The 288,358-nt window shown below is 38.4% G+C and overlaps 1 protein-coding gene and 1 long non-coding RNA gene across 3 annotated transcripts; one reads left to right on the forward strand and one right to left on the reverse strand.

The window, feature by feature from the left end:
* Positions 1 to 8,799: 8,799 nt before the first annotated feature.
* adcy2b (adenylate cyclase 2b (brain)) lies at positions 8,800 to 178,552 on the reverse strand. Of its 2 annotated transcripts, none has more exons than XM_033993096.3 (25): positions 178,087 to 178,552; positions 170,733 to 170,930; positions 124,118 to 124,279; positions 76,407 to 76,556; positions 58,839 to 58,987; positions 51,942 to 52,053; positions 50,466 to 50,593; positions 48,748 to 48,906; positions 46,875 to 47,007; positions 42,365 to 42,541; positions 40,900 to 40,943; positions 38,481 to 38,561; positions 38,161 to 38,230; positions 29,935 to 30,032; positions 29,606 to 29,690; positions 27,850 to 27,987; positions 20,423 to 20,542; positions 16,715 to 16,899; positions 15,232 to 15,316; positions 13,077 to 13,235; positions 12,432 to 12,578; positions 12,015 to 12,122; positions 10,401 to 10,515; positions 9,846 to 9,970; positions 8,800 to 9,243 (listed from the first exon to the last, which is right to left on the reverse strand). In XM_033993096.3, exons 1-25 carry the CDS (start codon positions 178,411 to 178,413, stop codon positions 9,091 to 9,093), a joined length of 3,408 nt encoding a protein of 1,135 aa, XP_033848987.3. In that variant the 5' UTR covers positions 178,414 to 178,552; the 3' UTR covers positions 8,800 to 9,090. The 2 variants fall into 2 exon arrangements, with proteins under 2 accessions (XP_033848987.3, XP_033848989.3); XM_033993098.3 differs by having other exon boundaries at positions 178,224 to 178,325.
* LOC131716261 (uncharacterized) lies at positions 27,083 to 29,875 on the forward strand. The gene is made up of 3 exons (XR_009315421.1): positions 27,083 to 27,395; positions 28,929 to 28,994; positions 29,588 to 29,875. It is a non-coding gene; the product is annotated as an uncharacterized LOC131716261 (long non-coding RNA).
* Positions 178,553 to 288,358: the final 109,806 nt, after the last annotated feature.

Here is a 288,358-nt window from a genome sequence, read left to right on the forward strand (position 1 = left end):
CACACAGCTGGTGGTAGTATGCAACAAAATACAAAGGAATTGTGAGTGCATTCAGAACTAGGCTCAAATGCCAGTCATTTAATGTAGTTTTCAAATACCCAATTGGTGGTACAGAACTAGAACTGGCCCACTACAAGAAAGACTGGCATTGTCAGTAACCAACCAGTAAGGGGAGGCAAATAAAAGGCTAAAAGAATGTTTGACTATGTTGTAAATAGTTTAGTTTTGTTCCATGCATTGTAAAAAGGACATTTCTAAGTTTGTTAGTCTACTGAAAAGCATACAGACTAATCCTGGGGCTGACAGAACCATGAATTAAAATTGTGCCTTGGGACTAAGTGAGGGTACAAAAAAAAAAAAAAGTTAACGTACTGCACATAAAAAAAAAAAACCCTACACGGTTGTAGTATTTCTGGTAAACAGTTCAGGTCTTGTTGATTGGATGTGTCACATGTTCTTGTCTAGTGTTTAGAAACCGTATAACCCACCTGAAGGAAAAAAAAAACTTCAGTACAGATAATATCTTGTATCTGGCTCCCGCTTTGCCTATCATTGGTTTGTCAGCAGGGTGTTCCAGTGATTACAAGTGCTTGCAACAAACCTAGACCTATTATTTTTATAAAGAAAATTGAGGTTGCAAAGTAAGACCTGCGAGCTGCATTTTGTTTTTGGCCCTTATAAATGACATATTTTCAAACACTGCATGAAGGTGAAAATAAATGCTGTGCCACAATGTGCATTAGGTCTCTATTAACAGTGATTTATTTGTAACACACATGTCCTTTATGTCATTTAAAACCTACTGTGGTGACTTTTAAAATTAAGTTTCACATGCTATTAAAATTGTATGTGTAAAAAATGTGTTAACTAAAAGTCATCACCATACTGTATCAGGGAAACTGTTTGGCAAGGCAGTTTTTTGCCTGGCACTTAACTGTGCTAGGTATGGGTACCGACTGTGGTTTTATTTTTATCACTTTTTTTTAATGATATAATTAATATTATTATTGACAGTCACACAATAGTTACTTTCATTTTAACTACGGTAATTACAATATGGAATTCAAATGAACAATAATGCATCCTGTGCTGATTCTTGTTTCTTAGCAACCAAAGAACACGGCAGCCATAGTTCCGTGTTCAAGTGGATTGTTTGATCTTGATGTTTTATGAAAATGGCAACAACATTAAAAAATTGAACCCTTCCTGTTTCTTCTTTGTCTGCATCTAGCTACATTCCTCCAAAAAGAAGTGATCCAAAGGAGCTTACCTATTTCAATAGCAAAACCAAGATAGTAGAAGTTGAAGTACAGTAAATGAATGTTAAACCCATTACAATGTTCATTGTGTGGGTGTGTTTTTATTGTCTGTATACCAAGATGAATGGTACCATAAAATACAATATCATCTTATGTTTAAATTTGGTTTCTTTCAATGCAGCAAAAAAACAAAACAAAACAAAATAAAAAATAAAACTCCTAGAGCTTTGACTACGTGAAACTAGTTACACGTACTACAGAGAAAAAGTTTGATTCGCTATTACCAGCACATACAAAAAAATATTAATATATCACTTATGTATTAAAATTATGTATAGGTATATCATCATGTGTAATATTATTGGCTGAATTGTGTTACTGAATGTTATATTGATGTCAGTGCTGGCCATGTAAATAGCTCTTTGATCCTTGGTGGGCCACAGATAAGTATTATATAGAGAATAATGCATGGGGTAGTGTGTGATATGAGAATGATATGCCCACCAGAGGGGTGGGATACTCTAAACCCTAAGGGTGTTGCTGGTGTTATTGAGTGCATGTTTCTGACCAATTATTATAACCCCCTAATCCCAAAACGTTAGAACTGAATACGTTTTCAACTTACTTTTATTCGCTGGAAATTCAGAAACGCGGGCAATGCTCCAGGGGGTTGTGTCTGTTACGGTGCTTGTTCTTGTATTCATTGCCGAAAAGCTGGCTTTGCATACATATGTGCTACCAAACATCGACAGTCTCTTAACAGCACAGGATACCAATGTGGGTACTTTTCTTGGGGTACTTTAAGCCACAGTGCTGATTTAATATGTCTAAAATATACATTAAATTAGCAATACCGAAAGTTAACAGCAAACCACGGCCATGAATAAACTATACAGATTAACCAGATGACTACTTAACTTTGCCTTATTACCAGCAAATTCATAGTACAGAATTTAGTGTAAAATATTTTAAAAAGCAAATGTCATCTGGTCCATTTTAAACGTAATGTGAGAAAATGTCCATTCACGAGCTGTTTTGTATTTTGATGTGTTTATACAGTTTTGTTGTCTAAAATGTACATTTAATTTGCAATACCGAAAGTTCACAGTAAACCATGTCGATGAATACATTAATAGCTTAAGTAATAACATAGACAAAGTTCAACAAAACACTCACCCATGCGCATATGTCAAACTAGTGCAAAATTCAGCAAGGGGCAGAACTGGACACCAGCCTGCGAATGAGCTGCAGGGTCCGATGGAACAGCACTCTAGGTAAGGGTTTCACATATTGTCGTTTAAAATTTTTAAATTTATGTAAAGCTTTAGTAAACCAACTTATAGAAGTTGTTTTTCTTTCTTGTAGATAAAACAATGCACGTGACGTTTTTGTAGATAAATACATATACTCTTTACTGTTTACTCTGAAAGCAGGAAACCGTGTCTGCTAACAGTAATGTTCTAACACAGTCAAAATGCTTCGGTAAACATTCAGAGCACTACAGTGATTCTAGAGTGAAATGTGTTTTGGGGGTTGCTACAAGTTTATGGGAGAGATCACAATACTTTTTTGCTCAGGCTAAATGCAACAACGATAAAACCTAGCTGTTTGTTTTGGCTGCTAGAATCAGTTAGAATTGGTTTAAAAGGCTAGTATATAGTAATAAAAATGTTTTCACTGTTATTGGGTAAGTCTGTTGTGATTGGCTGTATGTTAATAAATGATTGCTTTGCTTTCAGTATAATTATATACTGAAATTATAAAAAAAATACATTTGTGTTGATAATTCTCAAATATTTAGTTTAAATGTATATTTCGTATGTAGAGGTTTTTTAAAAGTCACTACACTAGTTCAGACAAAAGAGAACAGGTAATAAAATTTGGCAGGAAAGAGATAAAGAGAGCCCAGGGGCAGATTAAATCAAAATTCTGGGAGCTGCCTTAGCTAAAATGGTACAAATATTGCTATTAAAACAGAAATTCACAATGCCACCTAATTCCTTAGCGTTAAATCAGAAATCCATGTTACTGGGTTAGAGAAGCTGCAAAATCACCATTATGCTGCGCCTTGACATTTTGTTTTAATACCTAGTGAATGGGTGGCATTGTGAATTTTTGTAAGGGGTGTGTCATTTATTGTGATATAAAAACACATTCATTCAAGTGTTGTAGAACCCACATTTGATAAAGTGGGTTCCTTCGAAGATGCTCTTATACAGCATGCTTGAAGATCCACGTTTTAAAAACAATAACACAACATACAAACGAAAAATAAAATGGTCCTTATATCATACAAAAGTACACCAAGTGACTCACAATGTTTCAGAAAATACTTTGATCAAATCCGGCCCCTCTACAAACTGGCATGCTGTGTCGACGTTCTGTGGTCCCGACCAAATCCCTATTGATGTAATCCAGAGTGTCTTTTCTGGATACAGCATGATTTGTAAGTCTTGTCTGGCTAAAATCAATGTCAATTTGACTCTGCAGTCTGGCATCACATCATGCAATTTTTTTTTTTCTAAGTTCAGAATAATAGTAAGTTGCTTAAATACACACGTCCCGTGGGTATGGTACATCTGCAGTAAAATCCTTGTTTACATAATGGAGTTTTTCAAATAGTTTGTCATTTATAAAAATTTTTACGTATAGTATTAGATTTTACAGTACGCCTGTAGACCCAGCACACTGTATTATCCAGCACAGTTTTCTGGTCCTAAGTGATGCCGGGTTAGACAGGTTTTACTATACACTGTTGGATGTTACAAATTCTGTACTACGTTTTACAAATGCTCTGTTGTTGAGTGACTGCAAGTAACATATATATATATATATATATATATATATATATATATATATATATAGATTATTATTATTATTATTATTTGTTTATTTAGCAGACGCCTTTATCCAAGGCGACTTACAGAGACTAGGGTGTGTGAACTATGCATCAGCTGCAGAGTCACTTACAATTACATCTCACCCGAAAGACGGAGCACAATATTATTTTCACATTGAACAATAATGTGTAAAATCAGCAGCATGATTTTATTGTGTGTTACCAGTAGGCTAAAGTAAAAAGAAAGTGTGCTAGTACAGGTATTCATTTGATTTGTCTATAGGCCTACTGTACATTTTTATTAATTTTTTTTTTCTTTTTAAATCAGACAACTCATGTCTCCAGACATGTCCGGTTTAGGAGGGACTACTGATTATGAAAACCTTTTTTTGATAGAAAAATATTTTTGATTTGTGGGTGAAGGTGGGTGGGTGGGTTGGCTGGGGGCCCACAAAAACCTTTTTAGCTAATTAGCACCTTATCACCTCACTGGTAAATACCCACAGTATTTGCACAGTCCTTAGTGTGGTTGCTGTTTTTAGTCTACTTTTAAGTAAACAAACCTTTTTTTGGCTCTATAACAGTGTCCAGTCCCTGTCCTGGAGGGTCAGTCTGCTCCAGATGGAGGGTTAAGAAGTTACTGAGTCGAAGAGGGGAACGAAAAGCTAAACTCGTGCCAACACTAGTTTTTATTCTCTTTTTGAGTTGATACAACCCTAAAGGATACTTGCTATAACTTATACTTATATATTCCTAAAAATCAACAAGGTAGTCATCACTCTTTCAGTAACCACTGCAAGCAATTGGCATCTGTTTTCAGTTTTAGTTTGGTTAAAACCTATTTACGAACTTCCATGACCAATCCTCCTCTGATCTGCTTGTAATGGCAACTGAAAAATCATTGGTGGTAAAAACTTGATTTTGATGTCCTGATTGATATCTTTGCAAAAATGAAGCCTAGACAATATCCACATCTATAGTTACCTGGTTCGGTTTTGTCTCCCTTTTTGTGGATCGGTATTACGTTTGCAATTCTCCAGTCTGTCGGTACAACCCCTGTGTCAAGAGACTGTTGCATGATCTTGGTTAGCGGTTTGTAAATAACTTCTTTCATTTCTTTGAGTACTATTGGGAGGATGTCATCCGGACCAGGGGATTTGTTTATTTTGAGAGCTCCTAGTCCCTTTAACACTTCTGTCTCTGTTATTTAAAATTGGTTAGGAACAGGTCGACATGTGGGGCATGTTGTCCGTGTCCTCCTTTGTAAAAACCTGTGAAAAGTAATCATTTAATATATTTGCTATTTTTTTTTCTTCATCTATGATTTTGCCATTTGTGTCTCTTAGACATTTAACCTCCTCTTTGAATGTTCTCTTGCTGTTATAATATTGGAAAAACATTTTGGAATTGGTTTTAGCCCCCTTAGCAATATTGATTTCTATCTCTCTCTTGGCCTTTCTAACTTCCTTTTTGACTTGTGTTTGCAGTTCCAAGTACTCTTTTTGTGTACTTTGTTTTTGGTCCCTTTTAAAAGCTCTGTAAAGTGCCTTTTTTTGCTGAATATTTTTTTTTAATTGATTTATTAAACCATTTTGTTTTAGATTTAGATTTGTCTACTTTTGGGATGTAATTGTTTTGCACACCTAGTACTACATTTTTATAAAACAGCGATCCTTTTTCTGTGGATGTTTTCTCTATTTTACTCCAATCTACTTCTGTTAGTCTCTGTTTCATACCTTCATAGTTTGCTTTTCTAAAATTGTAAACCTTAGCTTTAGTCATTACTTTTGGGGTTTTAAAACATACTTCAAATGATACCATGTTGTGTTCTGAGTTTGACAATGGCTCTCTGACCTCTGTTTTAGTTATTCTGTCTTCATTATTTGAAAAGACTAAAATCAAGGCATGCCTACCCTCTAGTCGGTGCCTTATGAAGCAGTCATTTGTCATTTCCACCATTTCAATTTTGTCATTAGTATGGCTTCTCCTTTTCTACACGCATTTCGAATGTCATTGTATAACAGATTATTTTGCTCAGCGTCTGAATTTGGCGGTCTATAGCATGTATTATTATGCCCTTTGAATTTGTGTCCATTATTCTGACCCATATTGATTCTGCATTGTTTTCTTTGTCCTGATTTAACACATGGGCTTCAAGACTATTTCTTATGTATAGCGTTACCCCTTCGCCTCTTCTGTCCTGCCTGTCTTTCCTATACAGTGTGTACCCACAAATATTATATTTGTCTCCATCACTTAGACAACCAAGTTTCTGTAACACCTATCACATCATAGTTGCTTGTTAGTGCAGTAGCTTCAAGTTCTAACATTTTGTTTCTGAGACTTCTAGCATTAAGATAAATACATTTAATAGTTGTCTTACCCGAGTTGTTGCCCTTGTTTTGATGTGGTCTCCCTTCTGTTTTTTTGTTTTCTCCCCCCTTCCTTTCTAGTTTAAATGCTTCTGGACCTTCTCAAGGATCCTTTCTCCGAGTAGATTGGTTCCCTTTCTATTTAAGTGCAGTCCGTCCCACCTATATAGATAGTCCTTTATGTAGAATGTGCTCCAATGTTCAAGAAAGGTGAAGCCTTCCTGTGTGCACCACGATTTCAGCCATGCATTTTGATTTTTGAATTTCCAGCTGTCCATACGTTCCTTTGCAAGGCGCCGGCAGTATCCCAGAAAATACCACAGTTTTGGTCTTGCCTTTTAATTTCCTTCCTAGCTCTCTGAATTTGTTTTGCAGGGATCTTGGTCTGTCTCTTCCAATGTTGTTTGTACTGATGTGGACGACTACTACCGGGTCATCTCCTGTTCGTTCTAGGAGCCTGTCCACGTTTTCAGTGATGTGCTTGACACAGGCTCCTGGAAGGCAGCACACTGTTGTAGTAAGGGGGTCCAAACTGCCAACTGAACTTCCTGTGTTTCTCAATATGGAGTCCCCAACAATCATGACCTCCCTTCTTTTTGCTGCCTGGTCAGCACTGTTTATAGGGTCCTGGGTGTTGTTTCTTTCATTCTCTTGATGTTGGTTTTGGTCATCTAAATGTTGAAGTGGCTCAGATTTGTTGGATGTTTGGATTTCTGGTGGTTGTGTTTGACGAAGTTTCTTTTTTTCCCTGCTCCTGCCTATCTGACCCCAGCTGTTTTGACTCTCTTCCATCTCCCTGGTGGCTTTCAGTCTGCTAGGGGTGCAGACTTCCATGAATTGTGGGTGTGTCAGCTCCTCAAGCTCCTGTTGCTGTCTCATTTCCTCCAGCTCCTTTTTTAGCAGGCTTAATCATTGGAGCAAGTCCTGGATTGTGCGGCACTTTACACAAACTTGGTTGAGCTCTGTTGGGTTTTCTCGGATTTCCCACATCATGCAGTTGTCACAGATTACTGGCTTGAAGACCATTTTTTTTTTTTTTTTGGAAGTTTAGTTTAGCTTCTGCAGCTGTCAACCTGCTTTCAAACTTCTTCTAACTGCGTTGTACTTGTCCACGACTGTACTTCTCCCACGATGTCACTTCCACACGCTGTCACTGGGAAGACTGCCTGCCTTTTGTTTGCTTGTGTTTGTGCTGCAGGCTCCGCCCCTCCCCGTGTTTCAGAACGCCGCGGAATTTGAATCATATGCTCCGAGTTTCAGCTTATTAGAAAAATACATGCAGCTGTAAGGCTTTAAGCTGCAATGTTTTCTGATTAAAGCAACTCCAGATTTAATTTAAAGATGTAATTCCTCCTTTCTGCTTCTAACTGCGTTGTACTTGTCCACGACTGTACTTCTCCCACGATGTCGCTTCCACACGCTCCCACGATGTCGCTTCCTCTTGTCGCTTCTTCTTTCAGCGCGGGTAGAATTCAAAATATAACCCCTCTCCCAGATCCGTGGGGAGAAAAACCCAGGTGTCCAAAAGCAGGGACACCAACCAATAACCCGTATCTTGTTCCAGAAACAATCCAATAACAAAAGCAAGTGAACAAAAGAAAACAGAAAAAATCAGTGTCCAAATTAAATCAACAATAAAGTAACAAAAAAAACGTGAATGTGAATCCCTTTGTTTTTTTTGTTTAGATAAGATAGCTATGTTTGTTATCACATATAATAACAGTCACAAAATACAGCCTTCCGTCCTATACTGTCCTGCACAAAAAGAATAAAAATATATAGTTTTTCCAAACCCGTTGGATCCAATGATTGAAACTCTGGCCAGTTCCCTCAGCAGCGTTCCAGCCAGAAGAAAAATAATCCAGCAACCAGTCGATTTCCCAAGATGATTCCTCCAAGGCTACACGCTTCTGCCTGCACACACTCCTTATGCCCTGTCCAGTCTTCTGTTTCCTGCCTCCATGTCTCTCCTTCCTGTCTCAACTCCCTGCCTTATATAGTCCCACCTGGAGCGCCATTGGCGGTGGGACTAACCAGGCGGGGCTTCCTGTTGCTAGGCAGAACAGCACCCTGACCATGAATCAGCACAGCAGAAAAAAAACAGCAGGGGTTTAAGAGGAGCAGATTCCACACAATTTAAAATATACAAAATAAACACCCAGGAACCCAGTAAAATTCGTCACTTGTGACAATAATACTAGTCATTTTATGTTATTTTCTTGCTTATCTTTCTGTAGGTTTTCCATCAACCAAGTTTGAGGGAAGTGCTTTTTCTCTATTTCTAATAATTGTGTGTGTTATGCAAAGAAAGAGTTCATAAAGCCTCAAATACATACAAACTTTTAATGAAGTTTTACAAAACAATGGCATAAAACATTAACACTTTTTTTTATTTTTTATTAAGTTTTTTCCAAAACTGGTCCTGTGAGTAACTCTTGTCTGTGCACAACGCTGAGTTCCCTCAGTATGTGCCACTGCCTTTGAGATTCCACTCCTAAACGCATCCAACATTCGTGCATCTAAGGACAGAGTTGTAATATTTACAGATGTTGTGGGTTTTGATGTTCAACTAGTCTCTGACAGGGATTAATTGGGCTTGTGCACTGTCACATTAGTCTTTTCAAGGCATCACATTTCCTTGTGAAAGAGATCTTGTCATCTCTGTGTGGACAAAATAGGTTTTCAGCTCTCCTTTTCCCTTCACGTTTATTATTCCCCGACATGTGCACATGTATCCCAATGTTTGCAAGATCTTACTGGTTTCCTCTGTAACCTTCAAAAAGAGAAGGAAACAATGTCTCATTATGCTAAACTTTAAATCACAACAAATTAATTAGACATCATCTACAGTAAACATAGTAATGCTCATGAACTATAATATACAATATTCAGGTATTGTTAAACCTTAGTTGTTTTCTTTTGCCTAGTTTACCACAGAAGTAAGTTTGTATTCTAACTATAGTTGAAGGAAAATAGACAACGTAGTTCTAATTTATTTCACTCAATCAAAAAATATATAACCTCTTAAAATGTAATTAAGTTAAAGGATAGCTATACAATGTAAGGCTTGCTTCAATGATTTTTAATTAAGCCCAGAAATGTCATGGGAAACACATGATGACGTTTCCTGTGGACTGAGGTTTCTTATGCACTGACATTTCTTATGATTCTTTACGTGTTTCTGTTGGTGTGGGAATGGGTAGATGTAGTAGTAGTAGACTCAATTAGGGAATTTTTATTTACCTTTTGATTTGGGTATAATTTAATTACCCTTTGATTATCTAGTATTTCACATTGTACAAATGTGGCAAAAAGCCCACTTGGGCTGCATTGATCTGTGACAATCTAAACGCAGCAGCACAGTAAATTAGCTACCTGTATTTTGCCAAGCACACCTGTGCTATCCATCCGGCTTGCTACATTGACTGTGTTTCCCCAGATATCGTACTGTGGCTTCTGAGCTCCAATTACTCCGGCAATCACAGGACCATGATTCATTCCTGTCACAAGAGATTACACAAACACACAGGAATCAGTTTTTAATTCAGTGCACATATCAAGGTTACTGCTTTGAATATAAACAACTATTAAACACTGGGGAATTTAAAAATACTAAATGAAACTTAGTACTGTATTTTTAATGACAAACATTTTGACAAAGTCTCAAGTTTTGGTGTTTTGCTTCACATGCTGTTGTAACACTCCCAAAGTGAGGAGAGATAGATGATAAACAAGAGCAGTGCTACAGTGCCAGTTTAAAAATACATGTTCTTGCTTCAAGTCTTTAAGAAGTAAAAGCAAAATGCATTGCTGGTTAGTCTGCTTGTCTAAGATTCATGATTACTTTGATGGAAGTTACATTTTATAGTTATAGCCCATCCTTTATCAACAGCTGAAACAAGGAATTATTCAACCCTTTTATGTACTTACCAACTCTGAGTTTGAAATCATTGAAGGAATGCTTATTAATGACATCAAGTTTTGCTACTATTGCAAAGGCAAACTCCACCATAGTCCCAATGTGCATGTACTGCCTGTCATGTTCCTGAGGAGAAACAGAGAAGCATTATACTAGCCATTATCTGTATACAAATGTACCTTCAATACACAAACTGGAAACTCTCAAACCCAGAATATGTTTGGAAATGGAATCCAGACGATTTCAATATTTCGCACTAATTACTTTAAGTATTCAGAAAATGAATTCATGCTTCAGTTTTCCAAAAATGAGTCAAAAGATGTAGAATCAATAGAATTTATTTTCTTAATTGTAAAACTTTTTTATGGTCTGTCCAGTCTTCAAAATTATACTATATACCTTGATTTCTGCCACCTGATGGAAATCAGGGAATACATCAATTATGTTGTCACTCTTGACCTGTATACTTCTAGGCTCAAATGTTTATATGCAAAATGTTCACTTTAATGTTGAAAAGCTCAGCTGATGGTGCTTGCAGTCAATACTTCGATGCACAAATGATGTAACCAGATTCCACTGCAATTTACAATTCAAATTGCTGCTATAATTACAGTTATTATCCTAATGTTCAAGACTGAAAGCAGAAGGTTCATGTACTTGTTTATACTTTACACAAAAGGTTTTCTGCAATCTGTGTTGACATGGCCTATGTGATTGGTTTACCAATGAACTTGTTAGCCTTTTAAAATATTTTGTTCATGTTTTATTCCATTTTCACTCTACTCTCAGTATCTGTACAGCTAAAATTACAATTTCAATGTTTATTTTATATGATATCAACATATATGTTTTAGATCACACCCACTTTTTTCCTTAAGGATGTCAGGACTGCCCAGTCCCTGACCACATTCCGGTGCCTCCTTAAGACTCACCTCTTCAAACAGCACCTGTAGAACTCCTCTGTTGTATCCTGGGACACTATCACCCTTCATTTAAACATGCTTTATTTTGCTCTTATCTGCCCCCTATTTTACTGCATTTAATCCTGTACCTCAGAATATTGTAATCTGCCAAGTGTTTAATCTGTAGTATTTTGTACTTAATCATATCCTGATGTAACTATCACTATTTAATCATATCCTGATGTAACTTTCACTATTATCTGCTGTATTATTGAATTGTGGTTTGTCACACTTGAGAATTATTGTATTTCTTGTTCTTATTGTATGACTTATATTGTAACACTTGAATGTATTTGTATTTGCTTGCGATTGTAAGTCGCCCTGGATAAGGGCGTCTGCTAAGAAATAAATAATAATAATAATAATAATTAGAGAGAGAGGGCATGAAATCCTTCCTTGGCTGCACCAACTTACAGTATGTCAGGATAAGTACTGGAACTAGTGTGGTGGTTGCTGTACTGTAAGATCATGTCATTCATTTTACAAATTGCCAGAGACAGCCTTAGAATAGAGGCACTAAAGTGACTTGATAATAATTTAGAATATGTAATTGACTATGCAAACAGTGTACAGCAATGGTTACATTCTCCCAGGTTTGTTGGTGACCATTTAAGACTAGTTGTTTTTGTAGGAAAAATGTAAAAAAAAAAGGCTTTACTATACCTGGATGTATTCTGGTCCTGATGTTGCATTCAGTCCTGTCGCTGCCATGTAAGTGCTGCCAATTGTCTTGATTTTTTCCACTCCACTGAACTTGGGCTTTGACAACAGCTGAGGAAAAGCATTAACCATTTATTTATGTCACGATTCACAATGCTTTAACAAAGCAAAAAAGCAAGAACAGAAATATAGAGTACATCTTGGTTAATAAACTCGTATCTACACAAATTATGTTGGTGCAACATTACAGGGCAATTTTTCATTAATTATCTTCTTATTGTTCTTTACTACAAATTATATTTACATCGCAGAAGATAACAAACTTAAAAAAAAAAGATACAAGGTACTGTAGTAATGTTCCTATCGCTGACAAACTTATTTAACAAACAAAGGAATGTGTTTGTTTACTGGGACTCTTACTTCATCAAAATCTGCAATGATCTCGTTCAGCAGTCTGAGGCATTCCAAGCCTTCTTTATTGACATCTGATTCGGTATAAAACTCTTTAAAGTCAGGGATGGAGGCGAACATGACACAGACAAAGTCATATGACTGGTGATACAAATCCTGTTAAAAAAAAAACAAAGGTACTGGTTCATGACTGGAGAAATAAAAACAATACAGAGGATAAGTGATGGTTCAAAGTTGGCAACAGAAAAATAATTAATAAAGTATATAGAAGCCTTAACCACTGAAGGACGAAGTCTCCTCTTAAACATGTACAATAGATCCATGCTTGCTTGTATATGTGTCAAAATGTCAGGCTTTTTTGTATTGTGTTTGAGACGCTAGCTTGGGTTGTGGGTGCTTGCAAGCTCGTGCCCAGGCTATGCCTGTTACATATGCATTAAGTCAAATGAAAACTTGCAATATTTTATTACACACATTTACTAGCTCTCCACCACCATTTAAGACTTTTCCTCTGTTATTTACTACTGTGTTACTGATTACAGTTTCAGGATGTTTTTTTTTTTATTCTTTGTGTGTACAGTACTTTATATCCCATGTGTGAGGATTGATTGTTGTAAGGGATTGTTCAGTTTAATGTCTCTGGGACATTCTCACCTCGTTTTTCCAGTTGCGTGCCAGGAAGTGCTCGGCCACATGAGCTGGGAGCACATTCTCCAGAAGCACCCTGTTCAGGTTTTCCATGGTCTCAATCTCCTCGCACTCCTTTTTGAACTTGTTCTTCCAGAGGAAGTCTAACCTACAGTAATATTCATTCTGTTACAAGAGGACACAGAGGTAAAGAAACAGTAGGCATCTGATCACTTTGATGCGTCAAGAGTTAAGTTAATAAGAATGACTGCATGCCCACACACCCCCACCCCCAGCTGCTTACAATCCACAGTATATATGAACTAAGATACCATCTTGTTTGTTCTCTATTTCTGTGCTAAGTTTCTGCTTCGTGCTGCAAACCCTTGGCAACACAGCATTAAAAAAAAAACATATTTGCATGAAAAGTGCTCTATAAATGTAAAGATTAAATAACTAGAGTGAGTAGCTATGAAGCCCATGGCAATTTACTTTTCTAAGGATTTACTTACCTTTTAGACAGTCTGCATTCCCCAGAAGGCTTTCAAGAGCAAGAAGCACATAATTGACATTTGGATGGCTTTCAAACAGCGCTCTTGCCTCATGTTTACAATTGTTCAGGGTGGTTTATTCTGCAGTATTCCCAACATTTCTTGTGTTCATGTATTTCTCAGTTCTTTTAGTTTCATGTTGTCACACCTTGTTTTTTAAAACCCTGCCCTTCCATTTCCTCTTTGATGTTTCCCATTCAGACTGTGGAAACAGAAAGAGGAAATGAAAGGGTGGGATTTAGAAAAAAAAGGTATAACATCACCTTTCTGTGTGGAAAACTAGCACGCATGAAGTGGATTTGAATCTGACTTGATGTGCATGTGGATTCCCAATTATTCATGGACTGATCCTTTTGGTTCTGCAGATTACGGTATTTGTGTTATCTAGGTATATGAGGTTAGTTGCAAAGAAATATCTCTTGTAAAGTAGACAGTACTAGTCTTTTCATGATTCTCTTCAAGCTGAATTCGGAAGTTTTGCAGGCTCTTTACTGTACAGTATATGCTCAAGTCTGCAAATGTGAAAATATTTTGTAGATGATCTATTCTCCTGGCTAGTGGCTGGAAAAGTGTATTTCATTCTCTGAATATGTATTTTTAGTGGCATTTAAATATGCATTTTACTAGTATACCATGTATGTCTATATATTGAAAGAACATAACTTGAACTAAACCAATGCACTCTGTATCAATTCAATATAGTCAGTATACACCAGCAGAGGGCACTCTAATCTGAATCTGATCAGATCTGTAGAAACCAAATAGTCTGGAGCATGTTTATGTTTTTGAATAGACATTGTCTCAGTTTTAATATTTCCTAGTTTTATTCCATTCCTGGATTGTTTTAAGGTTTTTCTTTTACATTCCAGGCAGCTATTAACAAAATCGAATTACTTGATAATCTATGAAAAATGATTTTCTGACTACAACTCTTCTGTTTGCTCTATGATGTTGCCCTGCTGTATGCAGTTCGTTTGTCTAAGGAACCTGTCCCTGTAGGAGTCTTTAAGAGGGGATGAGTGATAGGGATATTAGTCATTTGACAGCTACTGCAAATGAGATAAAAGCTGTTTCCTGAAATGATACTGATTGTAAAATATGATACTGTATTTGTGATATCTGAGTTCACAACTTAATGTTCAATGTGACATTTTGTTTTATTTTAGCAGATGCTTTATCCAAGGCGACTTACAGAGACTAGGGTGTGTGAGCTATGCATCAGCTGCAGAGTCACTTACAATTACGTCTCACCCGAAAGACAGAGCACAAGGAGGTTAAGTGACTTGCTCAGGGTCACACAATGAGTCAGTGGCTGAGGTGGGATTTGAACCGGGGACCGCCTAACAAACAATAGACAGCCTCCTAACATACAATAGACAAACTAGTGCCAGTATTGAATTTAGCTGAAAGAATGTTAACATAGCTTATAATGACAGGTCAATACTAGTATGACAGAACTCAGAACCACTCAGAATGATTGTAAACAAGCAAACCCCCTTTTAAAAGGGCATTAAAGCAATATCTGTTTTAATGAACTACTGATGTTACATATGTCACAGCCACTGAAAAACATGTACATACTCTTGATGACTCATCAACTGTATGATTTGTCAATAAAATAGATATCTCACCTGTCTAGCCAGAACAAGGAGTGTGATGAAGAATATGAAAAGAGACACTGAACCCATTGTCTTCAAGTCCTTCAGAACTCCAGGTCTAGAAAAAACAAGCAATTCAGTTTGCCAAACGGAATTCAATAAATATAATGTCATGTTTTTCTGGGGTTACTCCTTGCAGCACATAGGAGTCAGTAATGGCTAACAAGTTCAGTGCTTTGGATCCTGGTCATGAAGCTATATTTCATGTCATGTGTTAAAAAAAATGTCTTCCCATCACTTCTGCTCCATCTCTTCAAAATCTTGAACTCGATAGTCATTACTGCTATAGTTGCTAGCTTTTCTTAAGCTACAACATACAAAAAACCCTTAAGAACAATGAAAATGAGATCGATGCTAATGCTAATAGAAAATAGATTTTTAAGTTATGGTTATCACTCCTTACACAGATTGCTTGTCTGTGTGATATGTTAATATTAAGTTACTCTAGGATGCTCAGCTTGACTCAATATCTATCTGCCAAGAAATAAGACCAACCATCTGCTAATCACTTCTATACACACCTTGCTATCAACATGTTTTTTTTTTTTTATTCCATTAACTGGCAATCTCAATATAAGGTATCCAAGGCTCCTTTCCACTATTAAAGTGAGAAATATAATGGCCTGAATATTACTATTGCAGTGATGGACCATATAAATCATTTAATTCCCTTTCCCTTTAAGGCCTAGGTGTGCAAGTCCACGTCAAATAGTAAAATATTGTTAGTACACCAGAATCCATTTCCAGGTCAACATTAGATGTGGAAAGACAGTATGACCGGATGGGGACAACATGAAAACGTGCACATGAAAGTTTGTTGCATTTGTATGTTATTTATAAATAGGATTGTATATGGCAAATTAAGTATGACAAAAAGCTAGTTATTTAAAAATTAACCACATCTTCATAAGAAATGGCAACTGCATATTTTCAGAAATGTCCAGTAGCACATATCTTCTCATCAATATATGCAAGGTCACGCTTTGATATTGTGTATTAACATGCAAACAAACGCTGTTCGTTTTTTTTGCTTGTCAATGTTTAGTGAGTATACACTGCAGTTTATAAGCCTTTATATTTATTAAAACCCATTTCACATATCATGTGTTGTGTTTGTGGGGAGGAGATGGGAGGACTTTAGCTCAAAAGGTTAAATGATTCACTGTATATTAACTAATTATTAACAGATAAAGAAACACTAAATTAATCATTTTAGTAAGCTAGTTAAACAGTTCCCACCTTATGTGACAGAGACTGCTGCTTACACAGGCTGTTGCCAGTATGAATTTTTGGGCTTCTGAGGCTGTTATAGTCAGATTATGACATAGATGGTTATAAAGTGTGTGTGTGTGTGTGTGTGTGTCTGTGTGTACGTAATACTGTACATGTGCAACAGTGGGTAAACTGAGAAACAATTTAAAACCAGTAGATACCTCTACACATTAATAAAGCCTACCTTTCCAATACCTCTGTTTTATACAGAAACTTGCTGTATTCATCCAACACTGAGGCGTGAGTATGCAGGATAATGATATTGTATCCCACAACTGCCATCAGCATGATCACCATCTTCAACTCGTAGTTTATCCTCAAGAACACAGAACAGGAGATCAAACCCAGGATGCAGCTGTATATAAAATACTGACACAGAAGAAGAAACAAACAAACCGTTAAATATAAAAGCAGAAAATTGTTTTTGAAAGCCATTGATATCTAAACCAGACAGTATCAAAGGCTTACCCTGCCCATGCACGTTCTTGCCATAATATAAAAAAGAACACAACATGATGGAAAATACAGTAGCTTCTTCTGCCAATTTGTAATGAGGGACCCTGAAAACAGTACCTAAGTGTCAAATGCAGTTGTCAAAACAAATGTAAAAATTCCCTTGAAAATGTTTTCCTGTAGGTAACCCTTAAGGACAATAATGAGTGCACATCACAAAACAAATACCATGCCGTTAGGGTAAGAGATTAAATACATTTGCTAAAACCCAATCTATGTTGGTTATTCTACTCTATAATGCAGTTTTGAAAGATGGAACAGAAAAGTCTTCTTAAAGCCAGGTCATTAAAAAGGTTAAGCGGTGACTAGGTGCTTTTCACTCTAATCACGCTGTGCTGTGTATAAAGGGTGAAAGAATCAAAGAACTAGGCCTTAATGTGTTTATTGACAAGTGATGGGATTTTCATTTACCCAGCTGCTTCTGTTAATTAGCCAAGTTTAGAAATCTCTGCATGTATTTCTAACAGAACAATTAAGCCATAGTCGAGCTCTTCGGCAATCTGTTTGGAAATTACTGCATTAAATGTACTTTGCAGTGCCTGAAACTGCACTTTTCCCCCTGCAGTCTCAGTGTTTTGTCTCAGGAATTACAATGGATCCCCACTACAATTCTAAGGGTTCTATACTGAGGGGCAAAAACACAGTCAATAGTCAATAGTGTGCCCCGCCCATGTGTGTGTTATGTGTTTTATGTTGGTGTATAGGTATTGGTGCACGGTATATAAATGGGTCTGTGTAGCACGAGTGATTTAAAATATATAGTTGTATTTACGCACAGGGATTGCACAATCACAATCAATAGTATATGAGCATGGAGATTGCACAAATTAGTTCATGTGCTCGGATTCAAGTGAATAATTCATTAGTAATTGAATCCCGGCACAACAGTATATATAGATGCACGTTTCACTCACTCTGGGTTGTGTGTTCGGTGAGTGGAGAACAGGTGTGGAGAGGAGCGGAGAGATAAAAAAGTAAAAGTAAATTATTATTGCTATTTCATGCTGGAAGGACTAGCACGATACTTGTTTGTATTTGACTCACTGTGTTTGTTTGTCTGTTCGTCCACTGTTTGTTTAGTGTTAGTCTGTTTTGTTTGTCTAGCGTCCAGCGCCCAGAAGGGGGGAGCCAGTGCGTCCAGCACCCAGAAGGGGGGCGCAACCTCTGCCTCCACCACCAGGAGGAGAGGAGCAAGAGCTACCTCTGCCTCCACCACTCCCACCTCCAGCACCAGAGGGAGACTACCCGCTGCTCCCAACTTCGTTGCCGGGAGACTACCTGCTGCTCCCACCATCACCGCCATGGGGAGACTGCTTACCACTCCCACCTCCACCGCCAGAGGGAGAGCAGCAGGAGCTGCCTCTGCCTCCACCACCCGAGGGAGACAGGCTACTGTTCCCGCCTCCACTGCCATGGGAGGACTATCTGCCACTCCCACCTCCACGGCCCACGGATGCCTGCTCTGCATCGCCAGGGGTTGCCTGCTGCTCTGCTTCGCCTGTGGTCTGCCAGCTCTGTTTCGCCTGGGGTCGCTGCCAGCTCTGCTTCACCTGGGGTTGCTGCCAGCCCTGCTTTGCCACAGGAAATACTGTGGCTGGAGCCCCACAAAGGGGAGCTGCTGGCTACGAAGAAGGGGGGAGAGGTCAGGAGACCACCTTCCCCTGCAGCAGCCTTTCCACTGCCAGGACTGCCCCGGCTGGAGGAGCCAGACTGGGAGCCATTAATAGCTCTGCTGACAGCATTTCCGCTGTCAGCTAGGAGGCCACCAGTAGCAGAAGAGTGGAAGGAGTGTACCACCCCACAGTCAGCATTACTGCTGACAGCCTAACAACCTGTGGACACCTTCAAGCCTCTGTTCCTGGCCCAGGACTATTACCGGGATTTTGGGGCTTTTAAGGGGGGAGGTGGCTGTTGAGGCCATGTGTGCTGCGCAGAAAGACGGAGGTATGTGGCAGTGTGCCCCGCCCATGTGTGTGTTATGTGTTATATGTTGCGCGTGGTGTGTTAATGTTGGTGTATAGGTGATTTTAAATATATAGTTGTATTTAGGCATGTGAGCACAGGGATTGCACAAAGTAGTTCACGTGCTGGGATTCAAGTGAATAATGACTTAGTAATTGAATCCCGGCACAACAGTATATATAGATGCACGTTTCACTCACTCTGGGTTGTGTGTTCGGTGAGTGGAGAACGGGTGTGGAAAGGAGAGATAAAAAGTAAATTATAATTGCTATTTCGTACTGGAAGGACCAGCACGATACTTGTTTGTTTTTGACTCACCGTGTTTGTTTGTCTGTTCGTCCGCTGTTTGTTTAGTGCTAGTCCATTTTGTTTGTCTGCTTATTTTGATGTAAAGTGCTGTGTGCTGTTTTTTGTTTAAATCTTTCATTTGTTTATTTAATAAATGCTGATCGCAACCAAGCGCTCAGCTTCACCCGTAAATCCAGTCTGTCTGTGTCCATTGCTTCCTGAACCTGGCGTCACCACCCACACGCCACACAAAGCCATCTGTGACACACATATGTAGAGCACACACTGCTGTTTCCTGTGATTAAGCTTAAATCCTCGCTTGACATTTTATAAACTGTGAATCAATTATTTTGATTTACTTGTTAATTAGAATGATTATGAAGTCATACATGTTGACCAGATGTGTTCAATTACACTGGATCATTAAATGCAATAAGAGTAACAGATTCTGTACAGATATAGATGTATGTTTTGTTTATTGACTGTTCACAATATCTTAGCCAAAGAAATACCATATCACATACTGTATTTGTAATTTTTATTTTTTATTTTGGTGCTTTGGAAAGATGCTAGTTTAACAGTATTGGAGGCAGAAGTACTGGGAATCCACAAACAAACTGCCTGAAAATGGATCCAGTACCAAATGTACTAAATTGTGTTATGGTTTGTGAATCAAACCAACATTTTAACAGTTTTAAATAATGAAGTACAGAAATACTCCCTACTTTCAAATGTATACGTTTTCAACAGCTTTAATTTGCTTTAGATGTCTTTTTGTCCATGATTTCTTGGCAAAAGACCCAAAATATTTAGTATTTGAACCAAAACATCATTTACACCCTTTAAAGCGTTGCTTTTGAGTTTAAATGTAATGAGCTGCAGCAAGTTATTTTATGATGATACAGCACCACAGTATTTTTATGTAATGTGCATTTATGGCTAGACACCAGCGTTGAAAAAGCAGGAAATGTATTTACTACTTCATTCAAAGGGAATCATATTTGCCTGATGACCTTCCTGCATACAGATATTAATTATTGCACTAGATAGTTGCTGTTCAATTTGGCTCACTGAAAAGACAATGGAAGAAAAAAAGAAAGACAGAGAAACAGCTGTCAGGGGTACTTACTGGAAGGTAAAAGTTGTTTTTCTCTATGAGTCGCAGAGCCTGGCCGTTAGAGTTGTATACACTTTCATTAGAGGTGTTTAACACAGGGACAGAAGATATCAAGTTGTCTTCCAAGAAGAACTGAGGACAAAAATGATTTTTATGTGAATGGACTGCAAAACAGGTTTTACTCTTTGGAAAAGTTACTTTAACTGGAGCTAATAGCTATACAAATCAGACAAAGAAGTTAAAAAAAAACAGAAAACTGTCAAGTATTTAGTGACTTAAGTCAAATTAATTATTTGAAACAATGGCTATGTTTACAATGACTCTTTCTAGAATTCTGATGTCCAGATTTTAGAAGTGTGCATTCAAAGCGTGGAACACCTGAAGAGGGTAGGTAGGCCAGTGCCAGTTTGGTACAATTAACATAGTTCCATGGGAGCGAAAGTGTGTCAAATTAAAGGGACAATCTGTCTTCATTTTACAGAAATAGAATGCCTTGTAATCATTCCTGTAATCCCGTTGCAAATCTTGTGTTAGGAAATGCTTATCACAGAACTTCAGAACAATTAATGCAAGGGCCAACGAAACTCAGATTAAACTTAAATAAATAAATAAATACAAAATTGCCAACCAGGGAAAGGGCACACAGTTACATGAGTGGTTCCCCATGACTGTCAAAAGCACATTTGGAAATTTTACAAAAGTTTTCTTAATTAATCTCAGAACAGGATAATGTGTTTTAAACTGATTTTTTAAAAAAAATATAAATATAAGTTACAAGTCGAGATATATGCACCTCCAGACGGTCGATGACAAACCATTTGCATACCAGCAGCAATTGATCTCGGTGTAGCTCATGTAGATTTGTTTCCCAGGAAAAATAGCGTTACTATCATAGCATACACCCTCTATTTTTATTATAAACATAGCTAATGATACTCATACAGTAAGTTGATCATAACCACATGACGTAGCATTAAGTAATTTCTTAATTAAGTACACATTTTTTATAAGAATTCAGAAGATAATATCCTTCAAAGAATGTTTTTTTAATTCAAGACCAAACCTAGTAGTTTTGTAAGAATCATAATCCATTGTGCCGGAAGACCAATGAGTTGTCAGTGTAATAAATGAGAACATCTATTCACAGGTTTCGGCGTATCTTCATAATAAATAGACATATTTTAAATTCACATTGTTCAGATCCCACATCGATATAAAAAATGTATGAAAAATCATTAATAAAAGTAAAACAAAAATCTAACTAAATAGGAGTTATTTCTGGAAATGTTCTATATATTTTTACTAATTAGTACCAGTGATACCCCCCATTAGCAAACCCCTTTGTAGGGTCCCCTTTTCTCACAGTATGTGACGTTTTTTAATCTGTGCATTTCGAGGGCGAAGTCATATTGTAGCACAGCTTGTTTATTATTATTATTATTATTATTATTATTATTTATTTCTTAGCAGACGCCCTTATCCAGGGCGACTTACAATTGTTACAAGATATCACATTATACATTATTTCACATTATACAGATATCACATTATTTTTACATACAATTACCCATTTATACAGTTGGGTTTTTACTGGAGCAATCTAGGTAAAGTACCTTGCTCAAGGGTACAACAGCAGTGTCCTCCACTGGGGATTGAACCCACAACCCTCCGGTCAAGAGTCCAGAGCCCTAACCACTACACCACACTGCTGCCCTTGTTTAGTGTCATTTCCCCCTACAGGTCGTTTGCTTTATTTATTTATTTATTTATGCAAAAGAAAAATAAAAGATTGTGTCTATGGGACTCAAACTTATTTACGAGAGCTTATACATTATATATGCAAGACAGTTGAAAGTAAGCATTATGTGTACATTAATTACTTTACATTAGTTTGGTGTGTGTCAATATTTGTTTATTGCACTCCCTTTGGGCTGGGCACTGTATTCATTGTATTCATTTCACTTGTAACTCATAAGTAAGGGTTGCTAATACGTGAATAAGAAAAATGATTCCAGAAACAAACTTAGCTTTCAGTATAGTGTGGCACTTCGAGTAATTAGTGCTGTGTGGGTGTTTCATAGTATAGTAATAGTATTTATTTATTTATTTGTGGTCATAGTGTTAAGTCATAGTGTCAAGTGTAACACGTAATAGTGGTGAATGCGAGTTATTTGACTTGGGTGACCGTTTCTATAACGTGCCCCCCCAAAACAACTTGGTGCCCCCTGTAGCACACACTCTGCCACCGGGCCTGAACAGCTGAGCACCATAGTGTTATACAGACTGTAGAAATAACAGTAAAGCACACTGTAGGCCATGTGCTATGCCAAACTAAGTGCAGTCAAATTGAACAGAGTATCGCCTAGCTCTCGAATCCCTACTCTCCTCGACGTTGATGCCCTCACTCCCCTATATGCCCTCGTCCAATCCACGTCCCCAGCACATCACCCACCAATCCCAAACATGCACAATCTGCCCCACCTCCCATCCCTCGTTTGTAAACTGTTGATCCCTTTTTTCCTTGCAATGGAGGGCCACCTCCGCTCTGCCAGCTGAGCTTATGATTGGTGGAAATCCTCTCGCTTCTGGTGTCACTGAACACCTGCAATAGCAACTAATTTGGCGCTGGGCCAAAGAACATTCTAGAGCTCTGCGAACACATAATTATGTCCTGTTGTAGTAAAGCAGACCCCGGGTCGTTACAATACATTTACTAGAACAGCTGTGTTCGTTATGGTGTTTTAGACCTTAATTTGACTGTAAACAGTCATATTTTGCTTTTTTGGGGTAGAATTGTACTAAAAAGCCATATCAAATGGACTCATAAGACATGCAATTAATTGATTGTTCAGATGTTCTGATTAATCAATGGAAACATCTACAATGTAAATCAATTATTTTATGAATTGTAGAAGGTACCCGTGACTTGTAAGTATGATATTCACAGAGCTTTGAGATATATGTACACAAGGTAATATCTCTATTAAGGCCAATACTCTTTGTAGATAGGCCATTCAGTTTCAGGCCATTCAGTTTCAACAGCAGTCTTTGTTAACAGTACTCTCCATCAATAGTAGAATACCAAGATGCACACAGTCTGTTGAAAGCCCATAAATATATTAAGAGTAGTCTAGAAATATATCAAAGCCAGTGCTTTGGACATTTTTTCAAGGACTAACACTTTTACTTTAATTATTGTAATGGATTACAAATAGGCACAGACTAATTTTCCTTCACTTCCCTTTCTGTATTTTGAGTACACCATTCTTACCATTTAATATCCTACCCTGCTAGGCAAGGAAAATTCTATTTAACCATTTAGATCCTGATTAAATACATTATGTATATTTAGTCTACTCTTTTTTGGAACATTTTACTGGCTCACAGCACACAAAACACTCAAAATGTATACTAGAAACTTTTATTTATATTATAATAAATTAACTTCTCTTTCCAATAGGTCCAGATTTGAAACTATACATTATGTGAACATAATGGTCTTGTAAACTAAATGCTGAAATGTAAAGAAATCCACTTAGTCTTAAGTGCACTCAACTGGACCTTGAGGGTGGTTTCTCATGCATTCTGTGAGGTAAGGCTTGGGAGGTGTCAGGTCAAAAGATGACTCAAGCCTTTTAAATGAACTTTAAATCATAATTTCTGTGATACAATTATAAGTTTAGTGTTTGTTTAGCATTGGTTCTTGCCATTCTCCTTATCCAGTATAGTATGTTGACCATAATGGTTCAGTCTTTTGCTGGCAGTACATTGAAAGTCATCAAGTAAAAACTACAGTTGAAAATGGGATCCAGTTGCATTGAGACCTGCTGGTAAGGCTTACATTGTGTTCTTTTGTTGCTCTGCGTGTATCATCATTTTTTTTTCTTTATTCTTAACATTAAGTAAGATTAAATGTTACGTTGTCAATACTGACAGGGAGAAAAGCCATTTTATTTTGCTAAGGCTGCATGAAAGTCTATTATCAGTGAGGTCTTCTGAATCTTCATAGGCTACAATAGGGATGTGAGTTATAAAACCTTTGAGATATTCCAGGGCTTAATTCCTTTTTTCTTTAAAAGTACTACAGTTATTTCTCGATGTACCAGTGTTGCTATGGTGTTCCAAGCATGCCATTTCACGACAAAACAAGTACCATTTTTAGATACCTGAAAAAAAAATGTAAACATTATACTTCAACAATTTATAATCACTCTGCTAGTTTCCTTGGTCATTTCTATTTTATATACTTGATTGGTCTACATTGTTGATATGCAGCTGTGTGTGTACTGTTGTCGCTGACATACAGTGCCTATAGAAAGTCTACACCCCCTTGAACTTTTTTCACATTTTGTTGTGTCAGTGCCTCAGAGTTTCATGCATTTAAATTAGGATTTTTTTTCCAGTTATCTACACACCATACTCCACACTGTTAAAGGGAAAAAAAGTTTTTATTGAGAAAAATATTATATATTAAAAATACAAAACTGAAAGATCATAATTGGATTGGAAGTCTCCACCCCCTTGAGTTAATACTTGGTGGAAGCACCTTTGGCAGCAATTACAGCTGTGAGTCTGTTGGAATAGGTCTCTACCAACTTTGCACACCTAGACTTGGCAATGTTTGACCATTCTTCTTTACAAAACTGTTCAAGCTCTGTCAAGTTCCTTGGGGAGCGTTGATGGACAGCAATATTCAAGTCATGCCACAAATTTTCGATTGGATTTAGGTCGGGGCTGTGACTGGGCCACTCAAGGACATTTACCTTTCTGTTCCTTAACCACTCCAGTATAGCTTTGGCTGTGTGCTTTGGGTTGTCATGCTGAAAGGTGAACTTCCGTCCCAGTTTCAGCTTTCTTGCAGAGGGCAGCAGGTTTTCCTCAAGGACTTCTCTGTACTTTGCTCCATTCATTTTCCCTTCTATCCTGACAAGTGCCCCAGTCCCTGCTGATGAGAAACATCCCCATAATATAATTCTGCCACCACCATGCTTCACAGTAGGGATGGTGTTCTTTGGGTGATGCGCTGTGTTGGGTTTGCGCCAAACATAAAGCTCTGCATTTAGGCCAAAAAGTTCAATTTTAGTTTTGTCACACCACAAAACTTTTTGCCACATGGCTACAGAATCTCCTGAGTGTTTGTTTGCATACTTCAAACGGGATTCAAGGTGGGCTTTCTTGAGTAATGGCTTCCTTCTTGCCACCCTACCATACAGGCCAGATTTGTGGAGTGCTTGGGATATTGTTGTCACATGCACACTTTGACCAGTCTTGGCCATAAAAGCCTATAGCTCTTGCAAAGTTGCCATTGGCCTCTTGGTAGCCTCTCTGATCAGTCTCCTTCTTGCTCGGTCATCCAGTTTGGAGGGACGGCCTGATCTAGGCAGGGTCTTGGTGGTACCATACACCTTCCACTTCTTAATAATCATCTTGACCGTGCTCCAAGGGATATTCAAGGCCTTTGATATTTTTTTATACCCATCCTCTGATCTGTGCCTTTCAACAACTGTCCCAGAGTTCTTTTGAAAGAGCCTTGGTGCTCATGGTTGAGTCTTTGCTTTGAAATGCACTACCCAGCAGAGGGAACTTACAGGAACTGCTGAATTTTTCCTGAAATCATGTAAATCACTACAATTTAACGCAGGTGGAGGCCACTTAACTTGGTGTGTGATTTTGAAGGCGATTGGTTACACTTGAGCTAATTTAGGATTGCTATTACAAGGGGGTGGACACTTATCCAACCAAGCTATTTCAGTTTTTATTTTTTATTAATTTTCTACAAATTTCTAGAATATCTTTTTCACTTGGAAGTTGTGGGGTAGGATGTGTAGATAAATGAAAAAAAAAACTATTTTAATGCATTTTAATTCCAGACTATAAGGCAACAAAAGGTGAAAACTTTGAAAGGAGGTGTAGACTTTCTATAGGTATTGTATTTATTTATTTATTTCTTAGCAGACACCCTTATCCAGGGCGACTTACAATTGTTACAATATATCACATTATTTTTACATACAATTACCCATTTATACAGTTGGGTTTTTACTGGAGCAATCTAGGTAAAGTACCTTGCTCAAGGGTACAGCAGCAGTGTCCTCCACCTGGGATTGAACCCACAACCCGCCGGTCAAGAGTCCAAAGCCCTAATCACTACTCCACATTGCCGCTGTATGTGTACTCTTATGAACAAGAACACTGTAGCAACAACAGTACTCTTCTTTTTTGAAAATGATGCAAAAGAAAAAACGTTAAAAAAGATTGCGAGCTACTACACTAAAACATATTAAAGAAATGTAATCTTATTTGGGAGCAACATAATCAGTATTTGCTAATACAATGATATGTTTAGTGTTGTTTTTCCACTTTTCTTAAATATCTTCTTCACCAACTCAAATGTGAGGATAATATTTTTGCTTTCTGTGGTGTCATACTGTAGGATCTAAAGAGTAAAGTTTACAGTTCTCATCTCACACAATTTTAGAAAACTAGTAAAAAAAAAAAAAAACGACACTGAATCAGTTCAGAAGAAGCAAGCCCAAAAAGTTAGATTGTAAGAGAACAGAAAACACAATTTGGCCCAAGAACTTTATAAGTCTGGCCAGGTTCTGTGGGTCTAGGGTTTAAGGGAATGTGACAGGAGTGAAAGGAGTCCCTCTTGTAATTCACCCTCCCGACTACTGGCAGCGCTGTGCAGGGAGGACCGAGACAGAGGAGAAAGCCTGAGTAATGGTTGGGGCAGAAGCCGCAGTGGTGGCGGCCATCTTAACTTGGGGCAGGACCTCATGGTTGAGCCCCATTATTGCAATCAGCTGTGCTGCGCTTGACGATTGGCTGAGGTGGGGCAGTGCACTGATTGTTGGGGTGGGGCTCGGCACTATTTAGGCTGTGGGGTTCTGCCATTTGGGTTGGCTGTGCTGGATTAACACCCGCAAGAGACGTGCTGGTTTGTTTGTTTTCCCTTGCTTTCCCTACCCCTTTGGATACCTGGGTGGGTCTGCAGCACAGCACCTTCTGTCTGTGCCTTTGTGTTTGTGACGCCTCAGGAGGGAGCTGGTGCAGCAGCTGTAGGACACCGGTTGCCACCGCGTGGAGGAACCACGTGAATGTTTTGTTTTAACTTTTGTGTCTCTGTGTAGTGCGGGACTGTTCTATTTACTGATTACTATTGCTAGTATTCAAGGGGGTTTCTTATTTTTGTTTGTGCAATACCGTACCTGTCTTTTGACACCTGCTATTCTCCATACGGAATATTAATAAAACCCTGCCCAGCCCTGCCTTGCTGGTGCGCAGGTTGTACCTCACTTGCTGCCTGTCTCCGTCACTTCCTCCCATAACCCACCACAGGGAACCATTTCAATTATTCCTATTATACAGCCAAAATTAGCTTCAGCATGAGGCTCAGCCAGTGAATTCATCAAATCACAAGCAGTTATTGCACTTACCATATTGAATACAGCCATGATTAATATTAAGGCAGTGGTTGTCATCGTGAGAGTGATTCGGGGCCAGGGTTTGTTGGCAATGATTCCAGAAGACTTTAGAATCCACAGTAATGAAGTAGAGGCTTTTTTGCTGCATTGCTAGATAGAGAGGAAAGGAAGCCACACACTTATTTTTAATTCATGGATACAGTGGCTTTGAGTTTTAATTAAGACAGAAACAAAATGTTGGACTGTACCTTATCATATTTCAAAAGGAAATGTGTTCACTATTTTAATTACAGTAAGCAGAACCCATAGCAAGTGTTTGGGCATTTCACCAAGATAGTATTGCATTAGGAAGCAGTCATTTGTCATTTCTATGTGCTTCCCATTGTGTTTTCCCATTTTATATGGGGGAAATTGAAATTCCCCATTAGTATGGCTTCTCCTTTGCTACATGCATTTCTAATGTCATTGTAAAACAGATTATTTTGTTCTGTATCTGAATTTAGTAGTCTATAACATTCCCCTAGTATTATGCCCTTTGAATTTTTGTCCATTATGCTGACCCATATTGATTCTGCGTTTTGATTTTTCTTCCAGATTTAACACCTGGGCTTAAAGACTATTTTTGATGTCTAGCGCTACCCCTATGTATAGTGCTGACCTAAGCACAGTTCATTAAATCACTTAATTGAATTTCCAGAGGAAATGATAACATGCTGATGTGGCAGTGTTGTATCTGTGGTATAGCTTAATGTGAACCTTGCAAGAGTGCATCGGAATAAGTGAGATAGATGCCAGAGTTTACAATGTCTCTTTAAATACAAAAGAATAAATATTATTTTGCAATACTAATAATACTGGGTGCGTTAAGTAACTGAGCGGCTCAGAGCAAGAATTTTCCACTCAGATCAACAATGAAATCTGCGCTTTCAGCCGAACATAGTGTGCCGTTAAGTGGGTTCTTCACTGAGCTGCTCTAAGTGGCTCAGTTACTTAACACACCCAATATATTTAATAATAGTTTCTCTTGTGTTTTTGTTTTTCACCTCATCCTCTCCATTGTATGTTTATTAAACCCTTGGCACTTCACACAGACGGCCTAACGAAGGAACATTCCACTAGACCACAGCTGAATCACCCTAAATTGAAAGCATAACCAGGTAAAATACTATTTGATGAATTTAGCATCATAAACCTGACTACACTCAAAAGCAATTGAATAATGTTACAAGATTCCATAAATGTGACAAAATATCCTACCTGATGATACCTTGCTACCTCATATTAATTAAATCAGAATAATTCAAATCCTTAACCCGAACCCCACTTATTTGTTTCTATGTTTTTTTTCAAAAATCCATGAAATACAAAGTGTCTTTGGTTTTGGCTGAAAGTAAACAAGGCTAGATTTTTTTTGTTTGTTTCACTGTTTTCCAATCTGCTTGATTGAGAAAAGCATAGGCATGGAGTTGAATTTTCTTGTTTTTTCTTACTACTCTTTTTTAATAGGCATTTTACAGTTGCAACAAATCTGTTGAAGTACTTGTTTAGGGCAGGTAGTGGTGAAAGTACTGTAAAAAATAAATTCTGAAAAAACAAATCTTTATAAATAAATTCCCTGTCACTCTGTCAGAAGTAAAAAATGTGAGGTTGGCAATCCTGACCCTGACTTGAAGTCATGTCTGAATATTTTAAAACTCTGCAGATACTCTAGTGCTATATTAAAAGTCTTTATTTTTCTTTCTCTGCTCAGTTTACTTGGGGCACTCACCAGAAGATGTCCTGCAAAGCAGATCAGCAAGATGAAGGACAGTATAAGGAATGCAGCTCCAAACGAAATCCCGAGGACTGGAGTTCTGGAAAACACGCCCCACAAGCCCTTTAAAACCACTATTTCAAATTGAAACAAATACGCAAAGATGGAAAAGCTCATAAATACATTATTTATTTTATTATTGTGGACCCAGAAAACTGTATTTTGAAAAAAAAAATGATACTTCAACATGGCTCAGGTATGATTTACAATGGGCGTCATACACACACACACATGCACGCACACAAACACATAGGCAATAAGCTACGAAAGGTAGTCATACTTACTTTGGCAACACTAGAATCTGTACAATGAAGATGCAGAAAAATATCAAGCAAGCACAGGTGACATAATACTTAAAGGCTGGCAAGGTAGTTGCTCTGTACTGAGAAAAAAAATGGAAAATCAGTTACATGTCAAATCAGAGAGGAACAAAATGTAACAAGCATATCTTCAGTTACAGTCTATTTCTGCCATTAATAGACCTAGTGGTTGATTTTTCAACATATCCAGAATTGGGATACAATGGATTGTTATATCACAGGATTATATTAGATAATTTTATAAAACTGGAAAATCCTCCTTGGTTGTATCTGTATCCTCTCACCACTTTCGTGAATTGTCTCCATTCTCCATTCAACTTCCTCTGCTCCATGTCCCTTTGCTGAATTTGAATTACACCGTGTAACAATTTTTTTTTTTTTTTTTGGTTCCTGGGTAGTAAGTGTTATTTCCTAATTGCTTATGCCTCAAAAGTATAGAAAATGGCTATTATTCCCCACAAACTTTGCTTTTGTGACCAGGACAGTGATATTTTGAAATTTACCTATTTTCCAGAACATTCCAGATAGATTCAGTGCTGAGTAAACTTGGAGTAACTTCTAGAACTTTCTAGAACTTTCCAGTAATATAAATAGTAGTATAAATACAGGGGCCTTAAGCCCACCAGTTCAGTTTAGTTCCAGCTGCCTAAGTGGATACATATCTGCATTTTTCTGAGATGGCATCAAGGTCATAGGAGACTTCAAAATGGTGGCATTCCTGATGGGTCTCCAAGGCGGTTTTACCAAGTTTCCCTGCTATCTTTGCCTTTGGGACAGCAGGGACACCAAGGCGCACTACCACAGGCGGGACTGGCCACAGCGGACCGAGTTCTCTGTGGGGAGGAACAACGTCAAGTGGGAGCCACTGGTGGACCCCCGGAAGGTGCTGATGCCACCACTGCACATCAAATTGGGCCTTATGAAACAATTTGTCAGAGCTCTAGATAAGGAGTCGGCAGCCTTCAAGTACCTTCAAGACTTCTTCCCTAAGCTGTCAGAGGCAAAGGTCAAAGCCGGTGTCTTCGTCGGACCACAGATAAAGAAGATCCTGGAGTGCAATGAATTCCCCAAGAAGCTCACTAGTAAGGAGAAAGCGGCTTGGAACAGCTTTGTCGCAGTGGTTCGGGGCTTCCTGGGCAATCACAAGGCCGAAAACTATGTGGAGCTGGTTGAGACTCTGGTGAAGAACTACGGCACAATGGGCTGTAGGATGTCCATCAAAGTCCATATCCTTGATGCTCATCTTGATAAATTCAAGGAGAACATGGAAGCGTACTCGGAGGAGCAAGGCGAGCGCTTCCACCAGGATATACTGGACTTTGAACGCCGCTACCAAGGACAGTATAACGAGAACATGATGGGAGACTACATTTGGGGGCTGATTCGTGAAAGTGATTTACAGTATAATTGTAAATCTCGAAAAGCTACTCACTTCTAAATCTTTTGTAGTCATTTTTGTATTACTTTAGTATAAATACATGTTAATTTGGATTCATATGTTGTTTTTTTCTGACTTTATGTGAACGAAAAGACACAAATTCGCCCGTTTTCTCATTGGAAATAGGTAAATTTCAAAATATCACTGTCCTGGTCACAAAAGCAAAGTTTGTGGGGAATTATAGCCATTTTCTATACTTTTGAGGCATAAGCAAATTAGGAAATAACACTTACTACCCAGGAACAAAAATTGTGTTACATAGTGTTAGTCACAGGGATTTGATGTTGTTCTTGTATGCTACAGATACAATCACTTCAATAATGTGTAGAGATTTTTTAAATCAGTATTTGTATGCAGCAAATTAAATCACTTCATTTTTAAATGTCTGGGAGCCCCTCAGTTGGATATTTGTGAAGTATCTTTCAAAGTTTAAATGGTTAGAAGATGTAGAACAATCGACCATATACATAAACAACACTTAAGTGCTCACTTAGTGAGTCAATGGTTGTTTCTGCATTGAAAATTATAGGCTTAGAGTTTAGCCCTATTTTTGAACCACTGCCTCAGATAAATGCCTGTTTTAAGGTATTCATTATTACTCATGTTATTCTCTCTCCCCATGTAGCATTATTACTGCTTTGCAGTCAGGGCATTGTAATATGTTTTTGTGGAGTGAAAATTGGAACCCAGGAGTTACATGTGACTGGTGCAAAGGCAAATTCATAATTTATTTGGCTATAGGCCTTATTTATATATTTATTTAGCACCTTATCTGAGCATTGTGTTTCAGTAACTTCTGTTTTAACTGAGAATAAAATGCCTGTATTTTGTATTTATAAAACTAAAACTAATGTAGTATGTGAATGTTAATTTTGATACAATAATATGAATATATGATGGATGGTGTGGATGGCAAGTGCTTAAAGAACCAAGAGAGGTCATCGCCAAGCCGCTGGCAAAGATTTTTCATAAATCAATCAAGGCCAGGGATGAGGCAGAACCAGGGAAATACAGACCCATCCGCCTCACCTCCATAACATGTACAATCATGGAATCAGTTGTAAGAGGGGGAATTAGGGGAGGACATCGGCCTCATAGGAGACCGCAAATACAGATTTATAAAAGGGCACCCCTGTCTGACAAACCGCCTAGACTTTTCTGAAGATGTAACTGCACGGATGGGCACAAAAGGAGTGTATGACATCATATACTTAGACTTCCAAAAATACTTTGAGAAAGTGCTTAAAGGACAGAGCTGCAGCTGCTGGCTGAAAGAAGTGAATCTTTAGATTAGAACAAAGAAGAATCTGGGGGGAACATGATTGAAGTCTTTAAAATCTTAAAAGGAGTTGACAAAGTTAACCCTAACCAATACTTTAACCACAATACATAAACCAGGACCAGAGGACACAGTTGGAAACGAAGTGTAGACAGATTTAGGATAGAGGGATGGATGCACTTGTTCACACAAAACTGAATATTTCCATGACAAATCACCCAACAATTTTGGATTTAACACCTTACCCCACCTATTTATATCAAACTCGGTGTGTAGGGTTTTTTCAAGCAAAATAAATACATTTATGTTTTAATCAACTTTTTACCATTGTGTATCTTTATTGAAAATTGTACGATGAAAATGCAAGTAAACTTAACAACGTTTTTGACCTTTAGACATTGGGGTGAAACCCCAAAAATATAAATAAAATAAAAATTCAGTGTAAAGGTCAAGGTCTGCTTCTCATATAAAGTTACAGGATGGTAATTTTTTTTCATTTGCCTCCATTATAAAGAAATCTGAACATTCAGGTGACAAGTGATTCAATGACACTTTCAGTCAGTTTTTTTGAAATGTTGGATTTAAAGCCTGAATTGCCAAATCTCAACTTGTGGAAGCTGAAGTCAGACTTGGGCATTAATAATTGCATAGCATGTTCTCAAGGGGTATCCAGCATTTGTCATCCTGCTCTAGTGACGTATAGACTGCCTTTATTTCCCTCCTGTGTGCATGAACTTCATATAAAAAAGTAGAGAATTCTTCCGAGGGGTTTTTCAATCATTCCAATCCAATATGTATCTCCTTAGATGCAAGAAGAAAAAAAACCTTCCTCTCCTACAGTATAATATAATAATAATATCTTTTTTTTCTATATTTTTATATAGTGCCTTTCTTAGTGGCCCACCATCACAAAGCACTTTACAGAGGTAGACTGTGAACTGTGCATTATATGCAGAGTCACTTACAATAAGACATTGATTTAACATCTCATTCTCATCCGTAGGAGCACAAGTGTATGGAACAGTCTTCTTCCTCTGTTTGTGTTCCTCTGAGCCATCCCAGGAGATTCTAAGTTTCTAATGCACTAGTGCAGAGAGATCAAACTTGAAAGAGTTTGGACTGGAAGTACAAAAATCATGGTCAATGCTGAAAACCCAGAACAAAGGTTCAAGTCAGGATTGACTATTAAAGTGATTGTAGCTAAAGCCTGGCTATCCGACCCGAACCCAACAGGACCCGACTATACAGTATGTGTCAGGTTTGGGTCGGGTCGGGCGTATATTCTGTGTCAAGCACTCGGGCTCAGTCGGGCCTGGCCGGCTCAGTGTTTTATAAATAAATGCATTATTACATTTTAACATTTTTTTTCCTCTTGCAAATGCAAATGCCTCCTAAAATTACTTACAGTTTATCATGGATCTCACGTGAGCAAAGCGCAAAGCGTGCAGCGAGAGGAGTCTCTGCGTTCTCGTGTCTACTGGAGAATGTTTAGCAGTGGAAAGTTCTGTCTCTGGAAAGGGTAAATATTCTGTTTGGAAACATTTCGACGTTGTTGTTTTCCGCGATAGGAAAAGTTCAAGTGGATTTGTACAGTGCAAATCTTGCAAACTTTTATTTAAATATGACAAAAAGACAGGAAATTCATCTTTGTAGCGGCACACTGAAAAAGGATGTACTCGCCCTGTAGCAGGGCCAAGTCAGTCGTACATAACTTCATTTGTACAGACTGAAAAAACAGTGTGGAGAAAACTACAGGCTGGAAAACATCGTCCCAGATGTGTTGCAGTTTAGGGTTGATTTCTTTCGACCATTTTACGAAGCTTAGAGAGAACTTGAGGGAGACCAGCATCCTGCATTGAACCTGGTAATTCCGTGGTTTGAGAAACTTAAATGACATTGTTTTCACCAGTTTTGGCGTCCTCTATTGGAAACGTTGTTGTTAAAACTCTGGCATTGAGTTTAAAGTTTGGTGTGATATAATGACAAGTCATCGACATATAATTTGATCTTCAGCATTAACTTTGCTGTTTTTTAGCTAGGTTTATCCAAACATGATGCTATCGGTATCTGAGACTACGAAGTAAAATGTTCATCTAACTGGATGCTTCGCTGATGTTTTCTTTTTAATTTGCATTTTGACTCGAAATATGATTTCTGTATTTCAGTAGCATGTTTGATATTATTTATGGTGATATTGGGGTCGGGTCGGGTCAGGTATGAAAACGATTAACAGGGCTCGGGCTCGGGTCGGGTTCGGATTGGCCGTGGTCGGTCTGGTTTTATTTTTATACCCGAGCTGACCAAAATAATTCCACTTTCATTCATCTCAAATGTGCTTCAAACCAGATGTAAACTAATGAGCCTATTACTTAAGAAGCTTCAGTTTTACTTTTTTTGGAGTAAAAACTTAAGAAATGGCTATAAAAGGATCTGTATATGTAAGAATTACTATATTTTAATAGTATTAAAATATAACATCAAAATTGTATCTACTTATAATATATATGGATAAGTACTATAAATGGATCTTAGCATAATTAAGCCACATTATGCCAAAAAAACCCAAAAACATAATTAGGTGACGTGATGACACATTGCCTATTAATGACTTCACCAACTTCTTTTCTTGGAATTCTCTGTACTTCTTTTAAACTGCTGACTGACATTTTTAATTCAAATATTCCAAGCACTGAAAATGTCAGCCCGTTTTCAGTCTCACACAAGAAGCCAGAGAATCACTGACTGACTGACATGCTTTCGGCCAATAACAATATATATCCCATAATGCAATGCTCATGTGAAATGACTGAGGAAGTGCAAATTTAACAGATTACCTGAGATTAAGGCATGTAACCTGATATTTTCTTTAACCTAATGTACCAGACATCATGTTTTAAAAGTTCTTTCAAAACTGCATATTTGAGACTTATGTAGTTAATGGAAGTGCAAAACAAGTAAGATTTTTTTAATTAATGTGTTAACTACAGTCACTTTACAGGCCCATAATGTCTACACTCAGTTATACCCATTTCCCAGAACCAGCTTCAAGTCTCTTCCCTTACTAGTGCATCCGAAACTGTGATAATCTCCTGAAATATCTTAGATTAACCCAAAGATGAGGAATATATACTGGGCATCAAAAGAAATTTATCACTTATATTTGAGCATCAAAAGTAACTTATCACTTATATTTGGATAAAATTCACTAGATGTGATCGAAAAATAACAAACTCTGTTTTAGAGCCGGTGCAGTGACTTTTTATTGTGCTGATTAACAATTGACATCACAAAGATGCTGCAAAATGATCTGTCGATCTTGGGCAGGTGTTGTGACTCTTGGTCTCCCAGTTCGTGGCCTGTCATTGACAGAGTGTATCTGGTTATACCATCACCAGGTTTGAAATTGCTGTCTGTGAGCACCCAAGACGGCAGCCACAGTACGCTGCCCTAGTCCAGCCTCCAACATGCCGATTGCATGAAGGCGCTGCTCTCTTGACAGACTTATTGGCAAATTGTTTTTTTTTCTGTTATTTTCTTTATTGCTTTTATTCAAGCTTGCAATTCAACAGCTGAAATCACTCCATATCCAGTTTCCAATCAACTGTCTCGCTAATTAGGTGATTAATTGCGTGTCATGGTCAAGGATGAATGATCGAGTGATTAAAAAGAAATTAAAAACATTTTGTCAATGTACATCATTTATATACACTGTTTTTTTTATAATAAATGTGTTATAATAGTGCTAAGTTTCTTTTGATGCTCGGTATTGGAGAGAAAGTTTTGTTTCTTGCATCTAGGCAGATACTTACTGGATCGGTCATAATGATTGAAAACCTCTCTCTGAAGAATTAGGAGACATAGCAAATTCATGCACACAGTGGGGAAATAAGGCCAGTATTAATGGCTAAAGAAGGATGAGACATGCTGGATACCCCTTGAGAACATGCTCCAGTATGCAGTGTTCAATGCCCAGGTCTCACTTTAGCTTCCACAAGAGGATACAAGTTGCAAAATCCAACATATCAAAAAGACTGAGAGGAAGGCGTCACTGACTGACTTTTATTGCAGCTATTTAAAGAATGTGTCACCTGACTTTTTAGACTTCTTCTTCGATATGGGGCGGGTGGTACTGTTTAATTTTACAGCAAATTGAAAATGTTACCTTCCTGTAACTGTATATGAGAAGCAGACACATTGACCTGATTCCATTTTTCTTTTTTCAGATTTGCATTTATCCCAATTAAGGCCCTGTGTAAATCGTGATTTTACAGGTTGCACGGATATTGTGAAATTAGCCCAATACCTAAATTTTTACAATATTCTTAAGAAATAAAAATACATTATTTCATAATTATTATTTGTATTTCATACTAATTAACAAAACTGTACAGCTCTGCTGTGTGCCTGTGTGTACTATTCGCAACGCACATAGTGCTGTGCAGTGATTATGTCATGTGACTATATGCAATCTAGATGGGACATTAAAATACTACACAGTGTAAACAAGAAAATGGATATCTCTAAAAAGGCTGAAAATATGTCTGCAGCAGATCATGTAAAGCAGTATGCAGCTGGAGTTTTACACAGCGATGGAGGTAAGCTCTTCTGTACGTCCTGCAACATTACTGTAGATCACTACCGAGAATCGGCTGTTGACAGACATTTAGATTAAAGTATTCACCAAAAGAGAAAGGCGGAAATCCAGAGCAGTACTAGGACTGCTTTACTTGCAAAGAAAAAAAAAACAGTGACTTCCATGTTCCAAAAGTCCACTGAAAACCGTGAAGCACGAAAATTAAACTTTGACCTGACAGAAGCATTTGTTTGCACAAATATCCCTCTTGAAAAATTGGACAGCCAAAAGTTATGTGAATTCTTCAGACTGAGCGTAGCAAATGGTGGAGTGATTCCTTCATCAGCCCAGCTGAGACATGAATACTTACCTAAAGTTACAGAGTATCACAAGCAGGAGATTATGGAATTGGTAAAACAGTCTGGTTGCTTGTCAGTGGTCACACTGACGAGTCGACTGATGCACAAGATCAGTATGGGTTACACATTGTATTTGTTTTGCAAGACCTAAATGTTGTCCTTGCAGATACACTTTACCTACAGGCTGTTAATTACAACACTGTTTCACAAGCTATTGTAAAGTGCTTGAATAACTTAGATGTCGATTTTAATGTTGAGTGCATTTATCTCTATGTTTGATGTTTAAAAAAATAATAATAACCTGTACACATAATTTATAAAATAGTTCCGTACACATTCCGCGAAATACGATTCTTTACCCGTGACACTGCCATGAATTTTAAAGAAAATTTCTGCGATTTTCACAGGACCTTAATCACAATGTCAAAGGTCAAAACTTTGTTAAGGGGTAACTTTTTTGTTTCACTAAACATTATTGGAATCCTCAATAAGATGAAACACTCTTGTTTTTTGAGTAAACTATGTTTGCACCAATGCTTACCTCCTTCTCTAAGGTTTTATTATGAAAGAACAGAGAAATCCTCTGAATGTCTTCAGACTTCAACCACTGTCTAAAAACAAAATATTCGCAGTTACAAGGATTCCCAACGCTTCACAAACAATATAACAACATACCAACGCAGGTGCAGTCTATATTTAAAATGTTAAGTTATGTAAAAAAAAATATATAAAAATTAGATTAAATGCATATTAGCTGTGAAGGAAGTAATTAAAATAGCAATTTCTCCAAAATACATTGGATACTTCAGAACTCAAGATTGGTGTAATTGCTTACAGAAACCAAATTATGCCACCACATACTTTTGGGAGTTTATTCCATCAATAGTTCGAATCATTCGCTCATTCAGCTCCTCCTCAAACCTCTTTTTCTGTGATTTTGTTCTGTGAAAAACAAGGGGTAATTGACACTGATTCAAAATGATGACCAAAGAATAAGAATTGTGAAAGAAAATCTCATCTATGGAATGTGTACAAAGAACATAAACCACATCAATTGAGTTCCTTTGTTTATTTCATCAAAGAGCAGGTGCCCTATTACCTGGCTACACTGCCTAATGAGCCTCAGTGTGGGCCTACTGCACCTGCACCTGTCCCACTGGAAGCTACTAGTTACAGGTGCTCCTTTCCATAGGGATCTGCAGCTAAATGGGAATGATACAGTTCCATGGTGGACAATATGCCATTTTGCCTTAGTACATTCAAAATACATTGTAGTAAATGTTAGATTACCCAGAGATGAAACCATCAACTGCAGGTCAAGGTGCTGAGATGTATATGACTTACCCCTTTAAGAGACACTTGACATTCTTTGAAAAACAAAAGCAATTGCAATACTTTGTTTCATTTTGAAAAAACAAAGTAATTTTACTTTTCATGGGAAGACTGTAAATATATATATATATATATATATATATATATATATATATATATATATATATATATATATATATATATATATATACTGATGCACAGTGAAAATACAACAATAAGTTTTACATCAGTAGCTCATTGGGCACATACATAATGTTATTTACATTTTAAACAGTGAACAGATAGGTTTGTTGATTGTTTGAGTAGTATTGTTCCTTGGGATAGCAAAATACTGAGCTCAAGTCATGTGATTTCATAAAAACACCAGGTGCTCAGTGTTTGGTACTTGAGTTGAGTTACAATTGCCAAAATGAGTTGATTAAGAATCTGTATAAATAGCTATTCGAAAAGACATGATTTTAATTAACACAGGAACAACGCCTGGTTGCTATCGGTATGACTGAAGGCGTCCTGTCTGTGAGGGAAGCTGCCCGGAGAATGAGATCTTCAACAATCAGCAGACTAGTCCAGAGAAACCAGGAAACCGGCTCTGTGAGGGACATGATGATATGGTGGAGGAATCTCCTTTAACACAAGAATGCCTTTGGTGCAGATTGAGGGCAGCCTTACTGCTCATCTGCAACAGTTTTTCCGTTCCTGCAAGTCAATCCAGAAGTGTCGACTTTCCAGCAGGACAATGCAAGACCACACAGTATTAGGATTACAATTGCACAACTTCAAGAAAACAATGTCGAGGTCTTGCCATGGCCAGCTTTTTCTCCTGACCTGAGAAGGTTGACCAGTCAACCTTCGCCAGCTGGCTGCAGCTGCACAGGAAGAGTGACGGAACATCCCACAGCAGTCTAACCAGAGGCTGATCAGGTCTGCGCGTCTACGCTGCCAGGATTGTGTTAATGCTCAGGGAGGTCATACCCGATACTAACTTTATAATGTTTTCATTTTGACAGTGTGTCACATTTCACAATGAAAACGTATCATGATTCTTTGATCTGTAATTTTGTTCACATTTTCTGTGATTTGGTTTGACATCTATGTTTAAAATATCTGATTAAATCCATTAGACATGAGTGTTGCGTTTCTTTTGTGCATCAGTATATATCTTTTTTTTTAATTTTAGAGTGACCAATTATTATTTTTATTTAATTTTCCTACAATTTGGAATGTCCAATTATGTTTTTTCTCCTCACCACAGCGAGTCCCCACACAACACGGACGTTCTGAGGGAGTGTGAGCCAAAGCCAGAATCGCTTTTATGCCAAGCAATCCAGAGCAGAGGTGGACGGGCTACCGATTCCGGAGAACAGAGATCAGCCCGGCTTTTTATCCACTCTGAATGTACTTTCAGTGGGGTTCACTGTCGTGCGATGTGGAGAAGGAGTCCCTGTCGGTTTCCCATCCCCCACCCCAGGAGCATCAGAGCCAACGTGTCGCCCCCCCTCGGGGTCCCCAGTAAAGTTTGGCTTCTTTGCACAGCCTGGACGCAGACCGGCGCCATCCAAGCTGTATGACTCATCCTGCACTCCCAGCGGCAGCACTTCAACTGGATGAGCCACTTGGGGAACCCTTGTAAATATAAAATATTGAACCAGACAGGCCGCTGGCAAGTAAACACTGGGGACTGAATTCCAAAAATATCCCCACACAGAGAGGAGCGGAGAATAATTTATAGGGCCAGACCTTTTTGTGCCAAGAGATTTTTGAAAAGCTTTTTAAAAGGCAATTATAGCAGAAAGTCTTAAATTCATCCCTGATTATAATATCCGTCATTCAGGTAATATTAAGTTACAAATGGAGTATCTGGTGACTCCAGTCATTAACAGCAGTTTTGTAGGGGCAAGAGAAACACTCAACAGCATTATGTTTAAAAATACATAATGTTTTTACTAACCTTTCTGAACGCCTCTGAAAATGGTACTGTCCCATCGGTACATCCTAAAATAAGGATGAACAATTTTCTTTTCAGTCAGCACAAATACATGTGTGAAAAGAGTTTGTTAAACCAACATAGAGCCACGTTGCATTTAATACATTACAATTTTTAGGCTTGGCATAAATTTGGTCCTACTGGAGTGTGTGTACCCGCAGTGTTAACTGACATACAGTAAGTTATAATTGACTGTTGGGAGGCAGTCTGACTGCAACTCTCAGGTGAAGCTGAAGAAGTGCAGTGGAGGAGGGGACAAGTAATTTTGCTGAACTGAATAGACTTGTTTCAATAAATAACTGATAAGCGGTAGTCTAACTTAACTTTATCTGTGCCTGTCCTATTAATTATTTAATTGAATTACTGTATTTAACGATATACAGGACTGGTCCCTTGATGCATTTTATGTTGTTTAAAGTTATGCCAGTACATTTAAAGAGCGCACACGTAAAATGATCAAAGTCACTTCCGTGTCTAAACTGAGATAATGCTGGATTAGTATCAATCCTGAAACGTTTGTTTGAAAAAGCATGCTTTAAATAATAGGGCCTTGTACCTCAAAATCACATACATGATATTTATTTATTTTATATTTGTAAACTTATTATCAGTGTCCAAGGGAGATCATGGATTAAAGGAACAGACGCTGGGACGAACTATTTGATAAAGGGTTAGATTTCCCTTTTCAAAAAAGTATAATAAAATTCTGGACGCAAATACTAAGCATTATAAAATACTGTACCCTTAATATTCACTGTACAAATACAGTAATATTTAAGTGTATTTTTGAAAGGGTTTAATAAATAATATTTTACATGATATGTCCAGGTGAGGAAAATGTGTTTTAGCTTTGCTGAGGAATTAATACGAGTTTACAATAAATTCCATGAAGAAAAGTCAAATTCTTTGATCCTTTGATGAATTCTTATACGTTTTATGATCGAGCGTTTGAAGTTATGGTAGATTCCTTACTAGTCATATGCAACAGATAATGTGCTGAATCAGCACCTGAAACTTTAGTCCATGGTTTTTCAGTGCCGTTTTGTAAATTTAAATAATAAAAATGCCAGGAGAGACGTTTTTTTTTATTTTTATAAACAGCATGAGCACCTTTTACTTAACGTGAAGATTAATGGCAAAACTGTCCAGTTATTCTTATTTATTTCTTAGCAGACGCCCTTATCCAGCGACTTACAATTTTTATAAGATATAACATATTTTTTTTACATACAATTACCCATTTATACAGTTGGGTTTTTACAGGAGCAATCTAGGTAAAGTACCTTGCTCAAGGGTACAGCAGCAGTGTCCCCCACCTGGGATTGAACCAACGAACCTCCAGTCAAGAGTCCAGAGCCCTAACCACTACTCCACACTGCTATATATGGCAGTGTGGAGTAGCCCCCCCCCCCCCAATGAAAAGCCTTACAGTGGTGTTGATCTTGCCGTTCTCTGTTGTCATGCTGTCTCGGTGGTGTAAGTGGGCGAATGGTTTGGCTGCTCCCCAGGACTCCAGGTACCGAGTCATCCGTACAGAGGCTCTCATCTTGGCTCCATCTATACCGTGTCTTGGCCTATAGTGGTGCTGGGGGCTCCGTCTCTCAACCTGCAAATCACAGCAAAAAGATAATGTTAAAAACATTGCTCTATATATACAGTAACATTCTGACATCTTATGAGTCATGATGGCCCACGCAAAAATCTGAATTTGAAACGCATCAAAACACTGGTGTAATTGTATACAGTACAGTAAAACTAGCTAGGGTGCACTGTATGCTGTAGTTATTGACTTTTGTAAGACACTCAAAACAAGTCTTGTGGGTCTACTTGTTTATTTACACCTTGGAATCTGATCTTATCAAATCCCAGAACCAATGCACCTGCATGGGGTTAGGACTGGCTTTCTTTATATGAGACATTAAACTTCAAAGAAGAGTAAGGGTGATAATACCAAGGTAATGGCTAAATCTGCTGTGCTAAAGAGCAAGACTCCATTTGTATAGCTTTACTTTACTCATCTCAGCCAACTACTGTACTAGAGAGTCTCTATTACATGGAATTTAAAATAATACTATGAATTCTGTCAATACGGTTCAGGGTAATAATGGAGAACAATGGGATGGGATACGTCTGCAATGTGTGAGAGGGGTAGGTCACCATCCCTCAATGATTAACATCTCTTGATATTTCGGGAAGTTTGGGATGAAAATCTGCAGCAAAGTCTTCTCTGAAGAGACCAATAAAGTTGGCACTTTTAAGATTCCGTGAAACACCAGTAATTTGAAGCTCCTGCCAACGGAGAGTCTAGGCCTGATTACAGGCCTATGTATTAACTGCAGAGTGTTGAAAACTGCATCTGCATCTGAATGTGGGCCGGAGTATTTAAATTAAGTGAATGCAGCACACATCAGAATAGTGTAAGCTCTGTATTTGGCTGAAGGGGGAATTGTGTGGCTGTTGCTTGAAATCCTGGCACCCTGTCCAATACCTGTTTCACACACAAATGCAGCTACTGAGCCTTCTCAGAATCTTTAAAATACCCATTCACACGGCACGAAATTGCGTAATCTATGCCATCATAATGCCGTCATAACCCTTTCACACAGACGAAGGGATCATGACAGTCAACAGATCATTCTCATGGCTACAGAAACTTCACTTCAACACCCTGCAACGCAAATGCATTATATTGCATACTGCGTATCATTTCAAACAACTATGAAGGTTTTAATAGGGGCACCTTTTAATATTTTAAACACTCTTATTTAATTTACAACTATGTATTACTTTTCATTACCATTGTTAAACTATCTCAATTACTCTACATCATGAATATCAGACGATGATAAAACGTGCAAAAAGATAAATTCTAGCTATACGTTCCTTGAACAAAACTGTTTGCTTTCCTCTCCCTGTAAGGAAGATGTAGTCACTACAGTGCTGTACACGCAACTTGTTTCAGAAAATAGATACATTCTGCCTGGAGACACACTCTTTTTAAGATTAGCAAATAAAAAAAGGCAGAATTAGCAAGAACCACTGAGCTCTATTGAATGCAGGCAGTACTAGCAACATGTTTTATAGTTCCATAGAGATTACAATAAAATATACAATTTAGTTAATAAATTAAGCCACACAAATGCAGGCACTGAGTGAGAGAAGTCACATTTTTTCCCCCAAAGGCATTAAATATGTATATAAAGTATAGTATTAATGTATGCATTCTTGGTAATAAACAAGATATCTCATTAAAGGCCATGACATACAGCATTTTTGCCACATTTGCCCATGACAAAAATACCGTATGCCATGGCTTTTCATGATTTGTCTCTGTCTGGAGAACACAATCAAACAAGCACACCTCTTTATAGCCCAGTCACATCATTTACGCCAAGTCCTAAGTGGTGCAAAGTAAAGCATGTGCAAGTAAGGGAGCGATTAGAGGCTCACCTTAGTACATATTATTATGCACAGGCGCTTCCTTTCTGCATATGTAATCAGGAGCATCTCAGAGGTTAATGAGATTCTAAGAAGCTATCTGCATATTCCCTGGAACATCTTGCTGTGGAGCCATAAAGTTGCCCTTACGAATTTGTGCATGCACATTTTTTCAAGATGCATGCACAATTTTGCGCATGGACAACTCTTAGACAACTCTTGTGGTAAGATACTAGAGGGCAAATGTTTTTGCGCTGATAACTTGATTTATGACTTTAATTATCTTCTGAAATTCAGTATAAGCTGCTTTATTAATAGTCCAAAAAATATTTAATGGGAATAGAGAGTGAAATTGAAACCAGAGTAAGCAACATGACAGGCATAATAAAACTTAATATATTGAAGCATAAGAAATTTCTAACATACTGTAACAAGCTATCGTTCCATATGGGTAATGAGGGAAGCTAGGTTTGGGATAGTCTGTTGGCTAGGGCGGTTGTATAGAGATACACCAATATGTGTCTCTGTGGCAATTTCGTGGCAGACCATGGGTGTTTTGGCAGGTTGTCATTTAGGATGTGATAGGAGGGTGACCCCCAAGTGGGCGGGAAAAGAAGGGGATATTTAGTGAGGGAGCCCGGAGTTAGTGGGCACAGTTAGCTAGGTATGTTCAAGCTGGTACGCTGGTAAACAAAAGGCGGCAAAATAAAATAGTTTTGCTTGAATCTTTCCTTTCGACCAACAACGAAAATGCTACAATACCACTTAAATATCGTATTACTTCAATTTGGCGCCGCTGCGTTTATTTTAAATTGATCAAAATGACTGCGGCCCTTAAACGAGGGCGGCAATTATATGAGGGTGGACTTTATTAATAATACTATGCTTTACAAACGCTGCAATATTTTATTACATGATTTAAGGCATTTTAGAAACGGCGCCATGAGAGGCTCCAATCTGCAGCACTATACTCTTGAGTGTTTTGGGGGCTTGAATACAGTACATTTACTGACAGTTAATGAGAGCCTATTAGGTGGGAGTTGGGAGGTCAGGGGAGTACTGTACCAGCGAATCAGGAGTGTGTATTGGTTGTATGGGGCGGGACAAGAAGAGGAGGGAGAACGGTACTTGAGTGTGAAGCAGTTGTTTTTCTTAACGAAGAATATTACCTCTGACTATCGGTTTGATTTCTGTTAAAACTAAAATATATCCTACTCGGTTATTTTTTTTTCTCACTGTAATTTACTTGCTTGTTTGTAATTTCTCTGTAAGAGAAACCAAAACTAAATCTTCTCATAGATAGTAAGCAAGTTTTTTTTATATATATAATTGTACAGGATGGAGTAAAATTCCAATTGAATAAAAAGCAAAACAACTAAACCCCCTACAAGAAGATATCTTCAGCCAGCTTTCGGATAGCACTTAGAGTGACCGGCAAAGCTCTAAGTTCCTCTGAGTTTAAGTTTTCACCATCCAAGCTGACGACGAGGTAAACAGACAGCCCTTGTTTTATCCCCTGCTGTGTTGGCACTGAACTCTGCTGGAAAAAAAGGGAAGGACTGCTGTGCTGTAAGTAGTTCATCTTGGGTTGTCTGTTGTGACTGTACTATAAAATAGCATTTGCTTACTAAGGTGGGTGTAAATTAGTTTGTATTACATGCTGGATTGCGGTTGCAGTCTCTTCGGGGGTGTCATGTACATAGGCAGAGTTGTACGTTTCTTTCTTTATTTTTTGAGCAGGAGTAGAAAAAAAATACCTTTAAGTTTCTTTATTGAGAGCGCCGTTTATTCGAGAGCGGCGTCTATTAAAAAGCTGATATCTGAGTGAGGCGTTAATTCGAAGTAATACGGTACTGCAGTATATTTATATAGACCTGTGTTTTTTTTTTTTTATTTGTTTCAATCTTCCCTTGCAGTTTTATACACGTGTTAATCATCTGTTATTCCACATTTTTTTCTATCAATGAATTTTAAAGATAACCATCAATTAACGAGTTATGCAGCAGGGCGGCATTGTCCAAGTGTGTTCAATGCATTAATCAATTTCTGTTGTATTTTTTCAGAAGGATTTGCAACATATTTCCTTTCTTAGTCCAGAGTACTTATTTCACCTTCAAAAAACAGCCAAAATGATACAATACCTCTCTCTGCTTTTAAATGTGTTCCCATGAAAGAAACAATATTATTATTTATTTCTTAGCCGACACCCTTATCCAGGGCGACTTACAATTGTTACAAGATATCACATTATTTTTACATACAATTACCCATTTATACAGTTTTTTTTTTTTTTTTTTTACTGGAGCAATCTACGTAAAGTACAGCAGCAGTGTCCCCCGCCTGGGATTGAACCCACAACCCTCTGGTCAAGAGTCCAGAGCCCTAACCACTACTCCACACTGCTATAAATGTAATTGTTTTACTGTGTTTTATACAATAAGTGATGGGAGATCTAGTGTTGCATAAAAATGCCATTGTATTGTATTGTGTTATAGTCTTACTTTGGGATTGATGACAAGGTAGGTTATAACACCATGCTCCTTTAGATAGGGATCTCTGACTTGCCCGTCCCCTTCTTCCACTTTGTAGGCTCCATCCAAGTGCTCCAGTGTGACAGATGTAATGTGAACTCGCCTGTAAATGAAAAAAGTAACGTTAAAAAAAACACCTCCGGTGAGGTGTTTGGCAGTGATCAGATTTGAATGAGACATGTTTGGGGAATACATGGGGATAGCTTACATTGCCACTGCATGTGCTGATATAGACTTGCAAAATCTTTTTCAACTTTGCCCAGTGTATTTGCTGAACTGCAACTGAAGCAACTTTAGTACTGTATGAGCTTGGATGAACAGCTCCTATTAGGGCAGCAGCAAAACTCAAACACATAGCTATATCATGGCTCTCAAGATTCATTTTAAAGTGGATGGAAGGGGTGTGCTCTTCGCTACCTGGTCACTGTCGCTAGCCCATGCACTGCTCCCCCTTTATAAGTGGACTCTTTATGTATTTTATTTATTTCATTTATTTAGCACCTTATGTCATAGACCCCAAGGTGCTTTACAGAAAACATCATTAAAAAGATTGGAAATTGGCCTATAGTTGTTAATAACTGTAGGATCCAAATTATTTTTTTTAAGCAGGGGTTTAACCACTGCAATCTTAAGTGCAGTGGCAACTATACCAGATGAAAGTGATTCATTCATAATTGTTAAAATGCTTGTATTATCAACACTAAATACATAATTTTAATAGTTTAGGCGAAATACAAATGGCACAGTTTCATAAGTACGGCTCCAGACTACAGTGTTATAAAGGGTGAGAACTATATAAAGCAGAGTGTGATCACTGTGCAATGCAAAGTCGACTGGAGAGTTTAGTGATGTCTCTGCTGTGTGGATAAATACAGCACTTCAATCTCCAGTGCTGCAAAATCCTGCACCATTTATGAGCACAATTTAAAAGTGATTATTTCACACCCTGTAAAGTCTGTCATTGTTTTATTTTGTGTGTTCTAGGTCCCTTTTGTATGTGCTCTGTCAGCCTATCTGCGAAAATAAAGACTACGGCATATATACCAATTGAAGAAGAAAAGTACACATATAAAAGGCAATTGAACAAACAAATGAAAGATTAAACAGGTTTACAGTGTTAAAGGAGTTGGATATTTCGTAGTGGGATATGGGTGCAAGGAAAACATTGACACCTCTCACAAGCGCTAGACCATATAATACATATTTATGTCCAATACAATCTGCTTTTTCAAATTCAGAATGTTTACTGCTTCACTTACAGTATCAATTTCCAAGTTAAAAAAGGCTTTGGCATGCTGCTTGATGTAAAATGCTCAACAGCATCAATAACAGAGTGTAGGCCAGCAGCATAGTCTTTAAATCCATGTGTAATGATTTTCTGATATGTAATGATGGATGCAATACATTTCAGCAATGAAGGGCAAACAGTAATCTGTTATACTGTGTACTGTAGTACTGTATATTACAAACTTGTCAGCAATATAAATTACATGATAACATTTGCTATAATTGAACAGCACACGAATAAAGGGGGGGTTTACAGTAACACATATTAACATAGTTTCAATTAAAACAGCTCCAATGCAAAAATGTTGTAATTTCTGAGTAATGAACAGAACAAGACTAGGAGCAAACCAACGACCTTATGGCTTGTTAAGTGAGTGTCGTTCATCTATCTGTACAAAAGAATTTCTCGCCTAATTTTATATTGTATTTGTTGTTGTAATTGAAGACTTAAGTCGGTCCACTATTTATTTATTTTTTTACTAGTTGTACTTAATCTTGCAATTTAAAGAACTATGTTCAAATTGACCTCATTGTCCTGCACCACACACATACTTACCCAGGAACTCCACCAGCTTCCATGTGATTGGCTAAAGTAACATCATGTGACCAAACATCATACTGCCACTTCTGCAGCCCAATGACTCCACAGAGAACATTCCCAGAATGCACCCCTACACGCATATTTATATCAACTCCTGTAGCATCTCTCACCTTCCTGTGTAAAAAAAAGACAACAGAATTAACCATTACATGTTAATGATGGATGATGTTTTTTTCCCTTTCAAAGTACTTTGAAAGCTCTTCAGCCAGCATCATCATCTCTGTACATCCACCTGAAATCTGCTTAAACTTTACTTTACCTTGGCTGTATCCCATTTTTTATTTACAGCTTGGGAGTAAAATAAATCAGCTTGGGAGTAAAATAAATTATCAACTCAAAAATCATCACTCTGAGGGCTCGTTGTGAGTTGTGTGATTTTATTAACCAGCGAAATCATGATATGTAAATAAAATACCAAACATATATTTCTGGAATATATACAACACAGAAAAGTAAGGGATTGAAATGGGATTAAAAGGGAATGGTTTGCATCAACCACTGGCTAAGCTTTTGTAATGTCATCATTATTATACATTATGCAACTCTAGCCATTTTGAATTCCTCGTCACAACTGTTATTTTTTAAAAATAAAAATCCACACACTATTTTAAAAAAGGAACAAAGAAAAGGAATAATGAGTGCTTGAAGACAACAAAAAGATTAAAGTGACTGTCACAGCTTTACAAGTATGGTTCAGAGATGATATAGTAATTATGATTTTACAATCACTGACTGTATTGTACAGAATGGCAAGCATCTTTTATCTTGCAACATTAATTCCTACATAAAGTATACAAAGACTCTGCAAGTTACTAACGTACTGTAAATCACAGGTAAAATTAATCAAGCTGGCCAAGTAGTTTGCCTGCTACTACTATTATTATTTATTTTTAAAAAAGTAGTAGTCGCCAATTCATTTTTTTGTTGTTTTCTTCCCAATTTAGTAGTGTCCAATTATTTTGTTTAGCTCAGCTCACTGCTACTACCCCTGCACTGACTCGGGAGGGACGAAGACGAACACACGTTGTCCTCCGAAGCGTGTGCTGTTAGCTGCCCGCTTTTTTACACACTGCAGACTCACCATGCAGCAACCCAGAGCTACAGCGTTGGAGGACAGCGCAGCCCTGGGCAGCTTACAGGCAAGCCCGCAGGTGCCCGGCCAGACCACAGGGGTCGCTGGTGCATGGTGAGCCGAGGACACCCTGGCTGACCTAACCCTCCCTCCCCCCAGGCAGTGCTCGGCCAATTGTGCGCTGCCCCTTAGGAGCTCCCATCCTCGGTCAGCAAAGGAATAGCCTGGACTCGAACCGGCGACGTCCAGACTATAGGGTGCATCCTTCACTCTACGCGAGTGCTTTTACTGGATGCACCACTCGGGAGCCCCCTATTATTATTATTATTATTATTATTATTATTATTATTATTATAATAAGTTTATACATACAGCTAATACAGTTATATAAAGCTGTATAGTGACAGAACCACAAATCATTAATATATGGTTCTACAATATTTTATATGTACCCCAAAATTGCTCAGTCATGCCTGCTTTTCACAGGGTGCTTGTTATACGTTGAAAAATATAGCAGACTATTATTCCATGATCAATTATATAGTTTGGTTTGGAGGAATTGTAAAACACCAAAACCATTACAGATTAGTTTTCCACTCACTTAATGGCTTCACACATGTCCAGTCCCATTTTCACACAGTTTTTAGCATGATCCGGCAGGGATTCTGGTAGGCCTGACACACAGTAGTAACAGTCTCCAAGAATTTTAATCCTCATACATTCATTTTCCTACAGAAAACAAAACAGAGCAAAATTCATATGTATTTTTTCAGAAAAACAATAACCTGAAAAATGGAATATTGCCATTATTTAGTCATCACTGTAGATTCTTCCTAGTTTCTATGTGTCAGTTTATAAATTTGGTAAATTATGAAAATGTATGCAAAGAAACTTTTACCTAACTGAATGTTGTACATATAGTAGGTATCCCAAATATAAATAACTTGTTATATGTGTCAAACTCTTGGTAAAGCTCAGTGGTTTACATTTTAAATAATAAAAAAAGATTAAATAAGATTATTCCTGAGAAAAGCATGTCGCTTTACAGTCTCTTTTATTAATGTACCCAAAACTTTTTTGTTATTCGTGCTATTCAAAAATTCATAAAAAATTTTAAATAGATTGTACAAAAAGCTGCTATTTGGTAGCTGGGGTAGATGGTTGCATTCACAGATGACTGAATGGTAAATTAGCACTTAAGCTGGTACATTTCCAAGTTAAGAATAGGTGGAGGAGCCCAATATGTTGAAATCATTGAAATTGAAGAAAAGAAGACAAACGGAAAAAAAAAACCATTATAGAGTAAAAAGACAAACAGCAATTTCAATCCAGTAAAAGATCTGCCAATAGGTAAGGAAGTACTTGAGACAGAAGAAGGAACGAGAAGAAGCTTGTTTGATCTAGTTTTTGCTTTGCAGAAAATGAACTTTTCTTGGGAAACTAAGCGACGACTCAGAAACTTGGCCTCAATGGAAATAGCTTTAAAAAAGTTACTCTTCTGTCTCCAAAATCTCAGCTAACTGCTAAACCCTGTACAGCTATGGCCAAAAGTTTTGTATCACCTAAAATTTTAGGATTGAGACAATTAAAAAAAAAAAAAAATAAAAAAAATAAACTATATTAACAGAATTTATATTTTTTATTTAACATCATGTAATCAAAGAAACTACAAAAATATATTGCAAAAGTCTACCGGAAGCCATAATAGTAGTACGGTATTTCATGTTAGATTTCGAAATGTCACTTTTTTCCATTTTTGTCAAACTACAAAGCGGTATGTAATTAAATATGTTAACGTAACATTATTCAGCAGGTTTCATTCGACTTTTGTCCATAGCTGTAGTTAAAAGGCAATGCCAACAATTTGGCGACAGTATAAATCCAAGTATGTAATTGTTTTTACGCCATGGAGAATAAGTTAAGCTGTAAGACTCCAGGTTCCCATTGCACCATAAATTCTCTGCTACCAATCAAGTTAACAAACATTAACTGGCTTACATAAAACAATAACAACAACAACAAAAGCATTAATTTGCATAGATTGAAGATACACAATTTTTTGTTTATGAGTGCTTACCTTAGCAATTTGATCAAACTTTCCAAAGAGCTCATTTAGCATGTGGACCAACTCTCCTGGTGAGCAGTCACTGGCCAGGCGTGTAAATCCCACAATATCAGCATATAAAATACTAAAGAGAGCAAAATCCCATTAAAGCAAAAAGTTATCAGAAAGAAATATTTTTAAGTTTACACAGCTATGCACATATTTAGGCTTGCTGCTTTTTTTTTTTTTTTTTAATTTAGTCGTTGCCAATTAGTTATTTTTTTTTATTATTATTTTCTCCCCAATTTGAAATGCCCAATTATTTTTTTAGGCTCAGCTCACCGCTACCACCCCTGCGCTGACTCGGGAGGGGCGAAGATGAACACACGCTGTCCTCCGAAGCGTGTGCCGTCAGCCGCCCGCTTCTTTACACACTGCGAACTCACCGTGCAGCCGCCTCAGAGCTACAGCGTCGGAGGACAACGCAGCTCTGGGCAGCTTACAGGCAAGCCCGCAGGTGCCCGGCCAGACTACAGGGGTCGCTGGTGCGCGGTGAGCCGAGGACACCCTGGCCGACCTAACCCTCCCTCCCCCCGAGCGACGCTCGGCCAATTCAGCGCCGCCCCCTGGAAGCTCCCGTCCACGGTCGGCTGTGGAATAGCCTGGACTCGAACTCTAGCGAGTGCTAGGCTTGCTGCTTTTTAACAAACCTAGGTGTTGTACTCTAAAAATTGAGTGATTTATCACAGTATTTTACGAGACCCTGAAAAATCCACATTGAAAATGAACAAGCCAACACAAAGGAGCTGCTTTATATCTTACTGTAGCTTTATTGGTTTTTGTTATTTGCTACTGACACGGGTTGGCCAGAAACTAGAAACAGTAAACTGATAATAAATAACATTAACCAAAGGAATGAAAATACACATTGAATAATAATATATACCTTTCAGCCCAATACCAAGTCTGCAGTCACAGACTGTCTGGTATTTTTCTGCATTGTGACAGGTCACCTTTGCAGAAACCAAAGGCTTGGGGATCTATAATGGGAAGGGTCATCCATTTATGATGTAAGCTGTTCTGACCTGTATGCATAGTCAAAATATGTACTTCTTGCTGTCAAAGCACCAAAACATTACTTTTGTTTTTGAGAAGCCTGAACCAAGAAAAGGTGTTTGGAGAGTTTGTAGACACAGCATTTGGTGGTTGTTCTGGTTATCTAATGTGGACCAGTTATTATATAAGTGAGAGCACTTAACTCCAATAGTTTAAGATAGTTTAAAAGCAACAGATTACAGAAAATAACACATTTATGAAGGTTTTAAAATAATGTATTACTAATTAGTTTTAAAATACTGTAATATGATGTAGTCTGAATAATTAACATGTCAAATTCATATTGCAACTGTTTTGTTCAGAGTGACCATGTTATTGTTTTTATAATAATAATACCCTTTCCTAATTCCTAATTGTAAAGCAACGCCTCCCACTAGTGGTGCATCACTACCTCTATTATTAAAGTTTTATAGAACACCCTTCAAAGTTTATAAGAAACACATTACGTTACCTTTGCTGTATCCTGTGTTGTCTGTATTGCAGGGTTACATTTTTAAACATACAGTATTACTGACTCTTGTAAAAAAAATTTATCACACATAATGGCTCAAAAATAAACTGGGAAACATTTTTCTCAACATTTATTTGGAAGCGTTCGCCGGGAAAAAATAAAAATATTCTAAGGTCAAAGATCACGCTCCCCACTGCAACAATGCTGATTTTCTGTTCCAACAACATGCCTCTAATTTCAGAGCACCAGCATTGTGCAGGATGCAGCATGAACTGAATACATTGCAATGTTTAGAAAAAAAAAAGACTCTTCCTCCAGGTGAACGTTCCCAAGTAAAAATTGAAAAGTAATTTACAAGTTAATTTACCTACTGTATGATGTATGAATAAAAAAAATGAAACAATTGGGAATATATTGAAAGAAAAACCCCTGTAGGGGGTTCTGTAAAACGTTAATATACACACTGCTTGGCCACCTTATTAGGACCTGTAACTAATATTGGGTTGGGCCACAATTTGCTGTTTACAGCCTTAACACAAAGTGGCATAGACTCTACAAAGTGCTGAATGGTGTCTTGAATGATGTTAACCCGTTCAGTCACTAATATTTAATGGAACTGGTGTAGACAGGTGGGATGGTTTTGATGATGATGCGTGGTTCATGTTCATCCCTACATGCTCAATTGGATTGAGATCTGGGGACTGTGATGACCATGGAAGATGCTTGAAGCCTCTGTTGTGCTTCACAAACCATTCACACACAATTCTGGTGCTGTCGATGGGTGCATTATTGTCTTCATTAGCCATGGCCATCAGGGTACAAGCATAATTGCTCGGTAGAATTGACCAGCAATGATATTAGCATAATCAATGGTCCTAGGGGATAACACTGGAACATGCTCCACACCATCACCAGAAGCCAGGATTGTTGGAACTATAGAAGTGGGGTTGTGTGATTTGTGTGGTATTCTCCAAAAAGTGTGAATCATTACTCATTGGACCACATCACTTTCCTCAATTCATCAACAGTCCAATCTCTTCACTCCTTACTCCACGTCAGTGTATTTTCTTGTTGGTTTCCAAGATGTCTACATGGTGTAGTATCTGTCATTTGAGCTACTATTTGACGACGGTCAGGCAAGCCTCTCTAACAGTCTTTTCCCTGTGCCCGTCACTAACTGAGTCAGGCCACAACTATCTCTATTTCCTTTATTTGCCATTACTTGTACACGCTAATGACTGATGTCTTGGAGCTAGCTGCCTAATAATATGACTGTCCTTGCTACTGGTACATATCTTTTTCGAATTATGTTCTTTTCATTTTGCACATATCTGCTGGACTGATTGGAATTGTGGTGCATGATCAGCCTAATTTGTATTTCTAATTCAGGATGATGCCATATTCAATTGGGTAGACAGATCCTAAATAAGAGGCTGGGCAGAATAGATATAAAACTGCTTTTTCCAGCTGAAGAAGGACTTGTAGTCCGAATCATCCTGATATAAAGCACTAGTTAAACTTTTTCCCAACTAAAATAGCACGGGACCGCTAAGTGGTTTACCCGTTTCAAAAACACAGGTTACCAGTTTGTACAACACACAGCTGTTTAAAATGTACAACACACCGTTGTTTAAACACCCAACACATAGTTGGTTAAATGCACACACAGTACTCACAATTACCTGTGAACAGACTCCTACTTCACCCACCACCAACACAGACAAAGACATTATGCTAATTACAAACACCCAAACAATAAATTACATTAAACGATCCCCAAGTGCACCCAGATGATTCCCATTCAGCCCTAGAGGCTTCTGGGACCTGTAGTCTTTTAGGCCTATGGCCATGACACCTCTCCCGTGCACTACTAAATGATCACACACACCATGAATACCTAGTACATACACAGGCAGGGCTCTTGCCGTGCCACACAATACACACACACACACACACACACATATATATATAGTGAAAAATGATGATTTAATAAGAAAAAAAGATTATTATTATTATTATGTTTTATTTTTAGTGCAGTTATTAAAAATGCCTCTGTGGAAATAAAGGGAAAAAAATTGTGCAATTGTAATAATAATAATAATAATAATAATAATAATAATAATAATAATAATAATAATAAAGTATTTTCCAGATATCAAGCAGTTATTAAAAATGCTTCTGGGAAAGTTGCCTAGTTCTTGGACAGCAGAAACAGTGTGCTCTTCGGAAGAGCTTGATGAAGAAACCGGTTCAGCTTGTCCGACAGTACTTCTCTCTGTACTACTTACAGTGACTGTAGACATCTCGTATGCTCGTATTTTCCGGGATGTTTTGATTTAGCCATATATATAACAATACAAACATTTCTACATTCATTTGCGCCAATAACAAATAACAAGCAGGTTAGCCATAGTCAGTGTCATGTTTATATTTTGGTTGTACTACTGTAAAAGGGGCTTCTTTTTTACTTTCTTTGGATGGTTATAGTCTCCACACCATTTACACTTCTAACTAGGTCAGAAAAAAATAGAAATATGACACAAGTCAGGGCACTGTGCAAACTACAACCAGTCATGCTTAAAATCAGTTTAATGGGTCATTTCTATTTCATGAGTCACAAAAAGGGGAAAGGTTGCAAAATGGTTTTGTGGATGAAATACATATGATTCTTGAAAATACTACATATGAAATACATATGATTCTTGAAAATACTGAAATTGAAGAAGGAATCTGAAAAGACCTAGGAGTTTATGTTGACGCAGAAATTTCTTCATCTAGACCAGTGGTCCTCAAAGTATTTTGGGCACAGGCATAAATTGATCTTACTTGGCTGTTTGCGGGCACGCTGACTACTGCATAGGTTCTTATCTTAAACACTGCCTTCCCGCGATATATATATATATATATATATATATATATATATATATATATATATATATATATATATGGGCAGCTGGCTCTTTGAGCTAAAATATATATAAAGAGTTTTAGTGGGAGTTATTCTTGGCTCTCTGATAAGGCCACGTCTCGGGCAGTAATTGTGCATGCTGTGCTTATTCTTTAAATAATTTATATAAAATACGCAATGCAAATATTTTTAAATAGCATGTTTACACAGATAAGCATGAATAAATTAAAATAAAAGAGGATAGAAAGCGTCTCGCTTTGTTTCAATTTGGCAAATTTGTCACCACTACTCTGTTTTAAAGAATACTCATCTCCAGTACAATTATCCAGAGAAAGTGGATTCGTAACTAAATCTACTATGGTGTTTCCCTTGTCTGGTGAAATTAAAAAATATATAGAGAGAAAATTAAATTCTAAATACTGAAATGTATTATTTTTATCAATAACAGTTGGCTAAATTCCATGCTTACCAGTCATATTAACACCCCGCCTCCGCTCACGAATGATTGAACAGCTGTCAGATCTTTCACTTTCCCATTGGCTACTCACTCGCCTTCAATTTTCATGCGGCCTCTGCTTGCTTATGATTGGACAGCTGTGTAAAACTTGGCAGATATTTGACAATCCTATTGATTAAGCTTACTGTCAGTACCTGCAACTGCAACAGACACAGTTTATGTCTCACCCAGCTAACTTATGATTGGGCTACTGCAGAGAAAATGCAGATATTCAATTGGTTGATCGTATCGCAGAGGCCCTTCAGGAATAAAAAAATATGTCGAGTACGTACAAGCAAAGCATAAGCGAGCAGCGCTGTCAACAGACTGCTGTGATGCTTTTGTTGGAAAACGTGTTTAAAGCTTTATGTATTTTCTCACGCTACGACCCGCCAGAAATGTGTTCACGACCCATAATTTAAGAACAGCTGCCGCAGGCACGATGGACTGGCTTCGCGGGCACCACTTTGAGAACCACTGATCTAGACAATGTGGGGAAGCTATAAAAAAGGCCAACAAGATGCTCGGATATATAGTGAAAAGTGTTGAATTTAAATCAAGGGAAATAATGTTAAAACTTTACAATGCATTAGTAAGACTTCATCTAGAATATTGTGTTCAGTTCTGGTCACCTCGCTACAAAAAGGATATTGCTGCTCTAGAAAGAGCGACCAGAATTATTCCGGGTTTAAAAGGCGTGTCATATGGAGACAGGCTAAAAGAATTGAATCTATTCAGTCTTGAACAAAGAACACTACGCAGCGATCTGATTCAAGCATTCAAAATTCTAAAAGGTATTAACAATGTCGACTCAAGGGACCTTTTTGATGTGAAAAAAGAAAAAAGGACTAGGGGTCACAAGTGGAGATTAGATAAAGGGGCATTCAGAACAGAAAATAGAAGGCACTTTTTTACACAGATAATTGTGGGAATCTGGAACCACCTCCCCAGTAATGTTGTTGAAGCTAACACCCTGGGATCCTTCAAGAAGCTGCTTGATGAGATTCTGGGATCAATAAGCTACTAACAATAAAAATGAACAATATGGGCCGAATGGCCTCCTCGTTTGTAAACTTTCTTATGTTCTTATGTTGTAAAAACATACAGTAAAAACTCTGCTGCTGTTTGAGTCAATATTTTTCAAATATGTGCACTGGGGATAAAACATAATTTTAGTCCTTAAAACAGATTTCTCCTCTTTTGTAAATTGGGCCATGTGTTGTTTAAATCATCTGTAGACATATTCACTGAGTCAAAGATGATGATGACTTTTTCAAATCTTAAATTGGGCTCAATGGGAAAAGCAATCTATCTGATACCATGCTAGGTTATACACCAATCTAAACTACAGTAAAGTACAGAGACTTTCAAAAATTCTCATTATTCTTCAACTGCAAACACTTCTTGTTATCCCCTTGGCATCTATAAATTCAGTACTGTAAAAATGTAACTTGTTTTACCAAACTGCTTGTGAACTTTCAGTAATGGTGCAAAGAAATTGCCATTGCTCAAGTGTAGACCAAGCTCCAATTATTTAATATAATACTAAATGGTGTGCACACCAATGAGTAGAATACGAGCAGGCATTCATCATCTACAGAAGTAGCAAAGCATGAATAAATAGATCTAAAAGAAGAGATCACAGAAGCTAAAACACTGGGTTCAGTCAAGAATAAAATAATATGCCATTCTAGAGAATGCTGTACTTGTCATGCAGTATACTGTACTTATATTTTCAGTGTACTGTAGCCCTCACATGTGATGCAGTATCTGATACCATGCTAGGTTAAAGGGTTAAAGAAAGCTCTAAACTTGCATCCATTACTTTTACCTATGGTTGGCTCATGTACTGGGCTTGTCTATGAATTAATTCTCAGTTTGTAAAATAATTAAACAAAAATCTAGCTGTGTGATTTATATTAGCGATTATATCCAAAAATGCAAAGATGATCTGCCTACCTGACATTTGTGTGCCTTTGCACATACAAATTGTGAAAGTTGTTGGTGTTTTCCAGCTGGCCAGAGTTTGGCCCCTGTAGCCTCTGAATGATTTCAGCCTTCATTACTCTTGCAATGTGAGCAGGAAGCAAAGACAATAACAGACGTTCCTGCAACAGAAAATCAGAAACCAAATTTGAGAAAAACAGAACAAAAACATTCAACCCTAAGAGTATTGTCCCTCTTTTACTTTTACCATGTCCCATCACAATAATCTGAAACATACATGCCCAGGAAAGCTGTGAGACACTAAAGCAGCAGCAGGCTCACCTATTAATGTCTAGCTAAGAGGCCAATCTGGGTGATCTGGTGCTACATACAGTAAATGCCCTTGACTAACTACATCACATAGAAAAATATATTATATAAAATGATTTATGGTGAACCCTGTGTGTTTGATTTAATCAGGGGTGAAACTCTCAACAAAAAAGTGCAGGTACTCATATGTGCAGCCTGTACACAATACATTTATGAATACAAAATAAGCCTTAAAAAATAACTGCTAAAATATAACCAATTCATCATAAACAAAGAAGCTGTAAATACTGAAAGTGTTGTACCCTTCTGCATGTATCACTCAGTCATGTACTGTAACACTTAAGTTAAACCTTAAATGATAAGTATTAAGAAATATTACACTATGCAGTAACTGCTGTAAAGATGGAGTTTTGTTTCAAGATATCCTAAAAAGAGGGGATCTTATACAAAATGTGTATAAAGAAAACAACTGTGCTATGAACAAATGATACAAAAATGTCTAAGTCAAACAATTTGCAATACGGGCTGAAGTACCCCTCTATTTTTTAATGTACCAGGCACTATTCTTAAAAAAATGACTTGGCCATTTCAATCACCACTGTATTCTCTGAAATCCTCCCTGTACTTTCCAGGCCCTGGGTGCTCAGGATCTAGGATCACAGCAAAACAAAACTTTGATCACTCTACTTAACATTTACCTTGCAAGTTGGGCCAGTATTTGAAAAGCGTAAAAGCATACCTGCATCTGTATCCCAAATCTGAAGCAGCACTTTACTTTGTTGATCCTGTTTTTTTTATGTTAATCCCTACTGTCCCACACATCACTTTCCATTGTATAAATCGGTGCAAGACAAAGCACGTTGTGATAAATATTTCTAATATTTATCAGCTGTGTAACTGTGTGCAGCAATGGTCTTTCAAATATACATATAGTTTCTCCAAACTTAAGAAAATAATAATTACTCCATGCCGCTGTTTCTACATCTCACTGCTAAAGTCTTCTCTTGTTGATTAACCAATGAGCACTGACACAAAGCGAAATGGGCAGAGATTTGTGACACATGTCAAAATGAAATCTAATCCGAATGAAAGCTCAGCAATCAACATGCAGTGATTATACTGCTTTAAAGGTGGCCAATAGCAGCTAAGAGACAGAGAAGCAGTATTAGTAAACAGAATGCAAGCAGCATGAACTGTGCTGAATGAAAGCGCATTTGTGAAACGTTGTGCTAGTGTGAATGAACGGAATGCAAGCGTGTTGGATGAAAAGCAGATTAAATAAGTCCCGGTACCCAGTACCGCCACTAAAATAAGACCCAGTACAGGTTAGTACCGGCAGAATTTCACCCCTGGATTTAATGATGGATAGTTCTTCTGAATTCTGAAAGACACATCGATGTGTCCTTCACATTTTGGAGATAATCAGGCTGAACCAGGTCAGTTGGTACTGTACTGTATCTTCTGCCGATTTGCAGTTCTCATTGGGCTGGCCTTTCACCTGGTTGATTTACATTAATTTGTGGTAAAACGTTTACTTTATGTCTGTTTATTGGAGTAAGGATTGCTGGCTATTGATATGACTGCAGTTATCCATCAGTATATAAGTAACATTACACACATCTTTTCTTAGTTCTGAATTAAATTATTTTGTGGCAGACAGGACCAGCCCAGGTAGAGTACAGTACAACATAAGGGCTTTATTGTTAATAATATCTTAATAAAAGGGCGAAACTTTGACTGCTGAATACGAGAGAGCATAGTCTCTAAACATCATAATGTGTATTTCTTCTTGTTAACAATGCATATCAGATAAAGTATTGATTTACATGAGTGTTGTTAAGTTGCATTTTGGTAAAAGCCAGCCATTAAGCAAACACAGATATATAAAACAGGGTCAATGCTGACAGACCACAGCCAAAAACCCTGAGGTTTGCAAGCAAGAGACTGTGGTCTACCAAACCAAATGCTTTACTAAGATCTATAAAAACAGCTCCGACTAGTTGTCCTTAAGGGACTTCATATCAGGCTTGAGGGATTGTGACGGGGTACACCCCAACTGTGTGTATTTTGTTTTACTATGACTTAGAGGTATTGTTTAGTGTGTAAAACACAATGTTTTATTGTTCATTATTTTACAGCATGGATGGGGGTAGAATTCCCCATCCATGCTAAAACTCATACAGAATGTGACCATCTCCAGATGGATTTATTTATTGCTAATCTGGAGATGGTCACATGTATATAAACCCGCAGCTTTGGCTGATCGAGGTTGGTGTGTTCAGAGGCAGAACGTAAGTCGTGAGCAGGAGAGAAACCTAAAGTGAAACCTAAAGTAAACAACTGCAATGCGTGCTGGGTATAAACCACCGCGATACTTGTTTGTTTTTTCCGTGTCTGTATTGTCTGTTTATTATTTTGGCCACTGTGCCGTTTTGTTTTGTACCAATGTTTTGTTCAAACTTTGTATTTGTTTATTTATTATTAAATGTGCAGTAGCACTTACATACCCCAACACTGTTGTCTGTCTACTTCCTGGCCTGACGTCACCACAAAGCTATCCGTGACAGGGATATATATATATATACTGTCTTTGTTTATATAATCCCTGTCAGTCTGTGTTGTCCTCCATTGGGGAAAATCATTTTTTGATATGTGACTTTTGATATATATATATATGCCCCTTTATGTAGGCAGCCCATTACCTGGGCTGCGGTCAGTAGGCAGAGTGCTGTGCTGTGGCACTATGTAACATAAGAGCTCTTATTGAACGGTGTGTTACAGAGAGATAACTTTCAAGATGGCGGAAAATACAGCACTAGAGCGGTTTTTGGATGAATTTATGGAAGACTGTGCAGGAAATCTGCTGTTTAATGCTTCTATTGCACTTGCATTGAGAGCCAACACCATGGCTTTAGCGGCAGTGAATTCAAACACATGCAAGAGTCCTGTACGGATTGATTGAAAACTATGTTGAGAACATTGTTCCTCAGTACTGTGATTGTTGCATATTGCATGTTTTATTTACAGGTGCAGTTTACGCTTGCAATTAAGATGTTTCTATTGTATGTAAGTGTTGTTGTACAGCAAATCAAATAAATAAAACACTTTCCAAAGAAATTATTTCTTCAGCGATTCTTTAAATACATCTGTGAATGACTTTAGTAATTAGTTTCTTTGTTGTATAACCTTCTGCATTTCCATGAGCTCCTGCATCTGCTTTTTCTGTTCCTCTGCAAAGTCTTACAATTTAAGTACTACTGTTTGTTTTGTTTTTTTCTTTCCAATATGATTTAAGTCTTATAGTGCATATATCATTTTGTTTTTTATGTGCTCTTGGTTCGATAGTAATGTAACACTGCAAAAGTACCTAATTTTAGTAAAGTTCTCTTAATCTAACGTCCCCTTTCAGCCGAAATACACGTGAAGCCTAATCTCGCAGAAATAGCTGAACATATAGTTCACCTTTAACACAGCGCTATTCATCCATTATTTTTCTTTTTAAATGCAGTTAAGAAAATATTCCTTAATGTAAGGCCGACTGAACAAACAATAACAAGCTGAGTGTTTCAAATGCTGCATGTGATGCTGCAGATTCACTTCGTTTAAAAGGAAAAATAGTCAAATAATTAGACTGTTAATTTAAATAAACAATCATATTTTTTCATGAAAAACAATGTGCACAGATATGTTGGTCAAAAAGTCCAATATGTGAGGAAATTATACAGTCTGCGCACTGGTATTGTACGTCCGCCATTTTGAAACGCCCACCGAGTAAATACCTCAGAATGTTAGCTAACATTACAAAGCACTCTCAGCGTGCAGAAAGCACTACGTAATGCTCTGGAGCACTCTACCTATTGAATGCACCCCTGAACTCTCTACAGGTGTGTTGGTTCCCTCCCTGTGGAACCACTAGGGATTATGGGGAACTTAGTTTTTCTAGAGGCAGCCATTTTGTGACTTGTAGTGCTTAACTCTGGGTGCCATTTTGTGTAGGGACAGAGACCTTGAAAATTCCCCACTCTAACATAGTGCCCATTCACCACCTGAATCTACACTCTGTCACAATATATATATAAAGGTTGATATGATGGTCTAAATAAAGCATTTGGTTTGGTAGACCACAGACTCTTGCTTGCAAAGCTCAGGGTTTTTGGTTTTGGTCCATCAGCCTTGACCTGGTTCTCTGATTATTTGGACAATAGGGTCCAGGCTGTCTCAATACAAGGCTGGCAATCTGACTGGAAATCACTTACGATGGGAGTTCCCCAAGGTTATGTCTTGGGACCTCTGTGGTTTTTGATTTTTGTCAATGACTTGCCCCAGGTCTGAAAGAGTCTAATATTCAACTATGATGACACAGTATTGTATTGTGCCAACCGTAGTTTAAACCAACTCAACACAAACCTACATAGACATTTTTCATTAATGGACAATAAACAGGTCTTGAATGTTACATAAAACAAACCTAATGTTGTTTGGAACTTCTTAAAAATGTTCTTGACAAAATGATGAATTGCGAATTAAGACTCTATAAGGGTATGCTTTACAAAGAGCAAAGTATCTTAGCTTATGGCTTGACCTCAGTCTTACCTTCGACAAACATATTAACAAAACTATAAAAAATGTACATATGAAACTGGGTTTGCGGTACAAAAATCATCACTGCTTTGGAGCACAAATAATAAAAAACCTCTCATTCTATCCGTACTGTTGCCTATGATTGACTACAGAGATGTTGCCTGATGTATACTAACATGGATTTGTTTAGAAGACATTTACCTCTCTGCTTTATTAATGTAGACATAGTGATGGTCCAAGATACTTACAATCCATGTTAGCAAGTGAAATTAGCATTATATTTTAAAGAACACTGAATGTAAAATGAATATTCCTTTTATAAGAACCAAGATAGGCCAGACATCTTTTATACACAGAGCTCCTGAATTCTGGATTCAGTTACTGCTTAACATTCAAAATGCTGCTTCACTGGGTAAATGTAAATTCAGTAATTTGATTCACAATTACTTTTTTGCTCAAAGTATATGCAATCACTGATTAAAGAAACATGTTTGTGAGAATCGACCATGTATACTTTTCAATAATAATAATATAGTAATATCTTTATTTTTATATAGCGCCTTTCATAATGGACCACTATCACAAAGTGCTTTACAGAGGTAGGCTGTGAACTGTGCATTATATGCAGAGTCACTTGCAATAGGACATTGATTCAACATCTCATCCGCAGGATGGAGCACAAGGAGGTTAAGTGACTGGCTCAAGGTCACACAGTGATTAAGTCAGTGGCAGAGGTGGGATTTCAACCGGTGACCTTTTGGTTACAAGCCCTGGACTTTAACCACTGGACCACACTGCCTCAAGTTTGTTTCCTGGGTCCCTCTAGAAAACAAGCTGGATGTGCCAATCTATGAAGTTTTCCTGGTGAGGTTTTCCTCCCAGTGTTTCTGTATGCAAGTTAAACTGACCATTAGCCTAGCAACAATGCTGTAGATCAGACAAAATTCATCTGAAAAAAGGTTGGAAGGGATGAAGCTGGATTACATCAGTCACAATGATATACAATTATAAAGTCTGTCTCAATGCCAAAGTTTAGTAAAAAATGATGACCCAGAAAAGTAGCTATAATAAATGGAGCAGGCTGGGGAATATGTACCAAAAAATTATTTACTGGCCATACTGACTTATGTCATTTTTCCAACCTTGGGGTCAGCTTCTGAAATAACTCCTAAAAAGCTACATTTCTGAGGTACTTTTCATTTGTAATACCTCTGTAACTATGGCAACTGTGTGTCAGTATAGGTCTTAAACTATTACATTTTATTTAGATGCCTGATTACTTCATAGTTTTCTTTGAACCATTTGTGACTGAATGCTGATTGATTGGGAGCACAAGTCTGCTTCATGTAAGTCTCACAATTAGCAGACCTGACCTAACAGGAGTGTAGACATATTCATAGCGACACTCGTTTTGCTATTTTGACTCCTGTGTCATCCTGTTTGTTTTCCAACTATCCTTGTATTATTTCCCACTCAAATAGATGATCTTAACATTTCTATGTGCTTCACAATAAGTATATTTATTGAGATAAATCTTCATGGCAATTGAAAAGGTGTTGATTTTAATAAACAATTATTTCATGAGCTGAAAAACAATCTTTGTGTGCTCAGCCAATCAGGTCTCAGATTATGCCATCTCGATGTGGAATACTTTCATTATGGGCATGTATTTCAAAGTCATAGCCTCCAACTGTTTAGTTATCCCGATTTATACAGCGTTCAAGACTGTCTCAGCAAATTGTGTCATAGATAGCCATTCACTTGTTAGGTAGATACAACACAACTCCAATCCAAACCATGTAAATATAACCTAAACCATGCAGCTGTACTGTTAAAAGTGTAATTATGGACATTCAGTTCTACAACATTCTACAACTGAATTATCCTTGTTTTTAAAACCAAACAGGCTTTAACATGCAAAGCACAAATGAAATAATTTAGCAGCATCACCAGGTATTACACTTTAATTGTGCTGTTTGTTCAGTAACTTGTTCACATGTGTTCATAAAGTGTATTCAAAGTAATCAGTCTGCATCGAGTTGTTTGATTTCTATAACTTGTCATTCAAGATGGAGACTGGTTGCTGTTACTGGATTACCGCTGACATTGACACTGACAACATTCAGAGGGTGTACTAGAACAGAGATTTTCTTTCATCAGCAGAAAAAGGTCAAATGCATAAAATAATACTGTGTTTGCATATTTTTCAGGTTAAAGGAAGTCTCTGATCCATTTTCTAATATACAGATATATCTCTTAAATGCCATAGAGACTCAGAGTTGGGAGGGGGGGGATATATTTCTGCCTCTCCCCCCTCCCCCTCCCCCTCCCCCTCCCCCCCCCCCCCCCCCCCCCCCAACATTTTCCGCCACCTATGGAAACACCTATAACAATAAAATGTGTCTAAAACAGAAAGACCTTGGTTCACTGTGTGGAAAGTAAATGGAATCTGAATTGCTGTTTAAAGACCAAATCATGCACCAGATGATTAATTTGTATTATATGGTCCATTAACTCACATCCTTTCTGGGAGTTGTCACTTTCGGAGACTGAATCAAATTGCACTTGGTTTCATTTCCTTTATAATGAAAACTGAACAATTTTAGTGGCCAGTACGGCAGTGTGATGGGGCGCAGCCTATTTTGTGGTGGTTTTGTGGTTTTTGTATTGTTTAGAGTGAGTTTGGGGTGTGGTTCAGTGAGTTTGTGTGAGGAATGTGTGGAATGTGCCTGGGCTAATGAGGTGCGAATTGCCCAATTAACCCAGGCACCTGTATAAAAGGGAGTGGTTGGGTATGTTAGTTGGTGAGTGTTTGTGAGAGTGAGAAGACCTGTATGAGAGAGTGAGTTGGGTTTTTTTTTTTTTTAATTTTAATTTTATAAAATCCTATGTGGATGAACAAAACAAAAGGCACAATGGCCAACCAAAAAGACAAACTCAAAAACAGGCTCTAAACAAACTATACCAAAAATAACCACTCACTCTCTCATACAGGTCTTCTCACTCTCACAAACACTCACCAACAGGCAGGTACTATCATATTTCTGTCAACATGTGCTAGCATCAGTAATTATTAAGAAAGGCCCAGCAAATTTAAGGCACTGGAATTTCAACAACATGTATGTCTATTTTAAAAGTAATACAGGGTCTCCAATTGGCTCACCGTGGTGTCATATTCGTGGGTTAAGGAGGCAAAACCATCAAGGACTGTTTCTTCTCATCTCACTACAGCAAACCCTACTGTCTAGGCACCTGGTGAGCTCAAGTTGGCATCTGCAAGTCTGGTCCAGCAACTGACTTGATTGTGGAATCAGATGACGCCAACTAATATTCAGTTCTCCTGAGCTGTTGTGGGAAATTGCTTGTAGGTGGATTTCTAATGAATGTTCTCTTTCTCCTATTAATTCAACTAACAGTCCTACAAACAGAAAAAAAACATGTGTGCTTTTCTCATGAACAGGCCAATGGGTCTATGTGTGTGATGATTATTATTATTATTATTTATTTCTTAGCAGACGGTAAGTAATTGGTAGACAATGGATCTTCCATTCCATTCCATGACTTTGTTCCAGCCAGTTCCTTAATTATTTAATTGACCTTTCGCAGTGCTGTAACGGAATGCAAGATTTAAATTTGCCTAGCCCTGCAGCAGTAAATGAATAATAATAATTGTCCTTGAGATTTAAGTGTGGGCTGATTTGTGTGTTATTGCTCTTGTGAATATATCAGGGACAATGCATCATACAATTGATTTAATATGGAAAAAATCAATAGTATGTCCCTTAACTAATAAAATAAAATGTATGTGTACTACAGTTAACAGACATTTTAGGAAACAGTGCTTTTCTAGGATATTTAATCTCTGCTGACAAAGTCAACCTTTTAGTGGAAAAAGCCAATCTGCCAGTGGGAATTTCAAGCATTGAGCTTCTAATTAACATCGGCACCATGTTCTGGGTTGTCCATCTGTTCCTTCATTGTGTCTGCCAAGAGCAAGGTTTCTGGAACAAAGCTATGGTGGTCATCTGCCCTTATGGGGAAAGTATAGTTTCAAATAGATAAAAGTCATTCTTACACTTCTGCTCAGAGATAACAAGTGAATAATAATAACTAATATACATTGTAATGTCCTCTATTGATGCTAACATTTCTTGAGACATCTTATATCTAAACAAAAGTTACCCAGAGTACTGAATGAATGTGTATAACAGTGGAGTTGCCCCTGGACTGCAACAAGCAATTTTTTATTTTTTTTTATGTAGTGTGCATTTTTTACAAAGTGTTCATCACTCTAAAAGTAATGTGCATTTATTTGTATGAAGCGTGCATCTTTCTAAATGCATGTCATGAAAAATGAGTGCCTTTCAAAACATAGGCCTGGACCAAATCCAAACTTTGACAACCCGCTGATCGCACTTAACAAAACTGTATTTAATAGCATTTTCTTTTTTTTATAAGTATCTTATTTCTTCTACTCATAAAAAGAAAACGCTATCAAATACAGTTTTGTTAAGTGCGATTAACGGGTTGTCAAAGTTTGGATTTGGTCCCAGCCATAGTCTGCATTTTTTTCAAAGTGTATATATATATATATATATTTTAATTCATGCCAAGACAAATGAGTCTCTTCAAAAATGTAGGATGAATCTTTTAAAATGCATGCCAAGAAAAATGCTTGCTGGAAATAAGACTTTCAAAACGGATATGATGGAGCCCCTTTGTGATGTTGAAAGTACCATTTATATTTGCTTCAATGATAATACACCCACTGAATTTTTTCCTAAGACGACTCTGACAAGAAGATCTGGATAAACTCTCATCTAGCCCCAGAGTACCGTTTGTTATGAAAAATCCCCGGCTGTTTCGGTCAGCCAGGAAGAAACTTTTTAAACAAATGCTGATCTCTATGAAATTTAAGTAACAAGCTTCAAACGATATGTTTCACACTTGAGGCAATAAAGATTAAATGGAGACTGAGGCCCAGATTTATAAAAGGATTGCACATGTTTTATGACCGTAAAACGGGCGCTGAGCATTCTGAATTCTTGGATGGGATTTATAAAACACACGCAATGGCATAAACATGCAATTAAGACGTGATTTGCGGGAGCAATGTCTCTGTGTCCCCCTGGGATGGGATTTTGCAAATTAGGTCTATTAAATATTCTGTCTAATTTATTAAAGCTGTCGGTAATTGCGATCCTCGTATTTGCGTGATTATTTTAAGAACTCTGAAAAGCAGGTGTTAATTTGCCACAGTCAGACAGTAGGCTATATAAAAGGCAAGGTGATTTGTCTGCAGCAAGAAGGAGACATCGTTTTCAAAGGACAAAGTAACATTTAATAACATTTTGCAAATAGCATTTTTTAACCCTTCTGATCAAGTCAAACAGAAAGTCTGCAAAAAGAGAATATATAATCTATGTTAAAAAGATTTTTAGAAGCACCTAAAAAGGTCTCCCCACAGTGGCAAAGCAAGGTTCTAACGAGAACTTTTACTTCTTAGAGTGTAGGCATTATTAAAAGAATGGTGGAGGAGATTAAGAAAAGATGGAATGATATTCCGAGGCTCATGAAAGAAAAAGTCTCATATACAATAATTTTAATAATTAATATGGCATTCTGGTATTTAATAATACTGGTTAACAATATAGATTTATTAATTTTAATATTTTTTTTCTCAAAACAGTAAGGGCTTAATTAGATTCTCAGTGCTTTTTAATCGAAATCAGATAAAGGTCAGATAAAGGTACCAAAACAGATACAAACAACTCATACATTTAATTTAGGGGTGTGTGAGTCATCTAAATTTGTTTCTTATTAATTTTAGAATTGTATTTGGTGTTTTTCTCAGTTAGGAATGCACCATTTAACATTTTTGTATATATAAATCTGAGAAAATCAGGCCACAAGGGTATTTGCAGACTCACTGAAAAGCTGGTCATTTTAATCTGGTAAACAAATTTAAGCTGTTTTTCCACAGATTACTGCAGGAAACTCCACTGCAGATGGATTTACTATAAATGAAGAAAATGTATCACAAACTCAAAATTCTAAATATCAGGACCACCACAGAAACAAATAAAGCAACATAAACAACATAATCTAAACAACATACAATTGCTTGATTTCAGATTTTACAAAGAGCATATACTATTTACCATAATTTGAGTAACTATGTGTTTTAAAAATATTACATTCAAGGCACACCCAGTAAAGGCACTCCGCATGGAGTACAGGTATGCGCCCTATAGCCTGGAGATCGCCGGTTTGGGTCCAGGCTATTCCACTGGCGGCCGTGGATGAGAGTTCACAGGGGGCGGTGCACAATTGGCCAAGCGCTGCCCAGAATGGGGAGGGCTGAAGTTGGCCAGGGTGTCCTCTGCTCACAGCGCACCAGCGATCCCTGCAGACAGGCCGGGCGCCTGCAGGCCTGCCTGCAAGCGGCCCAGAGCTGCGTGGTCCTCTGATGCTGTAGCTCTGAAGGTAGCTGCATGGCAAGCCTGCAGAGTGAAAAGAAGTGGACGGCTGATGGCACACATTTTGGAGGACATGTGTGCTTGTCTTTGTCCCTCCTGAGTCAACTCGGGGGTTGTAGTGATGAGCCATGCTTAAAAGAATTGGGCATTTTAAATTGGGGAGAAAATGGGATAGAAAAAACAATTGGCGATTCCAAATTAATATATATATATATATATATATATATATATATATATATATATATATATATATATATATATATAAACATGTTCCGTTTATTTAAAAAAAATACACTTTTTAATGAATATATTAAAACTGTAATAAAATAGGAATGGAACCCTAGTCTCAAAACCTTGTATGAGCACTGAAAGTATACAGTTAGAAGTATTGAATAGCCATAGCTTTGTATTTCACATTTCGTCTGTAAAAATAGCTGGATACCATTGCCTTTAAATAAATACAGTACCAGCTATCCATCTGCAAAATGCAAGATCTGCTAGTGCTTGATTGTAATTCTGTCTCACACTGTGTCACTCCAGGACGGCTTTAGAAACATGATTTTAAAGCACATATTCATACGTGTTAAAAATGTTCAAGGGGAACTGGGCCAGTTTCCAGAGTGCAAGTACATTTTGTGATTTAAAAAAAAAGGTTTTATGATAATAAAATCTTTCAAATATTTCATTACTTTTGGCCAAAGAGAAACAAAGCATGGATAAGAAAAAGAGCCCAAGCGATTATACCCTAATTTATACATTATTTGAACTCATTTATAACTAATGAGTTTGGTAGCTACACTCCTCGCTCGACTCCCTCTGTCCCCTTGCCTCCCGACCTGCTCGCCCCTCCCCTCCCCAACCCTGGCTCTCCTCTGCGCGCCGCTCAACAAGAATCACACTGCGATCTGCTGAAAAGAAATGGAAGAGAACCAAACTCCCTGCTGCCCTAGACCTTTACCGCACTCTCCTCTCCTCCTTCTCATCTACTCTCCTCTGCTAAATGTACTTATTTCCAATCTATAATCCAAGCCTCCACTAACAACCCACGTAAACTATTCTCTACCTTCTCCCTCTTAAACCCTCCCCCCTCCTCTATCTCCCCTGATGACTTTGCCTCCTTCTTCTCTTCTAAAATCTCAGATATCCGCAAACTCTTTAACACCTCTCCCTCCGCCACACCCCCTCCTGCTCCAACCCCTACACCCACTGCATCCCCTACTAACGCACCCTCCTTCTCCACCTTCTCGCCCCTCTCAGACTCTGACCTCTCCTCCCTGCTCCAGGGTCACAAACCCACCACGTGTGCCCTGGACCCCCTCCCCATTCACCTCTTTCAAGCTGCTGCTCCTGCTCTACTTCCTTTCATCTCCTCCCTTCTCAACACCTCTCTCCTTTCTGGTCTCTTTCCCTCTGCCTTCAAAAAAGCCTCTATCACTCCCCTCCTCAAAAAACCTACCCTCGACCCCACCTCTCTCCAGAGCTACCGTCCTGTCTCCCTCCTACCCTTCCTCTCCAAAACCCTCGAGCGGACTGTACACCGCCAGCTCTCTGCTTTCCTGTCCAACCACTCTCTGCTTGACCCTCTCCAATCTGGCTTCCGCTCTGCTCACTCCACTGAAACCGCCCTCCTGTCTGTCATCAACTCACTTAAGTGTGCCCGAGCTGCCTCTCTCTCCTCTGTCCTAATTCTCCTCAACCTCTCTGCTCTCTTTGACACTGTCGATCACTCTATTCTACTATCCTCTTTCGCTGACCTGGGAATCTCTGGCACTGCTCTGGCCTGGTTCTCCTCCTACCTTTCCAACCGCACCTACCAGGTAACCTGGCGTGGAGCAACCTCCACACCTCGCCCTCTCGCAACAGGAGTCCCCCAAGGGTCAGTCTTGGGTCCTCTCCTGTTCTCTCTCTACACCCGATTCTCATACCATTTCTATTCTGATGATGCTCAGATTTTCCTCTCCTTCCCCACCTCTGACTCCACCATCCCCTCCCGTATCTCTACCTGTCTGTCTGCTATCTCCTCCTGGATGCACTCGCATCACCTCAAACTCAACCTCTCTAAATCTGACCTCCTCTTCTTTCCCTCCTGCTCCTCCTCTGATCACTCTATCTCCGTTCCTCTGAAATCTACCACACTCTCTCCCTCCTCCTCAGCTAAGAACCTCAGAGTCACCCAGGACCCCTGCCTCTCTTATTCCCAGCACATCTCCACTCTGGCACTCCCTTGCCTATTCTTCCTGAGCAACATACGAAGAATCCGACCCTTCCTCACCAACTACGCCACTCAGCTCCTGGTGCAGGCCCTGGTACTCTCCCGCCTACACTACTGCAACTCCCTCCTGGCTGGCCTCCCTGCGTCCACCACCCGTCCACTCCAGCTCATCCAGAACTCCGCTGCTCGCCTGGTGTTCTCTCTGACTCGCTTCTCCCATGCAACTCCATTGCTCCGCTTACTCCACTGGCTCCCGATCACCGCTCGCATCCAGTTCAAGACTCTTGTACTAGCCTACAGATGCACCCAGCTACCTCCAGACCCTCATCTCTCCATACACCCCCACTCAACCTCTCTGCTCCTCCTCCACTAGAAGACTGGCTCTACGTCCTCTACGCTCCCCTGCCTCCAGAGCCCGCTCCTTCCCCACCCTCGCCCCGCAGTGGTAGAATGACCTTCCTACAGATGTCAGGACTGCCCAGTCCCTGACCACCTTCCGGCGCTTCCTCAAGACTCACCTCTTCAGACAGCACCTGTAGAACTCCTCTTTTTTTTCCCTCTGGACACTTATCACTCTTCCTTAAATGCGCTTTACTTGCTCTTATCTGCCCCCTATTTTACTGCATTTAATCCTGTACTTTAGAGTACTGTAATCTGTCAAGTGTTATTTAATCTGTAGTATTTTGTATTTAATTATATCCTGATGTAACTATCACTGACACTGTTATCTGCTCCGTTATTGAATCGTATTTTGTCATACTTGTACTTGCTAGAACCAAAGTCATTGTATTTATCTTGCTCTTAATTGTTTTATTACTTGTACTGTGATTCTTGAAATGTATTTTTGTTTACGACTGTAAGTCGCCCTGGATAAGGGCGTCTGCTAAGAAATAAATAATAATAATATTAATACACTCCTCAAAGGGGATTGCTGTAATGTACTGAACAGCACAATGTCTGAAAGTTTTGACATCTACAGAAACCAGAGCTACACTACCACTGGTGAACAGTCCTCTTACAGTATACAGTAAAATTGAAGATGACCAAAAGAGTAATAGAGTTTAGCCGTGTACCGCATTTGAAGCCATTACCTTAAAATGTTTGTCGGTATTTCCAAAAAGTCACATGGGCACAGTATGTCTGCTGCATTAGGTCAGTCTCTGTAAACATGTACTGGTGGAGATCCTTTTATGTGTACAGATTCTCCATTATTGCTGCCATGTTTCAGCAACTTAACCAGCTGAACTGTTCTGCCCTAGGGGAATGTGTCCATCTAAGTCACAGTTGCTCAATTTCTCACAGTATTCCAGTAGTACTGTATGATTAATTTGGATGTCGAAAATGACAAACTATTTTTAGTGGGTGATACTGTGCCTCTTTCACCTTGCTTTTAGCTGATATTTATACAGAAATCAGCTGCCCTTCCAAGAATACAGTGTTTAATGGCGCAGAAGAATGACTCATTTCCTAAGAAAAATCAGTTGGCCTTTTTAACCTTTGAATTAATCTGATTTCCCTCATCGATATGTTAACTAAGAGAAGCAGCAGCTGTGAAATTCCAGTATGGTATGCCCACTTTCAGTTCTGACGTTTTGTTAACCCTATTTAGGTGGACTTGCTACTATTTTCCGTAGTGAACATAGAATTAATCAGGTTACTGTCCAAAGTTATTCATCTTTTGAACTGTTAACATTAACACTAAATAGTGCATAACCTGTTCATATTGTAATCATCTATCGACCACCTAAGTCAAACCCGTTATTTTTTAACCTAATTTAGTGAATTGCTATCTTCATTGACAGTCCATTATGATCGGATTCTTCTACTGGGTGATTTCAACCTACATGTTGATACAGAATCAGACTCCACTTCTGTGGAATTTATGAGCCTACTAGATTCCTTAGATTATATCCAGCATGTAAAAGGTCCCACACACAATTGTGGCCATACTGTAGATCTGGTAATTTCTTGTGGTGTAGTTATTAAAAATGTCTTAACTACAGATCTCACAATATCTGACCATCTTGCTTTTCTTTTTGAGGTCAGCATACCAGTAACTACAAAATCCATGGAACGTACACTTACATCTCGGGATATTAATTCCTTAACTGCTGGTAAATTTTCTGATATACTGCGTTTATAAATCCCGGAGGGCTTATCTGTAGATGAGATGGTGAATACCTTCAACACCTCATTGACTGGTATCTTAGATGTTGTAGTGCCAGTCAAAACTCGGAGGGTGTTTTTTTAAAAAAAGCTCACTGTGGTAAATTGAAATATGAGAGTCGGAAATTAGAACGGAGATGGCGGTTAACAAAACTGCATGTTCACTACACTACATGGAAGGACCACCTGGCTAAATATAGGAAGACTCTGGCATTGGCCAGATCAACTGATTACTCTAACTTAATTGAAACTAATACAAATAATCCTAGATTTATTTTTCCTACAATTGATAAATTAATTAATCCTTCTCCAAATAGTTCCACCCTTGATACTGGTTTTATTCCTAGCTGTAATGACTTCTTAAATCACTTTAAAAATAAAATACTACACATTAGAAATTAGATTCCACAAACACATTCTATTAAGGAGGCTTGTTGCACAGTATTACCTATTAGTGCCTCTAAGGCTACTATGACGGTCTTTTGTTTGATTACCCTTCAGCTCTGATTCAGCACATGAGAACTACAGCATGTTCTCTTGACCCCATTCCTACAAAATTATTTAAAAAAAAAACGCTCTTGGAGTTATTATTACCCACATTTTAAAAATTATAAATATTTCTCTTTCTTCCGATATTGTTCCCTCAGCACTTAAGGTAGCTATAGTAAAGCCAATGCTCAAGAAACACAACTTGTATCCTAAACTCATTAATAACTACAGGCCCATCTCCAATATTCCATTCTTAGACAAGGCTTTAGAGAGGGTTGTTGCATTTCAAGTACAAAGTTGTTTTTTTTTGTAGCCAGGAGAATAATATGCACACAAGCTTGATGGTTGCCCATCGTGCAAAAATATTCCAGTCATCTGTTGCAAAATAATTCTCTTAAATCCAGATGTCTTAATCCATTACATTTATATACCTTCTATCTTTCTCTATCTGATGTACTGCTGTACTGAGCAGGTTAGAACAGTCCCTGGATCCCTCTTATCTTTGTAAACAACCTAGCTGTCTTTCAGTAGTATATCATTAACTATGGCGACATTATCTGTAATTTGTCTACTTTTTTTATGGGCATCTCCTTTGAGTTAAGCATTTAAGAACACCCCTGGAGCCATTATTTTGCATTTTATATTCCCAACTGTCACCATTATTTTAATTTATCCTAGATAAAATGTGACCACTGAAGTACCATAACCATGTCTGATATCTGCTTAATAAATATGCTCTAGATGCTCAGGGAAATCAGCCAGCTGCTTTGTGAGTAGCATATTTTCTTTAATTTAATAATTATCAGTGGGATGGTTAAAATATTATGCTAATGTTTGTGTGAGCGACCCTCTTACACTTGCACTTCAGCACTGGGAACCAATTTTAGACTTACAGCAATTTCATGAAACACTTCTCTATATTGTATTAAAGCCCGAAGACTGATTTGTTTATGGCCTCAGTTGAGGTCACACATTGCATGTTAACAAATTTTAAAATGCAATAATACCAATAAAATACAATGTCCCAACAATGGTCAAAATATATACTGTAAGGGGCTCCCGAGTGGCACATCTGGTAAAGGCGCTCCGCGTGGAGTGCAGGATGTGCCCTATAACCTGGACGTTGCCGGTTCGAGTCCAGGATATTCCACTGCCTGTAAGCTACCCTGTCCTCCGATGCTGTAGCTCTGAGGTGGCTGCATGATGTTACAGGGTGCATCAAATCTGGCCAATAAATTGACCCTGCTTCGGTCTTGCTGGGATGCCAACTTAAAAAGATTGAAAGATTGAAAAAATGACACATGTACACATAAAAGTGACTGCAGAAAATAAATTAAACTGAACCTGTTGCCGTTTCTCAAACTCTAGTTTGATGGGAGATTTAATGCAGTTGCAGGTGTCCTGATAAGTCTGCTTCAGAGCCAGCTCCATTAGATGCTTGTGATAGGCACCTGCTAGGTTCCCACAGATGAAGATTATGATGTTTGCCAAAATCTAGAAGAAAGAAAAGAAAAACTTAAATAAGCTCCACATTTATATAGATACTTATACTTTATGTATTAAACAGTTTCCATCTTATAGTACAGTCATCTGCACCTTAAAGCATGGAAAAGGTTTCGTGAGCAGCAACTTCAAGAAAGAACACAACAGCTAACATTCATGCTGCCCTACTCATCAAACTACGGAATCATTTATCTGGTCCACCCCGGAAACCGTAGTGCAATAAACCTCCTGTTAACCAAGAGATCCAGGGTTCAAATCAAATCACATCTTTAACTTTGGGCAACATTCATGACCTCTTTATGTCTTATTCCATTTTATTATTATTATTATTTATTTCTTTGCAGACGTCCTTATCCAGGGCGACTTACAATTGTTACAAGATATCACATTATTTTTACATACAATTACATTATATTTTACACTTTATTTTTACATACAATTACCCATTTATACAGTTGGGTTATTACTGGAGCAACCCAGGTAAAGTACCTTGCTCAAGGGTACAGCAGCAGTGTCTCCCACTTGGGATTGAACCCACAACCCTCCGGTCAAGAGTCAATTACCCTAACCACTATTCCACACTGCTGCCCATTTATTAAACATAGCAGAAACAAGGGCTCTCATTTCATCTCCAGGCAATGAGCTGTAATGTTACTTTACCTCTGGTTTCTATGCCTTGGGAGTTAAACACCTAAGATCCAATTAAACTAGAAACTGAGGATAAACCTGACCTTGGTCACAGATAGGCTTAAAAAAAGAATAAAGAAGAGTAACTCGACAATTGTTGTGCACTGCATAAAGTTAAATATAGCCCTAAGGCTGGGCTCACTAATGAACATGGTGGATTGTGGTACTGTTCTTTTGTTTTTTAATTCTCAGTGAACCACTAATAACACACCTAGGAAGTGCACTGTAGCAATAATCTTATTTTACAATAACAACCTCCGTTTTCTTGTTTACAGAGATACACTTTCTGTCCTTTCATTAAGCTTTGAATGAATAAATTAGATTTTCCTACACTATCAGCCCAATCAGTACAAAATGATATGAATACAAGGTAACTTAATAAAAAAACTCAGGACTGGAAGCTATAGAGCTTATTGAAAAATAATGCATAGCGGGAGCAAGGTGTATTTTAAGTTCCTGTTTTTGCAGGGGAAGATATTGCTTATGTCTATGAATCACAATACACATAACCTTTAAGGTTGGCAGGACACAGGCCTTAGCATTCATGCAGACAGACTAGCAAACATTTTGACCTGCTTTTTATACCTGCCTGCTTAACCACAGGCATGTGTCCCTCATTCCATCAGAGCCAGGTGTTTCCCATCCTGGCTCTAACTCAAGTCCCCAGGCATTCTGAGGGCTTTAACCCAAGGACTATATTTTTTCTCCCCCTAAGGCACAAAAGCTATTCCAATATAATATGTTCACCATTTGTATTGAATCTTTCATGTTACGCTAATATATACTATATTATATACTGTAGCCAAAAATAAAATCCAATAAAACAAAGATCTTGCATGAGGTCAACTGCTTGTTTATGCATAGATTAATGGAATCTCTTTTGTTCTGTAAATTGTGTCAGCAGAGAAAATGTTGTGTCATAGAAAATATGTTGACTGCGACCACACATGTTCACACCATACAGTACATGGTGTTGCATTGTAACTACACAGTCATATGTGTAATAAAGTACTGTGTTAAGTGTAGTTACTGTGTCGTTAGAAACACACAGCAAATTATTTTTAAGGTACATCATCATTAGGTTTATTCCTGATTTGTCTTGTCCTCTACTGACTGAAACATTCCTTGGATATTTTAATAATTTGCAAATGAGCTGTTGTTGTGAAAAACACCAAGTGAACTTGCACGTGCTTGACCGTTTCTAAGGGTTATTAAGTTTGCTTCTTTGTGTGTTTGCATGATTACCTCACAAATTACATGCAGAGCAGTTTGCCTCTGCCCACAGCATCATAGGGTAGCAAAAAAATACATATAAATGGTTAATTGTGAAGAGTTTTGCATATCAGAATGTAAGATGAGTATGTGAATATATTGTACAGCAACTGGAGAATCACCCACATCTTTAAACAGCAAGGCTAAACTACAGCTAGGTCTGTGCAGATCATCCACCATTTACCTTCGTTACAAACATAGTTTTCATGAAGTTGCTTTTGCCTTTAAGATATTGAGAAACTGTGTTTGTGTGATGCTACAGTTCACAGCAACAAGTCCAAACGGTTGTCCAACCCAATATTAGGTTCAGGTCCTAATAAAGTGTATAATTAAGTCTGTACAACTTGGATATTACCTCAAGCTAATGGTAAATAAATGCTATACTGTATATAAAGTAGTTTCTGGATTTAAATCACTGGATTATTTTAGGCTCCACTGAGGCACAGAAGGCCGGAGTCTATTAAGTTTTGAAGTAGTAGCTTTGGGGAAGAGATATTCCCAAGGAGCACCCTTAGCCTCACCACTCTGTATTCTAATGTGATTAATGAGAAGAATCCCTGGGGTGAGAGCTATTATTAACACCAAAGACAAATAAAGAGCCACGTGAAACTTTTTTTTTTTTTTTTTTAGATCACAGAAGTAATTAAAAGAATAAATGGTAGGTTATGGTAGGTAACATAAACTGGGGAATGGAGACTGCATTGAAAAGTTTCAGCAAGTCTGGATCAGGCTCATGTTTTGAAGCAAAACATCAGGGATGCCTTTCATGATGTCTAGATATGTGCGCTCGAGCCCACTGTAGGGCTACACTTTCCCCAGTGTTTGTATGATTGACATCAATTATGCAAGGTAGAGTTGAAGGAGTTAGCTGCAGTGAGTGTAAAATGCTTTGTTGTTCACTTCAACTCATGCCAATATATAACCTCACCCAGATGCACTCTATTCACTGCAGTATAACAGAGTAAAAAATAGCAGAGTTTATTAATGCATTGCAAAGTTTGCATAAGTTTGATATATATATATATATATATATATATATATATATATATATATATATATATATTTTAAAGTTATCACTGTCCACATCAGTTTAGTAACAAGAGTGTTGTCCATGGCTTATATTTGAATTGTGTTAAGGCAGTGGTTCCTAAACTGTGGTACATAGCCCAAAGGTGGGCCGCTACACAGTACCGAGTGGGCTGCGGGAGCAATGACATTCTATGTATTTTTTTCTATTAATAGTGAAAAGCAGGCGCCGGTGGCAGCTGTAACTGTAAAATAATAAAGTGTTGCAAAAGAGTATTGATGGACTGTCAATGAGGGTCTGGAACCAACTCCCCAGTAATGTTGTTGAAGCTGACACCCTGGGCTCCTTCAAGAAGCTGCTTGATGAGATTCTGGGATCAATAAGCTAACAACCAAACGAGCAAGATGGGCAGAATGGTCTCCTCTTGTTTGTAAACTTTCTTATGTTTTTATGTTCTTAATCAAAGCAGAAATTCACAAATCAGAGCTAGCAGATTGCCTATCTGTAGATGGGATGTAAAGCGAGAGCTCTGACAATAGGGCAGTGCCTAGGACACACATGAGTGGTGCGGCACCGCTTGCAGAGAGTGAAGCAGGGCGGTGTGCGGCAATACCGCTTTGCTTGGTGGTGTCACAAATTAAACTAACACCTGTCTTCCCTTGTACAAGTGAAAGGTCTATGCAGCAGAGATAGATGGCTCTTTGATAGAAACAGTTTACTTTATTTGAAGTCTTCCCACTGATGATGGGAATGGGAATGTAGAGATGGAAGCCCTGCTAACAAGATTTAAGTTTTTGCAGGTATCAGGCTTTTAAAGACACACCTGTGGTGGCTTTGACAGACTCACTGAGAGCAGAAACTGATCCAAGCCTGTGACAGCTACTGGAAGCAGACTGATCTTTGGGATACAAATTGAACATTTGTGAAACTGCATGTGTGTTAAAATGTTGTAATAACTGTACTGTGATTTAAAGAATATAAAGCCAGCAGAAATACTAAAGGGCAGGAACTCTAGGGCTGGAACTCAAGGGGGGGGGGGGGGGGGGCCTCAAAACGGTTATGTTTTTTTTTTTTTTTACATATACGGATTTGCGCCTCAACTGAAAAAAACTTCACTCACTGACATTCAAACCAAGGCAGGTATCTCAAAATCAAATTGTTCTGACAGGTGTTATGCAGATTTCTGTACCCCATAGAATTCCGTATCCTCACATGATTCCTTGCCTGTGCAGATGCAGTTTTTCAAAGACTGCTGGACATGCACACACAAGATTTCTGTTCCTGAGGCCCGCTGTGTTCAAGCACTGCCATATTGTAAATAAGACAAAACTAATTCTGTGACATAATAAAATAGCACATTTAACACCACTGATTTTCTAGATATACAGTACGTTCAGCCTTCTGCGTTGCTCAATACATGTACATTTTTTATTTATTTATTTTTTTAAAATTATTACTACTTTCCAACAAAACTTATTCTAGCGTTATTTTAAGATGACTGAACGAGTCAGTAATCAATAAAATAGCAGTATATCCAAACATTTTAATAAATCAATTACCGGTATGTAACAAGACTGATCAGTTTGATTAATAACTTGATTTAGTTAATATTGAAACATACATCAAAGTACTCAATATTTTAAATATTAATAGCTAACTAGTCACAAAAACGTATTCATCATAGGCATCAATTGAATTTTTAAATGAATGTTATCAAGTACAAAAGTTACTATGAAAACGTTTCTACAAAAGAAAAAACCCATTCCAGTACCTCAAAACTGAGCCCACGGTACAAATGCATTCAAACTCCTGTAGCTGCCTTTTTTGTTCTTTATACTTTGCAAAATGTATTCTTTGGTAGCGGATTTGACATATTGTAATTTTATTAATACTGAGCACACTTTTTCAGGCTTGACTATCGATAGTTGTCAAACGATACGATGCATTGCCTCAGCCTTAATCTATTGCTCTGGTTTGATTCATATTTGCTGATCATGGTTTAATAGACTGTATTTAAAATTTGCTTAAAGGAAAACAATTCTACACTTTCTAAACTCATTTATCAATTACGTTTATTAAGCCATACTGACTCCTCATTATTATTATTATTATTATTATTATTATTTATTTATTGGCAGATGCCCTTATCCAGGGCAACTTACAATTGTTACAAGATATCACATTATTTTTACATACAATTACCCATTTATACAGTTGGGTTTTTACTGGAGCAATCTAGGTAAAGTACCTTGCTCAAGGGTACAGCAGCAGTGTCCCCCACTGAGGATTGAACCCACGACTCTCCGGTCAAGAGTCCAGAGCCCTAACCACTACTCCACACTGCTGCCCCACACTGCATTAGAGACGACTGTTTGCAGGCAAACATGGATTTTTGTTTTTCACAGCTGATATTTCTTTGAAAAATGTTGGCATGAACTGTGCTTTGAGAAACACACACAACAGGGAAACTGTAATGTGATAACATTAACAAAATAGAGTGTTCAGTTGCACTGTCATTTCATCTCCATATACCCTTCTTCTTCAATCAAGTTTCCATTATACAATAGGAGGCTGTGTGGTCCAGTAGTTAAAGAAATGGGCTTGTTCAAATCCAGTTCAAATCCCAGCTCAGCCACTGACTTATTGTGTGACCCTGAGCAAGTCACTTAACCTCCTTGTGCTCCGTCTTTCGGGTGAGACGTTGTTGTAAGTGACTCTGCAGCTGATGCATTGTTCACACACCCTAGTCTCGTATCTTGCAAAGTGCTTTGTGATGGTGGTCCACTATGAAATGCGCTATATAAAAATAAAGATTATTATTATTCTGACAATATAAATATTGTTGAATATTTCTAATATCCTTTGTTATGCTGTGCTTTTATCATCGAATGAAACCTGCTGATTAATGTTACGTTAGCATATTGAATACATATCGCTTTTTTGTAGTTTTCCACATACTTAACATAGAACTGGAAAAATGTGAAATTTCAAAATCTAATATGAAATACAGTACTACTATTATGGCTTCTGGTAGACTTTTGCAATATCATTTTGTAGTTTCCTTGTTTACATGATGTTAAATAAAATATCTAAATTATGTTCATATAGTTTTTTTTTTTTTTAATTGTGTCTCAATCCTAAAATTATAGGTGATGCAAAACTTGTGTCCATAGCTGTACAGCAAATGTTTAGAGGAAGCAGATGGATGAACACAGGCTCATTTCATAATGTTCCTCTTCCTTTTTTAAACAGGATGCAATAATCTATTTTTTCAAAGTAGCATTTGTTATGTTAGATTTGATAGGTCATGCTGACATTTTAGAATCCAAATGTGGTAATCCCCTAGTGGCCAAGATGGCAATTGCATTAAAAAGAAATAATATTAAGAGAAGTGCCACAGAGTTGCAATATTAGTTCATCTCAATGTCTACTATGCTAAGTTTCATGATCTGCCTTCATTTAGAGTATGTTTTGCTTCTTCAACAAGAAGAGAGTAACAGTATGTTTGCGATCCCTTAGTTCTAATTTGCCAACTACTGTGACTCTTAATATCACATGTTCTTTGAATGTTTTGCATAACTTGGTAATTAGGTAAATAAAGTTGAGATTGGCTTTGCATCAGAGTTTGATCCTCATTGCTTTAAACATTATGTTAATGATGGTGATGTAATTTATCAATTGTTTCTTCGAATGGCAGTATGTAAGTGAAAGATTAAACAACAAAAAGTATTTTCGGTAGATCTACATTTTTGTTCTAAGCTCAAATTTGTCTCCACTAAAATTTGATGGTGGTTAATGGTACTGCCAACAAAACACTAATGGCCTAATTTACTAAAGGGCACTCAATTTAGAGTAAAGTAGTAACCCTAACGTGTGCATTAAATCAAAATTCACTGCCCCATTTACTAACAGAGAATGCATTCATTTATGCACACACTATTTGGCTCACACTAAATAATTTAATGTTCACGATAATGTAACAGACTACACGTGACCACCTTCATATAAAAAGCCCCAGCAGTCCAAGCATATTTTTTGGTCAGTGGCTTATTGTGAAAGGTGGAGGTGGTTTACATTGACCGAAAATGAGCGATCAGCAGGGGACAGGCAGAGGCAATGTAAAGTGAAACTGCACTGCTTAACTTTTAATTAACATGTATTCCTTGTCTGATGTAAACAAAAAAAATAATAATACATTTTCCTTTCTCCTTTAATGCATATACATAAAAGTAATCCTGTGCAATGGCATATTTTTCTTTTTGTTCTGCTTACTTGAGAAATATTGATTGAGCCAGCAACCTGATAGAAGCCCACTTTCATGTCCTGTAAACCTGTCCTCTGTGTGGGAAATTTTAACCCCTGTGAGCTTTAGCTGGTCTTTTTTTTGTAAATTGCAGGTTATTAAATAGGTTGCAGTTAAAGCTGAATGACAGAGTTAATAAATAATTAATACTCTAAAGCAAGGTTGTCCATTAGTTTCTAAAATTGCATTGATGTATTGTATTGTTTTGGAATTCTTGAAATGAAAGAAGCTATGGAAAAGAAAAAATGAAAGTGCTGTGGATGCCAGTTTTATTGTTAGCAAAGAGATTGCATGTGCTGCCAAACCTTTTAAGATGGTGAATTTGTTAAAAGGTGCGTGCTTAAAACAGCTGATGTAGTCTATCTCGTAACAATTGCTGAGTGTATTACCGAAATGGCTTAACTTTAAATTAACTTAAATGTTATTGAAGAGCTTTTAAGTTTAAGCATGAACAACACAACCACAGGCAAGGACTTCTTTAACTTTAAGAAGCCATGGAAAGTGCAGAATTACCTTGGAAGAAACTAACTGGGATTACAACAGATGGTGCACCAAATATAACTGGGCAAAAGAGTGGACTGGCTAGCAGTGCTGGAAAAAAATTAAGAAAGAAATGCAGAACTACCAATTTTCTGCATCAACAGGCAATATGTGGAAAAGTTGCAGAATTTGAACACGTAATGAGCACTGTTATCAAGTGTGCGAGAAAAGAAGTGCCAAGTGTCTGGACAGAAGTCATAAAAAGGTACATTCATAGTGGTACTGTTTACTGAATGGCATTTTCACAGCTTGCCAGTATCTTTTTTTCAGTGCTGTTAAAAACTTTATATTTTGGAATATAAGTCAAATATTGAGACACAGCATTATATACTTTGACTTTTTTTTTTTTTTTTAATCTGTTTGAGATTTATATTGAAAGTAAAATACTCTTCTATTTCCTCCATTAAATTATGTTTGTAATATTACCTTTTTTTTTGCTAGTGTTCTAGGAAAGCTGCTGTTATATCTGCCTATTTTTGTACTATAAAATATATTAAGTAATATGTTTATTTATTTATTATTGATGACTAGGAATCGTGCAGTGGGGATAATGTGTTTTGTGTTAAGTAGTATATTTGAGTATATTGGCCTACATACAATTTTATAGACATTTTCAGGTACATTACAATATATAACTTTTTTTTTTTATGATGCAGCCCACCAAGTGAACAATCTTAACTTAAATGGCCCTTGCTACCAAATGAGTTTGACACCCTTGACCTAGACAATCAATTATAATTTCTGGACTTTTTCCGTTCAAACACATTTATTTATTGTATTTATTTTGCATTAGTGAATCAGTGAATCAAACAAACACATCTGTTGAAGTGATTCACTGAACTGAATGAATCAAACAAATTGAGTCAGTAAAATGAATCGAACTGCACATCACTAATTATCAGGCTAGAAAAATAGTTTTAATAGCACGTCTGTCAGTGGTTAAAGCCTGGTTTCCATACACACTAATAAATGATCACTTTAATACATGCACTAAAATTAACGCCCTTTAGTAAATATCATGTGAATACAGCTCATCTCATTATTCTGAGCTGGATGCTCATTTAAATACATCAGCATGCATTACCATAAAAATCACTCCGATTACCATAGTGTGAAGCACTAAATTTAGTGCGCTCCATAATATGCCAAGTATCGCATGCGATAATGAGTAAAATTGCAATAGTAAATACAGAAATCATTAACGTGCACACTTATTGCAATTATGGTGTACCATAATGTTTATTGGCCTTTCGTAAATGAGGCCCTAAGCCTGTAAACTTCTAATGCATTCAACTGTACTGTTGCTTTTGAAGATGTCTGACACACACCGGACACATTAGTTATCATCAGCCTGCTTCCTGTTCTCTACACATGCCCTGTATAGATTCCATACAATGGTGGGCAACATGTATGCATTTTGTGATTTATTTCACAGCTTCTTTTTTGTCCTCATGACACTTCTGTCTATTATAAACATTTTGCCTCAAATGGAATGGCTGACAATGAATACAGCCTTTGTACTTTATATTGCTTTTGCTACACGACAAGACAAAGAAGTTGAAAGAAAGCTAAATATAGGCCTGAGCCGCAGTCCAATTGTAATAAACTGGCATTTGTTTTAGTTATTATTATTATTTATTTCTTAGCAGATGCCCAGTTGTTTGAAGTTGTTAGATATTAATTAAATGGAATAAAATGTATTAATTGCTCAACATAAAACAATGCGGTCCCTCGGTTTCCCATGTTTACACAATAACTGAGTTTCAATCTAAACAATCTGACAGTACCATAGAAAGAGCTGTAATCAGACTAAAACATGGATATTTTATAAATGATTATTTGCATCACTTTTCTTTTAACCTTTTGAAATTAAATCTTTTTTTTTTTTTTTTACTTTCCTTAGAAACATAATCTCTGCAGTGAATTGGGGGATTGTCATCCTGGGCAAGTTGTTAGCTCTGAATAAACTCGGCAGAGAAGTACATACCCCACTTTCCACAGCGGTAGTTGGAGTTTAAGGACAAATCAGTTGCATTTGCTACTTTTGCAACATATTTACATTGTCAGTTTACGTCCTCGATACAGGAGTATGGCAGGAAAAATGTCAGCGACCCGGATGAGAGGAAAATTAGCTTGCAATCAGCTTTTAAAACACTTAGGAGGCTGTGTGGTCAAGTGGTTAAAGAAATGGACTTGTAACCAAGAGGTCCCTGGTTCAAATCCCACCTCAGCCACTGACTCATTGTGTGACCCTGAGAAAGTCACTTAACCTCCTTGTGCTCCGTCTTTCGGGTGAGACGTAGTTGTAAGTGACTCTGCAGCTGATGCATAGTTCACACACCCTAGTCTCTGTAAGTCACCTTGGATAAAGTCCACTTCACTGACAAACTTCTGCTAAATAAACTAATAATAAGAAACTAATAATAATGTACTAAAGTGTCGCAATAGCCGCAAACCAGTTGCAAACGAGTCGGAAGTCTTGGGTGAAATGTACTAAACAAGTGCAGTGCTATTTGCAACTTTTTAGTGAATGCTTTGCGGCAGCAGTTTTTCTTTGTGGTTCAAGCGTAGATGAATATGTAATTATGGGCATATTCCATGGTGGAGATTGTGAAAATAAGGGTTCTCAAATCTTATAATGAGATGTACTAAAGCTGCCGGCAATTGCGACACTTACAATTGCATCAATTTATTAAGAACTTTTCAAAGCATGTTCTAAACAGTAGCAATTGTTGCTGGCATTTCCCAGTCTGCTTTTTCTCGTGTGTTGCCAATTGTGCTCAACGCATTTTTGAGGCAAACAATGCTTTGGTGGTCCTACGGGAGTGATTTTTTTTTCTTTCTACTGCATGCGCTTGATTATTACGAGTACAGCGTACAAACAAGCTGAAAGCTATATGTTTGTATGTATGTAATGAACACTGATGAAATACAGACAAATAAGTTTTACCGTGAATAAATATAACAAATAAATATAATGTTTTATTTTGTCATAGGGAAAGACTTTGACTAAAAAATAACAGGTAGACAATAAACAACTGGTTGGAACAACCACAACAACACGTCCTAACAAAAAAAAGGGCTTAACTAGAGGGAGAGAGACACGAATAAATCATATCCGGGTAAACAGGTTGTGGGGTCGGAGGGAGTGAGAGTGTCTAATGCTTCAGCGTATGATACTCCTTGTAGCATGGAGCAACGCACAGAGCTTGGCGCCGCCTCTTGATGTTCATGGTAAATATTCTTCACTCACGTCTTCACTGACAAACTCGCTGAAATCCGTATTTGTATGTATTTGAATTTAAATCGGAATCTGAATTCCGTATTATTTCTAATACTTCTTTCTCACTGAGCCAGTTTACAGACATCGCTGACATTTTTGTGATGGCTTATTGTATGTAATTCATTCAATATCTAGCAGAGGGCACAAGAGACCAAGTGTTACAATATCTTGTTATCAGAAGTTTTGTAGGCTCAGTAATTCAAATTTAAAGTTGCAGAACGTACCAGTATGTTTGTACTCCCTAGGGACCAGAGAGGAGTGAACATACCTGTACGTTCGTACTACTCAAAAGCGTTAAAGGCAATTACTCATAAAATATGAGTATGAGCAGCACATCCCTAGTCAGTAACATTCCCAACAGATGGTTAATAATGTTAGCGACAGATGTAGAAAGTGAATGACACTAGCAGCTGGTAAAGAAAGCTAAAAAGCTAAAAAAGAAAGCAGCAGATAAAAAAAAACAAGAGACAAGGGATGGAAACATCCATACTCCCTGGCACTTAAATACAGCACAATCTGATGCAAAAACCTTCACTCGGTTTTTCTTATCAGATGAGAAGCAGACACTCGGGTTTTGCAGAAAACAAAACAAAATATTTTCCAATCAGTTTAAATACATCTGTATCACAGCAGCAGCTCAGACACTTCCTCTCCCTCCAGGGAAACTAGAGGAGTATCTATATTACAATGGCATCAGAGGAGACAGCCAACATGGATTCACAAAAGGGCATTCCTGCCTGACAAACCTCTTAGACTTCTTCGAAGAAATCACGGCAAGGATGGATACAAAAAGAGCCTTGACTTCATTTACTTGGACTTCCAAAAAGCCATTGACAACGTGCCACATGAAAGGCTAATCCTCAAGATGCAATATGTAGGAATCAAAGGAAGTAAATGCAAGTGGATACAAAATTGGTTAAAATATTGGAAGCAGAGAGTACATGTAAGAGGGGCCATGTACTCAGTGGGGTGCCGCAGGGCTCCATGCTTGGACCCCTGTTGTTTTTTTTTATCTACATCAATGACTTAGATCAGTGGATAAATCAGCAAGTTCGTCGAATTTGAATATGACACAAAGTTTGGGGAAGTGGCCGACATGCTTCCAGCCACCCAGGAAATCCCCCAAAAATGTAGACTGCATACAAAATTTGGCAGAAACGTAGGAAATGAAAACACTTCTCAACCAATGTAAAATGTCACATACTGGTCACAAAAATGTAAAATCCAAATACCAAATAGGACTGATAGAACTAGAACAGGCACACCAAGAGAAAGCCCTTGGTGTTGTACTATATGCATTACAGTGATCAACCAAGAAGTACAGGGAAGTAATAAAAAAGGCAAACAGAATGTTAGGGTATATAGCCGAAAGCATACAAATCCAAGAAGGTTATGCGGTTACATAATGCACTATTAGAGCTACTAGGAACCAGATTAACTTAGATGGGCCAAATGGCCTCCTTTGATTCATACATTTTATTATGTTCTTATGGACTTATAATACTATTACATACTGTAATCCATAAACACTCTTGTCTTCCTCCTTCTCAGCAGTGTGCAAAACAAACGTGCCTCTGACACAAACTGGATCAAGCACGATGAGGAGAAACAGTCCCTGTTGGTTTTGCCTTCATAACCTGCCGGATCGCCAGAGCCAATACGGCGCTGTCTGTGGAATCCCTATCAAAGACCAGCAACTTTGCACAGCCAGCACTTGAATCAGCACACACCCCTTACACCATGCGACAGTGCCAATGCCAGGTGTGTAACTCAGGGACCTCCTTCTACTTACAATCCTAATAAAAACACAGAAAGCCATGGCCATTGCTGCCACCATGTCACCACATGAAAAACTGAAAAAAACAGGAACATACTTTTTAATATTCAGTGTTCTACTAAGTGTAACTTCAGTTCTAATAGAAAGTTGGTCAATCATCCTGACCCATAATGCAGTGCAAAAGCTGGCAGCTGGGACTAACAAGTACACAGAAGTGATCGGTAAGGAAATCCTGTTACCCTTTAATGGGTTTAGCTGTACAAACAATTGGCAATAGCTATGCACTGCTGACATGGATCTTAGTTCCAGAAACGCTGTCTCTTATTAATTTAGGGCTGTGCAAGCTGTCCTTAGTTTGTCCTTGTTGCTCATGTGAAATGGTGCTGCTGAACTAATTAGAAAGGCTCATGCAAAGCGTCATTATACAGCAGCTTTTGTTTTTCCAAACCATAGTTTTCATTGCAGAAGGGTAGCAGGGTTGTTTTTAAGAATCCAAAAAGACAAGCTGATTTCAAATGTTCCCTTAGAGACTTGATGGATAAGGAAACTGTCAATGAGCATCATTAAAATAATCTTCCTGCACTAACAAGCTTTTCAGACTCACAACTGTCAGGAAGACATACAATGGCAATAGTACGTTGGGGGGTATTTTAAGATCAGAACATCTTGTCTCAAAGTGACGTAAAAGTCTTCTTTTCGGAAAACCAATTAATCTATTACAAAGATAAACTCTGTCTGACATTCAGACAGAGTTTAGCAGCACAAAAACAGACTGCTGCCTTCTAGTGTCAAAGAGACCTAGTATCTAGTGTCTATAGAACTCCTACTCAGCATGACTCAGAATGCCCCTAAACCATGATCATAAAATCAATACAGGCTTGTCACTAGCTTACCCTGTGAGCCATTGCAGAACCTTGTCGATGTAGAAACAGATTATTTTGCTTCTAAAAGTTGGTTAAAAAAGCATTAAAACACCAAAAGGCTTGAATCCCACATAGGTAAATTAATACATCACGATCAGACTGGTTTTATAATGGGTTGCCTAGCATCCAACAATATGCGCCGCCGCCTTTATATAATTGAATCATCCCCTCACCAGTCATGTGCAGTGCTTTCTCTGGATGCAAGAGAAAGCTTTTGATCACTTGAAATGGATCTATCTGCGGGCAGTTTTAGAGCGTTTTGGCTTTTGGCCATTCATTTATCAATATGATTCGGACTCTGTACAATAACCCTCCTGCATGTGTTCAAACCGGTTCTGTTATATCCTCTGAGTTTTTGCTCGAAAGAGGAACATGGCAAGGGTGTCCTCTCTCCCCTTTATTGTTTGCCATCTCATTGCAGCCTCTTGCTCAGACAAAGTACTGTCATAGCTCCCATCGATATACAGGGATCTAAACACCATATTTCTCTTTATGCTGACGATATACTGTTGTTCTTATCCGATATCTCAAAATCGCTTCCCCAGGCCCTTAAACTATTTAACGACTTTGGTGTAATATCTGGCTATAAAATAAACTGATCTAAATCAGTCTTATTGCCTTTGAACAATGCATCGAAAATGCATGCTCCCCTCCTCCCTATCGTCCCTCTCCAACCCAAGTCTGCTGGCTTCACATATCTGGGAATCCAGATATATTCTGACATCCAACAGATTTGCAAAGATAATGTTTTAGGTGCTCTAACTAAGATTAAATCTGATTTGCTTAGATGGTCTCCCCTGCAGCTCACACTCCATGATAAAAATGAATGTTCTCCATGTTCCCTATATCTCTTCCCCCTAAATACTTGTAAGGAATTGATTCTATGTGCTCCTGATTTATTTGGAATAATAAACGCTCAAGAACCAGACTAAAGACTAAATTATATTATTGGACCTTCCAAATAAGAATACTTAAGATTTGGCTGAATCCAGAGACTTCAGTCTCTTGGAGTCTGTGACAGAGATTGAATGATTCTTGGTGTTAGATCTCCTTCCCGACCTGTGAGGGCACTGAGTAAAGGGAACAGAGTACCCTGGACTGGATGGCCTGACAGTTAATTCCCAGGGTTAGGTGGAAGTCAGCCATCTAGAAAGGGGACTGAGCTACGTTACACTAAATCACTGACCCAGAAGGTTAACGGTGTGGCATCCGCGGATTGGAGGAGCGGGTGCGCTCATTAACCAAGGGGTCATGGTTGACGGTATATAAAGGGGACGTAGTGAGGTGATCTGTTCCTTGTGATGGTTATGCTAAGAAACGAAAGGACCAATACTGTGATTATTACCATGAGTGTTTTGTTTGTTTTGTCTGTCTGTCTAAAACATACAGTTTGTTTGTTTATTAAGACTAGACGGCTAACACAATCCGGAACTGTCGCCCACAGGCAGCAGTAAACCTGGACAACCCTGCACATTGTATCACGAATAAATGGTACTTCACAGCGAGCACTACAGTACGCACTTTGGACTGGTGACAGTGTTTGTATCTTGTGTCTGTTTGTACTGGACTATTGTTTATTATTGTTTACGGGACTTCAACCCATAATTATTCCCCCTGCAGTTTTCCTATTATTTACTGTTGGGTCATAAGACCATTTGGATTACAAATAAAACAGAAACCATTTCACCCATACTTTGTTGTCTGTCTTTTCTTGTTGGATTACTGGACCTGCACTTCACCTGCTCTACTAATTACCACTTTGCCACAGCATCCCATCAAAGAAACCCTAGTTAAATCAATCCGACTTCAATACCTCCTATTTTGTGGCCTCAAACAAAGTGCCCTTTCTCTTTGCATGGGTCCCATTATTGCTAATACAAAAGATTTATGGAGGAAAGTAAACAAATTCCTAGGTATATCTCTCAACTTCCACAAACTGTCCCCTATTTGGAACAACTCTTTCCTGTTATCAGACGTTCAACCATTTACATATCCACCCTGTTCCACAAAATATATTCATATCCTCGATGATATTTATGATGGTAAGGGCCTACGCACGTTCCAGGACCTCAGAGAAGCTTATTCACTCCCCAGGTTTTCCTTCTTTCTAGACCTCCAGCTCCGCTCAGCTCTTCGTGCGTATGGTGTCCCATGGGATACTGCCCTGCCCACTCACCCAGTAGTTTTTTTGTTTGACACACCTCTTGAAAGTTATTGTCTCCTTGATTTTTATAATCTCTTTTCTTCTCATAATAACGATTCCCTTCCAGTGACCGCTATCTGGAATAAAGAACTGGGCAACCTTGCTGTCACTCCAGACTGGAATAGAGTATGGGATAATATGTTCACGTCATCTAAGAATCTGGCACACCAATTGATTCATTTTAAATTGACCCATAGATTCTATTCAACTCCTTATAGAAAATTTAAAATGAAGATTGTTCCAGACCCTCTGTGCCACGGATGCACTCTGGGTGCAGTTGGTACGTATTTGCACATGTTTTAGGAAGATCGTTTTTTTTGGAAATTTATGTTATCAGTCATGTCTAAGTTACTTTAACTGCGGGTACCACTATGTCCTAGACTGCTCCTTCTTGCTGATGACTCCCAATTGGCTCTTTCTTTGCAATCAAGGTAACTCTTCCTAGTGGGACTGACAGCAGCCACAAAAAACAATTCTGAAGGGCTGGGTAGAGTCTGGTCCACCCTACAGCATCACTTGGTTACATTACCTGTCTGACATCAAAATCCACAGCGAGGCTCCACCTGGCCAGCCCAGCCACATTAAGAGCTTGGTCAACAGCAGTAAATATGTAAAAGCTTTCATTCTTAATGTTTTAAATTCTTTTATTACTGCCATTTTGCTATCATTTTTTTCTCTTTCTTTTATGAATCCCTTTATTATTACTATTTAGACTCTGCTATTTATTTAAGCATATGTTTTTATGATTGAGTTTATTTTATTTACTTCAGTACAGATTGTATATTTTATTTTGATGTTTTATTATTGTAAAACTAAAAACAAATAAAAAATTCTTCACAAAAAAAAGCATTAAAACAAGTGCACATTATTAATGACAGTGGATGGGTTTTTATGAAGAGGCGGATACCAATGCGGGATAGCAAGCTAATGATTTAAATTGCAATCGCTTCTTATCAGCACATTATTAATCAAAAACGTCATACATCCTTCCATTGGTAAATAGATCTATACTGCTTAAATGTCTTCAAATAAATTACTGTGCCATCCAATTCACAAACCTGCGCAATCATTTGCAGCTCACAGATTAGCTTCCGGAAGTAACCTTCATTTTACCATTACAGTACAAACAGTGTTTCATTTTAACAATGCCATGTAATACCTCATTTATTTAAAATGTATAAATGCTTGAAAGTATGTAAAAGGCTTTGGAGGGGGACATCTATTTAAATAAATCGACTTATCTGAACGATAGCAAGGAATGAGTCACCTCTCTTGTCTTCAGTCGGCCTGCAACTTGTGTTAAGATTTAGGCTACTAAAAATGTTTTAGTCCAGTAACCATTGTTGAAAATGTACAGGGCTGCATTATGATGAATAAGTTATAATGCAATAAATAGTAATTTCAAATGGACGTGTTTATGTTATACTGTGCTACATAAATACACAACATACAATGTTTTTAATAACAAAACAGCGAGTCGGGGCTCCTGAGTGGTGGTAAAGGCACTCTGCTTGGAGTGCAGGATGTGCCCTATAGCTTGGAGATCACCAGTTTGAATCCAAGCTATGCCACTGACGGCCATGGACGAAAGTTCCCAGGGGGCGGCACACAATTGACCAAGCACTGCTCTGGTGGGGTAGGGGTTAGGTCGGCTGGGGAGTCTTCAGAACTGCATGGTCTATGGCTGCACGGTGGGCTTGCAGAGTGAAAAAAGCAGATGGCTGACAGCACTCATTTCGGAGGACGAGAGTGCTGGTCTTCGTCTCTCCCAAGTTAGTTTGGGGGTTGCAGCGGTGAGCCAGGTTGAATAATAATTGGACATTCCAAATTGGGAGAAAATTGGAAAATGAATAAAAATAATTGTTTAAAAAACCCCAAAAAACCCCAGCAAGTTTAGCTACAATCCCACATTGCAGCTACATAAAAAATGTGACTACATATATAAAGTATAAAGTACACTGCTCTGTTGTGTCATATAAGTGATTGAGAGAGAAGAAACAAATCTAAATTTAAAGCGGATTGTATGTGCTGTGTGCATTACTTATTCAAGTGTAATCCTGAATTTTTACTTGACTTGCAGAAATATGCAGAAATATGTATGACAGAAATATCAATAACAATTTGCTAATATAACAATACTGCCAAGGAAATTACTCTCTTTCAATGCAGTGGTAGCCTTTAAAAAGGCTGTTGGGTTTTAAGCATTTTAACTCCAATGTTTCTTTACACCCGTGGTGCTCTATCTTCACTGCAATATAAACTACTGTCATCAACCAACATCTGCAATAAACTTGGAATGATGAATAGGTTTGTTGATTCTGTAATGATCATGTAATGAACAAAGTGTTTAACTCCAGGAATTACAATGTGGAGCTCGGAATTCAACCACTTTAAAAGATTTCAGTGAATCATTTGACAAATACTGTATCTCTCTCGTGTAGGCTGCTGTGGGATACGTTGAATGATTTCACAGTGGCCAATTTGTGCCTACTCATAAACAGAATGAGGAAGGTTGTTCAATCTCAGCACTTAGGATTCTCCAGACAAGTTTGACTGAAGGTAAAGGCAGATTTAGAGAAAAGTGTCAATAACTCAATATTGGAGAAACAGAACTCAGAACAACTCAGATTATTGCAAATCCCATACATATAGAAATATGTTCTCTTTAATATCACTAATGCTGCTGACATTTAGATGTTACAAATCAATGGCATTTAGATGTTTTTATGCAGTTCATTTCTGATGTTTACTACTTTTAATTGCTTTATCCTCATTTCTCGTAATTGAGTCAATAGCAAATCTGCTGGGCTATCTAGTTTCTAGTTTCTGCACATAATATCCTGTTAGTGAGAATTATTTTGGAGCCCTCCCAGGGAAGAAAAATTGGACTAAAACTAATCACCCTAGGCGGAACAGCTGAGTGTAAATCTTATTGGTAAATGTATTAACTTGCATCCAAATTATCGCCTCTGTTCAGTATTTTAGTGCTGTTTTGGGACTATAATGATCCAATTATGAATTGCCATAGTGCTCACGAATCAATGCTATTTCCATGAATCAATGCAAAAATGTGCATTGTCCTTACAAGAAAAAGATGGTGCTGCAAATTTCAACATTCCTGTGAACACGATCAACCGTTCTGAAAAACTGGGGTACAATAATACAGGAATATGAACGGCAAACTGTGGATGCAAGTCGTAAGCATTTCTGATTACTCTCAATACCTGATGCTGATGGCTCCTTTCTTATGTGGTTTAAAATTGGCCATGATTAGAATGGGACATGCTGGTTTAGTGCAGTTCATTTGCCATGTATACTTTTTAAAAGTTCACTTACAACTGTATTTTCAATAAAATGCACAGTACTTTTAAATGTATAATAATTGTCATTGTTCTGTAATTGAAATTTGATTTCAGTCTTACTGTAACTTCAATAAAAACTGACAGGATGCATTTGGCTTAGATTCCTTATAATACGAATTACTAATAATATATATATATATATATATATATATATATATATATATATATATATATATATATATATATATATATATATATATATTTTGCTGGATCCTTTGAAATTCAGCAAATGAGAATTGACTGCAATATCTTTTATGGCAGTTTATGCATACCAGCATATTGAAAATATTTTTATTATCACAATGTAGAAAGATATTTTATCTACAGAATTCTAGGGATTACCTCAGTACTCGGCTTCATCAAATTGTAAAATGTCATGAGCCTCAGACCCCAGGAAATGTACAATCTAGACATTCTATTTAAAGCCGAGTTCGAGGGTGTTAACATGACTGCTGGTAGGCGAGCTTGATTTCCTTTTGTTCTCAGCAATTTCTATTTTGAGATGTAATAACTAAGGTTGTAAAATCATCTTCTGACATTCTCACTGCTACCCTTGTGCAGCTGAACGTTTCATATGATACATGTTTGTATGCATATGAAGTAGATGTTCAATGTGACTGGGTTTATACAGCATCTGATAAAAAGGCTTGAATTTGCTTTGCTAGTATAAAATTATTGCAGCCCGAGGAGGAAAATTAGTTTGAATAAAATTGGAAAAGTGTATTTGAGTTACTGCCTCTAACCTGGATTTAATGTTTCATAAATAAATAAAGGATTCATAATACCAAACGCTGCCAGAATTAACGCAGTGATAATTTGAAATAGCCTCTTCGACACCATTGGATTCCATCCCTGGGTTCAATGAGGACTGTAAAGCTGAATTCATTACAGTAGTTGAATGCAGAACTACCGAAGGAAGACAGTGTTAACCAACCAAAGACACAACATTAATGCTAAAATATGATACAACACAATACAGTATGCTTTTATGTTTTTCGGCATGCTATAACAATCCAACTATAATTCCTTTGTCATATAAAGGGAGTTTAATGTAGTAGACTTGCATTAGGGTAATACATAACTTTGATAAAAGTCTCAGTGGACAAAAAGGAAAATATATATAGAATATAAAAGCAATTTCAAGTATCAATATTTCAAAACATGGTATCTATGTTTAATAGGGCAGCAGTGTGGAGTAGTGGTTAGGGCTCTGGACTCTTGACCGGAGGGTTGTGGGTTCAATCCCCAGTCGGGGACACTGCTGTTGTACCCTTGAGCAAGGTACTTTACCCAGATTGCTCCAGTAAAAACCCAACTGTATAAATGGGTAATTGTATGTAAAAATAATGTGATATCTGTATAATGTGAAATAATGTATAATGTGATACGTTGTAACAATTGTAAGTCGCCCTGGATAAGGGTGTCTGCTAAGAAATAAATAATAATAATACAAAATAACCAATAAGTCATAAGGAATAAATGTTAGTCTCCTAACCGGTTTGCTTTTTACCCAGAGGTATCAGTGATGCACAGCTATTTAAATGTCGTTATTATGTCTTATAAAATTACTTTGAGTATGTGCTGTGCTAATTCAACAAACTCATTCTATATAGGTCCTGGGATCTAAGCAAAATCAAACATTTCAACCAATAGACTCATTTATTCAATATGTTAAAGTGGATCCAAACCTGAATGAACTGCTTTTGGGCTTTTCATAATTTGCATTACCATTCTCAAGATCTGCATTATCAAGGAATATCACCCCATTCATTTGGACCAACGATTTCTCAACGATTTATTTGGGTGATCAGTACTGTAGGTAAGGGTCTGGAACCAACTCCCCAGTAATGTTGTTGAAGCTGACACCCTGGGATCATTCAAGAAGCTGCTTGATGAGATTCTGGGATAAATAAGCTACTAACAACCAAACAAGCAAGATAGGCTGAATGGCCTCCTCTCGTTTGTAAACTTTCTTATGTTCTTATGTTCTTAAAACACCCTCCACACTTCCCATTTCTATTGTACTTGTTTTTATTCATATGGCTGGACTCTACTAAGAAGATCAACCCATTTGCATTGATAACTAGTAGGCTAGTCTACACATTCTGTACAAACGGAATGATAATCCAGTGATAACTACAGGGTGCATCAAGTGTACAAGAAGATACCAGTCTTCTGAATCTATGTTATACTAGAACCCCAAGTACACTATATCAGCCAAGTTATTATATACTGTATATTAGCCTATATTGTTTTTGGCACTTCCTTGTTTTAGGGTCCTGGTCAATGATAGGCTACTGTTGTATTGCTGTCAACAAACTGCACCGTATTGTTTATCACAGGATTTGGAATCCCAATCAAAGTGAATGGCGGAGAAATGTCACTTGTCATATAAATACTTGATGTTCCATTGCCTGGGCTGATAACAATCAGCTTTTAGGAAGTTTTATTTGTAAGCTTTATGTGGTTGTCGATTTGTATTGCAATCAATGTATCAAGTTGCTTAATGAGATGCTGGACACCTGTCTGAAATACAGAATGCAGATTGTGCACTGTATAACTTCAGATCTCTATTAACAACTTAATCATTAATATGCATGAGTGCTGCATTTTGTGAATTTCACTTGTCAGATCAGTTATGGTTTTAGTACACTGATGAAACTGGGGATTCAGCAGGTCTGCGCTGCATTTTTCTTACAAAGCCTTGTGTATTACAAGACCAGGACACCTGTCATGCTGTGTAACAAAGATAAAATGAGTATCAACCAAACCTTGTTTCAGAAATACATCAAAATTCAGAAATGATTACTCTGCAACAGATGACACATTAAGCCCTGTCATTAAACAAGCATCAGTTTTTACCGAACAGGTTTACAGTGCAGTATTTCTCTTTATCATTCATTTGGAACCAAGAAACGTGGCTTCCATTTGGTTGCCATAATTTTAGAATGGCTGTTGTATAAAACATTTGACTATATTTGACAGATTACGCGAATTCTTTCCTAAAACAGCACAGTAGTAGAGACACAAGAAACAAATAAGAAGGACTAACCAAAGTTTTCCTTTATATCTTTGGGTTCACAGCGATACCATACATACCTCGATACATGGGTTGCAATGCAATATGTATCACGATACAATAAATAAAACATGAAAAATTGTTTGTCTTTGTTTTTGTGAACTTGCAATATAAATTCTTACATTTTATTTGCTTTATTTTAAGTAGTAATGTGAACAAGTACACAAATTTAAATAAACTATGATAGCAACAGCTGAAAGATTCCAACTAGCTTAATATGGCTTAAAGATACAGTATACCACTACGAAACATTTTCATTGTATACAACAGAATAATCCAGTAACGAGATCGGCATTTTTTTTGTGTTTATTTGCAAAAGTTGCTAACTTAAAAAAAGATGCAATTGTTAATTAGCAATCTATTAGTGAAAAGATTATTCTTCATTATCTGTATGAAAGAGGGAATTGATGCTGTGGATAGAGGATCCTCAGAGAGCTGAACAATGATGAGGCACTTTTGCCTGGAGATTTTCCTGGTGGGGATACCAATGGGGTTGATGCAGAATTTGGGAAAGGTGGGGGTCTGGGAAGGGGTCGGCCATGGAACCCTTGGAGATTGTTAACTACTTCTGGGTCCTTGAGCGCTGTTTGAAGGTTATTGCAGGACAGTGTGGAAGACGGAATATATGCAAGACCAGCAGAAAAGGTCTGTAGCACCTTGAAACACCATGAGGTCATAATTATTAACATATTAGAAATAATTATATCTAAATAAAAAAAACAATGAAAGATAATAATAAATGGTTTAGATTAGAATAGGTTCCAATAGGGACTTTTAATTCTTACAGTGAGTGCTATTCAGTGACGTAAGCAATATCTGCTTGTGGAAGGGTGGGGGTATTCACTGACATGGGAGACAGAAGATTGTATTTGCAAACACCACACAGGTGCCCAGTTTTATTTTAGCCCGCAGAGGGCGCTGTTGTCTGTGGCCTGTATACCGGCAATGGTAATCAGGATCACAGGTTACCAACACAGGTATATGCAGGCGCACTCACAGGTGCTCAAAAATATTAACGAAAACCAAAGGCGAAATGAAAAAGGAAAATAAAACACAGTAATAAAACTACAAAACAAAAGTGCTGCTTACGCAGTGCCCCCACTGCCGCTATGCTGGTCAGCTCGGGTCTCCGTCCTACACTTCGCTGTGCACAGTACACTGGGGTGGCCAAGGTTCCCTTATCACTACATACATCCCCTCGGGTACGTAACCATATATTTTAATAAATGGTTTATTTAAGGCTGGCTGTCTTCCTCAGCCGTGCTTGCCTGATTTTATTCTTCTTGCTTCTAGCACTGGCGTTCCTGCCTGGTGTTTGTATACGCTCGCCTCCTCAGCTAGCGTCACTGGGCTTCCCCGGTCATGGCCACCTGAATGCGCAACCAAGTGCAGTTCTTATGGGCCGAGCAATCCCCCCAAGGCCTGCCTCTCAGCCACTCAGAGAGAGGGAAAGCCAACACACCCTCTTCCCCACCTCTCCGTGTCATCGCCATGACTGACAGGCGGTTCTTACAAGGCTGCTGCCCTCTTCCTGCAGAACCACGCATGCCCCAGATAGTCAGCACAGACCTCCCCTGTTATACTGCTCCTGCAAAAACAGGAGGTAAAATACATCTTGCTTTTGCTTGGGTTTATTTTTCAATAATCTGTATAGCCAACATTTCTGTGTGTGTGTGTGTGTGTGTGTGTATGTGTGTGTGTGTGCCTGTGTTGTTTAAGTTACCTTGTATTCATACTGTTTTGTACCAATACAGCTGATAGTGTATCAATTAAACCGAACCTTTAGATTCTATCTCTGTGAATCCTACATACCAGTGAATCATTACACCACTACTTTTCTTACCTTGCAATCTGTAGTGTGGAGGCAGAAAATAGACTCCCTCCAGGGGGAAAGTGAAAATATAGTATGTAAAAACTAAACCCTTTACAGAAAAATGTACAAGGTGAGGTAATAAAATGTTTTTTTTAATGGCTTGGTTATCACCCCTTTAACTGTAAGGCAGTGTGGGACACATCCCAAACAGGATGTCTGTTTAACCTGAAGCTTTGCCTGCTAGCAAAAACTTACAAAGCATAAACAATCAAGCCCTTTCCCCCTCCCCCTGCCCTTGTTATGCATTAAGGCATGCACTGTTTCTGTCAGGTCCTGTACATGCATATCTCTCTGTGAAAGCCTACGACAGCACAATTGATCATTTTGAAAACAAAACAAGAGACGCACCTGTTCTTGAAAATGTTAAACTGTGACACTGGATAACCAAAGTGCTCAGTTTGGTGATCAACCTATGCAGGTGCAGATATTGACTGGCTGGGAATTAAGCCCTTGCACTGTGTGGAGTGGGCATTCAGAGTGTATTGTTCTCATCCTCCTACTGTATATAGCATGCTGATATTGAGATTGCTTTATAACTGGGTGTGACAAAGATCGAATGATTCTTGGTGTTAGATCTCCCTCTCGACCTGTGAGGGCACAGTGTAAGAGGAACAGAGTACCATTAATTAAATGGCACGACAATTTATTCCACAGAGTAGGTGGAAGTCGGTCATTTAGGAAAGGGACGAGCAATGGTATCCAAACTCAATGACCCAGACGGTAAACGGCGTGACATCCGAGGAGTGGAGGAGCGGATGCGCTCGTTAGCCTAGGGGTCATGAGCGAGGGTATAAATAGGGGCCATAGTGTAAGTAATCTATTGCTTGGTAAATGGTTAGAGACAACCTACAAGGAGCCTGTGTTGCATTGCTGAAAACCATGAGTTTGTTTTGTCTGTTAGTGTTTGTTATAACTGTCTGTTTGTTTTAAACTAGACTACCTATAACATGATCCGGAGCTGTAGCAGAAGCCAGCATAAACCCGGACATCACTTTCACCCCTGCATTTCACGGAAAACTGTAATACACCACTTGCACTGTGTTTAGTGTTGGTGTGTAAAACTGGACTTTTGGTTGCTGGGCAAACTCAGGGATTTACAAATACAGAGTGATACATGCCGCTGTACCACTCCATCATTATTATTTACAGGTGTTCGCTATAAGGCTCTGGACATTGTTAATTAAATCAATAAACACCCTTGCACCTGGAAATCATTATCTGTCTGTTTTGTATCCACTCTGCACTGCACGCACCTGTATTCATTCACCACTTTGCCACAGTGGGTAACAAAGTAAATAATAAGCATTTAATGATAAATGTTCCTCAGACAGTAACCAGAAATAACCAGAGGCTATAACACATGAAACATAATTACTTAAGTTAATGAGTTATACTGTATATTTAACATGTTTTATTTGGGAGTTATAATGTGCATAGAAGCATTTAAAATGATAAAATGCTCAATTAAAATCTTGCAGATATCCCTGTCTGTTTTATTGTTACTTAGGAACTATGGAGTGCCATGTGTAAAAAACAAACAAACAAAAAAACATTAATATTTTTCCAATAAACGCAGCTGTTGATGTCACGTGGTAAAAGCCATTCAAACAACTTGGGAGAAATGGTGTCTGTAGTTACGTGACAACGGGAGTGCATTGAGAAATTGATAGATCTCTATGAGAAACATCCATGTTTATATAATACGAAAAAGAAAGAGTATCGTGAAAAATTTAAGAAATTGCTGCTGAGATTAGCATGTCAGGTGAGGCTTTGATATTTAGATGTGAAAAGCACAGGCCGGACAGACCTACCTGTCAATCTCTAATATTAGAAAATACATTTTGAAATTGCATTTAAAAAGGCATAGTCCGTACCTCGCTAAACCAGACATGTCAGGAGACAGATAGGTTGTCCAAAAAAATGAGGTGTCCGGTTTAAAAAACACACACATAAGTGCTACATTTATTTGAAATAAATAAGTACATAAACTCAAATAAATATCTACAGCTAAAGTATAAAGCTACTTTCTTTATACTTTAGCGTATAGGCTACCGGTAACAAAAAAATACATTGTGATGCTTTGTTCACATTACTGTACACTGCAAAAAAAAAGATGATTTAAAATTGAAACTAAATGGTTTTAGCGCACTTTTTTTTTTTTTTTTTTACCTGAGTCCTACTTTGTACACAATTAATATAACAGATAATGGTGCATTGACACGCTATGATACTGTAGCATTGTGTGAAAATAAAGCAGATTCACACAAGCAGGGTCTTTGTTTTGCGAAATTGACTGTTTATTAATTTTTTGCAATAACAGAACAGCCACGGTCCATGTCAAAATAATAAAACTCTTTAATTAGTATTTCTCTTAATTTGTTTCGGTTATTCTGTCTCAGTCGTTTCCACTACACTTCTCATGCTTGTGTGTTTGTGGTGGGTGTTGAAGAAGGGAGAGCGCAAGAGAGATGGGAGAAAGAAAACAAAAGTAAAAACCAAAAGAAAACAATTGCTACTCGTGCTGGAAGGACCAGCATGATACTTGTTCTGGGTGGAGGTGTGTTTTGTGTTGCAATATTATTTTTTGTTCAACCTGTTTATTTTTTGGCTATGTGAGCTGTGTTTTTGTATGTCCTTTTTAATATATGTCCACTAGCGCTTTCAACCTGTAGTACCTGTGTGTGTGTCAGTCATCATCCTGGTCTGAGGATGTCACCACCAAGCCATCCTGTCACAGTTTACTCTATGACTTAGTACATACAGCCCATTGTACGGTATGCATTTTAATTTGCATATATAGCTGGGGGTGGTATCTTGTCTCTAGTGGGGGTCAAGGAGTAAACATTCATATTTCATTCTACATGGAAAGGGATACTATCTAATATAATCAACTGCCAATCATTTACAAAACCTATTGATACCAGCAGTGTACTTGCTATTAAGCTCACAATTTTAAGAGGCATTTGTTTCCTATAATAGATGGCAAGTGACTACATGTTTATTTTAAAATAAACCAGACTTGTTTATTGGGACATGTATTTTGGCCTTGCAGTATTGTCTGACTATAGAAACAGAGAGTTCTCCTCAGGGCAACCTCTTTCTCAAACCCTACAGCTCAACAGTTGACCATTTCATAGGCAGATTAATGATCTGGAACATCATAACAGCCATTATTATGTTGACTTGTATTGTGTATCTGTGTCCAGTTTAGTTCATCTTAGTCAGTTTCAGGAATGTGTAACTTGAAAGCGATGTCTGCAACGGTGCTACATTGTGTGTAGCAAGGCTTTAGTTGACCACCTTATTCATTTTCACAGGTGAACTAAACCAGATTCAAAACCAGGCCTCCAGCGGTAAAATGCCAACATAGATTGTGCCACTAGCTTCCTGAAAAACACTGGAAAAATATGTATAAAACACTTTCAAAATTAATTTAAATGAATTAACAAACATGGAACCCTATCCAGATTGTATGTGTATAAACCATATGTGCACAGGAAGCATTTAATGAGACAACACATGGCATTTCTAGTTTTAGATTGGCCTGATTTTAACTGCCTGATGTAGATTACTTTTACTCCCTACTTCAGACTCAAATCTTAAAATCACAGACATTATATTTTCAGTTAATGCACTTTAGAGCCTTTCTTTAGACAAAGGCTTCTTGAAATCAATTATATAACACAGCTCAGTCATTAAGGGCGATAACATCATGTCATTAATTTTACTATCTATCGTATTCAAGCTCCAATAACAAGAATCCATCAATTGGAATTGGTAGCCACTGGTGAATGAAGTGCCTATTTATCAAACCTAATGTTACGGTTAGGGTTTATTTTATTCTGTGTGATGAGTGAGGAATTGGTCCATGCCTCCTGAGGCAGGGTGCCCCACCCCTGTGCGTATTTTGTATTTGTGTTGTATTATAATTTAAAAACGTATTGTTTAGTTTGTAAAAGCACAATGTTTTGTTATTGTTGTTTTACAATATGGACGGGTTTGTACCTGTGACTAGTAGGAGGGAGACATCCAGCCAGTTGCAAGGGCAGTCATTCATTCCAATCCCCGGGTTTCTGCACTGACCAGTATACAAAGCAGCTTTAAACCTGTGTTTATGTCCAGTCATAGGATGCACTTCTGCTGTCTTCTTTGTCAGCATTTTTACAAAAAAATTGTTAGCCTGCTTAAAGCAGTACTGTAGTTTGTAATATATGTTCCTAATGTTCTCTTTATTGCATCACAAGGACAGCTGACAGAATCAGACAATTGTGCGGGAGATGTGTGTGACTCTTGACTCTGCAAACATTTAAAATGCGCTTATCGTTATCGGAGACCGGTTCGTGTACCATCAAAAGTGGCACGTAGGGAATCAGATCCTGATTTTTTTGTTCCTAGTGCCTATTCATTGGCATGGTGCAGAAAGACTAATTTGATATCACTTCATCAGTGCACATGCACCGAAATTAGAGCAGTCGGGCTCTATATAAGCATTTTCATAACAAATCAGTAAAGATTCTTAAGTTCATTCTTAAGTCTGGCTAGACTACACAAGTGTCTACCACGTCAAGCTAAAGGCAAGGGCACTAACAAAAGTCAAGGTCAACTACCAAATGGTCTACCACATGCCGAGCTCCTTGTATCAATTAAGGCCCAATGTAAAGCATAAGGTATGGTAAATAATGTTCATGATTAAACGAAAAGAGTGTAAGGTGGCTTTAATAATGCTAATTCTGGGCTTATGTATGAAAAAAACAAATGAGTATTCAGTTCGGCATGTCAAAAAGACAAATGTGTTGCCTGGTGCCTTCATTCATTTAAAGATTTTAAAGGATATAAATCCCCCCTCTTCCAAAAAAAAAAAAAAACAGAAAACAAAACAAGACTAAACAAATAAACAATACACCATCGATGAAATCCCTTGTCTCTTGCATTAGTGTTTTTGTTTTAAACAGATATCTGATCTTTTTATACCTACCGTCCATTGAAAAATAAGTGTTTACTCTGCAGAAACACGATTAAAAAATGTAATTAATCAAGTGAATTTTGCAGCTGTCACTAACAGGATACAGAGACCTCCAACCAGTTTCCTAATTATCGAGTGTGTGAAGTGAAACTTTTATTCTTTACAGAGATCTCCTACATGTAAAATAACTGCTGCACTGCCTGATATATGGATAATCTGGATTTACAGTACATTTTTATAAAGCCTGAAGCTTGAGCATTATCAAATTCTTATGCTGTCCAACAATGCTCTTCATTGCTGGAAGGCTGATTAAGTAACCCCCACTGTGACAGGGGCAGCCCTGTCGTTGGTTTTTGGAGTGCATGTGTGCCTTTAGGGGAGCAGCTGGGACTGACAACAGGAGATGCGTTGCTAAGCAACTAATTGAACAGGTGGGCTACCCAGCGCTGAGCTGATCGGGAAAGCTGTTCGGAGCTGAGAAAAGTGTCAGGGGCTACTGCAAGTGTTGGGGCTACTGCAAGGCCATTGCTACACAGAGGGATGCTGAGGGAAAGCTTGCTTTGTTTACATCAAGGAGGAGTGTCCACTCTGCAAGAAAACTACTACGGAACCCTTCGACTGCAAGACGGTGCCTGTGAAGGCTGCTCAGACAGGACTGTCACAACGACCTGGAGTCGCTGGGAAGCCAGGACTTCGGGAGCAACAGCAATAGGTTAGTTTAAGGGATGTTGATCCCTACCAAGTATAGAGAGGGTGTGGCGGAGTGTCCCACCCCTATGTATTATCATTTGTATTTTTGTTTGTGGCGGGTCTTTTATTATTTGTATTTAAAAACCCTGTGAGGATGCATGACTGACCAGCTACTGATTATTGAACTAGCTGACAGTCATGCATCCTTACCAAACGCGTGTAGACTGTGGCCGAGGGGTAATAAGACAATTAACAGCTAGTTAACCCCTCGGCCAGAGTATAAGAACCGGCAGCTGTCCGTGCTGCGGGGTTGGTTGTTGGGGTGCAGAGAGGCGGTACGGGGAGATAGAGAGAAGACAAGAATATAACAATTGCTAAAACGTGCTGGATTAGCCAGCACGACACTTACTTGTTTGTCTGTTTATTCGTTTGGCCCTCGTGCCCTTTGGTTTCTGTTTTGTTGTTTTGTTTATTTTTGTTTTGTTTATTAATAAATCCACGCTGAGTGCCGTTGCATTCAGCTTCACCCGCCCATCCACTGTTTTGATTCAGTTACTCCCTGGTCCGTGACGTCACCACACTTCACAACTGCAAGCCTTCCTGCCACAGAGGGTTACCGTAATGTAGTAGGTTCCTGGAGCGGGACGCCTCGTTAGGTGAGACTAGCGCTCGTCTTGTGTGTCAAACTTTTATTTTTAGCAATGCTCTGTGTCTATCATTATTATCCAGTAACAACCCACACACGTAACAAACCCCCCTGTTACAGGCACTAATAAATCATTAATATCAGACTAATGGCAAGCCCAATATCAGACTAATGTTTGTGGTGATATCATCCAAATATCTTGGGTTTGCCAATACTGTAGTATGAAACTGCTGACTCCTAACCAGTATTTACATTTTCATGGACTAGCCCTTTGGCATCTGACCTGGGTGAATTGTTCAGATCTTTTCGTAAATTTGTTTAAAAACACTGAATGGGTATTACTGTACAACAATCACTGGACAACGATGAACTATCAATCAAAAATGAATGAATGCCGCCGATGCCTTGAGACTCTGAGCGCGAGCAATTACATCACATAGCAACCGTCGCCGACTTCATTCCAGATCCAGGTTAGATTAAAAAATAATGATGTTTGAAAAACATATTTTATTTGTTTGTAAACAAAACTTCAACCATCTTATATGTGATTATATTATGTCTCTTGGAGGGTCAAAAAAGTGGAAGACATAATGCCATATTGATCATCTGGGGGAGAGCAAAGCAAGGTCTGGGGGGGCAACTGCCCACCCTGCCCCATAGAAAATGACGCCCCTGTTCCACACGTTGCTCGATCGATGTCAATGAGATTGCTGTGTACATGCAAACGATGGAATCTGAATTTTCAGAGGTCTTAATAATTCCAACGTTAAACCTGACCAACTTAACAAGTACGACCTGGACATGTCTTTATTTCAGTAGTTGATGATGAAGAATGAGAAATGCTGCTCAATAGAGTTTAAAAGCTCAGACCTCTGGTCATCAAAGTTTAGAAGTCTGCGGACTGAAACAACTGAAAGATCCTGGGTCCTGTTGGGCATCACTTCCTGTGAAATTTAACTGAAGAATTTCAGGCTCCTCTCTCTGTCTTTCTTGTAACCTTCTCAATGACTCTCCCTTTGGCCTATTGACAGTCATTGCTCCAGTCTGAACCAATTTACATTAGAAAGATGTACTATTATTTATGGTGCGATATACCTTATGTAATTATTTTTTTTTTAATTCATATAACTTGATTTATAAATAGTGGTATTTAATGTATGCCTGTCACAAAGACGGCCGGAGTGGGTGGCGTCAGACCAGATGCAGGAAGTAACAAACAGACAGAGATTTGGGTTTTGGTTAAGCTGAGCGCGTGACTGCGCTCAGCATTTAATACAGAAAAAAAGGTTTGAAACAACAAAACACAGGACACGGCACTATATGCCAAAATAAAAGGACAAACAAAACGAACTAAACAGTGCACAGACAGACAAACACGGTGAGTGAAAACACTATTTACTTTATATTTACGTTCTTCCGTTCTTATTATTTAGTTTCTCCTTCTCCACACTCGTTCTCCACTCACCGAACACCTAACCCCGACTGAAAGAAATGTGCATCTATATATACTGTTGTGCTGGGATTCAATTACTAATTAATTATTCACTTGAATCCCAGCACGTGAATTAATTCTGTGCAACCCCGTGCTCACATATTACATTTAACCAGCACGTGAAGTGATTTGTGCTCTCCTCGTGCCTAAATACAAATCTACACTTTAAATACACGTGAAACACAGACCCGTTTATATCCCGTGTACCAATGACTATACACCAACATCAACACACGCACGCAACATACAACATATAACACACAAAATACACACAGGGGTGGGCACTTTGCCACAATGCCATATTTATTATAATCAGAGACAATTTTAGCAAGGGTTTTTATTTACCAAATTTAACACTAAAGCAGTACAATAAGTTAATTGATGGCTGACATCTTAAATTGACAGCACATAATCGGAAATGATATTCCCTCGTACACAGACAGTTGCCTTTCTGTTTCCCTATAAAGGCTTAATAAAGTTTCCTACGTGTTAAACACGCTGGATTATTTTAAAAGGTACCTGGACACTGTATCCAGTTCTTTAAAAACCTTGTTGAGGTGTGTAAGGCATTTGGTAGGCATAGAAACTGTATGGGAGGGTATTTTATATGACTAAATCAACAAAAAGATACCGAGATGTTTTAAACTAGACTCTACAAATGTAACATGTAATCAATGCAAAATGCATATGTTGTTTGTATAGTCATAAATCACACATAATATGTAATGTAAATGTGTATAATAGCAGTTCATTGTAACCAAGGAATACTACAAACATTCATAACATCTGAATTGATTATACCATCGCCAAGGGCCCACTATGTTGGCACAGGAAAGTAGCATGCTGCCAAAGGCCTCACGGCTCCTGATTGCTTCTGGATCTCAATGGTTGCTGACATGGTAGCCAGGAAGGGCTAAATATGTCTCCCAACAGCTGTTATAGTTAAGCCTAAAAAAGCAGCACTCAATGATTAACAGCCAACACATCACCCTGAAATCCATTCAAATCGAATCACTGGCAGCTCTTTTGGAATTTGGATCAACCGACTTTCTCTTAATGTTTGGGGTGGTCATGTTTGTGTTTGTACAAAATGTGCCTTTATGTAGGTTTTCTTTTGTGTGTTCTTTGTAAATAGTGACACATTGACTTCCTTAAGGCATCACCATCCTTTCGTTGTCAAAACCAATACTTTGTTTGTTAACCACAAAATCCTTCTTTGTCCAACACACTTTTCCACCACTCGGTTTTCTCCTAACTCTCTTCTCCAACCCACCACCACAGAACACCCAAGCTGTGACCTTTTTATTCCTATTTACCCTATTAATTCGTATCAATTAACAGTTACATTTGCTAAGATGGAGTGTATGTGCCTGGGTCCTAAAGCCTCCAAATTAGTGTTCGGTACATACACATCCTCACAATTGAGCTAATATATATATATATATATATATATATATATATATATATATATATATATATATATTAGTAAACAAACTGCACCCACTCGGGATCTTGCCCCTTTAAGAATACCGACCTAGGATATAAGAAATGGATTTTCACTGCGCTGATGCGCTATTTTTAATAAACGAACAAATAAAACACAAAAAAAACATCTCTCTTTTTTGAGCACTAACTAACACACCAACGGGAACCTAACTAAAAACAGGACAGCTAAGCTGTTTCCCTGTAACAAAACCCAAAAACAAAATAAACACGGTTTTCACACAACACTCTCACAGGTTTCACTATACCTAATTTCTTTGTACGTCTGCACGCACTCGCACATTTTAGCCAAAAACATGGTTGCCTCTGCCAGGAGGCTGAAACGTGGCCACAAGTGGATCTTCCAGCAAGACAATGACCCCAAGCATACATCAAAATCCACATAGAAATCGTTAATTGACCACAAAAACCAACATTTTGCAATGGCCATCTCAGTCTCCGGACTTGAACCTCATTGAAAACCTGTGGTTTCAATTGAAGAGGGCAATCCATAAGCGCAGTCCGAAGGATATCAAGGATCTGGAAAGATTCTGTATGGAGGAATGGTCTAAGATCCCTCCCAATGTGTTCTCCAATCTCATTAAACATTATAGAAAAAGACTCAGTGCCGTTATCCTTGCAAGGGGAGGGTGCACAAAGTACTGAAAACAAGGGTGCCAATAATTGGGACACTTCATTTTTTCTGGAAATAAATTTATAATTTGAGAAATGTGTAATTTTGGTTGATTCCATTGAATCATTAATAAAGTCAAATATATTCCACATGTTGGAAAATTACAATATAGATCAGTACTGGTAGTGTTTATTTTATACAGTCTTTTTTGCTGATCTTTATCAAGGGTGCCAATAATTTGGGTGCCAATAATAATACACACACACACACACACACACACACACACACACACACACATAGTTGCAGTCAAAAGTTTACATACCCCAATGGAAATTTATAATTTCAAGAAATTTCTCGAAAGCAAATAATTATAGGAAAAATCTTTTGTAGCAAAAGTTTTGCTTTTGTAGATGCGGAAAAAGTTACAAGAAATAGATAATAACCTGTTTTAAATGATTAGTCTATTTGTCTATGAGATTTTGGCATGATTCTTTAGTGATTTTTTCTTCAACGCAAAATTCCAAGGACTTCTCTTTTGCACAGCCTTCTTTAACTCATACCAAAGATTCTCAATCGGATTTAGATTGGGACCATTTCAGAACCTTGATTTTATTCTTCTTTAACCATTCTGAAGTAGATTTTGATGTGTGCTTTGGATCGTTGCTGTGTTGGAACGTCCAGTTGCACTACTCAGATGATTGGCCAATATCTTTTGGTGTGCTATGGAATCCATTTTACCATGTATTGGAACTAAATTTCCATTAGAGGAAAAGGACCCATAAATCATTTTCTGCCTAAGGTCTTCAGATAGCTTTTTTACTTTTTCACATATTGACTTATTGGTAATGACAGCAATCATTCTATGCCTAACCCTTTTATACTCTCTAAGAATGTTCACATACAATCCAGCATTTTCTAGACTTCTAGAATTAGGTTCTGCATTATCATATTGAAATCTCTAGCACCTTGTATACAATACTATCATAGCATCAACAGGTATAAATACCTTTGAATTAGCAATTTTGGAGTTTTGCAAAAAAAAAAAAAAAATTGCTGAAATAAATAATGCAGACATCTATTTCTTGTAACTTGTTTTACTTTTGCTTTTGCTAATATTATTATTATTATACAAAAATAATGCATCATAAAAGGTCTGTTTTCTTATGTTTGGATCCATATTGTTGGTCCTTCTTTATGGTTTTATATTTATTTAAACAAAATTATACAAACAAATTACAGCATTTGCTTTTAAATTGTTTGAAACAACTGCTCAATCACAACTGAGTCAGTTTATTACTCACCTTACTGCGTTTCAAATTAAACTATATTATTTTCTTATCAGTTTCCTTTAAAAGGGTATCCGTTATACTCATATACACAAATACTCATAAACTGTTTTTCACTGCCATTTAAAAAAATAAAAAATAAAATGAATGTGGTAATGGAAATAAGATTAAAAGTTGGAGCTTTCCACTTTGAAACGGCATTGGTTATACAGGGTGTCCCACTGAAAGTAGCCCAGTAAGTATTAGAAGTATTACAACTTACAAATACATAATCAATCTGACAAAGCACTCTCTTGCTCTCAACAGCCTGAAGTCTAAAATCCCTAAATCTTTAGGGTTGATAATGCTGCAGAACAGAAAATAATAATAATAATAATAATAATAATAATAATAATAATAATAATAATAATAATAATAATAATACATGGTTGGAGGTTTATTAACTCATTAAATATAACGTAATACAAGAAAGAATGGCAATATGAAACAAAATATTATAAAAATAATTGTCAGTAATTAATAATTACTATTATTTTTATAATCTTTTGTTTCAGGTTGCCATTCTTTGTTGTATTATGTTTCATTTAATAATAGTAAATTAAACGTAATACAAGAAATAGTAATTTGAAACATCTTGTTTATAATTTAAAAAAAAAAAACAATAATAATAATAAGAACTTATCTGAAGCAGCAGAGAGGAGCAGCAACTGGCTGTGGTTGAGACGGAAAGATTCTGGCTGGGGACAGGTAAGTAAGCTGGGCTGAGTTGAGTGGGGGACGGAGGGGGGTGATGCTGGGACGCCAGAATCACCGTCGAGCCCTCTTGAGGTGTCGTGGGCTAGTCGACGAAACACTGAGGATGGAAGGTGCCCACTTGAAAACCCCAGAGATGTACCCTACTTAGCTCAATCCAGACGGTTGTCATGCTGATGCGCTGGGGAGGCCGCACTTTGGTTGATCCCCGGAGCCAGCATCGCAGCCGTTGTGTGTGCTGATGCGCCAGGGAGGCAAAATAAGCTGATCCCTGGAGCCAGCATTACACTTCAGCCATTAACACCAGACAGAAGGATATCTACATCATCATATGGAAGGAAACGTAAATGGATGGAGACGCATATGGATCACATTAGTTTACTGTAAAGCTACGTCTTAGTTGGTGCTTATCTTGGCGAGAGCCGAGTTCAAATCAGCATGAAGTTTTAACATCTACTCTCGTGTAATGGAAATCATGAAGATCTGGATACGTCCAGTGACTGCTGTGAATAGTGCAGCTGGCAACAAGGGAAAGACCTTGTGACAGCCTGGAGAGACAGCTGACAGGAGGAAAGAGACCCCATTGGGGCTGGTAAGGGTTAGCTACCCTTGTCGGCAGTATCCAGCTCTGTGTTTACAGGATGCTGGAGACACCCGCCCAAGGCTTCTAAGAAATTAAAGAGAAAAATACCCCTAGAGTCTGCGAGAGCGGGGGCGGAAGATGACTCAACGTTGGACAACACGGTTAACGACTTAGGAACGGAAACGGATATGAGTATGGAGAGTACTTCACAAAAGACTAGTTCAAGATCTGCAGTTAACAAAGACATAGAACTCCAGGTTTGTGTCTGCGGCTGGAGCAAGGCGACAACGGTCAGGGGTTTGAAGATTCATCAAGGGAGAATGAAATGCTTGAGGAAGAAGGGACAAGGGCCTCGCATTGATCAGTACTTCTTACGAAGTCAGTCAAGTCAGTCGAATGAAATCCAGCGACAGGAAGCAAACCACAGTTCGCAGGATATCAGCACCCCTGTCATAGATGTGAGGAGGACTTGCATGGACACAGTTAGTGATGAACCTAATGATCCTTGTGAACCCGGTCAGACAAACCAGCATAAGAGAGAAAAGAACCTCAACGGGCACAAGCCTGGAGTTAAATGGCCAAGAGCTTGTGAGAAAACTGCATGGGACACAGTAAACACAGATCTCTGCGTTGCATTGGAAAGATTAAGTGGAACAGTTGAAAAGAAGCTGGATAAATTTGGGGACATCATCTACGCATATGGAAGTGAGAGGTTTGGAGTTGAAAAAAGGAAGGAAAAAGTACAAACTATTCCTGGAAAGTCTAGACGGCAGCAGGAGATTGAACGCTTAGTTAGAGAAAGGAGACAGCTGAGGAACCAATGGAGAAGAGCAGAACAAAGTCAGAAGGAGGGACTCAATCTCTTACAAAGGGTCATAAAAGATAAGCTTGCAACATTGCGCAGAGCTGAGCGCCTACGGAAACGCTACAAAAAGAAGGAGCGTGCGAGAGCTAACTTTTATAAAGACCCATTCAAATTTGTAAAGAAGTTATTCACCAGTGAGAAGAATGGCACACTAAAAGCATCTAAGGTTGAGCTGGAGAGATATTTGGAGGAAACACATACAGATTCAAAAAGGCAGGAGCCTATGTCAATTCCGTCAGACATCCCACCTATCAATCCACCAGAATACCAAATGGAGGACTGTGCACCTAAGTGGAAAGAAATAGAGCAAGCTGTGAAAAAAGCAAGGGCTTCATCATCTCCAGGGCCTAATGGAGTTCCGTACAGAGTGTACAAGAGTGCTTCAGGAGTTCTACGAATTCTGTGGAAATTGATGAAAGTGGCATGGGAAAAACAGGTTGTACCAAGAGCATGGCGCCGAGCAGGTGGAGTCTTTATACCTAAAGAAAAAGATTCTACAAGCATCAGTCAGTTTCGTCCCATTTCCCTATTAAACGTAGAAGGCAAGATTTTCTTCAGCATTATTGCTCAGAGATTGTCAGCTTACCTATTAAAGAACTGCTTCATTGACACTTCAATACAAAAAGCGGGCATTCCAGGTTTCCCAGGTTGCTTAGAACACATCAATGTGATCTGGCAACAAATTCAATCAGCTAAAAAGGGGAGGAAGGAGCTCCATGTGACATTCCTGGATTTGGCTAATGCATATGGTTCAGTGCCACATGAACTACTTTGGGCAGCATTTGATTTTTTCAGTGTACCGATGACAATAACAAATTTAGTGAAAGCCTATTTTGGAGATTTGCAATTCAGTTTTTCAACTTCAGAATTCAGCACTACATGGCAATGCCTAGAGGTTGGAATAATGGCAGGATGCACCATTTCTCCACTGGCTTTTACCATGGCAATGGAAGTAATCATTAGGGCATCAAAATGGGTAGTAGGAGGAGAGCGCTTGGCTTCTGGAATGCGACTACCACCAATTCGAGCATACATGGATGACATGACAACCATGACTACAACAGTAGCCTGCACTAATCGATTATTGGGCAAATTAACCAATAACATTGAATGGGCATGAATGCAATTCAAGCCCACTAAATCAAGGAGCATCTCTATAATTAAAGGCAAAGTAGTAGATAAAACATTCTTCATTAATGGTGAGGCAATACCAACAGTGTCTGAGAAGCCAGTGAAGAGTCTTGGGAGATGGTACGACGGGGATCTAAAGGACACAGTTCGTGTGGGAGAAGTTAGACAACAAGCAGTGGAAGGGTTGAAGAGCATAGACAGCTGCGCTCTACCAGGTAAACTAAAACTCTGGTGCTTTCAGTTTGGTCTACTGCCGAGGTTGCTGTGGCCACTGACTGTGTACGAGGTTTCTTTGACGACAGTAGAGAAGCTGGAAGCTTTAATCAGTTCATACATCAGGAAATGGTTGGGAGTTCCACGCTGCCTCAGCAGAGTGGGACTTTATGGTAAAGGAATACTGCAGCTACCAGTCTCTGCTCTAACCGAGGAGTTTAAGTGCGCCAAGGTCAGACTGGAAATGACATTAGTAGAGTCACGCGATAAATGCGTAAGGGAGGCAGCACCTGTGTTGAAAACTGGAAGAAAGTGGGCGGCAAAGAAAGCTGTGGAAGATGCAAAGGCTGCCCTTCGAATTGGTGATATCATGGGGCAAGTTCAGCATGGAAGAGGGGGTCTTGGTTTCAGTTCAACTCCTCCTACATGGCACAAGGCGGCCCCAGCTCAAAGAAGGAAGCTGGTAGTCAACGAGGTGCAAAAGCAGGAGGAGAGGATGAGGTGTATAAAGGCCATTTCCCAGGCCAAACAGGGAGAATGGATGAGATGGGAGAGTGTGGAACAACGCAAGATTGGCTGGCAAGACCTATGGTCAATGGAACAGAGCAGGATCAGTTTCCTCATCAGGTCAACATATGATGTTCTCCCATCACCACAGAACCTAAACCTCTGGGTAGGAGAGGATCCCTCATGTCCTTTGTGTTCATCACCTGCAACATTAAGGCACATTTTGACAGGATGTAAGGTGGCTCTTAGCCAAGGACGGTTTACTTGGTGCCATGACCAGGTGCTGCGATGTTTGGCCTTAGCATTGGAAGACAAGCGTAACATGACCAATAAGTTGCCACCTGTTCCATCAAAACATTACACACAAAAGACAACATTCCTCCGCCCAGGAGAGCAACCACCAAGAAAAGGTGTTAAAACCAATCCTCGCCCAGGACAACTGGAAGCTGCTAGAGACTGGAATATGCTGGCAGATGTTGGTCAACGGCTTATTTTTCCACCTGAGATTGCCACCACTAACCTTCGACCAGATATTGTCTTGTGGTCTGGATCAGCACGCCTTGTTCACCTGGTAGAGTTAACAGTGCCATGGGAGGACGCTGTAGATGAGGCGTATGAGAGGAAGAAACTGCGGTATGCTCAACTAGCCACTGAAGCGGAACAGCGAGGATGGAGAGTTCGGGTTTACCCAGTGGAAGTGGGTTGTCGAGGATTTGTGGCACACTCTACAACCCGGTTTCTCAGAGACGTCGGATTCAGTGGCCAAGAGTTGCGTCGCACAGTGAAGAACTTATCTGAAGCAGCAGAGAGGAGCAGCAACTGGCTGTGGTTGAGACGGAAAGATTCTGGCTGGGGACAGGTAAGTAAGCTGGGCTGAGTTGAGTGGGGGACGGAGGGGGGTGATGCTGGGACGCCAGAATCACCGTCGAGCCCTCTTGAGGTGTCGTGGGCTAGTCGACGAAACACTGAGGATGGAAGGTGCCCACTTGAAAACCCCAGAGATGTACCCTACTTAGCTCAATCCAGACGGTTGTCATGCTGATGCGCTGGGGAGGCCGCACTTTGGTTGATCCCCGGAGCCAGCATCGCAGCCGTTGTGTGTGCTGATGCGCCAGGGAGGCAAAATAAGCTGATCCCTGGAGCCAGCATTACACTTCAGCCATTAACACCAGACAGAAGGATATCTACATCATCATATGGAAGGAAACGTAAATGGATGGAGACGCATATGGATCACATTAGTTTACTGTAAAGCTACGTCTTAGTTGGTGCTTATCTTGGCGAGAGCCGAGTTCAAATCAGCATGAAGTTTTAACATCTACTCTCGTGTAATGGAAATCATTATTAACCTGTCTCGCTGACTTAACTAAAATGAGAAAACAAGTCAACAATGACAGATACATACAAGTGAAAGTCCCAGTAAAACAATACAATAACTTTGAGGAGGTTACTTATAAATACATATTTATTTCAATATCCATGAACCTTCGGTTTCGAGGATGATCTGACATAGACTGACCCTATATTTATATAACTTAATATCCACCGCTTTTCTCTTGCGGAACGAAATGTCATTACTGAGGTGATTGATAAATGTGTAAAGAAAATGCAAATAGTGTGTATTTATAAACTTACATTATTTAAACACTCGCTCACTTTCTTTCTGTGACAAGTATTTATAATGAAGAGTTCTGATACCGTACGCTCCGTGTTTTTGTTTGTGACACCGTTTTGTATGTATTATGGGAGCTTTACAGGAGGGCAGGTTTTGAGGTTCTTGCACTACAGATCCCAGAGTGAGAGCAGCATCAGTGGTTGGGTGCGTTGTTAAATTCATCGGTGCTCTGCATCGCTGACTCGGAACTGACATCACTTGATATCATCGGTGCAAGAAATTTAACAGTTTGGTGAATCAACATATCTGAAAATAATAATAGAAAGGTTGCTTCTGCGCCATGCAAGGCTGTGGTTGACCTGAGCGAGCTGAAAGTTATCTTTAACCAACGAATTTGGACTAATTAGGAGCTTGTTGTTACATTAAAATGTAGAAAGCAGCTAGCCTGCAACTGTAAATATTTATAAATATGAATATATTAATGGATACACTTTCAAATACAGTTTACCCACTTTTCACAACTTTGTAACATATTTGTTTGAAGTATAAAAGGACAAGTAACATACACAATAAAAAAATAAATAAATAATCGGTTCTCTTTCTCATATCGAATTTTTGTATGTCACCAGCTCAGTCGGCTACTGTGATATTGTTTATCAATATGTTTATTAGCTCTATTATATATTTATTAAAAATACACAACTCCTTACCCATTTTCAAAAGATTTGGCGTCTCTGAATCTACAATTACAAATAGTATCTCCGTACAAGACAAACTTCCACAGTGGGAGTGGCCATTTTGGTTTTGCTGCAGTTCATCGACTCTCAACCCTGGTAAATCTGCTGCTTCAGCGGTGACGCACTGGTCAATTTAATAGAGTTGCCTGAAGCGAACCGCTGGAATTGAAAGTGGCTGAGATGTGGAAGTAACTTTTATGATGAGTGACCATAAAGAAAACGTTTTATAGTATAATAATCGATCGAAATTGTGCAGTTTATTAATTGTTCGTAGTCGGTTTTGGTGTTTAATTTAATAATCAGAAATTAACTGTATTTTCGATTAATCGCTCATCACTAGATACAATTACAGTCTTTCTATCCAATGAACTGTCAGAAACTTGTTTTTTAAATAAACTTTCCATTCATAAGTCCTTCACTTTTAGTGTTGCTCCATAATGCAGTTCCATGACCAACTTTCTATTGATTACTGCACTTATTGCGTTGCATGCACTCGAGCGTATTAAAATAGTGCCGCAGAGAATGAATTACGTTATGCTGAGAGGGTCAAGACAGAGGGCAATTAATGCGTGTTAAAAAAAAGATCTACAAATGTATGCAGACATTAACTGCGATTAATTGATAGCCCTAAAAATAATACAACCACATTTAAGTTTGTTTGACAGCTTTTCAAATTGCTAATTATAGGCTACACAATAATAATAAAAAAAACAACCAGTGTTTCAAAAAATGCTTTCCGGTTCATACAAATTCTAAAGTGCAATTCAAAAATAAAAGTTGTTGGACATTTCATCAGTGGTTTCGAATGGTGTTATCTTTGCCGCACTGTACAGTAGTCTTTGATCAGTACTGCTCTGGATTTCTACCTTTCTCTTTCGGTAAATACCTGAATCCAGATGCCTGTCAACAGGCGGTTTTCAGTAGTGATCTACAGTAATGTTGTAGAAGGTACAGAAGAGCTTACCTTGAGTAAATACTGCTTTATTCGATCTCCTGCAGACATATTTTTAGCTTTTTTAGAGACATCCATTTTGTTTTCAGTGTACAGTGTTTCCCGCCTAGATTGCATATAGTCACATGACATAATCACTGCACAGCTAGACATAATCTATGCCTGTGGAATAGAACACACACACGTAACAGCAGAGCTGTGCACTTTAGTTCAGAAGTTTTTTTATTTTTATTATTTTTTATTATAAAATTTGTACACATTTTCACTTTATTTTTTAAGAAGATTAAAAAATCCAAAAAAAACTGGTATAGGGCTAATTTCATGATTTCTGTGCAGTCTGTGAAGCTGTGATTTACACAAGGCCTTAATCTTAGTTAGAATGGTTGTTGTTTGTTTGTTAAGAACATTCATAAAAAGTTGATTAAAAAAAAAAAAACATGAATCTCAGAGGAGTTTCATCCTGCATAACCTATGGTCCAGTGATCAAGTAGCATCACTGAAAAGACGATTACAGTAAACATATATACCACACAACACTTCACCCCTACATATATACTGTACTCCGGGCCTTCTTACAAATCCAAGATGCTGAGTTTCTAAGCGTTTCTTTTTTTTTTAATGCAGGACTGTTTCTTCACATTGGGACAAATCGGGAGATGTTTTCATAGCTTGTTTTTCTTGACCTTTACAGTTTAGTGCCAGTGACCTGTACTCAGTTCAGAGCTGAGTTTCGGTTTGCTATGTTGTGATCATTATTGAATTCTTTGCCCAGTAAGCTTTTGGTCATGGTTGACGACTTCATACTTGTTTTCAGTGCACTCACTGGAATGCCATAAAACATTAACATTTGTAACAAAATTGTAGATTATAGTAAAAGCAGAAATTGAAGGTCTTCAACGGAAGCCTTAGTTTTCAACTAGTGTGTCATGATATTTAATTTTAAAAACTGTTATTATGGTGTTATCTAAAGAAGAAATTAATATATTAAAAATATTTTACTTTGTGAAAACATCAGGGTAGCATCAGAATGAAACTCAGAGTCAGGAAAGCTATAGTGAAAGTGCTATTGTGCACGATTATTAACCAACACAAAATAAACAGAAACAAATAAACATGGCACAGGGGCCAAAATAAAAGGTTCCAACAAAACAATACAAACAGTTCAAAAGAATGCTTCTGCTTGTCCAGGCTGCATAGTGCCTTCATTGGACATTGGCATTCCACTCCTTTCAAACTTCTGCACCAAACAAAGGGTCCACCTTCCCTTTTATACCATGTGGCTGGGGCTTGATTGACCATCGCTTATTCAAGCCACATATTCTGCACATGGATTCTTAAATTCAAAACAATAACCTTTATTTACACCAAAACACCAAATTAGCAGGGCTCGCCAAAACTTTTTCCCATTTAGGGTCCTGGACTCGCAACTAAAAAAAACTGAAGGTCCCAGAGGAAACTTTGGGGGTCCCAGTGAAAATATTGGGGCTTCTCATAAAGTACAAAGTCTTAAAGTTATGGTATGGTATAAGTTTTTACTTATTTTTTTTTTAACAACAACAACAATACCAAACAAACACTAAATGTTTTTTTTTTCTATCTAAAATAACAAAAGCCTAATAAAATAATCCACAAAGGCAAAATTCCATGAAGATCATAGAACAACTAACCATTCTACTCAAACGGGCACCTCCCACTGCTCTCAGTATTAAAGGAGACAAAAAGCTCCAGAACTAAAGCATTTCAATATTTAGGAAAATTTGTTATATAATAATGCTAAAGAACATTTTAAACAAATATTATGTTTAATCGTGAAATATCTTGAAATACCTATTTTTAGACCGTGAAATAAGCTGTTTTTTTACAGTGAAAAAATACAGCCCTACCTATTAGGTTTTTAAACCGTTGATTATGCTTGGAAAGCAGTCAGAAAGAAAGCCTGAAATGGATTTCAGCATATAACCGTACACAGGAGGTCATGTGAAAGGGGCGCAACAGTATAATGTTCAGTCCTTCAGTCTGCTCTGATCCAAGACGTACACGGGTCCATGTTTTCTAGTTATCCACAGCGGGAATGGGGGTGGTCCTGGGCCTTCTGTTAGGGGTGCTAGCTAATTTAACCCCCATGGTGACCCCTGGGCTTCTATGAGGGGGTGCCCCGTTTAACCCCCTTGGTGACCCCTGGGCTACTGTAAGGGAGGCCTGTTTAACCCCCTTTCTACCCCCTAACCCCAATGGGTCTTTTCCAGATGTGCGGACGCTGCACCCTACAGATGTGCAGCTGGCTTTCACCGTGCTCCCCTCAGCAACAGGTGTAGTGGCTTCTGAGGTTGGCACGGGAGATGGCAGTGGCTCCTACCCCTCTGGCTCTGGATACGGCAGTGGCTGTTCCCCTTTGGCACTCGGGGTGGCAGCATCTCCCTCTGTGGCACTCTGACAGGCAGCACCTTCCTCTCTGGCACTCTGACAGGCAGCCACTTCTCCTCTGGCACTGGAGACAACAGCGGATATCGTCCCCAGCCATTTCCTGAATACCTCTTTTTCTTTCTTAATTTAACATCAACACATCATTCACTGAAATTAATGTGTATTTAGTGTGGTAGTCCGTTTACTTCTGAACATGTACTATTATTGCATTCCTTTTTGGAAGGTTACAAGGATAAGTCTGTAAAATATGTATATTTTCTTTGAAAATCTATACTGTACTGTTATTGTTGACATTAATACAACTGTTCCTTTCTTTAGAATTATCTAAAAGAAAAAATATCAGTTCTAGATCCAAATGATAATTTATCGTGAGGATATTGGGATATCATCATTTTCTGTTTAGCTTGTAATGTGAAAAATCTTGTATCGTTGCAACCCTATCATATTGACAGCTCTAATTCTGAATTTACAGCTGTGGTGGGGGTTGTTTGTACACCACAATAAAAGTTTCCACAAAGCTCCACATACAAACTCTGTTTGGCATTCTTTTTTATTTTCTTATTTACTTCTTTCTTCTCAAGCCTGTCTTATCCCTGTTCCTGTCAGCTAGCCTCTTGTCATGCCTGTTTCATTTCACAGACGCCTGTGCAGCTGATCAAATCAGAACACAAAACGCACTGTAGGTCAATCAGAAGAACAACAAAACTGCTTTGTTTTTATCCCAGGAGGAACCACAAGAACTTGCTATTAAATAAACCCCAAGTGTCTTTACCACAATGCAAAAGAGCTGGACTCATCTGCATTCGTTGTTTCAGAGCTTTTAACCTCATATCATCTCACAGATAGACAGGCCAGAATCTGTAACGGCAGTCCAACTGCTTTAATCTTTCTTGAAACAAGTCATTCTACTTAAAAAGGAGCATAACTTGTTTTTTTTTAAATTAATCTGATGTTCTGTGGTTTATTAAGCAAGAAACTGCAGCAGAAATACATTTACACATTGGATAAAACACTTTCCTTTACTCAGGTACTGCCTATATGATGTTGAAAGACAAAGCACACAGAGTAATGCTGTATGACACTTGTCTGCTTCCCTATGCGTTTTTTACATAATTTACACAGTACGTGTAATCTCCAGCTGATAAATTTGCACCAATCATTAACAGCATGATAAACAGTTGTTTTAGTTAATGAAACAGTTTATTTCAGGAAAAAGTCTGCAGTAAATAAATTGTACTTGTTTTGTGCTACAATTGTATGAGTCTTCCTTTTTATCAAGCTATCCAATTGCAGTTTCAAATTTGAAAACTTTTCCATGCAGCCGGTGGCAGTAGCAGTAAAACTATCTTATCCATGCCTTAGCGAACACTTAACTGGGGGCGAAGTCATAATGCAAATATTGAGGTGCAGCCTTACTAAGTAAAAAGTGACTATATTGTAAATAAACTGCATTCAACAAAGGATGTCATTTAACTAATAACCTGTCATGTGGTTTTCTTGTTTTGTATCACATGCAGCCTAGGCCACTGTGTGTTAAGAAAGAGAATACACAGCATCTTCATTTCCTGTATAAGCGGGCCTGGTGCTGTTATTCAATATCTTTCTTCAGTGATTCATTCATTTCAGAAGAATAGATAGAGCATCATTCACTGAATATAATCTACTCAGTTTCACATCATTTTGATCACATGCATGCATGACTTTCATATCAACGTTATCCACTAATAGCAATCAAAATGAATGTCTTAGGTTTCACATGTTGGCGAACTCCCTGTGATGAATCGAATTGAAGGTACTCCATGAATACTGAAATTGAGTTTGCATTAATGTTTTTTTTTTAGAAAACCAGAGGGGATTTGGGTTTTTCTGAGGAACCAGAAAGTGAAAAAAAACCCAATATTCTAGTCAGTTAGATTGAGCAATTGTGAAAAATGATAAAAAATAGTAAAAAAATAAATAAATAGCCAATGTATTGATGACCTACTGTATACAAGACATATTCATTAGGTTTACTCTCCAAATACTGTAGGTTCGTGCACAGGCCTATTAAATCCCATTTGGCTTTCATTTGTCCAACTTTAAAATTAACTAGTAATGCACATTGCTGGACCACTCAAAACATAACGTATTGCTCTCCCTTGTTTAATCATTACCTGTCAAGTTTTGACCGTTACAGGTTGCACCATTATAACATCTTATCAATGCCACCCACTCAAGTCCGGAAGAGAAGAAGCTTTAATGGACACTAACCTGCCATACCAAGTGCTCCTTTATCACAGCGGTGGTTGACAGGCAAATGCTCAGTACAATGGTGTGGGAGGACGAGGTCAGCACGCTGGCAATTATAGCATCCCGCATACAGAAGGGCAGCATGGTGTACACCACGAAGATGATGAACAAGAAGAAGGACACCTGCAGACAGTGAAAAAGACAGCTTTTAGGCTGGGTTACTGTGGTGCTATGAAACCATTAAAAATGTAATATCAATTGTATTTTTTTTTATATACGATATGTCAACAACAAGGGAGAACAAAAAATATTGTTTTTTTTCTTTTTGCAATTACACCTCAAAAATATTACCAGCCTCCAGCTCCAGTAGTAATAATATTAAGGTAACACCAAAGGCAAGAGTGGCTTCAACAAAAATAAATTGCTATGTATTTTTTTTTAAAATGAGTAATTTATAGGGGAGTTCAACTTTGTCTTTTTTCCCTGAAATGCAGTAAAGTAATACACTGGCAATGTGTTTTAAGTTAATCATAAGACCATTTAGGGCTTGACAGCTGTGAATGAACATTCAACACTGAATAATGAGTTTGGGATTTAAAAAAACACTGAAACTCTCACAGATTATGAAAAAATAGGTTAAAAGGGAACAGCAAAGCATCTAAAAAAACAGAATCATATGTTCTGGATAAAGGAGTATTATATCATCCACTTTCTATGAAAAAGTAATTTTTTGGATTGTAGTTATACATATCTTATAGGACACACCTTACAAACCAGCTAATGTTTACATGTTTTTTAGAAGCCAACATACTTGCTACTGGATACACTAACAGCAATTACTCCCTTGTGTATTTTTATATTAATAACACTGGAGACAGACCCCCTAAAGGCTTTTCAAGGTAGAAGTTCTGCTAGAGGCCAATCTTATATGACAGCCATGGTCAAAGTCCTTTCATCATCGGCAACAAAATGACAGGTGACTCTGTACTCTGGGTGGATTAATGAACAAAGATTTGACAAAAGTAAACCTGCAACTGACAACCTACCTTTCTTTTCACTTCAAAGTAATAGATTAATTGCCTTGTGTGATTATTATTATTATTTATTTCTTAGCAGACGCCCTTATCCAGGGCGACTTACAATTGTTACAAGATATCACATTATTTTTTTTTTTACATACAATCACCCATTTTACAGTTGGGTTTTTACAGGAACAATGTAGGTAAAGTACCTTGCTCAAGGGTACAGCAGCAGTGTCCCCACCGGGGATTGAACCCACAACCCTCTGGTCAAGAGTCCAGAGCCCAAACCACTACTCCACACTGCTGCCCATGATTATTTGCCAAAAGATGTAAAGGTCTAGAAAGATTTTCATGTGTACAAAGCAGAAAGGTTCACACTACATTCAATGAAAAAAAAAAAACATCCAGTAACAATATGCCTTATATCTCTAGTAACCAACTAAAAAAACAGCACAGGTCACAGTGACATATTGTTGCATTATGATTTCAAAGATGTTCAAGACCTAAGTAAAATGATTATGTGCCTTTATCTCAGCCGTTTTCTAAAGAACCACTATTATTTGATATTAGACTATGCATAAACCTAAAACCCACTGGGATATTCACACCTCTGACTCAGACTTGTTCCATGCTCCTGGATCCCCTTCCTTCTTGCTTCTTCCAATCCATTCTTCTTCCTTTTATCACCTCCCTCATTAATACCTCTCTGCTCTCTGGCTTTTCCCTCAGGCTCTCTGCTTGGGCTGCCTTTATTCTAATTCTCCTTGATCTCTCCTCTACCTTTGACACTGTTGATCGTGCTATGCTATTCTCTCCTCTCCTCTCTCTCTGACCTGGGGATCTCAGACACTGCTCTTGCCTGGTTTTCTTCCTATCTTTAACTGTTCCTTCTAGGTTTTCTGACGTGGTTTTCTCTCTTTTCTTCGCTCCCTCGCTACTGGTGTACCTCAAGGATCTGTCCTGAGACCCATCCTCTTCTCACTCTACAACCGCTAGCTAGGCACTGTCATCTCCTCTTTTGGCTTCTCCTACCATCTCTATGCTGATGATGCCCAGAGCTTCCTCTCCTTTCCCTCTTTTAACTCTCACATCTCCTGCATCTCAGTTTTTTTTTTAAATAATGGTTAAGAATCCATGAGGAACCAAGCAAACCTTGCTGTTCAAAGTTACTTATTTTAGTAATTGTAAACAGACACAATTGGGCAGGTGTTTCAGCATAAATTGTTGAGTATGTACTTACTAATACATGCAAGTAGCACTAAATGGCAGAGCCAGTGCCAATGGCATCTCTGCACAATGCTATATAATTCCCACATGCAAGTTATGAAGTGCTAAACAAATACCACAAACACAAAACAGCAGGTAAGGTGAGTATCTTTTAAAGGTTACTGTGGCAGATAGCACGGTGGCCCCAGATGTTACTGGCAGAAAAGGAGACATAGATAGGGAAGCTGCAGTTTTAGCGCTGTTGCACACATTTATTAACAAAACTAGAACAAAAGCAGGAACAAACAAAACAGGACAAGAGGGCCAAAATAAAAGGCTAAATAAAAGCACAATTACCTTCTGTTAAAACAAACAAAAAAAAAGGTATCATATTGTCCAGGCTGGGCAGAGCCTTCACTGAACACAGGTCAAACACTCACATTCAAACTCCTTCCCCAAACAAAGGATTTTCTTCCCTTTTTTATTAGGGCTGTCACTCTGTTAAAATTTTGGATTGGTTAATTTATTGGCATTAGTTGATTAAATCGGTTGATTAATCTGTGCACATTTTTAATAAAGGTAACAATCTTATGGCAGCTGTCCTGCATAGTAATACTAAAAAAATCAATTTAAAAAAAAAAAAAAAAAAGCATTTTAATATTTTTATTTTAGTAAATGTAACTCATGTTCACATGCCTGAAAACACAAGACAGCTGAGCTGCGTCTCCATCGTCGGTTGTTTAATCTACCATTAACATTACAGCTATACACTTGGCTTCCTGTACTTCTGCTTTTATTATTTCTGAATCTTGTTAGAGGTACTCAAGAATACTGTGGCTATTGACAAGTGATTGCTTAACATGCTGAAATCAGAGAAAGTAATTCCACATAATTACCTCTATTTGAGTAATTGGTGCTTCATTGTGCCCTCTGAATGCCAGTTCTTGCTTGTCAAGGTAAACAACAGAATCAATCAAGCGTTTAAGAACCTCACAATTATTTTTTTTCTTAATTGCTCATTGTGATGTATTGTATCCCTATGCTTCTGCTTATCCAGTGTAATATAGCGGGTTGTGAGAGACGGCAGGGAGGGGGTTAAAACCTCCCTGCAAAGAAAAACGTGTGAAAATGCACCTTTTTGTTGGATTTGTATTGCTTTATTGTTTCACTTAATTTACTAATTGATTTGCTTATTGTTTAGTTTAATTGTTTTATTATTAATTATCATCCGCACCTGGGCGTTATTGGAAATTAGGCCCAGGTGCGGGGTTTAAAAGGAGAGCAGGCAGTCTGCTCGGGGCTGCTAAGGAGAAGGAGGCAGAAGGGAGTGCTCTGCTTCCTGGCAGTCCCGAGGTAAAAAGGTATAGTGCAAACCTGTGTGGTTAAGTTTTGGGACAGGGAAACGGCTTAGCCGTCCTGTGGTAGTTAGGTTCCTGCGTGTGTAGTTAGTGCTCGGAAAGAGCTAGGTGTTTGTTTTGTGTTTTGTTTTATTTTGGTGTTATTAAAAAAATAGCGCGTCAGCGCTGAAAACTCAATTTCTGTGTGCTGGGTCAGTTTTTAAAGGGGCAACGAACCCAAGTGGGTGAGTTCGTTTTACACCAGTTAAACATCAATCCAGGTTTGTCCAAAGGTTTTGAATGTTGTTACAGTGGCTCGCAAGTGACTTTGGGAATGCTCATGTTTTTGTGCTGACCTTTTTAGACATCCTAGATTGCTGTAGCCAGTGCTGTTCCATATCGCCTTTTTGTGAACTGAACAAAAGCTTGTTCCAGCAGTATCATTTATTTTAATTGACAGCTACTAGTAAGCCACGGATACCTTTCATAATTTCAATTTTGGAAGTGGTGAGTATATCTCTTCCCTTCCTGTGTCAGTTGGGGTATCTCCAATTTTTCTGAAAAAATTCTTGAAAATTGATTCGTAACCAAATTGACTACGATGTCTCCATTGTCTGAGGTTTTTTTTATTATTCTTTGTAAAAAGCAATTCTAAGTATTACTTCGAAGTTCTCAAAATAATTCTCAATAATATAATATTAGCAATGTCACACGAAATTCAGCTGTTCTTACACCGCTTACTCTAGCATATTTATGTCCTGCCTCTGCTCACTAATGATTGTACAGCTGGAGAATACCTTCAATGGTGTATGTACCGCCTCTGCTCACTTATGATTGTACTGCCGCAGAGAAAATGCAGATCTTCTATTGGTTGATTTTATATATATTAAAAAAAAAAAATCTGCGATCAACTCTTTAGTTAATTAATCAGTCCTATTAAGGTGTTAATCGGAACAGCCCTACTTCGTATACATGTGGCCGTTCCTCAATTAGCACTCAATTATCTAATTTGGGAATGGTTACATTACACCTGTGGGTCCTGGCAGGGATGGGGTTAATTCCTTACATTGAAATATACCCCCCCCCCCCCCCCCCACTGAGCGCAGCCCACATGGCCACTACCGGTCACTATGGGGCTTGATGGTCCAAACAGCCTTTTCTCATTCCCAAACGTTCTTATTTTCTTAATTTTATTGAAAGACAATAAAGGACACTTGAGTCTGTAAAAAAAAGTTTACAGAAACCGTATGTTTCTACTGTAGGTATTCCTATCTTCAAAGGGGACGCAGGCAAATTACACCATTAAAATCTTTCTTGCTTCTAAACTATGAGGCATAGGAACTATCCCCCCCTCCCCCCCCCGAAAAAAAAACAGCTTCTATCTATGGAGATCATAATCTATTTACTCATTTGATTAATTGTTTGAAATCAACCAAAATAGAGCTATCGTAAGGCAACTAGGTGCTGAATTCTACTGAAATGTTTCAAAGGATGACCTTTTTGACCTCTGATGACCACAGATATCAATGCATCAGACTGTGACTTACAACATAGACAAACATGTAAGGTTATGTCAAGAGAAACCAAGGATATAGCCCCATACATGACCTGTATTATTTAGGTGATACCTCAGAACCTGCACTGCTTTTTATATGTTTCTCATGGATTCCTCTAAAAGAAAATGTATGCTGTATAAATTAATACCTGGTGGAGAGCAAAATCTAAAATTTCAGTTTTGGTCCACATAAGACCTCAAACACAATAAAACAGAGGTGCATTAGAGATCATACTGAAATAGTAGAGGGCTTTTACATCTATTTGATATTCAGGTGCATGCAGTGTATTCTTTTCTTTGTTAAATTATAAGCATTAAAACTGCATCAAATGTTTCATCATTAATGACACAGGACAGTAATGGGCTCATCCAGCTGATATACACATATTAACCAGTCTGTTAATACGGGAAACACGTGCTCCATATGTTCCTATTTCCCCAGAAAACAAATAGATAATATTGGAATTAATGTAGGTGGATTGTGGACATATAGGACAGTATGTTTGTCATACTTAATAAAAAGACTCAATGGTGAAAATATATATTTAGTGGTATATTATTTCACTGCCTGCACATGTTGGGCATTATCTATAGCTGCATGTAAACGTATTCCTTGAACATATTCTAACCATACAGTACAGTATGTGTGCAGTAATGTTATCAACTGTGCTGCATGCATTACATTAATGTACATTACATTAATTCTTCAAATAAAATAAAGTGCAGGTGTAGAACACACTATAGTATCTTATAGGGAAGCAAACTACAGGTATTCCAAGAGCCATAGAATAGTGGTGGCTAGTTAATTCAGAGATTTGTAAACCACAGGACAATCATAAATTGTGAATGCGTTTGAACTGATTTTTAAATTATATATTTTCAAAGATGAACCCAGATATTACTGTTTCCCAGGGTCCCTGAACTTATTACAAAGTCTCCTTCTTTTTCAGTAACATTGTTCTCAGTCAGCCTGCTCCAGTCCTTTTCAAATGAGCTATATCTACAAAAAAATTAAATAAAATGACCCAGAAAAGAGTAATGTCAAAGAAACCGCTTTCAACAATTTCCATTTCATAGACTCGTAGCCCTTTGCATGTTAAGTTCTCACATTCTGGCCTAGGGACACATCTAAATATAAATTACTTAATTATATAGGCCAGGTAGTTGTTGTTTTATTAATTGTTCAACTCATTAAGAAAGGCAAGAGAGAATCAGGCCGCTATGTATATAAATGGAAGTTAGCAGTTAAGGATCCCGTGCAGCCATTAACGGATTCAAGTTCAACACCTTCCCAATAATCTTTTCTTTTTTAACTGTAATTAAGCATTAGTAAGAATTTCAAGCAGTGGGACTGTATTTCAAAATAACAGAAGTGTTGTTTGAAATCATTACAAACTTGTAGTTGCTAAGCTTTCATATTGAGGCTTGTTACTAGTTAACATTCGAAAGTGTAGGAATTTGTTTGCATCACTCATTGTTTAACGCTGTTCAAATCATTTAAGCTCAGTTGTGAAAAAATAAAATGACAAGAAGGCTGCAGTCATTCTTAGGTCATGACATATTTTAAAGACATACCTGAAAAAAGGTATGAAATAAGTTTTTGGTAACAATGCCTCCCACCCCCTGTCGATCTGTGCGCTGCCAGCATGTCAATACTGTAAGAAAACAATGAGCCCGAACAAGGGCAAATTTGCCTGAATATTTAAAATAAAAAACAACATAAATATTTAAAAAATATCATCAAAAACGTTGTTGTTTTTAGTACAATTGACCCTGTAACTCAAGTAAAGATACATTTTTGAGACCATGAAACAGCTCTTAACTAAAATTCTAACCTTCTGTGTTATTTGCGTGGCAGTAAATAGGGCTCTTCCATTGTTCTGTCCCGCCAATAATATCTGCCAACCTCCCTATTTAAACCCCAAGTCATGTCCTTGTTCTCTGTCTCGCATTTTTCGTATTCCACCATCTTTCCCTCCTCCTCCACTATGCCGCTCTACCTCTACAATGGTCTTAGAGGCCCTGCCGTGCTGGCCTTGTCCTCCTCCAGGAAGGTTCTCCGTGGGCCATGGGACCCCCAGCCAAATCTATCCTAACTATCTCCCGGTTTCCCATTCTCTACCCTCTAAGTTCCCCTTGGGGGGGGAAATAACAGTTTCTTCCCAGCTTTGGAGGCCGACCGGTTCGGTCTCACCTTCGTGAGGACGGCTCTCCGTGAGCCAAGGGGAAACCATGTACTCCTTCCCAAGTCACAAAGCACTTCTCTCTTATTCACAATTCCTGAGGTTCTTCCTCCACGCAGCCTTTGCTCCTGTCCTGTGAACTAAGTTTATACTGTACATTTTTTTTTACTGTTAACATTTGTTTTTATACCCTGGCATATCTTTGCCTTCTTTAACAATATTATTTACAAACCCGGGAGGAACTGCAGAACATTAAAGTATGTGACTAAAATTCAAGATGCTGTATTTCCCACTTCATTCGACTGAAAGTGTTTTTGATGTATTATTTGTTTATTACACCTTCAGTTTTAAATAGCCATTTAAAAGTACAAGCTGTTTGGAAATATGCCTGCTGACTGTGGAATTGAATTTGGATGGTGCTTAAAGATCAGCAGGTCTATAAGAGTCTATTAATATGGACTCTATGGACATACAGTACAGATTCTTGGGAGATGACAACAGTGTAACACTATACTGACACAGTTCTAGTGATTTTATTTCTGCTCCAACCAGGAGATTATGAAGGTGTTTGATGATTTGAAATCATAAGTGGTTTCAAAAAGGTTTTTTGTACACTATGTGAATTATGGGAAAGCAATCCATGATGGTATTTTTGTAGTTACTGTAGCTACAACATGCCTGGTGGAAATTAACAAAAAAGCTAACAGAGGTTTTTTTTTTCTTCAATCTGAGGTTATATTGTCACGTAGATTCCCAACCTATGCGTTATTCAAACTGACAAACAAATAATGATTGAGACTCCCCAAATAATCATTGATTTTGTGATCTGTTACTGGATAATGGGTAAGGGATAGCACCAGCACTGACACTGTTAAAACTGACGTGTATATTCTTGTAAGAACATAACAGAAGGAAATGTATGTATGAGAAGAGGTCATTTGGCCCATCTAAGTTTGTCTAGTTTCTTGTAGCTGATTGATCTCATGTAAAACTGTTAATAACACTGGTTGTGGTGTATCTAGGATGGAAGGATAACCAGTTTAAGTACAAACATGCATCACTTGGTTTACAGTACAAGTCTGTTTCAGTTATTTTATTGTAGAGAGATTCTGTAGAATTACATCTAAGGATGGCAAATACGGTTTATTAATAGTACTGAATGATGTGAATTGAATTTAATAGCTGGGTTTATGGTATTTATTAAATTGTTGCATTATACAGTATATCCATCACACTAAAGGTTTGTGTGGTGAGCTGGTACAGATGTAATGCTCTTTTCTGCTTTTGACATACAGTAGGAGGGAGCAATTTGTGTTCCCATAGCTGTACCCTGTAGCTGAAAGTAATGTTAGCCAAAAAAGGTGAAGTTGTTGCATGTCAAAAAAAAATATGCCATTTATTTAGTTGTTTAGCTATTCATTTGTAATTTGTTTAGTGCTTCCTTAATTTCTGTAATGCTATCATTATGGAGAGAGATTAAATCGAATCAATTAAACTGTCTTCATTAAAATAGATTAGAGATTGTTTAATTATTCTAATTTGATGAAAAAGTCAGTTGTGTGTATATATATGTAAACCTGTAATTCTGAAATATGCATAAATCCCGACTACCCACAGTTCTATAGTTACTGCTTTCTTTCACCTTAACTTGAAAGCTACATGTTTTTACTTACTCTCCTGAGCTTTTCACTAGCCAAAGTACAGTTACGCACTGATGAGCCCCAAAGAGGGTGAAACATGTCTGCAGGTACTGTGCTTTGACTTTTAAAATGCTGTGAATGTAGAAGTCTTTTGGTGACTTTCACGCAATTTGATTGGCTCTTGTAATTCTGATTTTTGCATAAATCCCAACTACCCACAGTTCTATAGTTACTGCTTTCTTTCACCTTAACTCGAAAGCTACTTGTTTATCAGGGCTGACAATTAATCGCAGTAAATTTATGCGATTAACAAGTTAATTTCTTTGGAGATCAGTTTTTTTGTCTTTATTATTTCTTGATGTTTACTTTTTTTAAACATTTTTGTATTAATACACCAGGCCTTGGTCAGCATCTTGTTTGTGCTCTGCGCCGATTGCTTCCTGACTTACCCTGGTAACAGGCAGGGAAGTGTGTGCAGGAGAAGAAAAAAAAAAAATCCTGCTTTGCAGTAAGTGTCCCTTTCTGTCACAGCTGATGTGAGGCAGTGATATGCAATGTAGCAAAAGAATCATACCGAACATAGCATCGCCTGTTTTATACAGAATATTCTTCTCATTAGTGAAATTCGACTCTATTACAGCTACATGTTTAAAATACATACTTAAATATTTTCATATTGGTGAATCAAAACATTTTTGGTATATTAACGCTGACAGTCTATACATTACCGGGACCTGAATACGTATCAATTCATCTCAACCTGACAAATACTGTGTCGCCAAAATAAATAATATAGTCATATATAATAATTCACACGTGCGTGTTTAAATTACATTAAATTAAATTCACTTGCATTTTACCTCAGACACGAACAAAAGAAAAATGAGACGTGTCTGTGGGATGATCTAATTTTACGCATGCGCCAGGGGATACAGATTTCTGAGGAGGTACTGAACTGGTTACAACACCAGCAGTGTCACAGACACCTGGAGCGTCTTTTTAGACTGATGAGTCCTGAGCCATTAACCAGCTTTGGGAGCCTGATCTGGGATTTACGGCTGCATTGATCACTTCAGTAGAGAAAAAATGGTATCGACCGCTGATGTTGAAGTCCTATCCGATTTTTTTGACTCGCCAATGGCGGTCCAATATCCGGTACAGGGCTGAACCGGATATTGGACCGTTTTTTTGTGGTCCAATATGCATCCCTACTAGTTATACTGTCACACATGACCTCTTGGTAAACGATTGCAGCTGCCAATCTGCGGCTGCCACATCATTTCCCTTCCGGGTCGATGAGTTAGTGCACTGAAGCTCCGCCCCCTTTCTAAATGACTGACTTCCTTTTAACCCTTGGAATTTATTATTATTATTATTATTATTTATTTCTTAGCAGACGCCCTTATCCAGGGCGACTTACAATTGTTACAAAATATCACATTATTTCACATTACACACATTTTTACATACAATTACCCATTTATACAGTTGGGTATTTACTGTAGCAATCTAGGTAAAGTACCTTGCTCAAGGGTACAGCAGCAGTGTCCCCCACCTGGGATTGAACCCACGACCCTCCAGTCAAGAGTCCAGAGCCCTAACCACTACTCCACCTTCGCAGAGGGGCTCATCATGGGGGGGTGAGGATTAGAACTCCAATAAGGGGAGAGGTCAAAGCATTGTCACAGACCATACAAGAGAGAAAAAAAAATCAATTGGACAAGTCAAAGGGATATCAGAAAAAATGGTAGGGAGAGAGCTAACTGAATCAGATTCTCTCGAAGTGGAGAAGACACCGTTGTTTTATTCACCAAGACACCAGAGCCAGACAAACCACTTCAACTTCTGATTACAGAACGCTTTTCTCAAGCCAGACTAAACTTCCACCCACAAAACAAACCACAGCGCGGGTCACAGGGCAAAGAAAACAAAAGCTCTGCACAACACAAAACTGTTACACTGCGTCTAGCCAGCTGGAGGATGAATAGTTATCTAATATCTGATAGTACGGTAAAAAAGGGTGTTGTGTATATTATTATTAAACTATAGTATATTTAGATTTAATGGGAGGTTTTTGTTCTTGATTTATTACCTTCCTTTATCACTGCAGTGCAATATAGGGTGCAATATAAGGTAAGTGCAGTGCAATATAAGGTAAACTAATATTTTCTGTATAATTCTGTGTAAATAAATCTAAAACTATAAAGAAGGGGCTACAATATTAATCCAGCAATGTTGGGGTCTGCAATAACAACATTGCGGGAAGGCTAGCAGTCGACGGACCAATCACTCTGTAAGTAAGTAAATACAATTTGATTTGTATCTCACTCAGCTCTCAACCAGCAGGGCATTATATAAGCACTGACGCAAGTTTAGTGTGCCAGCTCACCGAAGGGCCTCATCACTAAGGCCCTGTGAAAATCACGATTTCACGGGCTGCGCGGAAATCGTGAAATTAGCCCAATACCACGATTTTTACAATATTCTTAAGAAATAAAAATAATTTCATAATACAATTTTTTTTTTAAATCACATTAACAAAACTGTATAGCTCTGCTACGTGCCTGCGTGTAATATTCACTATATGCAATCTAAGTGGGAAATTAAAATACTACACACTGTAAACAAGAAAATGGATGTCTCTAAAGAGGCTAAAAATATGTCTGCAGCAGATCAGGTAAAGCAGTATCCAGCAGGAGTTTACACAGCGATGGTGGTGTCATGGATGATCCCGAACCAGTTATTATGTGTAGTAAGACATTGGATCCCTTTGCATGGAGAATTTCAGTGGCTAGAGTTCACGGTTCATCGATTGATTCAGATTCAGTTATATTAAGTCTGTCCACTGATGATGTAGAGCAAAACAGATGTTGGGTGCACACTGATATGAAGAACAGTGAGTTTTGGCCTCCTACTGTGTTCTGGATGGATGGCATACCTCGTAAAGTGTCTCTATGTGAACAAAATGAAATGTATGAAAGAAACATGTACAGGTCCAGAATGATTGTGAAAGGTACAGAGCTAACTCTGACCCATAAAATGGGAAAAAATCCTCTTGTCATGTGTGCATGTGACAGGTGCAGAGGTGAATCACCCCTGACAGGGCCCAAGCCATGTCCGGCCTGGGGTCACCTAGTTAAACACTGTCAAATCTTGTTTGAGTGTAAAGATTCTGAGGGGATATCTTTCTCTCACTTGAATGTACATCCAAGGGATGTAAAAAGAGTTGAATGCATGGACTGTGAACGCGGTCACCTGGTAAAATGGCCACATCTGGGAAAATTGGAATGTGAGGAATGTGTCCCTATTAAGCGTGTACAAGTGTCTTGTAGGTATAAAGTCCGGACCATGGCAGCCCACACCTGTGACGCGAGACGCTGGATTAAAGGGCCTGTGGTGGTCTTTGCAGAACCCACTCGAGCTGAACCTGACACAGACTTTGAAACCTGCTGGGAACGTGCGGATCTGCTGGACATGGACTGGATGATTTAAAAATGACATGTGTTGATAAAATGATATGTAATGTAACTAGAAATAGTGCTTACTAATCTTTAGTCTGTAAGAAATATTGTGAACATACTATGTATACTTTCTATGTAGCCCCATATAGTAGAAACTAGCACTGCCTGGTAAACTAGCTAGCCTCAGGCAGTCCCTTATCAAGATAGGCACAGCTCCAGAATTGAGTGCCAAGTCTCTGTTAAACACATTTCAGTTTGAATGTAAAATGTTGCTGTACTAAGTAGATGTGTGTTAATATGTTTGCTTTAAAAAGTATAAACTGTTGTGATAACAAGGGCTAGGGGTTTCTTAAAAGTTAAAAAGAGAAACTATAAGGACCTGAAAGAGTCAGTACATTGCCTTTTAAATAATAAAAAGAAAATGGTTTGGGAGTCTTAGTTGTTAAAGAAAGTCTTAGTTGATAAAGAATAAAGAATACTTAAATCTAGCCCCGAGCTGAAAATAATGCAGAAATAACAATGAAAAGTAACTTTAAAAGCAAAAGATAGGTTTTAGAAAAGTAAACTCTATGTAACCTGTATTCCTGAACTTTTTATAAACCTGTCTTTGGAAAGATCATTGCTTGGTACAGAGCGGTATTCTTGGCACGAAAAGCAGGGATCCTCTTATCAATAAACTTAAGGCGCCAAGGCCAGAATTAATGAGGAGAAATACCTTCTCATCTTAGAGGAAGGGAGGTTAGGGCAGAAATTGACTTATTCCAATATATATTAAAAATAATTAGTTGCCTGGCAGAAAGAAGCACGCAAGGTACAGGTGTAGAAATAGGGAAAGTTACTAAAAACATTTATCAACGCTAAAATTGGCAAAAGAAGAGGTGTCTCCAGTAAACTGGTTTTAGCCAGCTTGTGTACAGCTGAAAAATAAAAATTCATCTAAAGTTCAGCTAAGTTCAGGCTGCTAGAAAATTCATGGGAGAGAGACACTACAGCCTTACAATTCAAATAGAAACAATTAGATTTTCCACAGGGAGAAACTCTATACTAAAAAGACATAGGATGGAAGTTATTTATAATATCTGCTAAACACACACCTGTAGGGAGAAGGAAACTAATTTGAAAAGATGATATGATATGAGGGAATATATTTTTAGAAGCCAGGTTCATGTAATCAATTATAACTATAACTGTTATATTATAATACAACTGTTGGTGTTGTATATATTCAGACAACACTCTTTTCTTTGTAATGCACATATAAAAAGTAGTGATTCAAGGTAGCAAGGATCTTGTGAACTCTGCTTCACCTAACTTTTCAGATAAAGGAGGGGGTGAGAAATGAGTAGATGAGATCATGGGCCAGTGTTTTGAACAGGTGTTATACCTTTAATTTGTTGGCATATGACTCCAATTAAGTCTGAAGAGTTAGCCAGATTTTTTAGAGATTACTATTTGCCAAAAAGATAAGAGCTGTCCACATAGATTGATGATTGGATTTAATTGGGGCTTCTCATTGCGTTCAATGGGGCAAAAATCCTTTAAAAACCCAACACCACACCACTACCACTTCTCAGCCTGGCAAGGTGACGTGGTCCTTCCTCTGCAGACTTCCGTATAGAGCTAATTGCTGTTTGATCAGAACTTAGAATTATCTGCCTTTTGAAGACAGTTCTTTTCTTTTTGTTCAAACCACACTTCCTTGTTACTGGAAGGTAAGGGAATGTTTATTATATCTCACATGTATTGAATGCATTGCTATAAGGTATGGAAACTATGTTTTAGTATTAAGAGGGTGATGTATTGAATGTGCTAAAATATAGCAATGGGTGCTGTCAGCTTTTCGCTCAGCCAGCCTGAGGGCTGCACATAATGCATATAACTGTATTATTGTATTGAAGTATTAATGCTAAGCTTGTAATACCTCTAGACTAGTTGTTATTACCTAAGGAAAGCAGTGTGGAGTAGTGATTAGGGCTCTGGACTCTGGTTTCACAGAGACGTTGAATTCAGTGGCCAAGAGTTGCGTCGCACAGTGAAGAACTTATCTGAAGCAGCAGAGAGAAGCAACAACTGGCTGTGGTTGAGATGCAAAGATTCTGGCTGGGGATCTCAAGCACAATAGAAAGAAAGAAACGCTGATGTATGCGTAAGTAAGCTGGGCTGAGTTGAGTGGGGGACGGAGGGGGGTGATGCTGGGACGCCAGAATCACCGTCGAGCTCGCTTGAGGTGTCGTGGGCTAGTCGATGAAACACTGAGGATGGAAGGTGCCCACTTGAAGACCCCAGAGATGTACCCTACTTCGCTCAATCCAGACGGTTGTCATGCTGATGCGCTGGGGAGACCGCACAGTGGTTGATCCCCGGAGCCAGCATCACAGCTGTTGTGTGTGCTGATGCGCCAGGGAGACAAATAAGCTGATCCCTGGAGCCAGCATTACACTTCAGCCATTAACACCAGACAGAAGGATATCTACATCATCATATGGAAGGAAACGTAAATGGATGGAGACACATATGGATCACATTAGTTTACTGTAAAGCTACGTCTCAGTTGGTGCTTATCTTGGCGAGAGCCGGGTTCAAATCAGCATGAAGTTTTAACATCTACTCTCGTGTAATGGAAATCAGCTATGGCCAAAAGTTTTGCATCATTAGAATTTTAGGATTGAGACATCATTTGAAAAACTAACTATGTTAACATAATCTTTTATTTAACATCATGTAATCAAATAAAGTACAAAATGAAATCGCAAAAGTCTACCGGAAGCCATAATAGTGGTACAGTATTTCATGTTAGATTTTTTTGTAAATTATTCGTAAGTATATGGAAAACTACAAAGCTGTGTGTAATTCTATATGTTAACATAACATTATTCAACAGATTTCATTCAACTTTATGAAGCAAAATGTGTTCATTCTATAGAGTGAGCAACACTTAGGCCCTTTCCACACTGCATAACTAATCTTGAGAACCGTACTCGAAACCTTTATAATTAATCCAGCTGAAAGTGTCCACACTGAAGTACTGTTTCATGTTTAGTCAGGCTTAATGCGTACATACACTTTTAAAATAGTTTGGTTACAGTTCCTAGCAGCGCAATGAACAGTGGGAATTAATACAATAGTATCCCACCATGCACTATAATTATTTTAAAATAATGTGTTATGCCCCATATTAATAGAGGTCCATATTGCCAAAAATAAATAAAACAATTATTTTGGAAAATGTAAATGCAAACACACACACACACACAAGTAGGGCTTGTCAGGTTTTATTTTTAATCAGGTGACAAATTGAGCTGATTTTGTTTCATAATTAAACTCAGAAAAAGCTGTTAATTACAAAACAATCTTTGTTTTTACCTTCATATCTTGCCTGAGCCTAATTCTGGTCCCCTTAATTTTATTTCAAACAGAGCTGACACATTACGTGAATTGTTCATCCCCGATCCTACTTTTAACTCAGTCACTGGAGACTGGTACGACTCTCCCTTGGTCACTGGAGACTTGGGCTTCCCTTTCTTGGGTTGTGGACACTCGGGCTCCTTAGCTGGCCTCTTGAGGTGGAACCATTCGTTCTAGGTGTCCACTAGAGAGTGACATGAAGACGGGACTCCCGCGGGAACCACGGGACTCCCGCGGGAACCACGGGATTCCAGCGGTACGAGAAAAAGATTGTGGACGGGCAAGAACGGGATTTAAGCTTCTGGGAATGGGAAGGAATGGGACTACTCTGCCACCAAAAAAAAAGCCTATGACATGGAACTTGACTGTTATCATAAACATACAAAATAATATCAACAGGTCTCACTTAAACATATAATCATATTAATTTTACCAAATTATGTTTAATCGCGCTACAATGAATCAAATAATACACAGCAGCACAGGAAACATACAGGAAATACACATCTCCATTTCCTGGTGTGGGGCCAGGTGACTGTGTCCTCAGGCTCCTTGCATCTGCCAGTATGGATGACAGCGACAGTGAAAGTGAGAGTAGCCTAATTTTATCAGTTTTCAGACACCTCTTATGGATGTGAATTATGTAGTGATGGATCTGATGTAGAAAGAGAAAACAGGGATTGTCTCCTGTATCAATTCGAGCCGTATGCCTCTGAATCAAAAGGTTCAAACTCGCAATTACCTAGTTATTCTAACAAATGAATACACAAATATGTATTCACTTTACATTGTACAGTAGGTTACGTCATATAATGATTCATATCTCCTACAAACAGATAAACAAAAAAAACAAAAAAAACTTCTGAACTAAAGTGTACAGCTCTGCTGTTACAGGCAGCAGTGTGGAGTAGTGGTTAGGGCTCTGGACTCTTGACCGGAGGGTACGTGGGTTTAATCCCAGGTGGGGGACACTACTGCTGTACCCTTGAGCAAGGTACTTTACCTAGATTGCTCCAGTGAAAAACCCAACTGTATAAATGGGTAAAATGTATGTAAAAATAATGTGATATCTTGTAACAATTGTAAGTCGCCCTGGATAAGGGCGTCCACTAAGAAATAAATAACAAATAATAAACAAACTCGCAAAAGAATGGCATTTCACCCTATGAAAGATGTCATGCTACTGAGTAACGTGGTATAGGTCGCACTGGTGTAAAAGTTTCTCCACAATTTTTGAAATTTAAATTTTAGGAAACCATCTTTTTTGTGTTTAAAATACTTTTTTTATAATTGATTTTGTCCCTACATGCTCAATACTGATAAATAAATAAAGATACACAGTGTTAATTTCGAAATAACCCTTGTTTGCAACATTTTATTCCATTAATCATTTACAGCGTTTTTTGTATTTAGTGAAACTGCTAGAAAATATTCTGTTTTTCAGTAAATTTAAGTGCAATGTAAATTTAAATGCAATGTCGAAATATATCAAAATAGATATAATACTACTACAGTAATGTAAATTCCAGTAGTAACAGTGTAAACCACAGATAAATGTCACTTTAATGGATTTAAAAGTAATAATTAACAGAGTGTAAAATCAAGATATACATCCCACATCACATTTGTATTAACCTGTTTTATTTTAGCTTATCCGAACAAGTTCAAGAACATATATTCATTGCTTTACTGAACAATTTTTCCAAAACCATACTTATACTATAGTTCCAGCTGCACTGACTTTTACAAATGTGTTGTATTAATTCAAATTTAAAAGAAAAGTATTAAACAGTGCTGCTTGCATCAATTAAAAAAGCAAAAGAAACCCCAATAAACTAAACAGTGTGCCATCTAATAACCAGTAAACAAAGCATCTTAGTGTTGCATGCGGTGCAGTACAATTGCATTATATTTCCAACTGCAAAATAAAAATTTTGTTTTGTTAATCAGAACCATACTTTACAAGTGTACCACTGCGTTGAAATTTAGAACAAGTTGCAGTATGTATTAAAGTCATTCAAAGTACTCCATTCAAACAAAATGTTTTCTACATCGGGCCATAAACACTTTCCTCCTCTATCAGCTTGTTATTCTTTCGCTATATTGAAGTTTGTCTTTGCTTCATCTCCAGTCATGTACTGTTTTTCAGCATAGCGATTGCCATGCATTTCGGCAAATTCAACAATGCGCAATTTCAAACCTGTGGTGTAGCATTTTCGTTTTTTGTCTGACTGTCCTACTTTATCCCGTCTCAAAGACAGACACCTGCATTATTATAGCATTGCAGTTACAACAAACAGAAGACTTAAGTTTACTCAGCTTTCTAACCAATAGCTGTTTGCAACGGATCCCTGGGGCGGGTTCAGTCTGAATGTTGACAAATCAATGGCTCGGGAGGCTGGGAATAAGGAAATTCATAGAAATTAACAGCTATTGTGTTAACAGTGAAGCAGTATAGCTGTGACGTTTTCATAGTCAGAAGATTTGTAACTTTAACCACTATTTTTTTTCCTCCATGTACACATGTGTGGGTCGAGAGGAGGTCAGTTAAGAGTATTGTTTTGTGCTGATGTCATGCCTTCTGTTGATACTATTTCCGTCAGCACAGCAATTGCCCAAACTTTGGAAAATGTGGTTTCGACTATTTTTTTACCGATTGTATCCCTATTTTAATATATGCAAAATAAACTCCGAAAAATTCCTGGATTTTTTTTTTAAAAGATAAAAACCGAAAACGCGGAACACTACTTATGAGAAAAGCATACATATGCTTAATAAAAACTATTTCAAATAACTTAATAACAACAGTTTCAAGACAAGTTGGGTAGGCGGACTCCTACAACCTATGCGTTATGCAAACTAACAAACAATGATTGAGACAGAAGCCAGGTTTCATCTGCAGTAATAGCAACCGAGGTTGATTGTGGGGTAGCCATGGGAACCACAGAATTGAAAGTTGAAGTTAATAAGCACCAGTGTTTTTATTTGTCTCCCACTCCCAGTATCAGAGTCCTTACGATCTCAGTATTTGAGTTTGAATTACTTTGCAACTGTCAAGGTCATTGCATACACATTTAGATCTGTACAGAAATATAATGAAGGTTGCACCTGTCTTACTATTCAAATCCATGAATATATCTAAAGGAGGAAGGAAGGCAAATTGGTTCCTCACCCATATTGTATATGAGGAAAAGCTGTCAATGTCAGTTCAAAAAACATAGAAATCTGATCCATTATAAAAGATAGAATACATGTTCTGAAATGTTTCACTAGAATCAGTTCAAGCATGTCACCTTGCGTTACACTTGTTTTGCCAGTCTACAGTTCAGACTAGTATTTGTCTTCAAGGATTTTTCAGCAGTTGAATCAGCTCATGTAACTAAAAAATAGTCATATATATTTTTGGAAATACTTGATTTCTATATTTTGATACTTTTGAATAATAAAATACAGCAAATGCTTAAACAATTGCATGCATCTATTTTTAAAGTAGCAAAATTGTCATTGCTCCCCTATTTACCAACATACTGCACATTTAAAATAAACAATTAAATAATAGCATGTTGAGCATTTCAAAATGAAAGATGCTGCAATACCCAATAGAGCAAATCCAAGCATATTTATTTGAGAAGGGTTTCGGTGAGACCAACTGTAACAGGGGTGTGTTACGGGTGTAAGTATCTGCTTACAGACAGGAGAGAGACTGGAGGTTGTATCTGCCATGCCCTGCAGGTGTGCAGGATTTATTAAAAATGTTTACACACAATTGTTATTGCAGTGGCAGGTGGCCACCACTAGGGTACCAGCAATGGTAATGGTAGGGCGGACGGACATAAACAAACACAGTGTAATAATTACAAAAAGTCAAAACAAAACACAGTTGGCAAAACAGCTACACAATAAAAGTTCACTAACAAACTGCTCAGCGCCGCTCCGACTAAACGGAGGTCCCGCTGTAAGAACCTTCTCCCTGAAATACACTCAGATACAGTAGGAGAAATTCCCTAAACAAATCCCTATGCTAAATACCAAGGATCCCGGTCAAACACACAGTGGTCCTCAGTTGTGCTTACGACCCCAGTCAAACACACGGTGGTCGCGTATTTGGTTCACTCACCCTGGCTGTACACACAGTTGTGAGGCTTTAAGCCGGTAGACAAAGAAAAAAAAAACAAGGCTTTCCATCTCCTTTTTAAAGCATGTGGCCAGGGTTAGTGGATAATCAATTAACACTTGGTCACATTCCACACTTGTCTTATTAGATAAGGGATTCTAACTCCCAGTCTTGCCATATGTAGGACACACCAACCCTCATGGTAAAATCCAACAGAGAAAAGTTCCCTTATTCATTCATAAAATAATGAAATATCAGTACCTGAATCACTTTGAACCATCAATTGATAAGAGTTAATGATGTGCAAGCTAGCAACACTTTTGTTTTTTAGCAATTCCTCAAAGTCTTTTTGGAAACATTCTTTTTTTGACATGATAAGGTAGTCAGAACAAGGAAACAAGTGTTTGATGTACCACAAACATTGGAAAACTGGACCGCGATGATGGAGCCCAATATCATGGTTTGGAATGGACTGAAAGAGCATGTGAGTACCACTGGAGTATTGTTATTTTATGTAGTCATCCAATTAGAAATATAATAAAACCCAGATACCTTCTTAATTATTTTATTATCAAGAGAGTTCAGTCAAAGTTAAAAGGGTTCAGCTCGTTAGGGCTGTGATTTGCTTTGTGCTGATTCAGTACTAGTTTACAGCTGTCTTCACTTTTCAGGAGGTAGAGAGAAATCATAAGGTGCTCAAGTACTTTTCACACTAATTAAGATGATACATTTGGTCTCCTCTAAAAAGAATGTCATTAATTAAAGCAGTGCAGCGCCTTCAATAGGCTATAATGGAATTAACCTGTTAAGTACCACTGACACTGTGATTGGTTGACCAAGGTTCCAGCTGTCCATATATATGAAATGGATACGGCTAGTTGGAGCCTTGTCACATATTCTAAATCACTGTGCTGCCTCACAGAAGTATTGGACAGTAGCCATCTTGCTTTTACAGTTAAAGATGTACAGCAGTAACTATGAAACTGAGTGACCAATTACCTGCAAAAAATCCCAAAGTAGTAAGCAGACATGCCGATAAAGAACAATTGAATGAACTGGAAGACAGCAAAAAAAAAAATAATACCAAAAAAAAATGCTGCCTTTGTACTCAGTCACCCCAACTTTGTCACTTAAAATAATGTATTTTTAGATGTTTGTAAACGCTACAGAAAAACACAAAAAAACACTTCTGCACATTATCCACCCCTCTGAGACACATATCTTGAATAATTACTGAAATCCGAGACGTTGTTGTATTTATTTTTATTCCTCCCGTCTGTTCTGCTGAAACAGTGTGTTTGCTGTGTCAGTGACAGGGGAAATAAATTAACAGTGCCGTCTCAACTCCTCCCCCTGGTGTGGAAATGTCCACAATATCAAACATACAGATGTACTTTCTTTTGCATGTTCCAATAAAATTAATTTACTTAGTGTGTAGTTAAATTTTTTTATTGTCACATTTGTCCAGTGCACTAGAATTTCTCCCAGCCTATGTTTTGTTGGATTCACAGGCTCCCTGTCATTAAAAGCTGTAGCTACTCATGTGTATAATGCAACTGCATGACCTGCTAAAGCTCACTGGGAATTATATTAAATATCCCACACAGAGGACAGGTTTACAGTACACGAAAGTGGGCTTCTATCAGGTTGCTGGCTTCCCCAATGTGATGGGTGCTATTGATTGTACTAACATAGCACTGTCACCCTGATCCATGGAGCCTGCTCTGCAGGGTGACAATGCCGACAAGGAAGAGAATTGAGTCTCATTAATCAACATTTCTCGAGTAAGCAGAACAAAAAGAAAAATATGCGACTGCACAACATGATTTTATTGTATATGCATTAAAAGAGAAAGGAAAAAGGCTTTTTTTTTCTTCTTTTTTATATCAGACAAGGAATATATGTTACAATTAAAAAGTAAGCAGTGCAGTTTCACTTTACGTTGCCTCAGCCCATCCCCTGCTGTGTCTATTGATTGCTCATTTTCAGTCAATGTAAGCCACCTACACCTTTCACAATAAGCCACTGACCAAAAGATATTCCTGGACTGCTGGGGCTTTTTATATTATATTTAGATTTATATTTGTAAATGGGGCAGTACATTTAGATTTATCACACACGTTAGGCTCACTACTTTACCTGCGAGCTTATTCTAAATGTAGTGCCCTGTGGTAAATGAGGCCCAAAATCTTCATAAGTACAGTGTACAACAAAATAACATAGCTCTTCAGAGGTTACTAGACAGTACTGAGCTTCTTTCCTCATACAGTCTAGTAAATAACTCTTATTTTGTAAAACTACTACAGTAAATAGAACCTTCCCTGGTGTTTGTACATATTTTTACTGACAGAAATGCACTAAGGAGGTTGTCATGTTTGATTCACAAAACCTTGGTACACACATGTTAATTATCTCAATAGACTGTAAAGTATTTAAACAGAAACAACAGCAAAAAAATACACAACGAGGTTCACCGATCACTATAGTAATAAGCGAAAAAAAAATGCAAACACCTTTAAACATTTGTTAAACATTGCTTAGAACTTAGAGGCTCATTGATTAATTCATCAAGCAAAAAAAAAAAATGCAAGAGTTTCCAAATGCAGAAGACTAATAATCAAAAAAGAACTGTGTGTACCAGGAAAGAGTGCTATGTGCCAGTAAAGGATATTTTGTACAATAGCTGCTAACTGTGTTCTTGGAAATAGTGCTGGCTGCTTGAAAAAGTACAGTGTAGTAATAATAATTAGAGCTGTAAGTGTCTGTTGATTTAGTGGCAGCATCCCTTAGGCATTGCACATTAAAACATCCATCCTGTTCCATTGTCAAAGTGTTGTTAATAATAATAATTAAAACAAAAAAATAAAATGAATGCCAAACATAAAATATTACAAAAACAAAAAAGTTTGGGATCAATTTAAATTATGAGCAGACCAGTCACTGAAAGTATTTGTATTTATTTGATTGTATACTATTAAGTATGCCCTTTCTCCCAAAGATTCACAGTGCATGTGAGATAAATTATGTATCTAACAATTCTGGCAATTTTTTCTTTTTTTTTTTTTTTTAGTTGAATAGTACTTGATTATAAATACCAGCATTAGAGCAGTTTTGAAAGTAATGAATGAGCCAAAGGCTCATAACAGTATATGTCAGGGATAAATCCTTCTGCAATTCAAATGTAATTACATACAGGGGTATGAGCAAGCATATTATTTACATCTGGAGGTCTGGGTTCAAATTGGGTTTCTCAAGTGAAATGTTTGGTGGACATTATTCCACATCACAAAACCATCACATAATTCAACACAATTATAAGTCAGCCTGCTTGAAATGGCTGTAAGCTGTGAGGGGAAGCTTTCATGGTACTTGCTGGCACCTGATTGACTCTAGCCAGTGCAACTATCCATCATCTTTCCCACAAAATTAAATTAAGCACAGCTTTGCCTGCAGTACTGGCACAACCAACTGAACTAATTCAGCCATAAGGTACTGATTTTTCCAATACCTGTGGCTTATATTAATTAAGCAACAGCTTTATCCTAATTAGGGCAGCAGTGTGGAGTAGTGGTTAGGGCTTTGGACTCTTGACCAGAGGGTTGTGGGTTCAATCCCAGGTGGAGGACACTGCTGCTGTACCCTTGAGCAAGGTACTTTACCTAGATTGCTCCAGTTAAACCCCAACTGTATAAATGGGTAATTGTATGTAAAAATAATGTGATATCTTGTAACAATTGTAAGTCGCCCTGGATAAGGGCATCTGCTAAGAAATAAATAATAATTGCAAGGCAACTAGTACAAATACAAATCAGAGCTCCAGACAGATAATCTTCGTGTAAATATTTAAATTTAGTTTTTGATCAAGCTAGTTACTATGCCCAGCACTTGCCACAATAATGAGACTTTGATTGGCCAACAGAATCAGGTGAACCAATGTGCGACGTTTGAACGTCATTTGATCCTCTGACGTCTAAACATACCTGTTGTATACTAGGATGCAATGTAAGGCTGCCAGTCAAAATAAAACAGCATTTTAATCAAAATATTGTGTATTTCCTAGAAAATAGTACTGGTAAAATATTGAATAGTAGACAAAAAATGGGGTATAAGTCAGTAAAAACCGAGGTTCAGTTAAAAAATATATATATATATTTCGGTAAAATTCGGAATAAACCAGAAATGCAGAACACTATGTATATTGTAGCAAAGCTGGGCACTTTAAAAGCACCATTGTCAAGAATGAGACAGACACACTGGATTCAAACTCTAGAATGCTGTTTATTCACAAACAAACAGCAAGCACCAGTTCATCAAGTAGAAACATCCACTCTGGCTCTATTGACTGCAGGAGCGAGACCCTCCACCACTCCTGCAGCCCCTACCACTGCTGATGGTGACATAACATAAATACAGGAACAACACTCAATAACACTTCACAATTAAAACACTCGATGTAACAACAACAGTAACCAATAACAATAACACAAAAATTAACAGAAATTTAACAGACAATAGACATTCTCCCCCAACCCTTGTTTTTGTTTTCATCATCATTTTATCTGCCAAGAAGAACATGTACAGGGAATTATATATTTGGATAAGACATAAAAACAAGGTCCTATTGTAAGTGACTCTGCAGCAGCAGTTGTTGATGCATATTTCACCTCCTAGTTATTATTATTATTATTTATTTCTTAGCAGACGCCCTTATCCAGAGTGTGGGCAGGGCATGGATGCACTCAGTCGTCAGTCCCACTACAGGATCAATCATGTCAGTAACATTTAATATTGTATATGGTGCGAGTCGGTACCTCTTTCACACCTCCTCCTCATCAAAAACTTCAAGTGGATTTTTTCTGTCTTTAAATACCATAGGCACACGTGTTTGTTTGTAATTCCACCATTTAAAAAAAGTATGATCAAGCAACGATCCTGCCTAAAAGCAGGATCAGAATTTGAGCTGGAATTTAACTAAGTTTGAGTTGACATCCATTTAGTACAATGCAAGTAGCACAAGATGAAGATCAAGATCAGAGCCCAAGTCTGGGATCTGATCTCGTTAACCAGCCCCTGGGTCCGGTTGTACTAAACGGATCTGATCCTGGATCCAGGCTCCGATCTTGATCCTATGACGTATTGGGTTGCACTAAAAGGATCAGAGCTCATATTGAGCTCAGTTTCGACTCAAAATCTGATCCTATTTCGACCTTGCTTCAGACCAAGATCAGTGTGGGATCAGAGCTTCGTTGAACATTTTATAAATGGAGAAATTAAATGTTTTTAGTTTTGAACAAAGGAATAATGTAATTCCTCCATTTAAAACTCAGCTCTGATCCCAATCTGATCCTGCTCTAGGGTTGATGGTTGTGAATTAAACAAATGAAACTGTAATATATATTAAACAACAGAGATGTTTGACATACACCATCATAATACGTAAAGCAAACTCATTTTACAATTGCTAAAGTAATCTTTAAATAAGCACACTGTATTTAGATAATTGATCGACATAACAGTAACTTAATAAACTATTTGCAGGATTTCACAAAAATGCTGTATAGAAAACACTCTGTCTATAATACACTATATCATGGCCTAATACAGTTGACCTGACTAGTGACGAAGCCTCATAACTAAATATTTTTACACACGTTTTGTGTGTTGACAAAGTCATACTGCCGTTATCATTTTATCGATTACAGTTAAATCATTGGTTTAATCAGATTTTTTTTTTTTTAATGTTTTGGTCAATTCCCTTTTTTTCTTAATAAGCTTACGTTCTCTGACAGCCTCGATCTCCCTGTCTGTGACATTTTTCTAGTGGCAGCTATCATCAGCCCTTGATTCAATTTGCTCAAAATATGTTGGTAATTTGCCCTGAACCGATGCTGCAGCTAACTGTTTGTGTGTTTGGTGGCTAAGTTACCGCTGTAAAGAATACAGCATTGTGAGTGTATCCGTCAGAAAATACACACGACCGTGAACGGTAACATTAATTATAAACTTTTTAGAAGTTAAAAACAACAACAACCAGATATTAACATACTCAATGTGTTTATAGAAGTGTTGGATGTTTTAAATTATAAACGTAGTAGTTGCTTCTAATAGGTTCCAGTATGGACGGGATTTATGTTGTTTTAAATTAAATGTACTCAATATTCTAACATTCAGAATTTTTAAATGCGGCGCCACGAATAATCGCTTCTCATTGGTCAGTTTCCATAGTTACGGCATTCACAGCGCTAGAATTGGATTAAAAAATCAGATCAGTGGAGCCTGCTCATGATCCGTTTAATACAACGCCTTCTCAAGATCCGGCTCCAGTGAGCCTGGATCCGATCCTGTTTTTCGATCTCGTTAGTACAACCGACCCCTGGTGTTCTAAAGCTGATTGTAGAACTAAAGTGCCATTTTTCTCATTTAATTTGTCGTAACGCAATGAAGTATTTAAAATAAAAATGTATGCTTCTTCTGAATTGTGTTTTATGTTATTCTGCGTTCCTGTCTATCATATGAGGATTCCAGTACCATAGCGAGGCATAAATGTATCATCACAATCAGCAAGTACTGTACTTTGGAATTGATATTGCAAAACACACAATTTTCTGCTTAATCTCAAGAAATATATGAAGGTCATACGGAGAATCCCCCATGACAACCCTCTTGCGGTAATATTAAAATGAAGTTCCACTCTCGCTCAGTCATTGATACAGCCCTGCCAGGAGGTATCTGCAGGCCAGACAACATCTGTCTAACCACTGATCTATCATATGGATAAGGGCGTCTGCTAAGAAATAAATAATAATAATAATAATCATATACATGTACATTAGAGTTAAATTCAACTTAACAGTTACATTGTGTTGTACTGTCAATATTTGTCTTTACAACTGATAGGGAAAGACTGGAAACATGTTTTATTTTCAATTTTTTTAAAGGTATTAATTTATGCAGAGATGAATGATAAGACTGGTAACTAATTCAATGCAATACCCATTTTGGTAGTAAACACTACAACATCTCATTTTGAAAAAAAACACATCCCACGCAGTCATTCATGGGTAGAAAACTTATAATATACAGAGTACCACGCTTTTACAAAATGTTTTAGTAGAGGAGGCAAAGTAGCTTTCCTTATTGTATTAGTACATAGTAAAAGCCATGTCATCATTTCAAGACCATTCAGGTATCTTCGTCAACACTAAGCATTTAGTAAACAAGGGTTTAGAGTGGGATGTAAGAAACAATAAAGTCCCCACCCCATGTTCTGCATTTGTAGAAATGGGAATCAACAGGAATCGTTTTTGGAATCAGCTGTACTTGTGAGATGATCTTCTCATCAAAAGAGAATTAAGTACAGAATCGGATTGGGGTAAAAAGAGGTAAAAGTCCTACCCTCTTTCCGTTTCAAGACTGCTCTCTAGGTCTAGCAGGACGATGTGTAAAATATATTCATACAATGCAAAAATATGAATAGTCATAATGTTAAAGTATACAAAATATATTCCATATTCATACAAATGTGTAATTGTGTTCCCTTCCTCCTCTGTATTTCCCGCCGTTGTTTAACTGTGTCTCTGTTGCTGTGTGACCCTAGACTGCGTGCGGGGGCATGTTCTTTGTCTCCCCTGTGATTGGCCCTTCCTGCTGTATCAATCATGTAGTCCGTGGTCTGTGTCTCCCCTGTGATTGGTCCCGTCTGTAAGTCACTGTGTGTTCACGTGTTCAATGTGTTCCCATTGGCCCGAAGTGTGCGGCTGAGGACCAATGGGATGTGTAAGTTTTGAATAGAGTAGCGGGGGGCTGGGGTTATAAAAGGCGCTGTGACTCCCTGTGTGTGTGGTTGTGTCGTGGTTGCCATAGTTCCGGAGCAGCTGACAGGGAGCTGTATGTGTGACTGAGTGCTGAATAAAGCTTTTGGAACGAGAAACCAACGTGTCTGTCTCTCCTGCTTTCTGGCTGTCGGTGAAACGCTGTCTCTGTTGCTGTGTGACGCTAGCCTGCGCATGGGAGCATGTGTTTTGTCTGCCCTATGAGTGGCCCTTCCCGCTGTATCAGTCGTGTAGTCCGTGGTCTGTGCCTCCCCTGTGATTTGGTCCCGTCTGTAAGTCACTGTGTGTTCACGTGTTCAGTGTGGTCCCATTGGCCCAAAGTGTGTGGCTGAGGACCAATGGGATGTGTAAGTTTTGAATAGAGTAAGGGGGGGCTGGAGTTATAAAAGGCGCTGCAACACCCTGTGTGTGTGTGTGTGGTTGTGTCGTGGTTGCCATGGTTCCGGAGCAGCTGACAGGGAGCTGTGTGTGTGACTGAGAGCTGAATAAAGCATTTGGAACGAGAAACCAACGTGTTTGTCTCTCCTGTTTTCTGGCTGTCTGTGAAACGCTACAATATACACTATATATATACACACACACACACACACACACACACACACACACACACACACACACACACACACCATATAAACTATGTTTCTGTGTGATATTGCTTCTATTTAAAATATATTTCAACATTTGTTTCAGCTCATTTATATATTTTGGGATGAGTATTAAATATATTGTAACAGGGAGCGTGGGCAGCATTATTATTTGTGGCCAGGAGTACGGCTGGACTGTTGGCCCTAAAGTCTCGCACCAGGCTCCCTTAGTTCACGTGCAGTATGCACTTCATTTGTAGCAACAGAGCAGAGCACGCCTGGCAATGCGGAGAACTGGTTATGATTGGGTGGGATATATTTAATGTAAAACTTCGTATTTACTGTAAAGGTCAATGTTTTATGATTGGTTGTACTGTTTTTATGTCCTTGTATGTAAGTATAAATATGAGTGTCTGTGTGAATGCAGGGGTTGAAAAAGTGAGAGCTATCTGTTGCTACTGTAATTTGCTATAATAAACCAAGAATTTGTGAACTGCATTACGGTCTGTGGAGTCTTACTTTCACTGTTCCTTACAATATGTTAAGTCATATAATATATTTTATATTTTTTTGCAGTATATTTGAAGGTGCCAGAATTGATTCCACTTTAGAATCTTGCCAGCACTCAAGAAGTACCCTCAACTTTAACAGACGATAACACATTAAGGACTCGACAGCCAACTGTCAATGATTTGCACTTCCTTCAGCAAGGGAACCAAAGCCTTCGTTACTATAAGTAAGGCACTGAAGCATGAACACTTGAGATCTGATTTGTACTCACATTTTCTTAAGCTCCCCTGTGACCTATACACAAAAGTGTATGTTATTGACTTAAGGGAACCTATTATAAAAATGTAAAAAATAGATAAAATAAAATAATATAAAAAGCTGTCTGTATTTCTATTGAATCTGTCCTAGGACTACTGTCAAAGTTCTGCATGAATATGAATGCTGCGTTCATCATTGCACAGTTTAAATCCAGTTCCCTTTAATACTTCAGTGGTAGAGTTATTGCTATGAATTAATGTATTAATACATTTTGGACTGTGATGTATATTTCACTGTCATGCTTTCCACCTACTATACTATTGATTAATAATTGCAAAATATATGATATGTATATAGAGTAGCTACTGTACAGTGATAACATCTTCCCAAAGCCAGGCAGCAGTGTTCATTGTCTTTAGCACACGCATACACTGTACAGTTGCTACTGTTAGGTTGGTCCCCAAAGCTGTAAAACACCTATAATTAATCTTAAATTCAAAGATGGTTTTCTGTTACACATGCGACTGATTGTCAGAAGCTGAGAATAGTTAAGTGAAGCAGGCCATCTAGCATTAATAATGAACTGTAGGTCTTTGGGGAAAGATCAAAGTATAACAGCAAAACACAAAAGGATTAGTAGTCAAAAGCAAGCATTATACAAGGTATTCCAACATATATTAATAAAAAACACTTTTTTCTGCACTGATTAAACTTGTATAATACTTATTTAGCAGACTTGTGTACTTATTTAATTAATTTACTACTTTGTAGCACAGCCTAGTAATGCATTTTTCTTATTTTTAGCTGCTTCCCCCAGAGCAAAAGCCATTTCAGACAGCTTAATAGATATGACTGTGATGGATCTTCAGCCAGTTTCTATTGTTGAAGATGTTGGATTTCAGAAGTTTGTAAAGGTGCTTGAACCCAGATATAAGATTCCAAACAGGAGATCTCTGATGCGTACTGAACTCCATCAACTATATGATAAAGTGAACATGAATGTGAAGAGATCACTGGAAGCTGCAGGTAACATTGTTCTGACAGATATCTGGACATCAAGGGCAACAGAGGGATATCTCACTGTCTCGTTATTTTATAGATGAGAACTGGCAACAACAGGCCTACATTCTGGAAACATCAAATATACCTGGACAGCACACTGCAGATAACATTGCTGAGCATCTGGTAAGAATCACACTAGAATGGGGCATTAGTCACAAAATCCAAGCTGTGATTACAGATAATGGGGCTAACATGGTTGCTGCTGTGCGTAAAGCAGGATGGAAACATATTCCATGTTTTGCGCATACTTTGAATTTAGTAGTTAAAGACTCACTTTATTATTATTATTATTATTATTATTTATTTCTTAGCAGACGCCCTTATCCAGGGCGACTTACAATCGTAAGCAAAAACATTTCAAGCGTTACAATACAAGTAATACAATAAGAGCAAGAAATACAATAACTTTAGTTCAAGTAAAGTACAAGTTTGACAAACCACAATTCAATAATACAGCAGGTAATAGTGATAGTTACATCAGGATATGATTAAATAGTGATAGTTACATCAGGATATGATTAAATACAAAGTACTACAGGTTAAACACTTGGCAGATTACAGTATTCTGAAGTACAGGATTAAATGCAGTAAAATAGGGGGCAGATAAGAGCAAAATGAAGCACATTTAAATGAAGGGTGATAGTGTCCCAGGATACAAACAGAGGAGTTCTACAGGTGCTCTTTGAAGAGGTGAGTCTTAAGGAGGCGCCGGAATGTGGTCAGGGACTGGGCAGTCCTGACATCTGTAGATGGGAGGACTCTAGTTTGGAGTCCCTTCTGCAAGAAATATAGTGCTATTGTTGGATTTTTCCAACGCAGCACAAAAGCAGCAGAGAAGCTTAAAGAAATTCAAAAGCAGCTGAATATTCCTGAACATAAATTAATACAGTCAGTGGAAACTAGATGGAATTCCATCTTCTATATGTTGGATAGAATAGCAGAACAGCAGCAAGCTATTACAGCGTCACGTTGTCTACTTGGAAGGAACACACTGTGCTTAAATGAACAAGAACTAGCACAGATAAAGTCCACAACTGATGCTCTAAAACCTTTTGAAGAAGTAACATGGAAGGTGTCAGCTCAGAACTACGTTTCAATATCAAAAGTCATACCCCTTGTTACACTACTACAAAGAACAATGTCAAATGCAGAGCGACAAGATAATTCACTGGCAATACACCTGTTAAGGCAATGCAAATGTTGTTTCCAGAATATAGAACAGAATTATACTCTTGCTGCAAGCACAATGTTGGACATCAGATTCAAGAATCTTGTGTTCTATGACAATATAAATGTTGAGAACATTAAAGGTCGACTCATCAGTGAAATGCAGGCACTAGACCACACAGTAACCACTGAAGCACATGTCGAAATGCGCCAATACAGTGAGGAAAAGGTGATTGCAAGGAATGAAGATCCACTACAGTGGTGGAAGTCCAATTAATCTACATTCAAGAATCTGAGCAAAATTACTCATAAATACCTAGGAATAGCTGCCTCATCAGTCACCTCTGAGAGAGTTTTTTCAAAAGCAGGGGAAGTAATTAGTCACAGACACAATCGGATGAAGCCAAAGCATGTCTGTTTTTAAATAGTAACATGAAGAAAATAGTTAAACCTTAATATTTTGTAAACAGCTCTTTCTATTTTTTATTTATTTTTATTTAAATGGGTTTCCAGAGGTTTATAAGCACACCTGAAAGCTGTAACAAATTATTATTCTATAGTTTACAGGGGCAGGTAAAAAAAACTTTGTTGATTGTGTAGCAGGCAGTCTTCTGTATTGGTGAAAAAAATATCTAAAACCATGACTGCAAACATGTACATAAAAGAAAGTTTATCTTTGATTCTGCTGTTTTAAGTTATTATTTCTTTAATAGGTTTGCAATAAATGACATCCTCGCTGTATAAATGTGGTTGTTTACTATACCAGTACATTTGCTGTTTCAGGGGTTATTAATTATAAAGAATAACCTGACCTGGATTAAATCAAAACATGTGCCTTTATATCTGGCCTCTTAACACAATGTGGAATTAATTGAAAATAACCTTGAAGTAAAGTGAATGCTTAAATCGTGATAAATATTCAGATGCAAATGATCAATTTTATTGTAATGCAACATAGCTACCAAGAGAAATGTTGGTAGTTATAAAGGTACAGTCTTATGTTGGTTAATTAAAGTTAAAAGTTTCAGTGTTGTTCCCCTAGTAAAACAATCTCAGCAATATTTAAATAAAATTCAAAGTAATCACTATCAACAATATTTGTCCAGTATTGTACCAAAGTACAAATGGGCAGTATCACCCACCCTAACAGGAATCAAATCCATAATTCTCACATTTAATAGAGACACAAATCAAACCAGACACCAAGTGAGCACACATTTTTTTTGGGGGGGGGGTGGGGGGTGACTCTCACACACTCTGCTGCCACTTAAGGTGGCACCGACACTATTTACCGAAATCACACGGAACAGGTAGGGGGTAAACAGGACAAGATAATACAGCATTTACACAGCTATTTACATTTATTTACAATGTCCTAGAGCATTTAGATAAGTGCTAATGGCGAAAACAGTACCTCCCATCCGCCACTCATGCAAATGAGCCTCCTGGTTGAGTTAGAGTCCTGCCGTGTTAGTGGAGAGGCTGTCCGACAGGTGGTGGTGGCTTGCGTGATCGACCGGCTCGCTACTATATATATATATATATATATATATATATATATATATATATATATATATATATAGATAGATAGATAGATAGATAGATAGATAGATAGATAGATAGATATTAAAACACATGAGACAGCTGTAAACAAGTTCTTGTGTTATGTTTTGTTTCGCTGTGCTGCTGAAAATGTCTCCGCCCTTTAAAAATGAAATGCCTGTCTCAGTGATGTCATACGAAAAAACAAACAAGCAGGCAGTGAAATTCAATTACTCCCCTATCCAATAATATGTGTTAACAAGCTGTACTGCAAATTATGGTGGCCCAGCAAGTCAAAGAAATGAAGTGTGTGTTTTTTTTTTTTTTTATCATGTTGACCCAATCATGGGTCCCGAATGACACTTGTCTTCAGTTGTGTTGCTTTGAACTGCTTAACCGAATTTTGGGACTTGTTTGGGGACCACCTGGTAATTAATGGTTTTGTTTCTGCATATTACAAAACAAGATATAAATAAGCAATAGCTCACAGACACATAAGCAAAGTATCCAAAAAAAATATTTCTGAAGTAAACCAATAAACCGCTCTTCACATATTTTGAAACATATGTAGAAAATATCTAAGATGGTTCAAAGAGACTAAACCATTTAAATATGGCTTGCTCAGATATTGATTTTTCCACAGAACAAGATGCCACCGGGAAAGCACATTCTAATTCAGTTATATGAATGCTAGACAGACTCCCATGCTAATGAATAAACTGGGTCTAAAACAAACAGCTTAGTTAACAGTATGAGACAATGGAATAGTATCCAGTCTTTAAATCGATAAATAAAGCAGTGAAATATGGCTTTATTATTTTCTTAGTGATTAAATTCAGCTATCTTGTTACAACAATATTATTATTATGATGATGATGATGATTATTGTCATTTCCCATATAGTATGCTGTACATGAGGCTTTAAAGCAGTAGGAGGGAATTTACTGCCCATTGAACTCTTTATTTGTCGGCACTCCACTAGTTCTAGTATTGTTTGCCTGGAAACTAGATGTGGCATCAGCCTCAAATGTCTTTTTTTTAAGAATAAATAAATATACATGTTTTTTATATTAAATAAGTATCCACAATTGAGACCAAATAATGCATAAGAATTAACCCCAAACAACCCCCTTATTCACTAAATATCTTAGTATCCCTGAATGATAACCAAGACAGTGGTACCCCAAAAATGATCTATTATTACCAATGAATGACTGGAATATTGGGACATATTTTATCCCCAACAATTCTACAAAGGTGACTGTAAGAATGGATTGATATTGAATACAGTACTAGTCTCTTTTCAACAACTTTTGGCACCCAGAATGGAACATTCTCATTTCTAGAATTTTGATGTCATACCGTCATCATACCATACTTTTCAATATGTTGGAAATGTACGTGGAGCATCTGGAGGAGGTAGACCAACGTCAGTTTGGTAGGATTAACATCATTCCCAGGTCAAAATAAACAAATAACACAAGGTACCAATGAAACAGTATATAAAAAAAGCCAACCAAGAAAAGGGTACAGAGCTACATCATTGTTTCCCCACAATTGTCAAAAGTACATTCTCAGGAATTCCACAACCAATGTTACTGAAAAATCTCAAACAAGTTAATCTGTTTAAACTGTAATTTTTTTTTTATAAATTACAAGTCGACATATACACACCTCCAGACTGTTGCTGATAAAACCACTGACATCTCAGCAGCAAGCTGAACTCTCTGTGTAGCTCAATCAATAAAGCCTTTTCTTGCCAGAAAGGGAAACGTCTTTAACAAATAATTACAATAATGACATTTAACCATCCTCTGAGATAGAAAAAAAAGCAAGGCCAACAAGTAGAACAGTCTATATCAGTTGTATACCCTTGTGGACCATGAATAGGTAAGTAAAATCCAAATGTTTCTGTAATATCATTTAAAGATTACAAAGTCATTGTTAGTACCCTTTTTTTTAATGCAATGCATGTTAACTTTTTAATATGCGTGACATCCAAAATATTAGCACAGCACCTCCATAATTGCCAATGAAAATGACACCCACTGGTGTGGAACTTTGGTGTTACTTCATGTGAAAATAAAAAAGGACAGTGTGAATTTGATTTTTCAGGAATAATAACACTACTATCATAGCATACTACCTCTATTTTTATTGTAAACATCTAATTTTAAACAACATGCAATATGTGTGTCTTGATAAATAAATGTGCTACTCTTGTGTATTTCTTGTGATCATCTAGGTCACCAGTGGATAATGGAAGAAGCAACACCACTATGTTGTGAATTTTACATTGCTTCACAGCGAATCCCCCCTTTCCAAATTTTCACAGTAGAGGCCAGATCCCCTTAGGCAGCTGTCACTTGGATGTTCTATATTAATAACAGCAGATTATATACTGGTTTTTGGTTGTTGTTTCTTTTTTTTTGGGGGGGTGGGGGCAGGGGCATAAAACTACGTGATACACTTCGGAACTCTGTAAGGCTTGGTAAACCATTAGGTGATGGCGATAAAGATGGGAGGTGGCCAACATGATGTACCAGGGCCCCAAATGTCTCTCAATGGACCTGGCTATGACCATATCAAAGGCCATTAAGATAATTGCCAGTAAATAATCAAGAACATCCCTCCTTAAATGCACTGAGAATCCATTATGCACAGGTAGAGCCCCTTTTTTCAATATGTCCAACATGTTTATACTTTGTATAAGTGACAGCAAAGGAAGTGGGTACATCTGGGCCCATGGGCCTTAAAGTATGAAGTCATTTTAAAATGCTTCTGGGGTAGAACTACTGTGGAAGAAGTGGAGTAGAGGGCAGCAGTGTGGAGTAGTTTCTAGGGATCTGGACTCTTGACCAGAGTGTCGTGAGTTCAATCCCAGTTAGGGGACACTGCTGCTGTACCCTTGAGCAAGGTACTTTACCTAGATTGCTCCAGTAAAAAAAAACAACTGTATAAATGGGTAATTGTATGTAAAACTAATGTGATATCTTGTAACAATTGTAAGTCGCACTGGATAAGGGCGTCTGCTAAGAAATAAATAATAATAAAAGAAACCATGTTAACACCCCTCAATGTGCTTCTCCTAGGTCTCACATGCTTACCTGCCAGCCACTCTGACAACACTACAGTGTTGAAGTACATTACTCTGAAAGGAAGAAGACTTTTGATTGATTATTTGAATGCTTTATGTACCTTTCCCGGGTTGTCTTTTATACCCTGTTCATACTACCTAAATAATGCACAATAACAGCATGTGTTGAAAACGTGCTTGTAAATGAAGTGAATGGCACGCTTGTGTTTTTAACACATGTTGACAGCACATTATTTTGTTAATGTGAATAGGGTATGAGACATGAGTGAAACAAACCCCTGCTTTCAAGATAAATAACCAATTTCCTTCCTAATTAGCAGAATGCATCCCAGTTAAAGAAAACCACATGTCCTGTAGTGTGCAAGGAACAATACCATATTAATGGAGACCATATTTAGTTAAAAAGGTTTAAAAAGGCGTTAGACCTTCAAATTGCTGTAATCACTGCTAATTTCCATTATGACACTTAACACTTAATGTACAATTAAATGAGTCCATTTAAATTCAGTGAAGGGGAATTTTCCACATGTTTAAGCTTTTTGCACATTTCTATTGTTTATTATAGATTCAAGTGGCATACGGTACTAAGGAGACATAGGACCATCCATGAATATGTAAAGTTTTTTAAACCTATGACCATAATCCTAAACTCAATTATTTGAAGATCATTTATATTTTGGTAGCCTATTAAAAAAAAAAAAAAAAAAACCTTATTATAAACACTATTCTATTTTTAAAAAATGACCACACTATAGACCATTTATTCTAATTTATTCTGGTCATTTATCCCAGACCACACCTAATAATACAAACAAAACAGATTTCCTGAATAATATTTCAGCATGGTTACTCTAACACACCCGTTCCTCCTTTTCTGGTTATGGTTTCCCATTCACCCAGATAAAGTCACCAATCAGATTAAATTACTGGCATGGTGCTGGCATCCTATCCTGATTATAATAGCCAAAGGGTGGAACTTTTATGCTCCAGGGGGTAAACTTCACACTTCACTTCATTAAAGATCAAGGTGAATGTAATCTCTCTATACTGTAAATCTGCCCCAGAGTGCATCTTTTTTTCTTATAGGAATTGGAATTTAACTAAATTCTAAGCCTTCCAGATCTGGTGTTGACCAAAGCCTGTTAAAAACAACTAATCTGTAGCAGTACCTACAATTTGTGTGTGTGTGTGCATTGAGTAAGTTATTAATGGAATTTATTGGCTAGGTTTAGCCCAGGAGGAGGGCAAGAGGAGGAAAACGTTAGGTTACGAATGTAACCCTGGTTCCCTGAAAGAAGACGACCACCAACAATACTTTTTGGATATGGCTGCCACAGGTCAGGTATTCACAGCATTTTATATCAGAGCTGCCGATAGGCCCCTCCGGGGAGTGACGTCCTCGGCCCCGCCTTCCGAGGGAACAAATAGTCACCCATGGAGCTCACTTCCTCTTTTGCATCAAACACGCAAAGGCGACCGATGAGACCTTACATGTTGGTGATCGTCTTCTCTTTCAGGGAACCAGGGTAACATCCATAACCTAACGTTCCCTTTCAATTCGAAGACGACCACCAACAATACTTTTGGGAAAAGTATACCAAAGCTGTCGTGAGGGAGCATGAGCGGAGACCAAAAAACCATGGTTAGCGGTGCGAGCGTGTAACCTCAAGGACCCTTGGGCCTAAAGAAGGCATACAAAGATCTACCACATTAAGTCAGTAGAACCTGGTGAAGGTATGCGGGGTAGCCCAGCTTGCTGCAGTACATATGTTGGATAGTGAGGCTCCTCTAAAGAGGGCCCGCGATGTAACCACTCCTCTGGTAGAGTGCGCGGCCACCCATCCAGGTGGGGGTAGGCTGGCATTAGTATATACAGTCGAGACTGTCCACAATTATTATTTGTTTATTTAGCAGACGCCTTTATCCAAGGCGACTTACAGAGACTACAGAGACTAGGGTGTGTGAACTATCAGCTGCAGAGTAACTTACAACTACGTCTCACCCGAAAGACGGAGCACAAGGAGGTTAAGTGACTTGCTCAGGGTCACACAATGAGTCAGTGGCTGAGGTGGGATTTGAACCGGGGACCTCCTGGTTACAAGCCCTTTTCTTTAACCACTGGACCACACAGCCTCCCTTCACAATCCAATGAGACAGACAATTCTTTGAGAGGGCTTGACCCAGGATCCTTGTACCATAGCAGACGAAAAGCTGGTCAGTTTGACACAGAGCTCTCATCCTGTCAACATAACATCTCAATGCCCGAACCAGGCAGAGGGAGTTTAGTCTTTGATCCTCCTCTGAAGGAAATGGAGGGGGATGGAAAGCCTGTAGCTCCACTGACTGAAAAAGCCATAACCACCCTAGGGAGGAATGCAGGGTTCATGCATAATGATACCCTGTTTCCATCGTCCCAGACACGCATACAGGAGCTGTGCACCGACAGAGCCTGTAGCTCACTTACCCGCTTGGCGGAGGTGATGGCTAACAGAAAGGCTGTCTTCATAGAGAGGTGTTTCAACTCTATGAAATGAATGGGCTCAAACAGGGCCTTAGTGAGAGCCCTTCAAAAAACGTGTCGCCAGGAAATGGGCGTCTGGGGACACCGAGTCAACAGAGATGTGGCATGCAGATATGGCTGCCAGGTACACTTTAAGTGGGGAAGGGGATTTTCCCGCTTCCAGCAGTTCTTGTAGTTATTGTAGGTTAATTGCTATAGGGCAAGAGATAGGGTCATGACCCCGTGTCAGACACCAGTATTGAAAATTCCTCCACTTGTAGGCATACAGCAACCTTGTGGAGGAGGCCCTAGCATTCTGTAGTGTACATATGTGTCTGAAAGCCCTAAAGCGGTCAGGCGGTCCCATTCAGGGGCCAGATAATTGGAGACTGCCCAGTTCTGGGTGCCAGAGAGTGCCTCTCGTCTGACTGAGGAGATCCAAGCGTAGTGGAATCTCCCAGGGTTGGCCTTGTAGTAGTTGGCAGAGAGTCAAAAACCAAATTCTCCTGGGCCATCTGGGGGCCACCAGGAGAACTGTCGCCTTCTCTCTCCGGACCTTCTCTAGGAAGGCAGAGAGCAACAGTATTGGTGGGAATGCATACAAGAACGTCCTGGGCTGCTGTTCTTACAAAGGTAACACGGAATTCTCCTGTCAGGACACTGCACTCTGATTGGCTATCATATTTTTGTTACTAAAACAATGAATAATCCTCTCCCCACACCAAAACCATAACCGTAAAATCAGTATCCTAATCTGCAGTCATTACACATCTAAAGTAGTTCATGTTTGGCAGTGAATAAGTGTTTTTGTTACTTAAAAAAAAAGTGACCGGAGGTGCTGACTTCCTTAGTTGTCCTGACAGGAACATTTCGTGGTACCTTTGTAAGCACTGTGTCTTGGGCCACTCGTGGGCTAGGGTGTCGATGCTTAGTGGACCGCCTAAGCAGTGGAGGGAGAACCATAGGGGGCAGTGAGTCGTATTTGCCGTGGCAAAGAGATCGACTAAGGCTTTGCCAAACCGCTCCCAAATGCACTCCACTACCTGAGGATGGAGCCTCCATTCTGACGTGGAAGGACCCTCTCGAGAGACAGCACCGCAGGCACTGAGGTCCCAAGGGCATCTGAATGTGGAGCGCCGCGCCGAGGGCGCCGAAGCACCGGGGGCACTGTGTGCACTGAGGCTCTGAGGCCCCGAATGCCAAAGCACCGAGGGCAGTCAACACCAGGGCACCAGGGGCGCCGAAGCACCGATGGCACAGAGGGTCTGAGGTCCCGTGGGTGCCGAAGCACCAGGGGCACCTAAGGCCTGACTACTAAAGTGCCTGGGCGCCAAAGCATCGAGGAACAAAGCGTCTAAGCACCGGGGGCGCCAAAGCACAGAGGCACAGAGGCTCTGAGGACCGAGGACGCACTGAGGGTGCAAGCGCCGAGGGTACTGGGGACAGGCGCCTAGCCTTAACTGCGTGCAGTCTCACAACCCGGGGTAGCGTGTGTCATATGCCGGGGTGGATACACAGGCTCAATGGCTTCAGTAGCAATAAGTGCACGGTGCAGCACCAGGGTACAGCATGGGCGATAGTCTCGCCTTAACTGCGTGCAGTCACACAACCGGAGCACCATGTGCACTGAAGGCTCTGAGGTCCCGAGTGTGTCGAAGCACCAAAGGTGTTTAAAACTTTGGGGCGCTGAGGCACCGAAGCACCGAGGGCACCATGTGCGCAGAGGCTCTAAGACCCCGAATGCCGAAGCACCGAGGGGGCACAACACCGGGACACCTGGAGTGCCGAAGCACTGAGGCAAAGAGGATCTGAGGCACCAAGGACGCAGAACACTGAGGGTGCAAGCATCGAGGGTACTGGGGACAGACGCTTAGCCTTAACTGCGTGCAGTCACACAATCCTGGTTAGCGCATAGCATACGCCGGGGTGGATACACAGGATAGATGGCTGCAGTAGGCAATAGTAGAGTAATCTTACAAGCGCACGGTGCTGCACCAGAGTACAGCGTGGGCGATAGTCTGGCCTTAACTGCGTGCAGTCACACGACCAGGGCACCATGTGCACCGAAGGCTCTGAGGTCTCGAGGGTGTCGAAGCACTGAGGGGCGGTGAGCACTGAGGGCGTTTAAAACTTTGGAGCGGTGAGGCACCGAGGGCGGTGAGGCACCGAGGGCGCCGAAGCACCGGTACTAATTGCCTCTTGGCATCTTTAACGATGAAACCCAGCCTCGACAGATGCTCCGTCACGATAGTCGTGAGGCCCTGAATGCCAAAGCACAGAGGGCGCGCAACACTGGGACATCTTATATTTCATATTTACTTTCCTGTTATGCTGCATATTAATCAACTTCCTCTATTTTTGTCTCTTATATTTCATGTGACTGAGCATGAGAAATATAATTAGAAGGCTATTAGTACTTCAAATTGGCACTGAATATTTTAAATTATGAAATATGAAGTCTAATAATATATAGTGATGCTACTCATCAACCGTAGGTTTGACAGGTTGTCATTTTTGACAAGTCATGACTAACAGGTCAGTATAACATCACCTATATTCCAGGAAATATCCCAGAATCCCCACGTCGTTCTGAGAATCCCCTTCCACAAATGTCATTTAATCAGTCATCACAGATCTTAAAAACAGCAGGGAAGGGCATCTCCGGTAGGAATGATGTATATTTTCTATAGAGTTATATTTTAAAAAAGAAAACAAATATAAACATAAAAAATAACCAAAAGGTATAGGTGCATTATGATCTATAATAAAAAACAGCCTCACCTTTGAACAGGCAGTAGATACAAATTCTGTTGTCTTTTCTAAGTCTCTCTCCCCATCACTATGACGCTCTTCATTATAAAAGATTTTAACAAGTCTGGGGATGTCACAGACAAGTCGCATATTCTGTATTTTAATCAAGTCCGAGAAATAATAGTCTTTCAGACCGCAGAAAAGAACATTCCAAAAAGCCATTTAGTTTAGATGAAAAAAAAAAACAATGGAATTGAAGTCAGATCCCTGTAGTGTGTTTAGCAGTCAGCACTCACCTCCATCAGCTTTTTTCACTGCTGGGAAAATCACTGCGCACAAGAAATTGTCTTTTTAACATTAACCTCTCAAAAGCATGACATTAACTTTATCTTTAATGGCAGTCTGGATTGATGTTTGAAAGCAACAGTGCCAGATCTAAGAGGCTTGGTGGTCCAGTGGTTAAAGAAAATAGCTTGATACCAGGAGGTTCCAGGTTCAAATGCCAGCTCCGCCACTAACTCACCGTGTGTGACCCTGAGCAAGTCTTTTAACCTCCGTGTGCTCCGTCCTTTGGATGAGACATAAAACCTAGGTCCTATTGTAAGTGACTCTGCAGCAGCAGTTGCTGATGCATGGTTCACCCCCTAGTCTCTGTAAGTTGCTGTGGATAAAGCCGTCTGCTAAATGACCAGTTAATAATAATAATCTAAGAAACCTAGCTGCAATTTTTTAATTACTACATTGTGTTTGTTTGTTTCACGCAGGTTGTGGTTTATTATTATTTTAAGTCTGTGAACTTTCTAATGGCAAAGATGTTGGGTACAACAGTGCTGTGAGCTCTTCAGTGCTGAGTTCAACACTCATTTTCATTCAGTCCTGGGCCCCTTAATGTAATATTTGTGCTGAATTATATTAAATTATTTACAGATTTTGTAATGTGAACCGATGTCCAGTGGGGGAATGAAACCACTAAATTCACTTGATTCCGATTAATTTCCAGGCCTTCAAAAGGTGAAACTCATGCATACATGTCAAGTCTCAGGATTTACCCTTGAAATTCACGTTTTTTCACAATTTTGAGAGTCTTACATCCATGCAATGGATTCTTACGGTTTTTGTTGTGTACCCAATTTCAGTCTGTTTTAAAAGCGCAGGCCAAATGACCAACTGATCTAGCTATAACGTGATTTATCAACATAGATTTGTTAATGTTTGTGACTATGAAACACACCTTGTGCATGATAAAGAGGGAAATCAATTACAACTCTCTAAGGTTATTATTATTATTTCATTTGTTATGGGGGTGTTCACTATGAGCAACTCTCCAAAAATAGACTCGACTCACCTCGCCTGCGCGAGAGTTTCTAAACACAAATCACTCAGAGAGGTGTCTGATAGCGGGAAATGGAGACACTTAAAAAGGCAGAAGATATATTCTTCTAAATCTTTACCACAGTGGACAACTCAGTTTGACTGTATTGTGGCTTTGAAACTAGGGGAATAATATGCTTTCTGCACCGTTTGTAGCTGAGATATCAAAGTGGTGGCGTCAGGGGTGTACGATCTGACAATGCATTTCAGAACAAAATTACACAGTGACAATGTTAAGCAGAAACAGATGTATAAGTCGATAACATTGTACATTCAGAAACCAACACCAATAACCAAAGCGGTCACAAAGGCACAACAGCAGGAGGCAGGCAGAGACACTCACAAAGAAAAGTAAACAGACAGCAGCAGCAACTCATACACACAGAGCAATAAAATGATTCAATAATGTAAATTAACAGACCTACCAAAAAATGGTAATCACAATCCTCCCGCAAGTTCAGCAGAGAACACACAAAGTCCCAATTTTTGGTCTTGTTTGACCCGACGCTACATGTATTTTTGTTTTATTAACATTAAATAAATAACGTCTTGATATATTTGAGTTGTTGTCCTCCAGTTCTTATGTTTAAGGTTTTTCATCAATCCCAAGGTTTTTCATTAGGGGTCTCACTGGTGTGAACCCTTAGGGGTTGACATGTCTGCATAATGCACTGGTGAACTAGCCTACTGTGCCACCTGATCCCATATGTGCGCAAACTTTTTTCAGTGGCAGCGAATTGTCAGAAGTGTTTAATTAGTTAGTGGTTGCCTTGTTTTCGAAAGTTACAAGTAAGTTGTTTTTAAAAGGATACTTCAGATGTAATTTTTATTTATTTTTATTCACCATTGTCTTACCTTTTATAAATTATATTTACAATATTCGGAGTGCTACTCATTTCTCTTAAATTAGATTTTTTCCCCCCTAAATCAGAATCAGTAATCAAAAGCAGTTGCCAACTACGATTCAGCCAGGAGGATTCTGATAAAAAAAAAACAAATAAAAAAAAACATTGGAGACATAATATATATTGCATTATATTTGATCAGGTACCATTATTATTCTAACTGGTGATGTTATTTAAATGCTTTGGCCATTTATATTGCCCTCCCACCCATCCCCACTACAGCTCTATCTGAGAAGCGTATCTGAGAAGCTTACCACACAGAAAGCACAACACTTTTTATGACTGCCAAAAGCATTTAGAGCCTCAAATGAATGGCTTATCTGCAGTCTATGCTAGCTAATACGTGGCACCAGCTGCTCAAAACACTGGACTTCCTTCCTCTGTTCCTGTGTCTGCATGGTTGCCTGTTTGTTCTCATGTCACTAGGCAGCATAATGTCTCAGTTGCATTTTGCATGCCAAGCCTCAATAGGCTGATAGAGCTGGCAGCAATTACAAAACCTTCAGCAGCAGTTATGGTTCATACACAGTTATTATAATCTGTGTGTATTAATGTTTGGATGGTTGAAAGTCTACTTTTCTTAAAAAAAAAGACATTTATTAGGCTTCAATTAATTATTGATAGAGTCCTGGGCTCTGTTGGTAAATCAAATAACAAAACACACAATGACATTTCTGCAGTTATGCAAACAGGGGACTGCATCAAACCAGAAGCATGCTGTATTTGCATTTGTTTGCAGTGTTTGTGGTCCACTGAATGGTTGCCCCAGTTTGGTTTATTAACATGTAGAACATCTGCAAATCTGTGTGCTTTCAATTCAATAAGTAATCAATGCAATAACCTAATTTTGGTAATTTCCGTTTGATATTTAGCAAAACCAAAACTGGTGCAAGTTAAAAGCTTTGTGAAATAAGTGGACCGAGTCAAAGACTGGGATATACAATATCCTTCTATTCATTTCTATATCATTACCCTCAGTACAAAATGTTGTTATGAAGTATATGTTTTAACACTGTCTCCGGTTCTAAATCTCAAGTACATTGCCACCGAAAGTTAATTCAGTAAGTAATTAACTATGATTTGACAAGTGTAATCTCTCTGCCATTCACTTTCATTGGGATTCTAAATCCTGTTTCCTTTGACAAATTCATTCTGGATACACGCACACATCACAAAGGGACCATCGCAACAGCAGCCTGCAGCCATGCTGAGGAAGCGGTACCTTTTTTTTATTAATATCCAGGCCTTAAAAAAGAAAAAGGAAAGACCACACTGTCTTAGATGGTATTTCCTTTTACACTCAATCCTTAATATTGAGTATTTCCTTTTACACTCAATCCTTAATACATCAGCATACTAATTATCAGAAATCACAGACTGTCAATACAACCAACACAGTATGTATCACCTATGATAGGTTGTACCTAGCAAGTTTTTCAAGATAACACATTTAGTGCTCATGAAAGCTGAAGGACAAAAGTACACAGATAACTCCCATAAGTTTCTGAAAAGCACTTGAATCCTGACCTCTAATGCAGACAGGAAGCTAAATATTAATCAAAACTGTCTTTCTAAACATATTTTAATACCATGTACATTAGTTAGTAAACTACAGGAATAAAACTACAGTAGAAACAGATTGGGAACCTCTCAAATACACAAAATGTTGTTGCACTTTACATTAGTGGACATGCACAGCTGTGTAATTACATTGTAATAACTGGGTAATTGCCAATAGTTCTGCCTCTACTGAGTAATAACATGGAAATATATTTTCAAGTAAAACTTTCCTCACAGAATCCTGGAACTTTTAGTATAAAGGCAAGTCTGGAAAAGATTATTTTTAACGTCACTATTACCACCTCCGACCTGCACTGTCTTTCTCAGAGGTTTAACAAGTCCATCACTTTGGCCGTAAATCAATTAAGAAACATTAGTTTTACACCTAACAATTCAGAGAAAGTCAGCCAGCCTTTTTATTTGTATCTTGTTGATAAAGTAGCCTACAGAGACCTTAGAAAATATATCACCTTTATGAAGACCAGTAACCTACTTTACAGTAATAATAAAACGAAACCCACAATATCCTTTTATCAATGTCAGGATACAGCTTTCACATAATGTACAGTTGCCTATATACACATTAATCAAATCCTAAATCATGTAATCTATATATTGCTGCACACTGCACTGTTTTCTGCATAATATAGGTAACTATTTAATAGCTCTTTTTTCAAATAAACTTGTACTGGATAGTGGATGAATGCTTACACAACATACATTCTGAAAAACTAAATCAATTACTGGCAATATATAATATAGAAATTGCTGACAACAGCTTGCTTCTCAGGTAGGTTTTGTTCTGTATAGATTATTCTTGTCTCCATATTTATATGATACTATAGCCTTAACCCTTTAACACCAGGCTTTTTGCCTAATGTCATTATTGTATCTGAAAAAAAGTATTTGACAGGAACAAGCTGAAAATTTTTTTTTTTTTTAAAGGTTGAAACCTCAGTCTCAGCTACAAACAGAAAAGAGTTTCTATGGCAACCATTTAGCAGCCTGAAGATACTATACTGAAGTACAACTTCCAAGGTATTGTACGCTTGGAACGTGTCCTTATTACTGTACTCAAAGAAAAAGCTAAAACTAAAAATAAATTGATTAAACACTGTAAACATATTTGTTTATTCTTTATGCAATTATTCCAATGTAAATGTCTTAATTAATAGTTATTCTCACCAAGTAAATAAATAACAAATGTATTTACTTTTATCTGCAGTAAGTCACCAAAAACAATTCATGTAATTCATAGTTGTAATCAGTAATGAAAAAAAAGTAATTATTAAGTAATTTATTCTTAGTTTAGGGAGTTGCAAACTTGAATGCTGTGATCTGCAAACTGGATTAATTGGACAACAGGCGAAAATAGAAAGAAAACAATCCAAGGCCACTGTCATGTCATGCAAAACGTGGTCTCATTTCATTATATTTAGCTTTGTTTTATCACTCTCTGAGATAAGCTATTTTGTTTTAAGTCAACTTAGATATTTGATTGTGTTTGGTAGACTTGACTGTAGCCAACTAAATGCTGAAACGCACACGCATTATGCAAGGCCAGCAATCCTTACCTGGTCCCAGGGACAGATGATTCCTCCAAAAAACATGAAGAGGTATCCCATGGCAACAAGGCATGCCCAGATTACCAAAGAAAAAATGTGCAGCAGTTTCTTGAACACTGACTCGATGCAGACCAGGACAAAGATGGTCAGGAATATTGCCAGCGCTGTGGGGACAGTGATTATGAATGCCACATGGTCTTCAATATCCTGCAGACAAAAATGAACAGTGTAAAATCACTTCTGCATTATTTTTAGGAGGCCTGTGTGATTTATCCTACCAAGACTCTCTTAATCAATTCCATGTCAGAAATTTATCAGATAAACAGAAATTCTAGTGACAGTTTTACACACCCTGCAGGCACCAGTCCAGAAGAGAGAGAGAGAGAGAGAGAGAGAGAGAGAGAGAGAGAGAGAGAGAGAGAGAGAGAGAGAGAGAGAGAGGGAGGGAGAAAGAAAATCAAATAATTTTCAATATTCTCCTTTCCCTGTTACATTTGCCTAGTTGTACACACAATGGAATTATCTGCATTCCATTTGCATAATATGAGAAATGTTGCATGTGCATGGCTTTATTATATACCAAGTAGTGTTATTAAACACTTATTGATTTGATTCCCGTTGGAATTAGGGAGCACAAAACTCACAAAACTGTCAAGATTTCACAGTCTGCTGGCATAGTGACGGGCAATCTTCCCAAACAGATTTCTGTCATGTCAATTTTTAATTATGACACCTTAAAGGAAATGTCAAGAATTATGATCACTTAATGTTAACATTGCATAGAGTGTCCAAAACCATCAGTTGCCTTTTTCACAGTTATTTGTTGCATGTCATCATACTATCCTCATACTTTTCTAGACTTTGGAAATGCATGTTCAAAGTGTGGAACACCAGGAGGGGGTATACCAGTGCCAGTTTGGATTGATCGTTCCATAGGTTAAAATGTATCAGATTTAAAGGGACAAATCAAAGAAGTATCATCCTATTGAGACAGAAATACACTTCCTTAATTCCTGTAATCCTGTTGCAAACCTTATTTTAAGAAATGCTTATTGCCAGTAAAAAAGCCAACCAGTGAAAAGTACACAGCTAGTTTCCAATGATTTTGCAGTGAAGATACAAATATTTTGGTGCTGCATGATGAAGCCTGGTACTTCCTAGAATTCCAGATTTCCAGAAACAAATGCTCATATCATAACAGTAATACCAAAAAGTGTAAAAAATATGGATATTCTTTTTGAGGTTATGTTTATGCTTAATTTTACTTGCATTTGGGTATTGAGAGGGATAATGTCCTGTCTGTGTGAATGGGCAGAGGACCACACGCGACATAAATTCACTGAGAGCTGAAACACTACTGAATATGGACATTTTCAGCCTTAACCTTTAGGATGAAGCTTCAGTGATCATTTATACTGAAAAGAAACTTATTAAAAATAATTGACAAAAGTTTCTGCGAGAAGTCGTAGTCTCCTAGTATTTTTCTTGTCTCAGTAACAATGCATAACAAAATGTTGTGAAAAGGTTTCTTATGACAGAAATCTATTTTTTACTTTAATGCTATTCAAAACTTGTATTAGGTCAATAGAACACAGCATGTCAAAAATAATTTCCATTTCCCAGAAGATTATGCTTGAATAATTAATAAAGTGGTGAGATTGAATTAAATTATATACCGAGACATGTTACACAGCATGAGGTCAGTGTAACCAATGATCACCCTCTGTAGCAACACAACATACTGAATAACGGATGGCAGTGGGATTTTCATTTTAAAGACAAGGACAAAGCAATTCACTTTCCATTCCACTAATTATGAATACCGACCTATATTGTTCCTGTACAATGCCTTATCAGTTTGAATTGAACAATATAAACCCTTATAAATCCTGCAATTTGTATGTTTCACTTTGTTACAAAATATAATACCACATTTTCCAACTGACAATTTCTGATTGGAACCCCTACAATGTGAATTGTCATTAAACGCAGCTTGAGGGTTTCCTGACCTTTTCTCTCAAACCACAATGACAAAATTATGAAAACTGGGGCCGGCAGGTTACCAATAAAGAAATGGTAACCACATTACACATTACTGAGATACAAAGAAAAACATTAGGTTACTTACCATAACCCTGGTTCCCTGAAAGAGAAGACGACCACCAACCAATTATTTTGTGATATGCCTGCCTTAAGTAGGTATTCACTGAGCATTTTATGTCAGAGCTGCCAATATACCCCTCCATGGAGTGACGTCCTCGGTCCCGCCTGCCAAGGGAATAAGTAGTCGCTCCGCGGAGCTCACTTCCTCTTTTGCATTGAACCCGTGAATGCGAGTGATGTTACTTCGCAAGGTTTAGTGGTCATCTTCTCTTTCAGGGAACCAGAGTTATGGTAAGTAACCTAACGTTCCCTTTCAATTCGAAGACTACAACCAACCAATACTTTTGGGAAAGTATACCAGAGCTGTCGCGAGGAAGCATGAGCGGACAGCATTTGAGGGATGCCTCGCTGTCGCCAACTTGTGTTGGTGGTGTGCACATACAACCTCAAGGACCCTTGTGCCTAATGAAGGCTTACAGGGATCTACCACATTAAGTCGGTAGAACCTGGTGAATGTATGTGCATAGCCCAGCTAGCCGCAGTACAAATGTCAGTCAATGAGGCACCTCGAAAGAGAGCCTGTGACGCAGTCACACCTCTGGTAGAGTGCGCGGCCATCCTCCCAGGTGGGGGTAGGCCAGCATTATTGTATGCAGTCGATACTGTGTCCACAATCCTGTGGGCTAGTCGCTGCTTCGAGAGGGCTTGACTCAGGGTCCTTTTACCATAGCAAAAAGAAGACCTGGTCAGATTGACACAGTGCTTTCGTCCTTTCCACATAACCTCTCAATGACCTCACTGGGCAGAGGGAATTCAGTTTCCTAACCGCCTCTGTGGGAGGGAGAGGGAAGGCCTCTAGTTCCACTGATTGGTTCCAGTAGAAAGCCGCAATCACCTTAGCTAGGAATGCAGGGTTCGTGCACAACGATTTGGAACAGCTTGTTTCCATTATCCCAAATGCGCATACAGGAACTGTGCACAGACAGAGCCTGTAGCTCACTGACCAGCTTAGCGGAGGTGATGGCCAATAAAAAGGCTGTCTTCATAGAGAGATATTTCAGCTCTATGGAATGTATAGGCTCAAACGGGGCTTTAGTGAGAGCCTCCAATATTACGTCCAGACTCCACTCGGGGAGGACGTCCTTTCTAGAGGGACGGAGCCACCGAGCACCCTTAGAAAATGGGTCGCCAGAATATAACCCCCGCGATAGTGAGTCTATGGGGACGTGGCATGCAGATATAGCTGCCAGGTACACTTTCAGCATAGAGGGGAACACGCCTACCTCTAGCAAATCCTACAGAAACTGTAAAATAATTTCTATGGAGCAGTAGATGTGATCATGACCTGTACTAACGACCGCATCTGAGAGCCTTAAGGCGGACAGACAGTCCTGTTCAGGGGCCAGACCCACAGCTGAAGTCTGCCCGGTTCTGTATGCCAGAGGGTACCTTGCGCCTGACTGAGGAGATCCTTGCGCAGCGGGATCTCCCAGGGCTGGCCCTGCAGCAGCTGGCAAAGGTTTGAAAACCAGATTCTCCTGGGCCATCTGGGGGCCACCAGGAGAACTATTGCTTTTGTCTCTCCTGACCTTCTCCAGGAAGGCAGGGAGTAGCGGTATCGGCGGGAAAGTGTACAAAAGCGCTTTGGGCCGTTCGTTGGCTAGTGCGCTGCTCGGAGCTCCAGCATATTTATGTGCAGCGATGTCCAGTGGCCTGTACAGGACCCGCTGACTCCTCTGCCTGCCCAGACCGCCCCCCAATCCAGGTTGGATGTGTCTGTCGTCACCACTTGACGGTTGTGTATCACTCCACCCTTCACTCAGGTGAGAGGCTTGCATCCATCAGCGTAAGGCTTCCCAGCATAGGCGAGACACAGTCAGCCAACGGTGTCTGTCGCGCTGGGGTGTAGCCGAAAGGCACTGAGTCACGCTTGGATTGGGCGCATGTGGAGTAACCCCAGTTTGATGGCTGATGAAGCTGCGGCCATCAGGCCCAATAGTTTTTGACACAACACCAATTGTACTGTGAACCATTGTTGAACCAGGGCCAGACAGTTGTGAATGGCAGCTACTCTGTCATCCGACAGGTAGACTCGCATCGCAAGGGAATCCAGCCGGAGACCCAAGTAGACTGCACTTTGCATCTGTATTAATTGGCTCTTAGCATTGCTGAGGGTGAGACCCAGCCTCAACAGATGCATTGTCACAATCGCTGTGTGGGCCACTGCTCCTTCCTGCGACTGGGAAGAGATCAATCAGTCATCCAGGTAGTTCATCACACTGATCCCTTGCAGCTGCAAGGGAGCTAGGATGGCATCCATGCACTTTGAAAACGTGCAGGGGGCTAAGGAGAGGCTGAATGACATCATGGAAAACTCACAGATGTTCCCCTGAAAGGCAAAGCGGAGATACTTCCTGTGTGCTGGACGATTAGGGATGTGGAAATAAGCGTCCTTTCGGTCCACTGTTGTAAACCAGTCACCCGGCTGGACAGACTGGAGAATGTGATGGTGTGCATAACCGTTGTGTACGGTGGCGAGCACCCAAGTGGGGGCTGCCTGGGGCGGCGTTGGGACTACCTCCGAGATGACTGCTGTGTTAGAATCCCACGTCCAGCTCCCTCCCGTCGTTGTGGTTAGGCCCGGCTGTTAGCTGCCACGGAAGCCTGAAGGCGGTGCCTCAGGTCATCACACGGGGCAGTGGGTATCGGAACCGTCTGAGTCACCGTGTAAGTACAACGGACACCAGCATTGAGGCTACCTGCTAGACGCCTTGCGTTCTCGATGAGAGAGCGCTGCAGCAATTTCTCTACCGCTGTTCCAAAGGTATGGTCAGAGGAGGTAGGAGCTGCTTTTGTGACTACTTATTCCCTCGGTAGGCGGGACTGAGGACGTCACTCCACAGAGGGGCCTATCGGCAGCTCTGACATAAAATGCTCAACGAATACCTACCTAAGGCAGGCATATCCCAAAAGTATTGGTTGGTGGTCGTCTTCGATTTGAAAGGGAACCTTAAACAACCAATACAGGTCATTAGATAAGGGTCTTCTGCACTGAAAGGTATTGGGTTTCTGAGTACCTTGATATACAGAATAACAACAATTTTTTTTGGGGGGGGGTTTAACATTTGTTACAGAGCTATTTTATACTTTCATTGTAATATTACACAATTGACATCCATACACAGTAAAATAGTACAGACATGTAAATCTAAAGCACCACCCATTCTTTGTTTTTCTCAGCCAGTATAGGTGTTTGTAAACCAAACACATTTTTACTGCTGTTACTTAAAAAAAAGTTATCCTTACTTCTCTATTGCATAACCATTGTGTAAACAAAAAGAAAAAAAGACAAAGTAGTGACGCTGTAATTAAATGCACTGCAATCATCTTCAAAGCATAATTAACACTAAAAACACCCCATTTAAAGCTGCAATGCCCAGTAATTATGTTAAATGTTCTACTAAATAGAGGGCATATCATGAAAAACCATGACATACTGTATTTATGTCATGAGCGGATGAGGCAAAAACAAACAAAGAATGTTATCCTTTCACTGCTCATCAACCATGAAATTATTTTTAATCGATTACCAGGTGACTTTTTAGTACATTTTACCATAGTTTTTCCTTAAGCGCACACTGCTGAAGACACCAGACCACTGGCTATCCAGTTTGTTTACAATCCCTGAAGGTTCTTTCAACTGCAGGCACAGAAGCTGCCTCCCTCTTAGAATATTCTTGTCACTCCATGAAACAGGCACGAGCTCACTCCTACCTAGCTGCTCGAGGTGATGAGATTATGCATGCCATCTGCAAGCTCTAGCTTGGCTCAGGGAAGCAAAACAAAAGTGTAAACAGATTGAAAATAAGGGTTTAATGTTTTTGTAATACCGAATAACATTTTACAGGAAACGCCTATTGTGCTTTTAAAATGAAAAATTGTAAAATTGTATGTACTGCACCTTTAACTGGCTCAAATAAACAACACTAAGAATGGCATTATTGACCTTATTGTTTGTTTATATTCCCCAAAGGGAATTTTGGTTTTAGACACAAGCTACCTCTTCCTGTTTAAACATGCTTGCCCTTACTCTATGCTGCTTACAAACGCATATATTGTATGAATATGTCCTTGTATAGTTAAAATATAAAGGTACACATTTGAAAGCAAATGTGCCTATCAAAATACTAGGACAAAATATAACAGTATCAAATTAGCAAGAATCTACAACAATTGAATTGGTCCTTCTTGCACCTAAGTTCTTTCTGACTAGCTGTTTAGTTACAGTTGTTTTGTTCCCCACTAAATATATTGCCACTCGGTGATGTATTCAGTCACTTGTTCTATCCAGTTTAAAACTACAGTTTTTTTATTAATTTTTTTAATGTTAGATTGTCTATGCATGTTATCCAAACTTTTTTTTTTTTACCGCATTTAAATAATTAGAAAAACACATGTTAAATGATTCAAAATTCCCCATTGTCTTTCAGATTTTGATATACCAGTCTTTCAAAATTATTAAGTGAAACAGGAATGCTAAAAATGAAGCAATCGTGAAAAAGATAAAGAATGCATCACTCAAAATCACAAGAAAACACAATATTCTGTAAAGTGATGTTTTTTTTGTTTTTTTTTTTGTTTTTTTGCAGGGCTAAAAACTGTTTATTTAAAAAAGGTGTTCAAAATAGCATTCTTTACATATACCATATTAATGTTTGCAAATGTATACAATTTACTGTAATGTAGATGTTCCACAGAATGTAGTAAACAAAAGCATGTGCTGAACTGGACTTTGCATTCCAGAGGTAGAAATTAATTTAAAAATAATATGACATGGTCTAATATAAGTAACCACATGAAAAAATATATAATTGGGAAAATAAAACCCTGTAGGACTATTATAAAACCATATATTGCTGACTGCTGTTTTTTTTTTATACCTATCCCTTATTATTTTACTTAATAAAATTCCACAATTCACTTTTTTGTCTCCTCAAGGGACTGACATGCATGGACATATGGATACACAGTGGAATAAAAACAGTAATTGTACACACATGCATGGAACTGGCTAATGCCTTTCTTATCTGCAGAGCACCTTTAAAAAGTTCATTTTCATTAATATAAAGATGATCATAGAAGTGGAAAAGAATGCAATAGAATAGCAGGTCTGTCAAGGGGTTAATCAAGCATGCACTTAAAAAGAGCAAAGAGGCTTTCTGGTCACTTCATCCTATTACTGTACATTGACGGTCCTTACCAGCCCAGAAGCAAAGAAGACAGCCAGTAGAGCCACACAGGCTCCCATCACAATCAGAAGCAGAAACACAATCAGAGGGTGCTGCTGGCTCATGCAGTAGTAGGACTCATATAGCCAATCTGTAGACTTCTGTTTACCCGTGGCATTTTCAGTCCTATCCAGCAAATAGCGTCTCCTTCTCATTGCCTCTTGCCACATGGAAACTGGTTTGGGGTGATCTACCTTCTCCTGTTTAAATGTTATGCCCTCACTGATTTCTTTTAAATTCAGTGAACCTGTATGCATCCGATATGCTGGCAGAAAAGCTTGACACGTAGTCTGTAGCATCGTCCCAGCAACATGTTGAACTGGAATGAAGTAAGTGACTGAGGGAGGGAGAGAGAAAAAACAAAAGAGAGAGAGAGATGGAAGGAGACAGAGAGGGGGGAGGGAGAGAGAGAGTTTACTGCAGCTGCACTAAGTGATATCAGTCGTATGAATCCAGCTTTCTGCTGCTCGATCAGCCTGATGATCAAGCTTTGCGCTGTGTGTGTGTGTGTGTGTGTGTGTGTGTGTGTGTGTGTGTGTGTGTGTGTGTGTGTGTGTGTGTGTGTCACACAGCTTCCCTTATCTTTTTCCATTTTAATTACTCTGTATTTGTCTCACTGGAATGTCAAGCTGATTCTTCTCATTTTTGTTGGTTTGTAAATATTCTCCTTAAATCAGGAATCTAATATACCCTTGTAAGTTGGCTAAAAAGAGAGTAAGGGGATCATGTCAATAACTATTTGTGTCATATATGGTACTATATCTGCAAAAGGTTAAAATTAGTGAATACAGCAACTCCTGCCCCCATGCTAAAAACCTGCTATATAATTAGTGTCTTGCAAATTAAATCAGACATGCTTTTTAAAGTCTGACGAGAAGGGTGAACCACAAGTTACTCCTGCATAATGAGCAGAAGAAAAAAACAACAATTATTTCTCAGAAATGAATTACATGTGATTTGTGAGCTTACATATAATAGTAGGAAGACATCCAGCTTACACATACTATGACTGTCTTTAATCTATTTGATCCACATGCACATATTGGAGTTTTTTAAAGTCAATTTTGTTTAGATATATAGCAGTGGTCAAATGTGTATAGAAGTGACGCATGCCAGCCCAGAGTCACCATTCAAGGGTTTTCCTAACATAATTTGTGTGGCAGCTAGGCAATGGGGCTCTTGTTGGGTTATGTTAAGGGTTGATTGTAGACACCCAGTTAGGGGCAAAAAAGACACGTATAACATTTGTTGTGTAATGTTTTATAATTTTTTTTTGGTTTGTTTTTAAATATTTAATTATTGATTTTACTTCATTATCTGGGTATTTACCTGCTACAGTTCCTATATACAGTGAAAGTTATTATTATCATTATTATTCAAAGTCACACCCCCATTGGAACCTATTAGCAGCAACTACGCTTATAATGTTGCTGAGAGTGTAGATCCCACACTCAGAATGTCAATGGCAAAACATTCTTAACATTTAAACCACAACAGCCTCTGAAAAAGAAATTAAAAAGGTTAAAATTCTTTTTTTTTTATTCAGATTTAATGACATATAATATGTTACTAAGTGTTCGGTGGCTACCTCTAATCACTATACTGTATTCACTGGGAGTATTCATGTGTTATCTGCACTGTATTGTATCAATTTACATGGCCTTACTTAATGCAAATTGATGCAGGGAAATTATTTTAGATGGTTAGCTGTGCTTCAGCCAGTCAGCTGTGAAGCCTTGTTATTAAGTATATTCACAAATGCACTTAGTTAAAGTATTTACATTAAAATGTATTTGAATTTAATATTTAAAACAGCTAATTATAACATACTACTATATATGTAAAAATAATAATTAAAAATGTTATTTTATGTACAGTATGGGACCTACAGTATACAAAGGTAAAACCTAGTACAAATATTCCTAATGTTGTATCATTAATGTAGGCGTCTAGTCTCATTTGGTACAGTGTTTATGAAGAGAAAACCTATTTAAATTATTTCAAGCAAATGTAAATGCTGTGATAGATAATCTCTTCACACCCCCAACCTGAAATAGTGCAGCACTAACTAATGTATGTGTCTCACTGACATATGGGACCATTTTTATAAAGTGACTGCCACAGTGAATCATTGTTTTAGTTGGAATTAACTTATTTGTACCTCCTGTCAGCATTTCGTCCCAGCTGTAAAGCTGTTAAACCACCTGGTGCCGATTAATATTAAACATTAATTATATGACAAAAAAAACAACAAAAAACTGGTGTAATGCCTTTTGGGAGTTTTGCTATATGGGACTATTGTCACTGCAGTGCAGTAGCACAATTAATTCTTGCAACAGAAGTTGGATTACAAGATTGCATATTGCACCCAAGCTACCTACCTATCTATCTATCTATCTACCTATCTATCTAATTACCTATTTTGCTTGCCTGTCTGTCTGTCAATTCAACTAAGAATAGTATATTTCTATTTTAATATATGTGTTTATTTGAACACTCATTTAAAAATAAAATCCTTTAAATTTTAAACATAGATGGCTTTTTCTATAGTGATCACACTTTATTGAAACTATACTGCTTTGTTATTAAAAATACTGTGTAACATATAAATACCAGTAGAATTTGTGTGAAAACACACACTTTGTAAATACAGAAGTTATCACAGAGCTGTTTTTGAAAAATAGATGGCTTCAGACTGCCGCAGACTAAACCTGCATTTCTCTTTTCTTGTCATTTTGCGGCTGACATAAATGGCTGCTAATCCCACTCCGATATCCTTGGCTGGTAAAACATTGGTTAAATATCAATGAATAATACATTTTAAAAGTAGACATGGCTCATGCTTCCTTTGCTTTGAATTAAGTATATATTTATTGATGGAACATTTTGTCAATGTTATTAAATTCACACAAAAAAAGAAATCAACTGCAATAGAATATCCATACTGATCGAATAATGGTCCCTTTCCTCTGTCTCTTTCAGTTTCCTCTTCATCAGTCTCCTGGTTGCTTCTGTTGTTCTGCTGCTGTGTGCCTGCTTATAAAGGGGGTTAACTCCTCCCCTCAAACCATCCCACCAATGCACAGTCAGTTCACTAAATGAGAATCTTGTGCCTGACCCTATTGCCTGCCCAAACAAACTACATTTCCCAGCAGCCTTGGCTTCCAGCAGACCTTCACTTCATTCAGAAAGTGACCAGACTTTAACATTCATTTTACAAGGATTCTGGTCATTTTGAAGTCGTAATGCAACATTTTTATTCTTTATACTGCAATATTGATTAATTATCATGTATTTACTAGTAATTTGGGGATTTCATTTGTTTATTGTGGTGTGGGAATTAAGCCCTGGACATACTGCGCGATCGATAGCAGTGTGCATTTTCAGTCATTTTTTCCGGCATTTTTTTTGTGTATCCTCCAAGATCCCCAAATGCTCTTTGATATGTATGGCGCAGACCTTGCAAATACTCAAACAGGTGCATAAAGGAGTTGAGAACAACTAACAATACAGCTTCACTGTATATCATTTTTGAGGCTTATTTATTTTGTAAAATGGTGGATTGTGCTTACTTTGTACTATAAAATGCATATTTATGGCATGTTCATGGAGTCTATGCAAAGCCCGCCTAAGTTTTTTGTTTTTAAGAAACATCCATAACGTTCATGCTAAGAAGCGTTATGTCTTCCACTGGCATGGGCTCCATATTTGCAGGTTGTAAGCATAACATACAGTTCCTGGCAGGATACTATCGTTTTAAGTCCCACGGTCCATTGCGCTCCTAGGAACTGTAACCTGACTATTTTAATATTGTTTGTACGCATTGAGCCTGACTAATCATGAAACGGTACTTCAGTGTGGGTGCTTTGATGTAATTTGGACATAATAGTCTCAGGATGGTCCTCCAACTTATCAACTCTTTTTAAGAACTCTTTAATTACTGCTGTTAAATTAATTATTCTTTCCAATCTGATTAGAATTTAATTTTGAACAATCTCAACTGACTCTCTTTTCTCCTGTTATTAGTTCTTAAAGGAGTAATCACATGACTCACAGGTGAGATAGTGATTGGAAAGGTGTTCCCGGCTACCTTTGCAACTCTCTTACAATCAATCAGGATACAGAACTGAGGCCTACTGAATATGATTTAAAAATGATAGGGATGCAATTCAAAATTGGAATTCACCTCTTACAGGCTTGTTTGATACTATTCAGGGGACAAAAGTAATTGCTTTCTGATGGCTGATTGGAGGCATAAGCTAAAGGTGATGTGTGGCGTCTCAGTACAGCTGGTGGTATCCAGGTGTGCACTTCACAAAACCTCAAACCGTACTAACTGGAAGTTTTCTTTAGGCCCATGATTAGGTAAGTATGGGGGCTTGTGGCAAAGTGGTTTATTGGGTACAGGTACAGGAGTGATGCAGTGCATAATTAAGCAGACAGAGAGCTTTTAAATCCAGTTTGGAAACAGTTTTTATTTTTATATCCAGGTCTGGTGACCAAATAATAATCCCCGGCAATACACAGCAATGTGTAGAGCACGGAGTATATAACAACAGGGTTGCAGTCCCAAATAATAAACACAAATATCCGTCCCACAATATACTAACGGTCACCAGTCGTGGGTGCGTTGAGTAGTGCTCGTGGTGGGTGATACAGGTTTATAACAGTGACAATAGTGCAGTGCTGTTCCGGGTTTTGGTGCTGGCCATTAACTTTTGTGATGTAATAAATTACCTCACAAAAATATGTTTACCCAGATAAAAGCTACTATACTGCACAGAGCAGTTGAAAACTATCTACAGTATTTTGAATATCAAATAGACATAATAAACAAAAATCTAAACTACAGGGCTGGGACCTACTGATGGTGATAAATATAGCTTCCTTAAACAGTTCTTAAAATGTTGTGAATAAGGTTCACTGTCCAGTTATTTAGGTGCATGTTAATAATACAGTTCAATTATAAACCTCATGGATTGTCAGTCAATTAGGCTTCAAGTTTGGAATCTCTGTAATGGTGGATTAGTTTGAAGCACCCTTACTGCATTCCAAGCAGACGTGATAAAAGGATCTTGTGACATATCAAACAAGCGGCAAAACAAACCGAGAACACTGCTTAGTCAGCTGACTCCTCCCTAATCGCCTCCTGCTTTAGTGCAGGAAATACCGGTACATTTACCTTCTAATACGTTATTTGGGAAAGGGTTACAGATGGGTATGCCAAAAGAACAGAAAATGTTTTTGGTGATTCAAATTCACACCGAGCCTGAATTGAAAATTACATTTGTTTGATCCATATCTGAACCGCAAACCGTGAAAAAATTCACATTCCGACCCGAACCCGACTCTACTGTGGCTACTGTATGGTCAAACTTGTATGTATACCAAGGAACTGAGTTATGTGTAACTCCTAAGCTACAATAAAGGTAACTAAGAAGTGGATTCCCTTCAAACCCTGTGTCAATGTGTTTCTTGCATCAACTCAGCCACTGTATTACCGACAAACTTCCATTTGATGAACACTACCAACGAACATGATTCATCACATGGCCACTACCAACAATGGTACAGGAGTTTGGTTTTCAGTGGTACCGTTCTGAGACACCTGCAAGTGCCAGAAAGCAAACAGAAAGTTCAAAACCAAATCATGAAAAAACAGGGAAAATAAAACACTAACAAAACTTCAAATAAAAGGTGCTGCCTCTTGAAGGGTCCCACAGTCTCTGCTATCCGATGCGGCTCAAGTTTCTGTGACGCTCTCCTATTTCCTCGTTATCACTCATTAGGTTGCCCAGACTTCCCCAGATAAACTAACACCATCCCACTCAGGGTACGTGATAAAGAAATCCTGCTTTCCGTTGTCTTTTAGAGCTTCTTAATTTCAACACTTTGTAATTTGTTTAAAATTCAAACACTACAGTCCTGAGTCTGCCCTGAAGCTGATAAGTACAGAATAGTTTCAATGTCCACATTGGATATAAAAACAACACAATGGGAACTTAAGTTACAAACTAAACGGGTACTGTAATCGAATTGTAATAATGTACTTGCGAAATTACAGCACGATCAGCGACTTAAGGTATTATACAGTACACAGTACCATATGCATATCGGAAAAATATGTTATTTTGTCTAATTCTGTTCATATACTGTAGCATTTACAACATGTATAATGCCTCAACAGTAAAACTTCAACCATCATCATATTAATTCGCCAAGTAGCATAATTTTGACATCAGAAATCAATGTTATATCTAATCAGTCAATGTCATGAAATTATTGTAATTTACAGTCAGAGCAAACTGTATGTAATGCAATGTCATTGCATGCAGTTGAAGTGGTAGCTAGCAACCAATATTGAAAAACTGTTTATTAGCAACGTCGATTAAATTTGTGAGGCTTCCTTTAACATTTTGTTGTGACAGGCAGGCAACATTCTGTGACCATAATTTGATTTAGATGGTGGTGGTTTTTGTTAGAATATGATTTAGATGGTGGTGGTTTTTGTTAGAATATGATTTAGATGGTGGTGGTTTTTGTTAGAATATGATTTAGATGGTGGTGGTTTTTGTTAGAATATGGTTGCTTGTGAAAGCTGTTAAGGTCCCCTAAATGTTTGGCATTGCTTCTGTGTTTTTGTAAGAGTATTTGTAATTTTATGGTTTAATCTATATAGTGCATATGTTTGAATCAGACACAGTAGTGTGCTGCTTTCAACATAGTAGATAGGGTTTGGAATGGGAATCAAATTATTCATTAACCTGGAAAATGACATCAGTAAATTGCTGTCAGTGCCAGTAAGGCAGAGTGAATCTGTTTGCTATTTCATACATGTTTATGTAATTCTCTAATACTCTGAGACCATGACATATAATCTGTGGTTTAAATTTGATCAGTATGCTAGCTGGCAGATATTCATTGACACTTGCACAAGGGTAATTCCTAATCTTGTTCAGTACTTTTCTCTCATAATATCCCATAATATCACCATTGCAGGACGTAGCTAAGCAGATGCCAATAAGAAATCCCTGATGAACACAATGTTTTTTTAGTAAAAACTGTTTCATGGCAAAGTTGTGTGGCAACACATTACAATGCGTTATAATTCTGATTTAACAAAGCAAGGCATAGCAAACGATTTGGTAATCCATCGGGATACGGTCGTGGCAATAACTGGCAACCATACAGGTCCACCTATAGAGATCTCTCAAAAGAGATTCAGGATTTTGGAGAACAAACGGAAGTGACAGCTGCCAGCCCGCACGGACCTAGTACTGACTGGCTGATGGATGAGAATGCCAGGACACCTCTGGGTGGATGTACATGAACAAAGGTGTAAAAAGAAACTCAGTACCACATAAGGGACAGAGTTATGCTACTATGTAGCACTGAATTGTTATTAACGCTTTATATTGTGTGGCATAAATTAATATTAAATAGATATGTAATTGCATATTAAATTAATGTTAAATTAATATTTAATAGATATGCAAATTATATTAAATTTACGTTCAATTATTCCTTGTTACTTTCCATGAACATTTAAGTCAGATTAACTGTATTTTCAATTATAAACATGTAAACAATGGGAAATTATTACATATTTTTAAGGGTAACAAAACGTAATATAAATGGACGTGATATGCAATTATATTTTCAATCGACATTTGGTTAACATTTAGCAAGAGACCATAATGCATATTTATTAAATATCAATTTAACTTATGCAATATTAATTTATGCCACGCAATATAAAACGTTACCGAATTGTTTTATTGTTACATTTTGTAAGTGTGTGTTTACAGTATAATCCCTGGTACAGGGGCTTCAGTGATTTTAACCTCCTCTATCGCCTTGAAAAGGAGGTTAACAAGCTTGTGGATTGTGCAATGATCCAGGGAACACTAGACAAGTTTGTAATCAAACAGTGACTGCGCCACTGCATTGCGCAGGTATATCTTTTTTTTGTTCTCTGTTAGCGAAAACGAGCATCGCAACTGAAAAAAAGCAAGCCGCAGTTGTTTTAATGCAGTGGTAGTCCTTACAATAAAATACTGTACTGTTTTAATTCAAAGGCCATTACACGCAACACCGCACAGCAGTTAAACTAGGCGCCCTCACGAGACGATCGCTTCTCAAGTATACTGTAGTAAAATAGGATTCTGTAGCTTTGAGTAAACATAATTGTGATCATATAACAAGCTGCTTATCCACAATGACTTGTTTTGATTGTTTTGATGTATTGTCCTTAGTGACTGAGCACCATTGACATTTGTATACTGTCCAAATCATCCAGGACGGATGTGATTCTTATACACATAGTGCACTGTATATTAAAACACAAGACAGAATAAATCTTCTGACATAATTATAAGTCAAATGCATTGATTTAGAGTGTTTTTTTTCAGTTTCTTTCTTATCTCTCTAAACAAGTTCCTGTGATGTTTTGTTTCTGCGTGCTGCTGTAAACTATCTCTGCCCTTTAAAAATTAAATGACCATCTGTGACAGAGAGTGAATGAATCTTAATCAATAATCTCCCTCCTGACTTGTGAGGACACTGTATAGCCGGAGCAGAGCGCCCCGGAATGGATGGTTGGGCAGTTCATTCCAGGGTCAGTCGGAAGCCAGCCATCCAGGAAGGGGGCGGGGCCACGATACCAGAAGTCAGCGCCTGAACACGGTAGCCGATGTGTCAGTCACGGATTGGAGGAGACGTGATTGGCCGGGCCACCGAAAGAGGGCGTGATGGAGGATATTTAGGGGAAGTGGCCCCAATTATCTGGTCTTTCGCTATGGTTACGGAAAGGACCCATTGAGAGAACTGAAATAGTTAATAAGGAGAGTGAGTATTAAGTGTTTTGTTTGTTTTGCTAACTGTCTGCGTTTGTCTTTGTAGACGGGAGCTGTCCAGGAGCTGTCGCTATTCAGCCAGCATCAAACCCGGACTGTATTGCACTGTTACTCACTGTTCACAGTTCAAAACACCACTTGTACCAAGAGCACTCACTGTTGGGCTGGTGATCGTGTAGGTGTTTTAAAGTGTGTGTTATTGTATTATTATTTTGGGGATTGAACCCCGTGGTTTTGACTGGCTGTACAAATCGTTGTGTATAATCAGTCGTATTATTTAACAGCAATAATAAAGCTTTGTTTTGACCATTGAACTGTTGTTGGACTGTTGCTTATAATCACTGCCTCACTTCTACACCTGTGCACTACTAACCACACGTTCACACCGTCTCAGTGATATCAGACTGTGACAGAAATATAATGAGTTTTGCTTGTAAATCTCACTTCCAACCTGTGAGGGTGCTAAGCAGCGAAAGGAAAAGGCTTTGGACATGCTGGCCTGACAGTTCTTTTCCTGGGACGGGAAGTCGGTCAGTCTGGAAGAAGGCGAGACTCTGTTGCAGGAACGTATTGATCTGGAAGGTAAGCGATGTAGGAGATGCAGACAGTAAAGACAGCTGCAATCGTTTACCAAGGGGATGCGTAATGGCATAAAGGGGCCGGAGAATCGTAAATCTTTTCTTTCGCTTGGTTTTAGAGAGCATACGGAACTGGAAGGACAAGGAGAGATTCCCCATTTGAACTGTGAAAAAGTATTTGTGAGTGTTTTGTTTGTTTGTAGCACTGTTGGTAAATGTCTTTTGTTTTGTGAATTCACTAGATGGCTAACACACCTCCGGAGCTGTCGCCTTGGGCCAGCCCTACCCAGAACAACAACACCACAGTCACTGTTTGTTTGTTATCACCCACCTGTACTGCAAAGTATGGTGGCCCAATAAGTCAAAGAAACAAAGTGTGTTTTTTATCGTGGCCTATGGACAGAATTACAGATATATTTTGTAGGACCTTGGGCTAAAAAAAAAATAACAAAGGAAACATAAATGTTTGAATTGTTTTGTTTTTGTTTTTAATATAGGTAGAGGCTTTCCCAATGAAGTTATTTATAATGTTCCCCAGAGTGTTCTGAAAAAAAGGACACAAATTCCAAGATACTACTGGAAAAAACTGATTTTTAGTGATTTTTTATAGGAAGAGAGTCAAATACATCCAAAAAAAAAAACCCTGGTCCTGGGGGAGCATCCCACTGAAAAACGCTTGTTCCTTAATAGGTTAAAGGACACATTTTTGATGTATTCGTTAACTAGCTGAAAAGTACGCTCAATGTACTAAATATACATTTTCAAGCTTCCCCTCCTTTTTTTTTTTTTTTTTTTTTTAAATTTAGTCGTTGCCAATTATTTTTTATTATTTTCTCCCAATTTGGAAAGGCCAATTATTTTATTACGGTCGGCTTACCGCTACCACCCCTGCGCTGACTCGGGAGGGCGAAGATGAACACACGCTGTCCTCCGAAGCGCGTGCCGTCAAGCCGACCGCTTTTTTTCACACTGCAGACTCACCATGCAGCCACCCAAGAGCTACAGCGTCGGAGGACAACGCAGCTGTCAGGCAGCTTACAGGCAAGCCTGCAGGCACCCGGCCAGACTACAGGGGTCGCTGGTGCGCGGTGAGCCGAGGACACCCTGACCGACCTAACCCTCCCTCCCCCTGGGCGACGCTCGGCCAATTGTGCGCCGCTCCTTGGAAGCTCCCGTCCTCGATCGGCAAAGGAATAGCCTGGATTCGAACTCGCGACTTGCAGGCTATAGAGCGCATCCTGCACTCACGTGGAGCACCTTTACTGGATGCGCCACTCGGGAGCCCCAAGCTTCCCCCCCTTTTTGAGCACCTTGTTTCGCTTGAGTAAAATAACTTTTAGATTTTTAAACGAAACAGCAGAGGTAATCTGGAGCCTGACTGAGACTCCTTGTTCACATAAAAAAAAACAGGAAGCATCTGTAAAATGGGCAACAGTGTGGAGTAGTGGTTAGGGCTCTGGACTCTTGACCGGAGGGTTGTGGATTCAATCCCAGGTGGTGGACACTGCTGTTGTACCCTTGAGCAAGGTACTTTACCTAGATTGCTCCAGTAATAACCCAACTGTATAAATGGGTAATTGTATGTAAAAATAATGTGATATCTGTATAATGTGTATATTGTGATATCTTGTAACAATTGTAAGTCGCCCTGGATAAGGGTGTCTGCTAAGAAATAAATAATAATAAAAACATTTATGTTATATACAATCGTATTAACTCTAGACACTGTATTGTTTTAATTATTTTTCTAAAGCTGTAGAAATAAACACTGTACAGTACAAGCAGAATCATTTTGCTTTCCTAACATTCAGTATAGGTTCAACATTTCATTCTAACACAAAAGGTAATGAAATTGTACTCAATGGTTCCTTGAAGAAGACCCCAAAAGTCTGCAGAACATATCTTCCGTTATAGTTAAATTTTCGCTTCGTTTCCACAAATCTTCAAACCCAAGTTGGGCTCCTTTATCTTCAAAACCCAAGTGGGGGTTTCACACACGTCACATGTGTTCCTTTATCTTCAAAACCCAAGTGGGGGTTTCACACACAGCATGTGTGCTTTCTTCTTCCCTTGAATGCTTCACCTTGAAGGTAGACACAGCCTCGTTATGCTGTGGTTACAACTGGGAACAGAAGCTTGTATCCGAGCCGGGAATGGTTCGTTTCAACGCGTAGATAAACTGACTCGCAGACGTCTCTTTTCCTATTAGCAGGAGTCCTGAACGCGGAGCTTTCTTCGACGTTCGTTTATTGCAGGGTACAGAATCTTCTTGCAGTCAAAACGTATAAAGCTTAACGTTATCTTCTCTTATGACGCCATGTTAGACTCAGAAACCAATTTGGGAACCAAATCGGAAACCAGTTCCAAGTTCAGGTTGCAAGTTGCCAGTTCTTATAGGACTTTCACATAAAGACTTACACATTACCCCTACAACTGTCTTCCATTGTGTTGGACAATGGGTTGCCTCACCCTGCATGGGATGAATACATTATCTAATTATGACTTCCTTCTGCTGTCTCTAGCTTTCGTTTCCTCCATAAATTCTGATTGGATGCTCCGATCTATTTACGATCCTGTAGCGACCCTTTGTGTCGGGTTCAGTTAAAGTCCAATGGTCAGAGAGCTCTCTACCCCCTCCTTTGTGCTGGGTGCTCGGAAGTTGCTCCAGTCAATAGTACACATGCTGACCTGCATACTGTGTGCTCAGTAATGAATGCAAAATATTAGTTCAGATATGTACTTATATCAAAAATAGTTATTAATTCCAGGCAATTGTGCCTACAAGGGGAAAAGAACCAGAGGATTACTGCACGAAACCCTTACACTCAGGCAGATTCCTTGAAGGTGCTGCCCAGCCAGGTCTATTGGAAGGTGCCAGGAGGACGCCGGGACTCCAGGTGCAACATACCTCGGTTAGTTTAGGGGAATCTTATTCCATAACAGTATAGAGTTATAGTTCAGGTAGTAGGTTCCTGGAACAGGATGTTTCTTTTAGTGGAATCTGTGGGCAAACTTTTATTTATTAGCTTTGTTTTGTTTTTGTTTCCATTGTTGGTACCTAGTGTCGGCACTACCGTGTGCTGTTTATTAAATCTGTGCGCCTGTGCGGAGTGCCAACACCTAATGCTCTGTGTCTGACTCATTATTATCAGTGACGACCCACGCAGGTAACATCCCTGTTACATCAACCAATACGTACCCATATGAGAAATATTGTGGTTACAGTAAATATGAATTTCCTGTCACTCAGATGTATTTCCACAGAATGTGCTCATGTGTAAAGCCTAGGAGTTATGTTACGTTTAGGAGAATAAATATTACATGAGTAAGGCGTAATTAATAAACCTAGTCAATTAAACCACATTCCTTACAGCAAGACCAAATTGGAACTCAGACAGAAACATTTAAATATACCCTCTTGTATTATTGCATTTGGAAGGAGAATTCCTCTCCCTGAAATAAGACTACTTGGAAACCCAAATTACCCGAAAGGTACTGCCAAAATAGCATCAGAAAAAGGTGAGACTTATGTTTATTTTTTTTCCATGGAAACCCCGCTTATATAATCTCTCTCTCTCTCTCATTATGAGCAACAACAATAATAGTCATTCAAATCATTTGTAAATTACAGATAACTGCTCAGTAAGTAGCATTATAAAAATGCCCTTTGTATTGACACTGCAATTTGCATTTAGTGTTTCTGTAATTAAAAGGGGGCATTGCTGACAGTTAGTTCATGTTTGTGTTTATGTTAAGTTTTTAATTATTTACTATATTATTTAAGTGCTTAATATAACCATTCACATCAGATTAAAACTTTTCAAACAAGGAAATATTTTTTTGCATGACTTCATATTATTACAATGTAAAAAGAGTCAAAAGAGAGGCTGTGACTCATTTTTTGTTTGCTAAATCAGGCACATTTGTCGGGGAAGAGATTTACACTGCTGACCTGTGCAAAAAGCAAAGGAGGAATACTTAGGGTTTCACAGTAATCGACCCACCCCATATGGAATAATATACCCTTCAAAAAAGGGGAGGAAACCTGTAGGGATTCATGGATGTGAGATTCTTTTCATCAAGGAAGAGTTTCAGACATGGTAGTATGCACATTGGTGCCGGGTTATATGGGCCTGTGGTGCCCAGACTCCACCAATATTCTGGAATGCGGGCCCAGCGCCACCAATATTTGAGCTTATATGTAATAATTGTACGCACCTTTTGATGGGAACGATATCTTTATACACAATATTTTTTAAATTCCACCTCATAATGGTAAAATATGCGAGAAACAGCATACCTAATCGAATAACATTTCACATCTGATTAGTTTAACAGGAAAATGAGTGTTACTTCCTTTGTTAGAAGTGAAAGTTCCTATTGCTTTTCACAGACCACCAACTCTCGCACAAAGTGACGAAACCAGAAAGGGTCAGATTGTGTAAGGGTCCACTTACCTTTGTCATTTTCATATTCAATATTATGTTTGTGAACCACAATGTATGAATCATGAATGACGGAATCACTAGGCAGTTTTTTTTTTCAAATTCTGTTTATCGATTTTTCAAACACAGTAGACATAACATCCATTATTTAAGAACAATTACAAATCATGTGCACATGTCCTCCTTTCCCAATACCTGCCACCCACCAACTTCCCACCTTCCCCTTCTCAGTCTTCCAACACCCACCTTCCCCTACTCAGCCTTCCACCACCCACCCAGCCTCCCACCTGCCCCACCTCCCACCATCAAAGTAGGTGAGAAAGGGTTGCCATGAACTGAGAAAAAGTCAGACAGGCACAACAGCTTCAGGTGCTATTGCTAAGAACTTTGATAAAGTTCAAACGCCTATTGTAGCATCTAAGACGCAGACTCAGTCCACATTTCAGAATCCTGTTAATACTACTGTGTGTTGGAGGTGTAAGCAGGACCATCCTCCCAGACAGTGTCCTCTATAAAACCGAAGCAGGCCCCTCAAAAGTTTCTGAAAAAGCTTCTCCAGCGAACAGTCAGGTTCTTACTAATACGGTTTATTCAGTTGATCAAGATGATTTGTTCCAAGATAAAGAATTTAAAATAACAAAGCAAACTAGTTAATTACAAATTGTTCCATTACAGCAGCTGGTGGTACTTGTAACTGTCTATCAGTGAAGTGGGAGAAGCATGTTGGATACAGGTGCTACTTGTACATTGATGCACGAAGAGTTATGGTCTAAAGTGAAAGCACTAATGAACAGTTGAAGGCTTGGAAAGGAGAACCATTTTACTTGGCCAATGGAGAAAAGATTTATCCTTATGGAATAACTGATCTAGATTACTGCTTTCATGGATTAACGTTTTGGGTTCCCACTGCTGTCATGACCTCTTATACACTAGCTTACAGTCTTGTTTTGGGTCTTGATTTTATTTCTATCACTGGACTGAATATTCATGTACAGAGTCAACGTTATTGTGTTAATGGTGTCTGGTATCCATTTCAGCCAGGAAATGTGCATTTGGATAACTGGACTCAGTCTGTCCAGAGTAATGGTTCAGTCAGTGGATTGTCAACCTCTAATGTATACACTTCTGCTGTTCCTATGCTCTTGTCTGATACCCAAGTAGGCGGTAGTGTCACAATAGAAGAGGAAAGAAAGCAGTTAGTTCAGAATATACTTTCTCAGCCAGGTCTCAGTTCTAATCATAAACAAGAATTGGAGAATGAAATTCTCAGATGTGTGTACTCCATTTATTGGGAAAACTTGTGTTGTACAGCATAAAGTAATTATTTCAGATGTTCCAGCCATAAAACAACGTCCATACCGGATGGCTGCCTGGAAACAACAGGTTGTGAAAGAACAAATTAATTAATTAAATAAAGGGATTATTGAGCCTTCCTATTCGCCTTGGTCATCTCCTGTCCTTAATGAAAAGAAAGATGGTACACAGAGATTTTGCATACATTATCGGAAGCTTAATAATCATACAGTGACTGATGCTTACCCAATGCTACTATAAATGAATTACTTGAATCTCTTTCTGGTGTGCAGGTTTTTAGTACTTTAGATCTTAATAGTGGTTATTGGCAGGTGGAAATGAATAGTGAAAGTAAAGAAAAAACAACGTTTGTCACTTTAATGTCATGCCAGTTGGTCTTACAAATGCTCCAGCAACTTTTCAGAGGTTGACCAAGATGCTGCTTGGAGATTTGCGTGGAAAATTTTGTTTTGTCTATTTAGGTGATATCATTATTTATTCCCAAACTCAGGATCAACATTGTCTAGGTTTATTGCTGGTCTCAAATAGTAAATAATGACGGATGGCTTTTGTCCGTCCGCACAAAACACAATATATATATATATATATATATATATATATATATATATATATATATATATATATATATATATACTGCTGCAAATAATAATAATAATAATAATAATAATAATAATAATAATAATACAATACAATACAAATAAACCATAAAAATAGCACACCATATATACAGTACATAGGGGCAGGGCTCCCCGTCACAGGCACATTGTTTCTGCAGCTGGCATACATGCAGACCCATTAAAAACTGATGCCATCCAGCATTTCCTAGAGCCAACCTGTTTGAAAGAACTACAGCGGTTTCTTGGAATGGCTGGCTGGTACCATCACTTTGTCCCAAATTGTTCTATTATTGCAGAGCCACTGAACGTTTAGAAAAAGAAGGGAGTGAGATGGAAATGGACATCGCAATGTCAGGCTGCCTTTGAGAAGCTGAAGCACCTTTTGATGACTTCTCCTATTCTGGGACATCCAAATACCAACTTGCCATTTGTGGTATATACTGACGCTAGTGGTCATGGCCTTGGAAACATATTGGTACAGCATTTGGCAGATAGCCAGGAGGAAGTGCTAGCTTACGCTTTTTGATCCTTTACGGCTCCTGAGAAGAATTATTCCACCACGGAACTGGAATGTTTGGCTGTGTTGTGGGATCTAGAGAGATGGCGCTACTACAGTTGTGACGGACCATTCTTCGCTCATTTGGGTTTTTAACACTGTGAAGCCAAACATCAGTCTGATCTGATGGGCGTTGAGGTTCAATTTTACTGTTGAATATCAGAAAGGCAAGTTAAATGAAGCTCCAGATGCTTTGTCGCGGGCACCCCTATCTGTTGCTGAAAGTGTCATCATGGGAGTACAAACACGCAGTCAAAAGAGATCTGAGAGCTATCGCCCTATACCTTTCATTGATGAAGACATCTGGAAAGCTCAGAAAATAGATCCTGAGTGTCAACAAATCTATCATAATCTTCTCTTTGAGATGGAGAATTCTTCAAACAAACTGGAGATGGATGTGTCTTATTTTTTCCTGGAGGATAAAGTGTACCTAACTCAGGAGTTTGTTACCAAATATACATACCTCCAGCATTGCGAATGGAACTTCTTCAGGTTTACCATGATAGCCCATTGGGCGGACATCTTGGTCATTATAAAACAGTACGTCAGATTTTGGAAAATGCTTATTGGAGTGATATGAATAAATATATCCAAGAGTGTCAGATCTGTCAAGCTTTCAAGCCGGAAAATCATTGTCCAGCTGGTAAACCTCAGAGTACTGAAGTCAATAGACCATCGGAGGTGATTTGATGCGCCCATTACCTAACAGCTCAATGAATAACACTCAGCTGTTGGTCATTGTTGACTACTATACCAAATGGATTGAACTGTTTCCTTTGAGGTTTGCAAAAGCTGAAACCATTTCTAAAATTATCATCAAAGAGATCTTTACCCGATGGGGTACACACAATTTTATTATTTCAGATCGTGGTGCTCAGTTTGTTTCCCAAGTGTTGTCCAGTGTCTGTGAACAAGAAATGGGATCAGCGTGAATTCAGGTTTGCTGTTAATTCTGCTAAGCAGGAATCCACAGGATATACACCTACTGAGCTGAATCTGGGTGCTGTTTAAATAATAAAGGCACGTAAGTTTAATTCCATGTTACCCTGATTTGCAATTGTTTGTGAGTGGGGTTTGGGCCTGTCAATTGGAGTCCTAGTAGCGAGTTGCATTTCATATTTTTCCTTTTATTTTTTGGTAGTCATAATTGTCTATCTTGCACCCCAAAACAGCAATTGTTAAAAGGTAGAGAAGTAGGTCATTTGTGTATAGGGAGACCTTTTGCTCCTGTAAGCCTCAAATTATGCCACAAACATCTTGCCAACTCTGTAATGCCATAGCAAGGGACTCAATGGCAATAGCAAACAGGAGCTACCTCATCCAGCTCTAGGGGCTTTTCTAAGCAGGTCTCAGATTGGCGGTCAACAGTAGGAAAAGTAAGATCATTAAAGAAAACGTCCACTAAGGAGGGGTCTGCGGGTGATTCAGACGTATAGAGCTTAGAGTAGAAGTTTCCAAATTGATTATTAATCTCTTGTTGATCTGTGGTTGGACTGGATTCTGAGTTGATCTGTGTGATCAAGCGAGAAGCCTCTGACTGACAAAGTTGGTGGGCAAGCAGCTTGCTAGCTTTCTCGCCATACTCATACACAATGTGGCATGATCTGTTTATTAACTGTTCAGCCTGTTTGATAGAGAGAACATCAAATTCAGTTTGAAGAACCAGACATTCCTTGTATAGTTCTGCTGTTGGACTGGTAGAATATTGATGGTATAATTTTTAAATTCGGTCCGTTAGCTCCGAAAGCCTGCCCAAACAATGCTTATTAGCTTGGGCAGCGTATGAAATTATTTGGCTGCATAGGTCGGCTTTCATGGTCTCCCAAAGTGTTGAGTGAGAGATTCCTGGTGTTGTATTGGTGTCGAGGAAAAGAGCAATTTAAGAGGAAATAAATTCAGTATAATTGTGATCAGGGAGAAGTAAGGGGTTAAAACACCAGGGCCTGTGAAAAGCAGGTTGGTCTGGAAATGTAAGTTCTAAAGCGAGTTGAGTATGATCTGATATCACAATGCTATTGTAGGCACATGCCGTTCTCAGGTTATGTCCCAAATTCTGGGACACTTTGCTTTTCAGATGACGTCCCAAATTCTGGGATGCTCTACATTTCCGAATTGGGATGTTATAGATGACAGCCTAGTTCTAGGTCATGCTCAGTTTACCATAAAAATGTACACCAAAACTGGATCGTGAATTTGTTTATTTTATTCATTCATTCATGGATTCGTTCATTCTATTAATTGAGGTCTGATAAACCCCTACGCATGACTATATATTGATGGACATTACATAAGCAAATGAGATGTACTTTTCTTGGAATACCATGTTAATTCTCAAAAATGTGTTTTAATATTAACCTTTAATAAAGGAAAAACTCCTGCTTTAATGAATTTTCATGTATCTATCTCATTACAATGTAATTTCTTCATTGTAATAAAGAAATAACCTTTTTTTAAAAAAAAAACAAAAAAAACATTTAAGTTTGATTTCTGTTTCCTCATAAAAAATAATGTTTTCTAGGAAAAAATATATTAACTTTGATTTATGTATTAAAGGATACTCTTAAATGAATTCACAATCCATTTTATGGTAAACTGAGCATGCACTGTAACAGCAGAACATCCCAAAAACTGGGCTGAATTCAGAAATGCAGAGCGGCCCAGAATTTGGGGCGTCATCTGAAAACCAAAGTGGCCCGGAATTTGGGGCGTTATCTGAAAAGCAGAGTGGCCCAGAATATGGGACAAGAACGACCCAGAATTTGGGATCCATCTTAAAAGCACCATGGCTCAGAATTTGGGACATTATCTGAAAAGCAAAGCAGCCTAGAATTTGAGATGTAGTCTTAGAACAGGGTAGTCTACATGTAAAACTGTGATTCAATTACATTAGAGATAAACTAATGTATCCTGTAACAAAACTGTAATAATAGGCAAGATATATATTTGCAATTAAAATAAATCATGCAAACGATTATAGATATATGCTATTTGAAAGAAAAAAGTACCACAGAAAGCCAATTCTTAGAAAGCGTTCTTCACACTCTGTAAAATAAAGAGTTTGCATTCTTATGAGATCATAACGTTACACACTTACTTTATTACTATAAAATGAGACTTATAGTGGAATGACATTTTCAAGTTTGATATAAACTAGTGCCACATTTTGTATAATTTATTTTAAGAATAAGAATAATGTTGACAAAGTGCAGCACGCTATCTCGTTGTAAACTGGCCCATGATGCTACATGGGACAGAGAATGTTCAACGTTGACACAACTTTGTCGGTGTGACACTCAAGGGGACCACTAGTCTTGGTTTAATGGTGAATAATAGATACTGTGAAACTGTCATAGAATTTCTGTTTAAGTGTCTGTTAGCATAACACCATTGAGTGTTGTATAGTTATGAATGAATGTCTTGCAGCATTCTTGGTTTCTTAGATAAATACTACAGTTAAAGAGAAAATATTTGCTTTCTTTTCCAGGGTGAACAAGTAATCGAGGGAGAGACGTGCTTGTTGTAAAGTAAGAAGACTACAGGTCCTGATGATGACTGTAAATATGGATAAGACACCAATTTCCTCTTACCTTTCTGGTGTTTCTGTGTTTGGGCTGCAGCCTCAAACAAGCAATGCAAATGACTTGGAGATCTGGCTATCAGGATACTGATTCTATAGGGTGTTCATTAATCGTACCAATTAGAGTAGACCTGGTGCGGATACTTTGGAGTCCTTTTCCCTTTGGAGACCTGGCTGAGTTAGTCCCGCATGCAGTATGAGATCCTGTCCATGCACTTCACAATGGAAGTGCTCTTTTACTGTGTGTAACTCTACTACTGCACAGGCTGCTTTTGATATAGTGGCCCATTCTATTTGATTCATTGCAGGGATGGGAATAAAACTCCTGTTGCATAGAAGCTTCACCCATTCCAGATTTAATTTATTACCAGCTTTATTAGCTACAGTGTATAAATAACAAGCTGAGGTGTGTCTTATTGTACCCCTGGTAAACCTAGGAGTGAAACTTATTTCCATCCCTGAATTCATCATGAGGGCTCACCTCCCATTTGCACCATAATGCCATTACACTGAAACTTGTTAAAAGGGGAACACGAATAGTTGTGCAGGTTTCTGATATAACCCGGATAGAAACTCAGACTGAATTAACAATAAAAAAATCTTCTTTTCATTTAGTCTTCTAAATGTTTTGTTGCAGAATTAATTTGGGGTTTATTATTCCTGATGTGGCAGCATTTAAACTGTGAGAATGACGTAATGTCTCCATTCAACAATGGGGTGTCACAGCGGCTCCAAGCTTCTCCCACGCAGGGCCTCTTGTGTTTGTTTTGTATCCAGGATGGCTGACTCACAGCCAGGCAGGGTTTGTGCAGAAGCAGGCCGTCACTCTCAGGAAACTCCGCCACAGCAGAAAGACAACCTTTTTTATGGGGGGTGGAGGGGGCATGTTGTATTTTCAAAGTTTGGAAACTAATGCCTCTCTTTGTTGGTAGCATTCTAAATTGTTAAAAACAAATGTAAATCACTGACATTTATTTATTATTAGTATTGGTGATACTTTATTAATGCATTTGAATAACTCATCAGCTTTACATTAAATGGCAAAAGAAAACTAAATGTAAAGGATAACGTTAATGGAATTGCCACTGTTAAATCTGTTTTGACTAAGTTAGTTAGCTGCAGTTATTTACTTGGCCACAAAGTGCTCCTGCAATACAAGCTTACCATATAGAGTTTGCAAGCAGCATATATTACGTGTACACAAAACAAAGTGTATTTTAATTGTATATTAATGATAAAAATGTGATGGATGATTTGATCCGTTTTGCAGGGGAAAGAGGTCACTTTCTTACTTGTACAAGTTTGTTTACTATCTGAAATTTTTGTTTTGCTTGTTTTGTTTCAATACAACTGTTTCCTGTGCTGAACACTAAACACTTTTTGGAGTTCAAAACTTGACAAGCAGCAATTAGGAGCTGGTAGAGACAGAAACACGTGAACTAATTTTGCAAACCATGATAAACCGTGAACTCAGTAACCATGGTATAGAAAAATGGTTGCTGTTTTAAAACCATGGCAATCTATACCACGGTATACCATGACATCCCTAGTCTGTACTATAGACTTGTGTATTTTGTTCCCGTTCAAACTACAACATTTATAATTGTTAATTCAGTCTCTGTTCTATGATAAAACTATACTTATATAAGTAGGCTTTGTACTTTTTGATGTTTATTTCTGTCCTCTGTACCTGCTTTACATCTGTAATTAGCATTGTTAAACTATCTCCATTTCTTAATTACATCATGGATATCTAACAATGATAAAAACAGGTTTACAGTTTTTGACAGGTAATGAAATACTTTTGTTTATGTACAATGACAAATAATATTACAGTATTATTATTATTATTATTTGTTTATTTAGCAGACGCCTTTATCCAATGCGACTTACAGAGACTAGGGTGTGTGAACTATGCATCAGCTGCAGAGTCACTTACAACTACGTCTCACCCGAAAGACGGAGCACAAGGAAGTTAAGTGACTTGCTCAGGGTCACACAATGAGTCAGTGGCTGAGGTGGGATTTGAACCAGGGCCCTCCTGGTTACAAGCCCTTTTCTTTAACCACTGGACCACACAGCCTCCACCTGTTATGCTGTACTTCTAGGTTATCATGTCTCTGTAATAATAAATAATAGTCTATTTTATTATACACTTCATTGTTATAAAATAGTTATTAAAATGTTCTGATTTATGTATGTAGTGTATGTTATCAAACCTTGTTTTTATTAACCTACTGTAACTTTTAATAAAGAATATTTCAACATTAAAAACTTTTAAAAATATATTTAAAATAAAAGCTTAGCACAATATCTATTTAGTTCCTGTGACACCGGTCGGTGCAGTCTAACAGATATCCAGAGAGACCTTCTCACAGACAGGCCAGGCACTAGATTTTAAAACCTTTGCAACCACAGTTAGCCCCAAGCGAGACTTGAATGTTTCATGATGTATGCCTAATCCTGGTCAAGATGGCAGCATTAATGGACTTTTCACTATGCGTTCAACTAGGCGAACTTTCACAACAACCTGTGTTAGCTTTGAACACGGCTAGTTGAACGGTTTACTGAACATTCCACGAACATTTCAAATATGCAACACATCCTAAAATCCGAAAGCAAAACAGCGGGATTAGCTATTTTAAAACTGGAATTCATATTTTTTTTATTTTTTCTTTCTAAGTAAACAGACCCTTATCATCATCATCATCATCATCATAATAATAATAATAATAATTAGTGTTGTAAATCAAACCCTGATATCTATTATCGTGCAAATTCTAATGACGATTATCGATCATCAAGTTAAAATGCTTTAAAAAAAAAAAAAGTCCTCTTTTTTTAGAGCATGGTATAAAAAAAACTAATTCAAACAAAGCCACGTTTGATAAATACATTTGCATTTAAATATAGCACTCTCCAATTTTCATATTTCTGCCGTCACTAGCCTTTGCCTTGTTTTGTGTGAAATCTGGCAAATTTCCAGTGTAAACACAACGGTAAATTAAGAAAGAAAAAAAAAATCAACCCCACTGTCCAAAGGAGAAAAAAACAAGGTTTGAAAAATACATTAACATTATGGCCTAAACAAAACATTTTTTATAAGGTGTTTTTTTTGTTATTTTTTAAGGAATGAAGCCTATTTCCACCATAAGTGCACTAGATGATGTGCAGAGAAAGCTGCTAGTTATAGGAGAGTAGGCTGCAAGGCATATGTTTTCTTCTCAGTGGATTCCAGTAGGGATTGAATGATCACCACAATGGACATGATCCTTCAGACCCAACTGATCTACACTGTTCCACAGTCACCCCTGAATTGGTGACAGAAATTCAGAAGTGGATCGCTATTGGTGTGAAACCTGCATTGATACTAGTCTTGGCACACAACAGGCCTAACAAGCATGGGCATGTAAACTGCAATGATAGAAAGTACTATGTTACACCTGATAACATACAGAATATATGCAAATCTGTTCTACAGAAGACACGGCTAAATAAAAATGATGCAGCAAGTGTTACTGAAATGATTAAACAGAACAAGGACACTGTCGTTTTCTACTTGCTTGAACCAAAGTCATTGTATTTATCTTGCTCTTAATTGTATTATTACTTGTACTGTGATTCTTGAAATGTATTTGCTTACGATTGTAAGTCGCCCTGGATAAGGGTGTCTGCTAAGAAATAAATAATAATAATAATAATAATAATACCAGCAGTATGTGCACAAGAAGCAAGATCCAGTCTTGGGCTTAATGACGAATCTTATGAAAGAAAATGTCATGAATTATGGAACATGTATTGTTTTTCTAGATGCCACTAATGGTCTCAATATCTACAATTTTTCACTTTACACGCTTCTAGTGCGTGACGACCATGGACATGGATTACCAGCAGCCTACATCATTACTAGTGCAGAGGTACAATCTGCTCTGGAATTGGCTTTGGGGAAAATACTAGAGCTGTGATTCAGTCCCTGTAGAAAGAGAAAACATTATAGGTTTGTGTGACAGGCTGGCTGTAGGGGTGACATCAGGCCAGAAAGAAGTACACAGACAGACAGTAGTAGAAGGTGAATTAACAAACAAAAATAAAAGGTTGAACAAAACACAGGACACGGCACTTTACACCAACAAACAAAACGGACTAACACTTAAACTCTTAAATACGGTGAGTAAAAATAAACACACAAATAGCAATGGTATGCTTTGCTTTAATTTACTTTACTTAACTTTTTACTTTCTCCTTCTCCACACCCGTTTTCCACTCACCGAAAACACAACCCTGAGTGAATGAGGCGTGCATCTATATGTACAATTGTGCTGGGATTCAATTACCAATTAATTATTCACTTGAATCCCAGCACGTGAACGAATCTGTGAAACCCTGTGCTCACATATTATTAAGTACTTTAAATGCACGTGAAGTGATCCCCGTGCCTAAAAACAATTATACATTTTAAATAACTCGTGCTACACACACCCATTTATATCACGTGCCGTAATATCGATACACCAACATTAACACACCACACGCAACATATAACACACAAATGCACACAGGGGCGGGGCACATTGCCACAGTTTGTTACACAAGGAAATGAAAGAATTAGAAAAACATGTATCCAAGAAAAGACAGTAGCAAAAGAAAACTCAAACCTCTGCATCCTTACCGGAAGCAAATTAAAAAAACAAAAAAATTCAGATAATTCTCAAAACTCACCAGCCTCCAGTGATCATTGTTATAGTGCCCAGGCAGGAAAAGTAAGACAAAATTCTGAAAATGATTTTGCTAAAAGTAAGTCTTTTTAAAGGAATAAGCCTCCTCATTCCAAGAGATCCTTTAGGCAAATAATGAAAAGAAATTAAGATAGTGTTGAAAGGTTATCTATGTGTGATCTGAGCTTAAACCTTTTTTAAACCTAAAAGTTTCACTGTTCTGAAGTGCCTTCTGAAAAGTTATTTCCTGTATTATTCGGTGACCCAGAGTTTTGTTTTATATTTTCATGCTGTCACAAGTGACCTCCAACTCCCTGTCACTCAGTTCACAGAGTTTAGTTCTTCCTGGCAACAATCAGTCTCGATACTCCTGTGCAGAAAAGCTGACCTCTGAACACTGCTTTTAGACAAGTGAGCATAATCTACTTTGCATATATTGAAACAGCATGTTACTGGTTTTTATTATTTTCATTATTATTAGTTGTACAGATGCTGGTATATTATGTTATCCACGTATATGTTTCTTAACTAGTATTGCAGTACTGTTAGTTTGCTAAGACACCACACTGCCTGGGTTGTCTAAATAAAGCTACACCTAAGATTCGAAGTAGATTTGTATATCGCTCGATTCAATTAATGCTTCAAAATAAAACGAAGGAGTATTTCCCTACTCTGATTCGTAAATCTTTGAATAAACAAGTCTATGGTTATTCTTGATTATTAAAGCTGCCTGAGGTATGTCTGCCTGTAAGCCACTGCACAAACCAAGCAATCAAATCATTTACTATGTACATTATGAAATAAATAATAGTTTAATGGAAATGAGAGCATTTGTTAGTCTATTTCTCTGCAATTATTGAGGAAAGGTCAAAGAGAAGGGGCAGATCTATGTTGTGGAATTAAACCACTGCATGTCCTATTTCTATACACCTACTGATGTGGAGCACCAGGTACCTGAAACACCTTGTGATATGCAAAGCACTCTGTTGGAGCTGTTCATAGCAATGAGTATAGGACACTTGTTTGACAGTTGAAGCCTTTAGTAAGTAGTAAATAAGCAAACAACTACCTGCATTGTATTGAAGCACTTTTATTAGAAGCCTTGGCGTTTAGTCATGTTTCAGAACTGAAGTCCACTCAAGTGTTTTCAGAGTTGTGCCTTAAAAAGAGAAAAAATGGTTAGGTTCTACAAGTTTCACTAATTCACTATATATTTGAATTAACAATGTATTCACCTAAATTCATTTTGTATACAATTGTAATTGAGATTGACTCTAAATTCCATTTTTATTTACATCAGCAAACTGCCAAGGAAAACCAAAGTAATCCCATTAGTTTAAATTAATAAATGTACAAATAATAAGACTACAATGGCAACCATAATGAGTAAATGTTTCCAGCATAAATAAACAATGCCATAATAACCTTTATATACAAAAAAACATAGGTATCTCCCTTTTAGTAGTATGTGATATATGATGGAAAATATTTTTTAGTGCAACTGCTTGCTATAATGATCATAGTAGATATTAGACAACTGTGAGAAATTTCCACTTAAGATTAAGAATTATGTAATCCTTCAATTTAAATAATCCTTACCAAGAAAGGAGATCAAGTAGTTTAACAAACGATGAAGCAGCTCTGGACCAAATGTATGAGTCAGCATGGCCCATGTAGAGAACTCTTCTTTTTTTCCTCCAGGGAGGTACAACTCTTTTGAAAGCCACTCCTGTTTTATGAAATTTAAATTAAATGTTAAATGATAAGTAAACACTTGATTTGCAAAGATACAACTGTTCCAGAATAAGTGTGGTTCATATATGAAATACTGCTGTTCAGAAAAGAGCCAAGTTACTACTTGAAACAACCACTGTTTTTTAAAAAATATATGTGAAAGTTAAGATTTAAATTTAAAATTACAAGTTTATTTTGAGAATATTTTGCACTGCAATTGCTAAGCCTTTTTCTGTTTGTATTATCTACAGTGAAAACCCACACGATCGTATTGTTAAAGCTCCATTTACAAAATGTCTAATATTAACATAAGTTTTCAATATAATATTCACAATTATCAGCAATGAGCTTTGGTCACTCTATCCTACAGCATACCACTGCTACCTGCTCTCTAGGATCCATTCCTGCTACCAGAGTGCCAAAAGAACATGTTTTTGTCATGAGACGAATGCACTCAGTTGCTAGCTCCCTACACTCCTTTTCACAAAGTGTACTGAACCTTGTTGGCAAAGCTTCTATTCGTCTTTTAGGCACAATCACATTTTCTGGGAGTCCTCCTGCCCATTTCCTCTGTCACAAAAAGTAATTATTATTGAAATGGTTTTTAAAATGTTCAAGCTGTTGGCTGCAGCAGTTGTGTTATTTTTCTTGTATATTTCACATTTGACATCAAATTAGACCCCATCTTTCAGAGTTACAGTAATTACCGAAAATGACTTACGTCTGGCCACGACACCTAATAGTTAAGGTTTATTAATAGTTCTACAAGTATAAAATTAAAATTATTAGAGAAAATTACATGAATTCAAGAAATGTAATTATTAGGAACATAAACTGCTTAATCCTTGATTATTTAACTTTCGATTTGTTTAACCTACCCTTAAGTAATTACACAAAGCCATTGTGGACATTTTCTCAGGTCCATCTGTTCTACGGATTTCTTCACTTATCATCATGTATTTTCTTTTCTCCCCTGTTATTCCCAGACCTCCAATGACCTCTAACGCTTTAGGGAGAGAAGCATTTTTTTTATAAAAATGGAAAAACTAAATATGATACTGTACATACGCCAATTTAGCAGAATTATTTATTCCAATATATAGATTATATTCTCATTTCCAACAGTACAGCATTACTGCAAAACAATCACCATTACATGGTGCCTTTTTTCGTTTCTGCTGCAGCTAAATGTAGCATCTCAGTTTGCACAGCAGTGCTGTCTTCTGCCAGTATGAAGTGTGCGAGGAGTAACAATTAAAGTACTACACAGTATAACTCAGTTTAACAATCATAAAGGTAAGGTGACAATCTTTTTCTTGTCTCAAGAAACCAAATAGTAACTTGATAATTATTTTTTTTTTTTAACTATTATCAATTGTGTTATAATGCATTCCTCTGTCACTAACTCAATCCTAAAGGCAACAAGCCCAGGTGGGTCTTATTATACTCCTAGTAAAACCCGGAAGGGATCAAACTGCTATGCAATGGGAGCCTTATTTCCATCCCTGTATATATATATATATATATATATATATATATATATATATATATATATATTAACATTTGTCTGAACAGCACCTCGCTCTCCTGATATAGACTCAGAAGATTATGCTACGTCTTCATTCCTGTCTGGAAAAGTAAAATCCCCTTATTATAATTGAGAATACATGGAAGATTTGTAAATGAAGCCTGGATTTTGCCTCTTAAGCACTCATGAAAAAGAAAAGTCCCTGTATATTCATATGACTTTAGCAAAAAAATTGGATTGTTAAATTAAAGTTAAGCTACGACTATGTTTTACATCTATGGCATTAGTCAAATGTCTCTATTCAGTCTTCACAGTCATGCTCACAAAGGTATATAGTGGTATTGTTGCAGACTTTGTTTTGAAAACACATTTTAATTTACAGTTCATGGCAATTAAATTGTTTGTTATGTACTTAAGGGGCATAACCCAGGCCTTTTTAAAACCTATATGGTAAATCCAAGTTAATACATTTGAGAAAACAAGAGATTCAAGCTCAAATATATACAATTGGAGCTCAGTTGCAATTGTATGCCAGTTACTATTACATGGATGCTCTTGGCTGGATATTCATTGAGTGGCCCCTAATGCACAGGAAAATATCCAATTCAAACTCACATATTGGATTACCCATGTACATTATTTTTATTGTGTGACATGTCTAATGTGTTTAAATTACATTACTTTTCTAAAATCTATTAACAATGTATACTTTAGTTTAAATCATACTAAAACTCACCCATAACATCTACCTCTTTCTGGTTGTTGAGACTGAATTCCTATTGATAAAGAAAATTAACTAAAATACAAATAAAGCCAGAAAATTCAAAGCCTTGATAAAGTTTAAAGGAGTATTTTATAGACACTACCAGAATTCCCACAATCCAGAGTTCATTGTGACATTTCAGCCATTTTCCTTGATAGTGTAGTTATGTAATCACCCCTCACAACCATAGATGCTCAATGTAAATATTAATAGCTTTCACAGTTTATGTTAGTTCAGAATACCCTACTGTATACCTCAGTCATTCTTTAGAATAAAATATTGTATTTCACTGCTTTTAAGGAAATTCAATTCTTATTTTCCCATGAATTTTCCTGATTTTCATGGTTTTGAGGGCATGTGAGAACACTGTTTCACAATATATATCTTTTTTTACAGCTGTTAGTTGTGGCTTTCTTATTCAAATACATTTTCACATGTTTTCATTGTCTTACATACTGCAACATCATATTATCCCCAAAATTTAAATTTATCAACCTTAAACTAGAAATAAAAATGTTCAAGTTTCACTACACCAACACCATTTTTTAAGAATTTACAATTATGAACCCTGATGTTGATTTAAAAGTGAGTTCCGGTGTTTCTTAAGAAAACACACAAGTATTTTTCTTCAATTAATAATGGGTTTATTATAATACATGCATGGATGTTAATTACACCTTAACACAGGGTGGTTCCCCTCCCGTCTCTGGCACTTAGCCAACGGTAAAGCAATGTGTTAGTGGGTGTTGGTACTTTTATGTGCCTTCCACCCATCTGAAGCCTGACACCTTGTCTGTGGGAACCTGACTCTATCGGATGTGATTGTGTTTTTAACTAGGGATGCACCAAATCCAATTTTTTGGGATTCGGACAAATACCGAATCCATCTCAAAAGATTTGGCCGAATACCGAACTGAATACCGAATCTACAAAAACTGTCAAGAAAAACTGAAGGAAACTGTTGAATGAAAAACAGACTGGGAGCTACTAACAAGGGACACGCACAATCTATAGTTTTGAGCCTTTTAGTTTATAGAATTTATATTACCGAACTGAAATATATCCCTGAATAAGATTTCAGTTTGAAACTTATGCAATTTACCACTAGCCCCCTCCCCCCACAACAGAAACGTCAAAATACAGAACCGTTTACCTTTACAAGAAAGGAGAGCTGCATCTTTGCCATAACCCACTATTTTCTTTAATGACGTTTCAACCTGTATCATCTGATCTGTGAGTAGGTTTGCCAACAGGCTGCAGAATCTCGGGACACTTTAAGGAAAGTCAGGTTTTGTAACTAACCCCTCTAAACTGCAATATATTCAGTAAAGTGAGTGTTAATTGTGCGAACTGTTGCTAAATTCATTGAATTGTTTTACTTAATTGTTACCAAAAGCACACACCTGCCTGTGAGGATCGTTTCCATCAATCAGACCTATACAGCAGCTGATCAGACCTATACAGCAGCTGAATGGCTTCCTGAGTCTCTGACTGGGTGGGACTGTGTGAAGCAAGAAATATTAAACAAATATAAACTTTACCTGCTACCACAAGGTTAAATGAAAGAGTGCAGGTGATATAAAGTTATCTATAATAATGGTGTTGTGCTATTTAGACAGATATTGTTTATTGTATTAAAAAATCAAGCCATACAATTAATTGTTGTTACGAGGCTCTCCGGATAGAATCACCACCACAATTAAACAATTACATACATTTACTAAACTGCTCAATCAATTCGCACTCACTTTACATGTCGAATAAATTGCAGTTTAGAGAGGTGAGTTAAAAAAAACCTGACCTGCCTTGAAGTGTACCGAGATTCTGCAGCCTGTTGACAACCCTATCTGAGAGCTATGAGGAAAAAATTGAGTGACCTGAATCTCCCTGCGAAATAAAACCCATGTTGATTTAAATGCACCATATGTGTAACACATATCAAATAGGGTACGAAATAGTTTCAAAATTATTTTAATAAAACACAGCAGTTCCCAAATGGTTCAACTTGTATTGGCACATTAGAATAACATCAAATTACATTTTCTAAAGCATATTGTTCAACATTTAATTTAAAGTTACAAAAAAATATATTTCTGTGCACTGATTATTATTTTTTTTATCTGAGTATGATCTCTAGAACACGTTTGACAGACAAAGCAACAAAGCACAAAAGTCTACAACAGTTTGCCATTACTATATATTACAGGTTTACTACATAACTTTACTCCTACATAACTACATAACTTTAAAATGTGGCCAGCAGTGTGGAGTAGTGGTGAGGGCTCTGGACTCTTGACCGGAGGGTTGTGGGTTCAATCCCCAGTGGGGACACTGCTGCTGTACCCTTGAGCAAGGTACTTTACCTACATTGCTCCAGTAAATACCCAACTGTATGAATGGGTAATTGTATGTAAAAATAATATGATATCTTGTAACAATTGTAAGTCGCCCTGGATAAGGGCGTCTGCTAAGAAATAAATAATAATAAAATAAATAATAATACTCCATGAAAGTGTGATGTGAATGTGCTGTTGCAAACGGGGGTATGTTTGTGTTCAGCAGCTGCGTGACGTGTTTAGTGCGTGCGCCACCAGTAATTTAGATTTCATCAAACGTATTATTATTGTTAAATACAACAGTTACGTTCAATACCGGATTTGTGTCTTTTATTTAAAGAATAACTGCACACACTGGAAGGATGCATTAAAATAGATGTACATCTGGGCGGATATAGGATTCGGATTCAGTTCACCGAATCCTAAGTGTTCGAACCCTGCTCAAAAAGTAGGTATTCGGGCCGAATCCGAAACCGAATCCTGGATTCTGTGCATCCCTATTTTTTGTGTTTGGGCCTCAAAGCTAATTTGACTTTATTGTTATTGTTTTTCAGTTCTAGTAATGAATACACTTATAACATTGGATATAGCTATAGAAACAGAGTCATCATATTGGAAATCATACGTGCTAATTAAGTGCTGCCAAAGCTGACACTGTTCTGCACTCAATGTTCTATGAATAGATATAGCTATGTTACTGTGCTGCTGCCTTTGATCACACAGGTGGAAATAGACTATTCTCTGGAGTACTAGGAACTTGCTCAGTGTTGTTTTACTGCACACTCTGAAGCAATTCACATGTCCTGTTTGCTTTAGTGTCCAAATGTTTAGAAAGTGCTGTGACTGTCAGCTGCCTGCTTTTACTGTTTCGTTTTGTGACCATTTCCTGAACATGTACTGGTACGAAAAGGCAATATCTGTGTGATGCATATAATTCCTTAAAATTATCACTGCATCAAACCAAAATAAGTATGGTTCTGATTAGAGAGTCCCAGATCCGATTTTCGTGTTTTGAAACTGGGTTTTTCAAGCTTTCAAAATGCGATCTGGATATTTTTTATTGTTTCGGTAACACTTTTAAATCAAGATTTATTTGGTTTTTTTATATTTTCAAATAGAGATAAGGATCATTTTTATCCAAAATATCAAGATCATTTTAATACCACCCTGTGGCAAAGTGGTTTGCAGTGCGCAGGTGTAATGGTGATGCAGTGCTCAAGAACAATACACACAAGACAGTTCACGGTAAAACAGCTCTTTATTTGGCTGGGTTGCGTGCCGGCAACACTTAAATAATAAGCACAGGCTCTACACAACAATGGGTATCGCTCCGTGCAAAACAATGGGTTCAGTCCCGAAATAATACGACACGATGTGAATCACACACACAAACACAACACGGTCACAAGTCCACAGTGAGTGCTCTTAGTGCAGGTGGTGAAATACAAATAATGTACACATGAGGGGTGTGAAGTCTAGGTTGGAAACTGGACCCTTAGCAACAGCTAACAGTTTAGCTGTCTAACAATGACAAACACAACAATTAGTAGACAGAACAAAACAAACAAAACACTCAACGTTAGTACACAGGGTTTTTCCTTGTGACTATAACACAAGGAACAGATGACTTGGCCACATCCCCTGATATACCTTCAGTCCCGCCCCTTCGGCAGCGAGTGCAATCACATCTCCTCCAATCCATGACTGACACATCGCCTACCGTATTAGGGCGATGACTTCTGGTATTGACTTCCTGGATAGCCGTCTTTCAGCTGACCCTGGAATGAACTGTCAAACCATCCAGTCCAGGACATACTGTTCCTGTTACACAGCGCCATCACAGGTCGGGAGGGAGATTGTTGACTCGGATTCATTCGCTCTCTGTCACACACCCAGAGAGAGGATTTCAATTTTAAATTATCCTAGATCAGTGGTTCCCAACCTTTTTCAATGTAGGGACCACCTTGGTGTTTGGACTTTTCCCACGGACCACTTGCCACGTATTTTTTTACAACAGCATTTTGAAACTATATGTATAAGTACTTGTAGAAAGTAAAGTGTTTATATAATGTATTATTATTATTATTATTTATTTCTTAGCAGATGCCCTTATCCAGGGCAACTTACAATTGTTACAAGATATCACATTATACATTATTTCACATTATACAGATATCACATTATTTTTACATACAATTACCCATTTATACAGTTGGGTTTTTACTGGAGCAATCTAGGTAAAGTACCTTGCTCAAGGGTACAACAGCAGTGTCCCCCACTGGGGATTGAACCCATGACCCTCCGGTCAAGAGTCCAGAGCCCTAACCACTACTCCACACTGCTGCCTAACTAATGTACCTAACTTCATGAGATTCCTGAGCTTGGATCGTCACTACCAGGTCAGCAAGAAATGTTGTAATTTTGCACATTGAAAGTTGCTGATGGCAAAGTTCCTGTTTCTTTTGTTTAAATTTTTTGTTCACATTTTGAATGCTTTGTAGATAAATGTCGTCTCAATTATCAGGTTTGAGAGTTTTGTTTGACAAAACCTCCTGACAAATGATGCACTGGGGCTTGGGTCGTCCTAGGATCCAGTAAATGTAAATATGTGCTGGTCTCCCCAACCGTTACCTTGTGTAGCAAATTAATCTATCAATTTCTAACGCAACTTATTGTATCACTGAGTCGCAAACCTCACTTGAATGTACATATAAAAAACACTGGCATAGGAAGACCGGATTTGTTTTTAAATAATGCTAAAGACAAATGTGCTTCATAATGTGCAAGTTATTTAGTTAGTATTTGTTTCACGTTAAAAAGCTTTTTCAGTTAATGGCGGCTTTGAAGGCGATGCTTGGTATTGCACCAAAGGGATCTGTACTATATATTCATTTATAAACACACCCGTAATAAAAGAAAACAGATAAAGGGGAAACATGCCGACTACAAACATATCTTATAATTATATATCACATGTTTAAAGCTGTTTGTTGTGTTGCTTAGTAATAGTAGTAGCAAAATGGGTTTTTGCAAGAACAGCATAACTGAATTTTGGGAGTTGTTTGTGGACTACCTGGAGTTTACTCATGGACCACAAGGGGTCCGCAGACCACAGGTTGGAAACCGCTGTCCTAGATAATGTATATTCTAATTGAATTTTGATACAAAACATACATTATGTGAATACTTTTAATACTGTAATATTTTACTTTTCATATCCAAGCAGGCAGGTATGTATACTATATCTGTTCAACTGAAACAGATTGTGTATTCGCATAACATCATGAACATCATAATCAGAAATAGGGTGAATAATAGGATTAAGAGTTTAATGTATCTTCAAGTACCTTAAAAAAAAAAAAACCTTCAAGTACCTTCAAGTTAGAAAGCAACCGCTTTTGAAAGCTATTCAGTGTTATGAGTTTTTTTTATTATTATTATTATTTATCTGGGAAGCAGTTCCATCTAGGCTAAACATATTGTGTCTGATTTGATCTTTTTTTCATTGTATTGAATGCATGTATTTGGCAGATTTACTTTAAAATCTAACAATCACAAATACATTGGCTAATTTACCAACAATAAAAAGTAAATAAGCCTGTATAAATAAATTACTTTGGTCCAGAGCTCCCCACATTTCTGGTTTTAGTGGATTATTCTCACATAGTATATGAAATTGTCACAGCTGGATGCAGTTTCTAGGTCAGATTTCCCAAGTGGATGCACAGTGCAGACATACAAGTCTCCAGCAGATTAGCCCACTCAGGTTTGCCTGAGAAATCCTATCAGTTATTATAAAGGCGAAAGCCTGCCTGGTACCACTAATGTCACACACAGAGACTGTTTTACACAAAGCCATTTATTTGAGTGCGACAGGCACCTCTTATAAAGAAGATACTGAATACAGGTTTTTTGAGTAGTTCTTAATTAACAGGTTATTAAAAGTTTGGGCTATGGAACTGATTGACAGATCAAGATGATTTGGTCTGGTCTGCAAGAGCTACCTTGGGAGATGAAGTGAATCGAAACTGTTCTGGGGGATGTGCACACAGTGAAGCACTAGGAAAACAAAGGGGAAGGGCAATTAACCCTTTGTGGTAGCCACAACCCTCAGGAACTAGGATCAGCAAGAATTTTATAAATACCACGCATGGTTTTAAACAAAATTGCTCCTGGTTTATAGAGCTGACTAACTGCATTTTCGTTGATTGTCTGAAATCTGACAAAGGCTTTTATTCCAATTAAAAAAAAAAAAAACATAGCACACTTGTGACTGTATTGTATGTAATTACATCATCAATCTAGTTTGATCAAAATTATAATGGGCCATCTGCAAAGGGTTAATACCCAGGAGGAAAATAAATCTAGGCCAGGGTTTCAGGATTGTGTCACTACTCACTAAATCTAGATCAGACTGAACATACCTGCGTTTTACAAAACTAAGCTAGATCTAAAATCTTACATGTTTTGTTTTTTTTTCTTTTTGGTTCTATTGATTTTCTTAGCTTCCATTAAACAGTTACAAAAGGAAATTCAATGAATAAGTATACAGAATACAATTAGTTAAAAAATATATTAATATATGCAAACATAAAATAAACAGATGAGGTGGAAATAACAATAACAAATTAAATTAAAAAATAAATACATAAAACTTCTGCAATTAACGTGTAAATGTTTTTAGAGATTCATGCGCGTTAATCGCATTGCTGTGTCTTGAGCCTTTTGGCACACCGTACTTCAATCCCGGCCACGGCAACATTGTATTGAGTGTCCGAGTGCAGTTATTGTTTAAATAGAAAGTTAGTCACTGAACCACTTAATGGAGCAAAGCACTAAACATGAATGGGATTTTTTTTTTTGACGGGCTCACTGGACAGAAAGACGCTTACTTGTCTACTGTCAACGTGAGCCTATGTAACCTGGCGGGGGTCCAGTAAAACCTATGCCAGATCTTAAACTGAACAAGCCTGGCTCGCAACTCTCTGGACATTATTTTTATACTTTTTAAGACATTAGCCCATTCTTCTTCAGTAAAGGATATATTTAAATTTTTCTCCCAAACTGAATGTAATACCAAAGTATATGTATATGTCTTTTGCAGAAGCAGGGTATAATAGGCGGATCTTCCAAAGACCTCTACATGCCTAGGTGGGATAGAGCTTGAGCCAAATACCTGACGCAGCATGTCTCTAATTTGTAAATATCTCCAAAAGTGGGACTGCGGTAAACCAAATTGATCTTTAAGTTTTTCAAATGATTTTATTATATTGTTTCGTATATATCTTCTAAGATATATATGCTCCTATTATACCCTGCAGTTTTTTTTCAAATGAAGTCTGGGGTATTTTCCCATTCCACAGAAATTGGTTACATAATCTATCGAATTATGAAAAAGTATTTGCTTGGGATTTTAATTGGGAGAACCTGCAGTAAATAATTTAATTTAGGTGTGCTATTCATTTTGATAATGTTAGCTTTTCCTCACAATGACAGGAACAAAGAGGACCATCTTGTGAAATCAGCTGCAATTGTATCTAGTAGAGGCTTAATGTTACAGGGGATTAAATTATTTATTTTGGGTGGAATATTAAGTCCCAAATATTTTATTCCTTAGGCCATTAAAATAGATCAGCCTGGGACAGTAGGATGTAAGAGGGAGAGCTTCTGACTGTCCAATTAATTTTGTATCCTGAGGATTTTGAGAACGAGCTTACCAGTTCAAGAAGGCCAGGGACAGATTTCTCAGGATCAGACACAAATAACAAAATATCATCAGCATAAAGCATGAGTTTATGTGTTGAATCCCCCACCTGAATAGCAGGGAAAGAATGGCTTACACGGATAGCAGCTGCAAGTGGTTCCAATGCAAGGGCTAAAAGCAGGGGTGATAGAGGGCATCCCTGCCTGGTGCCCCTTCCAAGCTCAAACTGGTGAGATATTAAGCCATTTGTTAGGACTGCCGCTGAAGGCTTACTCTGCGTCTAGTGAGACAGCGGCCATTGGGTGGGCAGCATATTGCTTAGCCCACATAATACCAATCCGACATCAGACACCTTATGTTATCAGAAGAACATCGATCTCTAATAAACCCTACTTGGTCATGGTGAATCAATTTTGTCATAATTTTGTCCAGACGATGAGAAAGAATTTTTGATAAAATGTTATTAATTAAACTGATAGGTCTGTAGCTTGAGCAGTGATGGATCTTTGTCTTCTTTAAGAGTAAGTGAGATAAGAGCCTGGGACAGAGTGGATGGCAAGGAGTTCACTATATACGATTATATCTGAACATATCCAATAATAAGGGAGCTAATTCTGTAAAATTCCCCTATGAAACCATCTAAACCTGGGGCTTTACTTGAGAGTAAACTCTTAATTGCTTCAACTACCTCTTTTAATGTTATAGGACCATCCAAGGATTCTTCATCATGGTCCTCTAGCCTGGGCAAGTTTAGGTTGCTAAAGAAGGATTCCATTTCTAATTTCTCTGCAGTTACTTCAGAGGAGTATAGTAAAGAATACAATTATTTAAAAGCCTTGTTAATTTCACGTGACCCAGTCATGAGATTTCCTTCCTGAGATCTCACTGCTGGAATGAGAGCTGCTCTACATTTAATATAACAAGCTAGTAATCGCCCCGCCTTATCCCCTTCTTCAAAATATTTTTGTCTAACCCTAAATAAGGCAAATTCAGCCTTTTTTCATCAGAAAACAATTTTACTGATATTTTAACTTTGTTAATTTTCTTAAATTGTCTGGGGACATATTTTGTTTATCCTTTTCGGAATATTGCAGGTCTTTTCAATTTATAACTGTTTAACTGCAGCAGCTTTCTGGATAACAAAGACCGTCAGAAAAGCCTTCATTTCTTCCCAGGTTACTCCTATGGAGGGGGAAGAGGATACATTTGTTTCTATGTAAATAGCTTTGAGAGCATTTCTAAATTATTCTTCTTGCAACAGACTTAAATTAAAGCCATATTCCCAATTGTACACGAGAGTGTGGAGTTAATTAAAGATTTTGATAATAAGAAAAAGTAAATTCTAGAAAATACATTATGAGGGGAAGAGTAAAATGTGTCTCTTTCTTCTGGACTTTGTAAGCGCCAAATATCCACTAGACCCAGACCATCACATATACCCTGCAATACTCTCTATGATCTAGACCCACGGCAAGCTGATGGGGAACTGCGAATCAGATCCAGCACCAGACTGAAATCTCCACCCACTATCATTGCATATTGACCCAAATCACTTAACTAGGTTTCGAGATCTTCAAAAAAAACAGGATCATCACCATTTCGGGCATAAATGTTTGCTAGAATGATTTCTTGGCCCTGTGTTTCAGCTAGGATTATTACAAACCTACCCTCTTGATATTTTATTTCTTTAATAATCTTAAATTGCTGCTTTTTATGAATTAAAATTGCAACCTCTCTGCTATTGTTGCTGCCTACACTAAAATATAGCTGTACAGCTGGATAACTTTTTTGCCTCGTCCTCCATTAAATGTAAAAATGCCTCCTGTAAAAATGCCACATCACATTTTAATGTTTTAAGGTAGGATAGTACTTTTTTCCTCTTGATGGGATGGTTTAACCCCTTCACATTCCACGAGGTAAGACCCAATCCATATATTTGTTTTTTTTTTAAGTTAGAGGCTTGCATAAACTAAGAAAGGCAATTGAAAAATAGATCTCTGGAACCTGATCAGGGACAGCCCGCATCACACCAGCCAACCAACCACAGCAGGAGGAAAAACAATTAAAAAAACCCACACACATGAAAAAAACAAAAAACAAAAATAAAATCCACATAAACACAAAAAAGGCAACTATGCAGTCTGTGATTATCCAGGTGAGATCCACCACTCAGACCGCACTCCCACATCCCCAATTTAGATACAGGTGCTTAAAACAGCAGACGCAATTAGTTTCCATAGTAATCTAACCCGATATTAAACCCCAATTAGAACCCGTAATATTCTTGTTTTTATATTACTGATTAGAATATTTCAATCATTTGGATCAGTGACTAATCATTGTGGATGTGGGGAACAGTAACCACTACACAACAAAAAACATGTCGTCAATCTTTAAATCTCCATCATCTAGCATTAATCTTACATAACTGCTGATGCTAAATCCCCCCATCCAACTAAATACAATCCCTGAATAGTGTTATTAAACCAAAGTCTATTTTAAACAGTTAGCATGTTTGTATCCACTACGTTGCTCCACTCTATTCCCAAACCCAATTTCTTATTGTATGACATTGATATTTTAATGGAAGAATGTTACACAGAAATTAAATCAAACAGATGACAGAGCACCCTGCTTAAAAGATTCTGTGAGCGATACTATCTTCTAGTCCAAGCTTATGCAGTATGACACAACTCACAGTTGGAAATGAAAAATATAATAATAATAATAATAATAATAATAATAATAATAATAATAATAATAAAACCACAAAAGTAGTAACAACCATATAAAACAGCAATAGCAGTGAGAATAATGTAAAGTTTCTGTATAGTTGCCAATAGCAATACATCTGGTTTTTGATGGTTAAAGAAACCCCCTGCTAAAGTGTTAATCAGAAGTGTCTTATACATACTGCATTCAGCAATGTATAGCATCCCCAGCTGGATACACATCGCAATAGATGGAATAAAATAAAAAAAGAGGAACCCATTCCTATTCGTTACTATATTTACAGTCATAGTCATTTTAATAAAAAAATAAAATGTAATATAAAAATCAAAAGTGTCACGTATATGGTTGAAGTATAGCAGCAATAAAACAATCCAACAAGTGCAGGGTGCTTACCCAGTACATCCTCTAGATTGCGAGGTGCAAACCAGAACACTAGACATAAAAGTTAAAACTGTTTAAATTCAAATTATTCCCTGATTAAGGAGCACACATACTGCATAGCTCTGACAGGGTCTTCAAAGCATCGGGATTCCACTTCTGTGTCAATCTTCAGTACAGCTGGATATAGAATGGCAAAGTTTAGGTTGTGCTCATGTAGTAGTTTCTTGGTTGGAAGACAATTTCGCCGTTTTTCTTGTAAGGCTCTTGAAAGATCGCGAAACACTAGTATTCGATGCCCTCTCCAGCGAATCTCTACTTTCTTTCTGGCAGCCCGCATGATTAATTCCCGATCTTGAAAACGTAGAAATCTTGCAATGACAGACCTCGGACACTGGTCTGGAGCAGGTCGTGACCCCAGTGAGCGATGTGTTCTATCCATTTCTAGTTCCCCGTAGTCATCCACCAGATCAAGAATAACAGGAATATTTATCCTTAGGAAGTGAATCATGTCTTCTGCCTCAACCCCCTCTGGAAACCCGGCAAAGCAAACATTGTTACAGTGATTCCTATTCTCAGTGTCATCAATTTTAAGATGGACTGAGATGCAAATATCTTTAGCAACATTGTTGGGGTCAGACTGACCTGCTGCAGGGGTCAGATTGACCTGCTGCAGTGGAAGCCGCGTCGCCATCTTGTTCTAGTTCAGATTCAGGTGGTTGAACATCACTTTTAGATTTAGTTGTTTTTTTCTTTGTTATTATTATTTGTTTATTTAGCAGACGCCTTTATCCAAGGCGACTTACAGAGACTAGGGTGTGTGAACTACGCATCAGCTGCAGAGTCACTTACAACTACGTCTCACCCGAAGGACGGAGCACAAGGAGGTTAAGTGACTTGCTCAAGGTCACACAATGAGTCAGTGGCTGAGGTGGGATTTGAACCTGGGACCTCCTGGTTACCAGCCCATTTCTTTAACCACTGGACCACACAGCCTCCTGTGCAGTCTGGTTGTTTTGACAGTCAGCCATTATGTCAGAAGGGGTTTACATGTCTTCTTAGTGCTGTTTTTTTTTTAAGTTTCACAGTCGTCTTTATTAGGATGGTGTAGGATTTTGGACATGGGAGTGTAGAGCTCGAGAGTTGGGCAGCCATCTTCTCAGCTACGTCACGTCACTCCTAAAATCTTACGTTTTGAAAAAATTCTTTCATAAAAATAGGTTTTAATTTGAATAGCACACCACCTTTTGCAATGAATAATTACCGTATTCCTTCGAATGTGTAATTGAGGTTGTATCTTTGTAAATGCAGCTTTATTTATGTTTTATTTTTTCCTCAAATTGAGGGTGGGAAATTTGGGCTGCGTCTTAAATTTGAAGGAATACGGTACTTAGCAATGATAGCTGAATTTATAAGATGGCAATTAACTAATGATGCAATACTGACCCCACAGCAAACCTACATGAATCAGGGTCACTAAATGGAATATGTGTTAAGTGAATCATTCTTTAAAATGACGTCATATGCAAAAATAACTACTGGCAACCTTGCCTTCAATTTAGTACAATAGGAAAACACCAAACCTGATCAGAATGGTGTGGTTAAACTATCAGACTAGTCCACATCTAATTTAGTATACAGAGCCCAGACTGATAACCTCCTCTCAGTAAAAAAATATTGTATTTCTTTATTAACAAAATATATGTATAAACTCAGTGAGCCTGAGCACAAGGTGAGTATTTCAAACCTGATAGTTCAATAGAAGGCATCCTATTTTTGACACAGTATGCAGCCTTCAGCAAATTTCTAGCAATATTAATCTCCCTGAATATCAATACAGTCATTCTAAGGTCAGACAATTATCTAAATACACTGACAGGCCAAGAAATGTCTCAATTTTTTGGCCAGTTATTGTATATACATATCTATGTATTCAGAGAATATTTTATGAGGATTATATTTGAATCCAGATTTGAGTAATTTGATTACTCTTTTAATCAAGATTAATAAATGTTGCAATTGTGTTCTTCAGAATTTCAACAAGAACACAGCCAGTGTTAACTGGAGACGTGTCAGGATTTATTCAATTGATTTTGTTGAAGTTGATGTGTGTGCATGCTTGGTTTTGTTAAAGTTCACGACCATGTCATTATAATTGCATCAATCCTGAGTGATGTCACGGACATTCATGCAGTCCAATTGCAAGGTTTTTAAAGATCTGCTCATCAACATCAACAACAACAAGACTGAACAATGAGTCATATATACAGAGAGTAGGAATCTGATGATTGATTATTTTTAGGATAAAGGGGCTAGCTAGATAACTAACTCCAGTTATCTACAGGTAATTACTGCTGCAGAGGATATTATTACTATGAATACTATTATAAACTGAAATGTTTTTGTGTATGAAGATATTTTTTAAATGTGTTATTAGGCTATATTTTAGACTGCTTAAAAATGCAAGTTTCAACTCCCTTTAGCTTATAGAGGGCATCTATCTGTGAGATCCTGGTTGGCTGAGAGGATCCAAGAGGTTTATAAAAAGACTTTAAAGCTTAAACCGTTTATCAATATCAGAAACTGTGATGGATTTTCAGTCTTAAATATTTTGGTTAATGTCATTTCCTATAATACATGGTAATAATGACTTATTTGGCAGCAAAGTAGGGTTCAATAAGTAGATGTAACAGTGCAGGGAGGGGGTTAAAAATCCTCCCTGCCAAATATGTGTATTTACTAATTGTTTTATTTATTTGTTAATTGTTTTGGCAGTTGGCCTAATTGTAAATTAGAGCCAGCTGCCCACAATTGTTAGTGGGGGGCATATAAGCCTCATAGATTGATTAATTCGAGACTGCTGAGTAGAAGGAAGCAGGAAGGTGTGTGCCCTGCTGCCGAGCAGTCAAACAGAAGGTACTGTGTGTACGATCGTGTTAACTGTGTGTTTTGTTTTGTGTCAGGCAAACAGCTTAGCTGTCTCAGGATAGACAGGGCTGTACCTGTTCTGTTTAGTTCGTGCTTGAAAAGAGCTAGGTTTTTGTTTGTTTATTTTCATCGTCTGTATTAGTAAAAGTGCGCGTAAGCGCCAAACTCCAACCTTGGAGGGAGAAGCATCAGACAAGGAGGAGGAGGTTATGAAGGTGCCTCCACCACAGCCCTGACCACCACCCCTGAAAACTTGTCTGGCGCCGGTCAGTGCAGTCTCTTGCCCCGTGCTCCGGGACACCCTGCCTAAGGTTCCGGATTTCCCATCGCTGGACCTGGAGCCCAGGAGTGTGCTCAACCAAGCACAGTTCCTCGCATGGTTCCCCACTCCGCTCCCCCTGCAAGCCCAGATGGCGAGACACAGATGGCAGACGTCGCTTGAGCTCCCCCTGCCTGTTGCTGTACTCCCCCTGGTGGTTCAGAGATTGCTAAGCCGGGACCCATCTTCAGACCTCTGCCTGCTGCACCATGCACCAGGTCTCCAGTTGGCGCGTCAGTCGCCCCTGTTACCATAGTGGGGTCCCTCGTCACCGGTTCATGGTTCCTTCCTGTGGGTGCTGGAGGAAGGACAAGAGAGCGAAGATTAAAAATATGGGACTTGAGGGTGGGTGGTCCTTTAAGGGTGGAGGGAAGTGGCCTTGGAATGGCCGGGTGTGTTTTACACAAGGGGGAGGATGTGTAAAAGAGCAGGGAGGGGGGTTATAATCCTCCCTGCCAAACACGTGTATTTGCCAATTGTTTTATTTATTTCTTAATTGTTTTGGCAGTTGGCCTAATTGTAAATTAGAGCCAGCTGCCCACAATTGTTAGTGGGGGGCATATAAGCCTCATAGATTGATTAATTCGAGACTGCTGAGTAGAAGGAAGCAGGAAGGTGTGTGCCCTGCTGCCGAGCAGTCAAACAGAAGGTACTGTGTGTACGATCGTGTTAACTGTGTGTTTTGTTTTGTGTCAGGCAAACAGCTTAGCTGTCTCAGGATAGACAGGGCTGTTCCTGTTCTGTTTAGTTAGTGCTTGAAAAGAGCTAGGATTTTGTTTGTTTATTTTCATTTTCTGTATTATTAAAAGTGCGCGTAAGCGCTAAACTCCATTTCTGTATGCTGGGTCTCAGTTTTTAAAGGGCAAACGAACATGAGTGAGAGCAACTTTCTCACAGTAGATAAAACCCATTCTATTCTGGAAACCTTGTTTTGTTGCAGTACTGAACTGTCTGAATTAAGTGTTGGGCAGTGATGGCAAATCTTCTGAAGTGACAAGACTACCAGTTTCAAGGTCCAGTGTTCAAATTTGGCCTTGCGTGACTACTGATATCATGCAGCTTTCTTAAACTTTGGGTCGACAATTCAATCCAGAGAAGTTTGGATGGATGAATCCGTAACAAGCATGTCTTCCAAACTATTTGAGAGACATTGGCTTAAGCTGGATTTAATAGGAGGCGAGTGCAGTGCAAAGATGAAAGCGTGTGAACGTTGCTGCTTCCAGGGCATTGTGTATTTGCTTTTGTTAGCCTAGGTTGACCCTGCTTCTTCAACAAGCAGTGTGATAACGCTTAGCCAACCCGCATGTCGAAACCTGGGTAGGGTCTGACCCGGGTAAAGCACGCCAGTGTGAAATGGGTGTGTTGGGGTGTGGTATGTGCAATAAGGATACACAAAGTCATAAGCCTAAATTAAGTGAACCACAATAATCCTTTTACTGGTGACACACACACACACAAACACACACACACATGTACTTACAAATGACACACTACTATTTACAATCCCACGGCGTCTCTTGTCATCTTGTCTTGCCTGCCCAGGTTTCCTTCCCGGTCCCAGAGTCATTCACTGGCAGCACTCCGATCCCCCCTGGGTTCTTTGCTCCTAGCAAGGCTTTATTCCTCCTGGAAAGACAAGTGGCAATTGTAAATCCCCATAGTTGGATTGTTGTCTTTGTCTCTGCTCCAACTCGCTCCCGCACCAAACTGCCCTGACTCAACCACCAGACTCAGCTACACAGCTCCCTTATATGTACCAAGTCCCGCCACGTTAACCCGCTACATCCAATCACTATTCGATATAACAGCTGATGAAACCTTGGTCTTAACTAGCAGGAAACTCAGTACACCAGCAGTGTGGAGTAGTGGTTAGGGCTCTGGACTTGACCGGAGGGTCATGGGTTCAATCCTAGGTGGGGACGCTGCTGTTGTACCCTTGAGCACAGTACTTTACCTAGATTGCTCCAGTAAAAAAAAAAAAAAACTGTATAAATGGGTAATTGTATGTAAAAAAATAATGTGATATCTTGTAACAATTGTAAGTCGCCCTGGATAAGGGCGTCTGCTAAGAAATAAATAACCATAACAATAATAATGTACACCTTATAGCCGACCTCCCCAAGATGGCCACCACAACCGGGCTCTATACCTACTGTATGTGCCATCTTGATGTGGTTACGTCCATAGTCAGCCTAGCACCTCCGTCTGTCGGGATGCCAGTTTTTCACCCTCCATCTTCCTTCATCTCATCACATGGGGCTTAAGACCTAAAGTGACCCTATCATATTGTAGGTCTAGTACAGTACACCCTCGCTATAGTGTCCTTCATTATAACGAACCTTCAGCTATAACGAACCTGGCTGCTGGACCCCCCCCCCCCCCAAAAAAAAAGATAATATTGTAACATATGTGAGGTCTGCGAAGTGCAGGAACATTTGGAGTAGGAAGGGCTGTGTTTCACATCGGTCGAACAGCCTATAGGTGACAGGCACAGACCACAGGAACTGCTGGTGATTGTCCGTGGTGGGACGAGGCGGGACTAACTGGCGCTAAAGACCAGTGACAGTGTTTGTTGTTATTGTGAAGCGGAGAGAGAAGCAAATAAACAGAGACAGAATAGTTCCACCCCGAGATTCCTTAAAATAATTAATTAGTTTTAGCAGTGTAGGTCATGGCCCACAGCGACCTGTTAATTGTTAGTTAACAATTGGCAGATTATTTTTGATCATTTATTAGTATAATAAGATTGTTTGAATTGATTGAAGGCTCATTCTTATAGCATTAATTTTTGTTACAATACACACACACTGTCAACATCCCAGTCTGTACGCACAGGATGCCACCTCACAGTGAAGTCAATTCTTTTGTCTTAATAAGAAACACGTACTGTGTAACTACGCCTCTGAAACTAAAATCATTTCATGTTGCAACAAAGCTGGAAACTATACTGATCGTTTGAAAAAAGCAGTAAGCAGACATATCTGTTTTGAAGATAGGTTGAAAAAAAGCACTCGTTTTTTGGCTTGTTCAGCAACCATGCGGCAAAGCAAAATAAATAAATAAATATTGAGGATCTGATTTAACTTTTCATGTCAGGTTGATTTGGAATAAAAACTCCAGTTTGTGATGCTTGAATTTAACGAATTGGATAAAGCAAAAGCAGGATACTGCATACATGAAAGGAACAGGTACATGTAATTCTACTTTTGTTCACAATCTCATCTCATTAACTTACTCCAACAGTAAGTTTGATTGTCCTTTCGCTACAACGAACCCCTCGATATAACGAACAAAAGGTTTGGACTCTAACAGGTTCGTTATAGCGAGGGTGTACTGTACTACCTTTCTAAGTAAGTAATTAAGTGTAAAACTAGAAGATTAATTTTCCATATCAAATGAGTCTTTTATAGATACTATTATATGAGCATAAAAAAGAAGAAAGAATTAAAAATACAAAACAATGATGAAACTGATACTATAAAAGTAACTAACATTTTTCACTGAAGCCTGTATACCACATACAATGTGGCCCTAACATTTTCTGTGTAGTCAGCGTTTATAATAAGTAATCAGACAGTTCACAAATGTAAATAACATTTTACCACCAGATCTTGTCATAGAAACTATTTAAATCGAGCAGTCTTGGCAGTCCTAAAAAAATAGTTATTAACATTTACCTCAGAGGGACGTGCATCCCACAATGAGTCCATTTTGTAGGCCAGCATGGCAGTAGGTAGCAGCAGCGACAGCAGTGCAACCTCAGCAGTACCACGAGCGTCCAGCGCCCAACAGGGGACGCTGGAATGAATACTTCTGCCTGGTGGAGGCCTCGAGTTGGTGCCAGGTCTTCGAGGAGAGGGGCCATTCCATCCTCAGCTGCCCCCTCTTGCCCGGAGAGGAGAGGAGAGGAGAGGAGAGGAGAGGAGGCGGGACAACTTTGTTTCACCTTTGTTTCACCTTTTGGCTTATATGAATTCTGAGTGATGTCATTTGGATAAAAAAATGCTCCTGCAACCTTCCACAGAGTTATAGAAAGAGTATTGGAAGAATTGCGACAGAACATCTGTTTTGTATATCTGGATGATATCATCATTTAGTCTTCTAGTGTGGAACAACATTTTTGGGATATTCAAGCAGTTTTTTTTTTTTTTAATTTAGTCATTGCCAATTATTTTTATTATTTTCTACCAATTTGATATATCCAATTATTTTTAGGCTCAGCTCACCACTACCACCCCTGTGCTGATACGGGAGGGCGAAGACGAACACACACTGTCCTCCGAAGTGTGTGCCGTCAGCCAACCACGTTTTTCACACTGCAGACTCACCATGCAGCCACCCAAGAGCTACAGCTTCAGAGGACAATGCAGCTCTCAGGCAGCTTACAGGCAAGCTCACAGGCGCCCGGCCAGACTACAGGGGTCACTTGTGTGCGGTGAGTCGAGAACACCCTGGCCGACCTAAACCCCCCCAGGGCGACACTCAGCCAATTGTGCACTGCCCCCTGGGAGCTGCCGTCCACGGTCAGCTGTGGAATAGCCTGGACTCAAACCAGCAACGTCCAGGGTATAGGGCACATCCTGCACTACACGTGGCGCGCTTTTACTGGATGCGCCACTGGGGAGCCCCATATTCAAGCAGTTTTAAGCAAACTTGAAATGGCTGGATTCACTTTGAATTTAAAGAAGTGTCAATTTTGCAGACAGCAAATTAAGTTTCTGGGACATGTGGTAACCAACAAAGGAATTCATGCTGATCCTGAGAAAACTGAAGCCAACAACTGGATAGATGTTGATGAGATCTACAAGCATCAAGCAAAATATTATGGTATCCAGGGAGCTGAGGGGTTATGAACTTGCATGGGACTTGGGACTTCTTTGTTACAATGACACATTTGAAACTACCAAAACCTTACTTACTTGGGTATTAAAAACTAAATTCACGGTTTTTCTTAAAAAAAAAAAAAAAAAATCTTCCCTGTTTACATCACTGTTTAAATACACCTGTCTGCCATCGAAGACCTCCTAAACCAAAGACTTTCAGTTGTGCATGAGAATGCAGGAAATGGCTTTTTCACAAATGGTTGGTCAGTCAATCAATTATTCCCGTAGGTAGACACCACAACTTATATAAAAAAAAACACTTTACTATCACTTTGTTTTTTAAAATCCAACTAAGTAAGGTTTTGGTAGTTTCAAATGTGTCATCATAACAACAAAGTCCAAAGTCCCATGTAAGTTCATAACCCCTCAGCTCCAAACTAGTGCTAGTGGAAGCACATACTGTCACTTTTCCCTCTAGATCAATCCTCAGAGAATGCAAAGTTGAAGAAATAGCCAGTTTGGATAGAAATATGTGGCACTTTAGCCTCACCAAAGTGGCCATAAGCAATGCTTGAATGCATGACCAAATCCCCGGATACCATAATATTTTGCTTGATGCTGGCAGATCTCATCAACATCTATCCAAACATATCTTCGGGTGATTTTTTTCAGTCCCCCCACACAAGTTATTACAGCCTAAACTTTGTACAAATAGCAAAAATTCTAATTTCAAGGGGGTTTAATGACCAGCGATGGGACTTGAAACCAAAAGTTTTTCACAGAATTTGGAAGACTGGTTTCTAAGGTTCTTACAGCAATACTTACATTTTAGGACCCACATCCCTGACAAGGTAAAGGCAATTTGCCAGAAGTGAGATGATGGTAGCATCTAAATTGCATCCAGGGTGAATTTTCTGGTCAAGGTCCCTTTCTCACTTTAGGTTGACCTTTGCAAGGTCACAGGTCGAAGGGGAAATTAAAAAAAAAATAATGACTATCATTTCTGAACTCATCATGTCTGAAAACCCCCAGGTGAATTTTTCTAGGAACATCTGAGACAGATGGACAACGAAATGTCCCTTTTCTGGTTGAGTTGGTGTGGAATGACCCAAAGTGGGTGCAAATATTTCATCTGTCCTGAGAGAGTGCTATGAAAAAGCAATACCCGGAGCACACAAGGGAATAACATTGTTCAATGGGTATGTAAGTCAGAATACTTTAAAAGGGATTGTTAAAGCATTTTGTAATTTTCTTCGTCTTTGCCCATGAGGATAGTAATGGGATAAATGTGGTAAACAGGATCACTGAGGGTCGTTCAACAGAGCAATCCTGAAAATATTGGATTTCTGTTGGTCATCCCATGTGTCAATCACACAGAGTAACATCTTATTGAAAAGTTTAACTACACTAGATGTTATATATTTTAGTTTTATAATATGCAAACTGTAGTAGTTTACTTTTTTTGTTTATAATAGATTAAACTTGTATTATGAAAAAAGTTGAAGCTTCACATGCATTATCTCCATCTCCTGACTAAAGATTGTCTCGTATATCATTCCTAAGAAGCAATTGAGTGCAAACTGTGCCTATACAGCTCTCCACAGACGTTATTAATGAGCTGTTTCTATAAAACTTAATTGTGTCGACATGAAAGAAGCTGCATCTTAAGGATAGCTTTTAATTATCTGTGTGTAATGACTTCTGGTCTTTCATTCTACAAAGCTGTGTAGAAAATACATCCAAATGATTGTTGAAAAAGACTCTAAGAAAAAATCAAACAGGCGTTTACCAAGTGAGTAAACCTAAGGTTTTACAAACTCTTTCTTCTCCTTTCTTCTAACTATTGAACAGCTGCCTTTTTCATATTGGTCTGTTGTGTTTATATGCTCTTCAGAGTGCAGTAATATGACTGCTGAGAAACAAGTTTAATCCAAACCACAAGTTCAGTAAACACCCCCCCCCCCCCAAAAAAAAAGGGATCAGCCTAAAACAGGGATCTTTAGTAATAAACAATGAAACAATTAATTTCCCCAAGCATTATCTTCCAATGGACCACGGCCATAACGTTTGACTGTCATGCTCCACCATTGGAACCTACCAACATGGCAGATCTAAGGAGATGGCTCAGGGAAATGAGCCAGGAGCGCAATTCCCAAGATGGTCTCTACCAAATGTTAAGAAAGAGTAGTCAAGTCAAGTCTAGAGTCTCCTGTGTCTGAAGGCTTGACCTTACCGTGGCAGAGTTTATTCACTCTGCCACACATTTGTAGATTATGTGCTTATGACCGATGACTTTTGCCTTACACCTTCCCAAGTACAAAATGTGTTGGACTAGAAAACTCCATTAAACTGCAGTAGTCCAGAAGCGCAATAGATATAACAAAACTATTAGAAATTAAATATTACAAAACACCACGTGGTGATAGGTAGTTCAATGGATACTAAAGGCTATTAAGGAAAGGATTTTTTTTTATAACATTAATAACTACACCTTTTTATTTAGGAGTGTCAAATAGAGGATATTTTAATTCATTATAAACTGAACATAATCTAGGGATACTGATTTTCCGCGATCGCGGATTTGGCATTTTGGGAATGGAATTCTGCTTTGCGACTGCACATTTAAAAAAAACAAAAAAAAAAACATGCAAACAGTCTTTTACCACTGTTATTCTCCTATGAAAAAGAATGGATTGCTTTGAAAACTACACTACCCAGCGATGACGCTTGTATAAAACGTTTGTGTATGTTTATTTGTATCATTGGATAACAAGAAAACCGGTGGTTTTGTGGGCGTTACGCTGATGGACTACTGTCTCTGTTGCGGCGCTGCCTGTGTGCTGTGTGAGTCGAGTTGTTTAAAAAAGCAACTAGCTGTTTTGTGAGTTCTATTCTGTGGAATAATTTTGGCGTTGATACAGAAAAGTGAAAAGTACCTGAAAAAAAAACGATCGTCAACCACCCGATTAAAAAAACTTAATTGAATTTATGTATTCATTTATTTAGTTATTATCACAAATCCGTTACTCCGTCACCCGCTCAACACAAGGAAATGGCACGGTGGTTGAGATGAAACCTTTAGTTTTAGAACTTATTATTTCTAATTTATCATTAACTCCTTAATAATAGTACGTACGCACAGTGATTTTTAGTTTTTTTACTCGTGTTGCTACAACATGGCTCTCTCTACTCTAGCTAGTAAGAACAGAAAATGGTGAAAATTGTAGATTCAACATTGAGTGGACCAATAAATACTTATTTACCAACTGTACCAAACGCAAAGCCAATGTGTTTATTGTGCAATGAATGTGTCAGTAGTTAAGAAATACAATATGAAAAGGCATTTTGAAACCAAACAAGCTTTTAGAAATACATATCCAGAGGGCACAGTAGTTAGAAGCTCAAGCACTGATCTCTTCTTAAGTTATACTATTAATATGTCACATACATTTTAAAATGTTTGTAATGGTACTCCGTTAAATTCTCACTGTTCTAGTATTAAAGTAATATTCATATGTTAAAATGTGTAAGTCTTGTTCAATATATGAACATTAAGTCATGTAATACTTATTATTGCTTAAAAATGTGCAGAGTAAAAAACTAGCTGAAGAGCCCTGCTCTAACTAAGGCAACTATCTGTCCAGGGTATACGAGAAACACATGCAAGCAGCTTTACAGCAAGTACAGCATACACCAGTCTGCGTTGTTGCAGATGAAACTACAGATGGGAGAGATAAGTGTCCTGAACATTGTATTTAATTTGTATTTTTATGAAAATTGCATATTTTTGTAATAATGCCCCTCGTTTTCAACTAGTCTGTATATTGTAATGCCAGCAAAAAGCTGTTTTTTCAAAACACCTTTATTTGTTGACTGACCTACAGTATATTGTTACTAGTGGACTGCTTTAAGAAATATTTTTCCTGAAAACTACAGTAACTCGGGGACCTAAAAACATGAATTCAACAGATTTTTAATGTAAAAAAGTTATTTATGTCCAAATTACGTTGTTAATTCTTAATAAATTGGTAAAAACAGAAAAAAACGGAATTGGTCATTTTGAAAAACTGAATTTGCCATTCCCAAGAATGGAAAATCAGGAGCCCTAATAACCTCATTTGAAAAAGCTATTACAAGAGTCAGTGGGGAAGTTTAACTCTAGCCAGTATATCTATGGCTAGAACAGGAGACAATTAATTTGGCCCTGCTTGAAATTTTCCTGATAATGCTTCAAATTTGCAGATACCGGCATGCTTTATTATCATTATTGGAATCAGTGAGCTCATGTTGCATTTCTTAAACTGTGTCATGTTTGAACTGGGCAGACACATGGCAAGTGACATTTAATAGAGAAAAGGTACTGCATGCAGGAAATAAAAATGTGTATTATAAATATCATATGGGAGATACTGAAATTGAAGAAGGAATCTATGAAAAAGACCTAGGAATTTATGTTGACTCAGAAATGTCTTCATCTAGACAATGTGGGGAAGCTATAAAAAAGCCAACAAGGTGCTCGGATATATTGTGAAAAGTGTTGGATTTAAATCAAGGGAAGTAATATTAAAACTTTACAAATGCATTATTAAGACCTCATCTAGAATATTGTGTTCAGTTCTGGTCACCTCATTGCAAAAAGGATATTGCTGCTCTAGAAAGAGTGTAAAGAAGAGCGACCAGAATTATCCTGGGTTTAAAAGGCATGTTGTATGCAGACAGGCTAAAATAATTGAATCTATTTAGTCTTGAACAAAGAAGACTACACAGTGATCTGATTCAAGCATTCAAAATTCTAAAAGGTATTGACAATGTCGACCCTGGGGACTTTTTCGACCTGAAAAAAGAAACAAGGACCGGGGGGAAAAATGGAGATTAGATAAAGGGGCATTCAGAACAGAAAATAGGAGGCACTTTTTTACACAGAGAATTGTGAGGGTCTGGAACCAACTCCCCAGTAATGTTGTTGAAGCTGACACCCTGGGATCCTTCAAGAAGCTGCTTGATGAGATTCTGGGATCAATAAGCTACTAACAACCAAACGAGCAAGATGGGCCGAATGGCCTCCTCTCATTTGTAAACTTTCTTATGTTCTCATGTTCTTAAATAATGCCCCCCTTTGATACCTTATTTTTATAAACAAAAATGAAATATTACAATGCTAACAGGTGCTGTTCAGGGTTTATACTTACAGCTGTGGCAAACAAGATATTTTATTTAAACATGGCAAGCTGTTTTAAGTTAGGTATTAATTAAATGGAATACAATGTGGTAATTACATAACACAAAATAAACTGCTCCCTCAGCTGCCCTTGTTTACACAATTACAGAGTACCAAACAATAACAACCTGACAGTGTGTTAATATGGAACCTGTCCTGATCAAAAACCACTTACATTTATTTGATCATTTGTCTTACTATTCTTTTATTCTTTTGATATAAAATTGATTTGGGTTTTTTTGCTTGTTTCCTTAGAAATGCATAATGTCTGCAGTGAATTATGGGATTGAAGTCCCGGGCAACATTTAACCTTTGATTAAACTTAACAAACCAAAAATACAAATCAAAATATGCATAGTGTTAGCTCTTAAGGTAAATCTAAGGAAAGGTACATGATTTATGACCTTGGTAGGGCAGTAAGAATATCGGCACCCTGGGTCAACGGGAAAGACATTTCCAAAAGGCAACTTTTCTTGTGACAGAGGCCCTTATTCATCAAAGTGTCGGTGTTCAGAATTTTTTTAGAAATGTTTTCTGAATATTTCGTTTTTACATTTTTTCTTAAATTGCGAGTGATTGGTCAACGTTTTATTTCAAAAACCTGAAATTCAGATAGCCTTGTTTTTCCACCTTTTTCATGACTAAATGAAAGGAAACGTTTTCTGTAGACTGCTTACAGGTCAGCCTCATCTAAATAAAAAGGGAGGCAAGTTGATCACTTATTGTCGATGGTATAGGAAAAAACAAGCAATGAATCAAGTGCAACAAATATCAAGACAGGTAAAGTTTGTTGCTGTAAACAAGATACATTTATTATAATGCTGATGATCACCATAACATTTTAAATATTAAGGATTCACGTTGTTTCACTGCTTTTATTTCTTTTAAGGGTTTACCGTCCTTTTTTCAAGTTTTATGTTAAGATGTTTTTTTTTTTATTATTATTACTTTGTATCCAGCCATGGAGTCTTTCTGTTACTGTTTTATATGTGACTAGCTCAATAAAGCGATAAAGCCACCGCATATTCAGATCCTTATATGAGCTTGCATGTGTTGAATAGCCTTCTCGCATTTGAAACATTTTTTTTGTTTATGTTTATATATATAGGGCAGACCGGGGACACACGTAAAATTATTTACCTTTCTCTCCGTTACGCACAGATGATTTGAGATAGTTTGACCAGACTTTGATACAAACAGCTTACATCTGTCCGCTACCAATCCCCATAGTTATCCTGTTTTAAGAGTTGATATACATACAGCAAGAGCGCTTGAAATGTATTATTGTCAGTCCCATGGAGAGATGCAGATGAAAGCCAAGGATGTATTGAACAAGCAGGGAGCAACTTCAACAAGCCTGGAGGCTGATGGTTCTTTCTGATGGTAATTTTCGAAACAGAAAGAACATAAGGTCTCTGGTATTACAATTGACCCCATGACCAGTGTCAGTTGTCGGTTTCTGGATTTGACCTTTCCATTCATAGACCCAGTTCCAGGATTCGGCAGTAAAACATTGTGACAGGAATTGGGTAAAACCATATCAGTCCATTCTGAACGTTCCTCGTTTCATGAAATTCATGCCCAAAATTCACAAGGGCAGAAACGTAAATTTATTCATAGTTTTACTTCTCCTTGAAATGCATAACATCAAGTTCAGGACTGCAACACTTCACTCATGCAAAAAAGTAACTTTCCAGATTTGTTTCAGCTTAGCTCTTAGACACAGCCCGTGACACATTTCCAACACGCCGTCAAGTACGCATCAATACCATGGGCATCGTTGTTATGGTTTCACTAGATGAGACGTTTTTCAATGGCATGAAAAGTCAGTTTTTTTAATGCATAAAGGTCGATTTCACCCATTCTCTGCTTGAATTGAAAAAAAAAGATTGAAAAAAAACCCCAGTAAATTCTTTTTAAAATAAACGTCGATATTAATTGTCGATTTGGAAAAAAAAAAAAAATGGAATAGTAGCAAGCCTAATTATAACTAACTTGCGAGTAATGAATGTTAGACCAGATACCAACACCCACAACAGTTAAACATTTCCACTCTAAGAAATTCATTCTAGATGGCAAGATTATTTTTTTTATAACTGATTGATTTATAGTGTATCTGAATAGTGTATCTGAATTTTTCGACAGCGATTCATTTATATAACTTAGGCGTTCCCAGTATTTAGTTTAAAATATAATGTGCAGTTATATAAAATACAAAAAGGAAGCTGCGCCCTGCTGTGCAGGGAGAGACATGTATGCTGCTAGGGGGGCCAGTTTGTTCATACAGTGACACTTATTTCCGTTCCATATGCCTGCTTTCTCTAAGGCTATGTACACACACACTGCAGTTGGCTCGACAACCGTATTTACAAACAGCACTCGCTGTGGTTGTTTGTTGTACACACACACACCTTTCATTACTGAAGCGAGTGCACTCCCTGTTTAAACAAACCACTGAATTCGGGCCATCATTACATGCCGATCATGAGATCTTGACCCATTCCTCCTTACAGAACTGCTTCAACACGGTGACATTTGAGGGCTTCCTTACATGGACAGCTCGCTTCAGGTCCTGCCACAACATTTTGATGGGGTTTAGGTCCGGACTAGGCCATTCTAAAACATGGAATTTCTTCTTCTGCAGCCATTCTTTTGTAGATCTGCTTGTATGTTTAGGATCAATGTCTTGCTGCGTGACCCACTTTCAGTTCAGCTTCAGCTCACAGACGGATGGCCTGACATTCTCCTCTAGAATCTTCTGATACAATGCAGAATTCATGGTTGTGTCAATGATGGCAAGCTGTCCAGGTCCTGAGGCAGCAAAGCAGCCCCAAACCATCACACTCCCACCACCATGCTTGACGGTTGGGATAAGGTTCTTTTGTTCGAATGCAGTGTTTGGTTTTCGCCAAACATAACGTTTCTCAATTGAGGTCAAAAAGTTCTACCTTTGACTCGTCTGTCCAGAGAACATTGTTCCAGAAGTCTTGTGGATCATTTATGTGCTCTTTGGCGAACTTCAGATGGGCGGCAATGTTCTTTTTAGAGAGCAGTGGTTTCCTCCTGGCTATCCTTCCATGAACACCATTCTTGTTCAGTCTTTTTCTGATAGTTGAGTCACATTAGCCAAGGTGAGAGTGGCCTGCAGATCCTTGGATGTTACTCAGGGGTTCTTTGTGACTTCCTTGATGATTTTCCGGTTTGTTTTTGGAGAGATTTTGGTAGGACGACCGCTTCTGGGTAGAGTGGTCTTGAACTTTCTCCATTTGTAGACTATCTGTCTGACAGTGGATTGGTGGAGCCCCAAATCCTTAGAAATGGTTTTGTAACCCTTTCAATAACTGTTTTTCTGAGGTTCTCAGAGATTTCTTTTGATCGTGGCATGACGTGTTTCCACACACCTGTATGGTGAAGACCAAACTCACAAAGTTTCTGATCTTTATATAGGGTGGGGCCTCCCAAACTCACCCCTGAAGATCTACCTAATTATTTAAAGACCTGATTCTACTTATCCCTTTAATTGGCCTGATAAAACCAGGGGTTCACTTACTTTTTCACATACCCTGAATCTTAATTACTCATTGTTTGTCTAATTCATACATCATTTTGTTTCAAAAGACATGGAATCGGTTAATATAAACCCTATTGGATATTGAAGAAAAGATTGATTCAAGAAGGCTATCGTGATAAAACTATGGAATTTTCATAATTATCACTGGGATTCACAAACTTTTTCTCGGCACTGTATATAGCCATGTTGATCACATGGAAATGTCAGATAAACATTGACATCATTAGTTGTGCAGAAATCCACTGAGCACCAACTGCGGTTTTGTTAGTGCGGCTGTAGTACACACACAGAGTTAACATTAACTAACCGAACTGAATTAATAACCCAATACATGTTCTGAAAAGGATTAACTAGTGCAGTTGTCGCTGCCCTTTGTAACCGAACTGTGTGTGTATTGTGGCGGAGTGTCCCGCCCCTATTTATTATTATTTGTATTTTTGTTTGCGGCGCGGGTAAAAGCGCCGCGTCTTTTGTTATTATATTTAAAAACCCCGTGAGGATGCATGGCTGATCAGCTACTGATTATTTAACTAGCTGACAGTCATGCATCCTTACCAAACGCGTGCAGACTCTGGCCGGGGGATAATAAGATAATTACCAACTAGTTAAATCCCTCGGCCAGAGTATATAAACCAGCAGCACTCTGCACTCGGGGTTTTTGAGAGTGTAGAGGAGAGTACGGGAGAGCGGAGAGAGAAAAAGCAACATTAACAAACAATTGCTAAGACGTGCTGGATTTCCCAGCACATCACTTACTTGTTTGTTTGTTCATTCGTTTGGCCCTTGTGCCCTTTTGTTTTGTGTTGTGTTAATTTGTTTAATATTTTGTTTATTAAATACGCTGAGTGCACTAACACTCAGCTTCAACCGCCCATCCACTGTTTGGTTTGAGTTACTTCCTGGTCCGTGACGTCATCCACATCACCACTGCGAGCCAGACTGTCACATATGGTGTCCTGCGTGGGACAAACAACGCCTCCAACAGCCGGACCAGGATTGAAAAGTGCGTTTTTTTTGTTTGTTCGTTTTTTTTTTCAAATTAAAAATGGGGAAAAGTAGCCGGAGGAGAAAGCAGCAGCAGCAGCAACAACAGCAGCAGGAGGCGCAGCAACATCAGCCTTACCTTGCCACACTGGATATCTGCCTCACCTGCCTGAAGGGTGAGGAGTGGTGCTTCGCGGTTGGTGAGGTTGGGCACGTGGCACCAGACCAACCCCCTCCATGGCAGGAGAAAGAGGAGCCAGAGCGTCCAGTGAGGGAGGACCTACATCCTCCAAAGAGGACGAATGCACTCTCCTCTGAGGGAGTCTGGGACTGGCTGGTGGAGCCGGGGAGGGATTATGAGGAAGCCCTCCCTGCAGTGATCAACCTCCTGTGGGCAAGAGATGGGGAGCGCTGGGAGGCCTGGGAACAGCAACACCACCCAGCTTCCCTCCCAGACATCGCAGCCATGGTGTTCAACTACCTGGCTGCGGATATGGGAGAGACCCTGCTGCTGCCATCTCCAGCATCAGAGGGAGAGGAGCCATCGCTGCCGTCTCCAGCGCCAGAGGGAGAGGAGCCATCGCTGCCGTCTCCAGCGCCAGAGGGAGAGGAGCCATCGCTGCCGTCTCCAGCGCCAGAGGGAGAGGAGCCATCGCTGCCGTCTCCAGCGCCAGAGGGAGAGGAGCCATCGCTGCCGTCTCCAGCGCCAGAGGGAGAGGAGCCATCGCTGCCGTCTCCAGCGCCAGAGGGAGAGGAGCCATCGCTGCCGTCTCCAGCGCCAGAGGGAGAGGAGCCATCGCTGCCGTCTCCAGCGCCAGAGGGAGAGGAGCCATCGCTGCCGTCTCCAGCATCAGAGGGAGAGGAGCCATCGCTACCGTCTCCAGCATCAGAGGGAGAGGAGCCATCGCTGCCATCTCCAGCATCAGAGGGAGAGGAGCCATCGCTACCGTCTCCAGCATCAGAGGGAGAGGAGCCATCGCTACTGTCTCCACCAGCAGAGGGAGAATGCCTGCTGGTTTCGCCTCCACAGCCTGGGGAGGAGCCCGAACGTCCTACGCCCGAGTGGGAGGAGCCCGAACGTCCTACGCCCGAGTGGGAGGAGCCCGAACGTCCTACGCCCGAGTGGGAGGAGCCCGAACGTCCTACGCCCAAGAGGGGGGAGTCGGTGCGTCCACAGCCCAAGAGGGAGGAGTCGGTGCGTCCACAGCCCAAGAGGGAGGAGTCGGTGCGTCCACAGCCCAAAGAGGGGGGAGTCGGTGCGTCCATAGCCCAAGAGGTGGAAGTCTGCGCTTCCACAGCCTTAGGACCCAAGCTGCAGTCCCAAGAGCCAGAAGGGGAGGAGTTACAGGCTCAACCCCCTGAATTTTTCTGGGGGGGAGAAGGGCAGGATGCTGGTGTTCCCCAGCAGCCTCTATTTATGCTGCTGAAGGGAGCACGGCACACACCAGCCCAGCCGCCACAGCAGAGGGAGCCAGCACCGCCACAGCCTCCCTCTGAGTGGCCAGCATCCGCCCCATCGCTTCTGTCTCCACCATCACCAGGAGCAGAGCAGCAAGAGCTGCCTCTGCCTCCGCCACCTCCACCAGCAGAGGGTGAATGCCTGCTGGTTCCGCCTCCACCGTCGTGGGAGGACTGCTTGCCCCTCCCACCTCCACCAGCAGAGGATGAATGCCTGCTGGTTCTGCCTCAACCGTCGTGGGAGGACTGCTTGCCCCTCCCACCTCCACCAGCAGAGGATGAATACCTGCTGGTTCCGCCTCAGCCGCCGTGGGAGGACTGCTTGCCACTCCCAGCTCCACCAGCAGAGGGTGAATACCTGCTGGTTCCGTCTCAGCCGCTGTGGGAGGACTGCTTTCCCCTCCCACCTCCACCAGCAGAGGGTGAATACCTGCTGGTTCCACATCCACCGTCATGGGAAGGACTGCTCCTGCCCTGCCTCGCACCACCCAGGGATGCCTGCCTCGCATCGCCTGGGGCTGCCTGTTCCACATCGCCTGGGGTCGCCAGGGATCCTGCTTCGCCTGGGGTCGCCAGGGATCCTGCTTCGCCTGGGGTCACCAGGGATCCTGCTTCGCCTGGGGTCGCCAGGGATCCTGCTTCGCCTGGGGTCGCCAGGGATCCTGCTTTGCCTGGGGTCGCCAGGGATCCTGCTTCGCCTGGGGTCACTACACTGTGGTCGGAGCCCCACGGAGGGGAGCTGCCGGCCATGAAGAAAGGGGGGGAGGTCAGGAGACCAGCTTCCCCAGCCGCACTTTCGCGGCCGGAGATCATGTGGTCAGAGCCCCACGAAGGGGAGCTGCCAGCCATGGAAAAGGGGGGGGAGGTCAGGAGACCAGCTCCCCCAGCCGCACTTTCGCGGCAGGAAATACTGTGGCTGGAGCCCCGTGAAGGGCAGCTGTCAGCCATGAAGAAGGGGGGGGAGGTCAGGAGACCAGCTTCCCCCGCAGCAATTTCGCTGCAGGAGAAAGGGTGGCCAGAGCCCCACGGAGGGGAGCTGTCGGCCATGAAGAAGGGGGGGCAGGTCTGGAGACCACCCCCAAAAATTTTTTGGCCAGAGGAGCTGGCCGGTGCGCGGGCCATTGGAACACTACGGCTGTTTGGGTGGGAGGAGGACATCCCACCGTGGCCGCCACCTTTGGCCCGTTGCTGCCCCTGTTCCTGCGCCGGGACTGCTGACCGGGACTTTGGGGACTAAGGGGGGAGGTGGCCGAAAAGGCCATGTGTGCTGCGCACAAGGGGGGGCATGTGTGGCGGAGTGTCCCGCCCCTATTTATTATTATTTGTATTTTTGTTTGCGGCGCGGGTAAAAGCGCCGCGTCTTTTGTTATTATATTTAAAAACCCCGTGAGGATGCATGGCTGATCAGCTACTGATTATTTAACTAGCTGACAGTCATGCATCCTTACCAAACGCGTGCAGACTCTGGCCGGGGGATAATAAGATAATTACCAACTAGTTAAATCCCTCGGCCAGAGTATATAAACCAGCAGCACTCTGCACTCGGGGTTTTTGAGAGTGTAGAGGAGAGTACGGGAGAGCGGAGAGAGAAAAAGCAACATTAACAAACAATTGCTAAGACGTGCTGGATTTCCCAGCACATCACTTACTTGTTTGTTTGTTCATTCGTTTGGCCCTTGTGCCCTTTTGTTTTGTGTTGTGTTAATTTGTTTAATATTTTGTTTATTAAATACGCTGAGTGCACTAACACTCAGCTTCAACCGCCCATCCACTGTTTGGTTTGAGTTACTTCCTGGTCCGTGACGTCATCCACATCACCACTGCGAGCCAGACTGTCACAGTATACAAACCATATTAAGAGCAAAAGGTGAACTCACAACCGCATTTAGCCTGTGTGTGTACATAGCGAAAATGTCACACAGCCAATTCTTCAAGAACAATTCAAACAGTAACTTTTGCCCCAGGACATTCAATTTCGTCACTTGCATTATTTCTCTAGGTAGGTCATTCACTCACTACTGTATACTGCAGTAAAAATACTATTTGTATCGAAATTTCAACATCTACAGTATTAAGACTGCGTTCAAAATGTTCCGAGCAGGATCTTGTACCCTGTGGTACATCAGTTTAAATTGCAAAGAGACATTTCTACATGTTTTTACAAAAGCTGCTTGCTGCTTTAGAATCTAGTATGCTTGCTTTCTCTAAATTATTGCTTCCAAACACTGATTTAAACTGGACGTTCTATCACTCACAAATCCTCCATATCAATGCACCACAACGGATCCAATAGAAAATCTATTCTAATTAGCAGTATGCTTTACACACAGATGTAAGAGCAGCCTTAATTTCCTTCCCCTTGAAGTTTGTGCTGGATCCAGGATAATCCATCTACTGTTTCAATAATTAATGGCAATTGTTATCAGATTCCATAAATTATACTTTGTCAGGTTGTTTACTGAAAATCTTATTGTAGAATTCTACTTTTGCTGTACTCAATGCAATTAGTGTCTGGCACATTATTACTCATCAAGTTACAATATCACATTGTTATGCTTGGTAATATCGACTACTCAATTCTGCCATAGAATCGATGGCTTTTGTTAATTAATGCAATCATGTCTACCTACGATGTGCATAACTAATCAGGGTGACATATCGCCTAGTTTCTCGCAATTAATATTTCCTTTAACTACTACTTCGGATATATATGTAGCTGCGGGACATTTAGGATCTGCTCCAACCTTCAGGATACAAAAGTCACTGCACGACATTCAGGACCTGCTCCAACCTTCATCTTCCAAACCACCCATGACAAAGGAGACCTGGAATCTGTCAACATTCTGTGCTCCGGATGCTTCATCCCCATTCAAGGATGTCCTCCTAGAAACGACGTTCGTCTCTGCTAATGTGGGTTCTCCGGCCTGGCAATCACCACTGAAACCAGGTCCTTGATCCAGCATCGGACCCCTGCATCGAAGACCTTAAACTTCAATCTGAGAGTCATGTATTCCGTACATTTTAAAGCACATAAAATATCGTACTAATTGTATTAATTGCCCTTTCTGCATCTAGCTACCTATCGAGGCATCCTGCTGCAGTTCATATAGACCTTAAACTTCAATCTCAGCTACCTATCGAGGTAATCCTGCTGCAGTTCATATAGACCTTAAACTTCAATCTCTGGTCTCGTATTCCCTACGTTAAAAGCATGTCAAATGTCTAATTGTGTTTGCCCTTTTCTGCTCCCTCTAGCTGTGTTTTCTATCTATCTTAAAGTAAATCTGATAAATTAAGGGAAGGAGAAACTGTTCACATTGCTCGCACCTGCATTCTGTTTTCTGTCCCCACGTTTTAATGCTGACATATCTGGCCTCCAGACCCCGATCGCACCTCAGTTCCTGCTGTTTCTAACTGTGCAGAACCTGGCAGTCTCCAGATCCTGGTTTTCTACAAGACTCCAAGATCTCGAAAAAGGCGGCCTTTCTTCCTCAAACTATTCGTGCCATTCCTTCAGTATTGGAGCTGCAACCACAAACTATTCGTGCCATTCCTTCAGTATTGGAGCTGCAACCACAGCTGCTCAGCGAAACATTCCTGTGCATGTCATCAAAAAGCTTGGTTGGTGATTTTCAGATTATGAGCAGGGCTGGATTAACGCAGGGGCTTTAGGGGCTGCAGCCCAGGACCTCAGATTTTGAGGGGCCCCCAAATATATATATAATTTAGAATAAAATATCTAAAATACATAAGCGGCATGTGAATGTATGGATTGGAACAACAGGGCTGTTTTACCAAGCCGTTTTGCATTGGAGGAGCAGCGACTGCCTGATCACATGACTTGACCTGCGATCAAGTCACGTGCCACCTTTATCATGTTGTGCCGTGGCGCGAATGTGACTCAAATGAGAACCGGTAAAAGTGATAGAGCAGCACTTAGAAGGTATGAGAGCGGCACTAAAAAGTATAAATCACAACTAAAATGTCATTAGGAAGATATGTTAAATGAAACACCTTGGTAGTACTTTTGGGTTGTGTGTGTTTCCATTTAGTTTTCTTTTAGCCTGAGAAATTCTCGTTTCAAATGCAAACAACCTAACTAATATTAAAATGAGTGAGGATATTTAATGTTTGTGCCCGAGTTTCAGTTCAGCCTTGCATGATTTACTGATATCGTACAGCATTCTTAAACAGGGTTTTCATGAAGTTTTTAGGTTGTGTTAAAACACAGCCTACATCATTTGGGCCAAAAATAAATACATTTAAAAAAAGCTAGACATACTGTAGCGCTACACAAATAATAATAATAATAATAATAATAAAAAACAACAACAGCAAACATTTTTTGACTAAATATCTATTTATCACAAACCTAAATACACGTACATATAATATGTACAAAGTTTTCCTACAGAACCGTAGCTTCGGCAATTCTAATCCAATGGAGCTAAAATACCAGCATTTAGGTTAATGATATAAAAACGATCCAGTCAAAATGTTTAGTACTGCAGTACATTTTTTAAATATTAGTAGTATATCTACAATAGGCTACCATACACGCCCGCATTTCCCATTTTTAAAGACATTCTTATAATAATAATAATAATAATAATAATAATAATAATAATAATAATAATAATAATAAATACGTGAATCCAGTTTTTCTTTTCTTTTTCATACTTTTAAAACAAATCTTGCTTAGTGAATTAGCCCGCAGCAACAACACAGCTCTGCTAATTAAAATACATATTATGGTACAAACGTCCCTTTTTTCCCCCTTGGTAAGCTAGTGCACAATGAATTGCATCTTACTGCTAAAGGACAGAAATGTCTAGGCTAAAGCAGTCACGACGATAGCAGAAAGTAAGTAATGGGCTTCGTTATTTATGTATTTATTGCAATGGGTATTTTTATTGTTATTTGTGGTAGCTTCAGTATTTTGTAACCTTGCTTATAAAACAATTTAACTATAAAGCAGTTTTTATGAGTCAAATGGCAATAATCTGAAACGCTGAATAATTGTATCACATAAAAAAACAAAACACTAAGCCCCTTGTGCTGTATGCTTATTTTTTTTCCTATTTGGTTAAAGAAGCTTGCCAATAGGCTAATTTGGCACGGCCTTCAGTTAAATATAGTACAAATTTGCGCGAGGTTACGTCACAAACGGGATTTTCTCTGTTTAAATGTCGTAAGTATAATCCACGATTTCTAGATATGTTTACATAAAAAAAAACAAAAAACAAAAAAAACCCTGAGTTGTTGGTCAATTGTCCGGCTTTTTAGTGTGAAAAGGTGATTTAACCTGCATTTGAAGTCGTACAGTGTTTTAGACGTGCACTTCTGTAACGTGTGGAATGTGCACAGTATTTGCGTGCAACATCACATAAATAACGACTGTAGAGAGAGAGAGAGACTGACGATTTGTATAAGCTGCGTGGAAACCCGGCCAATGTGAGTAAGTGGCAAGTCCTAACTTTTTAATTAAGAGAATTTATAAGAGATAAGGACATTTACATATAACTTGCTTTTACGACAAAAGAGTCTGCAGTTTGCATTTCCCATTTTTTATTTGACACTGCCAGTAACTAACGCTGTAGGCGAATGCTCATTTTCAAAACTGTCGCTAATTCAAACATCCAATCAGGTCAAATATGGATCAGCTGAAACTGAATCATGTGACATTAATGTTAGTCAAGTGTGGTGGTAGTAAAAGGGAAGTAACTGAATATGCAAAGAGGGGCCCCCAAGACGATAACAGCCCCAGGCCCCCATTACTCTTAATCTGATCCTGCTTATGAGATCTACATAAGGAACAATATTAAAGACATTCTCGTTGCTCAACAACATCTGGAACCGGCATCCTAAAGAAGGACTTTATTCCAGGATTCAACCCTACCATATCCTTTGTTATGTTGAAAGAAAGAAAAAGCTTTTTGCTATAAGATGCCACCTATTAATATTATTAATTATTATTATTAATTGTTTATTTAGCAGACGCCTTTATCCAAAGCAACTTACAGAGACTAGGGTGTGTGAACTATGCATCACCTGCAGGGTCACTTACAACTATGTCTTGCCCGAAAGACGGAGCACAAGGAGGTTAAGTGACTTGCTCAGGGTCACACAATGAGTCACTGGCTGAGGGGATTTGAACCGGGGACCTTCTGGTTACAAGCCCTTTTCTTTAACCACTGGACCACACAGCCTCTGTATAGTATAATTATAGTATAATTATACTATGTTAGAGATTTTTTTCTTTTTTTAGGCCTGTAGGGAAGGTGGCTGAACGTCTAGGGCCCCTGGAGATTCTTTCCTTTTCGTTTGCTTTTTCATCCCTCCAGTCACAAAAAATTAGATATCACAATTTTTTTTTTTGGGGTGAATGTGTAAGGTGGTGTAGGTGGCCATAATTATATATACATATTCAGTTGTGATGAATCTTTGTCTGAGCCTATATAGATTTGTGCATGTGCATTCAGTAGATATAAAGGTCATGGTGATGTACACAGGGTTGTTTGGCTTCATTTAATAACTGCCTTCAAAAACATCTTAAAGGGTATACTATCTGCATACTCCTTGCTATTATCCCATCACAAGCAATTGTTTAAAAGCACATTCATTTTCTAAGGGTGATGTGGTCCGACAACAACTCAGGAGACCCATATTGTGTTGGATTTAGGGGTGAGAGCAGAAATTAAGTTGGGAGAAAATGTCTTTGTCCCCCACCCCACTACCCAGGCATGTAAGATGGATATGCCAGTGCTCAGCAGGAAATAAACAGAAAATAAGCCCTCGATTTAACTGTAGCTTTCATTTGGTTTGAAAGTTATTATGGATATGGTATGGACTCAGTCATTACAACCCTTGCTTCATTCATCAATTGATCTCTATGATGGCTTTCATAGATTCTAGGAAAACAGCAAAGCAAACAAGAAAGCAGAGGCAGACTAGGATATAACACACAGAAGCTGCTCTCAATGCCATTAATCATTGGTACTTGGGCAGAATGCGGCATTACATCTAGAGGAAATCAATTTGCTGATGTCATGCCCAACGATGTTCACATATCCCATTGTCACAAGTCATAATCATTTTTATTCAAAAATGCTGACTGGGATATTTCTGAAAACTGATGATACAAATGATGACACTAGGCAAACTCAGTATATTTGTAGGATTTGTAGATATTTACAAATATGTATGATTCGGTGCTATAAAATCCTGATAAGAATAAATCAACCTAGTTGGGGTGTGTAGTTTTTTGGTACCACTGCCAGTGTTGCTGTTATCCTTTCCCAGGATCTGCTGTATACAGTACCAGAATTAAGCTAATTTTGCAGTAGTGTCCAGCAATCACCTCATAGCTTTTAGAATTCTTACAATATAAATAATAATGATATGCAGATTAAGCTTTCCCTTTTCCCTGGATTTGTTTTCAATTCTTATTCCTATACGTGTTCTGCATTAGTGGGAGAAGGAACCACGAGACAATGGATGTTCAAGGAAAAATCTGTGATGTTAATGGAGTAAGGTTGCATTCATTTGTGGAGTCACATGCAAAAACTGAATAGCTCATTTGAATTAAGTCATTCAACCCTAAATGGAGCCTAGAGGTACATTGCTTTACATTTGTATGTTCCCAAATAAAACACTTCCTTAGTGTTACTGAGTGTATAATGAACTCTCTCTGGTAGTTGACTTAATTGAGTATTATTAAGTTGTGTCTCTCTCCTCTGATAAGAGTCAGGCTATTTTGACGTAGTAAAGGGCATGTTGAACTCCAACGGGGAACACAAAAATAACTATTTACAAGTCCAACATAACAAAGTCTGTGCTCTCTCCAGAAATATTATGGCATCCACATTCTCCGGTTTCAAAGAAGAACGCAGTTTGTTCACAAGCTGAACACATGCTCGCTTGGGACCGATGTTGCAGGGATACTTAACATGCTCTTTGCCAAGGCTGCTAGGTTGGGAAAGCGTGTCTGGTTATTTTTCCACCAAATCAGGGGATCTTCGCTGATGTTTAATGGAGTTTCAGAAGCATAAATCGTCATCTCTTGTTGGATTAAGGTTTCCTTGGAAGTAGTCTGTGTTTGTTGCTGACCGTGAAGTAACAATTCCATTGCTTGTTCAGTCTTCATTTTCTTTTTAACAGGTAAGTCCTCTGTGCTGCACTCACTTGTACAGGCACGATTTCCGTCATTTTTGAGGTTGTCCTCCACCAGCCTCACTAGTCTGGAAGACAGTGCTTCAGACACACGGGCCTTGGCATGTTCGTATAGGAAATCCAGATGGCGAAATCGTGGGGTCAAGAATTGACACAAAAAAACATGGCATAACCTCATTACTTGGGTCATTCAGCTGATGTAAACAAAATCACCGAGACAAATTACGCCCTAGTTTATCTCTCAAACTCTGTGTAACTGGAATTAGCAAATCAGTTGATTAAAGAAGATGGTGTCTCCTCTTCATCAGTAACTTCAGTCAGTCTGTGTTTTATCCCTGCTGCAAGTGGGTACAAAGAACTAGCCGTAATGTTTTTATCTGCACTCAGAAGTATTGTAGCCAGTCCCAATGGCTGTATAGTATCTCAGCCATTAGCTTTGTGAGATCTAAAGTAGCTGTGTTAGACTTTTTGGTCAAATCTGAGTTTGACAAAAAAACAGCAATAACTGGTCATTTTAATTCAAAAAGGTATTTAAACATATAATAAACTGTGTTCCACCTTGTTTGTACGTCCTGTATTAACTTGAGTGGTGCATTTTCTGTGTTCAGCATTTCTGTTTGTTTCCTATTTAAATCACTTGTTGCCAACTCACTCTTTAAAATGTGCAACCAGTCTCCTTGCTGCTGCCACTAACGTATGGACTTGTCGTACATCCTCCAAGCTTTTCTGAATACAGAGATCTGATATCTTGTGTGACAACATCCACTATCAGGCCTGTTATTTCTTTTGCTTGGACGCTTTTTGGATCAACTTTATTTCCAAAATAAGCTGTCACTGAAGGTTTTGCTTCCTTTAGTTTTTTACTTGTGTTCCGCTGTCGTATTTTGTCGGGTGCTGTCTTACTAAATGATCCCGCAGGTTGGTGGTATTGCCACAGAAGCTCATTAAAACTCCACAAACAGCGCATTTTACCTTTATGTTTTGTTCTTTTGTAAAAAAAAAAAAACTTCCGAATGTCTGACAGCATTATTTAAAATGAAATTAAATTCAAAATTTAACTAGCAAAATCTGATCCTGAAATGCAGCCTACCTCTCTAGTCTCTTCTCTAGGTTTTTTTTTTTCTCACGCTTACTATGAAAACGTACGTGCTGCATAGTGGGCGGGGAGTTTTTTTTAATTATTATTATTATTATTATTATTATTATTATTATTATTATTATTATTATTATTGTTATTTAAAGGAACCAAAGGAAAGGCAAGGAATAAGAGTGTAGATTTAAATTTTGCCGGTCCTAATAAAAAACGCCCCTATTAATGAACTGATAGATGCGTTTTTTTTTTTTTTTTCAACCATCGATGGTTAGTCCAACGATTTGTTGCATCATGCATTGTCCCAGCCCTACAAAATGTGCCTTTATCTTGAAAGGATGACTCTCAATAGATGCAACTAGGAATTAATGAGCTTATCTTAAAAAAGATAGCAATTTGTAATCATAGGGCCAATACCCCTTCTTCGGCGGGAGCAAGTATCTTATGCAATAGTAAACAACGAAGCAGGTATCAGAATTGCACACAAACTGATCTCCAACGATTGTAATCCTTCTTGTGATATCTTTACTATTTTCCCTTCTAATTACCTCTGCAGTACTCAAAACATATTCAAAACATTTTATAAGCAATGTTTTGATTCACTGCAGCAGTGCTATGTTTCTGATCGTGTAAAGCATTAACCATCATGTTCCTTCTTTAACTAGTTTGCCAAAAGTTTAGTCTTCAGATCCCTTGTTTCTCGGGTAATTATTAATCCACTCCGAATAGTACCCGTGTTTCCTTTTTTATTCAGTGTCCACATTGTCTCCCTTGCAATCCCCTTGCTGGAGTCCAAACAGCATGGCCGAATTCTCGTTCTCGTTCCTGCCCGACTCAACTGCTCTCTGTATCTTTGGTTTCGGTTTTATAACAGTCCTGTCAATCGATGCAGAATGGCACACACCTGTGGCAATTAGGGAAAGGTATGTGACTAACTGTGCAAGATTATTATTTAATAATAATAATAATAAGCAAAATATAAACAATATGCACACCTATTCAAAACAATGCATTAATCAAAATAAATCACAAGGCAAAATTCAAACAATATCTTAAATACCGTATTTGCTCAGGTATAAGTCAAGATATTTAAACCCAAAACACAATCCTGAAGTGGGGGGGTGGGGGGGGGGGGGGGGGGGGTCAACTAATACACAAGCAAACATATGAACAGATCTATAATTTATAGTAAAAGCCTACATTTACTGATTGCAATGACTGGCGGCAGCATGAACGCTATGGGGGGGTACAGCAACAACAACAACAACAACAACAACATTACCTTTTCTATTGTGTGACTGTGCAGCAGAGTGCTTCTGTGGGAATCAGAAGCACCTCCATTGTTGTGGGTAAATCCTTGTTCCCCTCGTTGACAGAGCAAATGCTTCTAATTTCTCTCAAATCAAAACACAAACATCTCAAGATTTGGCGAAAGCGATTCCCAGGTTTGTTTACATCCAGGAGCTGTCACGTAAAACACAGACGCAGTTTCATTGAATTACAGCCAACAGACGACAGGGAAATTAAGAAATAAGAATGATAGAACAGCACTCGTTATCCTAACTTTGAACTCTAAAATGATGAACAAGTCACAAACATTTTGTGGCAAAGTGGTGAGTGTATATAGGTGCGTGCAGTGCAGAGTGGATACAAAACAGACAGACAATGATTTCCAGGTGCAAGGGTGTTTTTTGATTTAATTAACAATGTCCAGAGCCTTATGGCAAACACCTGTAAATAATACCTAATGATGGAGTGATACAGCGGTGTGTATCACTCGGTATTTGTAAATCCCCGGGTTTGACCCGTAACTAAAAGTCCCATTTTACACACCAACACTAAACACAAAACACAAACACTGTTCCTAGTGATAGTGAATAAGTGCAAGTGGTGTATTACAGTTCTCCGTGAAATGCAGGGGTGAAAGTGCTGTCCGGGTTTATGCTGGCTTTCGCTACAGCTCCGGATCGTGCTACTGGTAGTCTATTAAAAAACAGATGACAGTTAACAAACACAAGACAAAACTCACGGTTCACGATACTGCAACACAGGCTCCTTGTAGGTTTAAAACACTAACCATTTACCAAGGAACAGATCAATTACACTGCGCTCCCCTATTTATACCCTTGCTCATGACCCCTAGGTTAACAAGCGCATCCGCTCCTCCAATCCTCGGATGCCACGCCATTTCCCGTCCGAGTCATTGAGTTTGGGTACCATAGCTCCATCCCCTTCCTAAATGACCGACTTCCACCTACCCTAAGGAATAAATTGTCGTGCCATTTAGTTAAGGGTATTCTGTTCCTTTTTATACAATGCCCTCACAGGTCAGGAGGGAGATCTAACACCAAGAATCGTTTGATCTCTGTCACACAATTACATTATCTTCTCTGCCAGCTAGGGTTGCCAATGCCCGGGAAGGGAATTTGTACAGTGTCCGGTCAGAACTACTGACCGGACAGCAAAAGTACAGTTCTTTGAATCTTTCTTACTCACTGTTCGTTGTCGTTTGGGTATTTCCCCAATATTATTCTGCAATGCGGGTGTATATGATAACAGTGCAATATTAATGCTTTGATTTTAATTGTTTTGTATATTTTTGTACAAAAATAAAACAAACAGTAATTCTAAGTGCCTATGTATATTGTAGCTAAGGCATACGCAGTTAGACAGTAAAAATGGGGAGCCAATTCCAGGATCCGCAGTATAGCGAGGGGCGATATAACAAGGGGTGGGCGTATTTATAAAAAAATATTTTCCAATTTCATGCAACTTTTTTCAACAAGCGTTTTTTTGGAAAAGCTGTTCTCTGGAGCCAAACAGTGTAACATATAAAATGTTGAAAAATGGTTTAGATAGAATGTATTAGATTGACTGTGTCAGGGACCTTGCCCACCACATAGTTGATTTTATTCTGATTGTTAATTGTAAATGTTTTGTTAAAGTTTTAAGATTTGTTAAATTTGGCAGGGAAGGGGTTAAAACCCAGCGTTGGAAATGTGTGGAATGTGGTCAGACTTTAATGTATTAATTGTTTGCCAATTAGAGTCTGACAACATGTATAAAAGAGGAGCTAGGAGCCATCTCCTTTGTTCACAGATAGAATGAGATAGGCTGCAGAGCCTCCAAAGGACCAACGTAAAGAAAATAAATTAAAGGATTAAGAATTTGAATTAGATTTTTTGTTGTAAATAAATAAAACCTGGGTGCCTGTACAGGAATGTCCAACTGCATTTCTTCTGTCTGTCTCTCTCACTCTTTACCAGCGGAAAATTGTTGTTCTCGTAATTTTTTTTAAAACAACACTTTAAAGCCTAGATTTACCTTGAACATGCAATGATTCGTACAGAATTCTCATAAAGGATCACATACATAATAATCTTGTATTCTCCCAACCTCACTACTCTCATGCTACCCCTCTGCTTCGCACCCTCCACTGGCTACCGATCTCTGCTTGCATCCAATTGACGACCCTTGTTCTTGCCTACCACTCTCTTCACCACACTGCCACCCTTGTCTCTCTACATCCCCTCTTGCCCTCTCCGCTCCTCCTCTACTGGCTGTTTAGTTATGCCTCCCCTCCACTCACTGTGCCCACTTCTTCTCTTCCCGAGCCCCTCTGTGGTGGAACCAGCTACCTGAGAACCTCAGGACTGCTCTTTAATTACAATCAAAAAGTCTGGACAAAGATTGTCTTCAAAAGTATTTTAATGTGGAAGCAGTAAAGAACAAGATAGCTTGAATACAAAAATGAAGGGCCGTCTCCTCTGGTCTCAGTTGATGTTAAGCTGAGCTTCACAGTCAGTAGATTTGTCTGAGCACTGAATCAGTATTTCACACAGTGTATATAACACACATTTTACAAGCAATCAGCGTATGTGACAAGAAACACGTCTGCTAACAATTACACCCAAAATCAATAAAAAAAAAGAAAACATGTATCCTGTGGCAACACTGACAAATAATGCAAATAGCAGCTTGCATGGTGTGCCTGCTTCTCCATTCTTCTTTACAAGCATCACATAATTCAGCCAGCCATCCACCCCCTTCACACAAAACCCAATCTTACAACCTGTTCTGTGATACATTCCAGGACATGTTCTGAATTCGTGCTGGTTAAAACTTGCTGTATGCAAGCCTTGTCTGAGAGTTTAAGAAACCTTTCATTCAAAGCTTACACATTGTAACTCTGTACTGCTCTGTAACACCTGTAAGTCGCCTTGGATAAAGGCGTCTGCCAGATAAATAAATAAATAAATACATAATAATAATAATAATAATAATAATAATAATAATACACATGCAGATAAGTTCATGGCCTTTCCAGAAGGATGAGAGCTCTATAACTAATAATATCTATGGGTCATTGTGACAGAGAACGAATGAATTTTGGTTATAAATCTCCCAACCGACCTGTGAGGGCGCTGTGTAAAGGGAACAGTGTGCCCTGGACTGGATGGTTTGGCAGTTCATTCCAGGGTCAGTTGTAAGTTGGCCATCCAGGAAGGAGGCAGAGCCACAGTACTCAAAGTCCTCGCCCCAGATGGGAAGCGATGTGGCAATCGTGGATTGGAGGAAAAACAATTGCACTCGCTAACCAAGCGGGCGTGGCTGAAGGTACTGCTCCTTTGTTATGGTTACGGACGAACCGCTGAAGGTTTGTTTGTTTTGTCGTACTAATTGTAAACGTTTGTTCTTGTTAGACGGCTAACAGGAGCTGACGGTAAAGGTCAGCACGAACCTGGACAACACTGCACTACTGTTCACAAATAAATGTATTTCACCACTCACACTTAAAAAGCACTCACTTTGGACTTGTGACTGTGTCTGTGTTCTGTGTGTGTATTTACAATAATTATTATTTCAGGACTGAACCCCGTGGGGTTTACTGAGCAGTAGACATCGCTGTGTATTGCCAGTTATTATTGTTTACAGTTGTCAAGTGACTTTGGCTTATAAATAAACCACCATTATACCGTGAACGTTGTTGTTTGTCATTACTTGAGCACTGCATCGCCTCTACACCTGCGCACTGCAAACCAATTGCCACAGTCATGTATCTTGGAATAACAAACTGGTTTACCCATTATCCAAGTTACAGCATTTGTGACTGATTTAAAACCCTGCTGTTGAAGGACATTAAAACTTGCCATTAAAACTTTATAACGAAGCTTGCTGTTGAATGTACATAAGATCATAGGCACTGCGATGAATTCAAATAAAAACTGAATAGCTGTCACGTAGCTCTCTCTTTACATAACCTAATTGGCTGGATACAATCTGGAGGACAATGTTGCAGAACAATAAAACCAATAATTTTAAATCCATGCGTCAGTTCAGTTTGTGAACATGCTGAGTTAGAAATGCACAAAGTAATTATTGCTCTCTGTATGGTGACAATCGTGGGAGCACTTATTAAAATAATATTTACTTTCATCTGAAATAGCAATGAAGCCGATTATTACCATCAATTTAGATTGTGCAAGCGCAGTCACCTAGGATAAGTAGTACTGTAACGATTCAGCTCGTATAGCAATATTGCACTGGGAAGATGTATTTAATATGATACTGTATAACCCAAAAACAAACAAACAAACAAAAAAACCCAGAACAAAATAACTGAAACACAGAGCGAAGGTTTAGCAACCGTTTTATGTTTAGTCAGGCTTAATGTGTACACACACTATTAAAATAGTTCAGTTACAGTTCGTAGCAGCGCAATGAACAGGGGAAATGAATATGATAGTACCACCCCATGCACTGTATTTTATTTTAAGATAATCTGTTATGCTCCATATTAAGAGGTCCATATTGTGAAAGAAATAAAACAAGTATTTTGAAAAAAGTAAATGCAAACACACACACACAAGTAGGGCTTAAAGTTTTCGGGTTTCATTTTTTAAATCAAGCTATTTAAAAAAGAAAATTGAGCTGATTCTGTTTCATAATTAAAACACACAAAAAAGCTGTTAATTACAAAACAATCTTTCTCTTGCCTGTGCCTAATTCTGGTTCCCTTAATTTTATTTCAAACAGAGCTGACAAATTAATTATTTTTGCAGTTGCCTAATTTAACGTTGTGCTTCTGTTATTTTCCCTACTAGTTTAACAGAGATGTCCCAAGAGATTTTTTTTTTTTTTTTTTTTTTTTAAGCATAAAAATGAATACCCAGTGCAGATTGTACACTGATAGCAAGTCATTCATATCAGAAAGCATGTTGGGATATTGGAGGATGCACAAAAAAATGTAGTTCAGTATTACAGCATCCACACTTCTGACAAACTGCAGAACCTGATGCGATCTAATTTAGAACCGGACTCGAGACCAGTTCTCGAGTACGGTACTAAAAGCTGCATAGTGTAGATGCTAACCGTATTTAGCACTTTTAAGCCAGTTTAAAGGCAACCAATGCAGTTTAAAGGCATAGTGTGGACAGGGCCAAAAACACAGGCCACAGCAAGCCTTTTAAGTTGCAGTCATGAGATAGCTAATTTAGACAATGATGAAAAACGCATCTCCAAAAAACAAGGAAAAAAGTATTTGTAATCCACAGATAAGTATGGGTTGCGCAAAGTATGATCACCATTCACAGGACAGGCCACAGCGAGCCTAAGGTTGCCACCCGTTCCGTATAATATGGAATCGTCCCGTATTGGTAAATAAAATGTTGGGTTCCGTTTCAAATCGATATGGAACGCAATTTGTTCCGTATTTTGGACTACTGAGCCAAATGTATTTTTCAAGCATGAGAAGTCAGAGATCTCCATCTCTGGTGAAGCACCAACTTCCTACCAGATCCATCTCAGAGTTAGCAGGTAATTATGGGAGGTGTAGTTCATTTGATTAACAACTATTCACTTTACACATACTGCGCGAAAAGGATCGACTAGCGCGAGGCAGTTCTAAATCCTATTGGGTGGTGTGTGCCGCTGTCAGCTATGTAGCTATTAAACATATAACCTAGCTGACCGATTTCAGACACGATGGCAAATTCGGTAACACCTCAAAAAAAAAAAAAAAAAAAACAGATACAAAAATATAGAGACGAATGGGAGAAGGATTTTACATGGGTGAACAAAGTTCATGACAATATTTTCAAAGCCCGGTGCACTGTGTGCAGAAAATAATTTTCGATCTCTCACGGCGGAGTTTGTGACCTTAGACAGCATGAAGCGGGAGAAGGCCATGCTCATAACTGTCGAACAAGGAGAACCAATCAGGCTATTCAATCGTTCTTTGTTCCAGAGAGATCACCTGAAGATGATATGGTAGGTAGGCTACTGTACTTCTCCTTGCATAATTTATTCCTCTAGCTAGAGTGATTTGGGTGTTGTGTGGCGTTGCGTTAGGGTCTGTTCCTTATTTTTGAGGTCATGAGTTGGCAACCCTAAGCGAGCCAGCAGATGAGAATGTAAAATGAGATGTAAAATGAGATGTAAAAAAAAAAAAAAAAAAAAACATGGATTGCTCTCACCCGATTCAGAAGGCAGCAGTTTCAAAGTTATGGCAAGGTGGTTTGTGAGTTTGAAGTTTGGGTCCAACGTTCCTAAAAAAGTGTTGTAACCCCAGGTATCAGCAATATAATCCAACAACAAGGATGTCATTCGTAGTCCTTTGAACTTTTCAGTTAAAGAACAATTGAAAAAACAAATAAATAAATATCCTACTTATGTTGGATCCTGAAAACATACATGTGAAGTTTAGTGTTTGTCCTCATGGCTGCAGGTCTACAATACAACAGGAACCCCCACCAGGAAACAACCTATTTATTTACTTCTTGAAATGACCTCTAGGATTTCATAAAGGGGTAGGCCCAAATTTATTTACATTCAGGTAAAGGCAATGAAAAACACCACGCAGGGTGCAGCGTGAAAACAAACAATATTAATTTATTATTGCATTATTTTTTATTTGTAAACGACTATTCTACCATGCGATTAAGAGGCAAAGTGTGCTTATCTACACCATATTGTGTGGTAGGTGCCACAGTACATATTTTCTTCCATATAACTAAAGCTGGTCTGAGCTGTGGTTCTATATGCGACATTTGTCATTAACTTTGAAAACAGCTTGGATACATTCTTCAATGCAATGCACTGGGGCGTTTGTTATTTTGACAGCCAATCTGATTTCACATGTTCTTATACACAACATGTTCTCTTTTTCAAAGTATAAAGCAAAAAGTAAAAAGTGAAGAGCATCAAATAAACTCACTATGTTGAGAGGTTTGTGCTCCTTTGTGCAGCATGCATTCAAAACATAAACCATAAATATATGTGTATTTTGTTTCATTAGGAAATGGGAAGGGTACATGTCAATACACAAGGGACAATAACAGTAATCCCTCAGTTGTATGTTCTGTCTGTTCAAGTTAAACCATCCATCCAAGTTAACTACTGGCATGCTGTCATATTTTGACCAAACCCAACTGGATAACATACTGTACATAGTGATTTATGAACCCATTTTAATACAAATATGTTTGATCTTTTGTTTTCCATTTGTCACAGCTGAACAGAATCCTACAGGATAATATTTAATGTGACACATGGTTCAGAGTGGTGTAAAAATGAGAAGCAAACTATACAACATTGTTCTAGTGGTGTTAATCAGTTTGGACTGTCTATATGGCTTTCTATTCCATTCATAATTCACAAAATACACTTTTTAAAGGCATACATTTAATTTTACAATTTACCAAAAAACATAACTATAACAGGATGATAAAGGGAAGCAGAGATGTGTTGTTAAAACGTGGAAAGAGTATTAAAACATTTTTTTTTAAATAGCCATATATGTCTAGCTCATGCTTTTAATTTATACTTTAAAACTTTCATATTTTATAACACATATATATGAGTTACAATTATTATCTTTATTATAGATTCCATACAGCATATCTGGTAATTTTAGTACTGCAGTAAACAGTAGACATTGTCTGTTATTTCACTAAATATTTAATGCCCTTGACATCGTTAAATTATAGATAATGTTACAGTGTAAGCTTGTATGAAAAGTATGAAAGACTTTTGCATGAAGTTGTATTACAATTTATAAAAGTAGTTATATACTGGTTTTATATATATATATATATATATATATATATATATATAGTAACAAATTTGACCCACTCGGGTTCGTTGCCCCTTTAAAAACACGACCCAGGACACTGAAATGGAGTTTCTATGCGTGGTTGCGCTATACTTTAATGAACACAAAAACAAACAAAAACACAAAATAAACACCTAGCTCCTCTTTGGAGCACTTACTACACAGGTAATTTCCCTGACTAACTGGCAGGACGGCTAAGCCGTTTACCTGGCACCACAAAACACAAACGCAAACTTAACACGACACTTACTATTCAGACTGCTCGGAAGCAAAGCACCTTCCTTCTGCCTCCTTCTACTCAGCAGCCTTGAGCATTCTGACTGCTCCTCTTTTATACCCTGCACCTGGTCCCAATTTAGCAATAGCTACCAGGTGCAGGGGATAATTAATAATAAAACAATTAACAAATGATTAACTAAAAGGCAAAACAATTAAACAAAAGGTGCATTTTCTCGTCAGGGAGGTTTTAACCCCCTCCCTGCTGTCTCACACAACCCGCTGTCTTACTATATATATATATATATATATATATATATATATATATATATACATACACAAAGGAGTATTTGTAGTTTGTAGTTTTACCTGTGTGTTTTAAAAGTTATGGATGAACTCCAGCTGGCATCGAGAACTGTTACTCTTGTGTAGAACATGGCTGGGTTTCCATGCAGCTTAGAAAGTCATCACTCTCTCTCCACAGTCATTATTTATGTGACATAGCATGCACATACCACGCTCTATATGAAGTGCGCGTCTAAAACATTTTACTTCCGGAAATGTCCGGAAGTCTTACATTATGCTTACAAGACTTGTAATCTCGCGCAACTTTCTACTGTACTTAAAGACTGTTTAACAGTTTAACAGTGTACCTTCTTTTCATATTGTTATCTTACAGTTACTGAATATAGGTCATCTTTGTCCAGGGCATAACCTTTTAAAGAGTATGTATCCTGATGATTGTACTTGAGAGTCACAACAAACTTTGAGAAAAGTTTTTGAAAGTCTACTGAAGTGCTTGTGAAGAACAACAAACAACAAAATGCCAGCTATCATTAATGCATCTGTTTGTTTGTTAATGAATGCAATGGGGAGCAAATTTGAAATGACAAAGTTCATTTTTTGTTGCTGCAACTGTAATTGATCTTTGTAGCGTGAAGCTTACCTCTCGACCTGGGAATTTGCTCTGCAGTTGAATGGCAAGATGTTTTTGAACTGCAAGTTTACAGGTTTGAGTCCAGTCCTTGCCTCCATTCAATTCAATGGACTAAGATGCCAAGCCATCACAGCCTTTTCAAAATATTAAGATTATTAAGACTGTTTGTACTGTAATGTTCCTGGTCTGTAGTGTAAGAAAAGCTTTCATGTTGAGATTGAGCACCGACAACAAGAGACTAAACTGGAGTCACTTCAACAAATGAAATAACAAATGAAATAGTGTAGCATGGGTCCCCAGACTGGAATAATGAACAAACCCTATAATGTTATAGCTGTTACAGGAAAAGCCTGAAATGTTGGCAATTCGCAAATTGCCCGCTGACTTTGGGCAAAGCCTGAAATAAAAACAAAAATAACTTATTTCGGGCTTTGCCTGGACAAACCGCGGTCTGTCCACTGCTTCTCGGGCAGAGTCCGAATCACACCCTCTGTTCTTTCATTCCTGTTCTGAGTGACAGGCAAACCTTCCTAACAAGGAATTAACATGAGAAACCCCATTGACACTTGGGTAGTACCACCGGCAACAGCTGGATAGGAATCGAGATATATATAAAACCTACGTCACACTTTGGAACAACATTACCCGCAACATTGGAACAAAAATGAACATGAGAAACACCACTGACACTTGCATATAAAAAAAGGGTAGTATTATTAATAACGTAATAACAACCAATAATAAGAATAAGGCGTTGTATTGAACTGTCCAATCAGAGAAATGGATGCAGTTACTGGGTGGAACATGACTGATTAGCTGTGTTTATGACAAGCGATCTAAGAGTTGGAGAGCGTACTCAGCGGAGTCAATAAAAAATACATTTTTAAATATATGCCTATTTTCTGAAACCGGACTTCCTGTGTAGTTCCTATGAATAAGATGAGTGAGTGAGTGAATGGCGCTACTCAGGTAAGCAGGTCAAACAAGTTCTTCAGTAGTAGCACTGTTTCTGTCCCCTGAAAACATAAAATGAAAGATCTTTGAGATTAATTTCTGACTTTGACCGGGCATTGTTGGTCATTCTTAGATCTGCCCGGGCAAAACCCAGAATGAAAGATCTTGTGATTCATTCTGCATTTTGCCGGGCAATTCTGTGAATTGCCCAGTTTTGGGGTTTGTCCATTTACATATACATCACAAGTTTAAATCCAGTGCTAAAATTTAAATGCATTGCATGACTTGTGGTGAAACAGAGTGCTTGACAAGTATGGTAAAGGATTACAACTAAAAATAAGCAATTTCACCAAGTCCATTGTTCTACTCTTCCAAAACCGTTTCCAATTTATTCAGTAATTTGTATTAAATCTAGACTAAAGATGTCACCATGCTCTGCAAACACAAAATTAGATATGCAAAAGTAATTACAGTCTGTGAGGTTTAAATGAGGAAATAAGGGCTGTGTTATTTTTAGTTGGCCAGATTATCCATATGAAAAATACACACATTCTCAGTTATGCATTTACTCCTTTTAATTTACTTCTCTGAGAGACAAATTGAACACGTTTAAAAAACAAAAAACAAAACAAAAAAAAAACCCTAAAGCAATTTATTTTTGCTCTTGCCAAGTAGAATTCAGGAATGTGATGTATATTTTGTGACTGTTTACAGCAGTCTTTAATTAACCCCATTTTTTAAAACGATAAGAGTAGAATCAGACAAATGTGTTTATTTAAGGCCACTTAACCACTCCCAACAGATTTGTTTCATTCGCAATGGATTTTTCTGCTTTAAAAAAAATAGGACAAAGTTTAAAGATACAAATTTGAAAATCAGCCCCTGTACCTATTCTTTTTTTTTATACCATCTTTATGTATGTATGTATGTATGTATGTATGTACTGTATATATCTGTTTAGCTTTTGCAAATATACAGTATCTAAACAAAATAGTGTACTGTATGTATTCCTACAGCATAAGGTTATTAGAATATTTTTCATGAATTATACTTACAGGTATGTGGCAGTACTACTACTACATGACGATTTTATATAATTTCTGTAACATTTGCTATACATTAAAACAACTGCGCGGCAGCTCCCTTTACATCTGTAATCTTTACAACAGTTATACAGTACTACAAAGGGGATGGGGGATGTACATATCAGTACATCCCCCCTCTTAAAGAAAAGACAACATAAATACAACCAGCTTTCTTATTATTACACAAACTACATACTTTACTAGCTTCTGATTTATTTAACATAAAGTGATTATGCTAGCCCTTTGTAAGTATCGCAGGTTACTTATTCCTACATGCCCAGTGTCAGAGGAGGTTTAAAGGTTTAACACCAGTCTGTGACCTTCGAAGAATCATTGGAGGCGAGTGTGTCTCTCACTTAATCATTATTCTCACAACTGCTGGGTCTCGTTTCTCAGAAAACTGCACATTTGGTCAGCTGGATTTCTCAGTCCTTGTAGTGTTTTGTTTTGTAGACGGTACGCATCGACATCTGGCTTGTTCCTGAATGTCTCATTTGTTTCTAACAGATTTAATCTATTTCTGCGATAGATTTGTCCACCCCCAATTATCACATCGTAGGTTCTTGGTGCTACTTGTTATAGAACTTACAGGCTGTCTGTTCTATGATCCTGTTGTTTCTACATGTACCACATCTCTCGTATTTAACGATTTAAGGGACATGGCTGCTCTATCATAGTACTCCTTTTGCTTGTACTTTGTTAGGTGCTTTTGCCTGTAGCATGGAAGTCTTCCATGCAACTTGCATATCATCAACAGTTCTATTGGTGATAATCCACATACCAGTGGTGCTGCTCGCTAAGCTAATAGAGGCAAATACGGATCTGCATTGCTGTCTGCTGCTTTTTTCAGAAGTCTCTTCACATTCTGTACTCCCTTTTCTGCCATTAACTTGGGGATACAGCGGGCTAGATGTCACATGCTCAAACTCACAGTGTGCAGCAACGTCTTTGAATTACCTGCTACAGTACTGTGGACCTTTATCAGATACCACATTTGCCAGAATGATGTGCTTACCAAAGATGGACTTCATATGCATTATCACTGTGCTTGCAAATATGTTAGACAGCAGAAAAATCTCAGAGTAGTTTGAGTAGTAATCGATGACCAGTAAGTAGTCTTTACATTTGTTGTAGAATAAATAAGATCCCACTTTCTGCCAAGACTTGGTAGGGATTGTGCAACCACCATAGGCTTTCACTTGCTTGTGGTGATATTTGAGGCATGTACATCACTCACATCACCTGCTCAATGTCATTATTCATGCTTGGTCAGTAGACCACTTCATGAGCCATTCTCTTGGATTTTTCAACACCAAGGTGTCCTTTGTGCATCCATTTCAACATCTTGCATTGACAGTGGTATCTAGGGCTGCAACGAAGGGTACATTTTGACCTTTGACGGTTCAGAACACATTACCGAAGGAAGGTTCGAACCTGGTACTAATTTGCATCATAGCTACTTGTTTATATTTGATTGAAAATCCAATTATTTTACAGTTAATCCATATAAATATATAGAACAGTAATCATGTTTTTATAATTTAAATTGAAGAGTCGATGAAGCAGTTATTCACATTCTCCTGAAAATGTATTTAGAATTGCAAGTCATCTACAAACAAATACAAAGAAAACAAAACCCAAGGAGACCTAATTTGAATAATTCCATACCTATAACAGGACAAGCTGTTTTCCTGTAACACTTTTTAATTCAAGCACCAAACACACCTTTTTCCCACCACACCAACTCCAAGCCCAAGCCTTTTCTCCATTACACCCTTCACTGACTCTATCCAAAATTGAGTTTTTATACCCCCCTGTGGAAGGGTTGTAGACAATTCACTGGCACACAGGAGACAGAAGTTTATTTGTAACGCCGCTCAGGCGCACTGTTTTGTTTTAGCCCACAGAGGGCGCTGTTGTCCGTGGCCTGAATACCGACAACGATAATCAGGTCCACGGGAATACCAACACAGGTAAACAGTTCACAAATGAGGTTGCACTCACAGGTGCTTTAAAAATAATAATAATAATAAATGCCAAAAGGTGAAAGAAAAAGGGAAAATAAAACACAGTAATAAAACTACAAAATAAAGGTGCTGCACTCTGCACTCTGCAGCTTCACCCCGACCGTCTTCACGGGGGGTGGGTGAGTTACTGGATGGGCATTGTCTTTGAGAGTGATCTTGTAAGTGTAAATAGTGTCCCAGATCCATGGAATATTCCTGGAAGCTTTCTCTCTATAGCTTCTACAGTATTTTCATTGCTGTCATGATATGCTGTAGTCATGCAATCAGTGTGATTGATGGTCTACCTCTCTTCATTAATCTGAGATTTTCACATGATTTGTCTTCTAACAACGAGTCACAACTCTCCAAATATACAACAACAAACATCAGCACATGTCTCTTCTACTTTAGTGTCACATTTAGTCTGTACACAGCTTTTGACTCGATAACTTGCCCATGCAACATGCTTGCTCATTATTGTGGGTCTTGTCTTCAGAGCTTGTATATCTTTCACGCTAATGTGGTTTGCTTTTGCACCTGTATCCAGTTTGAATGTAATTATTGATCCATTCACCTCTAGTGCTGCAATCCAATTGTCAGTTGTTACTGTATGCACATGGTTGGTAGCACTTTCAGAGCTCTCTGTGTGCTGTCTACTTTCTGTGGTTTCTTCAGAGTTTTATTTCTCAGCTGAACCTACATTTTCATCACACTGTATCATTCCCACAAACACTGTCTCACTCAAACCAGTCCCATCCACTAAATACACAGCTCTTTCTTTCTGTATTCTGGCCTATGTAAAGCACATTTTAGCAAAGTGGTTATTTCCATTGCATTTTGCAATTTGTTTTCCAAATGCTGGACACGGCTTTGGCTGATGCTTTGTTCCACACCGTTTGCATTCATACTGCTTTTTGCCTGCTTGGTATTATAATCATGCCTTTTCTGCTGCTCCCTGTAATTGCATCAACAACTGCACTGTCATTAGCCAGTGCAACACTCTCTGTGCTCATATTAAAAGTTTTACAGTGTAGTTGTGCAAGCTCACTGGCTTGGAATTTCTCATTTGTGCATTAATTCTGAAGACAATTTGATCACGTATCAGTAAGGCTTTTAAGTCTGCAAAATTACAGGACTGCTTTAAGCTTTAAATGTGTAACACAGCTATCAAATGTCGCTCGTTGTTTTTGTGTACAGCAACAAAAAAAATACCTCTCAAATGTCTCTGTCTTTTTTGGGCGAGCAGTAGGCATAAGACTTTCTGATAACCTCTTCCAGCTTGTCTTGGTCAGTCTCCTCAGCAAACATGAACCTATTGAATATATCGATAGCTAGGGATCCAGCAATGGTTAGCAGCAATAGAAATTTCTCAAACAAATAATTATAGGAAAAATCTTTTGTAGCAGAAGTTTTGCTTTTGTGGATGAGGAAAAAACATTACAAGAAATAGATGTCGACAGTTATTTATTTCAGCATTTTTTTTTCAAAACTCCAAAAATGCTAATTCAAAAGTATTCATACCCTGACAAGGAAAATGAAATTAATAGCCAGTTGAGGCACCTTTAGCAATAATAACCTCTTTTAAATTATTAGGATATTTGTCAATGAGCTTTTGGCATGATTCTTTAGTGATTCTTCAACGCAAAATTGTTCCAAAATTCTTCAGCTCATACCAAGGATATTTATAGTATTACTGTTGTTCGATAACAGCATATTATTATTATTATTTGTTCTGTTTTTTTATTATTTTTATTTCACTGAAATAAAAAAAAAAGATTGTACATTTTTGTTTAACATCTCACATTTTATTTTTTGTTATTGCGTTTGTATGGTATTAAAAGTCTACTTTGTGCACATCAGCATTGCACTGTATGGTAATTCAGCACTTCTGCTATATCTGTTTCAATATACGATCACCAGACCAGTTAATTATCAGACAACGATTTGAACAATGGGCCCCTAGAGTAAGACTCGCCCCCTAGAGTAAGACTTTCATCTCTTGTGAAAGTTTTGTGAGACAAAGGCTGATTATTCACCTTGACAGACCATTCTAAACTTTTGTTCATTCTTCCAGTAAGAAATATGTTAATAGCCACAAAATCTTCTTTTTTCCAAAATATAATTAATGGATGTGTTTTTAATAGTTTTCCTTGCAAGGATAGACAAAATTGAGATTTGGCATTATAATTTCATTTAAATAGTAAGTTGTGAGGTTCCAAAAAAATAAAGCATTATACATCCCCACGGGTTGCTACAACTGTTTCAATATTGACCAAATAACCTGTATGACCAAATAAGTACTCAAATTAAACTTACCTAAAGAATAATTAAATTAAAACACGAATGTCAAACTTCCAAAAACATGATGGAGTAGAGTTGGTATGCTGCTGATGATGAATGGCTTACAAATGAAAGGCTCTGCCTCATTGCAGTGCATAGGAAGGGACCTGTTGATCTGAGACAGTGGCATGAAAGCTGTAACATCAAATGCATCAAAAAGCTGCTGAATTATTCAATGCATGTAATAGCTACTGTCCCAAGAGTTGTACAGCACTGATGTCAAAATAAACCTCCCATCTGGTCGTGCCTTTACCAGGTGAGCCACTCTGATCTAAATTTAAATTTACAAGACAGTGTGGTTTTCCATATACAAATTTCTAACTCACATTCATCTTCCAGATAAGCTTTTTCATTTACCAATGGTCAAAAATGTAAGTCAGTCATATAACACATTCTCACTTTTTATCCCCTTTTTCTGATGCATACCAGTTATGAACACACAGATCATATGTTGTCAATGTTTACATATTTAAACGAGAATATATCCATGCATTTTTTATAGTTACTCTGGCATAGCAGGCTGCAGAATTATAGCCTATAAATATATACTGTAGGTTCTCCTTTAAGTATTTTTTTTTTTTTATGTAATTTGTGTTTTTATTATTATTATTATTATTATTATTATTATTATTATTATTATTATTATTTATTTCTTAGCAGGCGCCCTTATCCAGGGCGACTTACAATCGTAAGCAAAAACATTTCAAGCGTTACAATACAAGTAATACAATAATACAATAAGTAATACAATTATAACTTTTAATGGTGCTCCAAGTGTGCTTGTAAGGGCAGTTCTTTTAAACTTCTGCTTTAATATACCTTCGGTACTTGGCACATAATCAAATGGTTTAATGGATGAAAACAAAAACACTAGTTTTCACATTTGTTTTCAGAACATGGACAGGAGAGCAGGTCCTAACAAAACAATACACTAAAATAAACAATAGAAAAACATTAACAAAATGCCTTTTCAGATTAAATAATGTAATATTCCATAAAAGCAATGCCATGTTGTTTAACAGAAAATGATTTACAACAGTCAAGCATGCTAAAAAATACTCCATAGGAATGGTAGTTAAGGTGTTAAATACATTAACTCACATAGAAAACAAACCCCCTCATTAGGCTTTTAAATATATTTATTTATTTGTTGTTCTATATGTCACCAACATCCAAAACAAAACAATTAAATAGAATTTTTCAATGTTTCTTTATTACTGGCAAAAAATCTTTCTAAATTAAAGGAGGTTATGTCACTGGTTCATTGTGACTCCAACTTAGCACCAACGTTGTGCATTAATGAGCAGCTACAGCCCACAAAATTATGATGAAGTTACATATTCTTCTTCACTCCACTTTGCCTCAACTTGCCTCAGAGGTAACAAGTACCTCTCCAAGCAGCATATTCCACATCTTCCAGTTGGAAGGTCAGTACTACACAAATCAATTGTTACCATCAAACTCAAAACTAAGCCCCTGGAGAAATGGCAACACGTGTACATTTTGATTTGAACTGATATAAGCTGTATAACCCATTGAGGATCAGCTTAAGGCTTGTAATTGCACAGTAGTAGTTACACAGTAGTTAACATGGCCATAACTGTGATGTGCAACCAAATACCTATGTAGTGTATTAGCTTCTTGGACATTAGAAAAAATTGAGTCTGCATAAAATAGTGTTACATGTAACAGGCCTTAATATAAAATCAATAACCGGTGGGCTTAAATGAAAGTAAGACAATTAAATTAATGAGCAGCATATTGAAATGGCCAATTGAATCATTGTATAGGTAGAAACACTGGGCTATTTCAGAAAGTAATTACTGTAGACAATCCTGGAACGCACGTATTGTCAGTCAGGGGTTTCCTATTACTGTTGGCAGGTTAGGCATCATAACAAATGTATTTCCAGGAACTTGACCTAAATATATGACCTCCTTATATACAGGTGCCAAAGTTATATCATTTCCTTTTATCAGATTATAGCAGCAAACACATGGTGAAATGATAGGGATTTTAGAATCACCCATGTTTTTCATCTCAAGTTTCTCATTCGTTCTGATGCTGAATATGACACCTGATTAAATTGGCTGACACTCAGGTCAGGTGAAGTAGACCTGATTGCTAGATCAAGACCTTCCTTATACAGTGCATATTAAATGTATGATCATCCACTTCATTTTCTGCAGTAAAATATATTAAACGTTACATTACCTGCCTATTACTAATTAATTGAATGAAAGCTACATTTCAAATAGCTTTTCTAACAAAGAGGAATGTGTATCAGGCATTTAACCTTTCATAGAGGGATATCATGAAATGGGGAAGTGGGTAATTGCCTATTTCCAGATTCATTTTAACAGCCAGTGACTTCAAGTCAGAAGCATTCTTCCACACTTCTATTCTAACACTTTATCTAAGACACATCTAAATTCATGCGTTATCTATCCCCAAAAGAATGGTGCAGTTCTTGACAGATGTTTCTAAATATAGCATGTGAGCAACTATGTAGTCAACCAAGCTGGAAATGTATCTAGTCAAGGCATACCCACAAGTATGTGCTATTTCTTTTTGTTTTCTTTTTTTTTATTTAGTGTGTCCAATTATTATTTCCCCCCCAATTTTCTCCCAATTTGGAATGCCCAAACGCTTTTCCCCTCATTGCAGCAATTCCCCACATGGCTCAGGAGACCCGAAGATTCAGTGGCTAGTCTCCTATCCCATGACCAAGCCAGCTTCCTTTTTCACCCAGGAATGTCAGCGAGCTACTGACCTCTGGAAGACAAAGGCCAGCCCTGCAGGTGTAAGTGCTATTTTTGGGTCAATTTTCTATAGGGGATGAATCAGATCTGAATTTGTTGAGAGTACGTACCTACACACCCTAAGGCAGTGGTTCAGTGAGCAGGTGAAATTAATTTAGCCTCATAAACTACTGTGTTAGCAGGGTTACTTTTCATTACTGTTCAGTCAGTAAAGGCCCACATGGATCCATTAAATACATGTTGTCAGTAGTTACTTAAATATTAGTTGAGCTGTATTTAAATAACAACTTTATATGCAAGTAATAGCTGGAGCATAGATAGCTGTTGCATTCACAGTCACAAAGTGGCATAAAAACAACTGAACCTAGCTTTAAGGAATCTAAAACAACAAAGTCTTGTTTCCGAAACAACAAAAGCAAATGTAGTTGTCGTTCACCCTTTAAATAGAACTAGTTTTCTAATGGGTGTACATGAAGCACAGCGTATACACTGTACTTACACTGTCACCTTGAGCTATATCTTTTAAGATCATTTAATATAACTTCATATACCTAATATACCGCAATCAGGTGAAATCTCACAACCCCAGTGGCAAAAAAAAAAAGATACGAAGTGAAATGCCTGTGGTTACTCAATGCACCTGGGAGCTATTTACCCTCTGCAACTGCTGCTCAAGAGGATGAGGATCTGAGATGAACAGATAGACAGCATGAGTTTTGTACCAGGCACCGCAGAGATCAGGTTAGTAGTCGAGTGATGTGCTCAGAACCTGAGAAAGAAGCGCAGGCATCTATAGCAAGAGCATACGTTTAGAAATCCATCTGTTGGAGGACTAGTCTTCAGTTCCTTTGTATATGGAACGGATTACATTGAGCTCTAGATATTTGTGACCAGTATATTTTAAAGAAAATGAACCTCAAAAGATAAGCCTGGTTCAACCATATTTTCTGAATTTCTTCTTTTTCAGTCATGCAGTATGCTTTTCATTTATTTTCATTTAAGCTGACATAATTGATGCATTCATTTCTAAATTAACCAGCCTCTTAAATACAAACATAAAAAACAATTAGCCTCTCATAAGAAAATGAGGCTCTAATATATATATATATATATATATATATATATATATATATATATATATATATATATATATATATATAACCTTGTTTTAGCATTTGCACTATTTTAACTGGTTCATAGATCATTGGTCTATGCTAATGTTTTGCTAATTATTATTATTATTATTATTATTATTATTATTATTATTATTATTATTATTATTATTATTATTATTATTATATAGCTTTTCAAGTACCACACTACCGATTTAGAAAGTTTAAATCACTGCTACTTGATATCTGCAGGTCACGAAGATCATCCCCATTGCCTCTCATGGTCCCACCCTCATTATAAAAAATTCTAGTTATTACCTTAGGTGCACCTTGAAGCAAATACAATATATCTAGATCAAAGTGTTCTCAGCAATACTTAATAATGTCATATAATCTTTATACATTGCTTGTTTTATATAGGTTTTAGAATGTACATACATTGTCATAGTTTCTACTCAAGCATACTGTAAGGAACATCTGGCTAATGCATGGCCTACTGTGCGCAAAGTGTGGAGAGTCAGTAAGGGGGGCGCAACTATGACTAAAGGAGCAGGTCTGTCCAAATTAAAAGCATATAAAAGGTTTGCGCACCACTGAGATGGCGTACAAGGCTTGGTTTTCCGGTTGTGGGTAGTCAATGAGAAGGAGAGCTTGTGAGCCATGTACTTATTTTCTTTTATTTATAATCTTTTTGACCCTGTCCTGTGTACAGATTTGTATTGAGAAAGTATTTTGTATTCTCTCTAACTTGTCAAAAGTTGCATTAAGATCATCTTGTGCTTGCTGGACATATACAAAAAAAAAGGTTTTTTTGTATTTTACTTGTATTATTTTACTTGTGGATTTATTATTTTCAACAGTGAGGATTGCACCTCAGTCTGCTATACTTGTGCGAAAGATTTAACTACGATTTTGAAAAAAATATATAAAATTTGATCCCTTGCAGGTGGAGATGCATGAGTGACAATTAATTCTATTAGTTCCAATTTTACAACTGTAATAGTACAAAACAAGAAAGACTTATTCGTGTATTGACTAGCTGATGTGAAATCTTTCCTTGTTGGAGTGAGGATGGGTATATTGTTCAGAGCCTGAAGCATAGTACAAAAGAAATAATAATAATACAAACAAAAATAGCACACTGAGCTGTTGATTTTGAAACTACCTCTAGGAGCAGGATTAGTTCATTTGGGAGTAAGATCAAGTGTGAAATGGTATTACTGAAGTTACACAGATTTTATTTCACTTTGAAAATGTGCTTGCTTACTTTAAAATTGGATATTGCGCTGCAGTTTATCTCATCTGTGTTTTTATACTGTATATCTTACATCTACCAATGTATTAAAAAAAAAACTAGAGCAGCAGTTTTCTGTAGAATACTGAAATTGGAATAACCATGTATCTCATTCTGTATCTCATTCATATTTGTTTCCGGATATATTGTTTATTCGGTTTGCCAAAAGCAAAACAAACAGATTAAAAAAAAAACTCAACCCTCAGGAAAAGACTGAAAATGTAAGATAAGATAAAATATTTGTGACTGAAACTTGCCAGCATATATTGGGTCGGATGAAGCACATGAATAAATAATAACACATCAGCACATCTCACACACAAATACAGTGTTGGCAATACCCATTCTGCTTACTTTCATTGTAGGTATAGCTTTTGAGGTAACAAAACAGTCAATGCAAATTATTGAAATATTGTTTTGTGGATCATAGTTGCATTATGTTCTGTAATTACATCCATGAACTTAATTGTTTGAAAACCCTGCCTTCATTATTAGATCTTCCAGCATTTTATTTGTCACATACCATTGTAATTAGATCAAACTGTCTATTTGTCTTTTATAAAAAGTAAATGCAAGATAAACAAACACTGATATGTGTATACACATTCTGGAGGCATTTAGACAGCCCATAAAACATGTCTGTAATTAAGGCTGTTGAAACACAGTAAGCACAGCATTTTCTGAATTTTGTTAAAAACAAGTCATGCAGAAGAAGGCTTGTCAATATTTAGTATGTATTTATTATAAGGTAATAGCCAAGGGTTTAATAACATTTTCTTATCTCTAATAAGTATATCAATACACTCACAAGTTTCTTATTATTTTGCTGGTCATCTTTTGTCTTTGTTTATTTCAAATGTATTTTTTACTTTACTGTAGCTGTGTTTCCACATGCTCACTTGTACAGCCCTGGCACTTTGTGCCCATGACAGCTATTTATACATGCTCCCATTCGGGTATTCTGGCATTGATGGCAGTGATGCTCTGCCATGTTCAAATTGAACAACTCCCAAACCTGGCAGTGATTTTTACTTGTAACCATAGCAACATAAAGCTTGTGATATTGTTGTGAGATGGCGTATCTATTAATTCTTCAGCATACAGTTAATCTTAGCCAAAACATTTACTTAAAGTCCACAGCGCCACCTGCTGTTTTGTTAATTCATTTTCATTGTTGTCTGCCACCTGGTGGCAGGAATAATGAAGTGAAGCTGAAGTGAAGCTGAATCAAAACGTCATAAAATTCACTGTAGCCTCACACTTGAACATTACATCCACTTCTACTTTGCTGTCAATCGCCACCATGACCACCGTTTTGCTAAACCAAGCGATGATACTTGTAGCCTTACCAAAGTGTCAGAATAAGATCTTTTTTGTGAACTGATATACTTTATTTTGATAATGGTTTTGAAGGAAACTATCAATGACAAGTTTCAATATCTCAATGGACTGCAGTGGGATATCTTACTTATTCTCGTTATTTACAGTATTCCAATTTTTTTGGCGAAGTGATGAAATCTTATTGTGTAATAATCATTAGTACAACATTGGAAGTTTACTTGTGCAAAGTCACGTGAACTGTAGATATAAATCCAATAACATACGTCTTAGTATTAAAATACATTTTTAATGGTGTTGCTATATATATTTTATTTCTGCCATGCCTGTATTAGTAGATGTTTGTGTTTTAAGCATGTTGACTGATCATTTCCTAAATCTGTTTACTTTCAGGTGAACAAAGTAATTTATTTATTTATTTATTTATTTTATACATTGTAATTTTTCTAACAAACAATTTGCAGCTTCACGATGTTTTGAGCAAATGATAGATCTTAATAATAGAATAATATATACTATAGTAGTATAACATATTGTACAACTTCAGGGTGTTCTTTTAAAGTTTTAGCCAGAGAGAGGAAGATACCTTTTATTGGACTAACTAAACAAAAATTAATCACAAGCTTTCAAGACCTCAAATCTCTCCTTCCTACTTTCACCTGAAGAAGAGACCTTTGAGGTCTTGAAAGCTTGTGATTTAATTTTTGTTTAGTTAGTCCAATAAAAGGTATCACATCTCCTTCTCTTTGTCTATCATCTCTGGACTGATATGGCTACCATTTCATCTATCAACAACTTTTAAAGTTTTAAAAAATTCTGATTGTCTTAAAAAAGAGTTTAATTGCTATGCCTTTTTTCAGCTTTTTTGGTGTAGTAAAATATAAAATGCAAAAGTTTAAATCATTCCGTGAAAGGAAGTGTGATTTTTCTGAATTACAGTCATTTAAGTAATTTAGGGTAGTTAACTCCATTTTATGTATACAGTGCTGTTGAGGTTACCACAGTATTATTTATTTATGTATTTATTTATTTTTGACAGTTATCTTACCATGCAAATTTTAGACTTCCTGGGCCCTATTTAGCAAATATGTGCACAGCCGCTGTTGCTAGGGCAAAAATAATTGTGTTTGTGAATCACTGCTGCGATAGCGCACGAAAACGTGATTTAGAAGTCGGGTCTCATGCATGGGCTAACACACATCAAATAGCAAATCATGCAGCCAGCCAATCAAAGCATAGTGGGGGGAGTAAGGTTACAACCAATAAGGATTCAACATTCCCTTTAAGAGGACCTGTGCGTCTGCGATAGCGAACTGAGGGAATTTTGAAATGAAAAAAAAGAAGGAAGACACAAGCACCTCAACACATTTTTTAATAGTCTGGGAGGACAGTGAATACTTATGAAATAAAAAAGCAATCTATAAACAAAATTTAGTTACATAAATATTTTTTTCTGTTTCACTTGCTGAGCGAGCGAGCAACGGGGTCGGGGTGGAGGCGAAACATTTTAAATCAGTAGTTTTCCTTAAGTTAGGCATATATAGCTCACCTTTGAACCATGAGCACCGTCGCTGACTTTATTATAAATGCTTTCCTTTTAAAAATATACTGACGCATTTGCGTCTTATACAACGATAACAAAGTCTGCATGCGTACCTGTGAACCCCTGTCTAAAAGGCTTTGTCTGACCTGCCTGGCACTTGCAGCATCTGCAACCTCCAACACTGGGGCTTCAAGTTCAGCATCTGCTTCCTTTAAACCCTGTAATCTTTCCTCTGTAAGTTCAACATCCATCACGGAGAGCTATGTTATGTAAAACACAACCAGCCAGGATGATATTGCTAACCTTCTGAGGAGTGTACTGTAGTGTTCCGCCAGAGACATCCAAACTTCGGAATCACATTTTGAGGATTCTAAATGTTCGCTCAATTACAGTACGAGCACATTTAAAGGTGCGATTATACCTTCAGCAGGAGCTGTGGGGTTGAGCAGCAGTGTCAGTAGCCATCGCTTCAGTGGATACCCGTTGTCACCTATCAACCAACTTCTCACTGTCATACCTCTGAAACGCAGCTGCCACCTGCGAATTAGCAAGGATAAACAAGTCATGAGCAGAGCAACAATAGTTTGCATACACATTTGTGATGTAGTTGTTGGCATCACAGATCACACACTACTTGCACGTCGACAGAATACGATTTACGTAAAAGTGCCTATTCTGTATTGGTGCGTGTACTTTAGTGCTACAGGCAAACAGTGTCTCCTTCCAGGTCAGCCTGAAGCAGTCGGCAGATGTCAGACATTGTGTGTCTGTTGAGGTGAAATTAATGCATACATTTTGTGTCAGACAGGCTGAGAAAAGACAGATGACTCCCAAATATTTGGGGACACCTCCACTCTTTGTCTGGCCACGTATAAATTATTATTTATTTATTTATTTATTTATTTATTTATTTCTTAGCAGACACCCTTATCCAGGGCAACTTACAATTGTTACAAAATCACAGTACAAAGTATCACATTATAAAATATCACATTAATCCAGTGCACACTCCATATTTCTTTTATTTCTCTTTTTCTGTCTCTCTCTTTTCTTTACCTGCTTCCCTGGTAGTTTCACTGGTATTTATAGTGGACCATGTAATTTGTTCACAGTTTAGACCTGGTTTTCACTTGTCTACTGAAACACAAACGCTAACGCTGTTGATGGTTTGCTAAATCGCGACATTTGTATTTAAATGAGGACACTCCTCAAGTTCAGTCCATGTCAAGCACTAATGCTAACTTGCCAAGTGGGCACAAAAACAAGTGTTGCTAAATCACATATGTGGGCAAAGTCTGTTTGCCCACACGTGCGCCTGATTCTGATGCGCTAATTGTTCGCAAAAGTGTTTTGCGATTGCTTTAAGGGTTTGTGAATGTTGCTAAATAGGGCCCTTTATCTTTAAAACCATTGTTATTTATTAAGATAACTGTGATATTCCATACCCAGTTGCCCTTTAAGGGATCCTTTGGGAATTATTAATTGTTAAATGTCACGGTTCATTCATGTCCCTGATATTTAAACATATTTTTTGTGACTAAAAAAAAAAACTAACTTATGTTTAGTTAGTTTTTCTACATCGTCACCAGCTTAGAACTTATGCAACATTCTATCTTATTGCACTGCATCGTTTTCAACTCTTCTAGGATTATTTGTAATACAGCACAACTTTATGGTGGTAATAAGTGTGTATCAGTGTTGTTTTTGCAGTTTTAGTGTATGCTGGGGGATCAGAAATATTATGTGGTAAATTCACAAAGTACATTAACATGCAATAATAACATTGACAACCACGTATTACCATTATAAAGTTATACTGTACTAAGTGTCAGACGCACCATTTTTTAAAAAAAAGAAGACAAACATCCAAATAACAGAAAAATGTGAAATAACTGAGAAATGTAATTTGAAGAGCTATTAGGTATTCATGTTTTGGTTCTAGTTTTGTAAAATTAAACAAAGCCTTTTCTCTTTCCAGGATAATTGTGCTGAATTTCCCCCTGTGTGTTTTGCTTTGTGGAAAACACATTTATTTAAAATGCCTCCTAAACATTTAGGTGTTGGGATGTGAATCAGGCAATCTGGATCTTGTGTTTTTAAGAAGTTAACTTCTGATTTATTATATTAAGATTTATATACCATTTTGCTCATTTCTGTTTAATAGAAAACATAATTGAGTTGTTTCTCTGCAAAGTAATTAAATCTAAACAAGCAAGGTGTATGTGTTTAATAATCTAGAACAAAATAAAAATAGACTCTAAGGTATTTCTGAAAAATTAAAAAAGTCTCTTGAACTAATGAAATGAGAGGTAAGCTTTATGGATGTCTCAGTATGCACATGTGACCGACTTTACTGTGTAAGAGAATATAAGTTCAAAAAGATATACAGTAACACTTTATATTAAGGCACTGCTTATCAATGTTTTATAAATGTATAATATATGTGTAATATTATACCATACAATAGCCACAGACGGAATTATGTTTAAACATCCCAAAGTACAATAGGTGGCTAAAAACTGTCCCCTTTAAAAAACATAATTCTGTTTATGGCTATTGCATGGTTAACCCTTTGCGGTCCTATGTCGTACCTGGTTGATGTGTAATTGGATTGTTATGTGTGGTTTGTTTGGAAAATGGAAAATAAGTTTCAAAAAGAGATTAATTATATCTCAGTGACTCATGCAGCTATAAGAAGCTTAGCGTGGCTTTTAATGTAATACAACCAATTCAAATGCCAATGTTGTGATCAGAAAGGAGTCACATAAGCAATATAGCAGAATTATTTTTTTTTACTCATATAACAAGACAATTCCAGCTTATCTCTTATTAAACTATAACCCTACCTGAATTCAAAGTTCAGACAGAAGAGATTCAGTTCCAGTTATTGAGTTACAAATGGAGAAGTGATTGCTGTTTTACATTAAAAATCACTCAAGCCAGTTAACATGCTCTGCTGGAAGAAAATACTTCCCATTGAAGAACATAACTGACTTGATACATTTAGAACAATAATGCATGGTGTCTTAATACTTGTATTATAATAAGCATTATATTTATGACCAAGCTGGGGGCTTAATTTGTATAACATCTACTTTATCTTGTTACTGGTGTTTATATTATAGAAAGTGGAGTGGATGTAGAGTAATGAAGTGTTCCACTTTAGCACGCACTGTGAATATGAATCTAAAAAAATGACTGTAAACAAAGTCTGAAAAAAACCCTCTAATATGGTTGTATTTAATGCTAACAGCCACTAAAATAAATAAATAAATAAATAAAATATATATTATTGTTAATAATTCCTGGTTTATTGTTTCCTACCAATAAAACCACTCTTTCCTCCAAACCTGATAGCACAAGAAATGAATGCTGTTGTTTTCCAAAATATACTACTGTTTGATTCTTGCCTTGCCATGGGTGTAGTTGGGAAATATGTTTGAAAAATAGAAAAGACAAATAAAATGTTTTCTTGGGTTGTGATAAACAGGGAAGAAGAAGGTCCATGAAGGTTATCTGAGGGTAATGTTAAATTAATTTAGCTTGCTGCCCTTTCACGCGGCTTCAACCTCCCAAAGGGAACATCTCTGTGCCTGTATGAAAAGGTGGAATTACATCAGCGCTAATATAGAAGTAAAATGCTTCATACAATGCAAATATGAGAATTTCTGTCTAAAGAACTCATCCACAGTCGTTGATAGATGAAATGGTAGCTGTATCAGTCCACAGATGATAGACAAAGAGAAGGAGATGTGATACCTTTTATTGGACTAATTAAACAATAATTAATCACAAGCTTTCAAGACCTCAAAGGTCTCTTCTTCACATCTCCTTCCCTTTGTGTAAAGACAGAAACAATGAAGAAGAATGAATTACACAGTGAGTGCAGACATATGGGTTGCACCTTCAGTGCTGCCTTGTTAGCTTTATTAACATTACATGTTAACTCTGGATACAGTAAAGCCTCATTTTTGAGACCACCTCATTAAAAAGGCCACACAAATAAAGACCTGTTTTTTTATTGCTCCTATTTACGGAAATGTAAAGCCACCTTCAATGTTAAAGCCACCCCTGTATTCTGTATTAAGGAGAGTGTTTTAAAGTTGTTGTGTTTTTTTTTTTTGTTTTGTTTTAGTAACACTTTAGTCACAAAAAAATTATATGTAAAAAATATGTTTAAATATCAGGGACCTGAATGAACCGTGACATTTAACAAGAGTTTTTGATGGTGCTCATCCTGCAAAACTGACCTGCAGCAGATTGCTGTTTTCAGTACATTAGTACATAAGGGTAACTCCCACTGGCAGAATTGTGTTCCTTTGTTTTTTTTGTTTGGAAGGACTGCAGTAGTATTCTGTAGCTAGGTGCCTGCATCCAGTTGGCTAGGCATTACAATTAACATCTAATTAAATGAAAAAATTAAAATGTTGATCTGGTTGTCAGTGTTTCATTTGCCTAAATTAAGAGTTGCTATACATGCAATTTAGATCGATAAACCGTCACTGAAATACATAATTAGACATTTATTTTCTTGATTATGGCCAGTTTGTTTTACATAATTGGCAAGCTGATGGAATCATCTATGTATTCTACAACAGACAGTGATTGTTTGTAATACCCACTTACTATCTAAAGTCATTGCAAGTTCATAACTGCTAGCATGGTGTGACGGGTGCCCACCCCTTGTGTATTTATTTTATGTATGATTATGTTTTTATTTGTATTGTTATTATTATCATTGTTATTACTGATGTTTTTGTGCGGGCCGATGGGAACTGTCTGTCATTATTATTTATTATTTGAGACCGCCGAAAAGCTGGTCTTATAAAGTGTAGTTGGCGTGGATGGGGTTAAATCCCCATCCTGATAAATCTTGTGGGAATGTGGCTGGAGCCTTAATAAGGTAATTATTTGATTAATGGATAATTAAGGCTGCAGCCGCAGAATATAAAATACCCACTCCAGGCTCATTGATTAGAAGTGCTTAGGAGAAAGATCACTATAGAGAAAGAGAGCGAATGCTACCGGATTAAAAGATTGAAAGGTACTCGTTTTTACCAATTTTATTATTGTTTGTGTTATTTTGCTTTGACCAGTGCGCCCTTTTCGTTGTGTTTTGTAAAAGTGTTTTTGTTAAATCTTTAATTTTTGTTTGTTTGTTAATGAAAGCACTGAGCGCCGCAGCGCCTCAGTTTCGTCCTGTAGTACCTGTGTTTTGGTTTCATTTCCCTGGTCTGACGTCACCCCTGCAGCCACCGCCCGAGGGTCCGGAGCTGCCGCAGGTTGAGGGTCTGGGACCGCCGTCGCCTGGGGTCGCCGGCTCTGCTTCACCTGGGGTCGCCTGATCGCCGTCCCCGGGGGATATTTGCTCGCCGTCACTGGGGGATGCCTCCTGCATGCTACTGGTTGCCAGTGTCCCTCGGCCCGAGATGCCGCTTGGAGGTCAGAGTAAGCTCCAGTTCCCACCCCAGAACGTTAAAAAATACTTTGGGGATTTTTAGGGGGGAGGTGGCCGTTGGGTCATGTGTGCTCCGCACAAGGGGGGGCCCAGTCCAGCCTCATTGATTAGAAGAGCTTAGGAGAAAGATCACTATAGAGAAAGAGAGAGCGAATGCTACCGGATTAAAAGATGGAAAGGTACTCGTTTTTACCAATATTATTATTGTTTGTGTTATTTTGCTTTGACCAGTGCGCCCTTTTCGTTGTGTTTTGTAAAAGTGTTTTTGTTAAATCTTTAATTTTTGTTTGTTTGTTAATGAAAGCACTGAGCGCCGCAGCGCCTCAGTTTCGTCCTGTAGTACCTATGTTTTGGTTTCATTTCCCTAGTCTAGTCAACCCTGCAGCCATCTCTGCCACACATGGTTTAATGAAAATAAGGCATTTTTCTTTCCGCTACATTTTGCATATGGAATGTTTATCCATTTCCTAACAGTAACTCTCTACAAGCCAGTTTTCACGCATAAAGTATTTTTTTGTGTAATTGCATATGAGATAGTAATTTTTCTCTTGGCACCCACTTCACCCAGTCCTCGGTTAAACTAGATGGTCACAGTTCAAGTCAAATTTAAGGGAAACATCAATAAGGGGTCTGTGCTGCAAATAAACACTTTTCCCAGTTAGAAGTCAGGTTGAGCTTCATCTTAAAAAGACACAATATAAAGTGTGCCTAATTAGAGTGCATTTACAATGTACAGGTAGTGGACAAAAAAATGGAAACACCTGGGTAAATTAGGGACACCAAGTATATTGAAAGCAAGGGCTTCCACAGAGATGTGGCTCATGCGTTAATTAAGCAGATAACATCCCGGCATGCTTAGGGTCATGTATAAAAATGCTGGACAGGCCTGGTTGCCTATAATTATGGCTAGCATGGCTGCAAGAGGAGACCTCAGTGACTTTGAAAGAGGGGTGATTGTTGGGGCGCGTTTGGCAGGAGCTTCAGTGACCAAGACAGCTCAACTTGCTGATGTTTCACGAGCAACGGTGTCTAAGGTGATGTCGGCATGGAACTCCGAGGGAAAGACATCATCAACAAAGGACAACAGTGGGCGGAAGCGCATACTCCAGGATCATGATATCCGTGCATTAATTCGAAGTGCAAGGCAAAACAGGCGAGCAACTGCAGATCAATTGACTGCAAATTTCAACCTGGGGCGCGAGCAGCCAGTTTCATCAAAAACGGTCCGCCGATAACTCCACAGAGCGGGATACCATAGTGGCCCAACGCCCTATTAAGTGACTTTACATTGGTGTATTGTTTGAAATACTAAAAGAAACCTAGTAATTTCAATGACAAGTGTTTTGACTAGAAGTCTTTTTCAGTGTCATCAAAAGGCTTCTAGTCCAAAAATACATATCTTTTTTTTTAATTCAGCATCTTTGAGTGTTTAATAGTTATGGAGAAAACAGTATTTGTTGTTACAAACTGCATCATTCCTTTCAAATATTGTATGTGGTTGTGACATTTTTTAATTACAAACAGTACCGTTATCAACTGCAGTAAGTGTGAATAAAATACATTTCATGGTGGCAATACACAGAGGAAACCATGGTAGAAATCTCTCTCTCTCTCTCTCTCTCTCTTTATATATATATATACACTTTAACAAGATAAAAAAGTCCTAACAGTGGAACTATACGTCATTGTTAATTATATGCTAGAGAAAATCAAAGATTTAGTTTTGTTTTATTTATTTGTTACCCAGGCATTAAATCGCCTTTAGATAAATAGAAATGTCTAAAATCTTACTAACAGTATACTGTATTAATGAGCAACTTGGTACAGGTATTTTATATTCTTCTTGTTTAGATTCACTTTGTTTATCCTTTTCTGTTTCAGTGTGTGACAGAGCAATGTAAACATGTAAATATTGTGTGTGGAATGTGGCCGTTCTCAAACTGATTAACTGATTGTCAATTTGGGGATGACCACCTCTATGTAAGAGGAGCTGAAAGCCCATTTCTTTGTTCTGCTGCTGGGGTGAGAGATAGAAATACTAAGAGCAGCAGGCTGTGCTCTCTGTCCCTGCATCGAGATTGCTGTTGCTTGGGTGCAGTTCTGGATATTTTTGTTTCATTGGTTTTGATTTATTTTGTTGAATAAAAGTGCTCAAAAAGTGCTTTAAAAATGCAATCTTCTGTCTCCTGCCTCTGCTATTCCTGCCTCTATCCTTGACTGCAAAGCTACAATTCCACAGTCATCACATCCTGGTGACCTTTTCAGAAGTTTAAGTGATCCCTCTGGCCTCAAAAGGGCTCTCAGACATGTCTTCTATCTAAGTTCAGTGTAATCATTAACCTGCCCCCCTTCACTGCCCCTCTGGTATTTACAGGCAACACAACAGGCCATCTGGATGCTGAGAAACTCATATGTCAAGTTCATGCTTCACTTTTTTTCATCTTTGTTTTTAATACCTATGTATCCTTGACTGTAAGGTCTGCCAGACATTATCTTTACCTTCCCCTGGATGGCAGTCATTGCACCTGCCTACTTTTATCCAACAGCATATAACACATTGTGAGTATAACACTTAATCAATAAAGGTAATCAATAAGCACTTAACTGAAAAAATAACCTGAACACAATGTTAACATCACACAGGCTTTTTTTTTTAAATGCACAAATAAACTTTAACAATTTTTAAGCATTGCCAATGGTGTTTACGGTTGTACTCAGCTGTATATTTAGAAATGTTAATGATTTAGAATCAGAGTAGTTATCGATGGCTCTGCAAGTGGTTACTGATAGTACCATTCTTGCTTATAATAAAGTATTGAATTGTTAATTAGAAATTGAAACCTAACATCTTTTTGGATGAGGGAGTCATGCTTTCTTAAATTCCTAAATGACAGTAATAATCTGTATCAGCACAGAACCCATCTGTATTCTGAAAAATTAACTAGCTTCTGTGTTTATGCATCACTGAGCATGTCACCTGTTAGCTATCAAATACAGCAAAACTGAATGATTCTTTTAATATTGGGGAATATATTAATATCTCCAGCTCCGTGCTTTTGTGCTATGTTGCTCTATCCGGTTCTCCCCCAGTTCTGCGAGGTGGGTGGGCTGGGATGCCCGCCTGCCTGCCTGCCTGCCCGACTGCCTGCTTCCCTGCCTGCCTGCCTGCCTGTCCACCTGCCTCCCTGCCTGCCTATCCGCCTGCCTGCTTCCCTGCCTGCCTGCCTGCCTGTCCACCTGCCTCCCTGCCTGCCTAACCGCCTGCCTGCCTCCCTGCTTGCCCATCCACCTGCCTGCCTCCCTGCCTGCCTGCCTGTCCACCTGCCTGCCTGCTTGCCTGCCTGCCCGCCTGCCTGCCTCCCTGCCTGCGTCGGCCACAACTGCAGCAACCTCCCCTTGGTGCTCTGTCTCTCCTGTGCTCGCTCTGCTGTTTTTAAAACCCCTTCAAAATGAAAATCTGGTAAGCCTCGTGAAAAATGTCCCGTATAGTGCATTAGTCATTTGGGGAATGAAGTCCATGTTAGTGAAAGAAAGAAAAGCTAAAACAAATCCAATACATAAAACACACATAAATCGTATGATAATTAGTGCATAGTGATTATAAAAATATGAAGAAAGGGAAAAAATAAAAGTATATAAATTAACTAGCTGTGAATGAAACTTTCTTTTTAGAATGTTTTAGGCTTCTCAGCAATACTTAGTTAGCACTTTTCATCATCTTTTGCCTCAGATGCAATGTACCACATACTGTTAGCTTGTTAGTTATTTTCCTTTTCTGTAGACACCAGATTAGAGTTACAGAAAGTTTGACCTACATTTAACTTGAAAATGTGCATGCTATGCTACTACGTGTCTTTATGCATAACCTCTGCACCAAAACAAAAGAACATGTTTAAATACCGATATGTTACTGAATTTGAAAAAGCAAAACAAAAAACAAAACAATTAGATAAACTGAAAAAACCTTGAGTCAAATAGATATCGCTAATCATACATTTTCTTGCAAATTAGTTTTTAAATTGGATTAGAAAACAACAAATTGAAGCTGAAAGCCATAATATAGGTCAGTTGGATAGACTAATAGAAAGTCAGATTGCATCTGAAGCAGGCACGCCAGTTAGATAGTGGAGAAACTGCTTTGGCATCGGCTCTGTATCTTCACCAGCATTTTTATTGACTGGTCACCCAGAGACCCAGGTCTTAACGTAAGCTCAAAGGGGGCAAGAAATTGTGAAGTGTGACTGTCCTGGTTATAATGAAGACATGTGACAACAATGGGGCAGTTTCCATGGAATGAGAAAAATAAGTCTCACCTTTTTCTCGCACTATTTTGGTAGTACCTTTTGGGTATTGTGGGTTTCCATGTAGCCAGAGAAATTGTCCTTCCAAATTATGCATATAGCCTAAATAATATTAAAATGTATTTTTTGTTAAAGTTTTAATAAATATTGTTCTTTCTGTCGCATGAGTTTTCCTGACTAAATCTACATAAATCACTTATTTAAAGTATTTAAACTATTACACAAGTGGGTACCGTGGAGACTCCACACTTTCCTTCTCTATGCAGCAATGCTTAAGTAGAACATTGTTGTATTGTAAAAACTTAACCACAATGTTCCTACTTTTCGTGTGTGTTTGTCGCAATCGTAACGTTATCTTAATGTTGTTTTTTTAAATGAATGTCCACTATTTTTTGAAACAGTAGTTCACCATGTGGGTTTAATCTAACTACAGTGTAAACCTTGGAAAGTTGGCCTTAGGCCCCAAAATAATGACCCTGTTGCCCTTCATCATTTTGCTTTCTTTTTTAACTTATCAGCATGTGTTGCATATTTTGCTATGTACTTCTATTGATACTGCCTGTTGAGATGCACACTGCACAGTGTTTTATATTTCATTACATAACTGCTTATCAAATTGTGATGAAACTCGGTTAGGACAAATTTAGACCAAATTATTGATGATAATTATTGGGGATTGTGGAAGGGTGAAAGCTTTGCCGTGGGGGGAATATTGGGTGGCAGGGAGGGAGATATATTTCTCCTTGCAAAAACATGTGGGAATGTGATTGGAGCCATGAACTGAATAAATGTATAAATAGGGTGATCACAGGTGTTAGTAATTAGTAGAATTGATGTTGGTGTTACAGAGGTGGAGGTGTGTGTTCCGTGCTCCGTGTTCCGTGCTGTGCTGTGCTGTCCCGTCCTGTGTTTGCATTTTTGTTTTGGCTCTTGTGTCATTTATTTTAAGTGTGTTTTTGTTAGTGTTTTGTCCATTTTGTTTTATGTGCTTATTTGATTAAACGTGTGCATTAGCGCTGAAAACTTTCAACTTCGCTGTCACAGGGATATAAAAAGGTGCCTATCCGCCTGTCTTTATGTGCATATTTGTCACAATTACAGTTTTTATTTATATATATAGGGAGTAAATAAAATCTGATTACTATAGAAAGCCATATGAAAAGACTAAACCCCACATTTTCAGAGAAGCTTAATTTCTTATTATTTTGCAAGTTTCACATTTAACATGTGCATGTGTCTACAATCCAGTGGGACAGTCGCTGCTTTGAGAGGTCTTGACCCAGGGTCCTTTCAACGTGACAGATGAAGAGATGGTCAGACTGACGCAGCGCTCTCGTTCTATCCACATAATATCTCAATGCCTGAACCGGGCAGAGGGAATTCAATTTCAGATCCTCCTCCGAAAATATGGCCAGGGGAGATAGGTGCGTCACTGCGCTCCACTACCAGGCCTGCCAGGCTTCTGCCCAGGGCTTGCGCTTGGAAGCCTGAAATTTGCAGCAGCATAACAGAGACCAAGTGCAGCTCTGAAGCTACTGGTTCAGGGAGGGGCGCCAATTGCAAGATGCCATCCAGGTAGGTCATCAGGAGACCTGCTGTGTTGGCCAGGTGCGTTACTTGCACTTCTGCTGCGTACACTTTTTTTAAGGTGTTATTCTGCAATGGCTGTTGGGGCATGCAGGGTCCTTAGACAAACCTCTACCAGAGGGGCGTGATGGTGGAATCCACCGGCGGGAATTGCGCTAGGCCCAGCGCCCCTGCACCTTCCAAGGAGGCCAGCGGGACTTCGTGTTTGGAGACACTCAGCACCGAGGCCGGTCAGTGCCAAGAAGTCTACTTCCTCCAGAAAATCCGGGAACACCGGGAAGGGCTGGGTGGTCGAAGCCTGCTCCGGTCTGAAAACAGAGCGGCGTTGTACAGGTGCTACCTTCCAGGGGACCTGGAGGAAGTTGGAGGTTCCTGAACTGAGCTCGAGGGACGGGTAACACCAGTCTCTGAGGCAACCTCAGAGCTGGGGCCCGTCTACTGGGTTATCTCCTGGACCTCTGTCTCCTGCTGTGCAAAAGATTCCCCATCCCAGGATGCCACGATCGAAATTGCGTCCTGTTCCTCCTCGCTCATCTCCTCATCTCGCTCTGAGACATCTGGGTTGACCGCCGGTGAGGGTGGGGTTGGTTCCGGGGCAGGTGCCGGAGGCGGAGCTGGGGCAGGAGCAGGGGGAAGAGCCTGCTGCCTGACCAAGTACTCTAGAACCTGAGCCATCTGGTTTTTCAGTTCCGAGATATCCTTAGCCTGCTTTGAATGCCTCGCCCACTTACTGCTCCTTGAAGGAGATCATGAGTGGCTACGAGCTCGATGGGCTGGAGCCTGTGTGCAGGGTATGCTCTGTGACGGGCTCGAAGGCAGGTGGAGGAGGGGGGATGACAGGGCTCCCAACGCTGAAGAGGGCTCAGCTGAGCTGGCTAAGGAAGCCGCACCCGTAAACTCTGCAAGCAGTGGAGAACAGCCTTCATACAGCCTTTTTTTTTATTAAGACCCAAGGCACCAAGGTGGGTGGGTCAATGTATGCGTGGAGTCTACTTTACAGTGGGCTGAATCAGACCCAGTGGAGGAAGCACATATTGTTTTTTTTTAAACTGCAAGGTAGTGAAAAAAACAGACACACACTCACACACAGCAGAAGCTGAAGGGTACGCACACCGAGTGGGCGGCATCGACTCAACAGCGGGTGCTGCAGAGCCGGTTCCTGGTGGAGGAATATGTGTTTCTCTTTTCTCTCTTTTATTATTTTTTTTTTTTTTTTTTTTTTTTAGCTGCAAAAAGCAGAGGAAAAACACAGACAGCAGATGCTGTAGGGTTAGAAAAAGCAGATTACAGTCGCCAAGCATTGTAAGCTGTTGAAAGAAAGATTTGAGACTTGAAGTGAGAGTGTAGTAAAAAAATTAAGCTAACAAATATTTTTTGATTCAAAAACACTTTATATACAAGAAAGGTATACCTCCAATACAATCATATGAGCATGAGTTTCAAACTGACTTCGGAAAAGGCCTCAGTACAGCTCAGTGCATATGTTTGTATCAGAAAGCACGGATATCCATGGAGTCAATTCGAAAGAGATGAAAAGACTAACAAACTTTTACAAGATTTTATATTTATACTTTTGTAAACAGTTGTTGACTCCCCTTCAACCCAACTGGTTTCTGTCCAATAATCGAGGTAGTCGTTATCTATCACACACGGCGAGCCTACCACATACTTCCTCTGTGGGAAAGGGGGTGGTACTCTTTGACCTTATGGTCCGCTATGTGCTACTTTGAGCAGGGTGCATCCATTCTGTCCTTTAATTGCACCTCCCTGTCCGTCTCAGGGTCAGCCACGTGTAATGTGAGAATTCTAAGCTTGGACACTACTGCATTAAAACATAATATAAAAGTATATTAAAGAGTAAGCACAGTAAAATGACTATAAACAACACATTCACAGACCATTTAAACATAATGATTAAAAACAACTTAACTATAAAAGGCACACACATATACATAATGCAAAACTTATAATTAATGACATAATTAATACCTCATGCAGAAAGCCATTACTACAAGAGCTATTTTACAAAGACTCAATCACGTAACTGGAAAGGTTAGTTTATACCTTACCTACCTGATTGTGAGAACCAAAAGAGAACGTGTTCTCCGTGAAGTGGCTACTTATTCCCTCGGTAGGCAGGACTGAGGATGTCACGGAGGGGCCTATCGGCAGCTCTGACATAAAATGCACAAAAGGACCCCAAAAGTATTAGTTGTTGGTCGTCTTCGAATTGAAAGGGAACCAAAATACCTCACTGTCGACAGAGATTTGGAGCTGTGTAGAACTGATGGAAAGATGTCCGGATCCCTCAGCTCAACCATTCCTCCATTCAGTGAACTGGTTTTCAACTAAATTCATAGATTTGCAATCTTCTGTCTCAGCTCATTCTAAAGCTGTTCTTCCTCACCAGTCATATTCTCCCATTAATTCCATATAGGTGTAGCAACATCAGCAGCCAAAGTTAAAATCAACCAGTCCTACCTCTGCAGTGGATTCTTACATTGGCTCTTCTCTTCTTGATAGTATTTCCGCTCAACAAGTATTGCTAGCATGCCGGAGAGGGGTTAGATTAGTATATATATATATAATTGTAATTAACCAAAATTGTAATTAATCACTAACTTTCTTTTCTGACTAACAATTTTCTCTTTTTGCATTGGTTGTGCGGTTGTCACCTCACCCTCTGAGAGAAGGTTCCCGCTGGCCAGACGCGACCCCCGGCAAAATAACTTTAACTATATTTCGTTTTCTATTCTCCTACTAATCTATTAATTTGCACCCGTGCCAGTCTCCCCCTTCAGAGAGCAAGCTGCTCCCAACTTTCAAGTTATACATGTGGAGCAAGGGTTTTGTTATATAGCCATATGTTTGGTATTCTTCCAATAGAAGGGGTAATGCTAATTTCCAGTCTTTACTGGTAATAGTTAAGGACTAAAGAATAATAATGACAATGATAATAATAACGAGTAAACAATATAATATAATGAACTTGTTTGTAACAAAGACAGTATTCATACAGATTAAACAAATACGTATAAATGAGAAGAAACATGTTTAATGTAAAGAATATGAATGTTTTATTGTAAAAGTATTAATGTTAAATAATTGTTTATTTTTGTATACAATGATTCCCGGTGCAAATGTTTGTTGAACAATTAATCCTGTTAGGAGTAGGCGTGGCTGGAGATTATTTAATGCTGTGTCTTTCCTTAGGAGAGGAGGGAGGATTATTAGGTCAGCTGTGATCTTGTCTGGAGAATGTCAGTCATTGAATGTACCACCTGTTAGTCTGTGAGCATCAGTTGTCACAATTTGTGTGCAGTATCCAGTGGCACAACAGATATTTATACCTGTGAACACGACCAAGTAGCTGTTTTCTTGCATTCTAAAGAAATCCGTGTTCTGAGATTATAATGTGAGTGTGGGTGGGGGTAAGCTTGGCGCATCACCACGTTACACTGTGTCTAGGAGAACATCAGGAAATTCATTTCTACAAAATCTGACACTCATCATGTCATTGTTTTCATCTAAACTACGTTGGACTGAATCAAATATTCTCCATAAAGATGGTAATTAAGCAGTTTATTGAATTTAACGGTGCTTAAATGTCCAAATGTGTTATAAATACATGTTTAAATATACAGTACTTGGAATGCTAGTTCTGATAACTCAGCCACAGACTCATTGTGTGACACTGAGCAAATCACTTAACCCCCTTGTGCTCTGTCTTTCGGGTGAGACGTAGTTGTAAGTGACTCTGCAGCTGATGGTGTTTGTTTTCCTCTGTCTGGTAGCATCTTTGAACCAAAAAGTTATATTGAATATATTATTAAGTGAAGCTTTAATCTGTGTATTTGAATTACATTTATTTACACAGAATTGATAGCCTTTGATTCCTCTTTAGGATGCAATATTTAATCGAAACACTTATATCTGTGTAGCACTTTCCCCCTAAACAATTAAAATTAAATATTAGAATATACCTCACAAAGAGTAAGACATGAAGTTGATATTTGAAGGTAAGTACTGCAGTACTTTTTATAGCTGCCATGTATAACTCTGATTTTCAATTTGTAGTCAATTACTGAGACAAATGTATTCAAGTTTTTATGAAATGTGTTTTATACTATAAAATAACCCTTATTATTGTTTACCTTTTCATTTAAGAAAATGCATTATTTCGAATTTTATAATATTCATATTTGTAGTTCTTGCATCTTTTAGGTATAGTACAGATGGAAGAAACAGGATGACATAGACACAGTATAGTCTGCCTGTCCAGCAAAGAATGACTTTAATAGATGCGAGTCAACATGTAGAAGAGACTGTTCTACAGATTTGCATCTTCAGAGAATAAATTGTATTTTGTATTGTACAACTATACCCAAACATTTTGCATCAACCTATAGAATTGACCAATTTGCTTCATAAAGTCAAATGAAACCTGCTGAATAATGTCATGTTAACAAATTGAATTACATACCACTTTGTAGTTTTCCATATACTTGATGAAAAACTAACAATAATTAAAAATGTGACATTTCAAAATCGAACATGAAATACTGTACTACTATTATGGCTTCCGGTAGACTTTTGCGATATCATTTTGTTGTTTCTTTGATTACATGGTGTTAAATAAAAGATCTACATATTTTGTTATTATTTATTTCTTAGCAGACACCCTTATCCAGAGTGACTTACAATTGTTACATGATATCACATTATTTTTACATACAATTACATTATTTTTTAGACATTATTTTTACATACAATTACCCACTTATACAGTTGGGTTTTTACTGGAGCAATCTAGGTAAGATTCCTTGCTTAAGGGTACAGCAGCAGTGTCTCCCACCAGGGACTGAACCCACGACTCTCCGGTCAAGAGTCCAGAGCCCTATCCACCACTCCACACTGCTGCCCCCATAATTAAACATGAATATGTTCATTCATGTTTAATTATGTCTCAATCCTAAAATTCTAGGCGATGCAAAACCTTTGGCCATAGCTGTATAAAACACCAGTGGTGGCCTGATACAACTGCAGTGATAAGAAAGCCTTACTGTAGATGTATTTGATTGTAGCACCATCTTGTGGGACACATTCAAAGGTGTTTTCACTCCAGTTACTGGTTAAAAAAATAAATAAAAACTAACAAACAATCAAGACAAAATAATACCCAATATTTAAAGATATATTTTAGCAATGGAGTTTTCAGAAGACATTATATTGGGTACAGTAGGTTTATTATACTTGGAGCCCTGTTTTTCATTAAATCTCAGCGTGCCATTAAACCAAGAATGCCAATTAAGCACAAAACACTCAACAAAACACTAGTCTTACATTTCTTATTCTATATAAATTAAGCCTAGTTTTCTTTGTTAGGCAAAAATACAAATATTGGTGTCTGTGATCTCAGGTATACCCTTTCACTGTGTTTTTATAAATGCTGTAACAGTTGTTAGGGGATACATTTAGTTCATTATTAGTCAGGAAATGCTGCCAGCAAACTGGGTCTGGACCATTTACAATGCTCTTTCAAAGACAGACACTAATCAAAACATGTGTCAACTAGACTAAGACGTTCCTCTTCCAGGTTTTTTAGGGTTATACTATTAATAGGCCTTACATGGAATACTTAGGCCTGTTGCGTTATCAGATGGAAGTTCTTGGAAAATGGAGCACACAAAATGTATTGATGGCCTATTGATGTATATAGAGGTCAAGTTGATGGCCTATTGATGTATTTATTAGAGGTCAAGTTGCCCAAATCATTTTTTAGGTAGTTTGCATGCTCTAGTTG

The sequence above is a fragment of the Acipenser ruthenus genome, chromosome 3, assembly GCF_902713425.1.
Source record: "Acipenser ruthenus chromosome 3, fAciRut3.2 maternal haplotype, whole genome shotgun sequence".
In the NCBI taxonomy this organism is placed as follows: Eukaryota; Metazoa; Chordata; class Actinopteri; order Acipenseriformes; family Acipenseridae; genus Acipenser; species Acipenser ruthenus.

Coding starts and splice junctions, on each gene's coding strand:
- adcy2b (XM_033993096.3), bottom strand. CDS start 178,413: ATGCTACAGACTACGTGTCAAGCTTTTCTGCCAGCATATCGGATGCAT. Junction 47,008..48,747: donor GAAGCTGGTGGAGTTCCTGG/GTAAGTATGTGT, acceptor TTTCATTTACAG/GCGAGTTCACATTACATCTG. Junction 29,691..29,934: donor CAGATTCTAGTGTTGCCAAA/GTAAGTATGACT, acceptor CGTGTTTTCCAG/AACTCCAGTCCTCGGGATTT.